This window comes from Culex quinquefasciatus, chromosome 3, assembly GCF_015732765.1.
Source record: "Culex quinquefasciatus strain JHB chromosome 3, VPISU_Cqui_1.0_pri_paternal, whole genome shotgun sequence".
Lineage (NCBI taxonomy): Eukaryota > Metazoa > Arthropoda > Insecta > Diptera > Culicidae > Culex > Culex quinquefasciatus.
Window position 1 is genome coordinate 132,498,593 of NC_051863.1, and position 254,854 is coordinate 132,753,446.

Genomic DNA, 254,854 nt, shown 5'->3' on the forward strand with positions numbered 1-254,854 from the left:
ATCCTGCTCCTGGTGACGCCAAAGCAGGAAAATCCACGTCCGTGTATGCTGGTGGTGTTTTGCGACGATTTGGTTGGTGCCTCGTCGTCGCTTGCTGCCGAATTTTTACAAACTCAGCTCGTTTTGGGCAGCTCCGATTCTTGGTCGAATGGTCGCCGCCGCAATTGAAGCATTTCGCTTCGATGTTCTCGTTGATTGTTTCGCAAGCTTGAGTTTTGTGCTCACCTCCGCAGGTTGCACAACGACTCTTGATGAAACAGTTCCTTCCACCATGTCCAAACTGCAAGCAGTTCGAACATTGCGTCACGTCACGGTGCACTGGACGATAACGTTCCCAAGTCACGATGATGTTGAAAATTGCCCGAACTGCTTTCAGCTCAGACGGCGTTGTCGATCCTTTCTCGAGATGAACCAGGTACAGTTGATCACGATACTTGATGTCCTTGTTGTGTCTCGTCATCTTGAAGACTTCGATTACGTTCAACTTCAGAGTTTTGAGCTCTTCTTTCAGCACACTCACATCCATGTCGTACAGGCCTCGGAGGACCTGTTTCATGGGGCGTTTACCTGGATCGTCATGGCTGTAGTATTCAATCTTTGTGTTGTTCAGGAAATCCCGAACGTAGTTGTAATCCTTTCTGGTAGGTAGCAGAATTTTGAGTCCATCAGCACACAAGCGGATGGAAGCTCGTAAAGCACCAGATTTGATAAACCCGGTCAGCCACTTTCGCACCGAATCCGATGACGATGTTTTCACAAAAATGGGTGGCAACTTTTCCCGTCGTTCAAATTCTTCTTTCTCGCTCACGTCCACAGGGAGGGTAGCGAACTGGTTTCCAGACGAATTTTGAGCGTCCTTGCTCAAACTGCCTGGCTTTGCAGGTAGCGCTTCGGCATTCTTTAGCTTCTTCAAATCTGCCGATCCTGCTGGTGAGGACCGCCTCTTTTTCTTGCCGTGAGGCATTTTTGCACTTTTGAAGCACTTTTTTGATTTGTGAGGGACGCACGTCTGACTCGCTTCTCTGCTGATCGCAGACTATGATTCAGTTCATTATTGTTCATTGTAAAACCAAAATTCCGAAATTCGATCATTTTGACAGATAGTTTTACCGATTTTTGAAAAATGTGGGTAAAAATTGAATAACATAATTTTGATTTTATTTTAAGACGTTGAATCAAATTTGCAATGGAAAAGTACTTCACATAAATTTTTTCACGGTCATGACCAAGCTTAACCATTTCTGTAAAAACAATCCGAAGAGATCAGAAATCCTATAAATTTTCCTTCAAAGATATTCAACATATACCAATGGTTGCTGAGACAGCTAGAGATCCTTAAGTAAGAGATAAGACAACTTTTGGTGAGTGTCTCGAAATACGTGTCAACGTTGCAACGACAGCTATGTCGTAGAAATCCCCATCCCTGATTGGTTGGGAAAATGTAAACATTACTTGATTGGTTGAGATAGCGACATCTACAGATGTGAATTAACCCTAAATATGGATCGTGTATTTCTATTGGTTGGTTCCACTGAAATGGTCCAATCAAATGGTCTTATTTTAAATGAGTGTAATGGCGCATCTTTTGAAGGATCTTTAGACACAGCCTTCGAATGAAGTTACACAAGAAAAACGAGGTTTCTCAACGTCACCAAAATAGCGTTGATTTTTTAAGTGAAGATGACGAAAAATTAAAGTATCGTGAAATTTTCCGATCCTCCGAATAAAAATTTATTCAATGTTTGCAAATAAAACTTTAAAAGGCTCAAAAACATCAAATGTTTACTATATCAAACATTTGGGTTAATTTGAAAGTTTTAAAAATATGTTTAATCGAAAGCATAGAAAATTTCACTATACTTTCAGTTATCTACATAGAATTCCTGATAGATAGTTTGATTTATTGTTATTTTTTATTTATTGTTTAATATGCGAAGTACAATTTTTACGTTCGAAAAGTCTAATTGAATAATGGTAATTTTTTAAGAGCACATCTTTTTTTTCTTAGGTGTCCTAAGCAAGGCCTACAACTTTGCAAATAACACCAAATTGATCAGAAAATCTTGCCAAATTGTATGAAAACATGTATGGACGATCTAATGATGCAAAATGATTTCTTTGGTCATAGAAAATCGTGCACACAAAGTTTCACAGAACAAAAAAACAAAGAAAATCGTTTTCCGCGCATTTTTACAAAATTCAAAAATTAAAGGGGTCCAACCACCCTTCCGTCACGAGATATCGAGAAATGGACCTTGAATTCGCGATCAGTGCCCAAAATTACCTTTAAGGACAAAGTTGCACGTAAATCGAAGATGCGTTGAGGCAACTGCTGTGTGCGGAAAATGATCCATATTTTCTATTGAATGTTTCCCATGAAAACTGTCCAGCGATTGACTTTTTTATAATATATGGAAAATATTCTGCACGCACTTGGTTCTGGGCAATAAAACAATTTAGCACAACCCACATGCTCGTTTGGCGAAACATGTGTTTACTTGCGAATTCCATCATAAGTTTACTAGTTTGATTTTATGTCTCATTCATAAACGCTCCATGAGGCTAGAATGATCGCAAAAGATCAAAGCGACGCTGCAACTAGGGTGAGCTGTTTTGTATTGCACCTTAGTGGAAATAAACCTGTTTTCGTCACACTAAGCTTTACGACCTACACAGTAAAAAAAATGTATAAATTTGGAAGGATTAATTTTGGAAGGTTGAATATAACCTCCTTATGATGTAATTTTACCTCAATTTAGACTGAAGAAGTGACTTTACACCAGAAAAGTGGTAAAATTACACAGTTTCAGAGGTAAAATTACAGTTTTTTTTCTTACATAAAAGATGTAATATTATTATGATTTTTGCCTTCCTCACCTAACTGAGTCAAGGCTATAAAATCACTCGAAAAATGAACTTTTTAAATACGACTCCTAGATATACCTTCACGTATACCTATCGACTCAGAATCAAATTCTGAACAAATGTCTGTGGGGATGTGTGTAGACATGATATTTTTTCCACACGATTATCTCAGAACTGGCTGAACCGATTTTGGCCGGATCCGCCTTATTCTGATCGATTTGGGGTCCCCTAAGACCCTATTAAATTTTATTCTGTTTAGTGAAGTACTTTTAAAGTTATGCCAAGAAAAAGTTTTTTTGTAGCTACAAAAAAGGGTGATTTTTGCATAACCTCAAAGGCCGGGTCTTTTTGCTTACGTGTGAGAGTCGCGCAGCATGCGTAGGGATTTTGGTCTGACTACACGGGGGATTGGCAGCCACACCCCCTTGCATGCATATCGCCCGTTTGCCGCATTGCTTAAGCAGTGTCTGCGTTTCTTCAGAAAAAAAATCTGTATTAATTATGTTGCTGCATAATTTTGTCTCGACAAAGATTTACACGAACTTTTTACTGAAATATATAACTCATGAGACTTTTCTCCTTTATTTTGGAGAGTTGGTAAAAAAAAGAATTGAAAATTGCTGTTCAAGTAAAACCAATAATTATAAAAAAATAAATGAAAAAAAAATTAAAAAGAATTTAAAAAAACTCTTAAATTAATTTGTAAATACAACCTAAAATACAACATGAATGCGAGGAAGGCACCAACAACCTTAAGGTGGATTAAGTAACGTTTTTTACTGTGTATTCTCGTCACTTTTGCAGCTATCCGGTTTTACATTGAACATCGAGCACACTTAATTTTAGAAATTAACCCATTTATCGGAAACCAAAAGTTATAAGAAACAATTTTTATTCAGAATTAAAACACAAAAGACCAAATTAAGAAAACATACCTTTTAATGACATTCATATGCAACATTGTGCACTTTTGCGCCTCTGTAGCCAGAATAAAAACGCGTAAACTCGGCAAGGCTGCTGAGTATTTGCATTTAAATTAATCGTCCTCCCTTTCGGCAGGGCGTCGGCAAATTTGATAAATTGTAACAACGGGTCGGCACTTGACATTTGGTGCGTTTACGCCATTTACAGCTATAACACGCTTGCAAAGTGGAGCAATTGCTGAATTAATGAGATTCTACAATTATTTGCAACGTTGTGCGTTTGAAGTCTGCCGAGCCTCGAGTATGTTGAAGGAAATCGATGTGTGCAAGAACTGAAATTGGAACCGAAAAAAACGGCCGAAAACAAAAACGTAAAAAAACGGTTCCGTTCATTTGGTATAAACAACTTTGCAAAATAATCACAGTTTGGCGTAGTACATTCCACAATCACTGGTGGCTGCTTGTTGGTTGATGGTTTCATATTTTATTTATATCAAAACGTGAGCCAAATTCCATTTACTAACTGAACTGCGCCGCGCCGAGTGCGGATAATAACATTGTCTTTCCGGATCGGTGTCAAAGTTACGTAAATATAAAATATAAGCCCAATTAAGCGGATAAGTTTGGTTTACAGACAGCAGTGGCAAAGTTATGTATTTCCTTTTGAAGCCTTAACTGTTTCAGTGCAGAACGATGATCACTTTTTAGTGTAATTTTTGTCTTAACTTGAGTAATGTTCTATTTTTTGAAAATGTTTTAGAGGGTTTTTTTTAGATTTAGCCCATTATGGTTTTTTTTACTATCATTTATTTTGCGTTTTTCAATAATATTCAGGTAAACTAAAAAACTGGTTGTCATAAAAATTCTTTGCAAATGTTTCCAAAATTTTATCTTGAAAATGATGAACTAAATATTTGTAGGCCTCTATTTAGCTAATTTACTAGAAATAGTTAACTCAAAAAATGCCACCGAGGCCGAATGGGATCGAATTAGAGCGTCCAATTTCCCGGGGTTACAAAATTCCCGGGAAACGGTAAATTTTCAACAAATTTCCCGGGAAATCGCGGGAATTCCCGGGAAATTTTAAATTTAACGAAATTAATCTGCTCCTGTTTCTGATTAATATTTTGCAACAGAATTGTATAGAACAGCAACTCTAATGGCCAAAATGAGCGAGAGGATCAATTAATGGCTTGACTGCTTGTAAAAAAACATGTAACTTTGAGAAAACATATAAATTTTTAAAAGAATTATTCTGTCTTTAAAAACGGATCAAATAAAAACAAAATTATTAGTATTTTTTGTTGAGAAGTATTTTTTTAAATCAAGCGTTGGACAGTGAAAATATATGCTCCACAACAATAAAATTGCTTTTAAATTTGTCTCGGTGACCATAAAGTTGAAATGGAAGAAAAATCATGCACTTATTCCAGAACAAGTATTTTCAACTTGTAAATAAATGGATAATCATTGAATTTGCCTCAAAAATCTAATTTCTTGTGCTATTCAACTTAAAACACTATTTCATGAAATCACAACTCAAAATTTTAAAATATTGGAAGCGAGTTTTTGAAATATGGTTGCATTCTTTGGGTAAATTTCATATGATACAACGTTGTTTTTTGAAGATTTTTCATGGTTCCTTGGTTTTTATGGTATGATTTTAAATATATGGTTATTGCAAACTTTGCACCAAATTCTCCACTTGTGCAAATAATAACTGCACACAAAACATTTGCACACTGAAAATCATACCCCACATATTTTTTCCGGGAATTCTCGCGAAACATATAAGCAAACAATATTCCTAGTTGTGAATGCTTCAGAAATAAATATTATCTGAATTAAAGCTTGACATGAAATTTACAGACAAGCTGATTAGTTCAATATGAACAGTAGATTGAAATGAATAAAATCAAATGAAGTTTTCTAATTATTATTTTTTGTATAATTTCAAAACATTGGAGCCAAAAAGGTAGGAAAATGAATACTTCCGCTTGTATTTCGGGAATTCCCGGGAAATTTACAAATTTCCCGGGAAACGGGAAATATTGTTTTCCGGGAAATCCCGGGAATTCCCGGGAATTTTTTTCCCGGGACGGGAAATTGGACGCTCTAGATCGAATCCAGGCCAACTAAGATCGATACAAATATTGTGCAAAACATTGCACAGACAGCTATCACAATTTTACCCCAGATGGTGGTACACCCCCAATCATCAACTAGTGCTTGCCATCAACCCCACGTGGCATCACGTACTGCGTGCAATTCTCCGATCAGCAAACGGCAGCATCAAACTTGTCATCCATAAGAAACATGTTTTACAGCTTTACTGGGCCATATCATCCCGCCAACCCTTAACCGACCACGTCTCCGCGTTCATCGGCGTCTTCACCAGGAAATTTCCGCTGCAAGTCGCAGCCTGCTCTGAGGCCCAGTTTTTGCCGGCATCGGCTCAACACGCGTGTTTGTTTATTTTTCCCTTTTTCTATTTTAACTCTCAAACTGTAAAATTGTAGGTATTATGTTCTGTTTATTTGCTTTAATTTTGTGTTTTTTTTTAAATCATAAAAAAAATTAACGGCTGTTTAAGCTTTCAACATGACTGATTTTGAATATCTGTTCACTTCACATTGTGCTTCCATAATCAAACAGTTCTTTTAAACCTGCAAAAACAAATGGTAATATTATATGAAAATATTTCATAACACTAAAAATAATTACAAGTCAAACTTGTTTCAGCTCTTAAACAAAAAAGTAAAGATGTTTGTTCTCCTCGAAAATCGAAAATCTTTTGTAATTTTAGTTGAAACAACTCAAAAATTCAAATATTTGGAGTTTTTTTTATATGTTTGAATTTTTTGACATCTTTCAAACAATACGAAGTAGTTTTACAATGATTTCTAAAAGATTCTACTTTGTCACATGGTTTTCAGCGTGCACGTGCACTTTTCAATTTTCATCAAATTTGATGAAAGTGAACGAAACGTAAAAAAAAATCTCAATTTTCCTTTGGCAGGAAGGGGTTAATTAGGGCAGAAGGTTAAACAAGAGATATTTTCAGTTTTGAATGCTTTTGAAATTTATACACTAGTTGTTCGGTAACTGGGCGTTGTTTAACTGGGCTGCTTTTTAACTGGGCGCTCGATAACTGGGCCGTAGCCCAGTTAAAAAGCAGACAAACGTCAAAAACCAAAACAAACCAAAATGACCGAGGGGTTAATGGATGCAAAAATCATATTCAATAAATAAAAAAACGTTACTTAATCCACCTTAAGGTGGTTGGTGCCTTCCTCACATTCATGTTGTATTTTAGGTTGTATTTACAATCTGATTTAAGATTTTTTTTTATTTTTTTTTTCATTTTTTTTTATAATTATTGATTTTACTTGAACAGCAATTTTCAATTCTTTTTTTTAACCAACTCTCCAAAATAAAGGAGTTATATATTTCAGTAAAAAGTTCGTGTCAATCTTTGTCGAGACAAAATACAACATAATAAATACAGATTTTTTCCAGAAGAGACGCAGACACTGCTTAAGCAATGTGGCAACCGGGCGATACGCATGCAAGGGGGTGTGGCTGCCAATCCCCCGCGTGGTCAGACCAAAATCCCTACGCATGCTGTGCGGCTCTCGCGCGTAAGCAAAAAGACCCGGCCTTTGAGGTTATTCAAAAATCACCCTTTTTTGTAGCTACAAAAAAAACTTTTTCTTGGCATAACTTTAAAAGTACTTCACTAAACAGAATAAAATTTAAGAATACAATACAAGAATACAATTAAAGAAATATGAAAAGTGAGCATTGTAAATAAATTTGAGTAACTTTTATTTTTATATTTCAACTGGAAAATATTATGCATCGGTGGTCCCCTCGTTATTTTTTGTTCAGCCCAGTTAACGAGCAACATTCGGTGACTGGGCTACGTTCTCAGCCCAGTTACCGAACAATAAATAAATCTTAACATTAAATTTTCTGTCCATCTGATCAACTTAATGTGAAAAGTAAATCAAATAGAATAAAATCATATTAAGATTTTTTATCTGTATGTTTTCAAAATTGCTTCCAAAAAGTTAAAAAAAATGCAAAAATATGCAACCTTTGGTAAATGTTTCGGGAAACGGGAAATTTTTTTTTACGGGAAATCCAGAGAACTCCCATATTTTTCCCCCCTGGACGAGAAATTGGACGGTCCAATTACTTAATTATGTGACTTAATATTTTTCATGACACTAAATATTTTTCAAGACACTAAGGTAAAGGCAATGCCACAGACAAAAAACGTCGTATTTTTTTAAATGCCTTCATAAATTCATCAATTTGATTGCCATTTAAGCGTTTCGAGACCATTTTAACTTTTGATCAATTAAGCTTATCGAAATTGCATTTTAAGTATTTGTTTCCTCTATAATCTTCAAAATTTTCTCAAAAATGAAGGGACAAAATACAAAACATTGCTAAAATAAGAAATATTTGAAAAAAAAACTTATTCAACCGATTGTTAACTATTTAGAAGAGTTTGTATGCCGTTTGTTTTGCATTTTTACGTTGGATAAGGTTTAATCGAAAGTACTATGCTGCCCATGTTCGCATAAATGTCCCATATGCAAAAACAGCAAGCTGAGAAAAACGCAAGGCAAGTTTGTCCCACACATAACGCTACGTGTTAAGTTTTCACGAAAAAACTGAATTTCCTCCTGATTTCTGGAACAAAGTACAGGATGTTATAGGCTCTTTTGAAAGAGCACACGATTTTGAACCAAACTGCATCACTAACTCAAAAGTGATGAAAATGCATATGGGACATTTATGCGATCAGGGGCAGTATGGTGCCATTCTGTAAAACGAAGATATTTGATAATATTTAATAAAAGTTATGTAAAATTTGCTGTATAAAGGCAGCACAAAAAATGAAATTAAAAAATCATGTAAAATACTTTAAAATTTACAAATTAAGGTTTAAGCCCTTTCAAAGGTTACTCATTATTCTGAAATTTCCGAAAATATTTTTATTGAAAATTCCAGAAAATTGAACATTGAAATTTAAAACAATAATTTCGAGATATCGCTAGTTGAAAAAGATTACAATCAGAATAAAAAAAAAATCACTAAATTTACACTTTAGTATTCCAATCAACAAAGTTGGAAAAGGAATTGTAGGAAATATTCTCAGCTTTTTATAACATGTTTTGCTGGAGTGCTTTTCCTTTATAAACTATTTTTATATTGCAAAAAAAAAATCGGAAATAAATATCTGAAAAGGCCTATTACTTCATAAAACTTCACCATGTCGAAAATAATCAGCAAAGTCATTTTCGATTTTAAATTTGATACAGCATCTAAAAATAGTTTTTAAAATTTTGTTTGACAATATTTTCATAATTTTGTTTTTTTTTTTCAAATAAAATTCCAGCAAAGGCTTACCAAATTTATCTATTCAAAAACAAGTCAATACATTTCCATCGATTCTAACGAACGATCATTGAGGGTTAATTCCGCACGTTTTCCGAGTTGCATTCCGCGCTTCGGAAGTCGCTTTATTAAGAAAATATAAACACAAACACACACACACGTGCACGGCGGCGTCGCGACGCCACCGACTCCAAAAGGGACGGCTGCGATCAACTACGACGATCGGCGGCGGCGGTTCCCCGGTTGTGATGTGTTGAAAATGGCACCAGTCTAGTTCGGGCGCGACATACAAGCGGATCGCGCGAAAAAACGTAAAGATCGTCACCGCGAAGCACACAACCGATCGCGTGGAGTTTCGAACGAAGTTTTATGGTGTGTTGGGCGGAGAGTGAAGAAGAAAAAACGACGTGATAACTACTTATTGCTAAATTGGTAGTGTTTTATTTTTTGCTACGTGATCGAGTTGTGTAGATAAAGTAATTATGTGCTAACGGGTTTTGCAGAATGGCAATTATGTGGTTACAGTGATATTTAAGAGTGATTTGTTGTAAATTGAAGTGCAGATGTGAAATGAGGTGTTAAAAATCTAGAAGTCCAGTTCAAAATGAATTTATCTATTCTAGCTCAATAAAAATCTAGGCATGGTAGATTTACGCATTCAAGTACTTTTTAAATTAATTTTGATTTTCATAGACCAGCTTAAACGGCCCTCGATGATTGATTTTTTCATCAAATTTTAATAAAGATTATGAATTTAACAGTAGAGCTTAAAACCAAAAACCTGTACCAATTTCCTGTACACAAAATCAACCAAATTAATCTCGTTGCTGTTACAAAGCCAAACTCTCTTCCCCAAGAAACAGCTTGAAACGTGACTGAAAGAGCACGCGAACGCACATGCTGCAGTGCGGAGTGTGGTGTGACAAATCACGTGTCAAGAGTGCCAGCCCGAGGAATGCGACAAGTCCCGGGCCAGAAGATCACTCTGGGTAGACTTCTGCTGGTGCTGGCCGGTTAGGTGCGTTTTCTTGTTTGGCTTGAAAGGAGAGATTTTTCTTGTCTCAGAATGGGTGCAGCATGATGAATTCAGGTCAAAATATACAAAAATACAATATTTTTAACACGATTATATCAGAAAGAAATTTTGAAAATGCAAACTTATACTGTTTTTAATATTGCTAATATTTAAATTGGTCAGTTCAAGTATCTTCCTTTCTTCTTATTTTACATTAATTTGTTATTTTAAGTTAGATTCGAGCTTTTAAGTAAATCTGCCAAGAATCAATCTTATCAGTGGTACTATAATTTCTATCTTCAATATGTCCATAAACCCTAAACTTGAGTCATGGATTAAAATGAATATTTTTCAACTAGTAATGATTTACTCATGTTTTATATCTATAAAATATGTACTGACAATACCACGTATTTTATAAAAAAAAAGTTTTATCCACAGTTAATATAAAAATATTCGTTCAAAAATTGATATGTCGCCCAGTCCTTTGAAAGCAAATATCAGTAAAAAGGTTTAAAATTGAGTTATTTACGTCAAACGGATTTTAACTAAAGATTTCTACGTTTTTGCAAATCGACTTTTTGCTTGTCTAGTTTGATTTGATAAAGCTTTGTCTATGCATTTCCAATGCCAATAAAAGCCATTTTGCATCAATAGCTTTTCAATGCTAGGCTTCTTACAATTTTGCGGGCTGAGCATACAAAATGTACATGTGAAGCTCAAAAAATCTGTAGCTTGAGAAGTGAATTTCTCATCGATTTGGCGTATTTTGGCAAAGTTGTAAGTTAGGATACGAACTTTTCAGAAGAAAATTGGTACCAGGAATATAATTCCCGATTTTTAATTTTACTTTTTGTCATCAAAAGTTGAATTCTACCAATACATATTTTCTTAATTTAAAATTTAAAGAATAATTTATAGGGGACTTAAAAAGGCACTTTTTGCGCTAGGTTGGTTCAAACTCTGATAGTAAAGATTTTTTTTTAATTTGATTCTTATAAAATTGAAAATATTGTTGGACATTTTTTTTCTTTGAGTTGCAAAATAACACTATTTTTTCTTCTTAAGAAATCGCTGAAACTATTGATTCGAACTTTATAGTTAAAACATTAAACTTTTGTGAAATTGTCAAAAACATGAAAAAGTTAAAAACTTGAAATTACGGACCACGGTTTCAACATTTGAATAGAAAAAGTGTTTTAAAATGCATAAGTCACCTGTCCAGTTATTTTGTAATCATAAGTTTCCAAAATTTCTGAGTAACGTCATGATTCGAATTCCCGGACGCTTCGAATCCCAGACACCACATCTTGTTTTGTCAATTATTTGGATATAAGTTCACATTATGAATGTCAAAACTATGTTATTTGATGAATTCTAACATCAACTGTTATTTAAAGTTTGTTTGAACGCTGTAGATAATGCCAAAAAATAAAATAAAATATATTGTTAAGGTTCACCAAGAATGTGAAACATTTCACTGAAATATTTCATAGTCGTCCGAAGCACCGTGAAGGCAAAGCATGGCAAATTTATGGTTTTGATTTCCTTAAATTCTAGCAAATTTATGTATAAAATATCGATCGTTTTGATGTTAACAGCTTATTTGAGACCTAAAGGATGCCATTCACTAACATTTCAGTCCAAATTTGTGCAATACATAAGTTCAATCGAGTGTCCGGAATTCGAAGCAAAAGTGTCCGGATTTTGAATCAGCTTTTATCAGTATCCGGGATTCGAAGCACAACAAGTCATTTTAATTTTAAAATTCTGATGAAAAATTGTTAGAAAAGACATATTTCTCATGCATTCTCTTAAAATTTACTGTTTGTACTACATTCTGATGATATTTCTACATTTCCAATTTATTACATGATTTTTTGCCATCTATAACAAAAATGATATGCTACTAAGTGTCCGGATTTCGAATCATTACGTTATTGACGAAAATCTTATTTTTGTGTGAAAAAAAAGTTTTTGCGGTGCTAAACATTGCAATTTCATAAAAGTTCAAAATGTTTTTAAAAATGCCCAAACAAGCTAAATATGATTATCAATGCAGAAAAAGGCATTTTAGATTGTTTTGAGTTGCTTAGACTTCATAAACTTTGAAAAATATTTGCAACGGCCTAAGGCGGTGCTGTACATTGATATTTCATAAGAATTCAATGCATTTTAGATTGTTTTCAGTTGCTTAGAATTTCATAACATCGATGAAAAAAATAGCTGGAAAATGCAAAAAAAAAGTTTATAAAAAAAGTTTATAAAAAAAAGAAAATTTACTAAAATTAAAATGATTTTTAAATAAACCCGAATTGCTTAAAAGATTCTTAACGCAGAGTAGGGCATTTTACATTGATTTCCACTGATTGCACTTGATTTTCCATTAAAATTTTTAAGTTTTTTTGAAAACATTTTGTTTGCCCTCGGGCCGATTTTGAAAGGAAGGCGGGTGACAAAAAAGAGATTCGTAATAAATTAAACAGAAACAAATTGATTTAATAGCACAGTCCAACAAGATTTTGTCTCTGAGACGAGTATATATGTTCCTAGTAGAATTTTGCCTGCTGAATCTGAATCCGGGTCCAGAATTGCTCCAAATGGTCCCAATTTTGAGATTATCTCGTTTCAAATGTTAGTTTAGGCCAAAATTAGCTACTTTGTCGATTATTTTACAAAAGAATAAACATCTAAACCAATACATGCATCTTAAAGTTCAGGTTTTCCCCTTTCTGAAACACCCCTGGTTTTTAAAGTTTGATTGTTTCTACACAGAAAAAAAAATGATGGTAATATTCATCAGGAAATGGTGACAGATTTTATGGCAAAATAAATGATAAATTTTACCCCAGAAAATGATGAATTTTCATCAGTTTTTGATGAATATTCATCAGGTTCACATTTTTACACATTTTTTATGTAATATTACACAAATAAAGAGGTAATATTCAACCTACCAAATTTTCAACATTCCAAAATTCAACTTTTTTTTTCTGTGTACGCATATTTATAGCCATTTTATAATTATATTTTCAGCTGGTTCTCATTCAAATTTTTCCATCTTGCATGCAAGTTAAATTCTGCTGGGATATCAATAATAATCAATAATAATAATAATCAATCAAAATTACATTAAAAGTTATCAATTTGACTGACGAGACATCGACATTTAGTCATCTCTGAGTCATACTTTAACATAAAATACATTTTACATATTTTGAAAAAATCATCGAAAATTAAATTTTTGCTTAAAAACCTGACCTATTTGAAAAAAATCTAATGATGGGAATGGATTCAGCAAACAAAATTACATTAAAAATGATCAATAAGATTGCCGAGACAAACTTATTTAACATTCTGCAAAGCATTTTTGATTTTTATTATTGATATCCCAGCAGAATTTTACTTGCATGCAAGTTGGAAAATCTTGAATGAGAACCATCTGAAAATATAATTTTAAAATGGCTATAAATATGCGTAGAAACAATCAAACTTTAAAAACCAGGGGTGTTTCAGAAAGGGGAAAACCTGAACTTTAAGATGCATGTATTGGTTTAGATGTTTATTCTTTTGTAAAATAATCGACAAAGTAGCTAATTTTGGCCTAAACTAACATTCCATACGGGTGTATCTCAAAATTGGGACCATTTGGAGCAATTCTAAACCGGGATTCGGATTCAGCAGGCAAAATTCTACTAGGAACACATATACTCGTCTCAGAGACAAGAAACATTTGATTATTTGTTGAACTGTGTAGCTTTTCAAAATTCTCCCTACTTTTTCATTAAACAACAAAACATAATGGCATATTTCTTGAAATAACAAACTTTTTACCACTTCTGAGAACAATTTAGAATTTCATGTTAGGCCGTTTCAAATATTTTTAAAAGTTTACGTACCTCGACTTTTTGCGGTATGTACAACGGAATTTCATAAAAATTTAAAATATTTTTGATCGATCCCAACCATGCTGACCGAGCCACGTAGCCCAGTGGTAACGCTTCCGCCTCGTAAGCGGTAGATCGGGGTTCAAATCCCGGCTCGGACCAACACAACTGGTGATCTTTTCCCTTCTGGAATCGATTGCTTAGTAAAGGGAATGTAGTGTATCGTCACAAACTGGACATTATCACGACACCTTAGGGAGGCGACCTACGGAATGTTAACATTAACCTTAACATGTTAACATTAAGTTGAGAATGAAACTGCCACTGAATCCGCTTTTTAAATACCGGCCCCGATACTCTTCAAGGGTGTTCCCCTCAGGAACTGGGAAAAGATTTACCAGCCATGCTACATGTAAACGCAGTAAAATGCATTTTAGATTGCACAGAAAAATATCATGGTAATATTACATCTGGGAAGGGGTAATCTTATATGTCAGGCAAAATCATATCACAATTGTTTTGTTTCATCACTCGACAAAAGTAAAATCTGATCCTGTTTGTTTTTACTTTCCCGAGCAAAACTTCCGCAGATGTATAATCCAATTGCGCGACGACGCACTTGCCCGGTGGTCTGGACTGGGTGTGTTGGGTGTGCAATGTTATGGAATTCAAAACCCGCGGGCGCAAGTCTCAAACAACAATGTTTTTGAGCTATAATTTTTGCTTTTCACTTTTTCCGGCTCCGGCTAAATATAGAACGTAATGCCGCGCCCCGCCGCGTGAAATTGTAAGTGGATCTATACGCCACCCGGTATGGCACGTTTCATTTTTGGCCATTTTGGACCGGTATTTCATGATCAGTTGGGGGTTAGACCAGAATTCCGAAGTTTGCACTTTGCTGCCAAGGAGAAATATTGAAGTGTTTTCATTGTACAAAAAATTAAACAATACCAAGGAAAGGAAAATAAACTGAGAATAATTCTTGAATGTCTGGTGAACTTTTGAAGAATGTTTCCAAGATGTAGCCAGTCTACACCGAAATACCTGCGGCGGTTCTGTCTCGAAATTTAATCCAAATGAGACACCGCGACTCGTCTTGTTCGGTTGGAAGGAAGTAACGAGGGCAAGGTCATTTCGTCGTTCGATGGATCATGTACTGCTCAATTGCATTCCCCCCTCCACTGCCAATCGATCTTGTCCTTGGCCAGGGCAAGTGCATCCATTGTGGTATGAGGTTCCATTCACCCACTGGCTTCGTCAGAGAGCGCAGCAACGTCATTGATCTTGATCTTGTACTTTAAACATATACGAATAATCCGCTTGGTTCCCTGTTTCTTCCGATACTTGGGTTGTTGATCGCGCTGGATATAAAGAAGAAAATCGGATTGGAAGGTAAACAAAAAGTTCTTTTTTTGCGTTGCTCTTGATAATGTTTAACTACAGAGTTTGTGAATGCTGATGAGGTAAACATTTAATACGAGCCGTTTCACAGGTTATTGTGATTCGATTCATCGTAAACAAATGGCAGCCGCTTGGAAGGGGTCAATAATCGGCTGGAATCAGACGTAAAACAAGAGTACCGCCGACTGAGGTGAATGAGGAATCGATTTTCGAATCTATAATTTTCAATTTTATGTTTAGTGCAGTTTGAATAACTCATGACTCACGACTAAGGCTACAGAATTTTAGCAATTTTGCGTAAGCCGCGTAATCTGTGAAAATTTGGCCTTGGCCTTCAAATTTGACGAATACCGTAAAATGCTGCGAAATTTAAAATAAACCATTTTCAAATTGCTCCTTAGTTTATTTAACTTTGATTTTTGCACTAAAACAATCCTCAAAATTTTTACTTGGCACTTTGTAAGCAGCTGTAAAAAAATGGATGGCAAATTTAAAACTAATTTCTAGAGATAATGTTAATTTCTACGTTTTACGATAATGCGATAATTGATTGAAAATGTCCAGTGAAAATAGCTTTGATTGTACATGTCATGTATAGAGGGTGACGAGCGGGAATTCCCGGGAAATTGGCCATTTTAGAACCTCTCGATTCCCGGTAAAATTGGGTCGAGACTCCCGAGAATTTTGATACTTCGACGTCGTCGTGCTATCTTGTCGCATCCGCCATTTTGACGTTCCGAGAAAAACGCGTTTTAATGTTTGACCTTGAATATACAAAAACGAGAGCACGCAATGTAAACAATAACAAACACGTTTTGTTTGGCTGACCATTATGTGCATTGTCCCGAAGTTTGGTTGAAGTTGGCTGCCGGAGTCGCGAGTTATAATTACAAATGTTTACGGTAGTCTAGCTTGTACGTGCGACAAACGCATCCTGACTTTCCTGGCCTGAAATCCCTTTGGCCTTTTGTCGCACTTACATCAATTTTCATGGAGTGACAAGATAGCACGACAAGATTGAAACTACTTTCATATGTAAAGTGACAAAAATGCACGGAGTTTTTTCGGTTTTTGTTGAATATCTCAGGATTGAAATCGAATTTTGGGGATCTGTGAAGGTCAAAAGGTGAGGCATTGTGAGCTGCACAAAATGGCGTTCTTAACTCAATTTGGCCCAAAATGCACGTACGACAAGTTAGCACGATGGCGACGACTTATTAATATTGAGGCAAAAAAATCCATCTGCGACAAAAGAAAACTAGACTAGTAAACACTTGCAGTAACAGTTTAGAAATTAAAAATCAAGGTTGTTAAAATAAGAAGACCTCATTCCATTAAGGTTATTTCGCAATTTTGAGGCATGTTAGTTTGAGTTTCAAAAAGGCATATCAGATTATTTAAGCTCTGGTATTTTTTTTTTTTTTTTAAAGAGGAAAGCCTACTGTTTGTATTCAGTTTAGTTTTCTTTGTGCAAAAATCCTGATCTTGCAAATTGATATTTAAACTATTGTTTAAGTTTTGAAAAGCAAATAAAATAATAAGTTGATATCTACCACCACCAACTACGACATTAACAAATTCATTGAACTCAGGAAAAATCATTCAGTGAGAATTAAAATATTGTAAACAATATAAAACTCCCGGGAAATAAAAAAATTCAACTCTTCCGGGAAATTTAAAATCTCGAGAATCGTCGCCCTCTAGTCATGTATTAAACAATATTTAAATTAAACTGATAACAATGCTAAAAAATTTTTAATTAAGCTGCTATAAATGTAATTCAACCTGCATTTTTCTGAAATATTTAATATTTAACAGATTATACTTTTGGTGAATCTGTTGTTCAATTTTTTAACATTTCTTGTGTTTACTTTAAGCTTTCAGAGTACCGTTAAATTCCAATGTTTTGTAAGCCTGGGACATATTTTACAAGTTTTTATCCATCGGCTTTGGTTAAAGTAGGGGGGGAGGGGCTGGTTTTCTAAATTTTGAAACACAAGTATCACAAAATGCTTTAGACTTCCGTATACTGCCCATGTTCGCAAAAATGTCCCATGTGCATTTTTTTTTAACTTATGAGTTAATGATATAAATAAAAAAATATCCAGTACTTTGTGCTAGAAATCTGGAGGAACTCAAGTTTTTTTTCGTTAAAACTTTACACGTAGCCTTACATATGTATGAGTGGACAAACTTGCCATGCGTTTTATTTTAGCTTGTTTTTTGCATATGGGACAATTGTGCGAACATGAAAAGTATAGTTAGGCTATAAATTGTGAAATAGCAATGAATTTAGGAAAAATTGTGATCGCAAAATATTTTTTTTTAAAAAAAGGGTAAAATAGAATAGAGTATTAAAAAAGCTTGAAGAAGCGATAAACAATTAGTTATGTATGCCCCCTAGTTTTTAGAAAGTTTGAAGGGGGAGGGAACAAGCCGTGAAGCCGTGAAAATCCTACTTATGATTTATGCTCATTTTCAATTTAATTTTAATCATTCAATATCTTGATAATTCTTTCAAGTGTGAACCTATTCCCAAATAAACGTCAGTTTTACTCACGTTACAAGCTCCTCTATTCGAATAAGCATAAGCTTTTTGGTCAAAATTTTTATAAATGCGCCAAAAACTGAGCTATTTTTGATAATGTTAAGAGGTTTCTAGTTAGTGCTTAGGATTGTGAGTTCAAATGTTGTCTACATCATTCGATTCGGATCTTAATTCAGATTGGTTTGCGATCTTCGACAACATTGTTTGGAACAAAAAAAGTCTTTTTTTTTGCGTTTTAAATATGTTGACATGCTCAGAGCACTTTGTGATACACTTTCGTCGCTTTTGTACTATCTTGTAACCCGTCTTATCCTTTTGAAGCTGACGTGTCCCAAGATAGCTCACACGCAACGCTTTGACAACAAAGTAGAAAATACTGCTTGAAATTTGATATTTTTTGGCAGAATTGAAGCAAAATAAAAAGATTCTGTTTGAAATTTCGTTCAATTTGCAATTGGTCCTTGCAATTATATTTTTAAAGTTTATATCTCTTGACTATGACCAGAGTCAAGTGAATAAAAAAGTTAATAACAAAAAAGTCAATTTTGTTTATGGAAAAAGTTGCTAAGAAAACATTAATATTTAATAATGTTAAAATACTTCCTCGCAAATTACTCGCAAAAATTATTGGATTTTTGTTAGTGTTTGCCCAGGCGAAAATTAATATGATTGCAGGAAATTACACTTAAATTGTCAGTGAGCAATTCTCGCTGAAACCGTCCCACTAGATGCACATGTTCTCAAATCGTTACGGCAATGTTCTCATTCGATTCGGCGCACCAAAAAACCATATAAACAACCTTCGAACCAATGAGAATGTCAGCCGTTAGCCAACTGTAGATAAAAACTTGTTTTGAACAATGGATTTTTTCGAAAAAATGCCCTGATTTGGAGAAATGATATCTCCCAAAATACATTACCAAACGTCAAAAAGTTATATAACGTTGGAAAGGTTATCGCGAGGGCTTTCTATCGCACTTTGATAAACATTTAAAAAATCATGTTTTCAAGGGTAATTTTCAAGGTTTTTGGGAAACTTACTCTTAATTTTGAATTTTGACCGTGTTCGCAACCACTTATCGTTACAGAACCATTTTCATTCGAAAGATTGAACGATTTTGCATAAAATCAACTTAAGAAAAGTAGTGTAATGAAATAGTTTTCGTATAGTTATTAGCGGATGAAAGAAATTGGTCAAATTTCAGTTATTAATAACCAATGTTCAGACTTCAGAAATGAGCCTTATTCACAGGCAAAACAAAGCAGGATTGTGTTTGAGCCGAATGTACAGTCATCTGAGGCAAATCTGGACATATAGGATGAATAGGGACAGTTATTTCAACTATGCTTTCTCTCATTAGATCATATTTTTAATTTGTTTATGTAAAAGCATACATAAACAAACAAGTTTTTAAATTTTAAGCTTTTAAGGACTCTGGAAACTAATGTCCTTACTTAGACTGTAGTCTCGATTCGCCACATTTCACTGAAGTAATATTTTATGTACAGAATTTGTTTTAGGAAGGTCTGCTTTATTTGTATAACCTCAACCGTGCACAAAAATGTGCAAAGTTGAAATCATTTTTTTTTATCAAGTTCGGAAGGAACCGGTCAAGAAAAAATTCAAATGGGCAGCAGCGGCAGCGAAAGCAAGCCAGAGAGGGTGAAGAAAAGCCCCAAGAAAACGCTCCCTCTCCTTTGTTCTGCTATTCGTAAAACCCTTTCCTTCCTATCTCCATACTACCCTAAAACAGGCAAAAAACTCGATTTTCGTCCAAATCGGACTACGCGCTTTTATTTGACACAAGTCAATTTACGATAAATTTATCTTTATTTGGGGTAAAAAAAACTACTCCCATTTGAAAACTGGATTAAAAATTAACTTTAAAAATAAAAAAAAAAGTGGAAAATCCCTTTGCCCCACATACGGGCAAAGCTACGCAATTAATTTTTTAGGGTAATTGCCTGGTTCTCGACATAAAAGCGATTTGAGGTAAATCCTAGAACTACGTTTTGAAGGCAAGTGATAGGGGTACCATTTGGTACATACAAAGAATCAAAAATAGTGTATAGTCATCGGTGACAAAATGATTGTCACTAGGTGCTTACCTTTGCCCCGCTCTTCTCTATTCTGAGTAAAAAAAATATTTTGGGATTCATTGAACTTTAATTTTAATTGCTCTCAATATGAAAACCAAGTAAAAAAATTTCATTTGCGCAACATAAATACACTGAAAATAATTTTAATTGAAAAACAACACATATTGATTCTACGTCCAATTATCTTTTTAGTGAGTACTGGCTCGACACTGAACGCTTGAGGTTTAAGAGATATACCCTTTTTCAGCCTATTTCTATTATCGGCCTATCAGCACTTTGATCATGTATTCCAGCTTTCATAAATTGTTTTTGACTGTTCCAAAGTAATAAATAGCTCAAATAAAAGTGAGCAAGCAACTATCCATTGTTGATACATCTGAAAATGTTGATTTCATAGCGGAAAACGGCAAAAGTGATGAGAATTGGTCGAACGGCTTAGAGTGATTAGAATGGGTATATTTCCCCTAGCAGTTTAAAAATGAAGGGTTTTAGCATTGTTTACAAAAAAAGCGAAACGTTGTGGTGGTGTCAAATAAAAGCGCGTAGTCCGATTTGGACGAAAATCGAGTTTTTGCTTGTTTTGATGGTATCAACAGCCTTACCAAATTTTAACTTGATCAAAAAAAAAATTATTTCAACTTTGCACATTTTTGTGCACGATTGAGGTTATTCGAATAAAGCAGACCTTACCAAAACAAATTCTGTACATAAAATATTACTTCAGTGAAATGTGGCGAATCGAGACTACAGTCTAAGTAAAGACATTAGTTTTTAGAGTACTTAACGGTACACATCAACCAGAGCTTTTGCACCCAGATTTTTGTTACAGACATTTTAGTATCTTCAAAACTACGGGTACTATCGAAATATTTTTTTATTCATCCCCTAAAGTAGTGTCCACAAAGCAATTTACAACAAAGTTTGATTAATTTTACAAACCCGTTATTGCAGGATTGGGTCCGTATGTTTGACAATTTTGGAATAAGAAGACAACAACTTCCTTCGTTGCTGTGCACCCTTAAAAGCTTAAAATTTAGAAACTTGTTTGTTTATGTATGCTTTTACATAAACAAATTAAAAATATGATCTAATGAGTGAAAGCATAGTTGAAATAACTGTCCATATTCATCCTATATGTCCAGATTTGCCTCAGATGACTGTACATTCGGCTCAAATACAATCCTGCTTTGTTTTGCCTGTGAATAAGGCTCATTTCTGAAGTCTGAACATTGGTTATTAATAACTGAAATTTGACCAATTTCTTTCATCCGCTAATTACTATATGAAAACTATTTCATTACACTACTTTTCTCAAGTTGATTTTATGCAAAATCGTCCAATCTTTCGAATGAAAATGGTTCCGTAACGATAAGTGGTTGCGAACACGGTCAAAATTCAAAATTAAGAGTAAGTTTCCCAAAAACCTTGAAAATTACCCTTGAAAACATGACTTTTTAAATGTTTATCAAAGTGCGATAGAAAGCCCTCGCGATAACCTTTCCAACGTTATATAACTTTTTGACGTTTGGTAATGTATTTTTGGAGATATCATTTCTCCAAATTAGGGCATTTTTTCGGAAAAATCCATTGTTCAAAACAAGTTTTTATCTACAGTTGGCTAACGACTGACATTCTCATTGGTTCGAAGGTTGTTTATATGGTTTTTTGGTGCGCCGAATCGAATGAGAACATTGCCGTAACGATTTGAGAACATGTGCATCTAGTGGGACGGTTTCAGCGAGAATTGCTCAGTAATTATTAATAATTTTACAGTGTCAAGATTGGAAGCTGGTAAAAAAGTGTATTGTTATTAATATTTCAAAGTTTACCAAATCTGTTACAGTTAGAAAATCCGGTTAAATAATCTATTTTTTTCCAAGATAAACCTCACACTCGACACTCTGCAACACGAACAGAAAACATCCAAAAAATAACAACGAATAATTATAAAAGACTCGACAGTGCAATTAAAATCTTGCGGAACCAGATTCGCACGTGTGGGACGACGCAAGAAATATATTCAAATATCGTAAACAACGGAATTTTTTCTACACGGTCAATCGCGAAAGCGATTGATTGAAGCCAAGTTCGCGCACGATCTCTTGCGTATTTCGAAAAATTCCGAGAAATGTAAACATCAACAACAGAAAAAAAGCTTCTCCACAGACCGAAAAGTGATAAAGTAACGAGTAAACAGACGGCGTACAGTGATTTTAGCACGAGTTCACACGACCCTCGCCAAAAAGAACGGTCCGGAAAGATGTCCGCCAACCAGAACGAGAACATTTCCCCGCTGCTGTCCGGAATTCCGCAACGGGCAACCGGAATGGCCAAACGGATGCCCCTGAGGCTGTCGATTCCGGCCGGTGGCAAGACGTACAAGCTGGTGGAACCGAACCAACCGAGCACGGCACCGGTCAACTCGATGAGCAAACCCTTTGGGGGGTCCAAGTTTAACCACACGCCGGAGTTTGTGGTGACCGGAAGTAGTCCTCTGGCCAATGGGGTGGGACGGTTTGGACCACTGGCATCACAGCACAGCCGGTTGGAAGATTTTGAGGAGCTGGACGACGGGTTTATGCTGGGGTCGCCGCTGATCACCGGATTCGACAGCAACGGTTCGCTGCAGATGGGAAGCCTGACGGCAAGTCCAGGTATGATTTGTTTTGATTAAAATTTTACACGGAAATACCACACATCTCATTAAAATATTAAGAAAAGTTACAAATACCCAATGCTCTACAAAATAAGCATTTTTTAGCTAACTTTTGAAAAAAAATTATACATGGACAACATTTTTTACAGTTTTTCAAAAAATCACATTTTGATCACTAAAATTTTACTAAAAAAAACTATTTTCTTTATATTTTGAAATTTCTTAACCTAGAATATTTTTTGAAAGGGAAAAAATACATTTACTTTTGTCATTTTCAAACATTGGACTGGATTTGAAATTATCGTAATAATTTATATCTAGAGTTTTTTTTGAAAAGGTCCTATAAACAAAATTTTCAATTTTTGCTTTTTGGGTGTTTTTAGAACCGCCTTGAGTCAGGGGTATTCAAAAACACCCAAAAAGCATAAAGTGAAAATTTTGTTTATAGGACCTTTTCAAAAAAAACTCGTGATATTTAAAAGAGCAGAAAATTTTACGAAGTCTCCATATCTCAGCAACCGAAGGACATATCAACAAAGTTCTAAAAAGCAAAATGGGAATTTTCTCAGCTGAAGAAATTTAAATTACAAGTTATGGTTTCATTGTCTCCATTATAAAAGTGTTTCAAAATGTATTTTATATCTGTCTTGTAGTTATGCAATGATTAATTTTCAAAATATCGAAGTTCTCACGATTTTTTTTTGTTGCGCGAATTACACAATTATTTAAAATATTTTAAGCGAGCCCAAGCATGCAGGAAAATGCATCAAAAATGGTTTTCAGTTGACTGAACAAATATATTTTGTCCCTGATGTTTAGGCTGTTTTAAAAGGACGGGGAGTCGACATAAACTTAGAAAAATATTACACCCAAAGTTAAAGACCGAGAGGATAGTCCTCCCGAAAAGAAACGTGAGGAAAGTACTATTTGGCTTGAGTAAAGACCTCTCGCATGTTCATTCGTTCATTGCACAGTTCATCCTATTGAGTGGCTTATATAGACAAATGACCGCCACTTAGTCACCGAACCATGGTGGCCCATATGGCAAAGGCACAGTTCAATATGTCGAATGTCTTGGGTTCGAGTCTCGGTACCGGTACTTTTTTTTTTTTTTGATAGATAAACTTTTTTGGAAAATGGACCCATGAGTAAAGTACTCTCGGTAATTTCGGGGTTTACACAGTACCATTTTACTACCGAACCGTGCTCTTTATCCTCTCGTATGCCGATTCCCAGTTCTGGGTGTAGAAACGGCCTTAAATACTATTTGATTGCAAATTAAATTTTACATTTAAAGTTGAAGTCAAAACAAAATGACCACAAGATTTTTTTCGAAAAATCACATTTATTAAAAAAATTATAACTTGGTCGAAGATTTTGTGCCCTTTATAGGATTTTATGAAAAGATGTCATTTTATTTCCCCTTAAACATGTCAAAAAAAGAAAATAAAATAAAAATAATAAAGAGAATAATGATTTTTCAAAAATATTTTTTTAGTAACAAAAAGTAATTTAAAAATCAGCAAAAAAAATTCCGTGTGTCATTTTTTCCGCAATAGTCATCATCAATACCTTAAACTTTGCCGAAGACACCAAATCGATCAACAAATTTCTTCAAAAGACACAGATTTTGAATTCTCACATACCTTTTTATGGACAACTGCCAACATTGTATGGAACATGATATGAACAAACAGACGGTTTTATACAGAATCATATGCTGAACATCAAATTCGAAGTCCCGGCTAGTTCTTGCTCGAAAGATCGACAAGGCGTCAAGTCGAAGCATAAACGCCAGCACATTTACGCTTGCGCGTTTTACGCTGCGCGTGAAAGTGTTTTTTTCTGGCTCCTCATAATAGGTCGACAAAGTGCAATAGCGATACATATTTTTTTCAAGTTAATCATAGACTAACAGTAAAGACTGAGTACCCTTTATTTTTTTCTAATAATGTCAATCCAATATGGGTAATTCTCCGCCAACTCACACAGCAGTTGCCCCGACCCCTCTTCGATTTGCGTGAAACTTTGTCCTAAGGGGTAACTTTTACAATCCGAGGTCCGTTTTGATATCTCGTGACGGAGGGACCCTTCCATTTTGAACATGCGAAAAAGAGGTGTTTTTCAATAATTTGCAGCCTAAAACGGTGATGAGATAGAAATTTGGTGTCAAAGGGACTTTTATGTTTAGACGCCCGATTTGATGGCGTACTCAGAATTCCGAAAAACGTATTTTCATCGAAAAAACACTAAAAAAAAATCCTCCCATTTTCCGTTACTCGACTGTAAAAAAAATTGGAACTTGTCATTTTATGGGAAATTTAATGTACTTTTCGAATCTACATTGTCCCAGAAGGGTCATTTTTTCATTTAGAACAAAATTTTTCATTTTAAAATTTCGTGTTTTTTCTAACTTTGCAGGGTTATTTTTAGAGTGTTTTAATGTTCTACAAAGTTGTAGAGCAGACAATTACAAAAATTTGATATATAGACATAAGGGGTTTGCTTATAAAAATCACGAGTTATCGCGATTTTACGAAAAAAAGTTTTGAAAAAGTTGGTCGTCATCGATCATGGCCGTTCATGGTCACCCGCGACAGACACGGACGACGAAACAAAGAGAAACGCAAAAAGTAACTTTTTCAAAACTTTTTTTCGTAAAATCGCGATAACTTGTGATGTTTATAAGCAAACCCCTTATGTCTATATATCAAAATTTTTGTAATTGTCTGCTCTACAACTTTGTAGAACATTAAAACACTCTAAAAAATAACCCTGCAAAGTTAGAAAAAACACGAAATTTTAAAATGAAAAATTTTGTTCTAAATGAAAAAATGACCCTTCTGGGACAATGTAGATTCGAAAAGTACATTAAATTTCCCATAAAATGACATGTTCCAAAATTTTTACAGTCGAGTAACGGAAAATGGGAGGATTTTAAAACTTTTAGTGTTTTTTCGATGAAAAATACGTTTTTCGAATTCTGAGTACGCCATCAAATCGGGCGTCTAATTTTACATAAAAGTCCTTTTGACACCAAATTTCTATCTCATCACCGTTTCAGGCTGCAAATTATTGAAAACACCTCTTTTTCGCATGTTCAAAATGGAAGGTCGTACCGCCCCTCCGTCACGAGATATCAAAAAACGGACCTCGGATTCGTGATCAGGGACAAAAGTTACCCCTTAGGACAAAGTTTCACGCAAATCGAAGAGGGGTCGGGGCAACTTTTTCCGATTTCGTGTGAGTTGGTAGAGAATTACCCATATGTTTTTCTCAATTAAATTTAAATATCTTGCGACCCATAATGTACCTCTGAAATTAGAAAAAATAAATGGCATTCGAGGTGTAGCCTAAAAACATTCGAAGCTTTAGGTCAAATTGTCACTGGGTGGTATCATTATGTTTCTGAAAAATTAATTTTACCAATATATTTGTCGGAGTTTCATCATTTTGTAAGAAAGGTTCTATTTCACCTCTGGTGATATTAAATCGGGTTTTTGTATAATTTTTGCTCCCTGATTTTCCAGGTAAATTTTGGTAGGGAGAGGAGTGAAATAAATTTTGAAAAATATTTGCAACGGTCAAAAAGAAAAAAAACGAGGTTGTTTTGTCCAATCGTCCAAATTTCCGTACTGAGTATTCCGGTGAAAAAATATTTCCCGTTTCCTAAATTTCCAATGAATTCTGAAAATTGAAACATACATTTTCTTAACTTTTTGGCATCAATGTTTTGATAATGTATTGAAAAAAAATAAAATAAAATGAATGCATTAAATTTTACTAATAACTAAAATCAATTCACATTTTGCACTTATCAGCTCTTCTGAAAATGTCATGCCTAAGTTTATTTGTGCTATGAAAATAATTTCAACCAAGGACATTCATTAAGCTGATCACTATGTACCATAAACCATATCACAAATGAAACCATAAAAAAAATCATTTAAAAGCTTTATGAACGAATTTCGGAAACCATCTTAACATATTTAAAAACTTTGAGCTGTGATTTCATAAAAAATATCAAGTAAAAAGAGCACAAGAAGTTAGATTTTCAAGTTTGTTATTATATTATTTTGTTGAAGAGCTGAAACTAGAAAGACTTTTCTCGAACAGTTATCCCGCATAAAAAAGTACCATATAAAAACTTTTTTTCATATGGTAATTGAACTTTAAACTATATTGTTACTACCATTTCCAAAAATGTTTGACTACTATGTTAAAAATGGTATTTATATGGTTGGCATGAATTTTTACTATCTCACAAATGGTTTAACCATCTGGCATAAGGGTGGTTAGCAATGGTAACCTTAAAAAACTCAGTACTATTTTCGTCAAAAAACTGTTTGTTGTATGGTAAATAAATGGTTTAAGTACTATTTGGCAAAAAGTAACCTTAAATCAAACAGTTCACAAATAGTTTAATATAGTTAAATTTTAATTTTGGGAAATTGAAAAAACGATTTCACAAATAGTTACCATTTCTCAAAGTGTCATTGTATGATCCAATATGGTAATCAAATGGTAATTTTTTATCCGGGATTTGTCAAGAAAATCCAAATTCCTGCATTTTTTTTTCATTTCAACTGTAAGTAAATGTTCATCTTTATCACATTCACTCAAACTGGTCACATAGGTAAGTTTTAACGCATTTTTATGATTGTGGAAAAAGGATTTTTTGCAAGAAAACCTTTCGTTGCATATGAAAGTTTTACACATTTTCTTTCATTTGAGGGGTTAACAAAGTCCTTCATAGGGGATACTATAATCATCATTTTGAACATTTTTAAATTCGACGCAAAAAATTGACTTGTATATCTATCGAACTAAAACTACCATGCTTCTCCATCGAAATGAGTTCCCAGTACATTTTGCTGGAGATGCATGGTGCATCATGTACCGAGTTCCGATAAAATTATATCTCAGAATCCTGTTAATAAGTATTTACTATTGTTTTTTATATGTTACATAGAACATCCTGAAAAAACATAGCAATATATTTTCAGCTGTAAGCTGTCCTTCGAATCTGCAAACAAAGTTTTCATTTGATCTGTAGTGGAGCTATGCTATGTTTTGAAATATCTAAGGATTTAGGAGGACTTATTTATCAACATTATTTTGCAACGTGGCGAGCTAAAATTATTTCAACCGTTACGGAACAACACACAATATTAAAAAAAAAAAGTTTGATTCGATTTTTTCTTTTAACCCTATATTTATTTTTTTCTGATTTTTTTAAGAGTAATTCAACTAATATCATAATCAAATTAGATAACCATGAAAATACATAATTTTAAATAAACAATAAATCAAAGGTATTGTAACTCTTATCGGTATACAGAATAGCCAACAATTCTCGAATATTTGGGAGCGATTGGTACAGGCTCAAATTTTCACAAAACGTTTGAAATTTGTATGAGTAACTTTATTTTTGGCTGTTTTTTTATGTTTGTAATTTTCCCTTTTTCATAAATTTGAAAATAAGTAAAATATGTGTGGTATCCATAATACTCCAGAATTATATAGTTCAGTTTTGAGCTTTATTTATTGTCAAGAGATAGATAGCACTTTCTTCAGGATAGTTTGCATGGTTTTTAAATTTATAGAAATAATAAAAAAAGAGGATTTTCCTATACAACTTTTAATCGAAAGCTGTTTTGAGACCTAACTGCGACCGGAAAATAGCTGTTTTGAATAATTTGGATCATTTAAAAATACAAACGTCAATCCACCCTATTATTCATGAATAGTCCAATATTATTTTAGCAACACAAGCATTTGAAATAATATAAAACGCTATCTTTAACTAAAAACTTCCTCCATCTCACTTCCAGAGCACTCTCCACTGATCAGCAAAGGCACCACCGGAAGTACTCCGTCAATATCACATCATCTACTGCCACCACTCGGTGGCTTTCATCAGCATCAGCACTTTGGCGAGGTAAGTGAAACCCTGCGTCGTCCAGCTTGCAATGATTTTACACACCGGTTTTTTTTATTCTTAATCAAACCGGTCACACTGACCGGTGCCGGTGACCCCGGATCAGGTGCTAAAACTCATATTTTATACTAAATCAGTCCACCTCGGTAAATATTTATTCTAAACGCTTGAAAAGGGGTATTAGGTATATTTAAAGTTAAAAAATCACTGCATCACGCTTCCCGAACGCAGAAGGGGACGCATGGCACTAATTTGAGTTTAATTACTATTTACATAATTATTCAATTAAAGCGTACTGCGAGCCGATGTAATTATATAAGGTCTCCCAACTTTGAGTGACTTATCTACGTTGTCGTGTCGTGTTCACCAAACTTCGCAAATGCAAAGTGCACGAGTGCGATATTAGTGTGATGTATGGCAGGTCTCGTGTTGCATGGTGAGAAAAAGTATCGAAAAAACGGACAAAATAAAAAAACTGATGAAATGATGAAAATTTAAAATATTGCAATACACATTCTAACAGGTATTAAATTAAGTAAGAATATATATCTGATATATTCGGTCAAATTTCTAATACAGTTTAGCAAATGACTACAATTCTTATTTGCAATAACAATCTAGAACAAGATCAGGAAGATTAAAATTTTAAAGCTCCAATAAATCCTTCAATGTCAAAAAATGCACCGACTCCTGAACATTTCGTTCCACCATTCGACTCATTGCTCCCACTGTCCATGAGACACTACTTCTCAGCTACTAGAAACGCAACGACATGACTTGCCGGAGGTGGCTTTCTGCGACTAAGCCCAGCTAGCTCAACTCTACATGAATGGCACGACCTGGCTGGCTGTGACTTTGAAGATATGCCACCCAAGACGGCGGCGATAATATATTCAGTAGGATGTAACAAAAATGACCTTTTGGCGGGCATTCAAGGGTTTGTTCCGGTGGGCATACTAAGCCCAAATCCAAAATATGAGCTTGATTGGACGTAACAGGAGCTGGCGCTCCGCCCTTCAATTTTAAATGGGATTTAACCCGTAAAAAAGATTTTTTCAAAAATGTCACTTTTTGAGGCATTTTGGCCACTGAAGCGTTTGTTTTCAACATCATTGGCGTGTAGGCCAGATCTTTGCGCATCTTTTGGTGTATATCACGAAAAATCGGCCCCGGCAAAAAAGATAGGCGTCGCGCCTCGCGACGCCCGAGACGCCATTTGATTTTGCTGGGACCAATTTTTCGAAAAAATGCCAAACTTTGAAGGTCTGTACCGAGCTTCAGGGTGCTCCAAATTTCAATGTTATATACACCAAAAGATGCGCAAAGATCTGGCCTACACGCCAATGATGTTGAAAATAAACGCTTCAGTGGCCAAAATGCCTCAAAAGTGACATTTTTGAAAAAAATCTTTTTTTACGGGTTAAATCCCATTTAAAATTGAAGGGCGGAGCGCCAGCTCCTGTTACGTCCAATCAAGCTCATATTTTGGATTTGGGCTTAGTATGCCCACCGGAACATACCCTTGAATGCTCGCCAAAAAGTCATTTTTGTTACACTCTAATATTCAGTCTCCGAACCCATGCACCCAGTTCATAGTGAGCAGCTCAGGGTTAAGTCGCTGCTCGATGCTGTCAATCGGCGACGACAGGCCGACACAAGTTCTTGTGTGTTTGTGTGTAATACGAGGAGGAGGAAAATTGCATAAAAATGCATTGATTGTTAGTTTTCTAGATCGATTATTCGCTCGCGGTGTGTATCGACACTTAAGTTGATTGTACACCAGCGCACGCGTAGAGTAGGAAAAAAAGGTCTCACCGATCAATATGACTGGCAGAATGTGAGCCGAGCTGAGAGAGTCATCATTGAGGTAGTTCTATGTTGGCTTATTCTTATTGCTTGTTTTTTCTTTTCTTTTTTTTCAAGAAAATATCGACATTGGCGTTTTAATCTTCAGGCATCAAGTACAAAGTAAAGTAAAACTTCAAAAATATAACCAACTTTACATCAGCTGTACAAATGACTTAAAGGTTCTGTCAAATACTAATCTTAAAATTTTGGCATTATCAAACTCCCCCCTCCTCCATGTGACAGATACCCACTGCAAATTTATTTTTTAAATACATGAATCGTAACATGAAGACTATGACTACACAGAAAAAAATATTCCTGTAAATTTACATTATTTATCATGTACCAAAAGGTATCATGATAAATGGTGTATATTCACATTAGGTTCATTGGAAATTTACATTAGATTCATTGGAAATTTACATTAGTTTTGAAAATTTACATTACTTTTGGAATTTACATTAGTTCAAATCAACTAATTCTGATTGGCCAATGGGAATGAGAAGCTCGACTTGGATTGCAGTAGGAAAAGGGTGTGGCCTATGTTCTATTTTAAAATGTTTGAAACGGGCAGCAAAAGGAAATTCGGATTTTAAAAAGTTGTTTCACAGGTAGGGGACGCTTTCTCGTCGACGGCCAAGTGGAATAACGCTGGACTGGAATCGAACGTACGACGGGTAGGATGTTCGGTGTTACTGCTGCTACCCGCTGCCGACTGAGCCATCTTCGCATTTTATAAACGACATTGGGTAATTCTCCGCCAACTCACACAGCAGTTGCCCCGACCCCTCTTCGATTTGCGTGAAACTTTGTCCTAAGGGGTAACTTTTGTCCCTGATCACGAATCCGAGGTCCGTTTTCTGATATCTCGTGACGGAGGGGCGGTACGACCCCTTCCATTTTGAACATGCGAAAAAGAGGTGTTTTCAATAATTTGCAGCCTGAAACGGTGATGAGATAGAAATTTGGTGTCAAAGGGACTTTTATGTAAAATTAGACGCCCGATTTGATGGCGTACTCAGAATTCCGAAAAAACGTATTTTTCATCGAAAAAAACACTATAAAAGTTTTAAAAAATCTCTCATTTTCCGTTACTTGACTGTAAAAAATTTTGGAACATGTCATTTTATGGGAAATTTAATGTACTTTTCGAATCTACATTGTCCCAGAAGGGTCATTTTTTCATTTAGAACAAAATTTTTCATTTTAAAATTTCGTGTTTTTTTAACTTTGCAGGGTTATTTTTTAGAGTGTAACAATGTTCTACAAAGTTGTAGAGCAGACATTTACAAAAATTTTGATATATAGACATAAGGGGTTTGCTTGTAAACATCACGGGTTATCGCGATTTTACGAAAAAAAGTTTTGAAAAAGTAACTTTTTGCTTTTCTCTTTGTTTTGTCGTCCGTGTCTGTTGCGGGTGACCATGAACGGCCATGATCGATGACGACCAGCTTTTTCAAAACTTTTTTTTCGTAAAATCGCGATAACTCGTGATGTTTACAAGCAAACCCCTTATGTCTATATATCAAAATTTTTGTAATTGTCTGCTCTACAACTTTGTAGAACATTGCTACACTCTAAAAAATAACCCTGCAAAGTTAGAAAAAACACGAAATTTTAAAATGAAAAATTTTGTTCTAAATGAAAAAATGACCCTTCTGGGACAATGTAGATTCGAAAAGTACATTAAATTTCCCATAAAATGACATGTTCCAAAATTTTTTACAGTCGAGTAACGGAAAATGGGAGAATTTTTAAAACTTTTTTAGTGTTTTTTCGATGAAAAATACGTTTTTTCGGAATTCTGAGTACGCCATCAAATCGGGCGTCTAATTTTACATAAAAGTCCCTTTGACACCAAATTTCTATCTCATCACCGTTTCAGGCTGCAAATTATTGAAAAACACCTCTTTTTTCGCATGTTCAAAAATTGAAGGGGTCGTACCGCACCTCCGTCACGAGATATCAAAAAACGGACCTCGGATTCGTGATCAGGGACAAAAGTTACTCCTTAGGACAAAGTTTCACGCAAATCGAAGAGGGGTCGGGGCAACTTTTTCCGATTTCGTGTGAGTTGGTAGAGAATTACCCAAATCATTTTTCATTATTTCATCACCACTATTGTGGCAACCATCTTTGATTTTAAAATTCTAACTCATTGTGGAGGATTTTGTGAGACATACGTAAGCAATAAAAAATTAGAAAAAGATATTTTTTTTTCGATTCCATTATCCGAAGTGAAATTTTTGGAACTATCGGATAATCGAGTCTGGACTGTATAATGTTAAACATTTAAGCGGTATACGCACTTCGGAAGGAATCGGCCAAGAAAAATTTCAAATGGGCAACAGCGGCAGAGTAAGCAAGCCAGAGAGGGTGAAGAAAAGCCCCAAGAAATCGTTCCCTCTTCTTTGTTCTGCTGTTCGTAAAGCTGTTTCTTGACCCCTTTCCTTCCGATCAGCGTACTAGCCTTTAGGAAGGAGAGGGGGTTGAAGACTATGTTACTATGTGTTTTATTGGGTAATTGCAGAGCCGTATCTTGGGCCCACGGCGCCCTTGGCGAAGCGTCAATTTGGGGCCCCTTCTAAACACTTCAACATTTTGATAAATTGATGTTAATGTTGAAGATTGGTTATTGCTTCAAAGAATTCAAATTTAAAAATTGCATTTAGAGTAATAAAATGGTTGGTTAAAAATTCCTAAGCCCAGTTTTGCAATATATTTAAATTAATGTTATAACTTTTATTTTCTACTTCAGATTAATATGGAATAAAAAAATCCGCAATAAAAAAGTACACAAATATCACTTATAAGAGTACACAAATAAGAGGTCAAAACTCTAGACAGGGTTGCCTGATCTCCAATGTTTCGGACTCGTTGGAAAGGTTTTTTTAATTACCTTACCAACGATGTATAACATGATGGTATTTGAGTCGATATCCGGTCACTCATCTAACATCCGGAACAATTCAAAAGCATATTTTTATACAACTTCAATTTTCCTGTTGCTTTTTTTAAGCCGCTGTATCGCAGCATCCAATCTTCAATGTCTCTTAGAAAATTTTATAGCAAACAAGCTTTTCCCGGAAAACTTCGTCTTGCCCTTTTTTGGTTTTTCCCTTCTCTCTGTCTGAACCTTTTGACATTTTGTATTATTTTTCTTTGAACTTATCTTGAGGCTTCCTATGATCAAAATTTGTATTTTTGAACCGTTTCCCATACAAACGACAGGTGTACCGGAATCGGTTCCAGAGTGGCCAAAGTATCAACTTATTAGCGTAAAAACCTTCCTTGGACTTATACGAACCCAACGCAACAAAGAGCACCTCGATCCGACGCTCTGTATTGAACTGATTCGCGTTCGAACAGAACCGTCGAAATTTTTTATATATATAGATATTCTGAACTTAAAGAAAATATTTTTAGAAATGGTCATTCATTCAAACTGCAAATATTTCGCAGAAATCAAACTTTCGGTGGCCGTATCTGGAAAACGGAGCTGTTAAAAAAAAAACTTTTCGATTGCATATTCAATTTTACATTTAAAAAATGAGGTAATTTTTTTTTCTATAAAATTTCGATTTTTTCCAAAAATCACTATTTTAAAAAAAGATCATAACTCGGCGGCAGATTTTTTGACCATATTTCTTCATGGCTCAAAAGTTGCGGGTGTTTGTCCTATAAAACGTATAAAAAATCTCGAAAATAAAAAAATACATATTTTAGGAAATTTAGTTTTTGTGAAAAAAAATTAATTAAAAAAATCGGCAAATTTTTGTTCCGTGTACCTATTTTTCTCAATTAACAATTCCTACAACTTTGCCGAAGACACCAAATTGATCAGAAAATTCACTCAAAAGTTACAAATGTTTGAATATTTACGTACACTAAAACCCTCGATAACGCTCAGGCGTTACGTTTTTTGTTAGGTTGATTTCTCGCAAAAAGTGTAATGTTTCTACAGTGGAATCTCTGGCTGTCGATCTTCTCGATATCAATATTCCTCCAGCTGTCAATAAATTTTTCAGTCCCTTCAAATAGATTGCTTTGATTTTTCGTTCTATAATTTGATAACTCCCGTTCTCAACGGTCCCTTTAATATCGACAACAAGAGAGTCGAAATCAATTTGTAGATCTGCACAAAACGTATAAATTGCTTTAAAAAGATTGCAAAAATGTTGCGTCGTTTCAGAGAAATCGACGAAATACACAGCGTAACGCCTGAGCGTAATCGGGGGTTTTAGTGTACCATTTTTGTATGTACAGCTGCCAAAATTGTATGGAGACTTGTATGGGTGAAGCAATGACACAAAATAGCTTCTTTGGTCATAGGAAAGGACCCCACAAAGTTTGAGCCAAATAAATAAATACAAATAAAATTCATTTCCGGTTTTGGTAGAGAGCTGCTCAATAATATAATTTGCTGAAGACGCATGGTGTTCTATTTTTGATCAATCAACCGAAAACTGATATTTCATGTTTGATTTTCTAATAGTGTTTTATTAGTATTTAACAGTCCTGCTCCAGGATTTTACCTTTGCAATTCAGAGATTTGAAGAACCTTTCAACTGCGATCAATTCATAAGCTTTGCTGGGAGGGTACATATTTCTAAGTTTAGATTTTGCTATCTAAGGATAAGCAAAAATAAATTTTGAGAAAAAAGCTATCTAAGATCTATGTAATCCAATATTTCTTTTCAAAAGATCACTTAACATAAATTGGCCAGCAATGCTAATTTCAAATCGATCTTCTTTATTTTTTATTTTATTTATTTATTCGTCAATCAAACGTAGACTACATTGATCATTGCTTAATGACTAATTACAGGTAAACATTATTTATGTTATAAACTATCTTCTTTGGTTATAAAACTATTTTTTCATGGCGGAATTAGTCATAGTAAAATCGATTGTGTCGCTGTATTTGTTAGATGTTTTTTTCTTACATCATTCTGTTGATAGAACCGTGCTTAGCATAGAGACTATAGTCTGTTCTATGAATATTGAATATTTGATTGCCTATAAATTACAAAATGCATTTTTTAAATATGTCATTACCGTCAATTTGGCCGCCATCTTGGATTAAAAAAATGTAATTCGTTTTAGAGGAGTTTATGAGTCATACTTAAGCAATGAAAAATAAGATAAAGAAAAAATATTATTTTTTGATTCTATTATCTGAAGTTTTGATTATCCAAAGAGAAATATATCCAAGGCCTTCGGATAATTCGAGTTTGGACTGTATAACGTAAAACATTTAGGAGAGAGGGGATACACAGAAAAAATATGTAAATTTACACAGCACGTAATTACTGTTTCTTATGTAAACTCACTCAATGTAATGTTGAAATATGATGTAAAGAGTAAAAAGTCATGGAAATTACTCCAATGTAAATCTAAATCTAATGTAAATCATGAATCTAATGGAAACGTTGAGCATGGAAACTCTAATCTGATGAATTTCTACCCGTGTTCCGCTTCCTGTAAATTCCTATTTAATGTAATTTAATTTAATGGGGTAATTCTCTACCAACTCACACGAAATCGGAAAAAGTTGCCCCGACCCCTCTTCGATTTGCGTGAAACTTTGTCCTAAGGAGTAACTTTTGTCCCTGATCACGAATCCGAGGTCCGTTTTTTGATATCTCGTGACGGAGGTGCGGTACGACCCCTTCAATTTTTGAACATGCGAAAAAAGAGGTGTTTTTCAATAATTTGCAGCCTGAAACGGTGATGAGATAGAAATTTGGTGTCAAAGGGACTTTTATGTAAAATTAGACGCCCGATTTGATGGCGTACTCAGAATTCCGAAAAACGTATTTTCATCGAAAAAACACTAAAAAGTTTTAAAATTCTCCCATTTTCCGTTACTCGACTGTAAAAATTTTGGAACATGTCATTTTATGGGAAATTTAATGTACTTTTCGAATCTACATTGTCCCAGAAGGGTCATTTTTCATTTAGAACAAAATTTTTCATTTTAAAATTTCGTGTTTTTTCTAACTTTGCAGGGTTATTTTTTAGAGTGTAGCAATGTTCTACAAAGTTGTAGAGCAGACAATTACAAAAATTTTGATATATAGACATAAGGGGTTTGCTTGTAAACATCACGAGTTATCGCGATTTTACGAAAAAAAAGTTTTGAAAAAGCTGGTCGTCATCGATCATGGCCGTTCATGGTCACCCGCAACAGACACGGACGACAAAACAAAGAGAAAAGCAAAAAGTTACTTTTTCAAAACTTTTTCGTAAAATCGCGATAACCCGTGATGTTTACAAGCAAACCCCTTATGTCTATATATCAAAATTTTTGTAAATGTCTGCTCTACAACTTTGTAGAACATTGTTACACTCTAAAAATAACCCTGCAAAGTTAAAAACACGAAATTTTAAAATGAAAAATTTTGTTCTAAATGAAAAATGACCCTTCTGGGACAATGTAGATTCGAAAAGTACATTAAATTTCCCATAAAATGACATGTTCCAAAATTTTTTACAGTCAAGTAACGGAAAATGAGAGATTTTTTAAAACTTTTATAGTGTTTTTTTCGATGAAAAATACGTTTTTTCGGAATTCTGAGTACGCCATCAAATCGGGCGTCTAATTTTACATAAAAGTCCCTTTGACACCAAATTTCTATCTCATCACCGTTTCAGGCTGCAAATTATTGAAAAACACCTCTTTTTTCGCATGTTCAAAAATGGAAGGGGTCGTACCGCCCCTCCGTCACGAGATATCAGAAAACGGACCTCGGATTCGTGATCAGGGACAAAAGTTACCCCTTAGGACAAAGTTTCACGCAAATCGAAGAGGGGTCGGGGCAACTGCTGTGTGAGTTGGCGGAGAATTACCCATTTTGTAATTTAATATGCAATCAAATATTCAAATATGACCAAAATGGGGTCGCAGAACTCGAATATGACGTGAAAAGTAAAAAAAATATAAAATTTTTTGCAAGGGAGCGTTCATAACCAAAGCCACTGTTATGCATAGATCTAGAGTTTCTCAAAAATAATTTTCCCTAAAAGAGCATTTAGCTGGCAAATCTAAATTAAGATATAAGGAACATCCCTGCAAATGCTTATGAATTGATCTCAGTTGAAAGATTCTCCAAATCTAATCTAAAATGCTAAAAAAAAAACTAATTTAAATTGAAAACTTAAATATCGGATTTCAATAAATTGATCAAATATAAAACGCCATGCTTCTCCAGCAAATTGTGTTGGTGAAAAATTTCAATGGAGCAGCATGGTAATTTGAATTAAAATCCCCAAATACGAACAATTATATTCAAAAACACGAATCACCGAATCATGTTTATACATCAAGTAGCAACACAGCTAAAAAAGTAGTAATCCAGCTGCGTGTAAAAGGCCTGGGTGTAAAATAAATATTGCATTATTTTATGCAATTTTATGTAATATTACACCCTGAAATATGTAGCCCATCAGTATGGGAAACCTACTTGACCGAAATGTCAAGCTCATATATGCGTTTATCCTTGCAGCTTTTCATCGGTCTGATGGCCGAGTGGGCTAAGGTGCCAGTCCTTACTGTTGGTGCTGGGGTTGAATCCCGTCGGTTGCAACTTTTTTTTTTGTGTTTGCAAAAATTGTACATGCAGTGTGTAATATTAAGTGTTTATTTTGACGAAGGTGATGTGCATGCTTTTGCATGCGATTTTAACATCGGATTTTTTGCTGTGAACATAAAGATTTTTTCGGCATGAGTCGTACATTTATCCAACGATGCTTTGCGGTATCTTAAAGTCAGCTTTGCCTAAAGTAGGAGAGTTTTTGAAAAAAGGTTTATTGTTTAAGGAGCCAGCCTAGGCGAGTAGTTAAGACCGTTCTGCATGGTTGTTCGAATATTCTTCGTTTTTTTTCTAATGGGAAAGTTTAAAAAAAAATTCAGTTCAGGATGAGTTTTATAAGTCTCTAAGGCTTTTCTTAGTGCGATTATTGAGGAGCTCGAGATGATCGTATTTCCGAAACAAGTGTTTCCGGTTGCTTGATTTGAAAATTCAATTCAAAATAAAAATTACAGTAGGTTAAAATGAAATGCGCAAAGTGTGAACGCTATGAATCGATGCAGGTGGATTTGAGGTTCAAAAGGCACAAAAAACTAATTTGATTGGATTATTTTTATTATTTTTTTTTATTTCGCTTGGCCACCTGATAACATTATCCAAAATTAGTGTGAACATAAAATGTAAAACAAATGAAATGGAACAAGACATTTTAACGCCAACGAATGACGTAGACCGGCAGAACTGAACAGCACTTGCCGTTTCCAGCCAAGATCTTTTTTTTCCCCGCCGTGGTCCTCAAAGGAAGGTAGGAGAGGATGATTACAGGTGGGCCTTTTAGTGTGTCAAGGTTCACACTTTGTCGGCTGGTGGTGGGACGTCGTCGTGGCCATTATGGCTGAGCTGAGAGAACTGTGATAAGTCGATCGACGGCGGCACGTGTGTAACGACGCGACACTTGAGGGCAAATTGGTTCGCTTGATTTAAGGCCCAACCTCGGTCGTCGGTACAGAGAGGGAAGAAACGCCCACGCATTTGAAACTGACGCGGTCGGTGATTTTGTGACCGTTGAGGAATTGCAATTCGAAGGGCATTCGACTCATTGAAGGTTTTTGAGATGAATACATTAATGGCGGGTGTAGTGGATCGAATCGAAGGGGATTAACGTGACGGTCGATATGGTCAGTGATTGAAATAGATTAAAGAAAGAGATTGTTCTTTTTAATATTACTATAATCAAGAACAACCGATCTAGAGTTGAAAAATTATGAAAATTGTATAGTGTAAAATCAATATTATCGATAAGAATTGTCATCTTGCTTTCTTCGCATATCCTGCAATCAAGACAAAACATCACCATATATTTATTGATAATGAGTAATTCTCGCTGAAAGTGGACCACTATTTACACAAGGTGCTCAAAAATCAAAAGCAATGTACTTTTCCAATAGCCCCCACCAAGTTATGAATGAAACCATGTTTGGTTGGTTAAATTTGTCCTCACCTCGGCGCCACGAAGCTAACACATTTTTGTAAATTGGTATTTTTGTGACTTAGACGCGTCCACAAAATTGCTCATAACTTTGCGAAACTTCAACGAACCCTTGATGTTTAGGGGTGTTTTGGAAAGGAAATGAGCAGAGCTTTCGAATGCACTTGTCAGAAAAATACCATTCCATACATTTTTTAGCCACAAAACACCAATGTATTTTTAAAAGTCATTTTTGAAGGCCGGCGCCCCGCTTTATCGAAAAACTGACAAATCCATTCGAAAGCTGAGACGATTTCACATAAAGGACCAATAAATCTAAGGTGTATGTTCCTCCTATCTTTTTTAATCAAATTTTGATTCTGCGAGCGCAGCGCTCCGTTCGCATTTCGGGCACCCAAAATGTTGCAATTTGCTTGCCCCATTTTAAGATTTTGTCAAAAAATATAGGTGCTCACTTTTTAAATGATAGTTTATTGTCCAAGGATCAAAATGCACTTTCGATAATTGACCAATATTTATGTTTTTTGGTTCTTCTAGGCAATTGAATGTCGAAAAATTGTTTTTTTTGTAAAATGCTCACTTACAATTGGGTGGATTTTTTTTCAGTAGAAATAATGAATGTAGCATGTAAGAAATTTCACCACGGAAATTTTTCTCTAGAAGAAAACGTAATTTTGATACTCCAGTCCCAAGATATTTTAGTTTAAGTGAGAAAAAAGTGCCAATTTCACAAAGCACGGCCTATTATTTACATGCGGCATATGTTTTGGAGGCCAGAGTATGGTTTCTTATAGTTATTTTGGTCGCTCAATTCGGATCTGGAATCAAATTTCAGATTAACAGTTAAATTTGGAGCCGGTCATATTTCATCTTTCGCTCACCTTTAATTGATATTTTACTTACGGATTTTGTTATGGAGATTGTTTTTTTCAACTTCTGATTGTTTTGAGAGGCCTCGTGGCGTGGTGGTTAGCGGCTTCGGCTGTCGATCCCTAAGTGGCTATGGGGAATACATTCAAATAATATTTGAGCGTGGCTAAAATATCACTGTTCACTGCTTATCTAAATTTTGATTCCAGATCCGAATTCAGCGACCAAAATAACTATAAGAAACCATACTCTGGCCTCCAAAACATATGCCGCATGTAAATAATAGACCGTGCTAGTTAATTCTGGAAATTTGTAAAATTGGCACTTTTTTTCTCACTTAACGGTGCACATCAACCAGAGCTTTTGCACCCAGATTTTTGTAACAGACATTTTAGTATTTTCAAAACTACGGGTACTATCGAAATATTTTTTTATTCATCCCCTAAAGTACGGTCCACAAAGTAATTTACAACAAAGTTTGATTAATTTTACATTCCCAATATTGCAGGATTGGGTCCGTAAGTTTGACTATTTTGGTATAAGAAGACAACAACTTCCTTCGTTGCTGTGCACCCTTAAACTAAAATATCTTGGCACTGGAGTATCAAAATTAAGTTTTCTTTTAGAGAAAAATTTCCGTGGTGAAATTTCCTACAAAAAACGAAATTTCCTACATGCTACATTCATTATTTCTACTGAAAAAAGTCCACCCAATTGTAAGTGAGCATTTTACAAAAAAAAAAAAGAGAAAAAAACACAATTTTTCGACATTCAATTGCCTAGAAGAACCAAAAAACATAAATATTGGTCAATTATCGAAAGTGCATTTTGATCCTTGGACAATAAACTATCATTTAAAAAGTGAGCACCTATATTTTTTGACAAAATCTTAAAATGGGGCAAGCAAATTGCAACATTTTGGGTGCCCGAAATGCGAACGGAGCGCTGCGCTCGCAGAATCAAAATTTGATTAAAAAAGATAGGAGGAACATACACCTTAGATTTATTGGTCCTTTATGTGAAATCGTCTCAGCTTTCGAATGGATTTGTCAGTTTTTCGATAAAGCGGGGCGCCGGCCTTCAAAAATGACTTTTAAAAATACATTGGTGTTTTGTGGCTAAAAAATGTATGGAATGGTATTTTTCTGACAAGTGCATTCGAAAGCTCTGCTCATTTCCTTTTCAAAACACCCCTAAACATCAAGGGTTCGTTGAAGTTTCGCAAAGTTATGAGCAATTTTGTGGACGCGTCTAAGTCACAAAAATACCAATTTACAAAAATGTGTTAGCTTCGTGGCGCCGAGGTGAGGACAAATTTAACCAACCAAACATGGTTTCATTCATAACTTGGTGGGGGCTATTGGAAAAGTACATTGCTTTTGATTTTTGAGCACCTTGTGTAAATAGTGGTCCACTTTCAGCGAGAATTACTCAATATTCTTTGTGCCACCATAAAAACTTGCAGTCGTTAAGTTGTGCTCGTCATGAATATGTATTCCGTTGCAGCGTAACAAATTTCCGATCATTCAGCGAAGAACAAATGTTTTCTCATGTTACTTAACGAAAACTTGTCCATAACTCATCCGGATAGTGCAATAAAAGTGACGACCGGTTGATTGAATACGATGTCCCAGTGTGGTGCTGGGTACCATTTGTAATAACTGGCACCCCCACAATTACGACAATCTGTCACGGCGCGAGGACAAAACCCATTAAACGGTCACTTTCATGTTTATTTCTAACAGTGTGCCCCCTTTGAAACTACACATTTGCCACACACGCACTCGCACCGGAGTCGGGCCATCCTCTGCCCGTTTGATCATTAAAATCAGCTTATGAATATTTATATTAATAAAATTTTCAAGTGTTTCAAGTCATTTCAGTTGGCCTTTCCGCACATGCTCCGCCAACCAGCCAGCGTGGTTGCGTTTTGCCGCTGAGCTGGCGGTACCAGGTCTTAGCTTATAGGTTGGGTTTGCTTGAAGGAAATTTTAACCCTCTATTGTAACCAAAATATGACAAATTCGACGATAAAAATTTACGCAGAAAAAATAACTTAATTTTCGACTAATTTTCGATTGCATATTTATTTTTAACTAAAATAAAATAACAAAAATAACAAAAACAGTCTTAAGATTATTACGTTTTTAAATTTAAAAAGCTTCTAATCAATAGTTTTTTAAAGAACAGATTGTCATGATGTTAAGATGAAGTTTTAATCATTTTCACAAAAAATGGTCATCACTCTGAAATACTTTGTATTTACTCCAATTTTTGTTTCAATCAAATGTTTATGTCCAATGATTCGAATTCCCGGACGCTTCGAAACCCGGACACCTCATCTTTATCAATTATTTGGATATAATTTCGCATAATAATTGCCAAAACTGTGTTACTTCATGAATTTCAACATAAACCTTAATTTCAAATTTGTTTTCATTTCATTTCATTTCATTTATTGGATTGTTTCGGCAAAAACATCAGTGCAGTAATTATCCTAAGCTGAGATATGGGGTACCTTTCAACAGCTGACTAACTCAAACGGTGTTAGAGTTTACTGGTACATGAGAGAAAAATTGAGCAGGGGAAGGAAAAAAGTTACAAAATAACCTTCGAAATTGCTAATAGATAGGGGATAGTTAGAGGAAAGGAGGTATTTCTTATTCTAATATCACATCAAGGGGACATCCGCTGCAACAGAGGGTTAGCTGAGGTGGCACACCCCATCCAAAACTTTGGAAGCACTCGCAGAAGCCAATCGTCAATCAGCTCCATCTTCGCCATCCTGTGGACGTCGTCAGTCGGGTGGTTCAAATTTGTTTGGTCGCTTTAATTTATGCCAAAACAATTAAATAAAATAAAAATATGAGATTACCAAAAAAAGCGAAACATTTCACTGAAATATTTCATAAGCGTCCGAAGCACCGGGAAGGCAAAGCAAAAAAATATGGTTCTGATTTTCTTAAATTTTAGCAAATGTTGATGCAAAATATCGAATGTTTTGATGTTAACAGCTTATTTGAGACCTAAAGAATTCCATTCACTACAACTTCAGTCCATATTTGTGCGAATCATATGCAAAAACGAGTGAACGGATTTCGAATCAGCTTCCATCAGTGTCCGGGATTCGAAGCACAACAAGTCATTTTAATTTTAAAATTCTGATGAAACATTGTTGGAAAAGACGTATTTTGCATGCATTCTCTTAAAATGGACTGTTTATGCTACATTCTGATGATATTTATACATTTCCTACTTATTACATGATTTTTTGCCAGCTAATACAAAAATGGTATGATACTAAGTGTCCGAATTTCGAATCATGATTTTACAATTTTGGAATCATTGACTTCCTGGTTTTTAATCATTGGTTAATGATGATTTTCTAAACATCACAAAGAAGAGAGAAATCGTTAGCAAAAATAATCACCACGTCTAGCTTGCAGAAGAAATTTTGTAAAAATATTGTAAACGATAAATAATGGCAATGATGGAAGTCGTCACCTTGAACCTGAATTTTTTGCATAAATTCGATTTATTTTCGTTACGCAATTTAAAAAAAAAATCTTCAAAATTCAAGGCCTACTATGCTCTAACGAATTGTTATTGTTGTTAATTCATTTGTTGCTGGCAGCTTTAATCAAATATATTGGAAACAAAAATTATGGATTAGTTAATCATTTGATAAGAAATACATCATTTTCCAAATTAAAAACGTGACATCTCAAGAAAAACTCAAGTTACCATATATGGTTTGAATTGATTTAATGTAAAAAACTCAATTTAAAACATCAAACACAAAATTTTCATATCTGGCAACACTGTACGTAAATTTGGAGTACGCGAATTGATTTTAGGTCAAAAAAATCAAATTAGCTTAAATTCCTAAATGTTGATTTTTTTTTTGTTTTCTCTTAGGAAAATGCATTTTAAAAACGAGGATTTTCAAAAATCTAAAAAAGAGGGGAGCGACACAAATCCGGAGTTTACATTTCAATACATTGTGATCTGGGGGCGGTACGACCCCTTTTATTTTTTGGGTTTTTAACTATCTAAAGTTTTTCATAAATGTGTAGTTCGAAACCGTGATGAGACAGAAATTTATTATCAATTGGACTTTTATAGTAAGACATGTTGTTTTATGAGGTAATTAATTTTCGATCAGTTTTTTGAAATACATATTTTCAAAGGGATGTTTTTATGCCCAATTTACTAAATTTTTAGTAGAAAATGCTTGAAAAATTACCAAAATTGCACATTTCGATTTTTTTGAGCTCGGTTTAGGGTCGCATAGATTGAATATCTAGCAACGATGTCTCAAGTTGTGACCACTTAAATAATATTTAAGTACTGTTTTGAGTACGGATCTCACTTAAATGTATGTAACCTATGTCCGGATCCACCATCCGACCCATTGTTGGTTAGGTAATCGAAAAACTTTTACAACGAGTCCAAAACATTGAAGATCTAGCAACACTGTATCAAGTTATGACCACTTAAGTCAGGCCCCGCGTGCCGGCGCTGGCTGGATCCGGCCCGTGAAGCCATTGCATCCGGCCCGCGACGGCTTTTGAAAATAGTTCTATGACCGGCCTTTAAGGCTGTCCATGAAGTATTAAATAAATAAAATTATTGTCTGAATTAAAAAAAATAAGCTTGAGTTCAAATTTTAACATATTATATCATGTTTGGATTCAATTCTCATAATTTTTATCTTGATATTTTTGCCTTCCTCACTGAGGTAAGGCTATAATCCTGCTCGAAAAATGAACTTTTGAAAAACAGCTCGTAGACCTATATTCATGTATACCTATCGACTCAGAATCGAAAACTGAACAAATGTCTGTGTGTGGGTGTGTATGTGTGTGTGTGTGTATGTGTGTGTGTGAGTATGTATGTATGTGTTCAAAATTCTTGCCAAGTTTTCTCAGCACCGGCTGGTCCGATTTTGATCAAACCGGTTGCATTCGACTTGGTTTAGGGTCCCATACATCGCTATTGAATTGTTTGAAGTTTCGATAAGTAGTTCAAAAGTTATATATTTTTTTTTTTCAATTCGGTTTTATTTGTGAATAATCCAAGTTACAATGAGTTCATTTAGGTATATAACAGAGTTTTGGTGTTCCTTTCAGCTGTGTTTTACATCGTAATTCAATCGAAAAATTATTACTTATAACTATGGAATTGACAAGAGTAAGAAAAAGTTTTCAAAAAACTTACAGAAAGTGCAATGGGAAAAGGATAGATAAAGAGAAAGCTTAAAACTAGATCACAGACAAAAATAATCAATTATAGATGTGCTTGATCATCAGCTCCCCGAGGGCCAGAAATTGCTCCGCCTTGTTACGGCAGCTCCGAAACCGCGTCATCATCTCCCCCGCGAGAGCAAAGAACTCCGGCAGGGTAAAGAGATCTTCCCCGGTGACTCCTTGCTGGGCCGCATCGCCGCTACCGGCAGCGACCACGCTGGCAAACGAACGCCCCCATCCAGGAGGGATCGCTGGGTTGTCCGCTGGAACCGTAGGCTGTCCAGCTGCAGGAACGGCTGCGCTCGTACTTCGCTGAGGAGGGTGGGCTTTCTTCTTCCTCTTTTCCTGCTCCTCGAGGTAGGCCTTGCGCGCGACGCATCCGCGGTAATTGCCGGTATGGTTGCCGTCACAGTTCGCGCACTTTACGCGCGGCTTGGTTTGTTCTGCCTTGTCCCCCAAGTCCGCCTTTCGTGGCAGTGCGCACGCCTCGGAGAGGTGTGATTCACCGCACTTCACGCAGCGGGGCCGGAGGTTGCAGTTCCGCGAGCCGTGGCCGAATTTCTGGCAACGGTGGCATTGCGCTACGTCCGTCGGGTTCTTGGAGTAAAACCGCCAGTTTACCCAAAAACCGTCCAATGTTTTAGTCCGCCGCAGGTCTTGGATCTTGACGGTGCCGCGGTCGAAGTACAACAGGTACAGAGTGTGCACACCCGTGACCGTTGTCTTGCGCGAGAGCACTTTAATCTCCCGCGGTTTTATTCCGGCGTTCAAGAGGTGTCGCTTCAGGTCGGCGATCGGGCGGTCTTGGTAACCCTGCAAGACGACCTTAACAGGGGGCTTCTCTGGGTCGTATGTGTAGAAGTTGAAGTTGCTACGCTTCAGTTCTTCAAGCACCAGGTCGAAATCTTTTTTGCTCAGTGTAATCACTTGCACTGCCGACTTACCGATTTTCAGACAATATCCGAGGCCTTCCAGCAACTCGTCAACATCGTCCGCCAACGTGTCCAAAACAAAAATTGGAGGTGGTCTACGTTCCGCTGGAGAGTTGTTCTTTTTTGACGTCGGCACTTTTTTCCGTGCACGACCATCATCGTCGTCGTCGTCGTCGGTAGTGCTGCTACCGTCGGTGTTGTTGTTGTTGTTTTCTTCATCGTCGCTCAGCATCTGGAACTCGTTCCTGATGGGAATGTTGGCGGATGTTGATGTGCCACTGGTCGTGGCACCGGAGGTACCGGAACGGGTTCGCACTGGTGATCTCGGAACATATCCGGGATGTAGTAACTTTTTGTCGATGCCTTCTGCGCTCACTCTCCCCTGCGCGATGGCGGTCGACACGGCGTTGGTTTGTTTACCTTTTGCACACGGCCGGTAGACGAACTTCGCGGGTTTTCGAGGCCGCACTCGAACTGCCACGGCCACGGCCGGCCCTTGGCATGCTGCTGGAGCAAACTCGCGGCTAATCAAGGTAAATTACGGCGAAAAATTTCGAAAAAACGATGGAGCACTGAGCACTTGACTGCTGCTTGCACTCGTGCGTACACGGAGGTGAAAAGTTATATATAAAAATGTGTTTTCACATATATCCGGATCTCACTTAAATGTATGTAAACTATGTCCGGATCCACCATCCGACCCATCGTTGGTTAGGTTATCAAAAGACCTTTCCAACGAGCCTAAAACATTGAAGATCTGGCAACCCTGTCTCGAGATATGGCCACTTAAGTGATATTGATGTACTTTTTGGAAGCCGGATCTCACTTAAATGTATGTAGACTATGTCCGGATCCACCATCCGACCCATCGTTGGTTAGGTTATCAAAAGACCTTTCCAACGAGCCTAAAACATTGAAGATCTGGCAACCCTGTCTCGAGATATGGCCACTTAAGTGATATTGATGTACTTTTTGGAAGCCGGATCTCACTTAAATGTATGTAAACTATGTCCGGATCCACCATCCGACCCATCGTTGGTTAGGTTATCAAAAGACCTTTCCAACGAGCCTAAAACATTGAAGATCTGGCAACCCTGTCTCGAGATATGGCCACTTAAGTGATATTGATGTACTATTTGGAAGCCGGATCTCACTTAAATGTATGTAAACTATGTCCGGATCCACCATCCGACCCATCGTTGGTTAGGTTATCAAAAGACCTTTCCAACGAGCCTAAAACATTGAAGATCTGGCAACCCTGTCTCGAGATATGGCCACTTAAGTGATATTGATGTACTTTTTGGAAGCCGGATCTCACTTAAATGTATGTAAACTATGTCCGGATCCACCATCCGACCCATCGTTGGTTAGGTTATCAAAAGACCTTTCCAACGAGCCTAAAACATTGAAGATCTGGCAACCCTGTCTCGAGATATGGCCACTTAAGTGATATTGATGTACTTTTTGGAAGCCGGATCTCACTTAAATGTATGTAAACTATGTCCGGATCCACCATCCGACCCATCGTTGGTTAGGTTATCAAAAGACCTTTCCAACGAGCCTAAAACATTGAAGATCTGGCAACCCTGTCTCGAGATATGGCCACTTAAGTGATATTGATGTACTATTTGGAAGCCGGATCTCACTTAAATGTATGTAAACTATGTCCAGATCCACCATCCGACCCATCGTTGGTTAGGTTATCAAAAGACCTTTCCAACGAGCCTAAAACATTGAAGATCTGGCAACCCTGTCTCGAGATATGGCCACTTAAGTGATATTGATGTACTTTATGGAAGCCGGATCTCACTTAAATGTATGTAAACTATGTCCGGATCTACTATCCGACTCATCGTTGGTTAGGTTATCAAGAAACCTTTCCAACGAGCCTAAAACATTGAAGATCTGGCAACCCTGTCTCGAGATATGGCCACTTAAGTGATATTGATGTACTTTTTGGAAGCCGGATCTCACTTAAACGTATGTAAACTATGTCCGGATCCACCATCCGACCCATCGTTGGTTAGGTTATCAAAAGACCTTTCCAACGAGCCTAAAACATTGAAGATCTGGCAACCCTGTCTCGAGATATGGCCACTTAAGTGATATTGATGTACTTTTTGGAAGCCGGATCTCACTTAAATGTATGTAAACTATGTCCGGATCCACCATCCGACCCATCGTTGGTTAGGTTATCAAAAGACCTTTCCAACGAGCCTAAAACATTGAAGATCTGGCAACCTTGTCTCGAGATATGGCCACTTAAGTGATATTGATGTACTTTATGGAAGCCGGATCTCACTTAAATGTATGTAAACTATGTCCGGATCCACCATCCGACCCATCGTTGGTTAGGTTATCAAGAAACCTTTCCAACGAGCCTAAATCATTGAAGATCTGGCAACCCTGTCTCGAGATATGGCCACTTAAGTGATATTGATGTACTTTTTGGAAGCCGGATCTCACTTAAATGTATGTAAACTATGTCCGGATCCACCATCCGACCCATCGTTGGTTAGGTTATCAAAAGACCTTTCCAACGAGCCTAAAACATTGAAGATCTGGCAACCCTGTCTCGAGATATGGCCACTTAAGTGATATTGATGTACTATTTGGAAGCCGGATCTCACTTAAATGTATGTAAACTATGTCCAGATCCACCATCCGACCCATCGTTGGTTAGGTTATCAAAAGACCTTTCCAACGAGCCTAAAACATTGAAGATCTGGCAACCCTGTCTCGAGATATGGCCACTTAAGTGATATTGATGTACTTTATGGAAGCCGGATCTCACTTAAATGTATGTAAACTATGTCCGGATCCACCATGCGACCCATCGTTGGTTAGGTTATCAAAAGACCTTTCCAACGAGCCTAAAACATTGAAGATCTGGCAACCCTGTCTCGAGATATGGCCACTTAAGTGATATTGATGTACTTTTTGGAAGCCGGATCTCACTTAAATGTATGTAAACTATGTCCAGATCCACCATCCGACCCATCGTTGGTTAGGTTATCAAAAGACCTTTCCAACGAGCCTAAAACATTGAAGATCTGGCAACCCTGTCTCGAGATATGGCCACTTAAGTGATATTGATGTACTTTATGGAAGCCGGATCTCACTTAAATGTATGTAAACTATGTCCGGATCCACTATCCGAACCATAGTTGGTTAGGTTATCAAGAAACCTTTCCAACGAGCCTAAAACATTGAAGATCTGGCAACCCTGTCTCGAGATATGGCCACTTAAGTGATATTGATGTACTTTTTGGAAGCCGGATCTCACTTAAATGTATGTAAACTATGTCCGGATCCACCATCCGAACCATAGTTGGTTAGGTTATCAAGAAACCTTTCCAACGAGCCTAAAACATTGAAGATCTGGCAACCCTGTCTCGAGATATGGCCACTTAAGTGATATTGATGTACTTTTTGGAAGCCGGATCTCACTTAAATGTATGTAAACTATGTCCAGATCCACCATCCGACCCATCGTTGGTTAGGTTATCAAAAGACCTTTCCAACGAGCCTAAAACATTGAAGATCTGGCAACCCTGTCTCGAGATATGGCCACTTAAGTGATATTGATGTACTTTTTGGAAGCCGGATCTCACTTAAATGTATGTAAACTATGTCCAGATCCACCATCCGACCCATCGTTGGTTAGGTTATCAAAAGACCTTTCCAACGAGCCTAAAACATTGAAGATCTGGCAACCCTGTCTCGAGATATGGCCACTTAAGTGATATTGATGTACTTTTTGGAAGCCGGATCTCACTTAAATGTATGTAAACTATGTCCGGATCCACCATCCGACCCATCGTTGGTTAGGTTATCAAAAGACCTTTCCAACGAGCCTAAAACATTGAAGATCTGGCAACCCTGTCTCGAGATATGGCCACTTAAGTGATATTGATGTACTTTTTGGAAGCCGGATCTCACTTAAATGTATGTAAACTATGTCCGGATCCACCATCCGACCCATCGTTGGTTAGGTTATCAAGAAACCTTTCCAACGAGCCTAAATCATTGAAGATCTGGCAACCCTGTCTCGAGATATGGCCACTTAAGTTATATTTATGTACTTTTTTATTCCGGATCAAAAAAATAAATGAAATTTGTGTACAGCCATTGTTGGTAATGAGTGAGGAAGGCTCCAACCACATAGGTGGATTAAGTTAGTTTTTAACTGAAAAATTGTGCAGGAAAACAAAATTATCCATTTCGTAAAATTGTGAAATTTATGAAAAAACTTGGATTGCTGTCTTAAAATTTACAGGCTAAATGTTATTTCTTTCAGTTTTAACTGTGTTTACTTCAAACTGAAGTTTTTTTTCTACTTTCTTTTTTTAAATAAATAAGTAAGCGTATTTAATGTATTTTCCAGAAAAACTTTTCAGTGATATTTAAAAAAAACCTTAAAACATCAAATTATTCATACTAAAAATAGATCACTGCAAATATTTTAAAAATATTAAACAATATATCAAAACTTGAAAAAATTGCAACGATCATAGAAATATGAATGCTTTTTTTATAAAAAAAAAAATATATCAAGATGTTTAATTGCAATCGTCAAAAACAGTATCTATACAATTTTAAACAAACAAAAATTAACATAAGGTAAATAAACACATTTCTGAATGTTATCTTTGTTTTTTTCATTCTTAAAATCAAGATATATGAATCATATTTGCAACACTAGTTCTTTTATGTATTAATTTAAAAAAAAACGCAATCATAAGTAAATTGGAAAAAATGTGATTACTTTTTCAACTTTTATCAAATATTAGTTCCGGCCCGCCACTGCTTCAGAAAAAATGTGATATGGCCCGCAGGGCCAAAAGGTTGGGCTCCCCTGACTTAAGTGATATTGAAGTACTTTTTTAAAGCCGGATTTCCCTTATTTGTCTGAAAAATTTCCGGATCCATCAACCGACTTTTTGTTGGAAAGGTATTCGAGAGACCATCCGAGTCTGAATCTTTCAACCCTGTTTAAGTTATGATGTATTTTCCAAAGAATTAATAATTAAGATAAAAAATATTTCCAGATAATTTTAAAGGAAGTAGTGAGGAAGGCATCAACCACATAGGTGGATTAAGTTAGTTTTTATTTTACAACAGTATGAAAGTGTTACTTTTGTTACCTCAAATATATAGTTTTTAATGGCAAAATGATTTTTCAAATTGTATTTGTCAGTATTTTGTCATTGTGTCTTCCCAGGGTTGCAAGACCCCCCGCTCATGACATCTTCTCGCGTTAAACTGATTTTGATGAATGCTAAAAGTGATTGAGTAAGAATATATTACCCAAACCGGCACACACACTGTCCACATGGACCACGATCTCGTTTGGACGCGCGCAGCCGCTGCAACATCACCAAGTTAAATCATTTGATTTATGTGCCAATAGTTTATCGATTTTCACCAGCCATTTGCCAGAGCGACACTATTTATTGGCACAACGTACTTAACTGATGAAATTAATGTACCTTCTACGGGGCACGGTCCGCCACGGGCTATCATCGAGATCTTCACTGATTGTACGCCGTCGATACAGTGACAAAGTTGCAAACGTTTAAATGGCATTTATGAATTAAAGTGGCAAATTGACACGAGGAGTGTTGTAGCTACTACCGGTTCTCTGCTGTTCAGAGAATATTTACATTTAATCACGTTTCACGCTAGTTAGCGTCCAAGATAGATTGGCAATACTTGTGCTACCGGAATCATGTACTAAGTGTTTCCCAGATATTTCAGTTTGTGCACTACACAGAAAAAATATTGGAATGTTAAAAAATTTGGTTGCTTAAATTTTACCTTGAAAAATTATAAAAATGTGAAACTGATGAAAATTTACCAGAAACTGATGAAAATTCTTCAGTTCCTGATGTAATATCGATAAAACTTTGTCAACGATTCTGTTACACATCTGTTCATTTTTTTTTTTTTTTTAAATTAAATATGTCTTTATTGAACTTTCTTATAATAATTACATTTCTTTTACATGCTAAGTGGTATGGCCTAATGCTCTTCATCTTTGTTGTATTTTTCGTTTTATTATTAACTGATCACATTCATTTATTTACTTTAAATTGTTTTACATTATTGCATTGAATCGAATACATTTGGGTAAAAAAAAAATCACTTTAACAACTAATTCTAACTTAGAACTAAAAAAACAAATTCATTGAAATATTCAAAATCACTAGAACGAGTAAACTACGAACTGTATTTTAAGATGAATGCTCCAAGCGTTCTTACTTGTTCCTGGCGAGTTTTGCACCCACGCAGTGTTGTTGTCATCTCGATGAAAATGTTCAGAAGTTCTTGTGGTGAAAACAGGTCACTACTGCCTTCGCCCGTTGATGCTGGTTGGTTTTCCCTCGGTTGCTGACTGAAGCCTGGAGGAGTTGTATTCTCTGCAACTTTTTGCCGCTGATTCAACGGCAATGGCTGCAGATTTGGAACCACTCGAACAGATCCTGCTCCAGGTGACGTCAAAGCAGGAAAATCCACATCCGTGTATGCTGGTGGTGTTTTGCGACGATTTGGTTGGTGCCTCGTCGTCGCTTGCTGCCGAATTTTTACAAACTCAGCTCGTTTTGGGCAGCTCCGATTCTTGGTAGAATGGTCGCCGCCGCAATTGAAGCACTTGGCCTCGATGTTCTCGTTGATTGTTTCGCAAGCTTGACTTTTGTGCTCACCTCCGCAGGTTGCACAACGACTCTTGATGAAACAGTTCCTTCCACCATGCCCAAACTGCAAGCAGTTCGAACATTGTGTCACGTCACGGTGCACTGGACGATAACGTTCCCAAGTCACGATGATGTTGAAAATTGCCCGAACTGCTTTCAGCTCAGACGGCGTTGTCGATCCTTTCTCGAGATGAACCAGGTACAGTTGATCACGATACTTGATGTCCTTGTTGTGTCTCGTCATCTTGAAGACTTCGATTACGTTCAACTTCAGAGTTTTGAGCTCTTCTTTCAGCACACTCACATCCATGTCGTACAGGCCTCGGAGGACCTGTTTCATGGGGCGTTTACCTGGATCGTCATGGCTGTAGTATTCAATCTTTGTGTTGTTCAGGAAATCCCGAACGTAGTTGTAATCCTTTCTGGTAGGTAGCAGAATTTTGAGTCCATCAGCACACAAGCGGATGGAAGCTCGTAAAGCACCAGATTTGATAAACCCGGTCAGCCACTTTCGCACCGAATCCGATGACGATGTTTTCACAAAAATGGGTGGCAACTTTTCCCGTCGTTCAAATTCTTCACATCTGTTCATCTTTTCCGGTTCACAATGTTTTTTTGTGCCAACTGTTTGGAAGTAAAAGTAAATTCAAGGGAATCGCCCACCTGCAAACTTGCGTGGAACGAGGTTGCGAAGAGGATGCTACTTATATTTTGGATCGTCTCCAGTCCGGTCCGGTTTTGTTTTTGTTCGCCAGCCGGCCATGTGTCTAGTGAAAAAATGAAAGGATTTTTTCAGACAGACTACCGTACTAGGCTTGGAACCGTTATGGAATTGAGTGGTAAACAAAGAGATACACTTTTTGCTCCGGTATTTATTGTTGTGACCCTGGGGACTGAAAGGGAATGCAACAAATAATATTTAAACAATAAAATAACTAATGAAAATTAGAAATGTTCAGACTATCAAATTTCAACCAAAACAAATATTTTATTTTAAACTGTGCTAGAAAAACTGCTAAACATAAAACTAGGAAGTTACAAAATTTAATTTCTTATCGTAATATTTTGTGAGTATGTACATTTTATTTGGACGTACGAATTTATTTAAATAAATTGTGAAATGAAAAATAGCGTGACTTCTAAAAAATTTTTGTAAGTTTTTCCTTTCGTTTTGATTCTTTTTGTTTTTATATTATTGTGTGATGTTTTCTATTCAGCAAGGAAGAACTGTCTTTTAAAAATCTTAATGAAAATAACTCTGGCTACAGATAATAAAACAAGAATGTTGCGTTTGTTCTGAAATGAACAATTTGGACTTTTTAAATATTTTTTTGTGATCTCATATGTTCAAACCCATTTCAATCGATTTATGTCAGTTTTCACTTGCTTTCAAACACTTACAATTCTTTGCGAATCGTTAATAATTAAGATAGATTTCTTTTATATTTGCCATTTCATTGCTCATGTAAAAAAATTGCATTTTAAAATAAACTGTAAAAGTTGTAAGTAAATTAAAATCTGTAAGTTCTAGGATACATCGAAGACGAGGGCAACAAAATAAATGTCAAATGTCATGAAAATGCTTTATACTTAACGAACAGTAAAATTACTGTCAAAAATTCCGCAAATATCTATAAATTGACGAAAATATTTTGAAACCGAAAGTTTTGCGGCTCATCCAATCCGTGTCCCCAAAAAGGCGAGCATAAAAATATTCCATTTGATTTAAAATGCAAATAAAAGTAAACAATGTTTATTGATGATTTATTATCGATAGCACAAGTTGTTTCAATGAAAATGAATATTTTCAGAAAAAAAGTTATAAATTGATATTTGGGAAATTTTTTAAGGGGCATAAAACTGATAGTTTGTTGCAGTCTTTCAAATACGTGTCTATCTAGAAAAAATGAAGCCTTTGCATTCATCAAACATAAATAGTTAGAGAAAATGTATGCATTTTAGATGTGGAAAAATATTAAAGAAAAATCTGTTGAATAGATTTTCCGAATAAAATGCTTTTATATTTTGCATTTAACGGTGCACATCAACCAGAGCTTGTTACGCTCATTTGAGTGCCTTCAAAGCTACGGAAACTATCGTTATAATTTTGAATTAATTCCCTAATGTTCTGTCTACAACATTATTTGCAAAAAAAGTTTGACGATTTTAACAATTAAACGGTTGAAGTTAGACAATTTTGACATAAGAAAACAACAACTTCCTTGGTAGCTGTGCACCATTAACCAGCTACTGCCTAAATTTTTTTCGATTTTTTTTGTTTTTCCCTTGTTGACCTCCTAATTTGACCTCCTAATTTTGAGCAACTTTCGTTCTACGAAAAACTTTACTTCTCTTGTTTTATGTTTTTCTTGTTTTTTTTTTAATTTTTAGTATTTTAATTTGCATTTATCTTGTTTAGTTTATGCTATTATTACTTTTTGCCTAACTATTTTTTTCATGTTTTTACAGTTACTATTTCATTTTATTTTTTGCTGTAGAATGGCACTATTATCATTTTAATTGTAAAAAAAAAATGCGCAGAGGCATAGTCTGGGACACTACAAAAATTACAGCATACTAATTTTCACATAATATAGAGGAAATGTTTGTAAAAAATACAGCCAAAGTTGACCCCATAAAACAAGTCAAACTTCCAACACTAAAATTTTCTAAAATTTTAAATTTTAAATTTTTTCTTTCCTATGCTTTTTAAAGATCAAAAATTGGTTGAAAATGGTGTTTAACCTGCCAAAAATATAAAAATTGCCACTATTTAATCAAATGAAGAGACTAATTCATGCTGATGGTCGTAATACAGATTAATCAAATCACTTAAACGTTACACAAAAATATTTAAAAAATATTATAATAATTGTATGAAACTCGAGAAAAAGTATTCTTCCAAGTGATTTACTCTCCAAGCGCACTTTCCTCTTCTCACAAAACGAGTGAGAGAGATTTCAAAGAAGGTATTGTATACAACTTATAGTCCCTGGTCCCGACCATGTTTCTCGCACTGCCATTAAGAACGTCCAAGCAAAGTCAGCGGAGTAGTACTTTGCGCAAAGAGTAAATCCAGTAAACGAACCCCCGCGGCCCAAGATGGTCGGCCGTCGTTGAAAGTACACTTGGTTACCTTAATAAGGATTTATTGAAATAAGATTGGAAATGTTCAAATTTACAACTCTAATGAATATTAAAATTTGTTTAAAATCGTTGTAAAAGGGCTACAAATTTTTCTACAAAACATTATAAATCTTTTTTTCAACTGAGTTTAAAAACCAAAAAGAAAAACCTGTGGGAGCAGCTACTACTTGGCAAGTCTGTGTGCCAAAGTTGTACCTTCCACCGCGGTCACGGCTTCGAACCGTGGTTCAGCGCCGGTTCAGTTCAGGTCCGAAGCGCTCTTGAGCGAGATGACTTTGAATACGGCGCGCGCGATCTCGCGGTTGAAGAACCAGTTTCTATCGGAACTAAACGCGTGTGACTTGCGTACAATGTCACCCCGGGTCTGAAAGGGGGTGGCCTGTGCCCTTGTGGGGTTTAACATTGAACGTTTTGAATAGTTGATTGGTAAGGCGAAGAAGTTTAGTACGATTTGGACCCTACGATTAAGAGGAGGTCGTAAAAACCAGACTTGGTGATCGTGCACTAAATCGAAACAGCGTCGTAAATCGGTCAAATAACTGGCTGGTCGTTTCCGCCAAGTGAAATTAAAATAAAACATCAATTACGTCCAAGTGCCCTTATTGGAACATTGGTCAACATTGTGTGTAGCCTGAGAGCGCGAAGATCAGGTTTCAGTGAAAGATCCTCTTTGTTCCACCAGCCAAGAGTTCGCGAGTGCCCTCTCTGCCCCGAAACCCTTCACCAAATACAACGCAAAACAAAACCACTCTCTGTGCCAGCAACCCTATAATGCGCTCGAATCAGGTCGGGCCATCTCAGTTTTCAGTGTCCAGTTATAATATGTCGTTGTCGTTGCACCAGCAGAGTTCATAAAATAATGTGAATGCAGTTATTTGAATGGCATTCCAACGGAACGAGCAAAAAAGTGCCTAAAGTAAACAAATTTGACTCGTGAATGAAATAACTTGACGCGGGTCAAGCAACTGAAAATTGCATTACAACAGCCATGGAGAGTCACATCCAAATTGTTCCCGCGCGCTACAAGCTGCGGCGAGCCTCGGAAGGGGCCAGCTGCCACCGGGAGATCCGCAGGTTGCCCAGAATGGTGAGTTGGAGGAGTTTTGAATGTATTCATGGGAGTTGTAAACTTAAATAAGTAACAAACCCTCCATGGTGTGATTCTTCAGATCACACCAAAAATAAAAACATTTTAAATTTTTATTGTGTACTTTTTGAACTGAATAAAACGTTGTTCGTGAATTCCCTATCTCAAAATTTTGCAGTATTAGTTTTCCCATACAAATCTTGAAAAACCCGTGAAGTTCGTCTACCGGCCGTGTGCAAAAAGGTAAACAAACCAACGCCGTGTCGGCCGCCATCGCGCAGGGGAGCGTGAGCGCAGATGGAATCGACAAAAAGTATCTACATCCCGGATACGTTCCGAAATCACCAGTGCGAACCCGTTCCGGTACTTCCGGTGCCACCACCAGTGGCACATCAACATCCGCCAACATCCCCATCAGGAACGAGTTCCAGATGCTGAGCGACGATGAAAACAACAACAACAACACCGACGGTAGCAGCACTACCGACGACGACGACGACGATGATGGTCGTGCACGGAAAAAAGTGCCGACGTCAAAAAAGAACAACTCTCCAGCGGAACGTAGACCACCTCCAATTTTTGTTTTGGACACGTTGGCGGACGATGTTGACGAGTTGCTGGAAGGCCTCGGATATTGTCTGAAAATCGGTAAGTCGGCAGTGCAAGTCTACACTTTTGACGAAAAGAACTTCGACCTGGTTCTGGAGAAATTGAAGAGTAAAAACTTCAAGTTCTACACATTCGACCCCGTGCAGAAGACAGCCGTTAAGGTCGTCTTGCAGGGGTACCAAGACCGCCCGATCTCCGACCTCTCGGGTGCTGGCATAACACCGCGTGACATAAAAGTCCTCTCGCGGAAGACCACAGTCACAGGTACACACACACACTGTACCTGTTGTACTTCGACCGCGGCACCGTCAAGATTCAAGACCTGCGGCGAACTAAGGCGTTGGACGGGTTTTGGGTAAACTGGCGGTTCTACTCAAAGAACCCGTCGGACGCAGCACAATGCCACCGTTGCCAGAAATTCGGCCACGGCTCGCGGAACTGTGTGAAGTGCGGTGAATCACACCTCTCTGAGGCGTGTGCACTGCCGTGCAAAGCGAACTTGGGGGACAAGGCAGAGCAAACGAAGGCGCGCATCAAGTGCGCCAACTGTGGAGGTAACCATACCAGCAACTACCGTGGATGCAGCGCACGGAAAAACTACCTCGAGGAGCAGAAAAAGAGGAAGAAGAAAGCAGCAGCGTCCCACCCTCCTCAGCGAAGTACGAGCGTAACCGTGACGGCAGCTGGTCATCGTTCGGTTCCAGCGGACAGCTCAGCGTTCCCTCCTGGATGGGGGCGATCGTTCGCCAGCGTGGTCGCTGCCGGTAGCGGCAATGCGGTCCAGCAAGAAGTTACCGGGGAAGATCTCTTTACCCTGCCAGAGTTCTTTGCTCTCGCAGGGGAGATGATGACGCGATTTCGGACCTGCCGTAACAAAGCGGAGCAATTCCTGGCCCTTGGGGAGCTGATGATCAAGCACATCTACAAAGGATAAAAATCTGTGATCTAGTTCTAAGCTTTCTCTATTTCTATCCCCTTTCCCTTGCAATCTCAGTAAGTTTTTTTTAAATTTTTCTTACTCTTGGTGACACTTTTATTTACAAGCAATAATTGTTCCAAAATGGATTATGATGTAACACACAGCTGAAAGGATCTCCAAAACTCTGTTATGTACCTCAAAAGCACTTATTGTATCTTGATTATTCACCAATAAAACCGAATTGAATTGAATTGAAAATTAAATTTTTATCGCAAAAAATTTAAAATTTTATTATTTGTTAAAAAATTGTTTCTGTTCTGAAGTCCTGGAAGTTCTGAAGTCAGTTGGGTTTTGTATCATCGATTACAATTAGCATTCAAACTAACTTCCCCGTCAGAGGGACCCTAATTCTGCCTCCACAGCCTAGGCAAAAAAAAACAAATTATTTTTAATTGAGTTTAAAATCCCGATTTTAATGCACACACAGATTAAGTTTTTTTAAAGCACACACACTAACTCTCATTACTGAATTCAGTAAGATTTACTGAAATCTGCACTAGGTACTATTTTCAGTAAATGAAAACTTGTTGAAATTTCAGCAAACTTCGACAACTCGGTACCAAGTTATTGCAACGAAAAACTTACTGAAAATTTCAGAAGTACAGTTTTCTGTAAATATTAACTGAAAACGAACATCAGAATTTGTTGTGCAATGACACTTTGAACGACCACGAGTTTGAAATGTTTTTTTTTTTTTAATTAATTTTGGGAAATTGGAACGTGGTCTTTCTTGAAAGAAATCATCTTGCTTGACAACCCGTTCCCAGGGGATTTAAGTTGATCCATCGCAAAATGTCGCTTGCCAACTCTCGCTTACTTTTTCATAAGTGCTATGTACATAGGAAACCCATGGCGCATTGGTTGTTTTTAAAAAGTACTCTAGAATTATTTGTACACACTTAGAATTTTTAGTCGAATTCGGTAGTTGAAAATCGGTGAACGATCTGTCAAAATGAACAACATTTTACCGAGTTTCGGTTGTACGATGAACAATAATGAACTTTATTACCGAATTTTGGTATGTTTTTACCGAATTCGTTAATTTACCGGTAAGTTACCGGACTGTTCAGCAGTTGATAATTCGGTAAATTTTACCGAATTCGGTAAAATAAATCTCAGTGTGTATGCATGAAAATCAAGAACAATTCTTGAGTGATCAGAATTTTCTTCTGGGAAGTCTTTTATCGTTTTATGTAAAAAATAAAATAGAGCTTTCAGACCCTATTGTTTAGAGTCTGGATTTTTTTTATCTCATGCGTTCCAGACTGTCAAATTCCAAAACGTCAATAATTATTTTCGGTTCGCAGCTTTTGTTCGTGTTTGAAGTTTCGATCTGGGGCTTTGTAAAATACCATCTAGGAATAAATAGAGAGAATGTGTATGTTTTTAGTTAGCAAATGTACAAAAAACATGATTTTGCACTTCTTGCGAGATTTCAGAAACAAACTTGGTTGAAAATTTAAAATTAATATAATACCCAACCTTTTAAAACTACATGAAATTGATAACATACACATTTAGATTGTTTTACCGAATTCTGTAGTTGATAATTCTGTAAAGTTTAGTTCGGTAAACCAATGAATGAACAACATTTTACCGAATATCGGTTGTACGAAGAACAATAATGATCTTCATTACCGAATTTGGTAACTATCAGTTTACCGAACTGTTAAGCAGTTGAAAATTCGGTAAACTTTAGCGAATTCGGTGAAAAAAAAATCTAAGTGTATAGATAATATTTATGTCCTACAAATTTCAAAATAAAAGTTGATAGCTTAAACAGTCACGATTCACAATGCTTAGAAAGAGCTAAATCCTAGGTTAAAACTAAACCACAATGCGTAAATACAGCACTATCATGTGACACAAGAAAGTTCCGCAACGGAAACCACATTCCATACAAAACCTTCTTATTCGTCACCACCAACATCAGTGCAGAGTGAAAACTCCCCAAATGTCCCGCTTTATTTTATGGTCATTGCATTTCCAGTGAACTTTTGCTCGTTCCAATTGCGTCACATGACAAAACGTGATAACGACACCTTGCAATTTTTTATTTATTTTTTTTTCGCGCGATCTTATTCGCGATACAAATAACTCAATTGGATACCTCTCGCTCGGGCACAGGTTTGTCACCAGCCCGCAAAAAATGGCGTGAATCATCCACGTATCGTCAATTTGATACCGGACGGATGGCTGGAATTCCCGCGACAAGTTTCTTTGAGTGATCGTGCTTAAGTTAGACATTGTCACTAGCTGAGTGTGATCCAGTTGAAAACGGCAATATTGTTAGCACGGATTATATGCATGGTGACTCCATTGCTGGAAATTCCATATTTCAATAATTTAGATTTTTTATTGAACTTAATTTGAGAATGCCAAAATTCAATTCAAATAATGTCTTAGGCTTCATCCATAAAGTACGTCACGCTAAAATCAGCCAAAATTTACCCCCCTCCCCCCCTTTGTCACACTTTTCCTATACTTATAACATTGAATGTTAAGCTTGCGCAGACCCCCCCTCCCCCCCTAGAGCGTGACATACTTTATGGATGACGCCTTAGTCATTTATAAATTCTCTCGCATATTTGGTTATATTTGGCTTCTAGACACCATTTTATGTAACATTTGCACGACTTCCAAGATCCTAAGACAATTATTGTTTAAAAAAAACACACACACAAATTACTTGTACATGACGACTCTATTTTGTCGTTTGTTTCGATTTCCGGTCAAAGCTGGCGAGCTTGAAGGGATCGGCGTCTCTTCCAAGGTTATCCCTCTTCTCGATCATCAGCTGTCAAACCACTATCAAAGTAGGCATCAACCAGCAAAGTTCACAATCTTTCTCCAACCACGTGTTTTCATCAACCGGCAATGAACGTCCTAAAGTTTTGCGAGCTCTGCTTCCGCCGCCCGAACGAGGTCGGCACGCTGCTCATCTCGTCCTGTCGGCACATGGTCTGCCGGCGATGTGTCACGGGCAGTGCCACCGCCTGTTCCGTGTGCCAGCGGGAAGCGCGGATCATCGAACTGAACGACGCCACCATGCCGGAACAGCTGAAGGAGTACTTTGACCAGAGCGACCAGCTGACCAAGTCCTACAAGGTGACCCAGTTCCAGATGGAGAAGATGGACAAGTTTATCGCCGGGAAGGTTCACCTATTGGCCAAGTACGAGGAGAAGAAGAAAACGATGAAGAAGCTGAAGGAACACTCGGACGCGCTGAAGAAGGCCATTCTGGAGGAAACGGCACTGATCCGGAAGCTGTACGAGCGTCGCAAGTCCCCGGGGGGTTCCCGCAGTACGCCTTCTTCATCAACCTCTGCGGCAGGAGGCTCAACGGAGTCACTGCGCGTGGCCACGCTGGAGCGGAACATGCAGAAGCTGACCGTGAAGCGCACGCGGACTCCGGCAACGAGCAGCAGCGAAAGTGATCTGGCCTCCAAGTCTTCCGGGTCGAAGCGGACCCCGGTTAGCTCGCCGGACGAGGTGTTCAAGGTGCCGACGTACTCGCCCAGTCTGCGGCGGGTGCCCAGCTCGGCCGAGCTTCCGGCCTCGACCCGGGATCGAATCTACCAGCAGCAGGTGCGCAACATGGACAAAGCCATGAGCCTGCCGGTGGGACCGAAGCTGAAGGTGAAGAACCGTGGGAGCGACATCGAGCGGGCTCGCAATATGCACTTTTGAGCATAACTCTGTTAAATTTGAATAAATTTACGATTTTGATTAAATAATGTTTGTTTTGCCATTTTTTATCCGTGAAACGTGACAAAGATCTTTACGACGGTGGGTTTTCCCCAGCCGCGTGTGTCCAATAAACAAACCTAGAGGCCGGTTCAATGAGCCTTTCTAGCCGCATGATCGTGGCCTGAGAAATTCTTTTTCGCACCAAGGCACACGTGTTGCGCGTGGTGTTGAATTATAACTAATTTACGACCACACCGCGAGACAATGGCCCCTATTCTGATTTTCGCATGACTTGAAGATTTGCGCTACTAAATTATTCGATTGAATCCAAGAAAAGGAACTCATACCTTTCGCACGCGGTTGCGATTGCCCGCACGATAACAATACGTGTGGCCATTAATTTAATTTGCTTTGGGTGATCGTAATTTATATGCTAAGACATGTCCCGGGAAGGAGGTTTCCCGCAGTAAATAATTCGCAAATACATTTTACACGTGGCAAATATGTAAACAGTGCACACTGGCTGTCAAAATTCTAACCTACAAACCGCACCTTACGCAAACATCAAACTATACAAAATTGTTGCAGAATCTTCTTCAAAAGCGATCCGGAAAAAGATCCGGCAGCAACATAGTACTGGTTTGACGTTTGCGGAGAGTGCCGAAAATTTTGATTGATGTGATCAATTTAATTTTGAAATTAGTCTATACACTTAGAAAAATTAGTTCACAAAACGTGAATGGTTCATATTGATCGTTAATTTTTCAAATTATACCTTTATTGGCTCAAACATTGTGGGGGCCTTCCCTATGACCGAAGAAGCCATTGTGTGTCATTGTTTCACCCATACAAGTCTCCATCTAAGAGGTCTCCATACAATTTTGGCACCTGTCCATTATTATTAATTTTACGATAAGGACTATTCATGAAAACCATTTATTAACCACGACCGCACACTTTTTTGAATTCCCAGACATTTTATTTTTTACCTAATTTTTTAATGTAAAATTGAATTGAAAAAGTTCGATTTGCGTGAAACATTTGGAGTTTTTTGATTTTGAAAAATAGTGACCATGAGTGACCTTTTCTTTTTTCATAAAATTATTTTTTTGCTGTTAAATTGTCTAAGAGACATTGACGATTGTACCTCTGGTTGCTGAGATCAGCGGCTTAAAGAAAAAAACGTTACTTAATCCACATTTAGGTGCACAGAAAAAAAAATGTGAATTTACTCGACACGGAAAAAATGAATCGAATGTAAACTCAGTTGATGTAAACTTGAGATTCGACCTATACGGTTGAATCACATGTAAAATCGTGTTTTTACGTATAATTTGTTGCAAATTTACATCAAATTGCACTTAAATTTAAATGTTTAATGACGTGCAAAAATGTTACATCATAAATGATGTAACATTCGGAAATATTTTTTTGTGTGTGGTTGGTGCTTTTCTCTCAGTTATAGAGAGATACCAACCCCCCTAAAGTGTCCACATGGTTTATGGATCGCCCCTAACGTGATCGCAGCACCAAATAAAAATAAGTGATGATTAAAAAAACAGACTGCCTACAGACATTTTGTCAATATTGTACATACACCGTCGTGGGGAAATAGATTGAGGTTATGTATATTCAGAGCATTTTCTAAATTGCTTGTAGTTTAAGATAGGTAAGTCAGATCTTTCTTAATTTCTTAATTCTTAATCCACAAGAAAGGTCATTTCAGAACCTTTCTAAAAATATATGATATGGCAGGTTTCCATGCAAAAACCACCCTTTTTTGCAAATTGTGAAATTTGTATGCAGCAGTTTTTTAAGCATAACTTTTGATGTGCTTTACTAAATATTATGAATTTCAATAGGGACGTACGGGACTCCAAGACGAATCGAATGAGGCCAATACGGTCAAAATCGGCTCAGTCAGGTCGAATTAAAAAGTTCATTTTTCGAGTGATTTTATAGCCTTTCCTCGGTAACCCAGTCACGAAATTTTCTAGCAGAGCTGGTTCTGCCCGAATCCTGCTAGAACGGTGGAACATTTCTGCTAGAATGTTGTAAGAATATCCACCTCTGTTAGAACGCTGCTAGAATCCTGCTTAAACGCCGTGACTGGGAAGGTGAGGAAGGCAAAATATATGATTGTGATATTTTCCGAATACAATATTTTGAAAATGTTGAAATCAAGACTAACGTTTTAAAAGGGCGTAATATTCAATGTTTTTGGAAATTGTCTGCAAAAAGGATTTTTGGCGAATTATTGATAGTAGATAGCAACAAAATATATATACAAAAGTTTTCTCAGCAAAACTTGGGTAGCACCAGTTAATCCCTGTCTGCTAAACCAAATAAATCTTCACACAATAATTGACTATTATTTATTCTGTTGTTTTTGGTGTGGTGACTAAATCATTTTCTATCTGTTACGTTTTTCTTTTTGATTATGGATGATTTACCTAATCATGCCTCAGCAAATCCATTAATACCTAAAGCTGTTATGAATGCTGCAATGTTGAGTGATAAAATCAATATCTGCCACATGAATGTTCAGAGCCTTTGTGCTAGACGGTTTACAAAACTTGAAGAATTGAAACAAAACATAATTGGTAGCAAATTAGATATTATCTGCTTTACTGAAACTTGGCTTGATACCTCCATCAATGACTCCTTAATTGCAATACAAGGGTTCGACGTGGTGCGTAATGATCGGAATCGCCATGGAGGTGGAATCTGTGTATATTTCAATCAAAAAAGGTTAACGTGTCGAATACTTAAAAGTTCAAACAATTTAGCAACTAATGAAGGTCGTTATACAACTGAGTTTCTTATATTAGAAGTTATTTGTGGTGATAGTAGATTTTTACTAGCTGTTTACTATAATCCACCTACGTTAGACTGCTCTTACAGTTTGCGATCCCACATTGAAGAGTTTTGTATGAACTATGAAAGATCTTATTTTATTGGCGACTTCAATACCGATATTCGTTTTCAAAACAGAAGAACAAATGAGTTTTTGGAAACAATTTCTAGCATGTCACTTTCATGCATAAATAATGAACCAACTTTTTATCACAACAACGGCTCATCACTGTTAGATTTATTGTTAACTGATGCTCCAGATTCTGTACTTAAATGCAATCAAATTTCTATGCCTGGTGTTTCTAACCATGATCTAGTTTTTGCCACTTTAGATATAACTTCACGCCGCGAGTCTGTGGGTTATTGGTTTCGTGACTACTATCATTATGAACAGGAATCACTAAATGTAGCTTTCAACCGCATCGACTTAAATGAATTTAAAAGTATTCATGACTCTGACATTCTTCTCAACATTTTAAATAATCGTTTATATATAATTCATGAACAAATTTTTCCTCTTCGCTTTAAAAATCTCAATGTAATTCGTGGTTTAACTCTGACATTGAAAGAGCAATAATTAATAGAGATCTAGCCTACAGAAATTGGAAAAACTGCAAGAATTCTGCAAATCGAGTTCATTATAATAGAATGAGAAATCTTGTCACTTCTCTTATAAGACAAGCTAAATACTTTCATGATAGACAACGCATTAACACAAACCTTCCAGTTAAGCAACTCTGGAAAAATATAAAAAACATTGGAATTTCAAGTTCAGAGTCATCCAATAGTAGCTCTGCTCATTCGGCAGAAGAGATAAATAATTATTTTGCATCAAATTTCTCTGAAATCGACAATTCAATTATTCATTATTCTCACTCCCAAAATTCGTTTCATTTTGGTCAAATTGATTGCAATGATATTATTATCTCTTTGTTTTCTATTAAGTCCAATGCGGTCGGACTTGACCTTCTTCCCCTTAAATTTCTTCAAACCATCTTACCACTAGCATTGCCTTTCATCCATCATTTATTCAATACAATAATTTCTACATCTAAATTCCCATCTCAATGGAAACGCGTGAAAGTTATTCCAATTCTTAAGAAAAGAGGAAACTCGGATATTATGAATTTGCGCCCAATAAGCTTGCTAAGCGTTCTATCTAAAGCTTTTGAGAAGATAGTTAAAGATCAAATCTCACAATTCATTGCTGATATGAATTACTTGCACCCATTTCAATCTGGCTTTCGCAAAAACCACAGCACTGAAACAGCTCTCATGAAAGTTCATGACGATGTTGCGCTTGCAATCGATAAGAAAGGTGTCGCTATTCTCTTATTGATCGATTTCGCCAAAGCGTTTGATAGAGTTTCGCATGCTAGACTAATCAATAAATTAATTTCTCGTTACAATTTTTCTGACTCAGCCGCAAAGTTAATTGAAAGTTACTTAAAAGATAGGTATCAGTCTGTTTTCTCCAATAGCACTTTTTCACCTTTTATACTCTGTGAATCTGGGGTTCCTCAAGGTTCCATACTAGGTCCCCTTTTATTCTCTCTCTTTATCAATGATTTACCACTTGTATTGCGTCACTGTTCAGTGCATTTATTTGCTGACGATGTACAAATTTATTACTGTGTAGCTCCAAATTTAAACATGAGTGTAGTGTGCGAAAATATAAACTACGACCTAGAACAAGTGATAAATTGGTCGATATCTAATCTACTTCCCATTAATCCTTCAAAAACGAAAGCTTTGTTAATTCACAATCAAAGGGAAACACCCGAAACACCCATTATAAAAATGAATGGAATAGTGATAAACTTTGTAGTTGAAGCGAACAACCTTGGTGTCATCTTTAAAAATAACTTGGCATGGGATGCTCAAATTAATTCCCAGTGTCGAAAAATTTACATAGCTCTGAAACAATTAAACATGAGAACTAAACATTTAGATACAGCTATTAAATTAAAACTTTTCAAAACGTTGATCTTCCCGCACTTTATATATTCCGATTTCATATATTCTAACGCACTGGGCGCTTCGTTGGACAGACTTCGTATTGCATTAAATGCGTGCGTTCGATATGTTTACAACTTGAATAGATATTCTCGAGTCTCCCACCTACAAGCGAATCTTATTGGATGCAATTTCTCAAAATTCTGTAAATATCGTTCTTGCGTTCTTCTTCATAGAATCATTAGATCAAGATTACCCCATTATCTTTATGAAAAATTGATTCCCTTTCGTAACACAAGAACCCAAAGTTACGTTATTCCAAATCATAACTCCTTTTACTACAGTCAATCATTCTTTGCTAGAGGCATTGTAAATTGGAACAGCTTACCAACCAGTATTAAACTCGTTATATCTAAATATACTTTCAAACATGATTTGCTCACCTACCTTAACAACACGAATAATTAATTAGTTTAAGAGAACCTATCACTGTGTAAAATAGTTTTATTGAATCACGCAAGCACACAAATTGTAACAATTAAAAAGATTTTATCTTACGTTACATGAATAAATAAATAAATAAATAAAATAAATAATTACCATCAGCCTTACTAACCCGCCGCTAAATAAGTGGCGCCAAGCCGATCCGTAATGAACGTGCTTGTTTCGAGTAAAAATAACCGCGCGACAGTCAAGTCACGCGAACCATATTAACCAGTCAGTCAGCACAGTCGCAAACGTCGCGACGCCATCGCCGCGGTGTCATTCATTCATAGAAAAAGTCGCAATGTTATTGTTATTGTATTTTTCCTTGAAGCCCGGCTTGCAAACTCACTTCAGCCCCGCGTGAATAATGACAGTATAATTGTTCTAAGAGAAAATTATCTACAAAGTGGTTTCGCACACTTGGGATTACTTCCTGAAGGATGTTATAAACGTTATCTTGCGTCTAGATGATTGCTCAAAATCAACATGGAAATGATCTAATTTTTCCTACTGAGCCAAACCACGCGGAAGGGGGAGTCACCTTACATTACGTTGCACTGCTTTTTAGGTTGATGACTTTTGTGAATGAATTTCGAGGAAAGTGATGCCTCCACATTTACTACGTTCGCAAACTGGGCTATCGCGTCGTTGGTGAGGTGGCTGATAAAGTGAGCGATTACAATCTGAACGACATTATGTCATTTTGTACAAGTGGCGCAAATGACATCATGAAAACAAAACCTGGAACGATGATTCTTCTTCAAAATATGATTGCAACGTGATTCGATTCTATTTGTTTGAAAACTTCAAACTTGTAAATATAACATACAATGAAATTTGAACTTATAGCACAGTGGTTCTCAACCTTTTACGTTGCATTCCCCCCTTGGCTTATTCTAAAGACCTTCACCCCCTCTTATTTTTAACTATTTTTTGGTAAAATAGAATAATTAACATAATTTTGTATTTAGGCCGTTGCAAATATTTTTCAAAGTTTATGTCGCCCCCCGCTTCAAAATTGGTCCGAAAAATCAGGGGGCAAAACATTTTTTTTTTCAAAAATCTTCAAAATTTTAATGAAATTAGAAGTCAAATCAACTTAAAACAATCTAAAACGCATTTTTCTGCATTGATAATCATATTTAGCATGTTTGGCCTGGATCAAAAGTATTTTTAATTTTTATGAAATTCCAATGTACAGCACTGCAAAGGAGGTATTTTGCAAAACAACTGGACAGGTGTATAATGCATTTTTAAACACTTTGTTCATTCAAATGTTGAAACCATGGCTCGTAAATTCAATTTTTAAAGTTTTTTTTATTTTTTTGACCCCCCCCCCCCCCCTTGACTTTGGTCAGAGTCGAGGGACATTAACCTCCAAAAATAATTGCATCGGCCTTAATAATTAATAATAAAAGATTGATGTTTTAAAATCATGAGTAAATGAATCATACAAAAATTTTGAATTTGTTATTGCGAAATAAACTGAACTACTTTTGTTCTTTTCAATTTGTTTGATTTAGTCAAAAATAATTGAAAAAGTTTTGTTTAAAAAAAATTACAGACATAAGTATTTAAATAAAAAAAGCTGAACGCAAAAAAAAAATTCCTATATCTTTAGGAATTAAAAAAGTCTTTGTTAATCATAGAAAGAGCACAACAACAAAAAACATGATCATGATGGAAAAACTACAAAAATAATCCAGATTTCAAATAATTTTAAGTACTGATCAAAATTTTCTGATTCATATGAAAACATGAAGGATTACTTAAAAAAGTATCAGAAAATGATTAAATTTTTGAAAACACGTTAAAGACATTGAATTTCTTTTGCATCCTCATTCCCCCCCAAGAATGCCCAAATTCCCCCACCAGTTGAGAAACGCTGTTATAGCATCTAAAAACTGCCAAATGTTTGTGCACGTGTAATGAAACACAAACTTGGAAAATAGACTACTGCCAACAGAAACACGATGTTGTACATCAAAAAGTTATCCTATCGCACATAAACGCTAAAAATAGAACAATTTTATAGAGTAGACAAACTGTAAAGCGGTCGGCTAACCGAATAGAACGTAAAAAAAACAGTGTTGCTTGTTGAACGTCTACCACAATATTTGCCATTAAAAATTCGTAATGCGTTTCATTTTTTTATTTTATGCATGAAGCCATTAAGAAAATTTTCAATTCATTTCGCAATGTTACAAAAAAAATACTCATCGATCCCGTCCCCGAATATTACACAATATTGCAAGAAACTACTCCTGCTGGACAAAATACCCACGATTAATCGACATCACCTCGCTAATAGTCACCTTTCACCAGATTTGCAGGCAAATAAATAAATTTCTGTGAATTTTTCGGTCAAGTTTCAAAAGACACACACACACCACCCAAACCAGTTTCTCTTTTATTCGCCCAAAAGAGACAACCCAAAATAATTATAATCCATCCTTGGAAAGCGATCAATCAAATGTGACATGGATTTTATTAAACAGGCTTTTGTTTCTCTCCAGTGCTGGGATCTTTGAGACTGCGTTTGAACTGATGATTCATCTTGGGCATCTCGCGTTTTGTTCCTTTTCAAAGTTTCTCAATGAAGCTCGTCGATTGAAAGGTGCGAAACTTGAAAGTTTCTCAATGACCAAGAGTCGGCAACATTCGATCGATATTCATGACGTGGTGTCACCTGACCTCCGAAATTCCAAGTTGGCTGACGTAATAAGAAGCAATTAAAATGTTAATTTGTTGAATCTGAAACAACAATATAGTTTTTTAAAAGCGGTTTAGTGCACTTCATTTTTAAAAATCGTAAATGTATGATTACAACTGTTCCGAAATTGCAATATATTTCAAAAAATAATGTGGATATATTTTTAAAAAAAATCCACCATAAATATAAAGCAGCAATAACATTGAGAAATTTACGAATTCCCCTTTAAAAAATGGTCCAAAATAATAGGGGGCAAAACAAATATTTTCCAAAAAAACATCAAAATTTCTATGTAATTTTAAGTGCAATCAGCTGAATACAATTAAAAGTGCATTCCTCTGCATTTATAATTATTTTTAACATGTTCTAATTAATTCAAAAATATTTTGAGTTTTTGTGAATTTTTGTTGTTTAGTACCTCAAAAAGTTTTTTTTCCGCAAAACAAATATTTCTTCAAAATATAGAATTTTCTAAAAGTTATGATTGCAACCCATCTGTACTGCCATTTGTTTTAGAGCAATTCTAGCTCAAATTAGGATCCTAAAAATTTCAAAAATCATTTACTAAAACTATTTTCTTTTGAAAAAGTGGTCTGAACGTCAACCCTTTTCAAAAACAGATAGTGGGAATCGATTCTCCAGACAATCTTACATCAAAGTCTCCATATTGACTTATAGCCTAAGTCCAATCCTTTAAAAATGGAAATGTTGAAAAAATAGGAGTTTTGACCATTTTGCGATGGTTTTTGTCCATGTCTAATCACGGTGTGTTTCCTAGAACAAACTTAAGATAAAAACGTTACTTAATCCACCCTTAGGTGGTTGGTGCCTTCCTCACATTTAGATAGGGTTGTCAGATCTGCAATCTATTGAACTTATTGAAAAGGTTTTTTGATTACCTATCCAACGACAAGTCGCATGATAGATCCGGACAATGTTTTCATCAAAATATCTGAGATCCGGCCTCTAAAAAGTTCATAAATAACACTTAAGTGCTTATAGCTTTTGATAGGGTTGTCAGATCTGCAGTCTATTGAGCTCGTTGTTGTTGTTTATTTCTCAACAGGCACTTGTTGCCCAAATGAACTTAATACTAAAACTAAAACTAAAACAGTCGTCTTAACACTGATAAAAACTTAGATTTTAACACATCACGGGACAAACTGACATCAAAAACATTGGACACTTTATTGAAGGCCCGCTTAAGTCCGACGATAGCTCCGTTGGCACTGTAATTGGTACGGCGGAAAGGAATCTGCATGATTGGCGTGTGACGTAGCTGGCGGGCAGGTGCGGTCAAGCTGATCTTTTCTCGGAGAGAAGGGCAGTCAATTCTGTCTGTCAATACGTCTGACACAGTCAATGCACGGGCCAGATCACGACGCAGCTGGAGGGTATCCAGATGCATGAGCTGGCAGCGGTCTTCGTAGGGCGGCAGCTGATGGGGATCTCTCCAAGGCAGTAATCTCAAGGCGTATCTGACGAACCTTCTTTGGATACTCTCGAGCTGGTACACCGCATTGTTGTAGTGAGGTCTTTTGAATACCTATCCAACGATAGGTCGCATGATAGATCCGGACAACGTTTTCATCAAAATATCAGAGATCCGGCCTCCAAAAAGTGCGTAAATAATACTTAAGTGCTTATAACTTTTGATAGGGTTGTCAGACCTTCAATCTTTTGAACTCGTTGGAAAGGTCTTCTGAATACCTTTCTAAAAATGTATAAAATGATGGGGTATCGTACAAAAACCACCCTTTTTACAATCTTCCGGACTTTTGCTAAAATCGTTTTTTTAGCATAACTTTTGAAGAACTTAACTAAACTTTATAATTTTCAATAGCGACTTATGGGACCCCAAGACGGATCGAATGAAACCAAAACAGTCCAAATCGGTTCAGCCAGTGCCGAGATAATCCAGTGCAAATTTTTTTGATCAACATCCCACCACACACACAGACATTTGCTCAGAATTGAAGTGCAGTGCTTCTAGGGACGCGCAGTCCTGTTTTTTCGCGATAATTTTCGTCTCTTTTGTGTGGCTGTTTGTGCGTAATGTTCCGTCAGTGCAAGCGGATGGTTGTGTTTGTGTGCAAAGTGCCCTTTCTTCATCATCGCTGGTTGGAAGGCAATTTGATGGTTGAGTTCGTTAGTTTTACCGCGTAAAATAATATTTTGATTCATTCAGAACGTTGTGTGGTGTGCGAGTCTTTTTTTTGTGTTGAAAAGACCTTCCCATAGCTCCGTAGCTCGGAGGGCTCGACGTCGGTTGTTTATGTGTTAAGCCCTCTCCATAGCATCGTAGCTCGAGAGGCAACGATAATCAATACCTCATCTAGTTAACAGAAAGAAGATCGGAAGGCATTTGATGGTTGAGTTCGTAGCGTCGTTTCCGTAACAAATTTATGAATTAAATGGTTATATAATTAAGAATCAGAATACGCTAGCATTGCAGCATTGCGTTTAACACTTCATTCTTTAAATAAACATTATTTGGCTTTATCTTTCCACAGCCGGCTGTCTAAGATGAAACCATTTCATTAAAAATTTAACAACAGTTAAACGGGAAATGTCTCATCCGCAGCATCCGATTGTTTGCCTTGAGAATAAAATATAATACCTTTCAACAAACACTATGATTTTGGGTCGCATCATCATCTTCTATGATGAATCCTGACCAAACACCCTATCCTACTAACAAGTTTTCAGGTTCCTGGCGCTCGTGGGGTGTAAGCACAGAGTAAATCAGCTGCCCTAGTAGCAACCTGCGCTAACTAACATTCCCGTCCCTTAAAATCGAGGTCTACAAACTGACATGGCGGGCGCCGTTGGTGGCCAATGACTGTTACCTATTCGCAACTGATCTAGCTTTAGCAATCATGGTGTTTTATCTTTTCAGCGCATTCATACATGCTGTTGATAAGGGAAACACCACTAGATCGTCGAAGCCTATAATCAGTAGTGCTGAAAGGATATTACGGTTCTGTTCAGCAACGGAGGGGCAACCATGGGTGATCTCTCATGCTCATGCTCATGCTCATGCAAATTTTTTTGATCAACATCCCACCACACACACAGACATTTGCTCAGAATTTGATTCTGAGTCGATATGTATACATGAAGGTGGGTCTATGAGGTTAAACTAAGAAGTTCGTTTTCTGAGTGATTTTATAGCCTTTCCTCAGTAAGGTGAGGAAGGCAAAAATTCGGCAAGTCTAATATTTGGCACCATGAAAGAATGGCTCTTTCCCGACATTTTGCGGGGTCCGGCGAAATATTTCGTCAGGGGGTCTAGAGCAACTTTTTTTTGTAGATTTTTTTTGATTTTGTAGGATTTTTCTTCAGAATAGTCGATGGATATCGATGAGTTCATGTTCATACCCATAAAATTTCTTATGGATGTGCCCCAAGAGACTCTAAATTACATATTTGACCTCTAATAAAAAAAATCCAACCCAAATTTACCAGATTTCAAGCATTCTTTGAAATATCCCAAAATCCAAGCTAGAAACCTGAAAACGACAGAATAATTTTTTTTTTGTACAATTTGTCATGAAAATACAGCAACAGATTGCCCGGATACAAATTCGAGCTTAAAACATTGCTAAATTTAGAGTATTGCATTTAAAAGCTTTTTATTACCCAAAAGGTTCCAAACATTATTTTTTCAATCCTCTGGCATACTATTACACTATGACACTATGACATTTAAAAAAAACGAATCAATCACATTGCACAGTGGTCACAACTTGGTCCACAACGAAAAATTAAGTGTAAAATGGATTTTCCGAAAAATGTTGAAGTTTTGGAGCTTTGGTGTCTTCAGAAGAGTTGTTGCAAATAGATAAGGGCATCTTTTGGCTTGGTTCAAAATTAGTGTGGTTCACGATTAGGGTGATTTTGAAATTCTAACTTTTCAGGAATATTTTTGTTTTTTTTAGTTTTGTAAAAAGTTGTTGGGTTTGCCAATTCAATCAACTTTGTCGAAAACACCAAAATTTTATCTCGCAATCTACGCCTGCTACGATCAAATTTAGAGAAAGCATCTGAGCAAACCTTCAAAAATCAGTTTTTTTAGCATAGCAATTATGGGTTATGTTTTAGAGAAAAGTGTTATTCCGAGCACTTTAAGAGCTCTGCAAAACGAACATTTTTATCTTCTAACAAGTAAATTTGGACTTAAGGGTAAAAAATTACGCCCATTTTAAGGTAAAAAAGATTCGAAAGGGGAGATCTAGCACTACAAACGCTGAAAAATCCCTAAAATGTCTAATTTTCAAGGGAAAAGTGTATGGGACCACCCATCCTACATTTTTAATGAGTCTTTCTACAAAATGTTAGTTTATTGCCTAAAACAAATTTAGCGAAAAAAATCATAACATCACCTTAAAATTGATCTTTTAAACATTAAAATTCGTAAAATCTCATAGAAGTGGCGTGTATTTTTCTTTCCGAATTTTTTTTTCAGAAATCCCGTTTGTCCTTGACCAGTTTTTGATACAATGCAACGGCTTCGAGATACAGTAATTTTTAAATTACGAAATACAAAAATATCTTAATAACATACGCCCTTCTCAAATGAAAAAAAAACGAAAAAATGATTGTCCGTGATTCGATTATCAGATTCAAACCTTCTGATAATCGAATTCAGATAATCGCAACTTCGGATGATTGAAGCTTCAGATAATTGAGTCTGGACTGCATCAAATAAAAAAAAATCTTTAAGCATAAATCAAATTTGCAGTAAATTTGTGCGTAAACAATCGCCAATCCCAGCCAAACTTGAATTTAATGTTAAAAGCTATGAATTAAAAAAAAGTATGAATATAAAGAGCAAACATTTTGTCTATGATTCGATTATCCGAAGTTCCAAAAAAACATTCGTATAATCGAAACATCAGATCATCGAGGTTTCGGATGATGGAGTCTGGACTGTACCTCTCTGATAGCAACCTGAATCACTCTACAGCGCAGCTGGCAGATCCAACCTGTTAAGCAACCGCTAATAGGTATAAATTTTAATCTAATTGGATCACACCGGAGACCCCGGCCATCCACCGCAGATTGAATCAAGTGTCGCGTGGCATCTCCCCGCTACCCGCATGTGACCGCGTAAGGCCGTATCACAATTTGAGCTCAGCCGCGAAGCCCCCCATGAGTAAGCTTAATTTCCAAGAATTCGCAGCAACCAAATGGAGAGCAGAGCCGCTAAGCCGCGGACACCCAAACAAGGAAGATTCAACGCAACCGCTCCTCGAACACTCTCTCTCTGTAAACACACTCACCGACGGTCGATCCTCCACCAACCGGCTCTGAAGTGTTGTGTTTGTGCTGTTAGAGGGCAGGTACTGCTATGGCCGGTGTAGTTGTGAGTTACCTGTTTCACTCTTTCTCATCAACGGTCGGTAAGATGTAAGTACTGGTGAATAAATTGGCTCAGCTGAACTTGAATTATAGCACTATTCGCGTGAAAGGTAAATATTACCTGTTTGTTGAACGCAAAAAATGCCGAGCGATAAAATTCCATTTAGATGATTTATCTCATGGAATAACTTCTTGATTACAACAATTTCAAAACAGATCATTCAGCAAAGTTTGCACGATCATGATCAACCGCAACAGTAGTAGCTTCTCCACCTCAGACGACCCTTGAAAGCGCCACCAGAACACGTGGGTGTTGAAGGAAATCCCACGCTCTCGAAAAAACCCACGCACAAGGGGCTCCAAGATCAGCATAAGCAGCATGAGGAAAGCATTATCCGGCCGGACAAGTCACAGAGACATAACAAACACAGAGGTTATGAAATCGCCGGATAGTGTGACCACGGCTTAACGTCGCTGAGAGAGAGAACATCGTTTACGGATACGATCATACTGATGATCACTCACTCACATTATGGCAGATCTTGGTTGAGTTCATTCAGATTTTGAGAATCATCCATTGAAAGATGAACGAAGAACCGGCTTATTATAGGAACATACTGACAAGATTTTTACAGACAGATGGAACTCACGATGGAAAAGGGGTTTTCATTCATATGTCACACTTATGAAAACTTGTTTAAACTATTATTTATATGGGAACATTTTAACAAATACGTAATATTCATTCAGACCACATGTCTATCAAAAAAATAATAATAAAAGTTTTGTTGTGTTATGAATCTCTGTTTGTCACTTTTAAAAGGCAACCTTTTTTTCAATGGACATATGAACCAATAGGGTGTAATATGGTTGTATGGAAAAAAATAAAGTTGTTCAAATTTAGTGGGCACATCAACTTTTCAGTTCCTTTTGGGGTCCTAAACAACTCCGCAAAGTTTGAGAACGATTGGTTAAGTCCCCACTTTGCGCAAAGCGATTCAATTTTCCATATTAATTTGTATAGGGAAACCCTTTTTTTTATTTTGATTTTTTTTAAATCCACGTTTCACGCTATATTAAAACCGGATTCATATTTGGTTGCTCTGGAATGTGCTCTACAACTTTCCCGAAGATAGTATGGTACTAACTTGCTCCTTTAAAAAGATACAACGTGTTCAAAACTCTTCTAAAACGTGTTTTTTGCTCGAAAATCACGTTTTTGACGAGTTTTGACTCAAAAAAGGAGGAGGACTCTTCTTTCAGGAGCAAGTTAGTACCATACTCTCTTCGGGAAAGTTGTAGAGTACCTTCCAGAGCAACCGAATATGAATCCGGAAAAAAAATTAAGAATATTAAATATTTATCCAAGATTAAAAAATATCTCCATAGCTTATAGGACCTTTAAAAAACTGTAGATTTTTGAGCAGTTCTCTACAAAATCGGTCTTTTATTGAATTTTTTTTTTTGTTTTTTTTACTCCGGCTGAAACTTTTTTGGTGCCTTTGGTATGCCCAAAAAAGTCATTTTGCATCATTAGTTCGTTCATATAATTTTCCATACAAATTTGGCAGCTGTCCATACAAAAATGATGTATGAAAATTAAAAAAATCTGTATCTTTTGAAGGATTTTTTTTGTTGATTTGGTGTCTTGTGCAAAGTTGTAGGTATAGATAAGGAGAAAAAAAATGATACGCAGTAAAAAAAAATTGTGATTTTTAATTTAACTTTTTGTCACTAAAACTTGATTTGCAAAAAAACACTTTTTTCAAACGACATCAAATGCCAACTTTTCAGAAATTTCCAGGTTGTGCAAAAAATCTTTGACCGAGTTATGATTTTTTTAATCAGTACTGTTTTTTCAAAAAATCGAAATATCGGTCGTAAAAATTTTTCTAAATTATGTTTTGATGTAAAATCGAATGTGCAATCAAAAAGTACTTCAGTGAAATTTTGATAAAGTGCACCGTTTTCAAGTTAAAGCCATTTTTAGGAAATTGTCGCATTTTTTCATTTTTTTAAATGTGTGCACATATTTGCCCACTTTAAAAAAAATATATTTTTGAAAGGCTGAGAATATTCTCTATATTTTGCTTTTTTGAACTTTGTTGATACGACCCTTAGTTGCTGAGGTATTGACATGCAAAGGTTTAAAAACAGGAAAATTGATGTTTTCTTAGTCTCACCCAAACAACCCACCATTTTGTAATGTCGATATCTCAGCACCTAATGGCCCGATTTACAATGTTAAAATACGAAACATTCGTGAAATTTTCCGATCTTTTCGAAAACGATATATTAAAAAAAAATCAGAACTAATAAAAGGGCGAAATATCGAATGTTTGGCCTATTGAAATGTTAGTCTTGATTTAAAATGTTTGGAAATATTGTTTTCGAAAAGATCGGAAAATTTCACGATAGTTTCGTATTTAAACATTGTCCATCGGACCATAAGTTGCTGAGATATCGACGTAAGAAAATGGTGGGTTGTTTGAGTGAGACTTAGAAATATCAATTTTTCTGTTTTTAAACCTTTGCATGGCAATATCTCAGCAACTAAGTTTCGTATCAAAAAGTTCAAAAAAGCAAAATATAGAGAATTTTCTCAGTTTTTCAAAAATATTTTTTCAAAGATTTTTTGCACAACCTGGAAATTTATGAAAAGTTGGCATTTGATGTCCCCTAAAAAATATCAAAACATAAAAGTTATAAAACAAAATTATTAAAATTGTATCAAAATCGAGTTAAAAAAATAGATTTCGTGTTATTTTAAAAGATCTTAATATTACACATGTTTCATTTCGCTCAAAATCATCCAACGTGAGTGACTCTTTCTCTCACTAACAAACTTCGCAAATACTAAATTTCACTTTCGCTATTCTTGTATGATTGCTCCTTTATACACTTTTATGACTGCTCTGCCTCCTTCTGACTGAAGCCGGTCTGCCCAAGTATTGGTTGTCCTCCACACCAACTCGAAGGGGGAACTCAGCTCTTTGATGATAACCCAAGGGACGGACGGCTCAGTCAGTTACTCAACGAACGCCGACCGCAACGGACGCGAAAATCTCGAACCTTAAAAGTTTGAAAGTTTTTTTAAAGTTGAAATATTATTCAGAAACTTTCACGACGCGTTACGATAAGATATTCGAAAAAAAAAGGATTTCTCTCGCGATTTTGTTATAATTTATTCGGATTTGTGATATTCATATGATTCAAGGTAAATTTTCAAAAGAGGCGAGATTCAATCAAAGAAGAGTAAAATTTCATCTTTCAAGAGTGCTAATAAAGTGAATGGGATCAATTTCAAGTGAAACAAAGTTTTTGGAAGTGAGCCAATGTGGCCAATTGAAATAGATGTGAGATTTATTAATGTTCAGTGAAGAATTTCGAAGGAAATAAGTTACTATCATCTCTGGAAGCAAACGAAGAATTTCCGGAGCATAAAAACGACAGTTTAATCCCCAGGCCTACTATAAAGTGTTAATTTAAGTAAGTGATAATAATGGCGGCATGTTACGCGAGATGCTCCAGGAACGCGAAAAATGGCGCATGTGCAATCGTGACATTTGCCACAATTCCAAGAAAGTTGGTGCTCTCTCTCTCTCGCTCCTTCTCTCTCGTGACTGGAACTTTAGCATGACTTTCCTTTTGCTAGCAAATGGTTCGCTAATTACCATGGCAATAATCATTCAGCCTGGTCGTCGCCGCAGTCAAAACAAAACCCCTGGCGCAAAGAATTACGCTAATGGACTTTTGTCCTATTGTCATCTCTCTTATTCACTTTATGTCACTTTGACTTTTGCTTTTGCACACAAGTCAATAAACCGTGCTGCAGGTGCACGCCGCCTCCTGAGAGGGAAAGGAATTTCTTTATCAGGATCTTGACCGCGAGAGAGTGACCATCACTTTGGTTCTTGCTTGATGTCCGAGGAACCGGTTTTCTTTCAACTGACAGTCACTCGATTGTTGTGCTTTTGATGGAGGAATTTGTCTTGTAGAATGGAAAGGGAGAAACTCGAACTTTCGGTCGTTTATCAACCATGCTGGAGCGATTAGAAGGAGTTATCTGTTTGGGGTGATGATTGCGAGAACAGTACATACAGTAGTCGGACAGTCACATGTGACAAGACGACCTCTGACAAGAAATTCTCTTTGACAACTTGTCGCAATTGCAGGGTGTGTCAAAAAAGCACAATCAGACCGTATATGCATTCATTGTTTTATAAAGTCTTCAATAATATGATACAAAATAGTTTTGAAACACTTTTTTTAATGCAAATTTTGATTCAATCATAATTTCCAAATAAACTACATCCTTGAGCCGAGTTAGATTTTTTTTTCCTCATGACGATCAGTCGCAAGAAGGCAAAAAACTCACAAGTGCTAATAAAACTCCCATGCTCGTGCGTCATTACAACAAACCAGTAAGAAACCATTCGCCCCATAAATACCGGTATCCGATATGGCACGCCAGAGAGTTTCAAGAGTCTCTGAGCTGAGACGATCGAGCAGACCTACAATCGGCGGGAAATTCCCGGCTCGTTGTGGTGCGGCCCAGATTTGCCGGTTGTGGCCGCAGAAAACAGAACAGAATTTCGCTGGTAAACAGTAACAACAACAACAACAGCGGCAGCAAGGCATCGAATTCTGGGAAAAAATCAGTGCAAACATTTACACGCAAATTTGCCTTTGCGTGCTTCTTGTGGGGTTTCGACGAGGAGATGTTTTTGGAATGTTTTGTTGATAAAAATGTTATTTTTTGCCTTTTTCCTGTTTGCTGAGAGGCCCATCCCCAATGGGAGCTGGTTCTTGTAAAGAATCTTAAATAACAAGCGTTGGGTGTTGTGATTTGCGTCAGTTTTTCCTTTTTTGGTCAAGGGTGTTTACAGTAAGAATAGCCTTAATTGGGAGAAATTGTTGTTGATATTATTTGCTGTATTTTTTTATTCCTTTCGAAATATATTTACATTTTAATCAGAATAAAAAATACTGCAAATAATGTGCATAGCAATTTTAATTAACAGTTTATTATATTTAAATACAGTTTGTTGCTATTGATTGAGTTAAACAACTGAAGGAAAAAAAGCTACAAAATAACCTTCGAAATATCCAATAGTTCCCAATTTTTGTATGAGCTGAAATGTATAGAAATTCCAATTAACGTTGGAAAATTCATTATCACCTAAATTCCGAAGCTCGAGAAAAAGGGGGAATTTTCATACAAATTCTTCTTTTTTCTCGAGCTTGGGAGTTAAGTGTTATAAACTCTCTTCTGCCCGTTAAAAAATATGACTTGTTCAGGACGTCAACAAACTTTACTCCTCTTGTTTTACGATTATTTTCTTCTTTTATTTTAAGTGTATTTAAATGCAATAGGGTCCTAAAGCCCTATGTAAATTTTTGTGTACAACGGTAAAAAACACGCTTAAAAACCAGTTCTGATCACTTTTTTGTTATTTTTATGCAAAAAAAAGTTGACAAGACAACCTTTTATCGATGGATCAACTATGGTCGCCTTTGAAAGAGCTGTCAAGTAGGAACTTTTCTGTCAAGAAGGACCGCGAGGTTAATTTTTCAAAATTGATTTAGAAATCCATTTTAAACTCTTTGTGGTTGAACAAAGGGTCATTGTACTCAGAAAATAAGCTTTATCGTTGTAAACAATAATATCAGCAATCTAGGCTTAATTTTAGGACCCAATTCCGTGCCCTGATACAAAGTGTAAACTAACAGGATATCGTTACCAAATAAGTTAAAATTACAATTACAATTATATTGTTCAGTTTGATGGTTTTTGACCTGCCTAGTTTTTCATATTTCAAAAATTTGTAATTTTTTGTATTTTTTTATCTGCTTTAAAAATTGTTTTAATAGTGTTGCCAATTTTTGAAAAAAAACATGACTTTTTGAATACTTTGGAAAAAAAATCGTGACCCAGATTTTTGGACAAATTAAGCAATTTTTCGTTTTTTTTTCGATAAGTCTCGTGGTTGCCCAAGCTTGAACACTTTTTTTAAAGGTTCAGAAAACTTCCTACAAAATTTACAGAATGTCTCAAAACTTACATTTGAAAAGGGCTAAGGATGACTTTTAAGTTAGGTTAGTCTTGTTTAGTAGTAGTAGTTAGTAGTCACATTGGTCCATTAATAATGTTTTGCCTTTTTTTCATATTTGTAACTGTATGTACCTCAGCAACCAGAGGTCAAATCTTCAAAATTTCTTAGACAAAATTATAGGAAATTTTCTGAACTATTCGAAAAAAAAATGTTTGAACTTGAACAACTTTTGAAAAAAAAACCAACTTAATCCACCTATGTGGTTGGTGCCTTCCTCACTCTTTACAAACAGTGGGGTACATGCTGGGATATATCACTGAAGTGGTCATAACTTGAGACAGGGTTGCCAGAACATCGATGTTTTGGACTAATTGTTAAGGTCTTTCAATTACCTTACCCACAATGGGTCGGTTGATAGATCCGGACATAGTTTACATGTATTTATGTGAGATCCGGCTTCAAAAAGATACATAAATATCACTTAAGTGGTAACAACTCAAGACAGGGTTGCCAGATTATCAATGTTTTGAACTCGTTTGAAAGGTCTTTCGATTACCTAACCAACGATGGGTCGGATGTAAATACATACATTTAAGTGAGATCTGGCTTTAAAATGGTACAAAAATATCACTTAAGTGGTCAAAACATGAGACAGGGTTGCCAGATCATCAATGTTTTGGACTCATTGGAAAGGTCTTTCGATTACCTAACCAACGATGGGTTGTTTGATATATCCGGACATAGTTTACACACATTTAAGTGAGATTCGGATATTTGTGAAAACACATTTTTATACATAACTTTTGAACTCCTTATCGAAACTTCAAACAATTCAATAACGACGTATGGGACCCTAAGCCGAGTATTAGACTCGGTTTGACCTAAATCGGTTCAGCCAGTGCTGAGAAAACTGAGTAAGAATTTTGGTCGCACACATACACACACACATACACTCACACAAACACACAGACATTTGTTCAGTTTTTGATTCTGAATCGATAGGTATACATGAAGGTGGGTCTACGACGTTTCTGAACGAAGTTCATTTTCCGAGCAGGATTATAGCCTTACTTCAGGTGAGGAAGGCAAAAAAAACGCAAAATTGCTAAATTTCCACAAAAATTAAATTTCAGGCGTAAAGTACACTTTGATTTTAAATCCAAATTTGTAACTAAAATTTAAGTGTTTTTTTTATTGGTATGAAAACTTTAACCAATGACAAAATGATTTCTTATGTCATAGGGAAGGCCCCTACAAAGCTTAATGCAAATAAAAAAATCAAAAAATAATTGATAGGCGAAATTTTGGAACCTTCTTCTATTCAATTATTTCATAAGCTTTTGAAATAATATAAAAATGCATTAAAACATAGTCTGGGAAATATGGAAAATTACTTCAAACTTATTTTAACTTAAAATCTGGGCTTCCTATGCTGACTAATCTAGTAATATTGTGGCTTGAGCATGAGCATGAGCATGGTTGACTGCCAATGAGCTGCTACTCCGTTATTGAAGTTAAACAATGAATCAAAAATGATCAGTGGGAGCCAACCATCCGTTCACTGTTTAACCTCTGAAGATCCCTACTTTATTAGTCAATACCGGCGCCCTCCCAAGAAGCCTGTAGTTCAACGAAAGGGAGGAATGTTAGTCCGATAGTTGAAGTTGCAGACTCATCAAGCACATAGTTTTTCGTTATATACTTGTTGATACCGCTTGAGACCGTTGAGTCCACAGCATCTCCTTCAAGCGTCACGTGATAATTTTTTTTTGGGTTAGTAGGATAGGGTATTGGCTTTTCGATGCCACTCGAGCTACGACGCTATGGGGAGGACTTTCATAACAGACCCGTCGGCGAGCCTTTCGAGCAACGATGCTATGGGAAGGTCTTTCTGGTTAACACAGACAATCACTCACACACAGTTATTTTGCTCCACTCGACGATCCAAATTGTCAGTGCGTCTTTCGATCTTTATGTAGAAATGGGTTTTTCACCGCAAAAAAATAAAACCTTATTCGAAAAATTTAAACACAATCCACCCGACGCCGTGCCTTCCGATCAACGATGATATGGGAAGGGCTTTGAAAATCACAAAACAATTAATTAAGTTTACAAAAGCACAACAAAAACACCAATTACTCAACTAAAAAGACACAAATAATTCAGTAAGGCAAGCGCGTGGCCTCACCTCCCGCAATCGACTAAAGTTGGAAACACAATTAATACCCTGTTACTTTGGAACACAATTACTACGACAAACTCAACCGGCGGCGTGCCCTCCAATCAACGATGATAAAGGAAGGACTGATATTATCATTGCTAGAAAGAAATAGCACACATAAAACACGATCGATCCTGTCAAGCAAGCACGTTGCCCCGACGCCCGCAAGCGACACACACAATTCACGACAAAAGGCACACGAAAAAAATCACTTTTCACTCCGAATATTTTTTACGACCACGCGCTCCCTTTACAAATTATGCCACTAATTTAGTAATATTATGGGTTAAACAAAAAAACATGATTAAAAAAAAACTTTATAGAAATGCATTTTAAATATCAAAAAATTGATAAAAAAAACATTTTTATCGTAATTTACATTGCGTTCCTCCCAAGAACAGGAAAAGACTTTTTGAAACATTTCCTCTCGTCAAAAATGACTGATGAATGAAACTAACTTTATTTTTCTTCTAAATTGTTGATCGAAAACCATTCCTAAACTTCACACAGTAATGAACAATTTTAATTTTTAAATTTTACGTTGATTTTTGGCAAGCAGAAATGTTTGAAAAAATCGTTTTGCCAAAAACGGGATGGCACTGTATTTACTTTTTTTTATAAACCATAGATGAAATAGAAAAAATAAGAACGGTAATAAGCCGACTTTCTGAACAACCTGACGTTTTAGAAAACAGAAAATCACTACTTTTACCTTTTACGCAATTAAGATGCAACCATTTCTACACAGGAATTGCGCACATCCTGTCGCCACAAAGTGTGCCAAACCCAATTCTCTCCCACACTATATGCAAGACCTTTCGACCATCCATTATCCATCCAACGGAATAATTTATGGCCCCTTAACCCATTCACTTCGAACGGGGAACGCACATCCATAAAATCACTTCCTCTACCTGGCAGGTCCCACAACTGTCGCTTATCTATACGATATTCCTTTCCTTTCTTTTTGGATTTTAAGGCGTGCACCCTTTCCTTTTTACCGAAGCACGTCTTGCGTCTCTTTGAATTCCTGTGCAATATTGTGTTCAATGCAACTGCTTTCGTAACTTAACGCCAATCCCTTGAGCCCCTCTAATTGCCACAAGAAATTATCCCATAGTGTGCAAATCTGCCCAAGTTAAAAAATAAAAGTCATCGGAAAGTTCCATCCCTGGAATGAGAGAGAGAGAAAAAGCCAACCTTTTCTTCTGTCGTAAATTACACAATTTACCAACAACTGCGAAACACACAGGTGCCTTCAACTTTAACAACTTCTTCGACCAACAACAACAACGAAATGGTCATCAACCGATCCGGACCATCGGTAGCGACCCTCCGGTCGCAGTTCCTGTTTCCGCGACGTGAGGTAAGTCACAGTTGTGCCAATTTGCCAACTTGGCAAAGGCGCACGGCCTTCTCCCGTGAACTAACGAGAGAAGTCGATGGTTCGAATCCCGGCACCACCGACAGTGTGTGTGTTACTATTGAATGATGAGCAAGACTAAATCCTTTGGAAGGGTTCAATTCTGAGTGGGTACGAGGACTAAGCTCCACGTACTCCATGATTTCCACAATGCTGACAGTAGTAACCTATTGTTTTGTAAAACTGTGTTATAATCCAAGAGTCAAAATTACATCAACTCTTAGCATCATCTACTCATTAGTGTGCAGATGGTTGAATGGGAACGCCGTTCGCTTGGCACTCCCGATGACCACTGTTCGAATCCCGTTGTAAACTCATACTTTACAATTGACCAATCAACTTTTCTACAATGATGAACTCAAAATCACGCGTGAGGGGTAGATCTTCCTCGGTGATTATCGCAAAAATGTTATACTGAGACTGATGTAGAAAAACAAAAAAAACACACACACATTTTATGACGTTGTATTCGACAAACAGCAGCAGCCCCGTCTGGTAATCTGTCTTTTTTGTTCTTTTTGCTGTGTTCGAGCCGGCTACAGTTGACTGTGCTGACGAGAAGCCGCGAACGGCGAGGTTCGGCGTTGAAAATAGAAAGAAAAATAAAGTCTGCTTTGCCGACGGTGTGCCATAAAATCTTGTTGGATTTATTCTTTGAAGTGGCAGCGGAAGTATTGCGATCGTCTGATAAATCTATGAATGGCGATACAAACTTTAACTTATAAAATATAACTCAACCAAGATATTTTGTTTAAAATTAACAGTTTTTATTTATCCTCAAAACTTTATTTAACTTCCTAAGAAGTTGAATCAACATTACTTAAACTATTTGCTATAATTTTTTTTTATGAATCAAAAGGGTCCTAAATGTTTATGTACAACGGTATAAAACGCGATTAACAGTCTGGACCCGATTCCTGATTTTTCTGTTACATTCTTATTGGAAATCCATATAAACTGTAACGGGAATCGCAGGCACCGGGTCCTGACTATTAAAAACCATTTCTTATCACTTTTTTTTTATTTTAATGCAAAAAAATAAATTGACAACAAAACATTTTTTTTTTCGATGGATCAATTATGGTCCCCTTGGAACGAGCTGGAACCTTTTCTGTCAAGAAGGGCCGCGAAGTTATTTTTTTTAATTGATTTAAAAATTCATTTTAAATCCTTCGCGGTCGTACAAAGTGTCATTAAACTCCGAAAAATGAGCTATCTTTGTTAACAATAATATCACAAATTTAAGCTTCATTTGAATAAGTTTTTGCACAATATTTTGATATTTTTATTGGTTTTTCCAAGATTACACTCATAACAAAGTTAGTACAGAAATGTCCAAATCAGAAGCCTTCAAGCACTCTAAAACTGCTGTCTTTGTGCAGATTTGAGTCCGATTCACCCCAGTTGATGGTAATTAAGATCTCATATTTTATCTATACTTTCAACCAGTATCTAAATGATTTATAAAAAGCATTTTCCAAATTATTTTTTCTAACAAGCCGTTCAAGAATTAATGAGACAAAAATCTACTTAAAATGTTTTTACAAAATAAAAAAAACATCTGAGCATTCAACATAGAAGAATTTTTAAATACATAAACATAGTTTTTTTTAATCTTAAGTATGCTTAGGCACATAATTAAAAAAAATTATCAGTCAACAAAAAATAAAAAATAAACATTTTCCGGAAAAAAATAATAATATTCAAAAATAACGATTACAGGTATAAACTAAAATATAATGAATTTAACTACCGTCATCAGGGGTGAAATAGGGTCTGGAGGGTGAGATTGGGTCATACAAAAATGCCGTCACCCTTGATGACGGTACCAATAATTCTACAATAAAATTAAAACATTGCCTTTATTTTTTATAAATATATTTCAATGGAAAATACTTCACAAAAAAAAGAAAGAGTGTGATTTTTTTTAACACAAACATGATTTAAACATTGATAAGGATAGTACAAATTTTATTTTAAGTTTCTGTCACTGCGCTGGTCAAATTTCATTGAATAAAGTGCAATTGATTGTATACTATTTATTTACATAAATACATTTTATACCGTTTATTTTTGAATTTCAATTTTTTGCAATGTATTCTTAATAGTTGAACATCAAGTGTAATAGTTTTTAAGATGAAAATTTGAATTGGGATGAAGACCAAAACTTGAATATTTTTGTTTGCACTGGCTCAATATTTGATACAATCAATCTTTCTGCAGATAAGTAAAATTTTAATTTTATTTGATCAAAAAAATTGCGATTTTCGGCACTTTAAGTTTCATCCAAAAGAAATATTGCACAAAAAAACCAATTGAAAATAAAACAAAATGTTGATAAACTATCATTCAATGTAAAAATAAATCAAATTCATTCATTTTTGTATTGATTCCAATCAATTTTCTATTTAACATTTAAAAAAAGTGAGGTAAAGAAATTAAATTATTTTGTCTTGCCTAAGAAAATAGTTTATAAATTGAAAAAAAGGGCACCAAGGTTTCCTCGACATAACTTCAAATTGGCTAACTATGACGAAAAGTGAATGTAAACTATGTTGATGCTGTTTTGGAATAATATCAAAACCAATAATAAAACATTCAAAAATTGGAAAATGTAATTTTTGTAAACTTTGCCTAAACTACTGCCTATCTTTTTAGAGCAGACGTGTCGCAAGAAAGCACGCCAGCGACAAAATATTTGTTACACATATTATCCAAAGAGTGGTGAAAATTCAAGTTTTGCAACGAGTTTACATACATTTTTTTGCAATTCCGAAAAAAAAAATCACTTTTGAAAAGGCAAATAATAATCATTAATAAAGTAGCAAAATGTATTCAAAATAGTTTAAAACCAATTGTAAAAGTTTATTCCTTAAAATTGCTATTTTTAAATCTCTGTATCCTTTTTTGTCCAATATTTTTTTAAAGAAAATGTTGAAAGGGGATGAATTTAAGCATAAGTAGTTTCTTTGCCTGTCTAGATAAATTTAAGATAGCTTCCAATCTTACAATTACACTGACCAACAAAAATTGACAAAAATGGCTGCGCAGGCTCAACTCGAGGGGAAGCATGAAGTTTGGGGTCCCCAGAAACACGTACACTTTGAATTTTTCAAAAATATGTGTATGGAGAATTAGTGCTGTTCGGTTCTCCTACAAATTGCATGCATTTTTTTTAGTTGTATGCAACAGCGATGAACCGCCCTAATTCTCCATACAAACTTTGGAGAAAAACCATTCGGTCCCGACCAAATATTTTTGAAAAATTCAAAATGCACGTGTTGCTGGGGACCCCAAACTCCATGCTTCCCCTCAAGTTGAGCCTGCGCAGAAATTTTGTTGGTCAGTGTTATGAATTTCAAATATTTTTAATGAAAACAAAAAAGCAAAATATATAGTTAAAAAAAAATCTTTTGAAAATCTAAGTAGTTACTCAAACAAATCGACTCATAAATTGCTAATGAAAATCATTCTTTATAATCACAAATTCTGAATTAAAGGTAAAGTCATTCGAATCTTGAACTTAGTCGTATACTTTGCTATAAAACCTCCACATGGAAACTTGCAAGTGTATTTCCTATAAGAATCCTTATCTGTGTGAATGAATTCCACCTCACTAATACTAACAGTTCAAAATACATTCACAAGCTGTCGTCTCACCACACAGCCAAACCAAACCACACGGCGAACACAAAATCAAAACAAACATAAAACAAGTCGCGCCTGTGAAGCAAACAAACCCACAAGAAGAAAAAAGTCTCCGCCGTCTTCGACCGCGATGTAAACACCGGCCCGAAACCTTATAAGAAACCCCGATGAATATTAAAAAATGTTCGATCTCAGTCAGCGGCGCAAAGAGTTGAGAATCGTGTTCTGTCGTGGTGGCAAGCAAAAAAAAACCAAAAATGTTGTCGTCAATCCCTCGCGAGTGTGTGACGCACACACGACGCGACGACCTTCTTCAAATCGAAAAAAAATAAGATTTATTCAGCGTGCACGCGTCTTTTGTTGCAGAGACGATGCGTGGTGACACGCACGCAACGCAAACTTCCGGTTGTGCAACAAGATCGAGTTGAAATATTACAGCAAAATTGTCTTTTTATGGCCACCGGCGTCGTAATGGCTTTACGGGAGCTGGTGGAGGGCAGTTCTTTGGAGTATGATTAACTGTTGTTAACATGTTGTATTTTATATTGGTTTTAAAAAAAAATAAAAAAGGAACAAAAAAATTGTCAGAACCAATTCTAGCAAAACTATTTTGAAAGCAAGCCAATTATGAAGAACTCTTGAACTAAAAAGAATTTCTTGTTAAAAACAGTTCATTTCTACAAAGAAACTTCTCGACGCGTAATTTGAAGTTTCAAACGAGTTTTGCCACCTTTGCCAGCCAAACCCACACTCGAAATGTGCCGGTTTTTGACGCTGGGAGTTCTCTTTGTTGTTCAAATCTCTTCTCACAGCCGCTCCTCAAAGTTTCCAAGATGTGTCGTTTCGGGAGTTGTTCACTCGGAATCGTGTTCTTTGCCTATAGAGCTTCTTGCACTGCGTCGAGACGCGGCGCAGTCAAGGACACACACTTTTTGCGCGTGGAAAACACAAACAAAGCCGCTGAACTGACCGGACCGGATTTGGGTCGTTTTCATTCATGAAATATTGGACAGCGCGAGTTGTGTGTGTGTGTTGTGCGTAGGGTTTAATCAAAAGAGCTTAATGATGCCGGCGTGACATGACAGAGTGCGTTCTTGATGAGTTTTTAATTTGAAAAAATCCGGTACGGATGTAGAAAAATGGTTCCTTAAAAAGTTACAAATTTAAGAGCGAGTCTACGAGCAAAGCATACCCATCTCGCATAGACCTCACCAATCTGGTTGAAATTTTTAGGGGTTGTTGGTACATATAAAACTAGCATCTGGCCAAAATATGAGCACTCTAGGTCAACGGGAAGTGGGGCAAATCGGGACACCAAGTTTGAAGGTTCAAAAACGTCAAAAATATTAAAAAGGCTGTAACTTGGGCAAAATTCAATAAAATTTCAAAATTCAAAATGCATCTGAAAGGGCTTCAAAAATGCAACAAAATGCAGGGTAGAGCATCCCAATTAGTTTAATCTAAAGGGAGTTATTGGTTATTGAAAAAATAGCATAATTTTCAAACTCAAATAAAGAAGTGTTCCATCCAGATATCAACTCGTTTCGACCTTCAGCTTGTAGGGGACATCTGGGACTGAGAACGCTTTGGGCACTAGCGTGTCCAGTTCTTTGAGGAAGGTGGGGCAATAATATGGACGTATTGAAAAATACGTCATTTGTGGACACCCCCTGACCAAATTTAGAACAAATTTCTGAGGATGGTGGGGAAGTTGCCCCACCCTGTGCACGCTAGTGGCTTTGGGTAAGGCAGTTTAACATATGAAATAGACACTTTTACTTTTAGTGAATTTTTTGGTTGTAAAATTTTCCGGTAACTTTCATTTATTTAACTTTCATTTTTTCAAGGGTTAAAATGGATGAAAATGAACATTTTTGTGCATGTTTCTATTGTGAGATTGTCTCAGAAACACGAATATGATGAAATTATCACCGGAAAATTTGATCTGAAGCAGTGGCCGGATCTTATATTTTAAAAAAGTTGAAAAAAGTAAACAGGAATTTAAATTTAGTGTCTTTTTGTACATTTTTAGACAACAATCCAAGTTTTTTCATAAATTTCACAACTTTACGAAATGGATTATTTTGTTTTCTAGCACAATTTTCAACAATTTAAAAATATCAATACAGAAATTATAAGAATTAAATTCAAACATGAAGAGTGTTGTTATACTATGTTAAAATTTGATCTTAAGCTTATTTTATTTAATTCAGTCAATAGATTTATTTATTTAATAATTCATGAACAGCCTTAAGAGCCCGTCATAGAACTATTTTGAAAAGCCGTCGCGGGCCGGATGAAATAGCTTCACGGGAAGAATCCGGCCCGCGGGCCGGACATTGGGCAGGCCTGCTATAGAATGTCAAGATAAGTAAGTATTTTCAAAATGAAATTGCAAAAAAAATATATTTTAAAATCATACCTAGCTAGCTAGTTTTTCCAAAAGGTTGGATACAGCTGTAAGTTGTTAAAAATAGTATTAAAAATGTAGAATTATTCTTAAATAAAATATCTAGATAATAATGATGTACGAAATTTTTTAATCAGCCACTATTTTATAAAATTTTGGGTTGCCGAGAGCCATAAACAAGAGTTAAACAACAAGTGTTCTTTATTTAAAAAAAATGTAATTAATACTTAATTGATAGAACAACAAAAAACTAGTCGGATTCATAATGCACATGTTTGCCCGAAAGTATATCGCAAATGAGGGCTCTAGACCTGAATTTGGATCTTTTTTTTTTGTTCATCCGCATATATTTTTTTTTTTTCATAAATGGAACTTTTTAAGCAGATCACCAGAGGCCTTATTGGCAACTTTCTTACGACGAGTTTGATATTTATCACATAAAAGTTTTGGGCTTTTTGGAGATTTACTGCAATGGGTCCTGATTGCTGAAAATCATCCACTTCACTTGCGAGCACAAATCGGATGCGACGCAAACCTGCTCTAACGAATCCCTATAACGTTTGTCACTACCACACCAATCACTACTGATCACTAATGAATACTCTCTATTCTGCTCTCCCTCTCACTCTGATCGGCTAGTATATGATTGGCTCAGACAGACCGTCCGCACTATGTGGTTGTGTTTTAAAAAAGGATCCGATTGCTTAAAATTTACATTTTACATTATTTTATTAACATAATATCAGTGACACATTTTACAGTAAATTATAAATACCATGCAAAATTCAAATGTTGTGTGAGTCTAGCCGACAAGCAGAGAGTGCCAAGCAAATCACAAAGGATTTGAACATATCTGTGAAGCGATCAAACGAATCATTTGCTGCTTGCGAATCGTAGTAACTCACGATTGGTTGCGCTTCCACGAATCAAGCGATTCAATCGGCAGAGATTTCTGATCATTGAACCGAAAATCAGGATCATTGCTAAAAGAAGCATCTTTTTTTAAGTTTCGGGTTTGTGGACATGCCACTGTACACATCTGGAGTTTTTTTTTTAAAAAAAAAAAGGTCCAATAAACCAAATTTTCAGTTTTTGCTTTTTGGGTGTTTTTTAATACCTCTGACTCAAGGCGGTTTCAAAGACACCCAAAAAGCCCAAAATTTGGTTTATTGGACCTTTTGAAAAAAATCCAGGCATGTCATTAATTTTGGCAAACAACGAATAGTTTCAAAGAATTTATTTGCAAAAGAATAAATTTATATAGTGTATGGAATCCGTAAGAACACGAGATGTATCTAAAAAATTAAACGAAACATAAATATTAATTCAAACCACATAAATCACCAAATGCATCCACCCAGCTCCATTCCATAATGCTAATTCTTTCACAACCGGCTGCAATTCTTGTTTTTCATTGAAACACAAAACCAAACCCATACCTAAACAACAGCAACAAAAAACCTCCCCACACCAACATCCAGCCACCGACTGGAGTCAATCCACACCGCAAAACCCCCTCGATTGAGAGCTATCGCGCTCCACAACACCATTACAATTAATTTTATAGCTCGCAGTGTCTCCCTAACCTGTAGGCTTCAGTATTAACCGGCAGCGTTCAACGCACACGGCGACATCGGTCTAGCCGGTCCCCCTACTCCTCTCTGAATTCAATGTTCAGCTCCCCCTCAGAAATATTGGATTACGCGAAAATGTCCACGACACCCCCTCAATCTTTCCTTAGTTGAGCTTGAGTCGCTCTTTCAGAGTGGTGTTAGTTCGGTTGGGCAATTGTATTGGCGATTAGACTGGTTCAGAGTTCTTGGAGGATTGTCCAAGGATTGTACGAAATCACGTAATCGGTTGTCGAAGATCCCAAGTCGATATGTGTTACTGCACAAAAGCTGAAAAAGGACGATTCTTTTTCTTCAACGCTGTAACCTCTTTATTGAAGATTACAAGTCGATAAGTGTTAATCTAAACCCAAAAATATGCAGCGTCCAACCAAGAGTAAAAAGCTCTCAACCTGGTGGCAAATGTGGAAAGGTTCGAGAGCATTTTCCTCTCAGATGCTTCTGGAAATGTTACCCCACGAAAACAAGGGAAAGTGTCCCAAGATCTTTGAGCTCATCTGCGAAGACCGATAATTCGAGAGTATTATCATCTCGATGTCACCATCATGCTCTTAATCTGAATCGAGAGCATTTTACTCTCAACCATTGGCTGGGTGTGAAAAATGACACATAACCTGCTGTAGTCGACTTCTAGCCAACTTCCCACGAGTTTTTCGCCTGCTTCGGCCCAGCCTAGCGGACATGTATCAACATGTCTGTCTATAATACACCCCATTGTGAGACCGACCACACTATCACCACAAAAGCGCGTCTCTCACGCGGTCATATTCCGCGTCGCGACGACGACATCCGTCCGCGTACTCAGACTAGCGAAGTCTCCACTGCCCTGCTCGACTGACTGCTCGACACACCAGAATTGAGACGAGTACCGACGGCCACTTAGTATTGTTCGAAGCGGCCACCAGGTACCACACGGACTCCGCGTCGCGTTCGTGCGTGAAGAGTTCGAGAAGTTTGGCGAAACGAGAGTTCGTCGCGGAAGAGTGGCGGATTTGAACGCAGCGCAGCTTCCGCGTCTACGTGTGCTAAGCATCGTTTGCCAAAACGTGTTGAATCGTGACTGTGGCGTGATTCAGTTCTCTGCACAGGGAAGAGTTCAGATTTCAGTGAATATAGTTCAGGGAGGAGAAGTGTTTCGACGGTAGTTTATTGTTTATCGATTTCATAATCGCGTGTGCAAGCTCGGGAAGATCGTCGTGACGTATTAAGTCGATTCGCGTGTGTTTGAACCGGATTGAACGTGGAAACAAGCGCACACGTCTGGGCGTCTAGAACTGGTCCCAGTGTATAGCTTGGGTTGATTTTGCTTTCTCTCCCCGTTTGTTGCTGGGTTCAAGCACGAAGGAGTCAGAAGCAAACATTTATTGAAGGTGGTGTACCCCAAACAGAATGTAGAGAGTGAAGTCGTACCCTCTAACAATATTCATTGAATGGGTTAGCAACGTGGAATTCGTCGGACGGGAATTTGGTAGAGAGAACTGTTGGTGGCGGCGTACTGATGGGTTCGGTTGGTGGGACGTTCGTAGAAATTAGCATTCTTGTGATAAGAGTAATGGCAATGGACGGGTTCAGCGATTGCAAGTTGCTGTTTTGAGCTTCCATATCTCAGAAAGAACTCGTTTTGACAAATAACATTTCAAAAGGGGTAGCAATTTCGGTTTTTAGGAAATTGAATTGAAACTTAAAGAGCATTTATTAAACCCTTTACAACATATCTGAACAATTTATTGCTTATTTTACGAGGCATACTAATCCACTGTAAAAAAATGTTGCATAATGTTGCTTGGGTACATTTTTTCGATAAGATTCCACGCAACCTCCCGAATTTTTTTCGTGACCAGCGTTGCCAGATTATTTTATGGAAGATTTGTCGAATTCGGAGCCAAAGAAGAAAATTTTAAATTTTTCACAGCAGATTTGAGCTTTTTAATCATTAAATTGTTCAATTTGTTTGTACAGATATTTGTGATTTTTGGGATGTCCAACTCCAAGCGAAACATGCTTGAATATACCGTGCAGATTTTCCCTTATCCCTTTAAGTTGAGCATCAACACTTCCCATATTTATTTTGTTAATAGATGAAAATGTATATGTTAATGCCCTGCAAAAAGAATTTTTAAATAAGTTTAAATGTGGGCTCATACCAACCTCTGACATTTTTGACGATTTACATGATTTCTCCAACATTAAAATACATTCTTGCTAAATTTATATTATGTTGGCAAAATATTGTTTTGCTTGAAAAAAGTTTCGATTTTTATTATATGATCATCAATAATTCTGTCTCGATGCCGCCATCACCTTGTTTGTCAAAAAAAGCTGCAGCTGGATGGCGAGACGAAGTGAGGGCGGAGAGTTTTTGACATTTACAATCCCGCATCTGACCCGCCGCCTATTTCTACGGTCGTTGGGCCTACGGTCGTTTTCAACGACCGAGTCCAGTAAGGAACTGACCGCACAAAACTTAAAATGTTAAAAGTTCGTGTTATTTCTAAATAAAAATGTTTTTTTTTTTCAAATTAAATTAAATTAATTAAAAAAAATCAGCTGAATCACTAAGAAATGTTGTTATTATCAAAATCAGCACACAAAAAAATCCAGCGTATTCAATTTCACTAGCAATGTCACAGAGGTTTACGGTAAAGTACCGTAAACCGGGGTGACTTTGATAGGATTTTAATTTGTTTTTCGAATATTTTCCAACATGTAAGGTTTTTCTTTAAATTATTATTTTTAAAACATGTACTGGGGTAGGCCACACAAAGTCCATGCACTATTTCGGAAAAAAAGTTTTTTCAACAATGTTTAGAAAAATAGTTACGTTAAAAATTCTAAGTTTTAATTCCGGGGTGACTTTGATAGTTATAGTTTTTCTTGTTAAAATCATATTTAAGATGTTCAAACTTTATTTGTACGTTTAATGTACCATTACTAAAGTAGCTGATATTGTTTTAAGAAAAAAAAACAATGTTTATATTTAGTTTACTAAGTGTATAAGCTTTTTAGCAAAATACATATAAATTTTAGGTAAAATTGTTAAAAAGTCGGAATTTTGCCTGAAATTTGTTAAAACTAGTTTTGTTTATAAAATTATCGATTTATATTGCATTTTATACTCAATTCGAAGCACGAATCACATATTTTCACATTTTACATGAAATTTGTTCAACTGAAATTGCCTATAAATTTGGAGTTTGTTTTTAATTGTGTTTCAAAAACACATATTATTTATTATTTACAAACTTTTTTAACTTTCTCCTGGTGGAAAATTGTCCAAAGAATCCGAAAATGCATTCCGTTTTCCGATTAAAAATCATGTTCATTGAGAAAATCATGACACTTTGAGAAGTTTAAAATAATGAGTTTTATCAACATTTTCTTAACTATAGTTAACTAACTTTTTTAACTTGTCAAAATTTTATGAAAAGTTCTTCTTGAGGTACTTTGAACACTTCTCTACTACGGTCAGTAAGTTTCTAAACCATTCCTTACGTATTTTAATTGTACTCTTCATTTTGCGGAAAAATCGCAAACCTATCAAAGTCACCCCGGCTATCAAAGTCACCCCGTTTTACGGTACGTCAACCTGAATTTTCTAGAAAATTCATATCAAAAATATTAACAAAGAGTACCTTTTATGAATAGCTTTTATATAGCAAGTTGGGTTTTTTTCTGTATTAATGTTTTTACAAAAATCTGCTTTTTTGCCCTCGAAAAAGTGAGCTACTCGCAAAAAATCTACGTAAAAAATCTTAGTAAAATCACAGACAAGCAAACGTAAATGGTTCATTCCAGGTCAACTGAGTACACTTTTGGACTCGACCTTCACCGATTTGGATCAAACTTGGAGGGAACGTTCATCTATCGATATTTAACAGATATCCCAAGTATGGTGCTGATTGAACCATCCCTCTATGTTTGGCACCGCCCTCTTTTTCGACGATTTTCTAAAAAACTTTTTTTTCTTTTAATCATAACTTTGCAACTATTTGAGCAAAAGACTTTCTACAGGTTGCATGTTGTAGAAAATTGTCCAAGGAATTCGATGAAAATAAAAGGTTTATCCTTGAATGCCCACTAATATTATATTTTAACGTTTTAAGTATAAAAATTCAGTTTTGACCAATTCTTTATATTTTTATTTGTTTTATTTTATCATCATCGTGTTTCCCGGACAATTTTACATAATAATCAATGTAGACTTCAAACTAACATGAACTATTGGCGAGATACAGCGATTTTACTGAAAAAAGTTTGATTTTTTTTTAACACTCGGAGCCATGCCAGATTTATAGATAAATCTGTATTTGACAGATTTTTCGACCCCAAAATCTGTATATACAGATTTTTTTAAAATGATTATTTATAAATCTCAACAATTCAGTAATTAAATTATGTTTTAATATAATTAAAAAGCTTAAATCTGCTGTTAAAAATTTTAAAATTTCTTCTATGGCTTCGATTTTGACATGATACATGAAGTTGGTGTGTCAATTACTTCTGAGAATTTCATCAATGCACAAAATTATTTTAGAAAAAAATGTTTTGGCTGTTGCACAATTCGTCTGCCTGAAAATTGAAATGTCAGAAATGATGACGACTTTTTTCAGCTTGTTTAAATTTTGTAAACTCAATCGAAAATGCAATCAAAAAACAAAACCAAATCAATTTATTTTGAAATAAAAATTGTAGATAATATCCTTTTCAGTCCTTCATCCTTCAATTTACACTCCAAATTTTAAAAAGTTCTATTTAAATTAATGATCATGATTGTTGTTGCAAACATGCAATTAAGTGATTAAATTTCATAAATTCTAAGCAGGTTCCAAAGGAGGTCTAACATAATAAAATAAAACTTAATTAAGGGGTGTATCAGAAAATCAAATTTAAATCTCAATTATCTTTAAATTAACTAAATATCAAAACAGGTTCACTGTGGCCAACGTTAAAACCTTAAGCACCAACATTCAAGATCAAGGTTTACTACTAAATTCAAGGGCTTTTTTCCAATCACGTCTCTCGAAACCTCACCCAGTGCGGTTATTTACTTAGCTACTGCAGTTTGATTAAGGTTCCACCCAGCGTTCAGTACACCGTCAAACGTTCTCTCTGCCAATTTTCGTTCCCTACGTTTTCGCTGTTGTCTAGTCGTTGATAAGATACTGTGTTTTGATTGAATGTCGTTTTTTCGTCGTGTTTGAGCGCATGGTAAAATGTGTCGTTTTGTCGTCCCATTAAATAGCACTGGTTTTTTGCGTTTTGCCGCCAAATTGTGAAGATAACATGAGTGAGTGAAATTTGCTCAGCGAAACAAAAAATAAGCGTCACATTTTGATGAAACTGCGTCGTGCGTTAATGAAACCGAAGAAAGTAAGCAACGGTGCAACAGTAAGAGTTTTTTCGTAACAACAGCACCACCCTATACTAAAATCGCTTCGAAGGTTTGTGACTCGCCCTTTGTACAGTTCAAGTACCAGTAGTCTAATTCCAGTAGTAATTTTGCACACAAACACCCTCAAACTACTAAGGCGGTTTCTGGAGATCCTAAGACATGAAACGAAGTTCACTGAAGAGTGCTCGGAAGAACTTTTTCAAATCGGTTTGTGCCCACCCTCTTACCTTAACCTGTTATACTTTACCTGTTGTAGTCACAGAATGCTTTAAACGTAAATTACACACGTCCAATAACTTCCCAGCTGGAGTGACAAGTTTGTATGCTTCTTCAGTGTTCGGAAAGGGTTTTTGGGAATTTCGCACGATTCTCTATAATTCTCGAAGTCATCTTCATCAACAAATCATCTGTAAACACACTCGAGTTGTATTTGTACATGGTTTTAACACACAACAACGCAACGTCATATATACTTATGTGTTTCAAGTGGCTTCGAACAGGTTTTCTCACAGAAGCACGGAAAGTTTATGGCATTTTTTCGCTGTTGTTTTTTTTTATTGTACTAACATCACATTATAATTATCGGCTCTGGCATGCCGAATGTCGAGAAAAACGGCACACAAGTCAATAACAGAACCAAGGGGAAACGCTAAAATTCTTCTTCAAATTTGAGTGTAATCATGAACCCAAGCTACGAGGTTCAAACAAAAAAGAAACCTTGAAAAGAAACAAAACATCTGTTCAAATTTGAAGTTAAAATTTTACAAACGAACCAAAACATTTCCACTGTTTATCATTGAGTGCGCCATTACATTAGAATGCATTGAAACATCACAAGCGTTAAAGCGGCCAGGCCTACTACGTAAAGTTTACCGCAGAGATGATTCGTTGAAATGGGTTGAGTTTGAGCACGGAGTGTTCGAACAACAGCACAATTCTGAATCGACAGGGGAGGAAGAAGCGTGAGGACACACCACCATACGCTCCAAGAGTTTGGTGGTATTCGTTGGGAACACCATGCTACGAAGGTTTTGGTACTCCGGGACACGAATGCCCTGGACACTATTTTCCGTGGTTATAGCGCCACAACTCGCTCTCTAAGCCAAAATTGTTTTTTAGAATCGATTTGATGTCTTCGGCAAAGTTGTAGGTAACTGAAAAAATATGATACAAGGTAAACAAATTTTTGGTGATTTTTAATTTCACTTTTTGTCACTAAAACTTGATTTGCAAAAAAAAACACTATTTTTTTCTGATATGTTTTAGGGGACATCAAATGCCAACTTTTCAGAAATTTCTTATGAATTTTTGAATCAATACTGTTTTTTTTTAAGAAATGAATATTGAATATTGGTCGCAAAATTTTTTTAAACTTCATTTTTCGATGTTTAAAAAAAAATAATCAAAAAGTAAGTCTCATCCAAACAACCCACAATTTTCTAATGTCGATATCTCAGCAACTAATGGTCCAATTTTCAATGCAAAAATATGAATATATCAGAAAATAAAAAAAATAAAAATAGTGTTTTTATGCAAATCAAGTTTTAGTAACAAAAAGGGAAATTAATAAACCAAAAACAAATTTACCGTGGATCATATTTTTTCAGTGTAGTCCTTATCTATACCTACAACTTTGCCAATGACACCAAATCGATCAAAAAATTCCTTCCAAAGATACAGACTTTCGAATTTTCATAAATCATTTTTGTATGGACAGCTGCCAAATTTGTATGGAAAATTATATGGACAAACTAATGATGCAAAATGGCTTCTTTGGGCATACCGAAGGCACCAAAAAAGTTTCAGCCAGATTAAAAATACAAAAAAAAAATCGAATGACCGAAATCTCAGAGAATTGCTCAGAAGAGCAACTTTTTAGACATGTTATGCCATTAAGGTGTATATGAAGCCAATTGTACTCAAAAATGACATTTGAGAAGGGCGTGAGCGTTTTGAATATTTTTGCATTTCGTAATTTAAATATCGCTGTATCTCATCTCGAAGCCGTTGCATTGTACCAAAAAGTGGTCAAAGACAAACTTGTAGGAAATTGGCGGCAAACTTATGGGAAATTTGACGAGTTTTTCAGTAAAAATATTTACGAGACTGAAAAATCAAGTTTGTCATATAGAAATTGCAAAAAACCACCAAAAAACCTATTTTTTCGATATTTTTTTTAAACCGCTGTACTGCCCCTGATCGCATAAATGTCCCATATGCATTTTCATCGATTTCGAGTTATTGATGCAGTTTTGTTCAAAATTGTGTGCTCTTTCAAAAGAGCCTATAACATCCAGTACTTTGTTCTAGAAATCAGGAGGAAATCCAGTTTATTCGCAAAAACTTAACACGTAGCCTTATGTATGGGACAAACTTCAAATGCGTTTTTCTCAGCTTGCTGTTTTTGCATATGAGACATTTATGCGAACATGGGCAGTGTATCTTCCCAAGGATTGGACATAGGAACATGGTCAATATGGAGACTTTGATGTAAAATTGTCTGGGAAATCGATTCCCACTACCGGTTTTTGAAAATTTTGACGTTTAGACCACTTTTCAAAAAAACAGTTTTAGTAAATGATTTTTGTATTTTTTTAGGAGAGACATAACATTCTGCATTTTTCGTGAGTCTTTTTGTAACATTTTAGGGCTATTTCCTCAAAAATTTTGAACGAAAAAAAATCCTGACATCACCTTCAAATATCACTTTTAAACCTAAAAATCAAAAAATCTCATAGAAGTGGCGTGTATTTTTGTTTCAGTGTATTTTTTTCAGAAAGCCCGTCCAATTTCCTACAAGTTTGTCTTTGACCACTTTTTGGTACAATGCAACGGCTTCGAGAAACAGCGATATTTAAATTACGAAATGCAAAAATATTCAAAACGCTCACGCCCTTCTCAAATGTCATTTTTGAGTACAATTGGCTCCATATAAAATGGCTTATATAGGCCTAGAATAACATGTCTACAAAGTTTCGTTGAAATCGGAGAGGGTCGGTTACAAAAGTTCAAAAAAAAATCCTGATTTGAGCTGGAATTGCTCAGAAGCAAAAAGATTTTTAACTTTCACACTGATACAAAGTTAACTTTAACTTATGGCATTTTCCTTAAAAAATATATTTCTTAAGGGTGCACAGCAACGAAGGAAGTTGTTGTCTTCTTATACCAAAATTGTCAAACTTACGAACCCAATCCTGCAGCTACGGAATTGTAAAATTAATGAAACTTTGCTGTAAATCACTTGGTGGACAGTACTTTGGGGTATGAATAAAAAAATATTTCGATAGAACCCGTAGTTTTGAAGATACTAAAATGTCTGTAACAAAAATCTGGGTGCAAAAGCTCTGGTTGATGTGCACCGTTAAAAGTAATTTAGAATTGTAGAAATGTTTCTGATCATCTGAAATTACCAAAATTTGTCAAGAATAATAAATGATAGATGATAATTAATCACTCTTTCATTCTTAACTCAGATGATCAGTTAAATGATCCCTTTTTGTACTTGTTCCAGAACTCTTTACCCGGTTCGCTGATAAGCAGACTCTGAGTGCTCCACTGAACCTCACAACAGAACGAAAGTAAAACTGTGTGTTTGTGCTCATGAGAGATTGTTTAAACATTTACAGCCATAAATTAGCCAATTCCGGGACAGGCAGTAAATATTTTCGAAATGCTCCCTGACCCCTTCCCCCCGAAGTGGTAGAAGGGAGGGGTCACTGCACATAAAGCGATTACAAAAGCGCACTTTAATAGCTCTCATTAATGGGAGTCCGACCACCGGAAATTCCGAACGTTCCAAACGAGCCGTCAGCCAGCAACTGGATCGGGCCAATTTCACGAGTGGGCGTGAAAATGCAAATTTTAATATTTATTCTAGTTGCGACATTTCGGGCGCGCGTCGCGCCCCTAGTGACAACTTAAGGTTTCTGCGTGAAATACAAATTTTAAATTCAAGATACTCGATCAGTCAGGACCAAAAAGGCCAACCGGAGTCAAGTTCCGTTAGTCATCTTGGTGCGCCACTCTCGATCGGAAAAAATATTTAAATTGCTCCCGAGATGACGGCTCCAAGAGGGGGCACTCCACTCCAGCATAGTCAAAACAAGTCAAGGGGATCGTTGGAATTTGGTGGTGGAGCCTCCGACCAAGAGTGAGTCATGGCCGGAATGGCTGGCACAAAATTTCAATTCATTGGGCTTACGGAATTCCAACCAATCCGCGAGAATTGTTCCGGGAATTCCCGCGAGAGTCATTTTTTGAAGTCACTTCATAAAGCCAATAAGTGAAGCTATTGAGTGGGCGGATGCAACTCATGAAATGCATTTCTGGAAAAAATAAAATGATCATTGGAGTTTATTAGAAGATTTCTTGATAATTTGATTGAATTACAAATGACGCAATCTTGCAACGGTCACATTTCGTTCAATTAAGCAACGTAATGTTTGAATAATTGTCACTGATCACATCACTGTTTAAGTGTACCATAAAATCTATTCTCGTCTTTTTTTCCAAAACTGTCCAAGATAAGTGTTGTCCGTACTCATCAATATATGTGAAATTTTGGAAGAAAATCTGATTTGAATTAGAAACACAATGTAATATTTCATATAGATTTGGCTAATTGAAGTAATCTCTCTACCTCAAATGGAATAAATTACCCTAATCATATCACCAGCACTATCTTTCGCGATAAAACATATGTACAGAATGTGTCATCATAATTGTTACTGCTTTACCTTTCTTTCTCTATAATTAAATCCCCTGTAATTGCCAGTCACCCTTCAGAAGGATTCCATTTGCGTTTATCATAGACATAGCAGCACGTCCGATTAGGGGGCAGTGCAAACAATTATAAAATTATCAATCACTGATCACCGATAACGTGGTTACTGCCAGGTACTTGATCAAATCTCTGCGTCAAGTCCACTTCAACATCTCAACCCCTTGAAGTTTGTGCGATTCGGACGGATCAAAAATCGCAACAATTCACTGTTACTCACCGCGCCTATTTAAACGTGCTGTTCTCACCTCGTTTGGCAGGTGTAGAAATTTAGTTGATAATTGACACCGCTGACGGGCATCCATCCGTCCCCCAGATAATGAGCCTCGAAAAAGCAAATAAACACAGTTCGGCGGTTCAGCCAATTATTGTGGCGGCGGTTGTTGTTTTTTGTGGGTTTTAAGTGACGCGTGATGTACCAATTACCTGGCTGTTGAAAAAAAGTTGCGGGGGAAATTCCACGTTTATACTTGGCTGAAAATATTGTCATGAACTATGACTTCTGCGGTGTATGGGTTCAAATGGAGTCAAGCGAACGTGCGTCAATCTTCTCTAGTCTGTACAGATGAGTTCTCAAAAAAATGTAAAATTATAAAATTATAGCAACATAAAATTTACATTCACCTACGGTAGACGGTTGAGAATGATCTCGATTTACTTTATTAAGCATTTGACTTTTTAAAACTCACTTACTTTTTATAACTCACTTGTTAAAACAAATCCCACAGACTTTAAAATTATTTAAAACTTTTTTTTGCCTTTTTGAAACAAAAACTTATCTCGGAATAATTACATGGACTTCACAATAATGATGTTTTGCTACAAAATATTAAAGTATTCTTGAAATAGCATGATCATAATTTGTAATATGGATGTCAAACACAGCCAAATTTTATTTAAGTTTTACTTCGTTTGGCACTTGTAACCCTTCAAATATAATAAAACATTTTAAATGATTAGAGTACTCGATAAAGTCCGATTGAAAAAAGCTTCAAATCAACATTTTTTTCCCAGTTAGTTCAAAAATTCCGGTTTACACCCACAACACGTTTATTGCGCTACATAGATTGAAAATGTGATGGCGAATAGTAACCATTTGTTTTCATTAACTAATATCATTAGGCTGGTACAAATTTTATTTAAAGTTTTCGTCACCCCTAAAAAAGTTGGCCCCAAAAAACCAGGGGGCAAAAAAAAAATTTTTCAAAAAACTTCAAGATTTCAATGGAAATTTGCAATCAGCTAAAATCAATTTAAAATGCATTCCCCTACGTTTTGAATCATGTTTGAGTTGATTTAAAAATCTCTTAAATTTTTGAAAATTGTCGATGTTTATTATCGCAAAATGTAAAATTCTTGATCTGTTATTTTATTGGAAAAATCATGAACAAGTTTCTAAAAAGCTTACTGAATTCAGAATATCAATAAAATTTTAAGCATTTTGTTACCAATTTAAATTGAATTAGGACAGCTATTTTGGTCATGACTTTGCATAATATTTCGATATTATTGGATTCGATTAGAACAGACACAGAACATCAAAAAAGTACATTAAATTCGAAAATGTTAACTACCAATTAGAGCGTCCAATTTCCCGTCACGGGAAAAAAATCCCGGGAATTCCCGGAATTTCCCGAAAAAAATGTTTCCCGTTTCCTGGGAAATTTCTAAATTTCCCGGGAATTCCCGAAATTCAAGCGGAAGTATACATTTTCCTAATTTTTTGGTACATTTTTTAAACTTACCAAAAAAATAATGAAAGAACTAAATTTTATTTTATTAAATTCAATTTACTGTTCTTATTGAACTTATCAGTTCGTCTGAAAATTTCATGTTAAGATTTATTACAAATGATATTAATTTCTGAAGCATTCACAACTCGGATCTTTTTTTTTTGCCGGGCAAAAAAAATACGATGTTATGAAATGAAAATAAACTATTAGGTCCGGGTACTTAGCCGAATGGTTAAGCGATCTGCCTTTCAAGCAGACGATCAGGGATCGAATCCCGCCCGGTCACCGCGCCACCGATTTTTCGGTGGCAACCAGAACCCCCTGCTTCCTCTGGGAGCAACAGATACTCGGTAATTAATTACCAAACACACACATGCCGCTCCCCCCACTACAACAACTAGCGGTGGGTGAGTGGGGAATGGACGGGAAGATGACCAACCAACCACACCACAACGCGTGAAGGAAGGAAGGAAGACTCTTCCAACAAGACCCCCAGGAGATCATCAACATCCATCAAGACGAAGAACAATAGATCTCGGATCTATAAATAGACGCACGGCTCCGTGATGGCAAGGCCGATTGAGCCAGTTAGGGTATAGGTTAAGATAGAGGACGAAGAATAAAAAAAAAAGAAAATAAGCTATTAAAATTTTGGTAAGCTTTTTAAATGAAAAAATAAATGAAAATTCTTGTTGAAAATAAGGTGATTTTTCGCCAAGATCAAAATTTATTTTTTTACGTTTGGTTTAGGCCGTTGCAAATATTTTTCAAAGTTTATGTCACCCCCCCCCTTCAAAATCGGTCTGAAAAATTAGGGGGCGAAAAAAATATTTTTCCAAAAAACTTCAAAATTTTCATGAAAATAGAAGTCTAATCAACTGAAAACAATCTAAAAAGCATTTTTCTGCATTAATAATCATATTTAGCATGTTTGGAATTGTTTAAAAATGTTTTGAATATTTTTGAAATTCCAATGTACTGCACCGCAAAAATTTTATTTTTCGCAAAAAATAAAATTTTCGTCAATACGCAGATATTTTGAAAACTAATGATGGCAAAACTACTGGGCAGGTGTATAATGCATTTTAAAACACTTTTTTCATTAAAATGTTGAAACCATGGCTCGTAATTTCAATTTTTATACTTTTTTATTTTTTTGCCCCCTCGACTTTGGTCAGAGTCGAAGGACATAAACTTTAAAAAATATTTGCAACGGCCTTACCATGATCAAATTGGAAGAAAATTGAATTGGTATCATTAACTGTCTCTAAGAGGATTTTTGCTAGAAGAATTAGGTTAATTTGTTTAAAAGTGTTCGAGAAATCACAGTCAAAAGTAAACAATGTATAGAGCACTAGAGCTACCAAGGGCGGAATCAGATCCTTTTTCGATAAATTTCAAATTTCCCGGGAATTCCCGGGAAATTGGACGCTCTGCTACCAATTTTTCTAAAAACTACTATTCCAACCAGCCATTCCAGTATACAGAATGACAAATATATGTAATCAGTATATACAGTTTAAAAAAAAAAATGATAATTGCAGCAATTTAGAAACTGAATTATGCTTTAATATGATAACAAATCTTAAATCTGCTGTTAAAAGTATTCTTATAGCAAAGGAGAATGGGCAAATTTGTATGGGAGCTGGTCCAAGGATGTACACGAACGGGACCAACTTTTTTCGAAAGATCTCGCCGAGACATGAAAAAAAGTCTTCCGGACCAACTCTCTAAACCCCGGGGTTCAAAAGTTACATGTTGTTGAAGTTTGAGCATTTTGGGTAAAAATGTACAAAAAATCGTAGTTTTGCTAATTCTAAAATCATTTATAAAATCTCCATTTTATTATGGATTTTGCTCATCTTGACTTCATTCGACGCGTATCAGCAAAAACTATGAGTTCTAATATGTCTTAGCATGATTGAAACATGATTTCTCTTGTTTTTATCCGTTTGAACCGTTTGTGCAAGAGGCATCCCATAGAAAAAAGTCGAAACTTCAAGGTATTGAAAACGGATCCGACCCAGACTGCTTCAGTGAGTATGGAAGGCTTCAGTGCAATGTTGTAACAACTTATTGGGATGGTCTGAGTCATCCGAGAACTTCTTGGAGTTAAGACCGGCGAGTCTACCGCCGTAACAAGCAAGATGTCGGCGGTTTTTGACCACTGATCATACCCGCATGGCTTCAGTGAGTATGGTAGACTACTATGCTGATGTGTTAGAGTGTCCTGGGTTCTCCTAGGACTCCCTGGAGTTAAGATCTGTGGGTCTACTACCGTAACAAGCAAAATGTCGACAGGTTTTGACAACGGAACATACCTGCATAGCTTCAGTGAGTGTGGTAGACTACTTTGCTAATATGTTAGGATGTCCTGGGTCATCCAAGGACTCCCTGGAGTTATGATCTGTGGAGCTACAGCCGTAGCAAGCAAGAGGTCGACGGTTTTTGACCCCGGAACATACCCGCATAGCTTCAGTCAGTATGGTAGACTGCTTTCTTAATGTGTTAAGATGTCTTTGGTCATCCTAGGACTCCCTGGAGTTATGATCTGTAGGTCTACGGCTGTTACAAGGACTCCCTGGAATGGTCCAGAACATCCCAACACATTAACAAAGCAGTCTACCATACTGACTGAAGCTATGCGGGTATGTTCCGGGGTCAAAAACCTTCGACCTCTTGCTTGTTAAGGCTGTAGCTCCACAGATCATAACTCCAGGGAGTCCTTGGATGACCCAGGACATCCTAACATATTAGCAAAGTAGTCTACCACACTCACTGAAGCTATGCAGGTATGTTCCGTTGTCAAAACCTGTCGACATTTTGCTTGTTACGGTAGTAGACCCACAGATCTTAACTCCAGGGAGTCCTAGGAGAACCCAGGACACTCTAACACATCAGCATAGTAGTCTACCATACTCACTGAAGCCATGCGGGTATGATCAGTGGTCAAAAACCGCCGACATCTTGCTTGTTACGGCGGTAGACTCACCGGTCTTAACTCCAAGGAGTTCTAGGATGACTCAGACCATCCCAATAAGTTGTTACAACATTGCACTGAAGCCTTTCATACTCACTGAAGCAGTTTGGGTCGGATCCGTTTTCAATACCTTGAAGTTTCGACTTTTTTCTATGGGATGCCTCTTGCACAAACGGTTCAAACGGATAAAAACAAGAGAAATCATGTTTTAATCATGCTAAGACATATTAGAATTCATAGTTTTTGCTGATACGCGTCGAATGGAGTCAAGAAAATCGCAATCCATAATGAAACAGAGATTTTATAAATGATTTTAGAAATAGCAAAAATCCGATTTTTTGTATATTTTTACTCAAAATGCACAAACTTCAACAACATGTAACTTTTGAACCCCGGGGTCTAGAGAGTTGGTCCAGAAGACTTTTTTTCATGTCTCGGCGAGATCTTTCGAAAAAAGTTGGTCCCGTTCGTGTACATCCTTGGACCAAATTCGCCCATTCTCCTTTGTAGAGAAATCTCTTAGCTTTAAAACGCTTTTTATGGTCTTTAAATCCGTTTTGATTCTTTGTCGATAAGTATACTTAAAGATATATCTAGGATGCCTGTTGAGGTAAATTTTTTAGTGATTTTTGAGATTTATAGATAAGAATACCAGCAAGATGAGAACAAGAGAGCACAGAGGCATCGAAATGCTAAATCAAAGTGCAAACATAACTTTATTCAAGAAAACCGACTCCAGAGACAACAAATCCGGCTCCGGGTCCTCGAAAAGTGTCGACTCCACCGACTCCGAATCTAACTCTGTAGCCCTGCAAATGGTTACAAATGGTAATGGTAATGGTTACCAAAATTTAAAAATATGTATGACTAAATTTAACTAAAAAGATTTTATGAACTGCATTGATATTAAGCACAAAAAATTAAGAAAACCATGATTTCTTAAATTTACCCAATAAACAAAACATTTTTTTAAAATCATGTTTTTTGTGGAATAAAATCAAATCTAAACCAACTGTTCATTTAGCAGATAACTTTACTCTACTGTATCTCATCTCATCAGCATTCTCAGCTTGACAAACGCAAATCCATCGAAATCGGTGCCAATCTCGGTGCTAATTTGCATTCTAACTACCTCACTCTGATTGATATTGCATTTTAATTAATCACTAAGCGCTTCTCCACATACACACAACACTCACACACTTTGTCCGCAAACTTGAGCCGTCACCCCCACTTATCATCTCACCTTTTGTCTCTTTATTTTTCCCCGCGCAGATGTCCGACCTGGCATCCGACACGGGCAGCCCGGGAGGAACGATGATCGGACCACCTACGCCCCCGACCCGTGGCCTGTTTGGATCGTCGAATGCATCATCCTCGTCATCGCTGGCCTCGGCGGGAACGGCATCGACGGCGATGACCAGCTCGGCCGCACAGGAGGTAAGTGTCCGCGCCGGGAGGAGAGAGGTCATTTGTTTGGAATTACCGTATTGAGCGAGACGAGACTCGGGACTCCCGCGGGTTGATCTTTGCGCCAAATATGGGGGTCCCGCGCAGGGAAAATATATCAGCGCACACAAATCTGCCGTGCCGGATTTGGGGCGTAATGGCGGGTCATTAAGATTATAATAAAGTGGGAATCGATCTTTGTAGCAGAATTCTGAGTGGGGAAAATCATCTTGCAAAAAAGTTTTTATACGTAGAATTAAATCTTATGGGAAGGAGATAAATTATTACTACAGAATTTGAGCAATTCTGCGACATCGCCCAGTTCGGCCCTTTTTGATTTTTTGTATTTTTTTTTATTTGACTCAATCTTTTTAGGGGCCTTCCCTATGACCAAAGAAGCCATTTTGTCTCATTAGTTCACACTACAATGTTTACAGTTGTTCATACAAAAATGGTACGTAAATATTCGAAAACCTGTAACTTTTGAAGGAATTTTCTGATCGATTTGGTGTCTTCAGCCAAGTTATAGGTACTGATGAGAACTTTTCGAAATGAAATAAGTACACGGATTTTTTCTTATTTTGCCGATTATTATTTTTTATTTTTTCCGCTAAAACCTATGTCCCAAAACCCATGTTTATATTTATGAAATTTATGGAAAGTTTTAGGAGACAAAAACCGTAACTTTTGAACCATAAAGAAGTACAGACAAAAACACAAAGCTATGATTTTTTTGAAAAAATGTGTCGTAAATTCACTTCATTTTTTAATATAAAATCAATTTTTTTTCGAAAAGTACTACAGATTTTTTTTATAATATGCACCGTTTTCAAAAGCGCGTCCATCCCGGGAATTCTCGGGATTTTTCCAAAACCGGGAATTCCCGAATCCCGGGAATTTTCATGATTTGTCCCGGAAATTCCCGAAATTCAAAAAAAAAATATCAAATTTTGGTCTGGAAATTCAGATTTGGTTGTAGGAATTAAAATAATAACAATCAATCCGTATTTTAAAGCATTAAAAGTTTTTTAAAGACTGGGTATTATGTTTATATTAAGGATCTTAAATTTGAAAAAAAAATATCATCTTATATTATTTATCATCAAACACCGGAATCAAAACAATTGGAACACCAATTTCCAAATTTATTGCTCTGAAATCTCCTGTACCTTTGCCTCCTGTAGTCCTGATTTTCCCTAGTTGGCGGAAGAAACTTAAAGATAATTAGTAAAATATGATTTATATAAAATAAGACATTCAAAACATATCTAAAATTGACTTTTATCCTTGCTTGTATCATTTTATCTCTAGATTTTTTTTTATGAAATCTCTTTAATTACTCTTAACTTTAAGAAAAATGTAATTACAAAAGCCGACTCGGTCCTAACCAGGTCCCAGCACCATCCTTTTCGGTGCTAATAAAAATAATTTTATGAAAAAATAGATATGAAAAGTATGAAAGAAAATAGTTGTTCAAGCTTTTCTAGTTATGGCATATAAAAAAAATATGAAACATATATTTATAAAATACTTATTTAATTTGAATCACATTGAAATTGCAATTTGTAGTTTTTTTTTCAAATCCTGAAAAAACATTTTTAATTTCTTTTAAGTTATTCAAATACTGTCTTCCTTGTTTAGATTGAAGCGTAGATTGTCACCAAATATTATTATTATTGAGCTAATTCTATAATTTTAAGCTTGAAAACATATAAAATATTATTAAAACATAGATTTTATGACTGGTTCAAAAATTTCCCGAGATCCCGGGATTTCAAAAATATTTTTCACGTTTCCCGGGAAAATCAAAACCCGGGAAAATTGAACGCCCTAGTTTCCAAGATACCGCTACTTAATATGGAATTTAACTGAAAATTCCCGTTTTTCTTTTTTTTTTGAATAAAAAATCATTCATCATTCCAGAACAAAAACTTCGAAAAGTTCAAAAAAATTCCAATAAAATTTCTGAAGAGACATGAAGAGGACCTCTGAATACTCAAATCAGGGTTACCAGGTAAAACAATTAAATTCTGGTTGGTCTACGTGGTTTATGGATGACCCCAATGCAAATATCTCCGCAACTAATGGTCCAATTTTCAATGTTAAAAAATGAAAATAAAAAAAATTTAAATCAAGACTAACATTTTAAATTGGCGTGATATGAATGTTTCGCCCTTTTGCATTTAGCAATTTTGCATTATTAGTTTTCCATACAAAAATGGGTACGTAAATATGTATATGAAATTCTGAATCTTTAGATGGGATTTTCTGATCGATTTGGTGTCTTAGGCAAATTTGTTGATTAAAAAATAGAAAAATAGAAGGAAATCCACCCCAAAAATACCTTTGAAAAGCTGAGAAAATTTCCAACCATTTTCTCTCTGAGACTTTGAAAATCGGGTAATTAGTTTCTGAGATACAGCCTCACAAATGATTTACAAATTTGGTTTTTAAGTGACACCTGATTAATGATTATCCTGTAATTTCCAACTGACGATATCTCGGAAACTATTGGTTCGATTTTCAATGTTAAAAAATGAAACTTTTGGGAAATTTTCTGATCTTTAATGACAAAAATAATTGCAAAATGTTAAAATCAAGCACAACTTTTGAAATGGTCCAAATAGATAATTGCTCTCATTTAATTTTTTTTACAAAAATAAAAACAAATATTTTTATTGAAAGACTTGAAAATTTCACAAGAGTGTCATATTCATTGAAAAAAAAACGAACAAAGCCATAAACCACAAATTAAAAAAAAAGTTCATTGAAAAAAATACTTTAGAATTTCACAAAAGTTTAATTTTGTGCGTGTGTGCAACCAACCAAACGGGACCACGCGGCCGCTTCTTACAAATTGAGTTGTTTCCATGTATTTTTAGATCTACATTCTATACATGCAAATAACTCGCATAGGCATTTGGAAGGTGTTAGCTCTGCCGAGCTTCGGTGACCCATTTCTACGCTGGCTAGCCGAGCGCGAGGTACTTCAGCTTTTATCGACAAGCCCCGCCCTGAAGAACGTTTGCACCAATCGGGTTCAAACGTTATTTAGAACTTCCGAACCCTTGTCAAATGGACAAGGACCCAGCGCGTATATAGTTGATAGTAACAGTATTCCTAATTCCAGTCATCGCTCACCAAGCTGTGATGGCCTAGTGGTTAGCATTTTTGCTTACCAATCCAAAGGACGGAGGATCGAACCCCGACTCGGGCGACTTTGATTTTTCGTTCATGTTCAGAGTTTCAAGATTTATAATTCCTATACTTTCTCGTTGGGAGCAGATGGGAATCGAACCCAGGACCATTCGCTTACAAAGCGAACACCGTAACCAGTTAGCCACGGCCGCTTCCTAATTTCACAAAAGTTTAATATTCATTCGAAAAAACGAAAGAAGCCATACATCACACGAAGGGTGCCACATTTTTGTGTTTTGATTTTGAGAAAAGAAGAAAGATAAAACCTTTAAAAAATATTCATTTAATCAATTCTATTTTTGGATTGTACAAAAATTGAAAATAATTTAAATATTTCACAAAATATTTTAAAATCATTTCAAATAAACTAAAAATGTAGGAAAATATGTTTTGAAAATTGAGCAATTCACTGCTGAAACCGAATTTATTACTGTCCAGAAGTCAGGCCAAAAATAACAAACTGACACCATTGCATTCAATGTTTCATAAAACCAGCAAGAATGTCGAAGCATGCGCATGACTTTGCCTCAGACCAATTATGAATGTTTTGGTCACTCCTGAAGAAACAAATGTTATAATTGATAATCAAACATTTAAAACAAAGCAAAACTTGTTAGAAAACAGATCATACGAAACTATCGCAACCATCTGATCCGGTCGCTCTCGTTCTTGGCACGGTTTCAGTCGGTCCCGACTACGGTGCGCTTTTCGTGGAAACGAGATCAAAATAAAACAGACAGAGTTTCGCCAAATTTTAGCGACTGTCAACAGCGGTCCGAGACAGGTTCCGAGTAACAGACCAAAACCGACGAAAATAAACAGCGGGAAATCCCTTCCTTCACACTAAAAATGAAATATTAAAACGTAAGTCCGACTTGTTACTCTGAGAAATGACGTTGACACGTTTCCCCAACATGCAAGTTCGTAGACCTGCTATATTGTGTAATAATTGCGTACAATTATTACATAAGTGATTCACGTACTAGTAATCACACATTCTAGTCCCTCACACATCGGATGCCACCCTTGACATTGCGTTAGTCAGCGTTCGGACTTGAAGGACTTGACATGACTTTGGCTGAAGGAAGCCGGTGCGTGTGAGTAATGCAGTGTCAATGTTTCGACAATGTTTTATTTATAAACAATATTTATCGTCCGCCACTTTCTTCGCCGTCAGGCCACCGAATGCGTGACACGGGGTGGCGTTTACTGATCGGGAGAAGTTTTTTCTTTTTCATATAAATTAAGCTGAATCACTCTGTCTTGGTTTGGCGGTTTGTACTGGTTTGGTAGTACAAGGAAATCACTTGTAGCGTGTGACGTAAATTGATGATAGGTGCCTTTTGTGCCAGCAGGTCATTGTGCTAGTTTCTTGGTGATGTTGTTGAAAAAACAACTCACGGTAAAACAGCATAAGGAATTTCTTATAGTTGTTATTATTTATTACAGTTTTAAGAAAAGAATTGCAATTTTTTAAGCTTAAAAACGTCAACGTTACGATGAGCGATTTTGATCTTAAACTAGTCAGCGATTGGATGCTCTCCTCTCCCCTTTGAATCAAATCGCTCACGAATTAAAAGGTATCGCCTCAGAAGAGAACCGTGCGCACGAGAAGACGACATCTAATCACGAGTGAGCCACCTTTGAGTTATGGCCGCTTTGATCGCTAAACTCTCTCGATTATTGTGGAAAACCGGAGAGTAAAGAGTTGGCACTCTCACGTGAGGATAAAGGTTTTAGGCAGTGATTCATGAGAGAGCAAGAATGCGATCCCAGCATGCTGTTTTGTTTCATCAACGTTGCCCATGCTGAAAATCCTCTATTTTTTTGAAAATTGCTTTTGAGGTCATGACAGATAAATTTAACAAACAAACTAAAACATATTTTTATGCGAAAACGATTATATTCACGAAAGTTCTTAAATTTTCCAACAAATCCCGAAAAATCAGTCTCGAAAAGGTCGCCAACTCTGAAATCACCGTTCCATCTTTAGAACCGCACTCACACCACCGCCGCAAATCAAAACGAACAGCTTTCGTTTGCAAAACACAGAGTCACACCACGTCACAGGACATGAAAATTTTGAAAAACTGTCGTCGACGACAAACGGCCTCTTGCTTCCGAGAACCCGGCCCCGGGTCAGCAGTACTTGTACAACGATCGAACGACCGAGACATCTCGCGAAACGGCGCCAATTTCGGGCGAACCTATAGTGTGACGAACAAAGAGTGTGTGTGTGATTTTTCGAAGAATTTGGGAATATTTGTTAAAAGTTGTTTCCAGGAAACTACGAAAATTGTGATTTAATTTCGAACCAAGAAAAAAGACTTCGCAAAGTGCAAAAAAACGCCACTGAAAGCAAAGTGCTGTTTATACATATTTTAACGAGAATAATAAATTAGATAAAAATATAACGAAAAAGGTAACAAAAAGCACCGGCTCAACGTTATGAATACATTAGTTTTTTGTTTGATTTATGGACTTACACCAATAAAGAACAAAAATAACGTTTGGCAACGTGTGACTGTACTAAAATAGCGACTGAAAAAGGTAGAAATCTTGTCGCCCACTTGAAAGTCGGAGAACATGAATCTTCACGATCTGTGATTGAAACAAGGAAATTTAAGGTGGTGCATTTGTTCCCGAAGAAGATTTCGACTTTGAACGACGAAATATCTTGATTTAAAGTGTAGTTTCAGACATAAAATTATTCAAAAAGAAAATTGACTTGTTGCCAGCAGCATGGTAGTAAATGATGCTTCCTTGTGCTACAACTCAATCATCAGATAAATCCAATGATTAATGACATATCGTGGGTCCACTTGGCGCACGTGTTCAGTATAATTTCGCAGACGCCAAGCAAACTTCACAACCCGCTTTCAGCAACTCAACCAAAACACTCACGAGATTGGTGTGAATGTGTTGGCAACTTGTGATTGTTTTGAGTAATTTTGTGCACCTTTCCTAGAGGTAAAAATAGACGCGACGCGAGGTTAAGACCAATGCAACTGATAAGAATGGTTTGGCGAGTCTTAGAGAGGTGTGATTTGCATTGTTTCGGATATGACTCATACGTTTTGTTAAGAATGATGGTCTTTTTGGTCTTATTTTTGTATATTTTCGATAAGAATATAATGTAATTGCAAGGAACCAGATTTTTGTTGCTGAAATGACAATTTTTTAAATCCCAATACGTTTTTGTTAATAGGAATTATTTGCCCGCAAAAAGCACATAAACTTTAAGTAACTTGATATAAAATAGTCTAAAAGCAATTGAGCGAGTCAAAGAAAACAAAAAAAAAGTTAAAATAACTCAACTTGGAAAACTCTAGACAAAATTTAAAACATGTTGAAAAATCTTAAATTAAAAAGAGCTGAAAAACTAGGAAAAAATTCAACATGAAAAAAGCTGAAAAAACTGAGCTGAAAATGCTCAAGCCGAAAAAAAAAACAAGTTTAAAAATTACTTAAATTAAATAGCTGAAGTAAGACAATAACAAAATGGGAAAATTTAGTCAAAAACACTGAATTTGAAAACTCAGGTTTAAAAACTACAGTAAGAATAAGTTTTAAAAAAATGTTAGCGTTTGAGACGGTATGTCCACGCATCCTTCTTTCCCTGTTGATGCTGTGAAATGTGATACGTTCTCTGAATCTGTCTCTGCGGTTAATGCAACGCAGTTGACCTGGCCGCTTTAATTTTTGCTGTACATTTTTGGGGTTACTTCGGGGATGTAATGCAATCATTAATATTGACAAGAAATAAGTTGGGGCGTAATCTAACCCTAAGTTCTTCCTTATGTTCGGTTAAATTTGATTAGATTAGACAGGAGCTCGGCTCAATATGTCAAAAAACGAAAATAAACAAAAATAAAAATCCTATGATAAAATCGAAATTTGGTAAAATAAGATGATATGATTTTTGACAAAAAAGCACAGGTTTCATAAAGTTTATTAAAACTCATGTCAATCGAAAATATATTTAATGGCTATTTAAATAAAAAATAAAAGTTACAGAAACAATTTCGATTTAATGTGATATGAAAATGTATAAAATCTGAAAATCAATGATTTTTTATTGATTTAGATTGCTTTTTGCATCAACTGACCCCTTGATCATTTTGGTTTGTTTTTGTTTTTAGACATTTTTTTCTAACTTTGAAGTGGGCAACAGTCCAGTTGTTACATTAAGATCTGTACACAGTAAAAAAAAAACATAGAAATATTACATCTGGGAAGTACGTCTTTTATGTTAGAAAAATGCGTAATTTTACTTCTGAAAATGTGTAATTTTACCACTTTTCTGGTGTAATGCAACTTTTTCAGTCTAAATCGAGGTAAAATTATAACATTCAAGAGGTAATATTCAACCTTACAAAATTACACCTTCCAAATGTACACTTTTTTTACTGTGTAGAAATAATTCGATTAATAAAAAAAGTTGATAATAGAGTGACACGTGCAAGTGAACTATTTAATAAAGCTGAAAAGTATCTTTTAAGGAACACAAAAATGTTTTCTTGGTAATACGTTTCGTAACGTTTTAATTCCTGGGCATCTCAGCTTGTTTAGTCAATTATTTGTAAATAATTTTGCATAATAAATGTCAAATCTGTGTCTTAGATAATTTTCACATCAATTATCTTATTTATATGCTGGAGTCGATCCAAATAAACAAATGTGAAATGAGCGTGCTCACAAGTAAAAACATGTTTTAATATAAAAAAATCGATTACAATCCTATTTACAGCTTATTTAAGACCTAAAAATTCCGTTCTTTGACAGTTTACTCTAAATTTGAAAGTGAAATAAGCTAAAAAGAGTGTCTGGGATTCTTAGCAAATTAAGACACCATAATTGCGAGTCAGCCATTTTTCATTTATCAGGAATTTAATCAAAACTAGTTTTCTTATCAAACTCTGGAAAAAATATAGGCTGACGTTTCATTGTTAATTTGATTTTGGTTAACCTCGGTAAATTCTCTTGAAATACCAAAGCATTTACCATTACCACATTGATCACACAAAAAAACTGTGGTAGAAAAGTATCCCCCGCAATCCACGGCGATCAATTTTTGACAGTTCGCCGCCAACGAATGATTTCATGAAAATTTACCGCGGTTAACCAAAATTAAATTACCAATGCAACTTTGATGAGTTCATGTCCCTTTTACGCGATGAAATTATCTTCAAAAGTGGCAATCCAGTTGGCCTGTGCCAAATTCATCAACAATACTAAAAATCTACCTGATTTGCTGATGAGCGCTCATTGAGCGCGAGCGCATGCGATGAGAATGAGCGAGCACGAGCTTACTGTTAAGTCCTTATGCTCATGAATGAGCGAGCACGGCTTCTGGCTCGCTCGCTCATTCGCAACCCTGGGTGCATTTGCACTATAAACGTGAATATATTCCTTCGTGATTCTCAAATTCATGAACACAATGCACGATTACGGGAATTGACTTTTTTCCGTGTGTAACCCAATTTCAGTTAACCCTTTCGAGCCTGAATTTTCAAAGAAATATTTTTTAATCTAAAGATGGGAAAATGATTCTTAAGACCATACGAAAATTATAGGCTAGCTTTGAAAATTTTCATTTTTGGGTCATATATGACCCATCAGGCTTGAAAGGGTTAAACTTGAATAGTTGGTTGCCTTTTAAATTGCAAAATGCATTTTTTTCAGTATTTCACAACCCCCATTTTGGCCGCCATCTTGGATTTTAAAATTCTTAATCCCTTTAGCGTAGTTTAGGGGGCTCGAAAATCCAAATAGGACAACGAAAAAGAAAAATTGGTAATTCGATTCTCCGGATAATCGAGTCTAGACTATGCTGACTAATTTACTGAAACTCTAAATTTTTAGTCAAATTGGCGTTAAAAAAGTATCAAGGTTTTGATAACTTTTCAAATTAAGCAGTTTGATGTTTTATTTAAACTGATTATTTTTGGTCCAGAAACTTTTGATTGATGGTCAAATATTAACGGAGAATGAATCGAACTGTCTTTTGAGAACTGTTTATGAGAATATGTACTTACACAGTTCAATCCAACTTTAGTTAATCAAGAAAAAAATCATTCATAAAGTTGCACTAGGAATTTAAGAAATTTTGGTTAAATTTCAGATAAAATAAATTGCTCCAATTGCTCATTTTCAAATAAAAAAAAAATAAAAATAAACTCATTAAATCTCCCTTTTTCCCATTCCAGCTCCTCAACAGCAGCACCAGTTCCAGCAGCAAAGTGTCCTCTACCAGCTCCACATCTACCACGTCTCGTATGGCCAAAACGTCCTCCACGCAGCGCCTCATGTCGTCATCCCTCACCGCCTCGTCGTCCTTGTCCTCGTCCTCCTCAAAACAGTCCTCTTCCAGCTCGTCCAGTTCGGCGGCCGCCATCAAGCAGGGCCTCGGTGAAATGCAAAACTCAATGGCCGAAATGAAAAACATGATGGGTCACTCGACTGCCAGCAGCCAGGTGTCCACGTCCTCCTCCTCGACGATGTCCGCGTCCTCTTCGTCGAGCCAAATCAAGAAGCAGCACATCACCGGAAGCTCGTCCAATCTGACCGAACTTCAAAAGAGGTAAGAACTTTTGGGGAATTTCACGAGAATTTCAAACTTAAATCGCTTCTTCGTACCTTTCAGGCTTCGCTCCTCGATGGACAGCTTGGACGACCCCAACCCGGACTACCAGGTGACTCACCCGGATTCGGACGGCGAGATGGGTGGCTCGGTCATAATGATGAAGCCCCCAAATGGGATGGTCGTGTCGCAGAACGGCACCATGATGAACGGAGGAGGATCGTCGGTCGTTTCCACCGGGGACACGGTCAAATTCGAGCAGAAGCAGACCACGTCGGAATCAAAGACCAAAGTGGTCACCGATGGGTTCAGCAGCGAGCAGGCAACCGTCAATTCGGCCTCCAGTAAGATGCTGCAGGCTGGGGACGTCGAGTATAAGGAGCAGACGGGCCTGGCCGCGATGAGCAACACGCTGGAGGTGGATGGGGTTAAAACGGAGGAGAAAGGTGCCCTGTTGAAGGTAGGTGTGACTCATCGCTGGAGGATGCTCCAATTGGGAGGCCCAACAAGTGCCTTCCAGCATAACAATTGAAAAACGACACACGAGAGACGATGACTCACCACAACACGCGGTCTGAGTTTGTGCTTTTCTTTCCCATGTTTTGGAATTTTTGTGGAAAGCGCGCGCATCGCATCGGCCAAGGTCGTTTTCTGTTATGCTCGTGTGCCGGTGAATGACTCATTCATGACCGGCGGTGGAGGTTTGGGGATTTCAAACGTACGCTTTTGCGAGCGATGCTTCGCTGATGTTATGGGCTGTTCCGAGGCTTCGTGGCGCCCTTGACATTCGTATCTTTTTGTCTTGACTAATTTGATGTTGAGCACGTAGTTTTTTTTAACCTTAAATATTTTTTCATTCATTTAAAATTTAAATTGGAAAATATTTGTTCAATAGTAGTACCAGACATACCGTAAACTGGAGTAACATTGATAGGATTTCAATTTATTTTTGGAATATTTTCCATTTGGTAAGATTTTTCTCAAGATTATTATTTTTAAAACATGTACTGGGGTAGGCCACACAAGGTCCATGCACTGTTTTTGAAAAAAAAAGTTTTTCACTGGTGCTTAAAAAATAGTTGCGTTGAAAATTCTTATTTTGAACTCCGGGGTGACTTTGATAGTCGTAGTTTTTCTTGTTAAAATCAGATTTTAAGTGTTCAAATTTTATTTTTACGTCAAATTTACCATCGTTAAGGTTGCTAATATAGTTTCTCAGAAAAAAAAAATTATATTTAGTTAACTGAATTTATGAACTTTTTAACAAAATACATATAAACTTCAAGTAAAATTGTTAAAAAGTCACAATTTTGCCTTAAATTTGTTAAAACTAGTTTTGTTTATAAAATTATCGATTCATATTGCATTTAAAACTGAACTCGAAGCACAAATCACAATTTTTCACATTTTATATGAAATTTGTTATACTGCAAATACCTATATTTTTCTGAATTATATTTCAAAAACACATAATATTTATCATTTACAAACCTATTTAACCTTCTTGTAGTAGAAAATTTACCAAAGAATCTGAAAATGCCTTCCGTTTTCCGATTCGAAATCATGTTCATTGAGAAAATCATGACAATTTGAGAATATTAAAATAATGCTTTTCATCAACATTTTCTTAATTATAGTTAACTAACTATTTAAACTATTCAAAATTTTATGAAAACTTCTTCTTGAAGTACTTTGAACACTTCTCTGCCATGGTCAGTGTGATTCCATAGCGTATTTCAATATTTTGTTTAAGACTCATTCAATTCATTCGGTCCTTTTTCCATCCAGTTTGCTGTTTCTCACTATTTGAGCAAATTATAAAAAAATATGTCAACTATTTATCAGTCGATTTTCGTTGAAAATCCCTATCGGAGGCTGTACAGTTGAACGTCAATGTATTGATATATCAACATTTGGGTGCTGGATGGAATTACATGCCGTTTCCCACATAAAAAACTAAAAGCTTGCTTCAAAACATTTAATTAATTTAAGAGTAAGCTATTTGCTTATTTCCCAGGGCCAACCCAATAAAATATTTGTAAATTTCATGCATATGTCATTTTATTTTTAAGTACCGTTAACTGGGGCCTCAACAACCCATAAATTTGTTGAAACATAATAGCTTACAGCTTAAAACAAAATAAAGAATTTTGTAAAATACTATGAAAGGTTCAAAAAAGCTAAACTTTTTATTGAGTTTTGTTTGAAACAGAAATACAAAAAAGCGTCCTTGTGATTTAAGGCAGTCACTGTAAAAAAATTGCAGAATTTCAATGAACCTATGGAAACATTTTTTTATTCTTAAGTGTTACCTTCTTTTTCCGATCTGTAGTCTCAATCAAAGTCAATCAAATCATAATTTGTTTAAAGCATATGGTACACAAAAAAAAAGAATTTTGGAATGTTGAAAATTTGGTAGGTTGCCTCTTTTTTTGAGTAATATTACATAAAAAATGTGTAAAAATGTGAACCTGATGAATATTCATCAAAAACTGATGAAAATTCATCATTTTCTGAGGTAAAATTAATCACACACATAAAATTTGTCACCATTTCCTGATGAATATTACCATCATTTTTTTTTTCTGTGTAACATATGATTAAAAATGCAAAAATAATCCGTTACACAATGAATTCAAAATTGGTTGCACAAATCCTTGAAGACCTTGAATTCCACGAAACATTCTGTTTTCCGCTAATTGTTTTTCTCCCTAATTGTTTGGAAGGCCTAAATTAAAAAATAGGAAAAAAAAACTGTACTAAAAAAACTGTAAAATAACAAAAACTTTTTTTTGCAATTCCGGTCGGCAGAGCCTCCTTGGATGAATGTACGATGATTTTTTTTTTTGCAACTTGTTAATTACTGTTCCACCTTGGGCCTTGCCAGAGGAGTATTATATAGATCGTTATAGTACTCATTTTGTCAAGGGGTATGGATAGATCCGTCGTGGTAATGAAATTGATGGTTTAATTGTATTGTTCCAAACACTGTTAAAACTTCCATTTTATTAACACAATGGATATCGTTCCATGCTGATGAGAACCCGCTTTGCCGTAGCACCAAGGCTTATCGATGTCTTTTGGCTTAACCATCTAGAAGTCGCGTATTTTGGGCTCTCTTAAAATGTCCTTACAACGTGTGCACAATGAATACTAACGCGACTGCTGGTGAGTTAAGCTGGCGTCGAGACCAAGAGGTTCTCCGATAGTGGAAATATCACAAATGTACAACAAACCGCTACATATGTGACTTTTCCCCTATCGAATGTGGGAGTTAGGTTAGGACTTAGTTTTCAAAAAAATAGTTTTGCATTCGAATTCCAAATTAAAATTAAAATTGGGTCTTTGTTTATTTTACATTTAGTAATTTTAGGAATTAGATTAAAAGACAACAATTTTCAGAAGTACGTTAGGCAGTCAGCGGGGCAAGTAATACAGCCAGAATAGTTAATTTTCATTCATGATTTGTCAAAGTTGCCATAGCGTCTCGATCAATCAATAATGAAATGATATCGGACAAAGTTCGTTAATCTGTTGAACTAACGGTTCTCGGATTATGGTTGTATCGACCATTGTTGCGAATCGAGGATCTACTGGAGTTTTGACGATCAAATGGAGCCTAACATTTCAAAAGGGCGCATGGGTTTGGTGAGCAGGAGTGTGTCCCTTTCACTTAAATGATAGTTTACATAAGGTATACACTCTTGTTTGCAGAGCTTCTGTGCCCTAATGGAATGGAAGGCACGAGTTAGTCTTCTAAACAACGAGTGTTCAACTTGTAAAGTATGAACTGTTTGTTTATGTTTATTGGTTTAAACACAAGGTAAAGGAATGTTTGGCTTTGCAATTAAAAAATCGGGAATTTGAGATTCAAGTTACTTTCAGACAGTTTAGTTTAGGTTGTTGATAAATGTTAGTTTCCCGTAAATGATTGGTTGAACTGGTCGAAGTGTACTATTTCATTGGCAGATCTGCTTCTAGTTGTAATGTACGACAAGAATACTGACGGACGCGACAGGACGGGGCCCAGAAAAAAATGCATCAACATTTACATTCTATAGACAAGTTGGTTTTCATCTTTCGATATCCAGTATTTTTTTAAATTCCCTTTAAATTTGATTTTTTTTTTGTAAAAATCTCCGATTAGTTACATTTTCTTATTCAATTAATTAATAATTTGATTTCTTCCGGGTCTTTTTACTTTGAATCATAATTTCAGATTTTCTTTATTCAGTGTTAAACTTAGATTACCGTAACTGCTCAAGTCATCCAAGTTCTTACTACTCACACCTACACTAATTTACTTTCACCTTCCCCCTCCTGATCCCCTATATCTTCCGGTGGTGTTCATTTGGTATGCAATACTAGTTCGGCCACTACCCTTTTTTCCACAAGAAACCGGACTTGGACTGACTTGAGGCCGCGTCCCCCACCTTGCTCCGTAAAACGAAAACGAAAACGAACTTGTTAATTACTGTTCCACAAATACTTTTCCATAGGGCGTAACATTGCCTCTTTTGCCTAAGGTTACGCCCTATTGAAAAATGATTACGGAGGTATGCGTGCCAAAATAATAAAATATTTAAGAAATCGTAAGATCAATTCTTTCCTAAATTTTTAAGTCTTACTACGGTAATGGTTGTTAAAAAGTTTTAAACTTTGTGTAATGGCCTAAAAACATGCATTTCCTTATTTGTTTAGCATCAAAACTGTACACTAGGGTGACAATAAAAAATATCGACATCAGGGATACCCTCTGACTCGATTCCTTAGGCAAAAATAAGTATCTGTGCCGATTTTAAGCCAAATCGGTTAAGGTTTAAATGTTACTTTTTATCGTTGAAGTTTATATGGGGAAAATCGCAAAAATGTCTGTAGAAAAACATAGTTTCAGTATTTTTCTAACAGGTAACGCGAGTCACGCCCAAAATTTCCAAAGTGTAAGATTCTTGTAGGAAATTCAATTCTATACAACTTTGCCGAAGGGTGCAAAACGATCCGAGTTAATCCTGATTTTTTGTGTTTTTTTTTTCGAAAAAAAGTATTTTCTTATATACTTCCTATATACCCCTTATATATCTTCAAGAACATATATAAGCCCGCCCGTGTGGATCAATCGGACCACGCACTGGACTCACAATCCAGAGGTCGCTGGTTCGAATCCCGCGGCGGGCGCTCTAAAAATTCTTTGTGTAAATATGGGTGTTCGGCGCCGTCGCTCCGTGCCATACTTTCATACACTTAGGAGCCCAGGGCGGCGAAGTCCTTGTAGTTAAAAAAGAAGACACTAGTGGTTGGTACTAGCAATGGTGGCCGACAGCTATAAAGTCAACTTCGTACATATATAAGCCGATTTCCTTTCATCGCATTGCTAATAACTCATCATGATCAACTCGGATCGTTTTGCACCCTTCTGCAAAGTTGTAGGAAATTGAATTTCCTAGAGGAATATCATACTTGTGCATTTTTGGGCGAGACCTGCGCCACCTGCTGCCAAAATCCTGAAGCGATGTTTTTCCCCATACATTTTCTTGATTTTCTCCATATAAACTTCAACGATAAATAGCGACCCTTAAACCTTAACCGAATTGGTTCAAACTTGGCACAGTTACTTATTATTGCCTAAAGAATCGGGTATCTCTTGAGATTTTCCAAAATTTTCAATTTTTCTAGTCACCCTAATGTACACACAATAATTCAGAATATTGCGATACCTGCATATAAAAAGTTTTTTTAATTTGGTCTATTGTCTAGAAGCGGGGGGGATGGTCCCTTTTTATCGGAGAGAATTTTTTCCACAAGGGTTGAAAATGAATAACGAATTAAATTGATTCTTTTCAATTACAATAAACAAATATTTAGATTTTCTTTAAAAAAAAGCTAATATTTTAAATAGAGCTATTAATTACAAATATTCAAATATTCCTCCAACTTGAAATATTGACTGCCATTTAAACATGGATTGGTCTTATACCTTTTTGTGCCCACTAAACGTCCCTGATGATGAAACCAACGCCAGAAAGGGTAAACGACACATCCTGTTCCTGCGCACTAGGACCCCTGGAACAGTTCACGCGACATCAGACTTCACCGGAAAGTCCTTCAAAGAATTCTCCTCAGTCAGTTTGTGTAGTCCTTCGCGATAACGTGTTTCCAGTTCAGTTGCGGAAACCCAAATTTGAATACCCTTCTTCATATATAGAGATATGTTATCCAAAATCTCCAATTGGCGATGAAAGCGTTTCAAGTACCTCGAATGCCTTAGCAGGTCCCTCGGGTGGACCTACCCCAAATCGAACTTAGTGTCGCGGCACCATGTTTCTCGGGCGTTACGTAATTCGTGCGGTAGTGATTTCCAAGCAAGATTTTCGCTGCTCCGTCCAAAGGTCAACGGTACTGTTGGCTCCTTCGTCGTTCACAGCTGCCGTCCGTCCGACGTCAAACTTTCCACCGTCGCGGCGTCGTCCTCTAGCTATTAGTGACGAAGACAAGCTGCTGCTCCGCCGACCGGTAGGTGGTGTTTATCTATTCCTGGGGTAACTTACCCCCATGCGACTTGAAACGACTTGACGCGTGTGCTTTTTTATGATAGATCAATACCAAGTCTTTTTTTCTTTTTTTTTTACTGATCGATTTGTACTTGTCAGTCAAGTCTGGGACTGTTTTTTTGTGGTCTGTTTTTATTTTTTGCTGGCGATGGAGACGGCGACGCCGGGGCAGCTTAAATCGTGGTGACCTATTTATCTTTACGTTTACGTTTTGCTAGTTAACTTTCTATTGATTTTCAGTTTGGTATTTTGCACACGTCTTGTATGTTACTAAATTCTTAGAATGTTAATAGTAGGATACCATTCTAACAATGATACAAAATTTAAATTTAGAAATACATATTACGAAATATCACTAAATTTAACAGAGTTTTTGTGAAAAGTAAAAATCAGTCAGAATTTTGCCGAAATCAGGGCATCTACCGTTTTACATTAAATTTAGAGCTAAATTTTGTGATTTTTTTGTTAAAATATAACAATATTAAGTCATTAAAGATAAGTTAAATGCAAACGTCACATTTATTGATTTAATAATATTAAAAAAATAGGTCAATGTGATGATTTTTTAAAGGTTTTTAATGAATCATTCACAAATGACGTAGCAATTTTTCTAGGATTTGAGATAATTTAAAAAATCATTAGAAAATAATAGAATAATTAGTCAAACAAATTACTATACTAGTTAAGTAATTTGTAATATCGCAAATTGAGTTTAAAAAAATCTTCAAATATCTTCCTCAACCTTAAGTCTGAGAGTTTGTTAACTTCGATCGACTTTGCCAAAACTATTCAAGGTAACATTTTCCCCGATCGATGCCCCGCACCTCATGAATCAATCCACCGTCCGGGCGTGTCACTTTGGTAGCCATCATTCAAGCCGTGATTTTCACTTGCTGCAATAGATAATTGCGCCCATTGCCAAAGTTCAACCTCATGACTCAGTCACGGTTCAGAAATGTCTCTTTCTATCTCTCGTTAAAGTTGTTAGATGTTGTCAGCGAAATTTCGCATCTAGGAGAAAAATAAATAAATAAAAGTCCGAAGAATATAAATAGCCGATTTTTCATTCGGCCAAGCCAATTTTCAGTGTCACGCCAATTAGAATTTGCGCCCGGTTAGTGTTTTGTGTTTTGTGCAGAAAGCAAGTGGACCGTAGCGTGCTTTCTGCCTTTGCCTTTATACCTAGAAACTCATTGTTTAGTTCGTAAATTATCCACCTGATGTTGCAGCTAACTCAGGTAAGCAAGGACGCAAGATGGTGGAGGTTTTAAAGTGAAAACGACGTGCAAGGGTGATTTATCGTGAATCTTTCGGTCGTTTTACATGCTCCTTGGCGGTGCTTTGTTAGTCACGGAAGTACCTGTGACTTGCGCTATTTAGTTCAGTAAATTAGGGAAAACCTGCAAGGAAAACAAAAGGACGGAACTCGTGACGATAATCGATGAAAGAGTTTTGATTTAGCAAAGCAAATTTTGAGTAACTTGTCGAGCTGAGATGATTTTTTAATTTCTTTTTTCCTTTTTTTTTCGTTGTAAAGCACTCCAAAAAACCAACATTGTTTTTTCCTTTAAACTACTGACACATTCTCAAGCGACAAAAACGACACGTTTTGGCTGATAGCTCGAACAGTTTAATAACTTATTCGTTGATAACTTATGATCGATGTGGCAAATGAAAACTTCGACTTAAAATTAGTTTTCCATAGTCACTACTTGTAGAAAATTCAATTTCCAATCTAATTTTTAAACTCTTTTTTCATGCAAATGTTGAAACCATGGCTTGAAATTTCAATTTTTATTTTTTTGCTATTTTTATCCAAGGGTCCTGATTGCTCCAAAACGACTCATTCACTTGCGAGCACAAACCCAGCGCGACGCAAAACTGCTGATGTATTTCGGCCGTCTATCACTTCCACACCTTTCGCATCTGAATACTCGCTCTTTTGCTCTCCCTCGCACTCCAATCGGGTAGTATAGCGAATGGCTCAGAGAGACCGATTGCGCGCTCAAAGCTGACTCAAAAAAGTATGCGATTGGCTTTGTTTTGATCCTTTATTAAACTGCTTAAAATCATTTTCATCAAAAATATTTTACAATTTTGTAAGGTGGTTGCAAATATTTTTTGAAGTTTATGTCCACCGACTCTGACCAAAGTCGAGGAGGGAGGGCAAACAAATAAAAAAAAAGTAAAAAAAAAATATATAGGCCACGGTTTCAAAATTTGAATGAAAAAAGTGTTTTAAAATGCATTACACAGCTGTCCAGTTGGTTTGCAATCATAAGTTTCCAGAATTTCAAGGTATTGACGAAAATTGAAAATTTTATTTCTGCGAGAAAAAAAAGTTTTTGCGGTGATGTACATTGTTATTCCATAAAGGATCAAAATATTTTTCAACGAGCCCAAACATGCTAAATATGATTATCAGTGCAAAAATAGGGCATTTTAGATTGTTTTCAGTTAATAAGACTTCTAATTCCATTGAAATTTTCAAGTTTTTTGAAAAAAAAATTTGTTTTGCCCCCTGATATTTTGGACCATTATTATTATTCCTAGAGTTTTTTTGAATAGGTCCTATAAACATATGAAACACAATAGCATATAAGACCCTTTAAAAATACTTAAGATTTGTGAGCAATTTCCACAATTCCAAATTCAAATTGACGGTGGTGGTGCAGGCCAGTAGAGCGCCGCGCTGGTATTTTGTTAGATTCTCACCTCTCTGAGCATTTTCCCTTGTGACGAAGTATTTGTATCGCTGTGTACAGCAACAGAGATTGAATAAGCCGTTGGCAGCTAGTGAGTCGTGTTCGCTAGCGAGTGGTTACGAGCTGCAATCAGCAAAGATTGGATCGGCGATGAGTGAGTGATTTCCGATCTTTGAACCGAAAATCAAAACCCTTGTTTTTTAATCATATTCGTCCAAGTTTATTTTCAAAAAATTAAATTCAAAACATTTTTAAAGTTTTTCATTTCAGATCATTTTTATATTTCTTGAAGATACATTTTTTACAATATTCACACCAGAAAGATGAAATCATTTCACATCAGTTAATTTTTAGCATTGTAGTTGTCGCACATAAAAAACTTTATGTTTCTTTTCTGGCTCTTCTCTAGAATTTTTGAAAGGTATAAACATTTAGAACAACACTTAAAGAGTAATTCTCTAGAATTTGCTGTAGGCATTTTTTTCGAGATTTTTAATTTGTATTTTTTTATTTGGATGAAACTTGCAGGAGTACTTTTTCTTAATAAAATTCTACCTTTAACCTCTACCTTCAAACAGTGCAATTATTTAAAAAAAAAAACATTTAAAATTCGATTTTACGTTCTATAAATCGATGAAAAAGGAAACTTAAAAAAAAACGGACTCCACCAGTTTTTTCACGAGCTTCACTGCTTTTCCGTTAACTCATTAATTCTGGTTGATAAGACACACGTTTCCATGCTGTGAAGTATAATCGAAATTTCGAAAATTAAAATTAAAGAGTTGTCAGCTTTGTTCGCTCAGTGAATGCTCACCCAGTCATGACGATCTAGCAGGATTCTACACCCAGAACTGGGCATCGGCATACGATAGGATAAAGAACACGATTCGGTACATTTTACTACTGTGTGCGGACTGAGAGGATAAATCCCGAAATTACCGAGAGTATTTTACTCATGAGTTCATCTTCAAAAAAAGTTCATCTATCAAAAAAAAAAGTACCGGTACCGAGACTCGACCCCAAGACCTTCGGCATATTGAACCGTTACTTTGCCGTATGGGCCACCATGGTTCGGTGAATAAATGGCGGTCATTTGTCCATATAAGCCACTCAAAAGGATGAACTGTTCCAATGAACGAATGAACACGCGAGAGGACTATACTCTCGCAAAATAGCACTTTCCTCACGTTTCTTTTCGAGAAGACTATCCCCTCGTTCTTTAACTTTGGGTGTAGCAGAGATCTTACAGAGCTGGATATTCTTACAGCATTCTAGCAGAAATGTTCCACCGTTCTAGCAGAATTCTGGCAGAACCAGTTCTGCTAGAATATGTCGTGACCGGGCAGCAGCGATGGAAGAATCTTCATCAAAACAGTTTCACTTGGCACTCACTGAGAGAAAAATCGAAAAAAAATGAGTTGTTTTTTTATTTTGCACGTTAGATCGGTAAATTGACAACTAAAAAATAAATTTCAAGATTTTCGGAAGGCATATAAAACGCCACATTTACTCATCATGAGAGTTCGGAAGTGGGTCTCGTGGCGCAGGGGTAGCGGCTTCGGCTGCCGATCCCGATGATGCTATGAGACGCGGGTTCGATTCCCGCCTTATCCACTGAGCTTCTATCGGATGGTGAAGTAAAACGTCGGTCCCGGTTTCTCCTGTCTCGTCAGAGGCGCTGGAGCAGAAATCCCACGTTAGAGGAAGGCCATGCCCCGGGGGGCGTAGTGCCAATAGTTTCGTTTTTTCGAGAGTTCGGAAGATAGTTTCTTGGTTCCGTCTCACTATCGTCAATAAGAGAACTTCGCTAGTGACGAAAGAAATTTTAAGATAATTCCATTATTGATTCTCAGAGAGTCTTCATCGATCAGAAATTTTATAACGCTTCCTAAAATTGAAAATTGGCATTTATCAATGTTTGTTTAACGTTGTCAAAACATTTTATTCAAACAAAAAAAGGAAAAAATATTAAATTATATTTGGAGAAAATTTTATTAAACATTTCGGAAACAGAAGTTCCAGTCCCGAAAGGGCTTGCTCAAGCTCGACTTATCACACGTCGTTCTCGCAAAACACTTGAACTAAACCACAGCAGTCCCACAACCACACACTGGCACAAAAACCCACCATTTGCGCTAATCTCGAGTGGTCGCCGTCTCAAAGATTTCCCTTGTAATGCATTTCCTCGAAACCCACCCACACTACTCGAGTCTCACACTCACTCGCACACTTGAACGCTCAATTTCCCAAAAGAAAAACAGATGATCCTCCGCGGTCCGGAAAACCAACCAACAAAAAAATCGCACCAAGCGTCGTCATGTTTTGAAAATATTCTCGCACTCACACACACAACCACCACCCGCGATCATCAACCACTGTGCAGTTTTTCGTGAACGATCGTGAACATTCGTGTTCGCGCACTTCGTGCGACTTTCGTCAATTGTGTGTGCTGCGGAGAATGTTCCGACCGACGTCAGTTTCAATTTGCTACCGGGTGCGTTCGGAAGTTCCACGCGATCGCGACTTGGCCCTTTTTTTAGGTTATGTGTGTGCGTGTGGTGATCCTCAGAAAGGCCGGCACCCTTTTGCGTAGTGACGTGTGCGAATTTTTCGAGTGTGTGCGAAGGCTCGCACGTTGCCGTGACGCGTGACACGATCACCCGGCTGTGTTGGGAGCTTCCCTTATTAAGTAATATTAGCGATCGAGTGCTAATCACAATGTGTGTACAGCTTCAAATGACTGTTGTTTACAATCGCAAGTGAGCAGTTCCAAGTACCAAGCTGTAAAGAGTCAGACTTAAGCCGGTTGATCACCCCGCTAAGCCACGTAACTCCACAGTTACACAATACCGAAGATCGCAAGTCGCGATCATGTGCAACCAGGCGCCGTGGCCCGTCCGAAAGGGCATCTTCCGGTCCACGGGCCAGTCCGACTTTGTCCCAACCAGGACACCGAGCCCGATCGTGGAGTTCCCCCTTTCGCCACCACCCCCACAAACCCCCACATCGTCCGTGACTCCACCCCCGCAGCACAAAAACGGGATCGTACTGAACGTCACCAGTCCCAGGACGAGTCCACGTGTCACGATCGTGGAAAGTCCTCCGCCGCCAGGTGGCGGTAGTGGTGGTGGGACAACCCGCTGTTCACCGCCACAACAGGTGCGAACCACTTTCGAGATACCGATCGAGAGGGTTAAGGTAAGCAGCGCGCTGGGAACTGTCAAAATAAAGCGCAAACAAAATGGTCAAATTTAGCAGTGATTTTACAAAGATCGCGCGGGCTAAAAATAACTCGCTTATTGTGTAAACATGGACGTACGTGGCGAAAATAAATCATGAATAAACGCGCAAATTTGTTTCCGACCAGCGTGAACAGGAACGTTTACGTAATGATATATTAATTACATGACGATTTCGTACAAGTCAAGTGATTTTGACGCAATCGCACAGCCTGTCACTTTTTGTCGCTGTCAAATCAGCAAGACTTCACTGGGACATGGTTAACTCGTCCCAGATTGTCATTCTGGAAATCGTCAAACTGTGTCAACAGAGCATCACCGTAAATTTGCTCAGTTGTTCACCATCAACCAAAAAATCGAGATGTAATTTCCACGCTTGTTTTCAAAACAGAATGATATAGAGCCGTTGGTACACTAGACTGAAGGTTGGGTTGGTGGTTCTGTTTTTCGCAAAGCGCGTCGACAAATTTCAAGGTAAATGTCGATGCCGGCGCGTGCGATGTTATTGTTAATATTAAAATCCAAAATTAGCTGCGCGCCAGTAAATGGCAACAAAAGCAACGTCTAATGTATTATATGGTGGTTGGGTTTCCATTTTCCATTGAAATGGAAATTTGATGTTCTGCTGCGTGTGGTATTGTGCTGGCGAGACACACGTGTGCGATTTAAGGTTGGAAGCGATGATTTATGGAGTTTGGAAAAAGATTTAAACTGTTTTTATAATGGCAACGTTATGCATAAAATAAAATAAATAATTTCAAAGCGCCTAATAAAATTATGGGAACTGTGAGAATTGATGCCAAGTTCTCTATCACATCAGTACAGTGTCTCTACAGCAGATTTTTCTGAAGCAGTGGCGGGCCGGAACTAATATTTGATAAAAGTTGAAAAAGTAAACACATTTTTTATGATTGGGTTCTTTTGAAGTAAATAAATAAAAGAACTACACAGAAAAAAAAGTGTGAATTTACACGGCACTGAATTGTTGTTTTAAACGTAAACATGCTCAATGTAAATTTGAAATTCACTTTAAAAAGTTGTATCGCATTTAAACAGCCTTAATGTAAAATGAGATTGAATGTAATGCATGTATGCCATGTAAACCGGTTTGATTTTGCTGTCAAATGGATAATTTTAATTCATGAAAGTCATGTAAATGATAACTTCATGTAAAACTTACTTAACGTAAATGTTGGAGACACATAAATTTAATTGTTGCTGTTTGTTTCATTCAATGACAGTTCATTATTGTTGTCGATTGCGGGTGAAGTTGCGGGAGTGTTTTGTTGACAAATGTTGATGTTTTAAGGTATGTTCAAGTATTTAGTGATCACTTACGATGCTTAAGTACAATTCTCGATATTTTTAATAAAGGTTTCCTCAAGTTGGTTTCGTAAGGGCCGAAAAGCGATAAATTCCAAAGCAAAACAACACTCCGCTGGAATTGGACGAAATGTTTAGAATTCAAATGTAAACAACGGAAGCACCAGTTCATTTTTCAGTCCAGTCGATGTCACCCGGCATGTTTTTGCCGGAAGCGAATCTGTCCGGAAGTCTCCTATTCAGGCAGGTTTACCAAGTAAGTTAAATTAAATGATAACAAATATACAGATACCATTAACATAACTTAATTTGATTACCAGGTACGAGGAGGACATTCAAATTCCCGTTCAGTGATGAAACCTTTCCTCGTATAAGTTAATAATTTTCAAAAATTCCGTCTCCAGTGTTAAAAAATGCTGATTCACACTATTTCATCCGGAAGCCAAGCTTGGACCCGAGAAATTATTATCACCCTGCGATTAAACGTTACTCCATCGCCCACATCTTACCGAATGATCTGTTGTTAGAACTCGATCGTCCCACGGATACGTGCCCCTCCTCCAGCGATTGTCCCTGAATCTGCTGATCTGTTTTCCGCCACATACTGAGATCGTTGATGGCCATAATCTGGATCAAGCACCGCGCAGTCAACCTGACGAATGGCAAATATCGTCAACCTTGACCTCCTGCAGCCTGAAGGTGCTTCCAGAACTTCTGCTTCCGGCTGGGCATGTCGCTTTCATCCGGCGTTGGAAATGAATCTTTCTCAAAAGGAACAGTTTCCGATTTCGGTTCCTCCAAACTTGTTGTCCTGCATTTGTTTGGTTCGCACACATTTCCGTATCGTTTCTCGTTTTGGGACAACCGCTTCGGTAACTATATTTTTTTGTTGTTTGATTTACAGTTTACAGGTGACAGTTATCTCAACAGAAACCATTCGTGACGAACACTTCAAAAAGCCGTAACGTAAAAAACAGTCTGTCTCACTCTCACACACTCATTCAAATGGTCGAGACATTCGGTGCGAACGAGATAAACAATGTACAACACTGAGCAGTGCCTATTTGGAATGTTTGTCGCGCATTTTCAGGATGACAATAGCGCAAGGTGTGAACTTATAAAGGTATATGTAGTAAGCTGTCGGAGCTGCAAACCATTTTGGATTAGGGTGATCTAAATAAATATTTTAAGATCTTTCAATAATCGTGCAAAGTGGTTTTGGCAACAACCATTTATTAAATTTAATGAAAATCGATTTTTAATGTTTGTCATTACAGTAAATATTCAAAAAACTTTTTTTTAAATTGGGTCCTAAAATGAAATTTAAATTTGTGATATTATTGCTCATAACGATAAAGCTTATTTTTCTGAGTACAATGACCCTTTGTACGACCACAAAGAGTTTAAAATGGATTCTTAAATCAATTTTGAAAAATTAACCTCGCGGTCCTTCTTGACAGAAAAGCTCCTACTTAACAGCTCGTTCCGAGGGGACCATAGTTGATCCATCGAAAAAATGTTGTCTTGTCAAAAAAAAATTTTGCTTTAAAATGAAAAAAAGTAATCAGAAATGGTTTTTAATAGACACGTCTGAAAACAATTTGTGATCACTTTATTATGTAAATACAAGAAATTAAATTTCACAAGATGCCATTTAACGCTGGATCGACCATGAAATGAGTCATTGTGCTCAGGAAAATAAGCTTTATCAAAATGAAAACAAGAAAATTCGCAACTTTAAAAATCGTGTTTCAAAAAGTTAAAAAAAACTCAAGGTAGGGGAACAGCATCTAACTCAATCATGCCTATAATGTTGACAAATTAGCACTTTGACGTTTAATTGCAACTAATAAAAAGCGATTTCAACTTAAACCGATTGATAAATAGCTCAATCGGGAAATTAAAAGTGAGAGTGTGTGCAACATGGAGTTAAACTTTCTGTGAAGCTGCCGTGAAGATTACCATGGCACTTTGAAAAGTTTAACACCATGTTGCACGCACACACTCTCACTTTTAATTTCTCGATAGGATGTGAGCAAGTAAATTTCTATCAACAGTTTTACAAAATTAGTTGTATAAATAGTGAAAATCAGCAAATTGGATGGAGTTAGGAACGAGTGTTTAACTTGCCAAACATACGGGAATTTCCCCTTTATGATAAAATCAGTAATTGAAACTCGAATTGAAACTTAATTTTAGGACCCAATTACAAAATAATTACTACCAACAAAAGTCTGCAAAGGAATGTTGTCTGCATCTGACTCCGACAAGAACTCCGACATTTCATCACCTGCTTGTCCAACCTGTTTTCCAAATCATTGAAACAAAATGACAGTTTTGACTTCTCTTGCAAACCCTTTTAAGGGTAAAGGACCAAGCGAGTTGTTTTTTTTTTTCATGGAAAAGTAAGTATTTGAATTTTGTTATTAAATAAATTAATAAATAGTTTATTTTCTATGAAAATACATTTTGAAATCAGTTTTACTTTACAGAGTATGTTCAACTCAATCAGCTGGTCAAGGACAACATCCGTAAGTTCGTTACTGCTTCAAGTTTGGTCTTCTGTGAGTAAATATTTTAGTTATTTTCGTATTTTTTTTTCACTCAAAATGAGTTTATTTCTAGTTCTAACAACACGCAAAAGCAGATCGACCAGGAAGAGTTTTATTTTTTAAAATCCGCGATGCCAAGATCGTAATTGTTTGAACTAAATTTACGATATGAAGGTCAAGGAAAATTGTGGCAAGAAATCACTCATGTCAGTTGCTGGGAATCACCGCGCTGCTGGAAACCGACCCAGGATCTGCTGCACAGCCGGTGCTCCTTTCTACGAATGAGTTCTTTATGAAGATTTTCCCTTGGGACCAAATGTTAACCGATGACAGCCGAAATGGATCAAGTACAACATAGGTCAAGTAAGTTTAGCAACATAGTTTTTTAACAGAAACTAGTCAAACTCGACCGCTGAGAGTAAGTTTTACTAGCTCGGTCAGTCATAATCCAAAGATATACAAATGTTTACCCCCAGGAATGGGTTTTCAATCCAGAGGTCATGAAATCGATTTCGGGTTTATGTTTATTCAATTTCCAAACGCTCAGTGAGTCAGTTTCTTTTAACTATCTTCATTTCATTCATTCATTTAGTATAACTTTGTTGAATTAAGAATCTGATACAAATTTTCAAAACTTTAAGTGCCTTGCAGTCTTTGAATCTTTCTTTCCAAACAAAAGCATTTTTTATCCGTAACTTGGTTTTTTAAAACGGCCAATGTACCACATGTACAAATTCAGTACATCCCGCTCACTTTAATTTGTGTTTAGAAGGTGTGAGCAAGATGAAGTTTACATGTGGCGCATTGAACTTTTTTAAAACAATAAAACCAATCGGTGCTTTGATCAGAAAGAAAATAATAGATTACTGCACACGGGTACAAAAGCATTTGAAAATTACATCGGATTCTAGATTCAACGGGGCAAAAAAAATTTTTTCGCTTGGGTAAATTTACGTCGAATTTATCGGAAATTTACATGTTTACAAAGAACTTTCTATTCGACACATTTACATCGGATGGCATTTAAATTTACAATGAAGTTGATGTAAATTCGCATCATTAATGACGTGCACTTTTGGTACATCATTATTGATGTAAATTTACCCGATTTTTTTTTTCTGTGTAGTGTTGCAAATAAGATTCATATATCTTGATTTGAGGAATGAAAAACCAATATAAAATTCAAAAATGTCTTCATATGACTTATTTTAATTTTTGTTTGTTTAAAATTGTATAGTTATTGTTTTTGACGATTGCAATTAAATACCTTGATATATATATATTTATTTTTTAAAAACATTAAAATTTCAATGGTCTTTTTTTTGTTAATTTTAATTTCCTCAACACGACAATATTAAAAAAAATCAATGAGACATGATAAAATTTATTCAAACGAAATTTGGAATCGAAGATCCTTTACAAAAAAAACTTTTTGCGTTGTTGTGCACCTTTATTCATTTTTTTTAAATTATTTCAAACACACACAAAATTTAAAAAAAAATACAAAATATATATTAAATCATTTTTAATTCGTTATTCTTCAAAATTCAAAATTTATCCAAAAAAATATATTTTTTGCTCCCGAATTTCTTGACTCATTTTGATACATTTTTTAATATTTTTAAAATATTTGCAGCGATCTATTTTCGGTATCAATAATTTGCTTTTTTAAGCTCTTTTTAAAAAAACTTTATCACTGAAAAGTTGTTCTGGAAAAAAACATTAGTTTTTGAATGTTTGTTTATTTAAAAAAAAGAAAATAGAAAAAACTTCAATAAACACAGTTAAAACTGAAAAAAAATTAAATTTTGTGTCTTTTTGTACATTTTTTGACAACATTCCAAGTTTTTTCATAAATTTCACTATTTTACGAAATGGATAATTTTGTTTTAATGCAACATTTTTCAGTTTAAAATATCAATATAGAAATCATAACAATTATATTCAAACATGAAGAATGTTGTTATAATATGTTAAAATTTGATCTCAAGCTTATTTATTCAATTCAGACAGTAAATTTATTTATTTAATATTTAATGAACAGCCTTAACGGCCGGTCATAGAACTATTTTGAAAAGCCGTCGCGGGCCTGATGAAAAGGCTTTTCAACATATTTATAGAAGTAAGACTTTCTCTAATTAAAAGAACTGGTAATGTTTAAAATATTGGGATAACTCACAATATTATCACAACACATCTTTTAATGATTGGAAATACTCTTAAAAAATATTTCGGCAGTTATGCTGTTTAAAGAACTGTTCATAATGAAAAATGCAAAAACCCACAGAAAAATAGTGATTTAATTCTGCAACAGAATTTCTGCCCATTACAAAAATCACAAAACTACTACAGAATTTTGTTGCACTTTTTACACATTCGACTATTGACTTTTTTCCATTTGACTTTTTGTCCACTTTCGACCTTTCGTCGCACATCCCGATTTTTCATAATGTTTTACATAACATATCTAAAAATTATAAACATCCATTAACAGAATTTTGAGATACGATTTTTTATGTCAATCCACCCAGCAGGGCAATTTGGCCAAATCAAAAATCCAAGTATGCAGAAGTTATCTACCAAATTGGTACATATGTCTACCTCGAAGGATTTTTAGTCTACCTCAATAGTTCAATAAGTAGCATTGCCCTGCTGGAAAGATACCTGTTTTCAAGAAAACGACGTCAAATCAACTTCTGAAGTAATACAAAGTAGTCTACCTCTGTTCTACCTAACGAATCTGCAATCAGATTTTTCCTAAACTTCTTCTAAGTAGTACTTCTCTTTATACTTAATTTTCAGAGTACTTTATATATCGATTTTGACCACGGCATCGTGTTCCTTGGAAAATTCTAGTCCGATTTGACCTATAAAAGTCCATACTTAAGTTGAAAAATGGCGGTTCTGGAGCAAATTAAAGATTGTTCAAAAATGAGCTACCATGCGTCTCCATCAAACAGAAGAATTAACCCTTAAGTTCAATATATCTGCAGTTATGATTATTCCTAGCATGTAGCAAGTGTTTCTGCTGCAAAATGATGCCATATAATTTTTTTTTATCAAGTTCTACCCCATAAAGAAATAAAGATACCTAATGAATATTTAAAGAACAAAAAATTGAAATTTTAATAAAATAAAAGCAGTCCTGCTGAAAATCTGTGGCACATCCAATGATTGCTTAATGTAGTTCTGATGTCTGAGAATGAAATTCAGTCACTATACCAAATTCTACCTCATTGTAAAATTGTTTTTAAATACATTTATTAAGAAATTCCAACAATTTCCTTAAGAAAATTTCAATTTTAATAAAATTTCAAATAAAAGCAGCCCTGTTGAAAATCTGTGGCACATTCATTGATTGGAGAATAATGTTCTGATAACTAAGAATGATATTCAGTCATTCTACCAAATTCTACCTCATTGTAAAATTGTTTTTAAATACATTTATTAAGAAATTCCAACAATTTCCTTAAGAAAATAGCAATTTTAATGCAATTTCAAATAAAAGCAGCCCTGCTGACAGTCTGTGGCTCATTCAATGATTGGAGAATGTTGTTCTGATGTCAAAGAATGATATTCAGTCATTCTACCAAATTCTACCTCATTGTAAAATTGTTTTTAAATACATTTATTAAGAAATTCCAACAATTTCCTTAAGATAAATGCAATTTTAATAAAATTTCAAATAAAAGCAGCCCTGCTGAAAATCTGCGGCACATTCAATGATTGGAGAATGTTGTTTTGATGTCTTAGAATGATATTCAGTCATTCTACCAAATTCTACCTCATTGTAAAATTGTTTTTAAATACATTTATTTAGTAATTCCACCAATTTCCTTAAGAAAATTGCAATTTTAATAAAATTTCAAATAAAAGCAGCCCTGCTGACAATCTGTGGCTCATTCAATGATTGGAGAATGTTGTTTTGATGATTTAGAATGATATTCAGTCATTCTACCAAATTCTACCTCATTGTAAAATTGTTTTTAAATACATTTATTAAGAAATTCCAACAATTTCCTTAAGAAAATTTCAATTTTAATAAAATTTCAGATAAAAGCAGCCCTGTTGAAAATCTGTGGCACATTCATTGATTGGAGAATAATGTTCTGATAACTTAGAATGATATTCAGTCATTCTACCAAATTCTACCTCATTGTAAAATTGTTTTTAAATACATTTATTAAGAAATTCCAACAATTTCCTTAAGAAAATTTCAATTTTAATAAAATTTTAAATAAAAACAGCCCTGCTGAAAATCTGTGTCACATTCAATGATTGGAGAATGTTGTTTTGATGACTTAGAATGATATTCAGTCATTCTACCAAATTCTACCTCATTGTAAAATTGTTTTTAAATACATTTATTAAGAAATTCCAACAATTTCCTTAAGAAAATTTCAATTTTAATAAAATTTCAAATAAAAGCAGCCCTGCTGAAAATCTGTGGCCAATTCAATGATTGGAGAATGTTGTTTTGATGTCTTAGAATGATATTCAGTCATTCTACCAAATTCTACCTCATTGTAAAATTGTTTTTAAATACATTTATTTAGTAATTCCACAAATTTCCTTAAGAAAATTGCAATTTTAATAAAATTTCAAATAAAAGCAGCCCTGCTGACAATCTGTGGCTCATTCAATGATTGGAGAATGTTGTTTTGATGATTTAGAATGATATTCAGTCATTCTACCAAATTCTACCTCATTGTAAAATTGTTTTTAAATACATTTATTAAGAAATTCCAACAATTTCCTTAAGAAAATTTCAATTTTAATAAAATTTCAAATAAAAGCAGCCCTGTTCAAAATCTGTGGCACATTCATTGATTGGAGAATAATGTTCTGATAACTTAGAATGATATTCAGTCATTCTACCAAATTCTACCTCATTGTAAAATTGTTTTTAAATACATTTATTAAGAAATTCCAACAATTTCCTTAAGAAAATTTCAATTTTAATAAAATTTTAAATAAAAACAGCCCTGCTGAAAATCTGTGGCACATTCAATGATTGGAGAATGTTGTTTTGATGACTTAGAATGATATTCAGTCATTCTACCAAATTCTACCTCATTGTAAAATTGTTTTTAAATACATTTATTAAGAAATTCCAACAATTTCCTTAAGAAAATTTCAATTTTAATAAAATTTCAAATAAAAGCAGCCCTGCTGAAAATCTGTGGCACATTCAATGATTGGAGAATGTTGTTTTGATGTCTTAGAATGATATTCAGTCATTCTACCAAATTCTACCTCATTGTAAAATTGTTTTTAAATACATTTATTTAGTAATTCCAACAATTTCCTTAAGAAAATTGCAATTTTAATAAAATTTCAAATAAAAGCAGCCCTGCTGACAATCTGTGGCTCATTCAATGATTGGAGAATGTTGTTTTGATGATTAAGAATGATATTCAGTCATTCTACCAAATTCTACCTCATTGTAAAATTGTTTTTAAATACATTTATTAAGAAATTCCAACAATTTCCTTAAGAAAATTTCAATTTTAATAAAATTTCAAATAAAAGCAGCCCTGTTGAAAATCTGTGGCACATTCATTGATTAGAGAATAATGTTCTGATAACTTAGAATGATATTCAGTCATTCTACCAAATTCTACCTCATTGTAAAATTGTTTTTAAATACATTTATTAAGAAATTCCAACAATTTCCTTAAGAAAATTTCAATTTTAATAAAATTTTAAACAAAAACAGCACTGCTGAAAATCTGTGGCACATTCAATGATTGGAGAATGTTGTTTTGATGACTTAGAATGATATTCAGTCATTCTACCAAATTCTACACCATTGTAAAATTGTTTTTAAATACATTTATTAAGAAATTCCAACAATTTCCTTAAGAAAATTTCAATTTTAATAAAATTTCAAATAAAAGCAGCCCTGCTGAAAATCGGTGGCACATTCAATGATTGGAGAATGTTGTTTTGATGACTTAGAATGATATTCAGTCATTCTACCTAATTCTACCTCATTGCAAAATTGTTTTTAAATACATTTATTTAGGAATTCAAACAATTTCCTTATGAAAATTGCAATTTTAATACAATTTCAAATAAAAGCAGCCCTGCTATCAATCTGTGGCTCATTCAATGATTGGAGAATGTTGTTCTGATGACGTAGAATGATATTCAGTCATTCTACCAAATTCTACCTCATTGCAAAATTGTTTTTAAATACATTTATTTAGGAATTCCAACAATTTGTGGCAGTGCGTGGCCGAATGGTTACGCTGTCCGCTTTGTAAGTGGATGATTCTGGGTTCGATTCCCATCTGCTGCAACCTTCCATCGGATGAGGAAGTAAAATGTTGGTCCCGGCCTTGGTTGTTAGGCCGTTAAGTCATTCCAGGTGTAGGAGTCGTCTCCACGCCATAAGTACAAACAACACACCAAACCAAGCCTACTCCGGTGGAATCGCTGGCGGCGGTTGGACTCGCAATCCGAAGGTCGTCAGTTCAAACACTGGGGTGGAAGGTTCCTTGGAGTAGAAAGAGGTTTGGGTGCTCTCCCCATTCAAGCCTTCGGACTCCTTGGTTCGAGCAGAAACTTGCAATAGAGACCACAAAAGACCCGGGGGTCGTTAATGTGGATGGTTTGATTTTTTGAACAATTTCCTTAAGAAATGAGGTAGAATTTGGTAGAATGACTGAATATCATTCTAAGACATCAGAATAACATTCTCCAATCATTGAGTGAGCCACAAATTGTCAGTAGGGCAGCTTTTATTTGAAATTTTATTAAAATTAAAATTTTCATAAGGAAATTGTTGGAACTCTTAATAAATGTATTTAAAACAATTTTACAATGAGGTAGAATTTGGTGGAATGACTGAATATCATTCTAAGTCATCAGAACAACATTCTCCAATCATTGAATGAGCCACAGATTGTCATTAGGGCTGCATTTATTTGAAATTTTATAAAATTGCATTTTTCTTAAGGAAATTGTTGGAATTTCTTAATAAATGTATTTAAAAACAATTTTACAATGAGGTAGAGTTTGGTAGAATGACTGAATATCATTCTAAGACATCAAAACAACATTCTCCAATCATTGAATGAGCCACAGATTGTAAGCAGGGCTGCTTTTATTTTAAATTTTATTAAAATTGCAATTTTCTTAAGGAAATTGTTGGAATTTCTTAATAAATGTATTTAAAAACAATTTTACAATGAGGTAGAATTCTGTAGAATGACTAAATATCATTCTAAGACATCAGAACAACATTCTCCAATCATTGAATGAGCCACAGATTGTCAGCAGGGCTGCTTTTATTTGAAATTGTATTAAAATAGCATTTTTCTTAAGGAAATTGTTGGAATTCCTAAATAAATGTATTTAAAAACAATTTTACAATGAGGTAGAATTTGGTAGGATGACTAAATATCATTCAAAGACATCAGAACAACATTCTCAATCATTGAATGAGCCACAGATTGTCATTAGGGCTGCTTTTATTTGAAATTTTATAAAATTGCATTTTTCTTAAGGAAATTGTTGGAATTTCTTAATAAATGTATTTAAAAACAATTTTACAATGAGGTAGAATTTGGTAGAATGACTGAATATCATTCTAAGACATCAAAACAACATTCTCCAATCATTGAATGAGCCACAGATTGTCAGCAGGGCTGCTTTTATTTGAAATTGTATTAAAATAGCATTTTTCTTAAGGAAATTGTTGGAATTCCTAAATAAATATATTTTAAAACAATTTTACAATGAGGTAGAATTTGGTAGAATGACTAAATATCATTCAAAGACATCAGAACGACATTCTCCAATCATTGAATGAGCCACAGATTGTCATTAGGGCTGCTTTTATTTGAAATTTTATATAATTGCATTTTTCTTAAGGAAATTGTTGGAATTTCTTAATAAATGTATTTAAAAACAATTTTACAATGAGGTAGAGTTTGGTAGAATGACTGAATATCATTCTAAGTCATCAAAACAACATTCTCCAATCATTGAATGAGCCACAGATTGTTAGCAGGGCTGCTTTTATTTGAAATTTTATTAAAATTGCAATTTTCTTAAGGCAATTGTTGGAATTCCTAAATAAATGTATTTAAAAACAATTTTACAATGAGGTAGAATTTGGTGGAATGACTGAACATCATTCTTAGACATCAAAACAACATTTTCCAATCATTGAATGATTCACAGATTGTCAGCAGGGCTGCTCTTATTTGAAATTGTATTAAAATAGCATTTTTCTTAAGGAAATTGTTGGAATTCCTAAATAAATGTATTTAAAAACAATTTTACAATGAGGTAGAATTTGGTAGAATGACTAAATATCATTCAAAGACATCAGAACGACATTCTCCAATTATTGAATGAGCCACAGATTGTCATTAGGGCTGCTTTTATTTGAAATTTTATAAAATTGCATTTTTCTTAAGGAAATTGTTGGAATTTCTTAATAAATGTATTTAAAAACAATTTTACAATGAGGTAGAGTTTGGTAGAATGACTGAATATCATTCTAAGACATCAAAACAACATTCTCCAATCATTGAATGAGCCACAGATTGTAAGCAGGGCTGCTTTTATTTGAAATTTTATTAAAATTGCAATTTTCTTAAGGAAATTGTTAGAATTTCTTAATAAATGTATTTAAAAACAATTTTACAATGAGGTAGAATTTGGTAGAATAACTGAATATCATTCTAAGACATCAAAACAACATTCTCCAATCATTGAATGAGCCACAGATTGTCAGCAGGGCTGCTTTTATTTGAAATTGTATTAAAATAGCATTTTTCTTAAGGAAATTGTTGGAATTCCTAAATAAATATATTTTAAAACAATTTTACAATGAGGTAGAATTTGGAAGAATGACTAAATATCATTCAAAGACATCAGAACGACATTCTCCAATCATTGAATGAGCCACAGATTGTCATTAGGGCTGCTTTTATTTGAAATTTTATAAAATTGCATTTTTCTTAAGGAAATTGTTGGAATTTCTTAATAAATGTATTTAAAAACAATTTTACAATGAGGTAGAATTTGGTAGAATGACTGAATATCATTCTTAGACATCAGAACAACATTCTCCAATCATTGAATGAGCCACAGATTGTCAGCAGGGCTGTTTTTATTTGAAACTTTATTAAAATTGCATTTATCTTAAGGAAATTGTTGGAATTTCTTAATAAATGTATTTAAAAACAATTTTACAATGAGGTAGAATTTGGTAGAATGACTGAATATCATTCTAAGACATCAAAACAACATTCTCCAATCATTGAATGTGCCACAGATTGTCAGCAGGGCTGCTTTTATTTGAAATTGTATTAAAATAGCATTTTTCTTAAGGAAATTGTTGGAATTTCTTAATAAATGTATTTAAAAACAATTTTACAATGAGGTAGAATTTGGTAGAATGACTGAATATCATTCTAAGTTATCAGAACATTATTCTCCAATCAATGAATGTGCCACAGATTTTCAACAGGGCTGCTTTTATTTGAAATTTTATTAAAATTGAAATTTTCTTAAGGAAATTGTTGGAATTTCTTAATAAATGTATTTAAAAACAATTTTACAATGAGGTTGAATTTGGTAGAATGACTGAATATCATTTTTAGACATCAGAACAACATTCTCCAATCATTGAATGAGCCACAGACTGTCAGCAGGGCTGCTTTTATTTGAAATTGCATTAAAATTGCTATTTTCTCAAGGAAATTGTTGGAATTTCTTAATAAATGTATTTAAAAACAATTTTACAATCAGGTAGAATTTGGTAGAATGACTGAATATCATTCTTTGACATCAGAACAACATTCTCCAATCATTGAATGAGCCACAGACTGTCAGCAGGGCTGCTTTTATTTGAAATTGCATTAAAATTGCTATTTTCTAAAGGAAATTGATGGAATTTCTTAATAAATGTATTTAAAAACTATTTTACAATGAGGTAGAATTTGGTAGAATGACTGAATATCATTCTAAGTCATCAAAACAACATTCTCCAATCATTGAATGAGCCACAGATTGTCAGCAGGGCTGCTTTTATTTGAAATTTCATTAAAATTGCTATTTTCCTAAGGAAATTGTTGGAATTTCTTAATAAATGTATTTAAAAACAATTTTACAATGAGGTAGAATTTGGTAGAATGACTGAATATCATTCTAAGACATCAGAACAACATTCTCCAATCATTGAATGAACCACAGATTGTCAGCAGGGCTGCTTTTATTTAAAATTTTATTAAAATTGCAATTTTCTTAAGGAATTTGTTCGAATTTCTTAATAAATTTATTTATAAACAATTTCACACTGAGGTAGAATTTGGTGAAATGACTGAACATCATTCTTAGACTTCATAACAATATTTTCCAATCATTGCATGATTCACAGATTGTCAGCAGGGCTGCTTTTATTTGAAATTGCATTAAAATTGCTATTTTCTTAAGGAAATTGTTGGAATTTCTTAATAAATGTATTTAAAAACAATTTTACAATGAGGTAGAGTTTGGTAGAATGACTGAATATCATTCTTAGACATCAGAACAACATTCTCCAATCATTGAATGAGCCACAGATTGTCAGCAGGGCTGTTTTTATTTGAAACTTTATTAAAATTGCATCTATCTTAAGGAAATTGTTGGAATTTCTTAATAAATGTATTTAAAAACAATTTTACAATGAGGTAGAATTTGGTAGAATGACTGAATATCATTCTAAGACATCAAAACAACATTCTCCAATCATTGAATGAGCCACAGATTGTCAGCAGGGCTGTTTTTATTTGAAACTTTATTAAAATTGCATTTATCTTAAGGAAATTGTTAGATTCTTAATAAATGTATTTAAAAACAATTTTACAATGAGGTAGAATTTGGTAGAATGACTGAATATCATTCTTAGACATCAGAACAACATTCTCCAATCATTGAATGAGCCACAGACTGTCAGCAGGGCTGCTTTTATTTGAAATTGCATTAAAATTGCTATTTTCTTAAGGAAATTGTTGGAATTTCTTAATAAATGTATTTAAAAACAATTTTACAATGAGGTAGAATTTGGTAGAATGACTGAATATCATTCTTAGTTATCAGAACATTATTCTCCAATCAATGAATGTGCCACAGATTTTCAACAGGGCTGCTTTTATTTGAAATTTTATTAAAATTGAAATTTTCTTAAGGAAATTGTTGGAATTTCTTAATAAATGTATTTAAAAACAATTTTACAATGAGGTAGAATTTGGTATAGTGACTGAATTTCATTCTTAGACATCAGAACTACATTAAGCAATCATTGGATGTGCCACAGATTTTCAGCAGGACTGCTTTTATTTTATTAAAATTTCAATTTTTTGTTCTTTAAATATTCATTAGGTATCTTTATTTCTTTATGGGGTAGAACTTGATAAAAAATTATATGGCATCATTTTGCTGCAGAAACACTTGCTACATGCTAGGAATAATCATAACTGCAGATATATTGAACTTAAGGGTTAATTCTTCTGTTTGATGGAGACGCATGGTAGCTCATTTTTGAACAATCTTTAATTTGCTCCAGAACCGCCATTTTTCAACTTAAGTATGGACTTTTATAGGTCAAATCGGGCTAGAATTTTCCAAGGAACACGATGCCGTGGTCAAAATCGATATATAAAGTACTTTGAAAATTAAGTATAAAGAGAAGTACTACTTAGAAGAAGTTTAGGAAAAATCTGATTGCAGATTCGTTAGGTAGAACAGAGGTAGACTACTTTGTATTACTTCAGAAGTTGATTTGACGTCGTTTTCTTGAAAACAGGTATCTTTCCAGCAGGGCAATGCTACTTATTGAACTATTGAGGTAGACTAAAAATCCTTCGAGGTAGACATATGTACCAATTTGGTAGATAACTTCTGCATACTTGGATTTTTGATTTGGCCAAATTGCCCTGCTGGGTGGATTGACATCGATTTTTTGGAAAAATATCGAGTTTCGGTACATTTATCGAACTCGAAGCACCATGCGTCTCCAGCAAAATGTACTGGAAAATATTTCTATGGAGAAGCATGATAGGGGAAATTCTAGTATGTTTGGCAGGTTAAGCACTCGCTCCTAACTCCATCCAATTTGCTGCTTTTCATTAAGTAAACAACTCATTTTGCAAAACTTTTGATAGAAACTTGCTTGCTCACTTCTTATTGAGCTATTTATTACCCGATTTCAGTCGAAAACGCTTTTGATGAGCTGTAAATGAATGACAAAGTGATGATCTGACAACATCAGAGGAACGCTGGAATTAGATGCTGTTCCCCTACTTTAGGTTTAATTTACAACCAAAAATCCGATATTTTTTAAAAAAGTCATACCTTTTTCAGAATCCTGATAATGGATATTCACCGAATAAAATCCTAAAAAATAAAACAATATAAATAAAACATAATTTTCATTTTTTGAAAATAAATAGTAGTTTATGCAACAAGTTGCAAAAAGAAGTTTTTTTCAGCACGAGTCGTACATTTATCCAACGAGGTTTACCGAGTTGGATAAACACGACGAGTGCTGAAAAAAAAAAACAAGTTTTGCAACGAGTTGCTTATAACATTTTTTGCAATTCCGAAAACCGCTTTTTGAATGAAATTTTATGTCAATTATTCATGTGTTAAGTAAACTCACCGTTCAAAACAAAAAATATTGAAAAATGTTACTTTTCGATACCAGTGCTGAAAAGTTCAACTTTTCAGCACCCATTTCAGTGCTGAAAAGTTGAACTTTTCAGCACTGGTGTTGAAAGGTATTAATTTTCCATTTTGTTATTTTTGGTAGGGAAAAGTATGCCGTTTCGTTTCTCCAGAAGGACAGGAAAAGTTGACAGTTTCACAGCGGAATTGCAAAAAAATATTTTCAGCTGTAGGCTTGGGTCTTGAAACCATCACAACAATCAAGTTTTCATTTGAACAATAAATGTATACAGCTTTGCCTTGAAAATGTGTTAGTATGTATCATTGAAAGCTCATTTAATCACCTTTCTTTTGTGACGGGCCAAGCTAAAATTGGTTTTTGCGAAAACCTCGAAAAAATCGTGCAAAACTTGGAATAAAAAAAAAAGAGAGTTCAAACTTTTCTCAGCACGCACTGTAAATTTCGAGTGGAAATAGTTAAATGAATTAAGAAATGGCAATTTAAAAACTATTTATTGAACACTATTTTGAAGTTGGCATAACAACAAATCATCCAAAAAACCTTTTTTGGGGAACAGAAAACTTCAATTTGAGTAAAGTTTTTTAAGAGTACCGTTGTAAATATTTTTCAAAGAAAATTGGCTCGTAAAATCGGGGGATTTTTTTCAGAACAGCTTAAAAAAATTAATTGAAACAACCTAAAACAAAATCTTTAACGGTGCCCATCAACCAAAGCTTTTGCACCCAGATTTTTGTTACAGACATTTTATTATCTTAAAAAATACGGGTACTATTGAAATAGTTTTTCGGGTACTATTGAAGTAGTTTTTCATTCAACCCTTAAAGTACTGTCTACAAAGCAGTTTACAACAAAGTTTGACTAATTTTACAAACCCGTTGTTGCAGGATTGGGTCCGTAAGTTTGACAATTTTAGAATAAGAAGACAACAACTTCCTTCGTTTCTGTGCACCCTTAAAATAAAGAATTTGCCCATTAAAGGGTTAATTTCGTTCACACCTAAACCACCCTCCTCACTCTGGAAATTTATATTCCAAGCGACCTTTACCTCACCCCCGGGGTGCCACACCACACCAAAAGCTGATGAGTTTGCAAAACTCCCCTTTTATTTGCATAAACCACCGACCGACCGACCAAACGCCCCAGAACACAATCCACACATAGCTGAACGCGTTCAGTAGCTACTGATAACTCGACTCGACGACTTGCGACGACACGTCCCTGGTGCTCGCGACAATGACCACCCCACTTTCATCATCCAGCCTGGCGAGCCAATATTGATCGAATCGATTATCTTTCCAGGAAGCACGATCCCTGAAGATGGGCGACTTCCAGCAGGCCGAAGCGAATAACATTGCGGCGCACAGCGTCAAGGTGTCGAGTGACCACTTCAGGTTAGTAGCGATTTGAGGGTTCGACGGGACGGACGTGACTAACGTAAGGTTGTGTAATTTTTAGTGCGGAGAAGAAAGCCATCAGCCAGGCCCAGCAGCGGCAGACCGTTACAGCGAGCGGAGTGTTCAACCAGGAGAAGACCGTTTCGTCGGCCACGCAGAGCAAGTTTTCATCGCACAGCATGGTCAGCTCGTCTTCGCAGATGAGCACGCACTCGTCCTCGATGAACGGAACGATGACGATGGGTGAGGACTTTCCGTCGTTTGAGGATCTGGAGCGGATTAGTGGCAATCCGGCGGAGATCGAGAACGCGATCCACAAGTACTCGTCGCACATGACCAAGTACGTGGAGAATCTGCACAACGGAGAGCAGCTGAAGAAGGCGCCGAATCTGCTGAACACGATGAACGAAATCATTCGGCGTGCTTGGGCTGTTCCGACTCATGGCCATGAGTTGGGAGCTAGCCTGTGCGACACGCTGCGAACGACGGGCGGGTTGGACATCTTGATGAAGAACTGTGTAGACTCTGATTCGGACGTTCAGTTTAGTTCGGCGCGGCTGCTCGAGCAGTGTTTGACCACGGAGAATCGCTCGCACGTGGTGAAGAACGGATTGGATAAGGTGGTGAATGTGGCCTGTGTTTGCACGCGGAACAACGCCACGGATCACTCCCGCGTTGGAACAGGGATCTTGGAGCATTTGTTCAAGCACAGTGAAGACACCTGTTCGAACGTGATTCGTCTGGGTGGTTTGGATGCTGTGCTGTTCGAGTGTCGAAAGAACGACGTTGAAACACTCAGACATTGCGCCGGAGCACTCGCCAATCTGTCCCTGTACGGCGGGGCTGAAAATCAGGAAGCTATGATCAACCGGAAGGTTCCGTCCTGGTTATTCCCGCTCGCCTTTCACCACGACGAAAACATCAAATACTACGCTTGCCTGGCGATCGTAGTCCTCGTAGCCAACAAGGAAATCGAAGCCGAAGTCATCAAGTCCGGCACGCTGAACCTCGTCGAACCCTTCGTAACGTCCCACAACCCGTCCGAGTTTGCCAAAAGCAACCTAGCGCACGCCCACGGCCAAAGCAAGCACTGGCTCGAGAGACTGGTGCCCGTACTAAGTTCGAAACGTGAAGAAGCTCGCAACCTGGCCGCATTCCACTTCTGCATGGAGGCCGGCATCAAAAAGGAGCAAGGCAACACCAACATCTTCAAGGAAATCGGCGCCATCGAACCCCTGATCCGTGTCGCCAGCTCCCCCAACGCCATCGCCTCCAAGTTCGCAGCCCAAGCCCTCCGACTCATCGGCGAAGAAGTCCCGCACAAACTGTCCCAGCAGGTCCCACTCTGGAACACCGAAGATGTCCGCGAGTGGGTCAAACAAATCGGCTTCACCGAGTACGAGCAGAGCTTCTTCGACTCCAAAGTCGACGGCGACCTGCTGCTCCAGCTGACCGAGGAAAACCTCCACAACGACATCGGAATGACCAACGGCATCCGCCGCAAGCGCTTCGAGCGCGAACTCCAAAACCTCAAACGCATGGCCGATTACAGCTCGCGTGACTCGGACGGCATGCACACCTTCCTGTACCGGATCGCACCCGAGTACACCATCTACACGTACGCCATGCTGAACGCCGGCGTCGAGCTCGAGTCCATCAAGGACCTTGACGACGACCAGCTGATCGCCGAGTGCAACATCAAAAACTCCATCCACCGATCCCGCATCCTGAACGCCATCAAGAGCAATGAAATCATCTCCACCACCTCAGAAAAAAGCACCGAAAAGAACCTGGACGTGTTCGTGAGCTACCGCCGCAGCAACGGCTCCCAGCTCGCGTCCCTCCTCAAGGTGCACCTCGAGTTGCGGGGCTTCTCCGTCTTCATCGACGTGGAGCGGCTCGAGGCGGGCAAGTTCGACAACAATCTGCTGCAGAGCATCCGGCACGCGAAGCACTTCCTGCTGGTGCTGACCCAGGACGCGCTCGATCGGTGCATCGAGGACGGCGAGGGAAAGGATTGGGTGCACAGGGTGAGTAAAACATAAACATTAAAAAGGGGATTTGAACGTAAATCCATCACGCATTGCTGCGGACAGCTGGTAAACTGCGCAATTTACTGGTACAATTTACTTGCTCACGTCTTATCTTACATGTATGTTCCCTGCCCTCTTGAAGATTAAGTTCATTGGGATTGCACAAGAATTTTTTTTTTTATTTATTATAGAGATTTTACACCATTGTGCATTCGTCTCTTCAAGGTGGATAGTAGAAGAGGAAAGTTTACAAAGTTTTTGATCACTTGTCTGGCTATATTTCAATGATTGATACCATGCCTTTTTTCTAACGATTTCTGTCTTAGTTTCAAATATTTACGGGCAAATTTGGATCTTAAATTATCAAGTTCTTTATTTTTTTCTTCGTCCTCTTCCTTCGAGGATTTAACCGTTAACTCATAACACTTATTGTAATAATATTTTGCTTGTATGGCATCTTCGTCTTCTTCATCTGTTGTTTCTTCTTTAGCCATCTCTCTTCGTTTTGTTCTTAAGTCGTAATCCGCGTCCAAATATGCTTGCAAGCGCTTCCGGGATTTGCGAGTGTGCTTAGAAAGCACGGTCTCGAATCCATCGTTAGATTCTTCGGCAATTTCACTTGTTTCCATTGCATTTTGGTCTGGTTTACTGTTGTTGCAATATGGGTAAAAATACTGGAGCGTGGATAGAACAGATTCGAAAGCTTTGAAGCATTTTTTTAAGCATCGCATTTGGAAGCTGTTCCGGATCGAGCCCGTTCGATTTGAGTGGACTGTATTTGTGGGGGGGGTTTTAGCTCGTCCAGAGCACACGCGGGTCAACGACCTTTCTTCAAAACACGACCGAGTAGAAACACAACTTGTTGTGCGCACTAAACTTTATTTCGCGATGATCGGGCGGTACAAAATACGCGGGGGGGTTCTGCGAACCGAGCCGTTTGGATGTTGGCTGAATACTTAAACTTTATTGTAAAGATAAACAAACTGAACCCGTCGGGCACTCCCGTACGGTCACTCTCACTCTCTCACACACTCTCTTATCACTCACTCTCTCTCTCACGATTTATCCCGAAACTAACCTAATAAATAGGGTAAAGGGCGCATCTCTTGATTCTTAACATGCCGCCCGCCTTGAAACCTGTGGTTTCAACAAATTGAAAAAGCTTACTACCTAACTGATAACACTAATACTAGCTTCAAATAGAATTCTCTTAGGGCTAACTTCACTTCAATAATTCAATACGATCTTCTTCTACTGCTGGTGTAAACAAACTTCTGCTGCTATCATCGTGAGGTGCATCGTGGACGACGCACGCATTTGGTGCATTCTCTGCTGCTGAACTGCATTCTGCTCCCTGGAACGGTCATCTGCTGCTTCGGTGCTGCCTTGGTGCAGTCTTCGCGTGGGGGTCGCCGCCGAGTAGCGGTCGTGGTGGTGTGTTTGCTGCCGTTGCAGCTTCGACTTCGATCGTCAGCGTTCGCCAGACCGGTGGCCGTGTGCCACGATCGCGAACCTTGCTGTGCTTCTGAGGCAGCCTCGCGCTGCGCTTCTTCGGTGTGGGTGGGGGGTGATGCTCCAGCGGAACATGCTCTGCTTCGGGTGGGAACAATGGTCGACCACAGAGTGCACACGGTTTGTGCAGTTGCATCGGATGATGCCTTCCTTCTTCTTCTTCAGTGGATGTCATCTTGTTGATTTTTTTGTTGCAGATTTCCTCGGGGAGAGATTGCGTTGTAGTATACAGGTGCAGAATTTTGTAAACCGGAACAACTTACCCTGCCAGGTAACGATGATGCTGAGCCCGCAGGCCATAAAGGTGTTACGCTGGTGGTGTGTCGTTCGCCGGTGTGCTGATCGCCGCTGTGCTGTTGTTGCGGATGAGGATACGTTTTGTGCGGGTGGACTTTCGGACGTCGATGTAGTTGGTGGTGTGCCTCGGACAGAACTTGGATGTAGTAGGTGTATGTAGCATGCGTAAACTGGAACAACTTACCCCACCAGGTGAATTCTGGTGCTCGATCCGCAGATCATGGGTGAATTCCTGGGGGCGGTGTTCTTCTTCGCTGGTTAGGAACGGACTTCGACTTCGTGGTGGCTTCGTACTTCAAACTTCGTGGTCGGGATGTCGATCGGCGCGTGAGCTGGCCAAGCCCACTGTCGAACGAGCAGCCGAGACCGACTGGCAGGAACCTAGGCTTCCTCCAGTGAGATGTGGTAGCGCGGGTGGGTGTGCTACCGATGATAGGGTGTGATTAGCGACTTTAATGATTCATGCAATCCCATAACCAGGTGAGCGCCTTGTGCGCTGCGCTCGGACAGACAGGTGTCTACCGAGTAGCGAAACTGGACAGCGTCCAGCGAGCTTTCTTCAACAACAAACATGCACACATACAAACTACAAACACCAACATAAACTTCGAGAATGGGGGACGCATAAGCGTCGAGGCGCACTCAGCGAGTGCTTAAATCGAGGTTTGAACAAATTCTTGACTATCCCGGATGGAAAGCGAGCAGATCTTCGAGCTCACACGATCGAAGCGTCCGTTTGCAGTGCGAGATGTTCGACAGACGAACACAGACTCGCATGACGCCGTCCACCAGTTGTGTGTTGGGGCGCGTAACCTTCTCCGACGCCTTGACCATCTGCCAGGTGACATCTCCAACCATGGAATGTTGACCTTCTTCTTCTTGCGCTTTGGGTTCTTGAGCGGAGCCACCTTGGCCTCGACCATGAGCTGTCGAAACGTGACGGAACCGTCAAGCGCAGTGCAGCGGAAGTAGAGACTCGCACCGTACGCTCGCTCTGACCCGTAGACCTTGTTCTCGACGCAATCGTTGCTGAACCCAATCCAGCGCGGCACCTTACTCGTCGCGACCGCTGTCAACCTCATCTTAATTCTCCACAGCTGCTGCAACGATTCGTCCGACGGTTGATCCCGATCGCTCTTGACTCTCCACAGCTGTTGACAAAAGACACAAGCGTGCACGACACTGTGCAGCGTGTTGAGCGTGCTGCACTCGTCCTTCAGGTGCTTCGGAGGCTGCTTGAGCAGCTCTGGGCAGTGGGAGATCCACTTCTTCACCGTGACGCCAGCTGAATCGGTGAACTGCCAGACTTTCTTCATCGGCGTGCTGGTTTCTTCAACGCTGTCTGATCTTCCCTTCGCATCTCGCAACGTCTTCTTCTTGACCAGCTCGTCGCCGGTGGACTCCTTCACAGGGTGGATGTTGTTGGAATGACTCGACTCCAATTCACAGAATTCATTCAGGTCAACTGCTGAGCTGAAGTAGGTCGCCGTGCATGGGACGCTGGGTGACGACACTGGAACTTTCCCTGAGACTATCCACCCAAGCACAGTCTCTTGCAGTGTCGGACCGTCCTCGACGATCTTACGACGACCAGCCGCCATCAAATCGAAAAAGAACTCAGCACCGATGATCATATCAATGGGACCAGGTTTCCCAAAGTGCGGATCAGCGAGAATGATGTCACAGGGGAACATCATCTGGCTGACGTCAACCGGTGTGACGGACAGATCGTTGGCGATCTTTTCCAGCACGTGGAACTGCATTTCCTTCGAAAACCTCGAGATCGTAGCCAGCCGTGGCTGGATCTTCGCGCGTACAGCCTCCAGCGACAACGCTGAGCCGTTTCCGATGCCCTGTACCCTCAGTACATCTGGTGTTGTCCGGAACTTCAGCTTCTTCGAAAACGTGTGAGAAATGTAGCAGAACTCGGAACACGAATCCAACAGTGTCCGAGCGAACGAGAAGTTCCCGAACTGGTCTTCGACGCGAACTACAGCCGTGGACATGAGGACTCGGCGGGAAAGTGTGGGTGCATTTTGTGCGGGGAGGGATGCCGCTTTGAGGGTGGTGGTATTTCGAAAGTCTGTGGGTGGTGGTGGGTGAGTGTTTCGAGAAGTGGATTGGATCACGGAGTAGAAACTTGTGGTTGGTTGGGCGGAAATGTTCTGTGTCTGGTCTTGCTGTCTTGTGGGTTGTTGTAGTTGTTGTCCAGCTTCGTGGGATTGGCTTTGCGTATTAGGAACGGAGGATCTTTCTTGACGAGCGCCAGCAGGGGCCGGCATGTCGTAATGCAGCAACGTGTGATGTCTACCGCCGCAGCGGGAACAGGAACCACGAGAACATCCGTCAGCGTAATGACCAGCATGCAAACAATTTCGGCACAGTCGCCGTCGATTCACTTCCTCCACTCGTTGGGACACAGACATGTTCCTCAGCTTGCTGCAATTGAACGGCATGTGGAACGTCTCTTCACAGAACAGGCAGCGCCGTTGTGATTGCGAGGACGTGTGAGCGGTCGAGACTCTTGAGCGGTTCTGCCGACCGTCTCCTTCGCTGGGCCGGTTGGCCCTGATAGATTGCAACACCGTACACTGACCACGCAGAAACTCGATCAGAACCTCGTACTTCGGCACAGCTTTCGAGTTGTGGTGCGATTCCCACAGTCGCAGCGTGGCATGATCCAAACGCGCACAGAGCATGTGAACCAGGATCGTCGACCAGGCTTCCGTTCCTTCACCGAGCTTCTTCAGCATCTGGAGGTTCGTCTCGAACTCGCTGATCAAGTGAGACAGACCGTCACAGCTCTCCTTCCGCAGCGGCTCGATGTTGAAGAGCGCGTCCAGGTACGCCTTCACGATGAGCTTGTGGTTGTCGTACTTCTTCTCCAGTGTCTTCCAAGCAACGTCGTAGCCTTCTGCGGAGAAATCAACCGACAGGATCTCCAGCTGTGCCTCACCTTGCAGAGCGGACCTCAAGTAGGTGTACTTGTCGATGTCCGGCAGCTGCATGTTGGAGTGGATGAGGCTCTTGTAAGTGTCGCGAAACGGGATCCAGTCCTTCAGCGCGCCGCTGAAGTTGGGCAGCTTGATGTCCGGCAACTTAATGCGAGAGGTCGACCGATCGAAGCAGGATTCGTTCAGATCAGCGGCAGGAGTGGGCTCAACCTTGAACGGGCGCAGCGCGACCAGCTTCGCCTTCACCACGAAGTACCTCTCCTCGACGTCACGAAGAGCCTTGTTGTACTCCATCTCACGCTGAACCACCAGATCAGCCAACCGCTTCTTCCGAGCCTCCTTTGACTCTCCAACAACTTCGTCCTCATCCTCGTCGTCGATCATGGCTTCGATCTTGCGGCGAACCTTGAAGAACTTCCTCATTGCCTCCTCCAGGGTGTCCAGCCGAATCGAGATCTGGTTCTCGTGCTCAGCCTTCTTGTACGCCTCCACGAAATCTCCTACACCATTGATGGTCAGAATCAGCTGCCGCTCTTGCTTCAGCAAATCCTTCAACTCACTCACCGTTGACCGCCAAAAATCCAGAACACTGCAACCGCGAACACCGAAACGATCGACTCAACGTTCTACGCGACCCGATTGACAGTGGGGAGAGACAGCCAAGGTGGAGAACCAGCAGTGGACCGACCGACAGAGACCAGAACAATCCAAAAAAGCAGGGCTTGCGCAGGAATAACCCAAACCACAACCCCAGAAATAAACGCAAACGCGTAAAAATCCAAACTTCTTTATTCAAAACTTCTCTCGAAAAACGCTCATTCACTCAAACCCAATTCGCACACACCTCACCACAGACACACACACACACCTCATGCACCACATGCAAACCCAATACTTCCTCTGGAACGCTGCTTGGCCCTCCTGGAACCTCCGGTAGATGGGCAACGTCCAGCACACACACACAAACGCTCTCGTTCACACAGCTCCAAACAGCAGCGCAGCTTCCGTCCGCCGTAGATCAGCTCCCAGCAGACCACGATCGCTCCAGCTGCTTCTTCCAGCCAGCACCACCTCGCAGACAGTATAAAAAACGCAGCACAAAGCCGCAAATAACTGCGCGATGGCGCCAACTGCCGCGGACTCGCACAGTCCGATCGCGATGGCCACTGTTCCGCGAACAGGCCACTTCACACGCGCGCGCACAAAAAGTCCTTCCACTTCGGGCCGGCCACTTCGATCCGGTTCGAAGGACCAATGTTCCGGATCGAGCCCGTTCGATTTGAGTGGACTGTATTTGTGGGGGGGGTTTTAGCTCGTCCAGAGCACACGCGGGTCAACGACCTTTCTTCAAAACACGACCGAGTAGAAACACAACTTGTTGTGCGCACTAAACTTTATTTCGCGATGATCGGGCGGTACAAAATACGCGGGGGGGTTCTGCGAACCGAGCCGTTTGGATGTTGGCTGAATACTTAAACTTTATTGTAAAGATAAACAAACTGAACCCGTCGGGCACTCCCGTACGGTCACTCTCACTCTCTCACACACTCTCTTATCACTCACTCTCTCTCTCACGATTTATCCCGAAACTAACCTAATAAATAGGGTAAAGGGCGCATCTCTTGATTCTTAACAGAAGCTTTACACGTTTTCTTGTGGAGCGACAGACTGGAATTTTTCATTCACTCATGATATTCAGAACTTCTGAATATTTTTGACAACTAACAACATAAAAATCAAATTTGTTTCAAAGCAACTACAAAAAAACAGTTCCAACCAAGACTTCATCGAAGAAGAGGCTAGACACTGCTTGACAATTAGACGATTTGTCATTTCGACAGAATCCATCACAATACAGATTTGAATGATTTTTCACCGTATTTTCATTATCCAACAATGTTCTTTGCCATACTGGTCATGTATGTCACATTAGGGTGTAATATATGGTTGTATGGAAAAAAATAAAGTTGTTCAAATTTAGTGAGCACAGCAACTTTTCAGTTCCTTTTGAGGTCCTAAACAACTCCCTAAAGTTTGGGAACGATTGGTTAAGTCCCCACTTTGCGCAAAGCGATTCAATTTTCCATATGAATTTGTATGGGGAAAACCATTTTTTTGGATTCTGATATTTAAAAAATCCACGTTTCACACTATATCAACACCTTTTGGGGTCCTAAACAACTCCCCAAAGTTTGAGAACGATTGATTCAGTCCTTACATTGCGCAAAGCGATTCAATTTTCCATATAAATTTGCACGGGAAAAATATTTTTTTGATATTTAAAAAATCCACGTTTCACGTTATATCAAAACCGGATTCATATTCGAATGCTCTGGAAGGTGCTCTAAAACTTTCCCGAAGAGAGTATGGTGCTAACTTGTTCCTATAAAAAGATACAGCGTGTTCAAAACTCGTCTGAAACGTGTTTTTTGCTCGAAAAACACGTTTTAGACGAGTTTTGAGGACGCTGTATCTTCTTTCAGGAGCAAGTTAGCACCATACTATCTTGGGGAAAGTTGTAGAGCACCTTCCAGAGCATCCGAATATGGATTCGGTTTTGATATAGCATGAAACGTGGATTTTTTAAATATCAAAATTCAAAAAAATATTTTTCCCATGCAAATTTAGATGGAAAATTTAATCGCTTTGCGCAAAGTGAGGACTGAACCAATCGTTCTCAAACTTTGGGGAGTTGTTTAGGACCCCAAAAGGAACTGAAAAATTGCTGTGCTGGAAAATCGATTTGGATATTACACCCTAATGCAGGAGTGTAGCCAGAATTTTGGTTCGGGGGGACTGGAAGAAGAAATTTTCTTCTTCTTTTCTTCTTCTTTTCTTCTTCTTTTCTTCTTCTTTTCTTCTTCTTTTCTTCTTCTTCCCTCCTTTCCCATATGTCTTCCAAAAAATTCGGGGGGGGCTTCAGTCCGAAACCCACCATCTGGCTACGGGCCTGCCCTAATGTCACATGAACACCTTCCCCTTTTTATGAATATCCACGAAGTAGGCTGATTTCAAGAATCTAATTATTATTTTTATTTGGTTCTAACTTTCTGGAGGCCTTTTCCACGTGAAATTTTAGGTTTAAAATTAGACTTTAAAAGCCTATTAAGGCTGTACGAAGGTCTAATATTGAATGTTTGGCCCTTTTGAAATGTTAGTCTTGATTTGAAAATGTTGAAAATATTGTTTTCGAAAAGATCGAAAAATTCCACGAATGTTTCATATTTTAATATTGAAAATCGGACCATTAGTTGGTGAGATATCGACAATAGAAAATGTTGGGTAGTTTGAGTGAGACTTAGAAAACATCAATTTTCCTGTTTGCAATAATCTTTGCATGGCAACTAAAGGTCGTATCAACAAAGTTCAAAAAAGCTAAATATAGAGAATTTTCTCAGCTTTTCAAAAATATTTTTTCCAAATGTGGGCAAAAATGGGCACTGATTTAAAAAAATGAATAACTGCAACTGTTTTCGAAAAAGTTACCTAAAAATGGTTTTAACTTGACAACGGGGCACTTTATTAAAATTTCACCAAAGTACTTTTTGATTGCAAATTTGATTTTACATCGAAAAATGAAGTTGGAAAATTTTTGCGACCAATATTTCGATTTTTTGAAAAAATCAGTATTGATTCAAAAATTCATAACTCGGTCAAAGATTTTTTGCACAACCTGGAAGTTTCTGAAAAGTTGGCATTTTATGTCCCCTAAAACATATAAAAAAAATTAAAAATAGTGTTTTTTTGCAAATCAAGTTTTAGTGACAAAAACTTAAATTAAAAATCATCAAATTTTTTTACCGTGTATCATTTTTTTCAGTGCAGTCCTTATCCATACCTACAACTTTGCCGAAGACACTAAATCGATCAAAAAATTCTTTCAAAAGATACAAATTTTTAAATTTTCATACATCATTTTTGTATGGACAGCTGCCAAATTTGTATGGAAAGTTATATGGACATATTAATGATACAAAATGGCTTCTTTAGGCGTACCTAAGGCACCCAAAAAGTTTTAGCCGGATTAAAAAATACAAAAAAAAATCGCATGACCTAAATCTCAGAGAATTGCTCTACTTTTTAAAATTTGAAATATTCAAATTAATTGGAAAACAATACAAATTAAGACTCATTACTAGGCACTATATCAGCCCATGTTTGACCAATTTGCCGAAGCCTGAATATTGAAATTATGGAGAATTATGCTTTCGAAAAAAGTATTTTCGGAAATGGACACTGGAATGAAATTTTAATTGTCTAAAACTTGAAAACGTTACATTTCCCTGTTTGACATGGAATTGCTCTTTTTCGTTTTTCTGGACTGACACCGTATCCGAAATAGTACCCCTTACCTATCAAATTTGTTAGAAACAGTATCAATGTGGTATTCTTTATGTTTTTATTTTTTAACATAGGGAAATAACGTCTAAAGTTTAATCAAAGAAAAAATAAATAAATCATTAATATTAAAAAATTGCTAACATTTTGCACTCCACCTTTCTTTTTTCAGGAAATCGTCGCCGCCCTTAACTCGGACTGCAACATCATCCCGATCATCGACAACTTCCAATGGCCCGAGCCGGAACGCCTGCCGGAGGACATGCGCGGCGTTTGCCACTTTAACGGAGTCCGGTGGATACACGACTACCAAGATGCGTGCGTGGACAAATTAGAAAGGTAGGGGATAAAGTTTTTGGTTTCAGTCTGAATTGGTGTGTGTTGTAAATTTGCGTTCGCATTCGCTACCTTTTTATGTTTGTTCTACTAAATCTAGACTAAGAAATCGATTGGAATCAGTTTTTGTAGTATTTGGTGAAGCATGCACGTAGCCATTTTGAACAATTTCAAGCACACTCATGATTTCAGCTTTTTTCAAAAAGTATCATTTTCTTCAACAATTTGAAATCCCACTGCGCCTTGATGTGAATAACCCATTTTCAAAAAAAATATATCAAAAACTCTTTCTTGAGTCCCGTTCCTCCCTCTCTTCCCAAAATCCCAGCCCAACACAAGTCGTTGTTCTGACGCTCTCTCTCTTCCAAACTTCTCCCTTGTCCGCAGGTACATACGGAACACTGCAAACCGTAACGGACGCTCGAGCGCCTCGTCGCAAAGATCGAGTCACTAAGCGGGGCACTCATCAGTGCTCACTCTCCCGTATGAGTGCCCTCCGCTCTCCCGCTCTCTATCGCGCCTTTCAATCGTGTCTCGTTCCAAAGACATTGCCATTGTTTGTGTGCGTGTGTGTGTGCTAACCTCTAAACAAAAACTCTGAACCGTGTTTATGTGTGTGTGTGATCTCATCCCGAGTGTCGATTCGGAACTCATCGGATGAGTTACGCCAGCGCGCGCGTCATTGGTGCCTGAGCGCAACATGAGAGGCGAGTGTCGTTTTTTTTAACTATTTGAATTTTAAGTTTTTAAATTTAAATTTTGTTTTTTTTTGGGATATAGAAGATTGACCTCCACTCAACGATAAATTTCATTGAAAAATCATTTTTAAAGTGCACATTTTGACATTGGTATTGCATCTGTATATTTTCCATAACCAAGCTCACACAATGCTTAACATTTAGTCAAATGGTAATTCTGCAAGGTTGTTAATGTGTAGTAATATCGCCATCGTATTCGCAGGCGAAGATTTCCGGTGATTCACGATTATGATCTGAGGGAACCATGAACCACGTGGACACTTTTTTTTAAATCTCAGAACAATTTGATGGTTGAATATTAACTTTTTTTCGTTTATTTGGTATATGTTGTTGTTTATTTTATTAACGTGACTTTAACCTAATTTGGTATATAAAATTTACACCTTTAGAGGTAATAAAACTAATTTTTGTTCAACACGAGATTTGTCAGCCAGGGTTTTTAAAATATCAAGCTTTAAGTTCTCAGCGACTACAATTATCAAGCCTGAAATCTTATCTCCCATATTTCACTGCCCTTCTTTCCGTCACGAAATTCTCAACAAAATGAATTGACGATCTCAAGTTTACACAATCCCGTGTGACTTTCTCTTTTTCTCTTTCATTCCCGCAATCAAAATCATTCCCTCCTCGACATAGCGTAGCCATGTAAACCACTACAAAACAAGATTTGCCAATGCAATTTAACTGGACGTAATCCGTGGTCAGGTCATATATAATCCCCCTCTTGCGTTCTTTCATTGTGGTTTTCTGAAAAAACAAAAGAATCTTCGGCGAGTGTGCGTGAACGAGAAAAAGGGAAGGAGTGATAGAAAGAGAATGATCTTGCTGGCATAAACGAGATAAAAGGAGAGAACTCAAAAGCTACGGTCGTTATACCATCTGAGATTTTTGGTGCAAGAATCAGCAAATGATAGTTTTTTTTTTTCTATCAGCCATTTACAACACTGCTGTCAACATTACCAGTTGAAGTATAACCATGTTTATTTATTGAGAAGAAATTTATGCTCAATCCTTCTTTTTTTTTCAAAAAATATTTGAAAGGTTTTTTAAACTTTAAAATTTACAAAAAATATTTGTAATAGGCTTTGATTGGAAAGAAAAAAAATCATTTTCTCATCATCCTGCTTTCTTATTTTTTAAGCATTTTATGCACACTAACATAGCCCATTGTCAATATTTTTCCATGTTTGCATTAGTCAATTTTTGATAAAAAATAAAGTTTTTTACAGAATTCTCCTTTTTAAACATCGACTTTGGCCTGAAAAAAGTTCTAAACTTTTGTCAAAAATAAACGTTCAATTTTTTTGTTTATGTATTGAATGAACTCAAGAAATATTAAGACTGACTGCGCTAGGGTTAGATTAGATTAGATTCGATAAGATTGAATGAACTCAAGAAATATTATAATTTTTACAAAACTAGTGACAATTGCTCAAACATTTACAAAATGCTGCAGTTTTTTTACGAATTCTGTATACTAGAATGTAATGAATGAAATTTTGTGGTTTCCATAAAAATAGTCATTTTTTGCAAATACTTTTTGAAAACATCCAAATCATCTTATACAAAAATCTAGAATTTTTGTGTGGATTTCACAAAACCTATCTGCTATTAAATAATCAGTATTTTTCACAAAATATAGCACTTTTTGAAAATATCTTTTTATTTTGATCAATCATGGAAAATTTAGTGTGGATTTTTTATTAAAAAAAGGAATATTGCATAAATTACTCCAATTTTCACAAATTGTAGCCAGATTTTTTTGAGTACCGTAAAACGGGGTGACTTCGATAGGTTTGCGATTTTTCCGCAAAATGAAGAGTACAAATAAAATACGTAAGGAATGGTTTTAAAACATACTGACCGTGGTAGAGATGTGTTCAAAGTACCTCAAGAAGAACATTTCTTAAAATTTTTACAAGTTTAAAAAGTTAGTTAAATATAGTTAAGAAAATTTTGATGAAAGTCATTATTTTAAAATCTCAAAGTGTCTTGATTTTCTCAATGAACATGATTTTTAATCGGAAAACGGAATGCATTTTCGGATTCTTTGGACAATTTTCCACTAGGAGAAGGTTAAAAAAGTTTGTAAATAATAAAAAATATGCGTTTTTGAAACACAATAAAAAAAATCTAAAAATTTCAGTTGAACAAATTTCATGTAAAATGTGAAAACTTGTGATTCGTGTGTATAAAATGCAATAGAAATCGATAATTTTACAAACAAAACTAGTTTTAACAAGATTCAGGCAAAATTCCGACTTTTTAACAATTTTACCTAAAATTTATATGTATTTTGCTAAAAAGCTTATACACTTAGATAACTAAATATAAACATTGATTTATTTTTTCTTAAAAATTATATCAGCTACTTTAGTGATGGTACATTTAGCGTACAAATAAAGTTTGAACATCTTAAATATGATTTTAACAAGAAAAACTATGACTATCAAAGTCACCCCGGAATAAAAACTAAGAATTTTTAACGTAACTATTTTTTTAAACATTATTGAAAAAACTTTTTTCCGAAATAGTGCATGGACTTTATGTAGTCTACCCTAGTACATGTTTTAAAAATAATAATCGTGAGAAAAACCTTACCTGTTGGAAAATATTCTAAAAACAAATTGAAATCCTATTAAAAATTCGATTTTGTGGGCCTCAAACGAAAAAAAAGCATAACATCTCTCAAAACTTATAATATAAAACTTACAGTATGGATGGGCTACATAATTCTGCGTGTAATATTACAAAAAAATTCCAAAAATTATGCAAAATTTATTCTAAACCCAGGGCTTTTACAAGCAACTCAATAACTAGACTTTTCGCTGAGTGCATAGTACTCAAATTAAAAAGACAATTATAAAACCCGAATTAAATACAAAAAAAAACTATTTCAACACACGATTTTGGGCAAAATTTGCGTACACAGAAAAAATGTGAATTCACCCGACACGAGATTAATTCGTCGCTAACATTTCAATAAGCGTTATGTCTCACGCAAAGCCTATGTTTATGGCGCTTATTGAAATGTTAGCGACGAATTGTGTGAACTTAAGATTCGATTGAGTTTTTACAAAATATATTTTTTTTGTAAATATTGCCAAAAAAACAAATAGTTTTTTTTTAAGTTTTGTTAGAGTAAATTTGTTTCGTGAATTACCGGAAATTATTCATAGATTAACAACCTTTGGTGGAACTTCAGGTCAATTTTGGGAATTTTGTGCAAGCTTTTCGCAACATCCGCAAACTCTGAACAGCAATTAATACCGCTTCTACCTCCTCGCCAACAGGTTCATGCGCGCCGAAACCAACCAGCGTGGCAGCCCGATGGACCACTTCCGCAACCTGCTGAACCGGCCGGCCGGCGACTCGACGCCAACCACGCCCACCATCTACCAGCGGATGCACAGCAACGATTCCGGCAAGAGCAGCGACAAGGAGAACCGTAACTACGAATGACTAGAGGGGCTCCCGTCGGGCGGTTGTTCTTCCAACGGCAATCGGTACCGCAAATCTTCGAGTCCGGCGCGCCATCCGCCGGGAAGTTACGCCACGACGGGACGGACATCGCGCTTCCCGAACGCGCGCCCTCCCGGCAATCTGATGCGGAACCTGCGCCACTCGGAGATGCGCCGTAGTTCGGCGGCCGGCTTGAGCGGGGCCAGCGCCCAGCGACCTCCGTTGCCACCAAAGATCGAAACGCGCTGCCACAGCTATGACGGATTGCTGGGCGGCGGCGACGAGTCGAAGAAACGAACAACCCCCGAAGGGAGAGACGCCGTTGATGCCGCAGCGGCGCCGTCCAAGAGTCAACCCGTCCCGCTTAGGGACGACCCCGCGGGCAAATCTGCCGCACCACCGGAAGAGTCCATCAAAGCCAAAAACCGACGATCTCGCAGCATGGATGATCTCTTCGACGACGACGGTCACCACGCGACGGCCGTCGCAGACTTTCTCGAAAACACCCAAAGCATGGAGAACCTGTCGGAACCACCGCTGCCGGCGGTGCCATCCTCCCCTCCGCCACCACCGGATTCCCCCGTGCCGATCATGGGCGGCGGCGGCAACATCTGCCTGAACCGACGCTTCGTCGAACCCGCCGTCGAGTGCCGATCGTCGGACACGGCCTCGCCCGAGTCCTGCTACGAGGAACCGTGCGAGAACGAAGTCATCACCGTGGACAGTACGCCGCGGCGCGAGGATGATGCCGTGTCGACGACCTCTTCCGTCGCGAGCGGAACTGGCAAAAAGACCAGCAGCAACAACCAGACAACAAGCCCGTTCATCAACAAGTACGTCAAGAAGGTCAAGTCACTGATGAAAAAGTGAGGGGGCGCGAGCGAGCTCGAATAATGTGATTTTATTTCCACCCAACAAAGAAAGGAGGTGGAAACGACGAATATATTATTATTTTAAAACCTGTTATCAACTAATTAAAGTCTAAATGCTTGCTTTATGAATGTGTTATCGTACCTGTGCGAACCTGTTTGTGTTGAGTAAAAAGTAAAACGAACTACTTTTTAATAATGTACATCTAAATATGTTGAACATAATGTTATATAAAACACTGACGAAAATGTGAATTGTGAGAATAAACTAGACTTAAAAGAAAACATGTGAATGTGATTGTTTCGCGTTCGTGCGAGTGTATTGAGTAAAATATATTATTTAACTCTAGGCGTACAAGCTGTAAACAGCAAGAAGGATAAGTATTTATAACAAATAAAAGCCTAGACAACGATAAGAATCAAAACAATATAGTCACAGAAAACATCATTTATTTCCAATATTTATAACCACGACGACGACTACCATTGCTAGAGAATAGCCTTCTAGAAAATAAGTTTTACATAATTCTAAACAATATTTACTTCAAAACTTCACACTTTAACAAGAAATGTAAAAACAAGCAAAATCAACCACAAACAACTTGTATTCTTTCAACACTTTGCTTAAGATATTTTAATCTCTACTTAACGAAGCAACACAACTACATGTAAGAAGATGCAGTGAAAAGCTAGCTCTTTTAGAATTGTACACACAATCATTGAGAAATAAAGTAAAAAGCTAAACAAAAACTGCGTATTGAATTTTCTTGTTGTTATGAAACTACATGGATTGACATTCTACCGAAATTCCGATCACCTTCCCAATGACTGCATTCAAACGAATGCTGTTACCGCGCAGCACCTCACGAGGAAGAAAGAGAGAGCAAAAACAGAGAAAGAGCATGTGTAGAGGGTGACGAGCGGGAATTCCCGGGAAAAATTTCCCGGGAAATCGACCATTTTTGGACTTCTCGATTCCCGGGAAATTCGGTCGAGACTCCCGGGAAATTTTAAACACATAAATTTTGAAGCAAAATTATATAAACTATTCAAGAATTATTTGAAAAATTCAAAATTATTTTGTAACATTGGGTGTTTAATGTTCGATGTTCAAATTCAAATAAACCAATGCTTCTCGTATATTCCTATTCATATATATATTTTTTATTTTTTAAATTTTAACTTGTCAAAAATTCCAATAACTATAATCTAGAGAAGCCAAAAAAATGTGGACCTCAAAATTTACCTTAAAACATACTCTGCAGCTACACCCCAGAAATGAAATTTAATGTTTTTTTTTATAAATCCAGAGTGTTTATAGGTCGTTATGAAAAAATTTCTAGAAATATTATTTTTATTTATTATTTCTAAGAGGTAAAAGCTTTTTCAAGATAAGTTCAAATTCCATATCTTCTCTCGAGCATAGCAATTCTCATTTTTTTTTAATTCTAAGTACCTAAGTTAATTTTCAAGGTAATTGCTTTTTTTATGTCAAAGCGATGTCAATTTATGTTTCACGTCAACCTCAATATTACATTATATTTTGAAAAAAAAAAACTCTGGAGCGGTAATCTTTGTAAAGTTAAGGTTCGCCAATTTTGAAAACTCCGGTTTTCCTGATAACTGTAAATATATCTTCAATTTAAATTTACAGTTGACCTTAAAAAGGATGAGAAAAAGTTTAAATTGTTATTTTGAGTCGTTATTTATCATATTGCAAAAATCTCGATACTGGGAAATTATATATTAGCTATGTTTTTACTTCACAAAAATTTAATAATAAGAAGTTCATGGAACAAGTTTGTGCAACATTTGAAAGTCACTCATTGCGATTGGTAAACATTTTAAAACAATTATAGTAAACTATATAGTGCCTCAAAATTATGAGGATACTTAATTTAACGAATAAATAATGAATTTAATATTTTTCTTTTTAAATTTTGCCACTATTGGCATAGTAAAAATAAAACTCCCGGGTCCCGGGAATTCCCGGGAAATGGCCAAATTCAACTCTCGATTCCCGGGAAATTGAAAATCTCGAGAATCGTCACCCTCTAAGCATGTGGCTTCACGTCGGGCAGCTGCTTTGAGAGTTGAACTAGGTTTCGTTCGTTTTCGACAGAATTACATGCTGTTTTCTTATTTTATAGAAAAAATGTGAAATTTTATTCAACATTTCTAGCAGTGATCCCCGTGCACCGCGTTCAACCGCGTTCTCTGTTTTCTGTACTCGATCAAACACCAGCACCGCGTGTGCTTGCGTACAAGCAAACCTAAACTCTGCCGTGAACAGGCTGTACCCGTACACGAACCTCAAGTTTAAACCGAACCTTGCACCTCGGGTACAAACCCCGTGCAGGCCAACGACGCAGAAAAGAGACAACAATATTTCCCTCACGCTCCCTCTGCTGTAAAGTGGTGTTCCATTCTCCGCTGCAGTCACACTACAGTGTTTGCCACAGAGAGAGTGAGAAGCAGTCATTTTTTTCGTTTCTTTTTACGCTCTTCGCTCGCACGGCGTTGTACCCGAGGTGTGCACCCCGTGTTTACACCGCGTGTAAACTTGAGTGCGCCGTGCGGGGAGAACTCGAACATGGTAGCCTGGTGCGTTTGAGGTTCATCTGCACCGAAAACTTGTACGGCGTGCGTGCGTTTCGGGAAGACTGATTTCTAGAGTTTTTTTTAATGGTCCAATAAACCAAATTAGATTTTTTGCTTAATAGGCGTTTTTGAATAACCCTGACTCAAAGCGTTTTCAAAAACACACAAAAAGCAGAAAATCAAAATTTTGTTCATTGGACCTTATAAAAAAAAACTCAAGATTTCTTCGTTTTATACCAATATTGTATATTATGAAAATTTGAGTCATCTTATTCCAGGTCTTGACTTTGATAAAACAATTCTAGAGTTTTTTTAAGGTTGTGAAAAATGGTAAATTTTCATAATATCGCTGTATTTCATATGGACAATTTTGTTTAATTTTTTTAATCGGTTTTCAAGTTAAAGGTAATTTACCAATGAAATGTGTTATTGCAGCAATTCATATTTTTTCCATATGGTACACTTTGCCCCACCTGAACAAGGTTTTTTAAAAGCTCTCAGCAAAAATAACCAAATGTTAAAACATTCTTTATCGAGAAATTAAAAAGAGAGATGTGAGCCGGTAACATGGAGTGAAACTATCCCAGCTGTCATCGAAAACTTCACAGAAGCTTGACAGAAAATTTAACTCCATGTTGCACTTTTAATTTCTCGATAATAGTTGCAAGTCATTGGTAGGGACCTGGGTGCTGAATAACGTCATGATTCGAAATCCGGACACTTAGTAGCATATCATTTTTGTTGTAGCTGACAAAAAATCATGTCATAAGTAGGAAATGAAGAAATATCATCAGGATGTAGTATTAACAGTAAGTTTTAAGGTAATGCATGCGAAATATGTCTTTTCTAACAATTTTTCATCAGAATTTGAAAATTAAAATGACTTGTTGTGCTTCGAATCCCGGACACTGATAAAAGCTGATTCGAAATCCGGACACTTTTGCTTCGAATTCCGGACACTCGTTGTTGCTCATGAATCGCACAAATTTGGACTGAAATGTTAGTGAATGGCATTCTTTAGGTCTCAAATAAGCTGTTAACATCAAAACAATCGATATTTTACAAAAAATTTGCTAGAATTTAAGGAAATCAAAACCATAAATTTCTGCTTTGCCTTCCCGGTGCTTCGGACGCCTATGAAATATTTCACGTGAAATGTTTCGCATTTTTGGTAATCTAATAATTTTATTTTATTTAATTGTTTTTACTGTAGTTAATGCGTTCAAACAAACTTTAAATGAAAGTTGATGTTAGAATTCATCATATAACACAGTTTTGACATCCATAATGCGAACTTATATCCAAATAATTCAAGCAAAACAATGTAAATGGGCCGAAGCCGAAGTGTAAACAAAGAGTCTGTCCTGCTCGTTCCTAATGTAAACATCCACTGACGTAAGCAGGACAGACTGTTTGTTTACACTTCGGCTTGGGCCCATTTACATTGTTTTGCTTGAATTGATAAAACAAGATGAGGTGTCCGGGTTTCGAAGCGTCCGGGAATTCGAATCATGACGTTAGTGGTTCGCAAAACGGCCTCAATTTTGAACTGTCAAAGTGGAACCAATTTACTGTTCGCCGGAAGTAGAGAGTATTGTTATCGATCATCAAATTCTTTTTTTTTTTTTTTTTGCAAGAATGACAAATTTGTGGCTTGCGAGGACCTGGAGTTGTCTAGTCAAGAAATCTTAAGAAAGTTGAAGGCGAGATCGTCATTTTTCATAATTATGAATGGAAGTTGTTTATGGAGTCGATGCGGTTGTATCCATCCAGAAGCTGATCTGATTTGTTTGATTCAGTTTAAAACCTACTAGTGTAGTGAAAATCTTCTCTGTTTGTTGGATCAGCTTCACTAGGATTAGCGATGTTTTTTTCGCTGGACCGCAGAATTCCAAAATCAGCCAGGGAATTTATCTGCGACAACGCAGAATAACACTCTCGCCGTAGTTCGGCGTCACCCGTAAAAAAGAAAAACATATTCTAAAAGATTGAAACTGGAAAACACACACAATTTCACAACAAAAAAGTCAAAAACTAGACAAAATAAAACACATGTCACTGATTATAAAACAGCTCATTTACCAGTAAGAAAAAAGTCATGCTTGTGCTTGAAAAGGATCATTCGAAAATCACGTTACGCATTCTCTCTATTCATCACCCGCATAGTCAACAACCATACAGTCACCATTTGTCGAATGATTTTTCCTAAATGATCTTGATAATACACCAAATAGGGTGCAACCGTACATTTTCCATTCCCCAAACAATCCTACAATTTATTAAATAGGTCGTTAGGTTATGTTACAATACATTTTTACAAGGGATTTTTTTCGTGGATCATAGTTGTACCCTACCCTGTACTGTTCAATTCTCATTTTATGTGAACCGTACCACAAATTAATAAAATATGATTTTAAATGGTGAACTGCTTTGCCGACACTTACCGACACCATTTGAAAAGGGAGGAGCCAAAAAATAAACTTTACAAATGTTTTGGGAACTGTGGATTTAACGGGAATGGAAAGTATATGATTATTAATGGTTAGCGTTTTTTTTTTGTAATGTCCGGGATTTGTTACCGCTTGATGATGATGTCTCCTGTTGATTCTTCCATGGTGCTGCCGCCTTATCTAATTGAGCTATCTCAGTTACATAACGTTTGGCGGTTTAAAATGCATTTTATTATGAAATGTGGCCTCAAAATTTATCGTAAATATATCGTAACATGTATGGTAGAACCATACAAATAAATTATAGACCGAATAGTTATCGTTCTGATAATGGTCAATCAATTGTTTAAATTATTTGGACTTATAAAAATTATCACGAAAATAAATTAGCTTTACATACAAACTATATGGCAAACAGGTATATCGTTCCATGAATTGTTGAACAATGGTTTGAATTGTTGGGACTTAGGAAAATTTTCGCTGAAGTTCAGGTATATCATTCCATGAAATGTTGAACAATGGTTTGAATTGTTGGGACTTAGCAAAATTTTCGCCATAATTCAGGTATATCGTTCCATGAATTGTTGAACAATGGTTTGAATTGTTGGGACTTAGGAAAATTTTCGCCATAATTCAGGTGTATCGTTCCATGAATTGTTGAACAATGGTTTGAATTGTTGGGACTTAGGAAAATTTTCGCCATAATTCAGGTATATCGTTCCATGAATTGTTGAACAATGGTTTGAATTGTTGGGACTTAGGAAAATTTTCGCCATAATTCAGGTATATCGTTCCATGAATTGTTGAACAATGGTTTGAATTGTTGGGACTTAGGAAAATTTTCGCCATAATTCAGGTATATCGTTCCATGAATTGTTGAACAATGGTTTGAATTGTTGGGACTTAGGAAAATTTTCGCCATAATTCAGGTATATCGTTCCATGAATTGTTAAAATATTATCTGAATTATTCGGACTTAAGATTTTTTTTTTTGCTGTAGTTCATTTGGCTCAATCATACAATTCCTGTTTCAAATAATCCTAAGGGTTTGGCGAACAATTATATCGTTCCATGAATTGTTGTTCAACTGTTTGGATTATTGGGACTTAAGAGTTTTTCGCTGAACTTCAAGTTGGAAATACTACGTCGGCTATGGTACCCTCAAGGGTACCCTTATGTTTTAACAATAGCTGTTCCGAAAAATCCTTACCATATGGCGAAAAGTTATATTTCTCCATGAATTGTTGAACTATTGTTTGAATCATTGGGACTTAAGAAAATTTTCGCTAAAATTCATTTTTGGCTCAATCATACAAAAACTGTTTGAAATAATACCAAACATATGAGGAACAATTATATCGTACCATCAATTGTTGTGCAATTGTTTCAATTATTAGGACTTAGGAAATTTAGGAAATTTTCCGCTTAGGTTTCTTTGACTAAATCATACCGAGTATCATAACTTTTATCATACCGGCTACAGTACTATTATGCTCTAACAATAGCTGTTTCGAACCATCCTAATCGTATGACGAATAGATACCGTTCATTAAATTGTAGGAAAAAAAATCAACCATTCGAATATGTCAAGATAAGTGTAACTATTCGGGAAATAATACCATTTTAATTTTGTTATATGGTCGTGACATTATATCAACAATATCACAAATGGTAACCATACCAGAAATAATATTCTTATGATTTCGACAGTTTCACCTTTGGTATTTGATTATGCGGGCACCCATTTCCCTGTTGTGAAATTGTGTGTGTTTTCCAATTTCAATCTTTTAGAATATGTTTTTCTTTTTTACGGGTGACGTCGAACTACGGCGAGAGTGTTATTCTGCGTTGTCGCAGATAAATTCCCTGGCTGATTTTGGAATTCTGCGGTCCAGCGAAAAAAACATCGCTAATCCTAGTGAAGCTGATCCAACAAACAGAGAAGATTTTCACTACACTAGTAGGTTTTAAACTGAATCAAACAAATCAGATCAGCTTCTGGATGGATACAACCGCATCGACTCCATAAACAACACTAAAAATACGCCACCCTTTTTTTTTTTTTTTTTTTTTTATTCATAGCTTATTTTTATTAGGTCCTTTTAGGTGCTGCGACCAGGTTAGGACCGAGGAACGATAATACAAAAAATAATAAAAAAAGAAAGATAATCATTTTTCCGCGCCATGTGTCAACAAGTGAGCGATCACATCAATCTGTTCCTCGGGTGTCTTGCACTGCCTCAAGCGAACTCTATATTCTCGATAAATGGCCCACAGCTCGGAGTCGCTGTACAGCTTCCGTTCGCCTGGTTGGTCCTTCGGGGTTGCACCGGCGCCGGCGCCAGTATTTTCTCGACTTCTTCCTGCGGGACGAGGATGTTTTTCTTCCGCCCCGACGGACGGCACCGCTCCAGGTAGCGGAGGAAAATCCGCCGCGGTGAACCCGGCTACAGCCGGAGTCTGTTTGTCCTTCTTCCATGCTGGCGGCTTCGGCTTGAACGTCGGCTGCCTCGACTGGATGAACTGCGCACGTTTGGGACAGCTGCGGTCCAGACCCTCGTGAGATCCAGAGCAGTTGACACACTTCTTGGCTCGCGTTTCTTCTTCTTTGCACTTTTCTGTGCTGTGGGCACCCCCACAGCTGCTGCACCTGGGCTTGAGATGGCAGTTACTGGTTCCGTGACCGAACTGCAAGCAGTTCTTGCACTGGGTCACGTGCGGTTCTTTGTTCCGGTAGGCCACCCACCGGACGACGACTGATCCTACTTTCTTTACCTTGCTACTCAACTCCTTGAGACTGGTGTGCCCTTGGGGAAGAGTACAACGAAAGGTGTCTCATCGATGGCGGGAAGCTGCTGCTTCCGCTTGATGGCGTGAACTTCCAAGGCGTCCAGCTGATGTTCCGACTTGAGCAGCTCCTTGATGTAATCCGGTTCCAGGTTCGGAAGACCTCTCATCACTACCCGGTGCGGTCTATCACCGCGCCTTCCGTAGGTGAAAAACTCCACCTTGTTCTTCTTCAGGTGGGCTTGCACCGTGTCGAAGTCGTCCCTCTTGAAGCACGTAATTTTGGTGCCGTACCGCGTCAGTTTGTGTTCCGGCTGGACATTACATGTCGACATCACCTTAGCAAGGCGGGCGAAGCTTGTATTTTTCACCACCAGCGGCGGCTGCTTCTTTTCACCGGCCGACTTGCCGGATTCTGGTACCACGGGGGTGGATTTTCCTGCGGCTGGGTTCGCATTGTTGTTGTTGTTGTTCTCCTCCGCTAGCGGGCTGAACTTGTTATTGCTGAGCAGTTTTTTCACCTCCTGGCCATCGGCGACGGTGATCTCCTCCACAGCCTTCCTGCGCCGAACCTTGATCACGGGACGAAATTCGCCCCCGTCCTCTCCTCCTCCTTCGGAGTCTTCCACCTCCATGCCCGTCTCCGCCTGCGTTTTGGGTTGGAAACCAGGGTGGCCACCTCGGGAAAAAACCGGGAAAACCGGGAAAAAACCGGGAATTTATTCCACCGGGAGAAAACCGGGAAAAACTCGGGAATTCGACTAACCAACCGGGAAAATATTTTAAGTTTAGTTAAAATTCGACAAATTCCTCTTTAATGACTTCAACGTATACTTTTCTCTATCAGAATATTATTCTAGTTTTTCTTAATGAAGAATTCGGGAAAAAAATGTTTCAATTTGTGTAATAGACTCAAGCTACTAGGCTTTGGTTGTTTTTTTGTTTCTGTTGAGTATCCATGATATTTTTCTTTCATGAGGGGGGAGAAACAACTACGATTACCACTACACCACCGGACCCGGCTTAAAAAACAAATGTTTGATAAGCTGCAATTTTACCGATCAAGTTCGCGTGTCAATAAAAAAATTACTCAGCGCTATGATTTTTGAAGTCTTAGTCTTATAAGTATTGAATTTCATAAACACAATAAACAATTTATTTTTATTTTATTATGTATTTCAATATCAACTTAAAGGTGCACAGCAGCCAAGGAAGTTGTTGTCTTTTTATTCCAAAATTGTCAAACTTACGGATTTAACCCTTCAACAATATGATTGTAAAAAGAATCAAAATCAGCTTTATTTTTTTTTGTAGACAGTAACTTTAGGGTATAAATAACCGATAGTTCCCATAATTTCGAAGATACTAAAATTTTCGTACCGAAAATCGTAGTGCAAAAAGCTTAGCTTGATGTGCGCCGTTAAAAATAAGAATACAGTTCAGACTCGATTATCCGAAGGCCTCGAAAAAAAATAAAAATATAAATATTGAAATAAAAAGCCACAGTTTCAACATTTGCATGAAAAAAGTGTTTTAAAATGCATTTTACACTAGTTCAGTTTTTTGGCAATCATTAGTTTTCAAAAAAATGTAAGATTTGACGAAAACAAAAATTTTAGCGAAAAAAAAATAATTAACACCGAAAATTTTCAAAAATTCAAATGATTTTTAAATCAACCCAAACATGCTAAAAATGATTCTGAACGCAGGTGAATGGATCTAAAATTGATTTCAGTTGATTCCACTTAAATTTTCAATATAATTTTGAAGTTTAAAAAAAACTTATTTTGCCCCCTGATTTTTTAGGCCTTTTTTGAAGGGGGGCGGGGGACAAAAACTTTAAATAAAATTTGTATCAGCCTAAACTGCCCCTGATCGCATAAATGTCCCATATGCATTTTCATCGATTTCGAGTTATTGATGCAGTTTGGTTCAAAATTGTGTGCTCTTTCGAAAGAGCCTATAACATCCAGTACTTTGTTCTAAAAATCAGGAGGAAATCCAGTATTTTCGCGAAAACTTAACACGTAGCCTTATGTATGGGACAAACTTCAAATGCGTTTTTCTCAGCTTGCTGTTTTTGCATATGGGACATTTATGCGAACATGGGCAGTAAACTACTTTAAAATGATTTAGAATTACGAAATCCAAGATGGCAGCCAAAATGGCTGCAATGAAATATTGAAAAAATGTATTTTTAAATTTAATAGGCAATCAACCATTCAACAGTGACTAAAATTAAGTCGCAAACTCGAATTTGATGTTAAAAGTAAGAAAATAAGAAAAAAACGAATTGTTTTTTATTGTTCAAACCTTCGGATAATCGAGACGGACTGTTCACAATTTTTACTGTTAAATATTTGGTGGAATTTCAAAAAACTGTTTTCAGTAGTATTTTATAAGATGATTTTTGGCTTCTCAGTCAAACAAATTATTAAGGACAAATTGCTATGAAACTTTGTGTTTGTGTTTTAAATCAGATTTGAGTACTTTTGTATAATTTTAAAATGTCGGAAATATTTGGTATTTAAGATATTTTTATAAAGTTATTTTGGTATCTTTAAACAGTTAAATGCCTATCAAATTGTGTTCATATTCAGAACATTTGAAAAAATATCTTTCTTTTAAAATTTATTTTAAAATTGTAATTTAAATTTTAAATAAAATTTTCAGATATTTTAAAATTACAATATTTTCTGATTTCAACTGCATAATAGTCATTTCAATACAAACAGTCACTTTTTATTTTTATTCAAACACAAAAAACGGGGGTACCGGGCCTACTTGATTTAAACGGCAGGGGGTATCAGCCTAGAATAAGGTTGATAATCGCTGTTTTAAGGTACCGATTGTTAAAATATATGGCACTTTTTCTCTGGAAGAATCATTCTTCTTCAATTTACAAAAGCTTTTCAAAGAAAACTGAAGAGTATTTTCATAAATGTTGTTGTCTTTTGCAAATCTTTTCTACCCATACTCATACCCAACATTGTAAATGCTATTTCCTGGTTTCCAGTAATAATTTATGTAATCCTTAAATTTGATACAAAACGATTTTTTATTGATTCGAAGTTAAGAAAAATTGTGGAGCATGGAGATGAAAAATCACAAGCATTATGGAAATTAAGGATTTGAACTAAACACTGTTAACCCTCTACTGCCCAAATTTTTTTTCGAAAATTTTTTATTTGGCCTATTCTAACACCTCTTATCGTTACATTTTGCCTATCTAATTTTTTCATGTTTTTACAGTCACTTTTTCAATTTTTTACTTGTTTTTCACATTTTCTGCTATAGAATGGCACCATTATCATTTAGATTGTAAACAAATACGTAGAGGCACAGTCTAGGACACTACAAAAATTACTGCATACTTATTTTTACTTAAAATATAGGAAATGTTAGTAAAAAACACAGCCAAAGTTAACCCCTAAAAAAATACATTTTAAAAAACATTGGCAAAGTCACATAAAACAAGTAAAACTTCAAACCCTAAAATTTTCTAAAATTTTAAGAGTTCTTCTTTCCAATGCATTTTAAAGATCAGAAATTGGTTGAAAAATGGATTTTCGGCGATTTTTCAGATAGAAGCCCGTCTAAAGGCGGGGTTAGGTTGTAGAGGGTTAAAAACGGCTTCTTACTTTTTGAACTCAATTTAAAAGCTTTCTTGAGAAATAAAAATATTGAACCAAAAAGTATTTTGATACTAACGTCAGTCTATAAAAATACATTGTAATTTGATTTAAAACTATATGGAAAAAATCCTTTTGGCCACGGGAAAAAACCGGGAAAAAACCGGGAAATTGAAAATCCAAATCTGGTGGCCACCCTGGTTGGAAACCGTCCGGCTTCTCCCACACACTTTTCTTCAAGGCCGCGTTCCAGTAGAACGGCCTTCCATCCTCAGTCCTATGCTCCGTCCACTCACTCTCCGCCGTCGCGGCCGCCGCCATGGCCGTCGGCGAAAGTTGACAAAACCACCCTTTTTTTCCAAGTGCCCAAACACTTGAATGATTCAATTAAGCCGCATCTTAGATCTAATTTGTTTGTGTTCCAATTTCAATCCAATCCATTATCAAATTGAAGTGTTTTGGCGATTGACTTTTTGGTATTTTTTGACACCTTATTTTCATTCGGGTGGCTCAAATTTTTCAAGTGTTTTGCTCATGAATTTTCCCCACTGTGTTGAACTATTCAAAGTGATGAGGAAAACACTTGAAATTGATCTTGTTTTGATTTGAAATGCAGTTTCGCGACAGCTTCATGAGACTTTGCTTTGTTTCCTCATTTGAAAGTTTTGGCAGTCCGGTGTGTTCGTTTTTCGCAGACCGCGTGAGTTCGCTGCCGCCATGTTCCAGTCCAGTAAATTGCCTGCCCGGTTTGTGACCGCGAAGATGAGCATCTCCACAAAGCTGCGTCCTTGGGCTCGGGCTCCGTATGGCCAACGGAAGGGCTTGGTCTCCCGGATACCCGGATAGAAGCCAACTTTTGTGATAAAGTTCCTTTCCGGACCCATTTGGTGAGTGGGGAGAGAATTTTTTTTGTGGGGTTTAGTTTTGATTTTTGAATTTATTTTGTATGATTCACAGGAAGGATGCGAAAGAGCTGCAGATGCCGTACCAGGAAGCGGTGCCAGTGAGAAGCAAGATTCGGATGCAGGGGCCAAGCTATGCGTCATTCGGATGGTCAAGGCACAGTTTGAGTCGATGAACCACCGAGGTTCCGCCAAAGAGAATTCCGCATGAACAAGAAGATTCTCCAGGGGCCTCCATCTCCGCCGGCACCGGGGCTTCACTCGCCGACGCTGAGGAACCTCCAGTCAGTGGGGGCGAACAAACCGAACCTGACCAGGAACACGATCGTGAAAGCCGGACCGGATGAAGAAAAAAAATACAAAAATTTTACACGCCAAGTTGTTCTTGAAGTTGTTAGAAAATAAAAGCAGCCAAAACATTTAATTGCGCAACGTCTTCTTTATTTAAAAAAAAATCAAAATCCATTTCTTTTACATGCAAACATGCATTGATTATAGAAAGAAAAACTATTTAAAAGAAATAAATATAATATAGTATTTCATGTGACGCAACACGTCAAATTCAAGTGTTTTGCTATTGAATTGACAGTATATTTTGGTGCCCAAAATTCAAGTGTTTTGCGATTGAAATTTGAGTGCTCTGTACAGCAGGGTCAGATCATTGTAGAGACTGCGCTTCCTGCGTGTCGGGATCCCAATGTGACCGAGACGCCACCGAGCTGCTTGACCGCTGCCGAGGGACTGGCTGTGCTGCTGTGCGCTGACAGCTGTGTGTGTGCTGACGTGCGGAGACAGGGGGTTGACGTCCATGCCCACCTATTGAGATCCATATACAGGGGGGTGCTATGCGGGCCCACACAATCATGTGTACAACACTTCGATAAGCCGTGGGATTTTTGCTCAGTGAACTTCCATTCATAATTATGAAAAATGACGATCTCGCCTTCAACTTTCTTAAGATTTCTTGACCTATAGGCAACTCCAGGTCCTCGCAAGCCACAAATTTGTCTTTCTTGCAAAAAAAAAAAGAATTTGATGATCGATAACAATACTCTCTACTTCCGGCGAACAGTAAATTGGTTCCACTTTGACAGTTCAAAATTGAGGCCGTTTTGCGAACCACTATTCAGCACCCAGGTAAAGCCTAAGTAATTTATGAAATTAACACCGTAGAAATAAAGTCTAGGACAGTGTTTATTATTTATTTATTTTATAGTGAATAAAACGATTTTCTAAAAATCAAAGATGCTTAATAAATAAATATGTAAAAGCAAAAAATAATGATAATAAAAAAATAAAAAAAGGAAGAGCGAAGGTAGGGTATTTTAACCATTAGTGGACCCCCTAGTAGAACCGAAGCACATTTTTCACAAATTTTCAATATTTTAAGCACTTTTTCATAACCCTTTGTACAAAACAATGAAAACTGAAGTCTTTTGAACAATTTTGACTATTTGTTTCATCAGTTATTTGTTTTTGAGCAGAAAAATAGCCAATTGAAAAAAAAGTTTTTTTTTCCTGTTGTGGACCCCCTTTTCCTATAGTGGACCCGGGTCCATAATCCGATTGTGGACCCGGGTCCACTATAGGCAAACTGTTATTTTTATACCAAATTTAACCGATATTTGATGTTTTGATGCATGGTGTAGGTCTAATGATAGATATAATGAATAAAAGATGGATTTTGCTCACTTTTCATCATAAACAAATATTTTTTGTTAACAAATTTGGCTTTAAACAACAAAAAAACAAACAGACATTTAAACACATTTATTTCCAAAAAAGATCAGAAAAATCGTCTCGAAAATCACTGTAAACATAAAAATAATTTAAAAAAAGTAATCTTGATGCAAATTTTTCCATATTAATTACATAAATGGTTGACCGAAACTAAACAATAGAATTGTTTACAGTTGCTGATAAAACCACGCATGTTTTTTGGAAAAAAATGTTTTGTTATTGATTTATTATTATAAAAAATCATTTCAAACTGTAATTATGGTGCTTCAGTTAAGTACGATTAACTATAGTTTTGATTAATTATAAATTCTTACGGCTTCAGCATTATTGATACTTTTAACATGAAAACAGCTATATTTATACTCATAATTGAAAAAATATGCGTTTAGGTTGATAACAACAAGCATTTATTGTATGTTTTAGAGAAACTATTGCTTGAATACACAGTTTTCATCATTTTTGAAGGTTTAATTAACAGGGGTCCACTTTTGGAAAAGTTTGGATTTTGGTTGTCCTATATTGGACCCCCATAATTTTTGCTAGAAAATTGCATTTCTTCGCTTTATTTTAGTAAATATCCTTAAACTTACATTACTTCGACTTGCTGAAGTTAAATAATCAGTCAAAAAATGATTGGATGGTTAATTCAATCATTAAATATAAATGCAGTTTTGTTGTGAAAATGCTAGTGGCCATGGCTGATTTCAGATGTCGAACTCAAAACACTTATTTTGGTGAAAAGGGCAATTCAATGTCAGTCAACATTGTTCTAAATGATGCTGAACATGCCAAATAAAAGATTTGTAGACAACAACACGCTTGAAATTGTGATTTTATTGAATTTTCCATTAAAAACCCTTCAGAGGGTCCACTATAGGAAAGGGGTCCACTAATGGATAACGTACCCTAGACAGCCTAGCTCGCAGCCTAGCTTAAATAATATTTCTCATTAAAAACGTTAAACACAGGTATTTTACTAAACAACACAACATTTATTCACTCAAAGCCATCACATCCCCCTCCCCAAGCGACGCATTGGAAACTCCTGCCTCAAGCTGCCCTTCGTCATCTTCCACTGCAACCTTCTTCCGCGCTCTCCCCGTCCTTTCCGGCGCCCTCACCGTTACCAAATTTCGCCCCAGCCGGTAAAAACTGTACAGAAAACAGTGAATGGTGAGCGTGTCCGCCACCTGCATCACCAGAATCGGCACCGCCGCCTGCGGTTGAGTCCGATAGAGGTGCGCCACATCCGCCGCCGTCGGAAGTGGGTCTCTGGTGCTGCAAAAGTTGATATTTTTCTTTTGAAAATGAAATTCAAGGTTTATATAAATTAACTTACGTCGTGACGACAATTCGAAACTCCGGCAGCATTGGTTCACTCCGTTTGAAGTTGGTGACATCGCTGGGGAACATGTCAAACAGGAGTTTTAACTTGGTGTTTGGATGTCCATGCGGGGAATCGTCCAAGCTGTTTCGAATAATGTCGAATCGCTGGAAGAGTTGCTGGAATTTTGCCAACTTTGAGCAGGTTTCGGAATCTTTTTGCAAAAAGCTTTCTTCCGGTTTGTGTTTTTTAGTAACTTGTTCTTCATTACTCAGTGAGATTTTTCGTTTGTCTGAACTATTCGTTGCATCGACATCTCCACTCAAATCTTCAGAAGATTCTTGCAAAATTATTGCTGTGTTAAATCGTTGCATCGAACTCCTTACTTTGTCTTTCAAAGCTTCATCTGGCACTTCTTCGTCAATCAACGGATTGGGTTGCCTCAAAACATCAAATAAATTCCTCCAAACACATTTGGTTTCGTCGTCCAACTCTTTCCCAGTCACTTCCGGTCGGTATTTCCGATTGCAATCAAACTTTAGCAGATAAAAGCCGGCCCTCATCAGCGAGTTGTAAACTTGGTACTCTTCTAAACTGAGCGATTCCTCATATCCCAAGAACAGAGTGTAAGCCTGCTCAAGTGAAACTAGCACCGAATTCCAGTACACGAGTAATCTGTTCTAAAAAATCGTTGAAATTTACAAAAATCCGTGATTTCCCCAAAACAGTTGATTGTAAACTCACCATTTCCATCAGATGCAACGCCTCGTACCCGTCCAAATAGTGCACCTTGTCCTCCATGTACCCGTACAGGTTCCACTTGCCGGCTGTGCGCCGCAGCCGAACGCGCTTCCGGTCACGTTGCCACTCGCCTTCCGAGTAGAGGTCTGCTTTACCGACGCGATTTTGCGCCAAAAGCAGCCGGAATTCGTCTGGAGAAAATTTGAATTACCTACAACTTAATTTCCTCAAATTTTGTGAGCAGTGAACAGTGTACCCTTCAACCGTTGGACGGCTTCCGCCTGGTCCGGTTCCTCTTCGGCGCAGGTCAACTTGATCGGAAGGCCCCGAACGTCGTAGGTGCTGATGTGGTGCTCTAGCAGGTCGCGGCCACTGTAAGTAAGACATCAAGTTTTAATTAATTCAGATTATTTTTTAAATAATTCAGCTAACCTAAGGAGCGATTTTGGAGGTCGAACCTCGGATCCGGAACACGGAGCGTCGGTCATGGTTTCGTTAAGGACTCGAGTTCCGGTCTTTCCGAGTGTTTTTTTTTTTTTGTTTGTTTACATATTTTCATCCCGGCTCGGCTGACAGACAGAGGGTGCGTTTAGCGCGTTTTTGCACTGGGGAAAAATAACAGATTGAAATAGAAATTCAACTTTGACCCAGAAGAAAATAGGGTGACCAAAAAGTCCTTTTGATGATTATCACCATCGAAATTTTTTTCATTTTCTCACACTTTTGTAAAACTTTACTTCTCTTGTGTTGTGATTTTAGGAAATTTATTTCCAGCTCGATTTCCAGAGTTCTTTTTTAAATCCTATAAGCTATGTTTATAGGACCAATTAAAAAACTCTTGATTTGATTTCTGGAGTTTTTTTATATAATAAACCAAATTTTCAGTTTTTGATTTGATGCGCTGGAAGTGGGGACGCGAAGTCGTGATTATGCAGGTTAATTTTTTTGGTGTGCTTTTGTGTCTTTATTCGTTTGGGGTGAGTGATTGTGGTAATCGAATAATAATAGCATTCAGTAAGGAATTATTTGTGTCTTGAGCGTAATTTTCGTTGAGTGATTGGTGTTTTTTGTGATCTTAATTAATTGTTTTGTGATTTTCAAAGCCCTTCCTATATCATCGTTGATCGGAAGGCACGGCGTCGGGTAAATTGTGTATAATTTTTTCGATTAAGGTTTTATTTTTTATGGTGAAAAAGCCATTTCTATATAATGATCGAAAGACGCACTGACATTTTGGAATAATTAATAGTGGAGTGAAATAATTGTGAGTGAGTGATTTTGTGTGTTAACCAGAAAGACCTTCCCATAGCATCGTTGCTCGGAAGGCTCGCCGACGGGTCTGTTATGAAAGTCCTCCCCATAGCATCGTAGCTCGGGAGGCATCGAAAAGCCAATACCTTATCCTACTAACCCAAAAAAATATGAATCACGTGATGCTTGAAGGAGATGCTGTGGATTCAACGGTCTCAAGCGGTATCAACAAGTATATAGCGAAAAACTGTGTGCTTGATGAGTCTGCAACTTCAACTATCGGACTAACATTCCTCCCTTTCGTTGAACTGCAGGCTTCTTGGGAGGGCGCCGGTATTGACTAATAAAGCAGGGATCTTCAGAGGTTAAACAGTGAACGGATGGTTGGCTCCCACTAATCATTTTTGATTCATTGTTTAACTTCAGCTGATCTGTCAATAACGGAGTAGCAGCTCATTGGCAGTCAACCATGCTCATGCTCATGCTCATGCTCATAATAAACCAAATTTTCAGTTTTTGGTTTTTGGGTGTTTTTTAATACTCAAGGTTGTTTCAAAAACACCCGAAAAGAAAAAACTGGAAATTGGGTCCTAAAATGACGCTTAGATTGCTGATATTATTGTTTACAGCGATAAAGCTTATTTTTCTGAGTGCAACTAGCCTTTGTACGACCACAAAGAGTTTAAAATGGATTTTTATATCAATTTTGAAAAATTAACCTCGCGGTCCTTCTTGACAGAAAAGCTCCTACTTGACAGCTCGTTCCAAAGGGGACCATAGACCATAGTTGATCCATCGAAAAAATGTTGTCTTGTAAAAAAAATTGCATTAAAATGAAAAAAAGTGATCAGAAATGGTTTTTAATCGTGTTTTTTACCGTTGTACATAAAAATTGACTTAAGGCTTTAATACAGGGTGGCCACCTCGGGAAAAAACCGGGAAAACCGGGAAAAACCCGGGATTTTTATGCACCGGGAGAAAACCGGGAAAAACTCGGGAATTCGACTGACAAACCGGGAAAATATTTTAAGTTTATTTAAAATTTGACAAAAGCCCCTCTTTAATGTATTAAATATGTTCTTTTCTCAAATATTATTCCTGTTATTCTTAATGAAGAATTCGCGAAAACTTGCATTTTTTTTTCCTCTACAGCAGCGGTTCTCAACCTGGGGTACATGTACCACGGGCGGTTTCAGGGGGTCCGAAAAAAAAACACCCAAACGAACTATTTAAGAGAAAAAAAAAAAACAAATTGATTTGAAGCAAACCAACCATATTTTAGGTGCAGTGAATTACGGGCGAATTATTTTTGACCAATCAGAAAATGTTTAAAAAATATTTGAATGATATACCTATAATTTGCATTCATTAAGAAATTTTAAGAATTTAAAATAAAGTGCACCGTTTTAGAGTTTTTCTTTTTGTTTTTTCTACGAATATTTGTTTCAAATTTGTAAATTGTGCCAACTACCATTTAATTTAGAACATTCAAAATATTTGTAAAAAAAATCATATGTTTCATAATTTGGATATTGTCAATTCGCCCTCTCTTTGCTAAAATATTGGTTTTGCATAAAATTAAAATCAGGATTTTTTTAAATTAAAAGATCATTATTTTTCCTTCAAAGAAAGCAGTAAAGAATTTTCTCAACCATTCGATTTTTAAAGATAAAAAAGAATGATTTTTTATTGAAAATAGCTACAACTTCAAAAAAATACTACACTCAACCCCCGGTGGTTGGTCACTTTTTCGTTTGACACTTTTTTAGTTTGTACCCCGTTGGTTGGTCAAAGTCAAACTAAAAAGTGACGAACTGTCACTTTTTACACGGCGCTCACGCACATTATCAAACCAAACGTTTGGTAGTGTGTGTGAACTCCGTGTAAAAGGGATGTCAAACTAAAAAGTGACCCCGTTCGTTTGACAACAGTTGGTGTCAAACCATCGGGGTTTGAGTGTATTAAAAAGCATGTTTAAATCTGAAATCCAAACAGTTTTTGAAAATCCTTTAAATGTATATTTTGGTCAGTTTAAAAAAATCTCTGTTCCAAAAACAATTCGTCGGTCATCATAAATTTATATAAAATTAAAAATTAAAAAAAAATATGGAAGAAAAAAAATAGAAAAAATAGGAAAAAAGTCATTGAAAATTTAATTTACAGAAATAAAATCTCCAAATTTATTGCCATTTTCAGCAGATAGTTTGAGAAATACAGAAATACATTTTATTTTGAAGCTTTACAAACAAAACTGATTTGAACAAATGTACATGGACGTTGCGTAAGGGGTAAAAAAAATATTAAAGAACAAGCCATAGTTTCAACATTTGAATGCAAAAAGTGTTTAAAATGCATTTTACACTAATTCAGTTGTTTTGCAATCATTAGTCTTCAAAAAATGTCAGAAAAAAACTTTTTGCGATATTAAAGACCGAAAATTTTAAAAAATTCAAAAGATTTTTAAATCAACCCAAACATGCTTAAAAATGATTCCGAACGCAGGGGAATGAATTTTAAATAGATTTCAGCGGATTGCACTCAATTTTCCATTGAAATTTAGATGTTTCTTGAAAATTTTTTTTGCCCCCTGGTTTTTCGGGGCAACTTTGAAGGGAGGGACAACAACTTTAAATAAAATTCGTACCAGCCTTATGTGTTGTTGAAAAAATCGCAGCACGATCATTTTTTATGATTTTTTACCATTTTGTGTTTTTCGGACATTTTTTTTAATTAAAATTATACCGCTACCGATTTTGTTTTACATTTGTATGGAACATTTCCTGCACTACTGCCAAAGTGTATACATTTTTGTTTGGACTAATGATTTAAAAAGACTTTTTTGGTTAAAAGGAAATTACTCAATAAAAAATAATAAGTAATTCACAGAAATTGATAATTCTTGGAAGAATCGTTCTTCTTGAATACACAAAAACCTTTTTTCAAAGAAACTTTACGAGCATTTATATAAATGTTGATAACAATGTATTTTTGCAAATCTTTTCTACAAAATTAATAAATTGTAAATGCCATTTCCTGCTTTCTAATAATAATTTATGTTATTCTAAAAAATAAAAATGATTTTTTATTTATTTTAGTTTGTAAAATCTATAGAGCATGATAATGAAAAATCCCAACCATTAGGAAAATTAGAGGTTTGGATTAGAAACAGATAAAAACGGCTTCGTTTTCAACTTACTTACTTTGTACCTACTCAAGATATTTGAAAGCTTTCTTGAGGAACTCAAACTTTGAAAAAATAAATGTATGCGTTCCAAAAGTATGTTGATACCAACGTAGCCTAAAAAACATTTTAATTTTAAACCGGGAAAAAACCGGGAAATTGAAAATCGAAATCTGGTGGCCACCCTGCTTTAATACCCTATTGGGTACTAAAGCCCTATGTCAATTTTTATCTACAACGGTAAAAAACACGATCAAAAACCATTTCTGATCACTTTTTTTCATTTTAATGCAAAAAAAAAACTGTACTCAGAAAAATAAGCTTTATCGTTGTAAACAATAATATCAGCAATCTAAGCTTCATTTTAGGACCCAATTTGGTATATTGGACCTTTTCAAAAAATAATCCAGATTTCGTTTGTAATACATCGATGCCCGTGGTTAAAATAGATTTTTGAATTATAATAACTTTTATGAAAAATGTTGAATTTTTAATTAGGCCGTAGCAAATATTTTTTGAAGTTTATGTTCCTCGACTCTAATCAAAGTCGAGGGAGGGCAAAAAAACAAAAATTGAAATTACAGGCCACGGTGTCCACATTTGAATGAAAAAAGTGTTTTAAAATGCATCATACACAAGATCATACACCTGTCCAGTTGTTTTGCAATCATTGATTTCCAAAATTTCTAAGTACTGACGAAAATTTTCTTTTTGCGAGAAAAAAAAGTTTTTGCGGTGCTGTTCATTGTAATTTCTTTAAAGTTCAAAATATTTTTAAACGAGTCCAAACATGTTAAATATCATTATCAATGCAGAAAAAGACATTTTAGATTGTTCTCAGTTGATTAGACTTCTATTTGAATTGAAATTTTTATATTTTTTTGAAAAAATATTTTTTTACCCCCTGATTTTTCGGACCAATTTTGAAGGGGGGGGGGGGGCGACATAAACCCAGAAAAATATTTGCAACGGCCTTATCCAGATTTAAATTTATTGCATTATTATTATTTTTTTTTTTTGATTTGTTAGAATCTCGAATTTTTTAATTTTGCATTTGTGAGTTTTGGAATTTCAAAAAATTAAAAATTTCTAAAATTAAAAATTTCGAAAAATTAAAAAAGTTCCTAAAAGCTATTGCCCAGTCACGACGTTCTAGCAGGATTTTAGTGAAGTTCTAGCAGAGCTGGATATTCTTACAGCATTCTAGCAGAAAAGTTCCACCGTTCTAACAGGATTCTGACAAAACCAACTCTGCTAGAATATTTCGTCACTGGGTGTGTTGCATATCTCGAGTTTTTTTTGAAAAGGTACCTACCCCTGACTCAAGGCGGTTTCATAAACACCCAAAAAGCAAAAAATGGAAATTTGGTTTATAGGACCTTTTCAAAAAAAAACTCGAGATATGTTTGTAGGACCTTTTCAAATAAAATTTTAGATTTTTTTTTTTGAATTTCAAATTGTCAATTTTTTAGAATATTGGTATATGATTTTTTTTGTATTTTAATGATCAATTTTTGAATATTTGTGATCTTTCAAAATTCAAAAAAATTAAACTTCTTGTCTTGTCTCATGTACCTAATATGTTTTTTTTCATTTTTTTTAATTGTTACAATCTTAAATTTTTGGCCGGGACCGTGGTGTAGGGGTAAGCGTGATTGCCTCTCACCCAGTCGGCCTGGGTTCGATCCCAGACGGTTCCGGTGGCATTTTTCGAGACGAGATTTGTCTGATCACGCCTTCCGTCGGAAGGGAAGTAAATGTTGGCCCCGGTCTAACCTTAGAGGTGTTAGGTCGTTAGCTCACTCCAGGTGTAGGAGTCGTCTCCCTGGGTCCTGTCTCGATGGAGTCGCTGGTAGGCTGAATTTATTTTTGTATAATTTCTACAGTTTTGAATATCTAAATCTATTTTTTTTTTCAAATCCTGATTTTTTATTAACTTTTTGAGTTTCACAATCTTTGAATTTTATATTCTTTGAATTTTATTTTCCAACAATTTTTTTTTAATTTGATCTTTTTATTTTTGTTGAATATTTGTAAAAATTGTATTTTTTAAATTTTTAAATTTTTCAATGATTGCCATATTTCATCGCTTACGCTAAAGCTATGTGGCGCTATTTGAAATGTTCTCGGAATTTCAAAGTTCAATTAAATTGAAAAAATATAAAAATTTAATAATTTAAAAATGAAGAAATTTAAAAAAAAGTCGAAATTGAAAAATGCGAAGGCTGGTAAAAATTTTATTTAAAGTTTTTGTTTTGAAGTTAAGAACTTTTGAAGTTCAAGGTTTTTGTAATTCAAGAATGTTAAAATTTTAATTTATTGAATTGAATGATTTCATTGTAAAATGTGAAAACGAAAAAGTGACTGTACAAAATACACTAAATTGAAATAGACAAAAGATAATGACTAGAGATTGTACAATAATTCTAAAACTTTTGAAATCAAAACCAAACTAATAAAGATCGATAAACGTGATTAAAAATACAAAAAAAAAAGCCTAAAACAAGAAAAGTTAAGCTTTTCGTAGAACAAACATTTCTCAAAATTACGACGTTGTTATGGTATTTATGCAAAACAGAAAGATAAATTTAACAATTTGCTTTTTCCAGTTTTTTAGGAAATTCTTAACATTTTTTTCTAACAAATGTTTTGCAAACCCACCGTACACCCTTCACACATGCCCATATGCGGTGCACTCAATATCCCACATGTATTTTTTCCCTCCTCACACGCACATGTGACCGACCGGCCACTACACTCTCGCAGTCACACGGCCATAGGAAAAACTAAATAAATATTTATAAATATCACCCTCCAACCTCTACTAAACTCCCTTCCCGCTCTATTCCACTCGTGGGCGTTCCGTCTTTGGACAAAACCAGCAGCATAAAGTTCCCAGAAAATGACGCAAAAAAAAATCTGACCGCAACGCTGGGTCCCGTTTCAATTGCGCTGCTAACCTATCCGGAAATAGTGGTTTCCTTTGAACCTTCTGTCCCGCACCAGCAGCAGAGTGGCCTTCAACCTTCGCGTTTTTTTTCCTTTCTGTATGTACGACTCTCATACTAATTCGATTCTCTTCGTAGAAGAAGCGAGAACGACGACGACGTTCTCCGCAGCAGTGTGCTGTGCGCTTAATTAGTTTTTGTTAGGGTGACGCAATTATTTTCAAGATTTGTTGGTCCTTTTTAAAAAGTACTTAGAATTTATGATTTATGTATATTGAACACCGTTTTAACAATGATTAAATTTTAATTTATTAAATTTACACGGAACCACCCTAATCAATACACCTGAAACCGTTCGTATTGGTGCGCAATTGCTACAGCTGCCTTCTTCTTTATCTGCAAACTATACAAAATGCGTCTTGCAAGTGTGTCCTCGAAAGTGACTAATGCCCCCCTTATTTTCCAATCTGATTGAAGAAGCTGCTGCTGAATGAGATTGCGTTTTCTTAATTCTAATTGGATGAGGAATGTTTTTTCGAAGCTAGTTAAATCAGAAGTCAAGACGAGAGATTGTTCTTCTGTTTTGGATTCCTTATGTTTCCTTAAATCTACTCTTTATTCAATTTATTGTTTATTAAAATGTGTGTGTGTGTTTTTTAGTAACGAAGATCTTCCTTTTGTTCTGCTGTCGTTATTCCATCGTTCTTCAATTTCCATTTGAATTCCTTTCCAGAATTGTTTTTCTTCCATTTTAAACCAACTCTTTGTTATTTACAAGTCACAGAGCGTTGTTGTTGATGTTGCTGTTGTTCGAAGGTTACAATTTCGTTTTCTTCTTGCTGCTTGCTATTGATTTTCCCCCCTTCCACACCAGCGCCGGATTCACAGCCAGAACCCGGCAGTTGGCTTGAAGTGGGGCTTGCTTTTGTTGAGAAGGTGATGGTGGTGGTCCGGAACCATTGGCGCACACACGCACGCACAGAAGAACCACGGAACCACGGTGTGGCGGAGAGATGTTACTCGGGGGTTCTCGTTTTGCGGACCCCAGTCAGTCAGAAGGAAAAGGAGGAGGGCTGCGGGGGGAGGAGGGGCCAAGCAGGAGAGAAAAGGGGCGGGCGGGTCAATTTATGAAACCGGAATCTCCTGCACCTTCTGCGTAATATTTTCCACCTCCTTCTTGGACGCTTCCTCGAAGTTTTCCGTCAGCTCCGGCACGTCATCGTCGTCCTCGGCCACGGCGGCGCTGGCCAGCTTCTTCAGCTGGCTCAGACCCTCCGGACCCAGCTGGGAGATGATGCTCGGCAGCATTTCCGTAATCTGCTTCGTCTCGCTGTGGCCGGTGATGGCGAATGTGTTGGTCGCGAGCGAGGCCTGCGTCTTCGGGTTGTTGAAGTGGATTACGGTGCCGTCGTTCTTGATCATGTTGACCTCCTCGATGCCGGGGATCGTGTTCACGCCGAGCTTCTTCAGCGACAGCTGCAGCTTCTTGTCGTCCACGGCCGAGTTCGTGTGGACAATCTTCTTCTTGCGGCGGGGCATGCCCTTGCCGCCGATGCGGACTTCCGCGGCCTGGGCCTGCAGTTTCTTCAACTTTTCCGCGTTCATCGTTGCCGGGGGCTGCTTTTCACTGCAAACAAACAAGAAACCAGACAAGAATTAGCACCAATTTTGCACTTTTTCACCCGGGACCGAATCGAAACGCACGTTTTTCTGACAAATGTCGGGCAAAGAGAGCGAAATTTGCTGCTGCAGTGCAGGCCAGATTTTAGACGAGGTGTGATCGCTCGCCGCCGCCGCACTTTAGACCAGCGTGAAGTTGGCTGCCATTCGTGCGGGCCCCGGTGGTGGATTTGGGCAGGGGCACGGAAAATAAAAACATAAAAATTCTTAAACAAACAACGATTCTTAAATTCTTAAATTCTTAAATTCTTAAATTCTTAAATTCTTAAATTCTTAAATTCTTAAATTCTTAAATTCTTAAATTCTTAAATTCTTAAATTCTTAAATTCTTAAATTCTTAAATTCTTAAATTCTTAAATTCTAAATTTCTTAAATTTTTAAATTCTTAAATTCTTAAATTCTAAAAATTCTTAAATTCTTAAATTCTTAAATTCTTAAATTCTTAAATTCTTAAATTCTTAAATTCTTAAATTCTTAAATTCTTAAATTCTTAAATTTAAATTCTTAAATTCTTAAATTCTTAAATTCTTAAATTCTTAAATTCTTAAATTTTAAATTCTTAAATTCTTAAATTTTAAATTTAAATTAAATTCTTAAATTCTTAAATTCTTAAATTCTTAAATTCTTAAATTCTTAAATTCTTAAATTCTTAAATTCTTAAATTCTTAAATTCTTAAATTCTTAAATTCTTAAATTCTTAAATTCTTAAATTCTTAAATTCTTAAATTCTTAAATTCTTAAATTCTTAAATTCTTAAATTTTAAATTCTTAAATTCTTAAATTCTTAAATTCTTAAATTCTTAAATTCTTAAATTCTTAAATTCTTAAATTCTTAAATTCTTAAATTCTTAAATTCTTAAATTTAAATTCTTAAATTCTTAAATTCTTAAATTCTTAAATTCTTAAATTTTAAATTTTAAATTCTTAAATTCTTAAATTCTTAAATTCTTAAATTCTTAAATTCTTAAATTCTTAAATTTTAAATTCTTAAATTTTAAATTCTTAAATTTTAAATTCTTAAATTCTTAAATTCTTAAATTCTTAAATTCTTAAATTCTTAAATTCTTAAATTCTTAAATTCTTAAATTCTTAAATTTTAAATTCTTAAATTCTTAAATTCTTAAATTCTTAAATTCTTAAATTCTTAAATTCTTAAATTCTTAAATTCTTAAATTCTTAAATTCTTAAATTCTTAAATTCTTAAATTCTTAAATTCTTAAATTCTTAAATTCTTAAATTCTTAAATTCTTAAATTCTTAAATTCTTAAATTCTTAAATTCTTAAATTCTTAAATTCTTAAATTCTTAAATTCTTAAATTCTTAAATTCTTAAATTCTTAAATTCTTAAATTCTTAAATTCTTAAATTCTTAAATTCTTAAATTCTTAAATTCTTAAATTCTTAAATTCTTAAATTCTTAAATTCTTAAATTCTTAAATTCTTAAATTCTTAAATTCTTAAATTCTTAAATTCTTAAATTCTTAAATTCTTAAATTCTTAAATTCTTAAATTCTTAAATTCTTAAATTCTTAAATTCTTAAAATCTTAAATTCTTAAATTCTTAAATTCTTAAATTCTTAAATTCTTAAATTCTTAAATTCTTAAATTCTTAAATTCTTAAATTCTTAAATTCTTAAATTCTTAAATTCTTAAATTCTTAAATTCTTAAATTCTTAAATTCTTAAATTCTTAAATTCTTAAATTCTTAAATTCTTAAATTCTTAAATTCTTAAATTCTTAAATTCTTAAATTCTTAAATTCTTAAATTCTTAAATTCTTAAATTCTTAAATTCTTAAATTCTTAAATTCTTAAATTCTTAAATTCTTAAATTCTTAAATTCTTAAATTCTTAAATTCTTAAATTCTTAAATTCTTAAATTCTTAAATTCTTAAATTCTTAAATTCTTAAATTCTAAATTTCTTAAATTCTTAAATTCTTAAATTCTTAAATTCTTAAATTCTTAAAATCTTAAATTCTTAAATTCTTAAATTCTTAAATTCTTAAATTCTTAAATTCTTAAATTCTTAAATTCTTAAATTCTTAAATTCTTAAATTCTTAAATTCTTAAATTCTTAAATTCTTAAATTCTTAAATTCTTAAATTCTTAAATTCTTAAATTCTTAAATTCTTAAATTCTTAAATTCTTAAATTCTTAAATTCTTAAATTCTTAAATTCTTAAATTCTTAAATTCTTAAATTCTTAAATTCTTAAATTCTTAATTCTTAAATTCTTAAATTCTTAAATTCTTAAATTCTTAAATTCTTAAATTCTTAAATTCTTAAATTCTTAAATTCTTAAATTCTTAAATTCTTAAATTCTTAAATTCTTAAATTCTTAAATTCTTAAATTCTTAAATTCTTAAATTCTTAAATTCTTAAATTCTTAAATTCTTAAATTCTTAAATTCTTAAATTCTTAAATTCTTAAATTCTTAAATTCTTAAATTCTTAAATTCTTAAATTCTTAAATTCTTAAATTCTTAAATTCTTAAATTCTTAAATTCTTAAATTCTTAAATTCTTAAATTCTTAAATTCTTAAATTCTTAAATTCTTAAATTCTTAAATTCTTAAATTCTTAAATTCTTAAATTCTTAAATTCTTAAATTCTTAATTCTTAAATTCTTAAATTCTTAAATTCTTAAATTCTTAAATTCTTAAATTCTTAAATTCTTAAATTCTTAAATTCTTAAATTCTTAAATTCTTAAATTCTTAAATTCTTAAATTCTTAAATTCTTAAATTCTTAAATTCTTAAATTCTTAAATTCTTAAATTCTTAAATTATTAAATTCTTAAATTATTAAATTCTTAAATTCTTAAATTCTTAAATTCTTAAATTCTTAAATTATTAAATTCTTAAATTATTAAATTCTTAAATTCTTAAATTCTTAAATTCTTAAATTCTTAAACTCTTAAACTCTTAAACTCTTAAACTCTTAAACTCTTAAATTCTTAAATTCTTAAATTATTAAATTCTTAAATTATTAAATTCTTAAATTCTTAAATTCTTAAATTCTTAAATTATTAAATTCTTAAATTATTAAATTATTAAATTCTTAAATTCTTAAATTCTTAAATTCTTAAATTCTTAAATTCTTAAATTCTTAAATTCTTAAATTCTTAAATTCTTAAATTCTTAAATTCTTAAATTCTTAAATTCTTAAATTCTTAAATTCTTAAATTCTTAAATTCTAAATTCTTAAATTCTTAAATTTAAATTAAATTCTTAAATTCTTAAATTCTTAAATTCTTAAATTCTTAAATTCTTAAATTCTTAAATTCTTAAATTCTTAATTCTTAAATTCTTAAATTCTTAAATTCTTAAATTCTTAAATTCTTAAATTCTTAAATTCTTAAATTCTTAAATTCTTAAATTCTTAAATTCTTAAATTCTTAAATTCTTAAATTCTTAAATTCTTAAATTCTTAAATTCTTAAATTCTTAAATTCTTAAATTCTTAAATTCTTAAATTCTTAAATTCTTAAATTCTTAAATTCTTAAATTCTTAAATTCTTAAATTCTTAAATTCTTAAATTCTTAAATTCTTAAATTCTTAAATTCTTAAATTCTTAAATTCTTAAATTCTTAAATTCTTAAATTCTTAAATTCTTAAATTCTTAAATTCTTAAATTCTTAAATTCTTAAATTCTTAAATTCTTAAATTCTTAAATTCTTAAATTCTTAAATTCTTAAATTCTTAAATTCTTAAATTCTTAAATTCTTAAATTCTTAAATTCTTAAATTCTTAAATTCTTAAATTCTTAAATTCTTAAATTCTTAAATTCTTAAATTCTTAAATTCTTAAATTCTTAAATTCTTAAATTCTTAAATTCTTAAATTCTTAAATTCTTAAATTCTTAAATTCTTAAATTCTTAAATTCTTAAATTCTTAAATTCTTAAATTCTTAAATTCTTAAATTCTTAAATTCTTAAATTCTTAAATTCTTAAATTCTTAAATTCTTAAATTCTTAAATTCTTAAATTCTTAAATTCTTAAATTCTTAAATTCTTAAATTCTTAAATTCTTAAATTCTTAAATTCTTAAATTCTTAAATTCTTAAATTCTTAAATTCTTAAATTCTTAAATTCTTAAATTCTTAAATTCTTAAATTCTTAAATTCTTAAATTCTTAAATTCTTAAATTCTTAAATTCTTAAATTCTTAAATTCTTAAATTCTTAAATTCTTAAATTCTTAATTTCTTAAATTCTTAAATTCTTAAATTCTTAAATTCTTAAATTCTTAAATTCTTAAATTCTTAAATTCTTAAATTCTTAAATTCTTAAATTCTTAAATTCTTAAATTCTTAAATTCTTAATTCTTAAATTCTTAAATTCTTAAATTCTTAAATTCTAAATTCTTAAATTCTTAAATTCTTAAATTCTTAAATTCTTAAATTCTTAAATTCTTAAATTCTTAAATTCTTAAATTCTTAAATTCTTAAATTCTTAAATTCTTAAATTCTTAAATTCTTAAATTCTTAAATTCTTAAATTCTTTAGAATTCTTAAATTCTTAAATTCTTAAATTCTTAAATTCTTAAATTCTTAAATTCTTAAATTCTTAAATTCTTAAATTCTTAAATTCTTAAATTCTTAAATTCTTAAATTCTTAAATTCTTAAATTCTTAAATTCTTAAATTCTTAAATTCTTAAATTCTTAAATTCTTAAATTCTTAAATTCTTAAATTCTTAAATTCTTAAATTCTTAAATTCTTAAATTCTTAAATTCTTAAATTCTTAAATTCTTAAATTCTTAAATTCTTAAATTCTTAAATTCTTAAATTCTTAAATTCTTAAATTCTTAAATTCTTAAATTCTTAAATTCTTAAATTCTTAAATTCTTAAATTCTTAAATTCTTAAATTCTTAAATTCTTAAATTCTTAAATTCTTAAATTCTAAAAATTCTTAAATTCTTAAATTCTTAAATTCTTAAATTCTTAAATTCTTAAATTCTTAAATTCTTAAATTCTTAAATTCTTAAATTCTTAAATTCTTAAATTCTTAAATTCTTAAATTCTTAAATTCTTAAATTCTTAAATTCTTAAATTCTTAAATTCTTAAATTCTTAAATTCTAAATTCTTAAATTCTTAAATTCTTAAATTCTTAAATTCTTAAATTCTTAAATTCTTAAATTCTTAAATTCTTAAATTCTTAAATTCTTAAATTCTTAAATTCTTAAATTCTTAAATTCTTAAATTCTTAAATTCTAAAAATTCTTAAATTCTTAAATTCTTAAATTCTTAAATTCTTAAATTCTTAAATTCTTAAATTCTTAAATTCTTAAATTCTTAAATTCTTAAATTCTTAAATTCTTTTAAATTCTTAAATTCTTAAATTCTTAAATTCTTAAATTCTTAAATTCTTAAATTCTTAAATTCTTAAATTCTTAAATTCTTAAATTCTTAAATTCTTAATTCTTAAATTCTTAAATTCTTAAATTCTTAAATTCTTAAATTCTTAAATTCTTAAATTCTTAAATTCTTAAATTCTTAAATTCTTAAATTCTTAAATTCTTAAATTCTTAAATTCTTAAATTCTTAAATTCTTAAATTCTTAAATTCTTAAATTCTTAAATTCTTAAATTCTTAAATTCTTAAATTCTTAAATTCTTAATTTCTTAAATTCTTAAATTCTTAAATTCTTAAATTCTTAAATTCTTAAATTCTTAAATTCTTAAATTCTTAAATTCTTAAATTCTTAAATTCTTAAATTCTTAAATTCTTAAATTCTTAAATTCTTAAATTCTTAAATTCTTAAATTCTTAAATTCTTAAATTCTTAAATTCTTAAATTCTTAAATTCTTAAATTCTTAAATTCTTAAATTCTTAAATTCTTAAATTCTTAAATTCTTAAATTCTAAATTCTTAAATTCTACTTAAATTCTTAAATTCTTAAATTCTTAAATTTTTAAATTCTTAAATTCTTAAATTCTTAAATTCTTAAATTCTTAAATTCTTAAATTCTTAAATTCTTAAATTCTTAAATTCTTAAATTCTTAAATTCTTAAATTCTTAAATTCTAAATTCTTAAATTCTTAAATTCTTAAATTCTTAAATTCTTAAATTCTTAAATTCTTAAAAATTCTACTTAAATTCTTAAATTCTTAAATTCTTAAATTCTTAAATTCTTAAATTCTTAAATTCTTAAATTCTTAAATTCTTAAATTCTTAAATTCTTAAATTCTTAAATTCTTAAATTCTTAAATTCTTAAATTCTTAAATTCTTAAATTCTTAAATTCTTAAATTCTTAAATTCTTAAATTCTTAAATTCTTAAATTCTTAAATTCTTAAATTCTTAAATTCTTAAATTCTTAAATTCTTAAATTCTTAAATTCTTAAATTCTTATTCTTAAATTCTTAAATTCTAAATTCTTAAAATTCTTAAATTCTTAAATTCTTAAATTCTTAAATTCTTAAATTCTTAAATTCTTAAATTCTTAAATTCTTAAATTCTTAAATTCTTAAATTCTTAAATTCTTAAATTCTTAAATTCTTAAATTCTTAAATTCTTAAAGATCGGAAGAGCACACGTCTTAAATTCTTAAATTCTTAATTCTTAAATTCTTAAATTCTTAAATTCTTAAATTCTTAAATTCTTAAATTCTTAAATTCTTAAATTCTTAAATTCTTAAATTCTTAAATTCTTAAATTCTTAAATTCTTAAATTCTTAAATTCTTAAATTCTTAAATTCTTAAATTCTTAAATTCTTAAATTCTTAAATTCTTAAATTCTTAAATTCTTAAATTCTTAAATTCTTAAATTCTTAAATTCTTAAATTCTTAAATTCTTAAATTCTTAAATTCTTAAATTCTTAAATTCTTAAAATTCTTAAATTCTTAAATTCTTAAATTCTTAAATTCTTAAATTCTTAAATTCTTAATTCTTAAATTCTTAAATTCTTGAATTCTTAAATTCTTAAATTCTTAAATTCTTAAATTCTTAAATTCTTAAATTCTTAAATTCTTAAATTCTTAAATTCTTAAATTCTTAAATTCTTAAATTCTTAAATTCTTAAATTCTTAAATTCTTAAATTCTTAAATTCTTAAATTCTTAAATTCTTAAATTCTTAAATTCTTAAATTCTTAAATTCTTAAATTCTTAAATTCTTAAATTCTTAAATTCTTAAATTCTTAAATTCTTAAATTCTTAAATTCTTAAATTCTTAAATTCTTAAATTCTTAAATTCTTAAATTCTTAAATTCTTAAATTCTTAAATTCTTAAATTCTTAAATTCTTAAAATTCTTAAATTCTTAAATTCTTAAATTCTTAAATTCTTAAATTCTTAAATTCTTAAATTCTTAAATTCTTAAATTCTTAAATTCTTAAATTCTTAAATTCTTAAATTCTTAAATTCTTAAATTCTTAAATTCTTAAATTCTTAAATTCTTAAATTCTTAAATTCTTAAATTCTTAAATTCTTTAAATTCTTAAATTCTTAAATTCTTAAATTCTTAAATTCTTAAATTCTTAAATTCTTAAATTCTTAAATTCTTAAATTCTTAAATTCTTAAATTCTTAAATTCTTAGAATTCTTAAATTCTTAAATTCTTAAATTCTTAAATTCTTAAATTCTTAAATTCTTAAATTCTTAAATTCTTAAATTCTTAAATTCTTAAATTCTTAAATTCTTAAATTCTTAAATTCTTAAATTCTTAAATTCTTAAATTCTTAAATTCTTAAATTCTTAAATTCTTAAATTCTTAAATTCTTAAATTCTTAAATTCTTAGAATTCTTAAATTCTTAAATTCTTAAATTCTTAAATTCTTAGAATTCTTAAATTCTTAAATTCTTAAATTCTTAAATTCTTAAATTCTTAAATTCTTAAATTCTTAAATTCTTAAATTCTTAAATTCTAAATTCTTAAATTCTTAAATTCTTAGAATTCTTAAATTCTTAAATTCTTAAATTCTTAAATTCTTAAATTCTTAAATTCTTAATTCTTAAATTCTTAAATTCTTAATTTCTTAGAATTCTTAAATTCTTAAATTCTTAAATTCTTAAATTCTTAAATTCTTAAATTCTTAAATTCTTAAATTCTTAAATTCTTAAATTCTTAAATTCTTAGAATTCTTAAATTCTTAAATTCTTAAATTCTTAAATTCTTAAATTCTTAAATTCTTAAATTCTTAAATTCTTAAATTCTTAAATTCTTAAATTCTTAAATTCTTAAATTCTTAGAATTCTTAAATTCTTAAATTCTTAAATTCTTAAATTCTTAAATTCTTAAATTCTTAAATTCTTAAATTCTTAGAATTCTTAGAATTCTTAAATTCTTAAATTCTTAAATTCTTAAATTCTTAAATTCTTAAATTCTTAAATTCTTAAATTCTTAAATTCTTAAATTCTTAAATTCTTAAATTCTTAAATTCTTAAATTCTTAAATTCTTAAATTCTTAAATTCTTAAATTCTTAAATTCTTAAATTCTTAAATTCTTAAATTCTTAAATTCTTAAATTCTTAAATTCTTAAATTCTTAAATTCTTAAATTCTTAAATTCTTAAATTCTTAAATTCTTAAATTCTTAAATTCTTAAATTCTTAAATTCTTAAATTCTTAAATTCTTAAATTCTTAAATTCTTAAATTCTTAATTCTTAAATTCTTAAATTCTTAAATTCTTAAATTCTTAAATTCTTAAATTCTTAAATTCTTAAATTCTTAAATTAAATTCTTAAATTCTTAAATTCTTAAATTCTTAAATTCTTAAATTCTGAAATTCTTAAATTCTTAGAATTCTTAAATTCTTAAATTCTTAAATTCTTAAATTCTTAAATTCTTAAATTCTTAAATTCTTAAATTCTTAGAATTCTTAAATTCTTAAATTCTTAAATTCTTAAATTCTTAAATTCTTAAATTCTTAAATTCTTAAATTCTTAAATTCTTAAATTCTTAAATTCTTAAATTCTTAAATTCTTAAATTCTTAAATTCTTAAATTCTTAAATTCTTAAATTCTTAAATTCTTAAATTCTTAAATTCTTAAATTCTTAAATTCTTAAATTCTTAAATTCTTAAATTCTTAAATTCTTAAATTCTTAAATTCTTAAATTCTTAAATTCTTAATTTCTTAAATTCTTAAATTCTTAAATTCTTAAATTCTTAAATTCTTAAATTCTTAAATTCTTAAATTCTTAAATTCTTAAATTCTTAAATTCTTAAATTCTTAAATTCTTAAATTCTTAAATTCTTAAATTCTTAAATTCTTAAATTCTTAAATTCTTAAATTCTTAAATTCTTAAATTCTTAAATTCTTAAATTCTTAAATTCTTAAATTCTTAAATTCTTAAATTCTTAAATTCTTAAATTCTTAAATTCTTAAATTCTTAAATTCTTAAATTCTTAAATTCTTAAATTCTTAAATTCTTAAATTCTTAAATTCTTAAATTCTTAAATTCTTAAATTCTTAAATTCTTAAATTCTTAAATTCTTAAATTCTTAAATTCTTAAATTCTTAAATTCTTAAATTCTTAAATTCTTAAATTCTTAAATTCTTAAATTCTTAAATTCTTAAATTCTTAATTCTTAAATTCTTAAATTCTTAAATTCTTAAATTCTTAAATTCTTAAATTCTTAAATTCTTAAATTCTTAAATTCTTAAATTCTTAAATTCTTAAATTCTTAAATTCTTAAATTCTTAAATTCTTAAATTCTTAAATTCTTAAATTCTTAAATTCTTAAATTCTTAAATTCTTAAATTCTTAAATTCTTAAATTCTTAAATTCTTAAATTCTTAAATTCTTAAATTCTTAAATTCTTAAATTCTTAAATTCTTAAATTCTTAAATTCTTAAATTCTTAAATTCTTAAATTCTTAAATTCTTAAATTCTTAAATTCTTCGAATTCTTAAATTCTTAAATTCTTAAATTCTTAAATTCTTAAATTCTTAAATTCTTAAATTCTTAAATTCTTAAATTCTTAAATTCTTAAATTCTTAAATTCTTAAATTCTTAAATTCTTAAATTCTTAAATTCTTAAATTCTTAAATTCTTAAATTCTTAAATTCTTAGAATTCTTAAATTCTTAAATTCTTAAATTCTTAAATTCTTAAATTCTTAAATTCTTAAATTCTTAAATTCTTAAATTCTTAAATTCTTAAATTCTTAAATTCTTAAATTCTTAAATTCTTAAATTCTTAAATTCTTAAATTCTTAAATTCTTAAATTCTTAAATTCTTAAATTCTTAAATTCTTAAATTCTTAAATTCTTAAATTCTTAAATTCTTAAATTCTTAAATTCTTAAATTCTTAAATTCTTAAATTCTTAAATTCTTAAATTCTTAAATTCTTAAATTCTTAAATTCTTAAATTCTTAAATTCTTAAATTCTTAAATTCTTAAATTCTTAAATTCTAAAAATTCTTAAATTCTTAAATTCTTAAATTCTTAAATTCTTAAATTCTTAAATTCTTAAATTCTTAAATTCTTAAATTCTTAAATTCTTAAATTCTTAAATTCTTAAATTCTTAAATTCTTAAATTCTTAAATTCTTAAATTCTTAAATTCTTAAATTCTTAAATTCTTAAATTCTTAAATTCTTAAATTCTTAAATTCTTAAATTCTTAAATTCTTAAATTCTTAAATTCTTAAATTCTTAAATTCTTAAATTCTGAAATTCTGAAATTCTTAAATTCTGAAATTCTGAAATTCTATTCTGAATTCTTAAATTCTTAAATTCTTAAATTCTTAAATTCTTAAATTCTTAAATTCTTAAATTCTTAAATTCTTAAATTCTTAAATTCTTAAATTCTTAAATTCTTAAATTCTTAAATTCTTAAATTCTTAAATTCTTAAATTCTTAAATTCTTAAATTCTTAGAATTCTTAAATTCTTAAATTCTTAAATTCTTATATTCTTAAATTCTTAAATTCTTAAATTCTTAAATTCTTAAATTCTTAAATTCTTAAATTCTTAAATTCTTAAATTCTTAAATTCTTAAATTCTTGAATTCTTAAATTCTTAAATTCTTAAATTCTTAAATTCTTAAATTCTTAAATTCTTAAATTCTTAAATTTCTTAAATTCTTAAATTCTTAAATTCTTAAATTCTTAAATTCTTAATTCTTAAAAATTCTTAAATTCTTAAATTCTTAAATTCTTAAATTCTTAAATTCTTAAATTCTTAAATTCTTAAATTCTTAAATTCTTAAATTCTTAGAATTCTTAAATTCTTAAATTCTTAAATTCTTAAATTCTTAAATTCTTAAATTCTTAAATTCTTAAATTCTTAAATTCTTAAATTCTTAAATTCTTAAATTCTTAAATTCTTAAATTCTTAAATTCTTAAATTCTTAAATTCTTAAATTCTTAAATTCTTAAATTCTTAAATTCTTAAATTCTTAAATTCTTAAATTCTTAAATTCTTAAATTCTTAAATTCTTAAATTCTTAAATTCTTAAATTCTTAAATTCTTAAATTCTTAAATTCTTAAATTCTTAAATTCTTAAATTCTTAAATTCTTAAATTCTTAAATTCTTAAATTCTTAAATTCTTAAATTCTTAAATTCTTAAATTCTTAAATTCTTAAATTCTTAAATTCTTAAATTCTTAAATTCTTAAATTCTTAAATTCTTAAATTCTTAAATTCTTAAATTCTTAAATTCTTAAATTCTTAAATTCTTAAATTCTTAAATTCTTAAATTCTTAAATTCTTAAATTCTTAAATTCTTAAATTCTTAAATTCTTAAATTCTTAAATTCTTAAATTCTTAAATTCTTAAATTCTTAAATTCTTAAATTCTTAAATTCTTAAATTCTTAAATTCTTAAATTCTTAAATTCTTAAATTCTTAAATTCTTAAATTCTTAAATTCTTAAATTCTTAAATTCTTAAATTCTTAAATTCTTAAATTCTTAGAATTCTTAAATTCTTAAATTCTTAAATTCTTAAATTCTTAAATTCTTAAATTCTTAAATTCTTAAATTCTTAAATTCTTAAATTCTTAAATTCTTAAATTCTTAAATTCTTAAATTCTTAAATTCTTAGATTCAAATTCTTAAATTCTTAAATTCTTAAATTCTTAAATTCTTAAATTCTTAAATTCTTAAATTCTTAAATTCTTAAATTCTTAAATTCTTAAATTCTTAAATTCTTAAATTCTGAAATTCTGAAATTCTTAAATTCTTAAATTCTTAAATTCTTAAATTCTTAAATTCTTAAATTCTTAAATTCTTAAATTCTAAATTCTTAAATTCTTAAATTCTTAAATTCTTAAATTCTTAAATTCTTAAATTCTTAAATTCTTAAATTCTTAAATTCTTAAATTCTTAAATTCTTAAATTCTTAAATTCTTAAATTCTTAAATTCTTAAATTCTTAAATTCTTAAATTCTTAAATTCTTAAATTCTTAAATTCTTAAATTCTTAAATTCTTAAATTCTTAAATTCTTAAATTCTTAAATTCTTAAATTCTTAAATTCTTAAATTCTTAAATTCTTAAATTCTTAAATTCTTAAATTCTTAAATTCTTAAATTCTTAAATTCTTAAATTCTTAAATTCTTAAATTCTTAAATTCTTAAATTCTTAAATTCTTAAATTCTTAAATTCTTAAATTCTTAAATTCTTAAATTCTTAAATTCTTAAATTCTTAAATTCTTAAATTCTTCATTTCTTCGACTCAATTACTCTTCCGAACCCTCTTATCTGCGGACATATTACAATTCTTAAATTCTGAAATTTTTAAATTCTTAAATTAAATAAGATTTGCTGAAATAAAAAACATGCGAATTAAAAATCTGTTTGCGGTACAGTACATTGAAACTTCACTTAAATTCAAATGATTTTTGAATATTAGATTACTTTTTCAAAACAACTTATGCGCCATGGGTTCGCTATGTACATATGAACTTTTGAAAAAGTAAGAGAGAATAAACCCAAACATGCTTATCAGGCAGAAGAAGGGATTTTAAGTAGATTTCAGCTGATTTCCATTGAAATTTTGAAGTTTTTGGAATACTTCTTTTTGCTCTCGGTTTTTCCAAGCTTTATTTTTATTTTTGAATTTGAATATTTTGAAATTTTTCAATTACTGAAATTTTAAATAGAAACAAAAAAAGTTTTAAATCAATTTTATATTATTTTTTTTAATTTTTGAATACAGTCCAGACTCAATTATTCAAAGCCTCGATTATCCGATGTTCGATTGTTCAAAGGTTTGTATAATTATCTAAACCTGATCTCACGCACACTAGCTTACTATTTGTTTTTTTTCGGGCGGGTACACATTTTAACCTAAAAACCTTCGTGTACGTACATGCAATACATGCCCATGTAGATAATTCTATGGAACTTAAGATAATCAAATCACGGAAAAAATGTTTTTTTCGTATTTTTTTATTTGAATAGTTGATTGCCTTTTAAATTACAAAATACATTTTTGATCGCCGCCGAATTGGATTTATTAATTCTAGATCACTTAAGCGTAGTTTAGGGATCATACTTAAGCTCGACAATCAAAAATAATTCTGTTCGTATTTTTTTGGTGACTCGATTATCCCAAAATTCAATTATTCGAAGTGAAATTCTGCCAAGGCCTTCAGATAATCAAGTCTAGGCTGTAATTGTATTTTTGATTTATTTTTTTTATTTTGTTATTTCTCAATATTATTTTAGTTTTGGTAATTCAACTTTTGAACATTTCTTGAGTTTTTTTTTAAAAGGTCCAATAAGCTTTTGTCTCCCATATGTTTATAGGACCTATTAAAAAAAAACTCTGGATTTGCAATTTTTGTGCTTCCAAAAGTTTGAATATTTTTGCAAGAAAATTTAGGTATGGCCTAGGTTATGGCTTTTTTCTTTGTTGTGCATTAAAATGAAAAAAAGTGATCAAAAATGGCTTTAATCAAGGCTTTAATCATGTTTTTTACCGGTGTACATAAAAATTTACCTAGGGATTTAGGCACGCTTTAGGACCCTATTTCTTGAGTTTTGTAGAAGGTCCTATCCAGGTTTTTAAGCGAAGATGGCGTTCGAATGTTGAACGTCCAAAATGTCAAAATCGCGCAGTAGCACCAACATTAGAAAAAAATGTGGCTGTCATGCCATGGCACACTTTTTTCGTAATGTTGGTACCACTGCGTGATTTTGACATTTGGGGCGTTCACCATTCGAACGCCATTTTCCCTTAAAAAGCTGGATAAGCCATTGTTGTTCATATGTTCATAGGTCCTTTAAAAACTCTCTTTCAGGCTAGTATGGAGATCGGAAGGAAAGGGGTCAAGAAACAGTTTTACGAACAGCAGAACAAAGGAGAGGGAGCGTTTTCTTGGGGCTTTTCTTCACCCTATCTGACTTGCTTTCGCTGCCGCTGCTGCCCATTTGAAATTTTTCTTGATCGGTTCCTTCCGATGTGCATACACCGCTTTTAGTTGAACAAAATATAAATTTGTTATTTTAAGTAAATAACCAAATTATAAATATTCTTTTCCGTGTTACCTTTGTCGTCCAGAATTAGACGAGTCCCATGCGGCAAATTTCACTTCTCGACATATGTCAAATCAGCTGTCACTTTCGAGGAAATCTTTGGTAAACGAACAGATGAAGCACTTGCCTAGAATAAAATTTAAAGTGCTGTGAAATCGAGTTTTAAACTATAATGTTCGACTAAAATCAACCTAAACCGTGAAAAAATCAAAGTATGTACAAAAACTAACGCAAAAAGAAGCAGATTCATAACGTCCCCCTATTATCCCAGCAAACCAATCCAACCTCACCCCACGGAACAGTTCTCCGCTTGCTCTCTCAGTCCGCCCGCCCGTGGACGTGTGTACAATCTGGTTGGTGGCCTCCTGCGCTGCGAGTAAAATCAGAAATTGTGCCTGTTGTTTTCCTGTTTTCATCTGCGCGGATCAAGCAAATCCCCCAGCCCGTGTGTCATCATCCAAGTAGGATCTTCTTCGTTGAGGTTCGGTAGAAAAACAGGTAGGTTTTTGCTAACAATGATAAGCGAAAAACTGGTGACGTGATTTTTTAGTTGAGGTGATTTGCAACAATAGTTGAGAGAGAGATGAAAAAAAGTTTCTAGACCTTTCACACAGCAGTAGCAGCAGGCACGGTACGGTTCCCCCAGTTGAGACGTCATTACATGGCGGTGTAATTTTTGGAGGATTTTTTAAATAACGTTAATGTTTATTTACGATTACAAAGAAAACTAAGTTTTTGTGTTATACAAGGCAACTAGATCAAAAAAGTATTAAATTGTTTTTGAATGTTTTTTTTTTTTTGGTTTTGATCTTTTTATGAGCCATTTAAGTTTCAGATACAGTCGACTCTCTGGCTGTCGATCTTCTCGATATCAATATTGCGCCAGCTGTCAATACATTTTTCAGTTCCTTCAAGAAGCATGCTTTGGTTTTTCGTTCTATAATTTGATACCTCCCGCTCTCGACGGTCCCTTCAATATCGACAACGAGAGAGTCCATTGTAAATAATTGATAAAACTTAATATTAAATCAAGTGTTTAGGGATTTATTTTTACAAGACAACTTGGTGAAATTCTCGTATGTTTGGCAGGGCATGCACTTGCTCCCAACTCCATCCAATTTGCTGATTTTCACAATTTAAACAACTTATTTCGTAAAACTATTGATAGAAACTTGCTTGCTCAATTCCTATTGAGCTATTAATCACTCGATTTCAGTGCAAAACGCTTTTTATGAGCTGTAATTAAATGTCAAAGTGCTGATATGGCAACATTAGAGGCACGCTGGAATTAGATGCCGTTCCCCTAGATACATTTAATCCTAAACTCAAGTTTCAAGAATATTTTTAAATAATCAACAATCTTAGGGGAAATTGCAGAAATTCATTATTTTTAATTTATGTATTGTTTAATTTCCAGATAAAAAAAAAATGGACGCAGAAAAGTCGAGCAGCAGTTCGTTCGAGGACTTGTCTAACATCAACGAGCAGGAACGGGCCGAGATGAACTCCCAGCAGCCAGAACCTTCGGAACCTACTCCATCGACCTCAAAGGAAGAACCAAAAGAGGAATACATGGACATCCTAGGCAACGGAACGCTCCTAAAGAAGGTCCTCCAAGAAGGCACGGACGAACGGCCCGAGGGTCGCGACATTGCCGTGATAAACTTCACCGGAAGGTTAGAGGACGGAACGATAGTGGAGCAGGAGCAAGGCATGGTGGTACAGATTGACGACGTCGAGGTGGTCCAAGGGCTGGACATGACGCTGAAGCTGATGAACGTGGGCGAACGGGCCGAGGTCATCGTCGATGCGAGGTTCGCGTACGGCGACCAGGGCTACAAAAACGAAGATCACCCGGAACGGAGCGTGCCCCCGAACGCCAAGATCACCTACACCGTCGAGCTGGTGTCCTCGAAGGAGGAAAGCGATCTGGAGTCGAAAACGTACGCGGCCCGCAAGGACATTGGCAACAAGAAGCGGCTGCGGGGCAACTTCTGGATGAAGCGCCAGGAGTACAACCTGGCCATCCAGAGCTACCGGCGGGCGCTGGAATATCTGGACGAAAGCGAGGGTGGCATCACGAAGCCCACGGCCGACGGGGAAGCGGAACCGACGAACGCCGACCTGCAGGAGCTGCTCGAGGATCGCATGAAGGTGTACAACAATCTGGCGCTGGCGCAGCTCAAGATCGGTGCGAACGACGCCGCGCTCAAGTCGGTGGACCACGTGCTGCACTGCCAGCCGAGCAACACGAAGGCGCTGTTCCGGAAAGGAAAGGTAGTTTTGGTGCGATTGTCTGGAACATCAAACATCTAATTGACTCCTTACTTTTAGATTCTGCACGCCAAGGGAGAGACAAAGGAAGCGATTGCGTTCCTCCAAAAGGCGGCCACACTTGACGAAGATGACAAACTGATACAATCCGTAAGTTTATTCAGTATTTAAAACCAAAAAGTTTGAAATTAACTTGTTGCGTTGTAGACCACTTCCCTAACAAGGACGTGAACTGCAAGTAGTTGAGCGATCCCGAAAATTTTTGCTGTGTGTAAGGGGTCAGTCTGCAACTGATCTGTATTTCAACTGTTACAAATTAATCGCTAATAACTTAACAATTTTCTTGGCACGCATTCTTGTCGAATTTAACAACCCGTTTAGCCACATCATTTGCTTCTTGAAGTGATGCTGATCGTTTCTTTCCAACCATGTTACTTTCGTCCTGTTCCCAAACTTCGTTCATGCCGTTTTTATCTTCCGTATCATCGGTAACATAGGATGCTCAAAAACGCAAGTGGTTGGTACCATAAATGCTTTTAGAAAGCTCGCGTCTCGGCATAATCAGCGAAATCGAAAGTTGAAACCGATCTCCAAAATTCTACGTCGACTCGCGGTGTTTTTCTGCCGTTCTTGGAGTCTCCTTCAAGAAATAAAACGACCAGCTCGAACAGTTCAATGCAGTCTCCTCTCGGTTGTTTGAAGGCCATTCTAGTCAAACAGAAGAGTCGCCTAGAAGACATTCTGGCGCCAAGGCTTTGTCAGTTTGTCTAGCTTTGGAACATGCAAAACACTTCTGTACTCGATCTACTCGCACGACTCAACCCAAATGTGTTATTGTTTTTGGGAGGTCTTGAAATCTACTACGGTGGAATTTCAATGTATGGAAATAATAAAACTAAGAAAACTAAATCACAATTTTTACGTTGAATTGGCCGATTCACGCAAGAAAAAGAAGAAGATTTTTTGAGTTTGACGTTTGCTGAGGGAGTTGTTTACTTTTGCTTCCGGAACGTTTAAAAGTACTTCGGTCGTTCTTTTAAATTGGAATAAAGTCCTTTTACATAAAAATCTCCGTAAGATTTTCCAACAACGGAGTGCACGTAACCGGTTTCGTATTTGTTGACCCTTCTGAACTTGTTGAATTTTTCATAAATAAAGTTCGCTGCTGATAATCAAACTTCATTTTTTTTATTTTCTCTAGGTATCGTTGGTGGATATTTGGACTTTGCTTGGAAGATTCGCGGCGTAGCTTGAAAGACGCATTCCGAGTGGCATTAATGCACTAATATGAAACATTTTTGATTTAAACTAAAAAAAAACTTCCAAAGGTGAAATCAACGCAGTTAAACATCCGATAGCGCGAAATGAAAACAATACACTCAGTAAACGTCATTCGATTTGTTTTCGAAATTTCAAAGTGAGGTTATGACCAGCTTGCAAAAGACAATAACAGACGACACGACAAGACACTCGCTGGAAAATCCTAAGAAAATCCGTGAATAATCGTCGGGCGAGGCGGTTAGAAACGGAAGTTTCTGGAGCCACTGGTCTTGACCCACTGAGTGCTGTAACTTTGGGATCGCTCCAGATACTCTCTGGAACTTCCTATATATGATGCGTTGGTACACATGTTCGGAATGGAAATGTGACTCAAAAATCATTCTTGAAATCAGAAAAAAACGGATTTTTAAGGAAACTTACGCTGCAAATTTTTATAATGCTGGTAATAACAAAGACAAAAAAATATTTTTGGTGAATTTTTATTCGTATTAAAGCAAAACTTTTTTGTGATGCTTTTACAAATCAATCAAAGCCAAGAACAAAACATATGGAGCCTAACATTTCAAAAGGGCACAAAACTTTTGTAAACAATAGTGTATCCCTTTCACTCAAATGATAGTTTGCATAAGGTGTGAGAGGGATACACTCTTGTTTACAAAAGTTTTGTACCCTAATGAAATGGAAAGCACGATATAATGACAATCTGCTTCAATGATTGGCAGTTGTGGTTGTAGTGGTGTAGTCAAACCGAAGCAAGCCCCAAAATGACATTTCATTTCCCTATGTAGGTCCCTGGAAACAACATGTTCTTTTGGTGGTTCTGGAGTGCCATTCCAAAATGCAGAGAATTTGCAAGCATAACGCTTCATTAAAACCGACGGAAAGTTCAAGTAAGCGCTTCCCAAACACGGATGTGAACTTCAAGTACCTAGAATGCATAAACTGGTAGTGTTTAGAATCCTCGATATAATCCATGAAAATGATACTTTTTCCAATACTGCCGGAGCAATCACGTAGTACTTGCTGATCATGGTAACCGGATAAATCACGAGCTTCCTGCTAATTTCTGCCAATCCGTTCTGTTGCGGACATAGTGGAGTCGAAAATATGGTTGAGTTCTATGCACTGCACAAAATTGCCTGTAGGCGGCTTCGCTGTTTAATGGTTATCTAACTTTATGGAATGCAGGAAGGAATCCTCCTTTCTCCAAAACGGAATGCATGTTGACGATTACGTGTCTTTCCTGGCTGTCCACGATATGCAAGAGCTTCTTCCGTAAAGATGCTAATCTGGTTTGCTTTCATCGTTTCCGTCGTATACAATCTCGACGAAGGGTCGGCTATAAATTTTCGTTTACCTCACTTGTTACACCAAGAATTTGTGGAGCTTCTGGTATTCCTTGAACGAACGAGAATGAAGGTGACACCTTGTATATCGGTCTGGAAGATGAAGGGTTGCCGCGAAAAGATAAAAAAGAAGTTCAACCATCTATACATCCGTCAGAGCCATGTGTTGGATCTGCAGGAGCACACGGCACAATAAGAAAAACTGCTTCACCGGCTTCAACAATTTCTAAGTGTACTGAATGATTCTCAAACAGAAACAGCCAGCACACGCTAACACAACTTACCACCTCGGCTGCAGCTTGCACTTTAACCAAGGTGACAGTTGCCAATCGAGTCGGATTGCTGGGATGCTTCACGCGAGTTCCGCTGTACTGCCAACCTCCAATAGAATACAGTATCTGACAAATACCAATAAACTTACTTGGGAAGTTTGGTTTTGAACTCACTATTCACCAAGAAAGCTGAATTGCAGGACCGAAAAATAGAACTTTCAGCTTCATCGCGATTTGACATTTGATGTCGTGTTTATCATTCATAAACACGATAGCAATTTCAGACTACGTAGCAAGCGTGGACAAATTTTATCTGAATCGACGTCGGTATTCGAAGTATTTTTTTATACAGCGGACATAGATCCTGGTTAAATAGATCAACACGATTTCTTCTAAAAAATGTTTATTGGATCATTCGCTACAAACCTGTATTTAGTCCGAGTGATTATTATGTTGTGATTTGTGACATCGGATCGAAGTCCAGAGTATCAAAAACTTCGAATATCGACACAAATTCAACTTGAACGCAATTTAAACAACTCATATTGTAAAACTGTTGATAGAACTTGAGCTATTTATCACTCGATTTCAGTTGAGTTCATTGTCTAACCAAACTACTTTTTCCAGGAACTTTCCAAAATGATTCTCAAATCGAAACGAGAGGCCAGAAACGAAAAGGATCTCTACCAAAAGATGCTCGGCCACGCGCAAAAGCTGGAACAGAAGCAGAAAGCCGCGCCCGTTGCCCAGAACCAGGAAGCGTCCAAGGTAAAAACTGCTCGTTAAACGTTATCCTTGACTTATTTGTTCAATTCTTTCGTGTTTGGTTCAATTGCAATTGGTTCTAAGTTTAATACGTTCTCTCTTTTCTTTTCCACTTTTTCTCTCTTTCTCTTTCGTATCAAAAACCCCATTGATTTGTTCTCTCCCCACCCCCTGTTGTTCTCAAATGGCCCCCCCTCCCGTTGAAATTGACTCAGCTGTCCTCTCTCTTTCAGTTTAAGCTGTGGGGCTATCTGATGGGATCGATTCTGATCGGTGTCGCCGGCGTTGCCATCTACCGGTATAACAAGTACTTTTAAAACGGCGGTGATTTTTTTTTTTTTGGTTTGTTTTTTGTTTCTCCCCGGGGAACGGTGACTTTTACGAGGTTTGATTTAGAACAACAAATTAGTAGGAGGAGGCGCAACGACGACAGCCCTGCATGCGGCTCCACAGGCTGTTGTTGGAGAAGGAAGGTAGACACTATTTTCACTCATTTAACCCTTAGGATCGCAATAAATGGCTAAAGAGAGATTAGTTTTTCTTCATAGATCATCTAACTAACAAGGCTATTGTAGACCATTTTATCCCTTTAAAAAAATGGTATCGAAAGCAAAATTAGCTCGTAGCATGCAAACAAAAAGACAGCTTTTACAGTATAACTAGACTTTAAACTAGACGCAAACAAATGAAAATAAACGAAAGAGCTTCTTGGACAAACGTTACCCAACAAACGCAATCCGGATTTGGTTTCTGTTTTTGTAAAGTAAACCTAATTTTATTCGAAATTTGAAACTATCCCAAAACCATCATCATCCGAAACTGACGACGATTGCTTCCGGAAACGAAGAATGTAGCAGTTTTGTTTTGTAACTAATGGCGTGTCTTTTTACAATAACCTAACCGTCAGTGTAATGTCATTCCAACAATCAGCAGATCCACCACGTACGTGTAGGTATACGCGCTGTACGAGTGATGAATGTGTAGATTTTCTATTAATATGAGAACAGAGCAGTGAGCATCAATAAATCCAACATTATAATATGTGACGGGGTTTTAAATTTCAAATCACATCCCTTTATTCTTTCTTCCTCCCCTGTAGATTCAGAATTGTGTTCTTGTTTGAACACTCAAACTCAACCCACTTCAGCGAATCATCTCTGCGGTAAATTTTACGCAGTAGGTCTGGCCGCTTTAACGTTTGTGATGTTTCAAATAATCCCAATGCAATGGCGAACGACAAATGATCATAAAAGATAAGAAGAAGGCTAGCCATAAGTTTGTCTTTGACAGCATTTCAATTGGATGTAAGGGCTTACAGATATAAGCTTAATTACATTGCTAATAACTGAAAATAGAATATTTTTTTCAGTGTGGTAGAAACCAGGATAGTAAATTAGCTTACGTAAATATCAAAACGAGCCAAGTCAAAAAGCTGTCACAGGCAAACTTATGGGAAATTGGACGAGCTTTCCGGTAAAAATATTTACGAGACTGAAAAATCAAGTCTATCATGTAGAAATTGCCAGAAAACACCATAAAACCTATTTTTTCAACATTTTTATTTTTAAAACCGCTGTATCTTCTCAAGGATTGGACATAGGATAATGGTCAATATGGAGACTTTTATGTAAAATTGTCTGAGGAATCGATTCCCACTACCGGCTTTTAAAAATTTTGTCGTTTAGACCACTTTTTAAAAAAAAAACAGTTTTAGTAAATGATTTGAGACATACCATCCTGCATTTTTCGTCAGTCTTTTGGTAACATCTTAGGCTATTTCCTCAAAAATTTTGAAGGAAAAAAAATCGTGACATCACCTTTAAATTTAAGTTTTTGACTTAAAAATCAGAAAAACTCATAGAAGTGGCGTGTATTTTTGTTTCAGTGTATTTTTTTTTTCAGAAAGCCCGTCCAATTCCCTACAAGTTTGTCTTTGACCACTTTTTGATACGACGCAACGGCTTCGAAATACAGTAATTTTTAAATAGCAAAATACAACAATATATATATAATATTAAGAATTACTGTAATAAAAGTCAAATTACACAGTAGTTAAGTTAAACGTTTCATGTGATAAAAGTACAACTTTAAATGAGGTCATCGGCCCGATGTGTGCTTAATAATCCCAACTTTAGTAGTTTATTTTGCAAATAAATTGATAAAAATCACCTCACAAACATACGCTTACTTTTAAACGTACATTGCGGTAAAAATTTTCATAAAAACAATAATTACTTTATTTCCATTTTATGCCTGCAGTTTTTGTACTTTTTTTACAGTGCGCAGTTGCTTTGTTTTGGTCCGTAACGAACAGCTGTTCTTTTGTGCTGGCGCCGAAGTTGGCAGTTCCCTTTTGTTCTGGTGCCGAAGTTGACAGCTTGATTTGACTACGGGCGAGCTGCCTGTAGTGAGATATAGATGTCGCCCCCTGGCAATTCCCCACGAAAACAGCATGGAAAAAACAAAAGTGCATTTTTCTGGGGGTCTCCTGGCTGAAATAATTAGACCCGTATTTTTTTGTTTGGCCATTAGGGTGACCTACGCCGTGTTAGGGTGGTCCGAAAAATTGCCATTTTCGTCGATTTTCGAAAAACCACTTTTTTCGAAAAATCATAACTCCTTGCCATTTCAACCGATTTCACCTATCTTATACGCAAATGAAAGGTGATAAGTTGGCCTTTCAAAGAAAAATAGTAAGAAGTTTCAAAAATCTAGCCTAACATATGAAAAGGAGGTATGAAACTTTAAAATGCCATTTTGACGGTGTCTGGACCAAAGAGCCTATGTCTGGAAATATTTTTATCGGATTCCCCGGACATTTTTACATAACATACTAAAAAATGGGAGGAGTTCATTAACAGGATTCCGAGATGGTTTTTTGAAAATAAAATCCGTGTTTTTCGAAGCGCCGCGCGCAAAAACCGGAGAATGACGAAATTGGCAAAAAATCAACTTTTTTCACTAAAACTGCGATAACTTCAAATTTTCTGCGATGACCTATTCAGATTTTTAAGCGAAAATGGCGTTCGAATGATGAACGCCTGAAATGTCAAAATCACGCAGTGATACCAAGATTACGAAAAAAGTGTAATGTTGGTGCTACTGCGCGATTTTGACATTTCGGACTTTCACCATTCGAACGCCATCTTCTTTTAAAAACCTGGATACATGTCTGGGTACCAAAAGTTGCGTATATTAATTACGATTAATGGAGTTGGTACCCAAACATCTGTAGGTCATTGCTGAAATTTTAAAGTTATCGCAGTTTTAGTGAAAAAAGGGAAAAAAGTTGATTTTTTGCCAATTTCGTCATTCTCCGGTTTTCGCGCGCGGCGCGTCGAAAAACACGGATTTTATTTTCAAAAAATCATATCTCGGAATCCTGTTAATGAACTCCTCCCATTTTTTAGTCACTCAAAAAAAAATCAAACCATCCACATAAACGACCCCCGGGTCTTTGTTTTCGTGGGGAATTGCTGTATAGATATGTTTGTTATTCGATTATCCGAAGTGATTTTTTTCGAGGCCCTTCGGATAATCGAGCCTGGACTGTATAATGATAATTCATGCCATTTTAAGGTAAGAAATCAGAATTTGATTGAAATGCAAATCAATTTTCTAGCGATTGTTCACGTTCTTTTTTTTGTATGGAAAATGGAGTAGGTACCCGACGCGATTGGTAGTGAACAATGTATTTCTTATGGAGCGAACTGTCAAACTACCACTCGAATCGGGTATTCCATTGTCCACGAGGAGGGGGTATAATACTTTTTTGTAATGTTGGTACCACTGGGTGATTTTTAGACATTTCAGGCATGCACCATTCATTCGTAACGCCATCTTCGCTTAAACATCTGGATAAAAGCTAACAGGGGGATTGATCTTGCATTCCAAAACTTTTCGAATCTATTATAAATGAAAAAATCTTTCAGCAAGTAAAAAACCGCATCACATGTAAACAGAACGGCTTTTTTAAAGGCCGCTCTACTAGCACCAACCTTTTAGAATTTGTAAATTTTACACTGAATGCAATGCATAATCGCAATTTCGTAGAAGCAATTTACACAGACTTTAGTAAGGCATTTGACAGAATCGACATACCATTATTAATCTTCAAACTGCAGAAAATTGGAATTCAACCGAACCTTTTGGAATGGCTTAAGTCATATTTGACTAAGCGCGAACAAATTGTTCGCTTCCAAAATGTACTATCGGAATCAATTCACGTCACCTCTGGGGTTCCGCAAGGATCCCATCTAGGACCTCTTCTTTTCATCTTGTATGTAAACGACATTTCCTTCATTCTTAAAAAATTAACGTACTTGTATATGCAGACGACATGAAATTGTATATGGAAATAGGAAATGCCAATGACAGTCATGTATTCCAAAACGAAATTAATCTTTTCTACACATGGTGTAGTAAAAGCCTACTCCAATTGAATGTAAAGAAATGTAATTCCATTGCCTTCAGCAGAAAACATGAAACACCAAACATAACAGTATTATTAGGAAACCAACCAGTAGAAAAATGCAAAGTAGTACGTGATCTAGGTGTCATCCTAGACTCACAACTAACTTTTGTAGAACACTATAACACAATAATAAACAAGGCAAAAGTACATTAGGCTTTATAAAGCGCTTTGCATTCAACTTCCAGGACCCGTATACTATTAAATTACTCTATATAACGTATGTCAGGCCACTCTTGGAATACTGTAGTATCGTCTGGAATCCATACTATGCCGTACACCAAGCACGTATTGAATCTGTCCAAAAACAATTCTTACTGTACGCACTACGTAAACTTAACTGGACTGCATTTCCTCTCCCATCGTATGAAGCACGCTGCATGCTCATAAACATACAATCATTACAAGAACGTCGTAAATTTGCCATGCTCTCTTTCATCAACGACATTATTTCTCAACGCATACAGTCAGCAGCATTATTTTCAGAAATACGCAATAGTATTCATGAACCAAGCCGTACTCTTAGACATTCACCACTTTTAGAATAACTGCATACACGACAAATTATTTAAAAAATTCGCCATTAAATCAAATGATGCGCTTTTATAATGAAAATTCACAGTACATACATTTCGACATGTCTAAACCGGAACTACGAAAAAATCTGTACAATAGAAATAATATCTAGTATGTAAGAAAATTGTAAGTAGTCTACATAAGCTTGACGAATAAACAACACATTCAAACGCTTACCGAACCGTACCATTTTGGGCAATATGGGTATCAAAAATTATGATTTTTGATACTGAATATAAAAAAGGACGTTGCAATAGGCAGCAACAAACTGACAATCCTCAATAAAAAGATTAAAATTTAATTTTAAAATAATTTCAAGAGTTTCGGGGTCGGGGTCGGTGGAGCAGTGGTAAGCGTGGTTGCCTCTCACCTCAGTTGGCCTGGGTTCGCTCCCAGTCGGCCTCGGTGGCATTTTTCGAGACGAGATTTGTCTGATCACGCCTTCCGTCGGACAGGGAAGTATATGTTGGCCCCGGTCTAACCTAGAGGTTAGGTCGTTAGCTCAATCCAGTTGTAGGAGTCGTCTCTCTGGGTCCTGTCTCGGTGGAGTCGCTGGTAGGCAGTTGAACACACACTCCAAAAGTCGTCAGTTCGAATCCCGGGGTGGATGGGGGTTTAAGTTTAAAAAGAGGTTTGCCATTGCCTCAACAATCCAGCCTTCGGACACCTAGTTTCGAGTAGGAATCTCGCAATTGCGAACGCCAAGGGAATGCTGTAGAGCGAACAATTTGATTTGATTTTATTCAGCTTTCTGCAAAGTTATTTGCCATATTGGTCATGTGTATACTGCCGTTCTACGCATAATTGTCCCATGTCAGTTTTGGTCGATTTTGACTTTATGACATTTTTAAGTTTAGTTTGATGTGTACTTTAAGAAAAACACATAAAATCTGGTACTTTGTTCGGAAACTCATTAAAAACAACACCAAGTCTGTTTGTCCCATCGTTAAACTTCTACGCATAATTGTCCCACCAAGTATTTTCTTACACGGAATCATTAGTTTTACTAAACATTATGTCTTGTTTACCTTTTGTAAAGCAAGAGAATCACAAATAAAAGTGATAAACTGCTGACTGGGGTGATTAGGGACACATAGGGCGAATAGGAACCCACGGGACAATTATGCGTAGAAACACAGAAATCGGTCGAAAAATTTCAATCGCGTTTTTCTCAGTTGCACTTTTTTGAACATGGGACAATTATGCGTAGAACGGCAGTATATTTCTAATAAATTTATTCTTGTTGCAGTTTATTTTTGTGAATTTTTATTCATGTTTCAGTTTTTCATAGGAAAAAATAATAATAGGTATTTAACAAAAAAGAAACAAAGTCTTTATACTGATAATGAGGTTATATTTGTTTGCAATAAAGTTATAAATTATAAAGAGTTGAATGCATTGATACATGTTTATTAAATATTAATAGCATGCAAAAGTAGTATGCTTCCGGCAGTGTCATCATCTTTTTGTGTGGTATGAGTACGGTTAAAGGCGCAACGTGCTGGAAAGCAAAATAAAGTCTTCTCTCCCGAAAGCAACTGCACGCTTCAAGCTGCCACCTCTTCGTTCTGGATCTGAATATCCGAGTGCGCCTTCCACTCTTCATTCAAGTGCACCTTACATCCGAGGTCACGCAACGCCGACTTGACGTCGTGCGCAATCGAGGGATGATCGGTCAGAGCCGCATTGAGCACATCCTCGGCGCCGTGGCTCAGGAACGTGTCGCACTGCTCGCGGGACCGCGACACCATGTTTCGAATCGCCCACGCTCCGTTCCGCTGGATGACCTTGCTGGCCGCGTGAATCTTCATCGTCTGGACGATCGTTTCGGCGATTCCGGTTTCGAACAGGGCTTGGGCGTTGTTCTTTTCGCGCAGGGCCAGTGCGGTCACGCAAGCTAGGGCGTGCCGCGCAAACGTTTCGTTGTCCTTGTGGCGATTCAGGCAAGACTCGAGCAGGGGGGCGGCTCCTTGCTGGATGATGTGCAGCTTGACGGTGTCGTTTCCGGCGAGGGCTTTCAGCAGTTTGCAGGCCTCGCGCAGCAGTTTGATCGAGTCGGGGAACTCGACCATGGCGTCCATGATGAACTTGAGACCACCGGCCTCCTCGACCACCTGGCAGAACTCGTTGCGGACCGTGAGGGAAGCGATGGTGAGAAAGAGGTCGCTGATGAGGTCCTGGTTCGAGTTGAACTCTGAAAGGTGGTAGATTAGTTAACTTGTTATCATTGTTTCAAGAAATTGCAAAAACTCACTGAACAGCAACTTGGTAATGTCCGGCAGCATTTCGTTGGCCAACGTCCTGGCATGCTCGTGGGCCTTGCCAAACTCCACACGGATGTCGTCGTCCAGGATGAGGAAACGGAACAGAGCGCACGCATGCTTCACCACCTCGGAATCATTGTTCTCGATAAGACGCTTGAACTGCTTCACCACGCGGCCATCGTCCATGATCGTCTGGCGGTTCATCTCGTGCAGAATGCAAGCCTTCTGGAGCCATCGCAGCAAATCGCACGTGACGGCATCGTCACCGGACTCGGACTGTAACAATCTGGAATAGTTCATTGAACTTGGGCTCTTCTAAAAATTTAAAGAATAAAATACCTCAACGCAACCTCAAGCGACTTGCTGCTGAAAACGTCCGGCTGCTTGTTGATGATTGCATTCGCGGCCGCCACCAGCTTCGCCAGCACCTCCTTATCCAGGGCAGTTTCCTTTTCGAGCGTGCCCACAATCAGCTCATAAGCGCCCAGCTTGGCCGCCAACACGCGGTGAGGCACCGACTGTAAAGTGAACACAAAGAAAAATGTGCAAATACTCGCGACACACAAACTCGCAAACGCAAACGTCGTACCAACTTGCACTCCGCCACGACGGTGGCCAGATGGCCACAAATCTGCTCCTTGTTCGCAGCAGAGGTCAGCTCGTTGGACCGCAGATATTCGACCGCTTCGTTCAACAGCGGAACGCCCGTTTCCGGGTTTACGTTCAGATCTTGGATGATGTTGGCCAGATTAATGCCCTGGGCCTCGAACTGTTGGACCGTTTCCGTTCGGGATTCCTCCACCGACATGGAAAATTCAATAATATTTTCCTTGACCACGTCGTCAAAGGTTTCCTGAGTGATTACCTTGGCCATGATGGTGATGGTGCTGCTGCTGTAATCGAAAGTGATTTTATTGAATTATTTAACAACGTCCAACGTTATGAAAGCAGCTAGCAATAATTATTATGACTGCGTGGGAGGGAGTTGCACGTAACTTCACCTGGTTTACGTGACTCATCGTCTGGCGATTGTCTCAAAGGGAAAGATTCAACTTACCTCGTAACTACTTTTCCTTTATAGGGAAATTAAACACACAAAAAGCAACTTCAACTCCGAAAGTGGGCAGTACACACAGGGAAAAATACAGATTTTCACTCAATTTTTGCCTTTGTGATGCAAAAACGCACTTTCTCCTCCTCTCTGCATGCAGGCGATGGGATGCAATGAAAACAGAAACAGATGGTTTGACAGCAAGGTTGTTGTTGTTGTTGTTTTTGCAGATGGGTGGTGGAAATCAATCGGGTCATTTTGTGCTATAAATCCTTTAGGCGTTTTTTAATACTGGGTCATTTAAAAAATGGGGTCCTATAGAGATATCCACGCGCGAGAGTGTGTTAGTTTGGAGTTTAGTTACACGCAGACATAGGCAAATCGAGTAGAATGATTCGTCTGTCATAATCAGCTGTGTCCTTTGTTATACCACGAGCACGTGGAAAACAGCTGGTTTTTACAGACGATTTGGCTACTCGATTTGCCTATGTCTGCTTGAAAATAGTGTAAACAAAATCAGCTGCTTGGAATTCAGCCAATCACAATCGATCAAAACCAAAACAACACTTTAAATACAAATACTAACACAGAAACATGGTGTGCGTGAGAGAATCCGTGGAGATCTCTATTGCCCAAGGGAAAAATCACAAATCCGCATAAATAATTGGGTCCTAAAACGAAGCTTAGATTGCTGATATTACTGTTTACAGCGATAAAGCTTATTTTTCTGATTATAATGACCCTTTGTACGACCACAAAGAGTTTAAAATGGATTTTAAAATCAATTTTAAAAAATTAACCTCGCGGTCCTTCTTGACAGAAAAGTTTCTACTTGACAGCTCGTTCCAAGGGGACCATAGTTGATCCATCGAAAAAATGTTGTCTTGTCAATTTTTTTTTTTGCATTAAAATGAAAAAAAGGAATCAGAAATGGTTTTTGATCGTGTTTTTTACCGTTGTACATAAAAATTGACATAGGGCTTTAGTACCCAATTTCAAGATTGTTCAGGTGTAAGCCCGTGTGTAAGCCGAAAACGCGATCAAAAATTAAAGTGGACGAATAAGGCTCTTAAATACTTATTTAATTGTCGGTGTACAGGACGCCGCACTAGGGGAAATATACCCAATCAAATACCTATCTTCGTCATCTGAAGAGTTTGATGCTCGATTAAAGCTCCAAAAATACTATTTAGGCTGTAAACTTACCAGTAACAGCACCGCCTCAAGTAAGCACGCAAATTTATGCCATTTACTGGCCAAAAAGATCAAATTTAATGCATTTTTGATCATAATTTCAATTTTTCGAGACCATTTCTCATCATTTTGGTGGCACACACATACACACGCAAGATGAGAGGTTAACTGCTTAACGAAAGTCGCCATCAATATCTTTTCACTTGCGCTAACGTTTTCAAAGCGCTTAAGATATAAAATTGCTTGCCGGTAACATGTTCTTTTGCACATAAGTTAGTCACTCACTTGAAAAATAATCCCGAAACATGTAAACAATTAGCAAGCGCCATAAAAAAAACAAACGCGCCAAGTCTTTTGACGTTTGAATTTTGACGACCCATTCCAATCGAAGGCTGAAGAAAACCGAGCGAGAAGCGAAGGCAAATAAAGAACAAACACTGAAAATACGCCACCCTTTTTTTCCAAGTGCCCAAACACTTGAATGATTCAATTAAGCCGCATCTTAGATCTAATTTGTTTGTGTTTCAATTTCAATCCAATCCATTATTAAATTCAAGTGTTTTGGCGATTGACTTTTTGGTATTTTTTGACACCTTATTTTCATTCGGGTGGCTCAAAAATTACAAGTGTTTTGCTCATGAATTTGCCCCACTGTGTTGAACTATTCAAAGTGATGAGGAAAACACTTGAAATTGATCTTGTTTTGATTTGAAATGCAGTTTTGCGACAGCTTCATGAGACTTTGCTTTGTTTCCTCATTTGAAAGTTTTGGCCGACCGGTGTGTTCGTTTTTCGCAGACCGCGTGAGTTCGCTGCCGCCATGTTCCAGTCCAGTAAATTGCCTGCCCGGTTTGTAACCGCGAAGATGAGCATCGCCACAAGACTGCGTCCTCGGGCTCGAGCTCCGTATGGCCAGCGGAAGGGCTTGGTCTCCCGGATTCCCGGATAGAAGCCAACTTTTGTGATAAAGTTCCTTTCCGGACCCATTTGGTGAGTGAGGAGAGAATTTTTGTTGTGGGGTTTTGTTTTGATTTTTGGATGTATTTTGTATGATTCACAGGAAGGATGCGAAAGAGCTGCAGATGCCGAACCAGGAAGCGGTGCCAGTGAGAAGCAAGATTCGGATGCAGGGGCCAAGCTATGCGTCATTCGGATGGTCAAGGCACAGTTTGAGTCGATGGAACCACCGCGGTTCCACCAAAGAGAATTCCGCATCAACAAGAAGATTCTCCAGTGGCCTCCATCTCCGCCGGCACCGGTGTTTCACTCGCCGACGCTGAGGAACCTCCTAGGAAGCAGGCACGAAAAAAATTACAAAATTACACACCAAGTTGTTCTTGAAGTTGTTAGAAAATAAAAGCAGCCAAAAAATTTAATTGCGCAACATCTTCTTTATTTAAAAAAAAATCGAAATCCATTTCTTTTGCATGCAAACATGCATTGATTATAGAAAGAAAAGCTATTTAAAACCAATAAATATAATATAGTATTTCATGTGACGCAACACGTCAAATTCAAGTGTTTTGCTATTGAATTGACAGTATATTTTGGTGCCCAAAATTCAAGTGTTTTACGATTGATATTTGAGTGCTCTGTACAGCAGGGTCAGATCATGTGTAGAACACTTCGATAAGCCGTGGGATTTTTGCTCAGTGAAGGGTGGCCACAACACCACCAGCAGTGCCTGTTGGAGAGAGCCAGTGATGCCAGGAAATTGTCTCTATGAATGCTACATTTCTTGAGTGTTCGCATAAAATTTCATCAATTTTGGCAGCACTAAGGGAGCGTTCTTTTATTACGTAACGCAATTAGGGGGGAGGGGTGTCGGCGTCTGTTACGAAATGTTACGAAAATTGAGGGAGGGGGAGGAGTGATGAAAAAATATGTTACGTAACGCAAAATTTTCATATAAGCACTCATAAAAATTTGCAAAAAGACCTTGCACTGAAAACCCAACCATGGTAGTTGCTACCATATTGTAGGGTTAATTTGAGAACACGCACCGACGTATTTTTGCTAAAAACATTCCGTGCTTGGATTGACTGATTAACGCAGTCAGTTTTACTATGTCGAGAGCGGTATGGTAATTTTAACAGTCCAATATGGAGGGAATGAAAATGATTTCGTAATCGCTACCATGCAATTTTGTGAAAGCATGGTACATTTTACCATGTTTGCGTTTACTTCCACCAAAAAGCCACAGTTAATTTAATAAGCAGCATTTTTAGCAAATATTCTTAAAAATTACCATGGTCGGGCTTTCAGTGTGTATTACGCGTTACAGGGGGGTCGCTCATCTGTTACGATTTGTTACGAAAGGGGGAGGGGGCGGTGTCAAAAATCCATAACTTTGCGTTACGTTATAAAAGAACGCTCCCTAAGCAGGCCCAATTGGGAAAAGAGCGCTGGAAGAAAAAAAACCAAGCTGAAAATAGGAAAATGGGCGTGGTCCAATGCACTCGACTGATTAGAATGCATTTGGGATTTTTTTTAATGCTTGTAAAAGGAATAGCATAAATTTTAATAAAAGTGAGAATAAACAGAAATGTTCAAAAAAAGTTGCTCTACTCGTTGGTGTACACACAAAGAAAAAATACTCTAAATTTAAAAAGATCGTTCGTTGGATTAAAAGTTCGCGTTGGTGAATATTCGTAGAAAGTTCAAACTTTTTAATTTAAATGTTGAAAAGTTTTTGATACTACCATGCACTTCTGGAACAAAATCGTTGTATCGGTAAAAGTTTTTTACTTTTATTATAAGAAGAAACTTTTTATGGCAACAATAAATAACATTTAACATTACAGTGATGATTTTCGAAAAATGTGATGGATTTTATTTCTATTTTTATTTTTATTTTAATATTAAAACTGCTGCTTATGCTGCTTAACATCGCGGCCTACATTTTGGAGCGCGACAGCGATGTAGAGAACAGGGTGGTCTCGTTGCCGGCCATCATCAGGACAGGATTGGAGGAGTTGGCCATTGGGTGTTAATTCGGAAAGGTAAGTCGACGTTTTCCGACTGGGAAGTAAAGCGCCTGAACGGATAGTTCCCGATCACATCGTCCTCCTTCGAGAATGGCACAGATGTTGCCAGTTCATCCGGCCGAAGCTGCGCCGTCGCGAGTTGCGGGCGGGAGTTGCTGAAAGAGTTTGAAATTAAATTATATTGGCTAGACACTGAACACATTCTCAATACTCACCGGTGACTTCTTCGGTATTCCAGGTAGATGTTCTTTATCAGGTTCGTCGGATATCGCTCCAACCTTTGGAGGTAATCCGAGTACGACAGCTTCAGGACCTGCGGTTTTTGTACAGACGGTTCTTCCAGAACTGGTGCAAACTGTTCTTCCGGATGTTTATGTAATACTCGTCAAACATGTCCCGCACCGAGAAATGGACTGCGGACCCTCAGGACATCCCTCACTGTCCCGTCATCACTTCCGGCACATAATGCTGCTGATGGTCGTAAACCGCCGGCACACATGCAACATCCGCGCTGACCACCTCCGATCGCTTCTCGTCGTTTCCCTCTTCCGTCGGATCCTTCTCCTCACCGTTTAAATTAACTTTATCGAATACAATCGGTGCAAATTCACATCCGCATAAACGGCGTCCTACAAAAACAAACAAAATCAAATACAAACGCCACCAAACACCCAAGCTTCCTTCTTACCCATTTCGGTCGTGAAACAGCTGCAGATCCGGCAGGAAGCTGGCCTCATCCTTTTGAAAACCAACTTTCCCCTAATCCCCTTGTTCCGCACCATCCTCCTTCGAAGGTATCCGCGTACAAGTCCTGGCTCCGGACGCGTTCTGTTTTGATTGACGTCGTGGACCACCACTCACTAACCACCGGAATCACCTAAACGTTTGTTTACATTTTGGACTTAGACGTACACGGTTTCAAGAGAACGACAAAATGAAAGAAATTATACAGTCGAATTAAAAGTTAAAACTTTTAAATAAGTTAGCAATGAGATTTTCAAAAACTGTAGCAGTAAAAGTTTTCATTTTCAAAACAAGAAAAAAACTTTTAATGTAGCAATTTTAACTACTTATTAATTCAAAAGTAAGTTACTTTTGTCATTACCATAATATTTTTTGGTGTGACTTGGCTTTAGTAAATTTCAAGGAACACTCCAGATTATCCAGCATCATCCAAACACGACCGCTTATTAGGCTTAAAATGGGTTTATTTCCCCTATTTAATCACTTTCTGGCGTACATTTAATTTTGCAGCTCAAATCCAGTTTTTGAACTAAAAAAAAAATTTTTTTTCAAATTTTCTTTTTTTTTTTATTTGTGTGCACCTACATTGAAGACCAAGATTGTTTACTTTTTACGCTATGTACTCTTTGGTCTGACAAGGCTTGATCTGACAGTCTTGATCTGACATATTTGGTCTGACACTCGGTCTGACAGCTTTAGGCTGGTACAAATTTTATTTAAAGTTTTTGTCTCTTCCCCCTTCAAAATTGGCCCGAAAAATCAGGGGGCAAAACAATATTTACAAATAATATAATATACAAAACTTCGAAATTTTAATGAAAATTTTAGTGGAATCAGCTGAATTTTTTTTTTAAATCAGTCCCCTGCGTTTAGAATCATTTTTAGCATGTTTGGATTGATTTAAAAATCATTTTAATTTTTGAAAATTTTCGATTTTTATTATCGCCAACAAGTTTTTTTTCGCTAAAATTTTTGTTTTCGTCATATCTTACATTTTTTTAATACTAATGATCCCAAATCAACTGCACTTGCACAATGCATAAATGTTGAAACTAAGGCTTTTTAATATTCATATTTTTATATTTCTTAATTTGAAAATATATCTAAAAATGTATATGTTTTTTTTCTAAAAGTTAATTGTAATGATAAAGATGATTTGTAGTGATTCTCTAAAATCAAAGTAAATGCGAACTAATTTTTTAAACTTCTTAAATTTCCTTGATGTTTTTCTTTCAGCACTCCCTTTTGCAAACAAAATCCGATTATGGCATCCATAAAGGCCAAGTAATTACCAGTTCCTCACTAATTACCGGGTTGCAACGGTTGCAACATGGGATAGAAATGTCAAAACAATTCGCTCGTTTTGTCAAAGCTGTCCAAATCCGAAACGACGAGGAGTTTTCCTGTAATTTTCGCGATTTGTTGTGCAATTTCCATACCGGTTGAACTTAAAACTTGCATCTAAAGTCGGATTAAGTAAGTTTCATGTGAGAGAATATAAAAATAATCTTGAATTATCTGCTTTTCTGAATAAACTAAACAATACACATTACATAACTCGCACAGCTCGTCGCTGCAATAATGCTTCGCCAATCCACAAGCACCCGCCGGCTGCTGCAGCTGGCCCTGGGTCGTCGTACCCACTCGACGATCTCCCAGCCCAAGATCAGTCCGGCCGTCCTGAACAGCACGCGGGCCCTGGACCGGTACCGGCCGGGCGAGCGCTACAACGGGTTCGTCTGCACCCGGACCGAGTACATTGCGGACTTTAACATGACGGCGTTCCTGTTCCGGCACGAGGGAACCGGCCTCGAGTATCTGCACATTGACCGGAACGATTCGAACAATGTGTTTTCGGTGAATTTCCGCACGACGCCGTTCGACTCGACGGGGCTGCCGCACATTTTGGAGCACAGCGTGTTGTGCGGGTCGGAGCGGTTTCCGGTGCGGGATCCGTTTTTTAAGATGTTGAACAGGAGTTTGGCGACGTTTATGAACGCGATGACGGGGCCGGATTATACGCTGTATCCGTTTTCGTCGACGAACGAGATTGATTACAGGAATTTGCAGTCGATTTATTTGGACGCGGTGTTCCGGCCGAATTTGAAGTATTTGGACTTTCTGCAGGAGGGTTGGCGGTTGGAGCATAGCAACTTGAGCGATAAGGAGTCGGAGTTGGTGTTTAAGGGGGTGGTTTACAATGAGATGAAGGGTGCATTTTCGGAAAACTCGGCGGTGTTTGGACAAAAGTTCTTTAATAAGATTTTGCCGGATCACACGTATGGATATGTTTCGGGCGGGGATCCGCTGGACATTCCCAGCTTGACGCACGAGGATTTGGTTAATTTCCACAAGAAGTACTACCATCCGAGCAACGCTCGAATCTTCAGCTATGGCAACTTCAATCTGGACAAAACGATGGGTTACGTGCACGAGCAATATCTGAGCCAGTTTGACCGAATTGATCCGAGGTGAGTTGTGGGATTTATGCTGTTTTTAAGCGATGTACTAATTGTTTGATCTTATTACAGTTACAGCGTCATTCCAGCCCAAAAGCGTTGGACGAAGGCCCAGCGTAGCCACATCCAGAGTCGGTTCGACAACATGGGAGCGCCGATTGAGCGCCAGAACCAGATCGCCATCGGCTATCTTATGACGGACATAACCGACGTGTACGAGTCCTTCCTCATGTACATCATGAGCGAACTGCTCGTGAAAGGACCAAACTCTTACTTTTACAAGAGCCTGATTGAGCCAAACATTTCCGGCGGGTACAACCAGCTGACCGGATTCGATCCGAACATTCGCGACACCATGTTCGTCGTTGGTTTGCAGGATCTGGCCACGGACGACTTCGACAAGGTGCAGAAGATTTTCGACCAGACGATCGATCAAGTTATTGAGAAGGGTTTCGATCGGACGCACTTGGAAAGCGTTCTCCACCACATCGAGCTGCACATGAAGCATCAAACGACCAAGTTCGGGCTGGGTTTGCTGTTCAACCTGACGCCGCTGTGGAACCACAATGGAGATCTGCTCAAATCGCTGAACGTCAGTGCGTTGGTGCAGGAGCTGCGTGACAATCTCGCCCGCGATCCCAAGTACCTGCAGAACAAGGTCGAGTTCTACTTCCGCAACAACAAGCACCGACTCACGATGACCATGTCGCCGGACGAGCTGTACGACAAAAAGTTCAACGACAGCGAGCGGCAAAATTTGAGCGAGAAGGTCGTCAAACTGAACGACGGTGATCGCGAGCGGATCCTGAAGGAAGGACAAGCGCTTCTGGAATCGCAGAAGGCAGTTCCAAACACGGAAGTTCTGCCTTGTTTGAAGTTTGACGAAATTCGCAAATCTTCGCAGAAGAGCGACATCGAGGCGCAGGAGTTTTCCAGCATTCCGACGCAGGTCTGCCGCGTGGACACGAACGGAGTTTCGTACTTCAGGGGGATTTTGGACGCCGCCGTGCTGACGGACGAACAGAAGCTACTTATTCCGCTGTTCAACAGCGTTATCAATCAGTTTGGAACGAAACAGATCAACTACCGCGAATTTGACCAACTAATCAGCTCGAAAACGGCCGGAATTCACTTCAGCACTCACCTGGTGGAGAACATTGAAGACTTTGGCAAGTACGAGTTTGGCGTTCTCTTCGGTTCGTACGCGCTCAACCAGAACGTCCCGGAAATGTTCAAAATCATGCAGCAAATCTTCACAGAAATCGACCTCACCGACGTCGGCCGGTTCCAAATGCTGCTGGAGAACTACATGTCCGAGCTGTCCGTTGGTATCGCCCAGTCCGGCCATCTGTACGCCATGCAGAACGCCAACGGCCTCGTCACCGAATCCGGCCGTCTCAAGGAACAACTCATGGGCATCGAACACATTGCATTTATGAAGGAACTCACGAAGCAGAACACTCCCGAGCAAATCCTCGCCAAGATCCGCGCCGTAGCGGAAACCCTCTTTGGCAAAGCCAGCCTGCGCTGCGCCCTCAACTACGGCGCCGATTCCGAACCCACCACCCTCACCGAGTTCCGCCGATTCGTCGAAGCAATCCCAGCGCGAACCTCCCGCCCCTCCACCAACTCATCCAACCAACTGGCATCCTCCTCCCGCCACACCGTCATGAACATCCCGGTCAACTATTGCGCCAAATCGCTCGTAACGGTCCCGTACTCCCACCCCGATTACGCCCCCCTCAAAGTACTCTCGCGCTACCTCTCGTCCAAGTACTTGCTGCCGGTGGTTCGCGAGCAGAACGGAGCGTACGGAGCCGGTGCCAAGCTCGCCTCCGATGGCCTGTTCAACTTCTTCAGCTATCGCGATCCGAACTCGCGACTCACGCTGGAAACGTTCGACCGGGCTTACCAGTGGACCGCGGATACGCCGATGGACGATCAGACGCTGTTCGAGGCCAAGCTGGGAGTGTTGCAGCAGTTGGACGTTCCGGTGGCGCCGATTGACCGCGGGATGGACCAGTTCCGGCAGGGTATTAGCGAGCAGCGGTTCGATCGGCACCGGGAAGAGGTGTTGGGTGTTGGTAAGGAGCGGCTGGGTGAGGTCAGTGAGCGGTACTTGAAGCCGGGTGCGGTTGAGGTCGTGGGACGGAGTGTGCTCGGGCCGGAGAATGAAGGGTTGCGGAAGGAGGGCGAGAAGTGGAGTGTGTTTGCGCTGTAAAGCGGGTAGGAGGGAGGTTTGTTGTGGTTCTATGTGTAAATAATAAATTCTTTAATTAATCACTAGAAGATGTGTTTTGTGTTATCCGAAAAGCTTTTTGCCTTTCTTACTAAAGAAAGATATACGTGGTGATTATTGCATTCGATCGTAATTTCTCGACTCACGATCGAGATTTCTCGATACATAGTAAGATTACGACTTACCATCGACAAATCTCGATCTACCATCGAGAATTACGATCGTAATTTTACTGTTGAGAAATCTTGATCGTGGATCGAGAAATTACGATCTTAATTTGTAATATCATTTTTTTTTTTGATATTTTTTTGAATATTTTTTTGATTAAACGGAATTTTGTAAAAATATTCTGAGTTCAATATTTTTATGTAAAAAATAACAAAATTAAATAATCAAAAAAAATTCAAAAGTTTCAAAAATAAAAAAAATAAAAATCAAAAAAAAACTTTAGAAAATAAAAAGTTTTAAAACTTTCAAAAATTTCAGAAATTTCAAGATTTTTAGAAATTAAAAGATTTTCAAAATTTTCAGAAATTTCAAAACTTTCAAAAAAAATTTGAAATTTCAAAAATTTCAAGATTTTTAAAGTTTTTAGAAATTTCAAAACTTTCAAAAATTTCAGAAATTTCAAAATTAACAGAAAATTTCAGAAATTTCAAAATTATCAGAAAATTTTAAGATTTTTAATTTTTTTTAAAATTTTCAGAAATTTCAAAAATTAATAAAAAGATCAAAAATTACAAAAATTGCAATAAACTGTTTTTTTTATTTAAATTTTTTAAAGAAAATCAAAATAAAATTTAATAAATAAAAAAAAAGTCAAGAACAAATTAACAAAAATATTCAATTTTAAAGATACAGAAAAAAACTATTTTTTTAATTTTATTTATTTTTTAATTTTTTTGATTTTTTAAAATTTTTGGAATTTCTAGAGTTTTTAAAATTTTTGAAATTTTTAGACTTTTTAAAATTTTTAAAATTTCTCAATTTTTTGAAATTGTTGAAATTTTGGTAATTTCTGAAATTATTGAAATTCTTGAATTTTTTTTTTGATTTTTTTGAAATTTCTGAAAATTATGAATTAAAAAAAAAGTTTCGAAAACGAGCTTTGAACCCATTTCGAGATTTTCTCGATCGTCGGTCGTAATTTGTCGATGGTAGATCGTAATTTGTCGACCGTTTCCATCTTCGTAAATATTACGATTCAGCATGAATTTTCATCGGAAAAATCGGTAATCGGTAATCGGTAATTTCGGAATACACCCTTCCGGCAGCAGCTGAAGATTCATGCAGTCCCACGTCGCATGTTCGGGTGTAGACCTACGGAAGACCTTGCCGCGAGGATAGGTGAGTAAGACTATACGAGCCACCTACGGCATAATTCCTCGGGCTCCCCAGGTCAACCATAAGCTACCCCAGGTTCTCCGTGCAGGACACATTGGGGGTAGAAAGCGGATAGAATAAGCAAAAGATCAAAGCAGGCCGCGAGCCATACTTTTAAAGTGGTATCTGCAAAGGAATTTGTATTAACAAAAGGATCAAACATAAAAAGGCTATACTAATTAATACTTTCCTGCGACCTTGGAGGTCTCTCGGTTGGACATATAGCCGTGGACACCATACTTGGTAGCAATCCTCGTCAGTCGGTGTGGTATTGATCACAGCTGGTGTTATCCTGCGGCTGCGTAGCATGTCAGATGCTCGCTCATTCAGTTTGAAACGAAAATAACAAAAGAGAACACAAGAAAACATTAGATTCTGATAGTGAGTTTCAACTCAGCTGTAAAGTGTAATATCATATTAAATATAAATAATTATAATAATATTTTCAGTTCATGATTCTTTATAGACACTTTATTATTTCACTATCACTTTCACTATTTCTTCGGGTCGTCTAATTTTCGTCGTGTTCCCGTACTTGGAGAATTCCGCATGACTAATCACTGCTGGTTTGTAGTGTCATGTCGAACATGTTACAAGCTAACACAACAGTGACACAGAAACAGAACTTCACAAGCACGGGAATTTCCAGTGAATTAATACCGAGCTTTAACTATTTTTAAACTACTATTACCTAAAATGTCCAAAGCAGCTCAGCAAAACTCACTGGGAGCGTTTTACAATTTAGCCCCATCCGGAGGGAGCTTATCCCTTTGTACCCTCGTGTTTGTTTCCTTCGATCAGTAGTCTAGGTAATCCAACAATGTTCAGCACAAGTTTGAATCGAAAGAAATTGCTTGAACAGCTGAACGGATCAAACTGTTGCTTCCCTTGCTGAACTAACTATTCTCCTGTTACTAAGGAAACAAAAGGATAAAACATCATGATTTGATGTTCTAACAGGTACGTTCAACTAGCCAGCTGCGAGACCCATCAGCCCGGCCGGGAACCAGTCCATATCTGTCGAGTACAGCATACGGTGTGGTTCACAAAATATCAAATACAGTGAACACAACACTAAGGCTATACATATGAACTGGCGAGATGGAAGCACGTGGACACCTCCCCCCATGAATTTTCATCGGAAAAATCGTCAAAAAATCACACTGCATCGATTTCACCTTGACAGAACTCGTCTATCTCTAACCCTCGAATTTTGAGAAAATAAATTCCGTGGAGTTCGAGTGATGTCCGTGTGTGGTAAAATGTTTGCCAAATTTTGTGTCGCGTAGTCCTCGGCTCCCCTATTTTCGATTTTGATTGTTCCAAGTGCATATGAAAGCTGGTGTGCTGAACCTGGACCATTTTGAGGTCGAATTTAGAAATATCAATCTGTTTTCGGATGTGGCAAGACTTTTCAACGAATTACACAGTTTTCAAATGAAAATATGGTATTTTTTTTCATTTTCATATCTTTTATTTATCTCAAAAATTGCATTTTTCGAGCCCTACAACCTCCCAAATTTTCATCAAGATTCATAATTTGGTTCAGGAGTTAGAGCCGTTTGATTAACCTACCATAAGAAACAAAAATCATTGAAAAAAAGGTAAAAGCCCACCTGGTGACCTTCGCCAACATTTTTCGTTTCTAATTTTATCCGAAATTTTTTCTACATTCAGAGTACAGACGATGAGTGAGCATCTGAAACAAATTTGACATCGATCGGCAATGCCCATAAATTTTGAGAACGATTTACTTTTTGCCTTTCTTACTAAAGAAAGGTATAGGTTTTACTTTATGGCTGGACGTCATTTCCATCTTCGTAAATATTACGATTCAGCATGAATTTTCATCGGAAAAATCGTCAAAAAATTACACTGCACTTCAGATGTCTCGTTAGCTATTCGCACGCTTGATTTTGCTCCGTCGAGCGTTGCACAAATCAGTCTTATTAGCTTAGCCGGAAAGCCGTGTTCTAGCATAATTTTCCAAAGTCTGTTTCTTTTGACTGAATCTTACGCCGCCTTGAAGTCGACAAACAAATGGTGTAAACAAAGGTCTCGGTCATCGGTCTCATCTTGCTCCACAAGATGCGGGAGAGTACTTTGTACGCTGCGTTGCGGATTGTGATGCCTCGATAGTTGATTGTAGATTGGGGTGACGAGCTTCTTAACAGCCTTAGCTACTTCCTCCAACGTAGGCAGGTCCACAGCTTTTCCATCTTCCTCAACGTGTATCCTGTCCTCGACGACTCCCTCTCGTGTCTCACCGTTCAACAGCTGCTGGAAGTGCTCCTTCCACCTAGCCACCACCGCAATTTTGTCTGTCAACAGGTTGCCTTCCGTGTCGTTGCACATCACAGGGATAGGCGTGGGTTTCCTTCTTATACCGTTGACAGTTGCGTAAAACCTCCGCTTATCGTTCGCGTTGTACGTCCATAGGTCTTGTCGAGACGCGTCTCTATCGTCATCGGGCTTGTCGTTCGTCGGAGCGTAGATGTTGATCAGACTGTAGTTGAAGAATTTGCCATTTATTCTCAACACGCAGATCCGGTCATCCACCACCTTCAACTTGATGACTCGGTTCTTCTGATCCCCACGAAACCGACTCCGTGCATTGCCTTTTCGCCGCCACTATAGTAGATGTGGTACTTGAAAGAGGTGTTGGCGATGGGGTCCACCGCCGTGAATTCTCGCTCTCCATGACCGGGCCCTCGAACTTCCTGGATGGCGGCCACATGTACGTTCAGCTTGTGCAGCTCCCGGGCAAGAAGGCCAGCATGCGCATTTGACTTTGTTTCCGAGTTTGTTTGCCATAGTTTAATAGCTTCTTCAGTTGCAAGCTTCCGAGCATCCGCGTTAGTTTGCTGTGTGGTTACCATCGCAATTTGCACACTTAACCTCCACCTAAGTGTGTTTTTAAAAATCAATTTGAGGATTTCTTTCTCCAAGTAATAAAAAAACACAACTTGCCTAGTTCCAGCGCGACGAACAGTACTTTTTATTTGTTACCTCCTATTTACAAGCATATCGTCATGCCATAATGAGTCGTCGTCTCTCTCTTTCTTTGTCGAGCGCCAGGGTGACGACACGCGCACTCAAATTCCGTCGCCGTCGTTTAATGTTGTTTTTTTTTGTGTGTAATCTGTAACGCTTGATTTGTTGACTTCTCTATTTATTTTTTGAATTGTTTTTTCTTTTCGCTACTAAGTTGCGAACTTTCATTTCGCACCATTCTTTTCGTTTTTTGCTAACCAAACTCAACCTAAACAAATAAAAAAAAAACTAAACCGTTTATGATCCATTGCTGCTCTTTTTTTCCGTTGGTAAACTTAGCTGGTGATCAGGCAGGACGCGGGTGATTGGATTATGTTCAAACTTCACTGATTAATTATATATTTCTAGAAAATTGGATAAAAACACTGTGGCTGCTAACTAAGAACTATAAATCGTTGCGTATCAATTCAAGGAATATTAATAAGCATTTGGGAGACGCAAAAATGTGCACAAATTGAACGGATGATGATGACCTACCAATAATAACAACAGTCTACACGGGGTACTTTGCATTTTGATTGGTTATACGTAAAACAGTAAATTCCTGTGTGTTTTGTTTGTGTGTGTGTGTGTAGGTTTTACAAAGTTCTTGCATGTATCATTGGAACGGGACCTGGTTTGGTGTTCAACCCATTTGCAAACAACGAATGTTACATAAAATCGTCGTACTCGTCAAAGTCGTCATACTTAGGTTGGTATTCATCAAAGTTTTGCTGAAAAAGAAATAATAAAAAAGTTAGTCAACCATCAAAAAGGGTATAGAAATTGTTTAGCAAACTCACATTTTCACCGTCGAGCTTTAGCCGGGCCTTAACTTTACCACCTTTACTCTTCTTGGGCTTGTCACCCTTTTCCAACTTTTGCTTCTCCAGATAGAGGTTGTCTAAAATTCCTTTCACTTTCCGAATGTTGTTGGACGGCACTAAAGAGAAAAACAAAACCCAAAAATCAACAAACAATCCCACTTTCTAAAAAGTGCCAAAACTCACAGCCGGCAAACAGTTTCGTGACCAGATCCTCCAGAAAGTCCGCATACTCGGGATCGCTCTTGTAGCTGGACAGCTTCTTGACGATGGCGTCCGACAGCTCGACAAAGTCCTCCTTCGTGTTGGGCGTCATGCCGTCGATTCCGCCGGCCAGCGTCGTCACGCCGAACGTGTCCAGGGCGTTCTTCAGGTCGGACTCTTCCTGCAGCTTCTGTAGCCGCAGCTTCTCGGCCAGCTTCTGTTCGGGGGTCATGTTTTCCGCTTCCTTTTCGAGCCGCCTCCGTTCGGCTTCCTCGTGTTTTTGTTTCTTGAAAATTAAAATGTTTAATAGCTATCGAAAAACATTTAAAGCCTCTCTTACCTCTTTTTCAACAATCTTTTGCTGCAACGTTTTCTTCGGTTTCGCCTTGGGAGTTTCCACCTTTTCCTCGTCTTTCTTTTCCTCTAGCTCGTCTTCATCCTCCCAGCTGTCCTGTATTCGTCAGAGCAAAACGGATTCATAACAATCATTTTAGTAAATGTAACAATTTTAAATTATTAACAGGTTGTGGTTTTTTTTTGGCACAATTTCCCATGATCCCAACGTTTCTTCCTTTCCTCTTTCGCTCCATCAATTCACTTCAGAGAATCATCTATGCGGTTAACATAACGCAGTAGGCCTGGCCCGGCTGAACAAAGCTTCCAGACGCAAACGCTTGACAACAGTCAGCGCGCAGATCACTTTTCTGCCTGATGGGATCGAAAGTTTAAAGATAGACCGAGGACCGCTTCTGATTCTTGCTGTACGTTTAGGCGGGGCCAGACAATGCCCAATGACCTTGGAATGTGATCGCCCATTTCTTTACCGTTCTGAAATGGGTCATTGGAAGCAGCGCGAAGGCTAACGTAACCTTTTGTTCGGGGTAGCGAGGAGCTGAAACAGCGTGAACCAAGCCTGGTATACATATGTTATACTTTCTCATAATTGCGTTGCCGGCCTGCGAATATTAGATTTGTTTAACGCTCACAAATCTTATATCTTTGGCAGGTAAATGATTCGGCCCTATTTCTATCTAACGTCAACATAAGCTGTACAATGGAATAACATGCCTACTCTTAAGGAATAGCTCCTTAAGGCAAACAAACAAACAAACTCGCACTTTTTTGCCAAATTTGCACACTTGATTGCGGCAAACTTGCAAACAAAGGCAGGCTGACGTTTCTGCAAACAAATGCAGGCAAACTGCCAAACTGTAAAAAAAAATGGTTTGTTTGCGAGTAGTTTTGTTTGTTTGTCGTAGTCTAATAACTCCTTTACTTTTAATTCAATTCAATTCATGTTTATTTCTTGTACTAAGCAAAATACATTTTGTTTTAACTTATAAACTAGTGTAGAGTTATGGAGATCCTTGCAGCTACAGCATTATCAGTAATCATTGGATTAATTAATTTGTTGTACTTGGAGAGATTTAACGAAAGCAGAAAAATTTAACTTCAAAAAAACTGCTAAAATTCTCCTTTACTTTCAAATAAATTCAATACTAACAACTTTCCACTTGAGCAATCGCTACCAAAACCGGAAAAGGATATCTGTATTTTTTTTTATTTGGCTCAAACTTTGTGGGTGCCTTCCCTATGACCAAAGAAGCCATTTTGTGTCATTGCTTCACCCATACAAGACTCCATACAATTTTGGCAAATGTCCATACAAAAATGGTACGTAAATTGGTTAAATTCGCTTGGTTGGTGTCACCGAACAAAACCAAGCGAATTTAATCAATTAAAAATTCCACGGTGATTACAACCAAATCAATATGGTACGTAAATATTCGAAAATCTGTAACTTTTGAAGGAATTTTCTGATCAATTGGTGTTTTAGGCAAAGTTGTAGGTATTCCTGAGGACTGTTCAGAAGAAATAGGCACACATTTTTTTTTTTAAATTATTATTTTTAAATTTTCCGAATTTGGTATTTTTTGATTTTTGAAATTTTTTGATATGTTTTAGGGGAACAAAATCCGCAACTTTTGAGCCGTAGAGAAGTATGGTCAAAAGTTTTGTCGATTTGTAATGATTTTTTGGAAAAAAAAGTGATCTTAAAAATGAGGTACTTTATTAAATAATCTGTAAAGTACTTTTCGATTGCAAATTCAAATTTACATAAAAATAAGGTCAACAAAAACGGTATGTATGAAATTTAGATTTTTTTTTACAAAAATCAATATTTAAAAAAAATAATAACAAAAGTGTTTTTCATGTACCTATTTTTTCTGAACAGTCCTCATAAATGCCTACAACAACCAACTTTGATAAGAAAATTCCTTGAAAAGTTACAGACTGGCAAAATGACTTGTTTGGTCATAGGAAAGGCCCCCACAAAGTTTGAGCCAAATAAAAAAATTACAAAAAAAAAATGAGAAATGAGATTTCCAAAAAAGTGTCCACATGGTTTATGGATGGTCCCCTTCATCAAAACTGTTTAATGAGGTTTGAAGTTTCCCAATTGGGTACTAAAACCGTATGTCAATTTTTATGTACAACGGTAAAAAACACAATTAAAAACCATTTCTGATCACTTCATTTCATTGTAATGCAATTTTTTTTTTGACAAGACAACATTTTTTCGATGGATCAACTATGGTCCCCTTGGAACGAGCTGTCAAGTAGGAGCTTTTCTGTCAAGAAGGACCGCGAGGTTAATTTTTCAAAATTGATTTAAAAATCCATTTTAAACTCTATGTGGTCGTACAAAGGGTCATTGTACTCAGAAAATTAGGCTTTATCGCTGTAAACAATAATATCAGCAATCTAAGCTTCATTTTAGGACCCAATTATTTAGACAAGGAATAATAAATGTTATTCTGTCTTAGGTAAATAAATCTAGAGGTTTTTTTTAATGTCCTATAAGTTATTGTTTTTTTTTATATGTTTATAGGACATTTAAAAAAAAAATCTCTTGACATATTGCTGAGAATCGTAATTTTTATACTGCCATACCTCGAAGCCGTTGCATCGTATCAAAAAGTGATTAAAGTCAAACAAAATTTAAGCTTTCTGAAAAAAATATACTGAAAAAATGCCAGCTTTTTCTATGACATTTTTTAAATCACCTTCTAAACCCCCGATTTTTATTGTCATCAAATCTAGAGTTTTTTTTTAAAGGACCTATAAACCATTATCTTTCATATGTTATGTTTTTAGGTCCTATTAAAAAAAAACTCTAGAAATGCAACTATATCGAAAATTGGACGAGCCTGTTATTTTTTTGAGAATGAAAGTCTTTGTGTAGAAATTGTCAAAAACTGCCCAAAACCCAAGCCAAAACCTCTGTTTTTCAACTTCTTATTTTACAATAGCTATTGACCATTTGTGTGAAAAGAATAATGATGAATATGAAGAAAGACAAGAATATAAACAAAAAGACAGTATGTCAATGCGGATGGATCGATTATACAGATGGTAGAAAGAGCAAAAAAAAAGAACAGGAATAAGAAATAGTCAATGCGGATGAAGAGCAAATTAAGCTCAATATCTCTTAAAAAAGACTACTTGAAAAATTGCTGAACATTATAGATGCGAGAAAGTCAATGCGGAAGGAGATAAAATTAGATCACCCATCACAAGGACGTCAATGTAGAAAAATATTCAACACACCAGAGGAAATTCTCATATGTTTGGCAGGTTAGGACTCGCTCCTAACTCCATCCAATTTGCTGGTTTTCAGCAAGTTTCGAGCTGAAACTTGCAATAGATTGCACAAAAGATCTGGGAGTTGTTAAGTGGATGGTATAATTTTTGAAAGTTGGCTGAATTTTAATTGATTGCATTATCGCACCTTTCTAGCAACACTGCTTGGTTGCAACCAACAAACACAACAAAAACAACTTTAGCACGCTTGTGGTGGCTGTCACACGAAACCCCTCCAAAAAAGAAACGAAATGAATGGGAAGGGAACCGCCAGAAAAACGCATGGACACTCCACGTACCTTGACCTCCTCCTCCTCGTCCTCGCCGTCCCATTTGTTGGCATCTGGTTTCTTGGCCGGAAGTGGAACCTCTTCCTTTTCGCCGTGTTGCTCTGAAAAGTGGCAAAACAAAAAAAAAAGAAATCTCGACGTCAACGTTTATTGTGAAACAACGGCGCGCGCGGCTAAGTGACCGTCATCGGGGCATTTTCGAGGACACGCATTGGGGCAAGTGACTGACGACAATCACTTTTGCTCTCCCTTTCCCCACCGACACTTGGTCCTTGCCAGCTGGCAACCCAAAAGAAAGCCAAATTCGAATGCTGATGGTGAGGTCAGATTTTTTCAGCGGCCGTTTTTACGCCTCAAACCCGTTAGAACTTACCCCAATCCTCTTCCATCGTGGGTGCTGGAATCTGCTGCACGGTTTAGCAACGAATTGGCCACGAATCGGGCGCGTTAATCCGCGGAATTTTCTCGATAATCACACGCGCGGCGCGGACACACACCGATGGCGAAAAAAGACGTCGTGGTAACCTTTTCTTCTTCAAGCATGCACTTCTCTTTTACCTGTCAAACGCGGTTGACATTCGCGCGTGCCGCTGTAAGCATACACGAATATTGGAAAAGGGCATAAATTAATAAATTTTATTTATATGTACGGTGCTGGAACCCTGGTGGTTGGGCAACTTCAAATAAAAATTAAACCTCAACCTTTCTATCCTTTTACCCCCAAAAATCATTTTTTTTTCAAGTTCACTCGGCGTCACCCTTTTCAAAAGGTTACGTCAAAATCTGTCAAAATCAATACAGATCCAGTACCCTTTGAAAGGGTGACGACGGGTGAACTTGAAAAAGGATTTGACTTTGAGTGCAGATAACACAGATTCGATCCATAAACCACGTGGACACTTTTGGAAGGGGGCGTGTATGGTGATTGTCCACGATCCATACAAAAAAGTTTTTTTTGTATGGACAATTCCCCACGAGGGGGGGGGGTAACAGATTCCCAAAAAGTGTCCACGTGGTTTACGGATAGGCCGTACGGAAATAGAAGTTTGGTTTGAGCGCGGTGGACGGTGTGAGCGCCTGAGATTCTCCGGAGAAAAATAAAATAAAAAGAATACCAGAGATTTTTTCATAAGGTCCTATAAACATATGAAACACAATTGGGTACTAAAGCCCCACTTTTTTTTTCATTTTAATGCAAAAATTTTTTGTGACAAGACAACATTTTTTCGGTGAATCAACTATGTTCCCCTTGGAACGAGCTGTCAACCCAAGTAACCATCCAGCACTTAAACATGGTCACTGTTTAGCACTGACAGCGCATTTACAGCTGCAAGTAAAAGCTGAACTGCTTTGACAACAGCACTAACAGCTAGTCCAGTGCTGGACAGTGGCCGAGTTTGGACTTTACTCGGCTGGTTTAGTGCTGGCCCTTACTGTTGTTATCCAACCCTGCAGAAAATGTCAAAAAGTTGAGAGAGGCAAAAAACTTCTCTCTCTCTCTCTCCCCCATTCCTTCAGCTCCCCATGCTATTTTTATCCGTGTTGTTTACTCTGTAATCGATTACCGACACAGCAGACTGAGTTAGTTTTTTTGGTTGAAAGTGAGTTGTCCGGGGGTTGATACCAGAAGTTGCAAGCTGCCATCGCTGGGGGTAGATCTGTTTCTGTAGCCTTTATCCTCTCGTCCAAATTGGAAGTGGATCACTGATTTGATTTTGCAACATGGTATCGACTTGAATGATAACATCACCATGATCAATAATTACGTTTTTTGTGAGTGCAATGGTTGCTCAAGATTGGATCAATTAAACAACGAAGTGAAATCATTTTGTACATCATATAACTTTTTATTTCACACAGTTAAGAGTTACACGCAAGAAATAAAAAACACTCGAAACAAACCCGTGGGGAACATGACGAAAATTGATTCTATGTTAGAACAGAAGAAGTTCCCGGAAGTTGAAGTCGTCGAAACACTATGATACCCGGGTGCCTTGGAGCTGATTTTTTTTGCCAATGATGGTTTTTTTTTACACATCCAGGACTGCATGTCCACTGTAACGGCTGATTTTATTAAATACGGGTTTCCGGCCCTAACGTCATCACGTCTCCCGGAAAAGAATGATGACAAATATCTATCGCTGGATCTGCTGTAAGTCGACCTTCTACATATTTAGATCCTTGCCAGGGAGAAAGATATGTTACCAGGAACAAGTTTTCTGAAAAAAAAACATAGTATTTCAGTAAAAGTAGAAGAATTAACATAACAATTTAATACTCACGATATATTTTTAAGCCAGCAAACTCAAACAAACTGATAGTGAGAAAATGTTGACATTTCTGCAAGAAGACATGCTGTCTCACTCCTTCTCTCTACGTGAGAAGGCCTAGTTGCCAGTTTTTTAGAAAACCGATGAGCATAGTTGCCAGCACCAGCACTTAAGCGGCACTTATTCAGCAATACTGAGTGCTACAATCTTAGTGCTGATCTGCATTAAGACGTGCCGGCGCACGACTAACATGCATTAGAGTGCTGAAGTATTGCTGTTTAAGTTTTTGTTTTAGTGCTGGATGGTTACTTGGGAAGTAGGAGCTTTTCTATCAAGAAGGACCGTTAATTTATCAAAAGGACGGTTAATTTATCAAAATTGATTTAAAAATCCATTTTAAACACTTTGTGGTCGTACAAAGGGTCATTGTACTCAGAAAAATAAGCTTTATCGCTGTAAACAATAATATCAGCAATCTAAGCTTCATTTTAGGACCCAATTGCTTATAAAACCGTAAAAAAAACTCTAGATTTATAATATAGAATCGGTGTCAGTCAACCCGGGAGCATGTTGACAGCTCCCATACAAACTGAGCGTACCCCGTTTTGTGGGCCCAGTGGGCCTAAGATGGCGGCCTTCGATATTATCTAGCCAAATTTTTGAAAATGGCGAATAGTTTAATTAAATATAATTTTTGCCTTGTTTTGGTTTAAAACGATAAAATAAGCATTATGGAATCATTTTCTTTAAAAACTTGTTTAGAGATACGCCACGTTCAAATATTAGTCTAGAACTGTTGAAGTGAGCGTGCCACAAAAGCCGTCACGAAAAAAAAGTTTGCTATGCAAATTTTGAGTTGCGTATTTGATGGGCGTACTCCGACGAGGCCCACTTGCCATCTGTCGGTGGATACGCGCAACTCACGAAAACTGTCATGTTAGGGGACGGTTGGTGTCAGTGGGTTTTTTTTCTGAGTACAATTACGCAAAGGATTTAAAAAGGATTTTTAAATCAATTTAAAAAAAAACAGCTTGTTCCAAGGGGATCAACTAACCTTGTCTTTTTTTTTTTTGCAAAAATGAAAAAAAAGTGATCAGAAATGGATTTTAATTGTGTTTTTACCGTTTTACATAAAAATTTACATGGGGCTTTAGGACCTTATTGTTAGGATTTTCTCTCTGGTTTACTATATTTCAAGCAAAAAAACAAAATCCGTCCTTTTAATATTCAGAAATCGGGTACTAAAGCCCAATGTAAATTTTTATGTACAACGGTAAAAAACACGATTAAAAACCATTTCTGATCACTTTTTTTTTTCATTTTAACGCAAAAAAAAATATTGTCAAGACAACATTTTTTCGATGAATCAACTATGGTCCCCTTGGAAAGAGCTGTCAAGTAGAACCGCGAGGTTAATTTTTCAAAATTGATTTAAAAATCCATTCTGAACTCTTTGTGGTCGTACAAAGGGTCATTGTACTCAGAAAAATAAGCTTTATCGCTGTAAACAATAATATCAGCAATCTAAGCTTTATTTTAGGACCCAATTGAAAAAGCATTGATACACACAAAAAAATATTATGGTAATGACAAAAGTAACTTACTTTTGAATTAATAAGTGGTTAAAATTTGCTACATTAAAAGTTTTTTTCTTGTTTTGAAAATGAAAACTTTTACTGCTACAGTTTTTTAAAATCTCATTGCTAACTTATTTAAAAGTTTTAACTTTTAATTCGACTGTATAATTTATTTCATTTCGTCGTTCTCGTGTAACCGTGTACGCCAAGTCCAAAATGTAAACAAACGTTTAGGTGATTCCGGCGAGGGGGATGACACTTCGCGATTTGAATAAAATCGCGCCAAATCGCGTCAAATTCCTTCATTCTTGTTCATCGTACCTTCATCGCGGTCGTTTTTCCCTCATCGCGCCAAATCGCGCTCATCGTGTTCAGATCGTGCTCGAATGAAAATTTACATTCATGCAGTCAGAGTTGCCATAAAAAAATCGTTCTAGCAGTTTTCCATGAAACTGGCCGCACTGTTGAAATGTTTATTTTTATTGATTCGAGCAGTCCGAAAAAGTAAATAAACCGAAATTCTTCGTTGTTTCGGGACGGATTGCGGCAGCTGCTCTTGAAGATTCTTTTTTTTTTCTCGCGTTCGACAAGGTGTTCAGTTCGAGGTTCAGCCGGAACTTTTTCACCTGGTATGAGCTGGATCCTGCACCCCGGGGGGTGGTGACACTTCGGTGTAACTGGTGTTTCCTATGCTGCAAGGTCTCATCTGCTGTGAAACCGGCGAAACCTGCCTGACGGCCTTCACCTCAAGTGACTCCGCCGGAAGGTCGCTACATCTGTGAAAAATTCGAATCCGGCCGAATGATTCTGTACGACGAAAATAGTCTGGGCCAAATGTTCCGTGTTCAAGTTCTGACCCGCGCTCACGATTCCCCCTCCAGCGGTCCCGGACGTATTGTTCCGGCGGCAACACAAGCACGCACGACCTTGGCTGGATCAACCGGAGGCGAATCTACCTCTATCACGAGGTCGACGCGGACAGCGTGACGGATACAAAGCGGTCGGGCATGATGGAGCGGTACAACGAGGCTGCGCGTGGCACGGCAGGGTTTCAAGCAGCTGCAGGCAGAAAAATCTTACGCCCAGGAATCTGCCCCGGACGATTTGAGCTTTAAACCGCCGATGTACGTCAACATCAAGTCCAGCGCGGCCAGAGACGAGGAGGTGAGTTTGTCGAGGGGATGGATTTCCGTATCAAATGTTATATCTATTCTATTCCAACAGGAGGACTCGATCTGTGAGGGCAAATTGTTGGACAAGGACCCGTGCGGGTTACACTCGAACTGCATCAACCGGGCGCTGCTCTTGGAGTGCAATTTGAAGACTTGTCCAGCAGGCGAAATTCACCAGAACCAGTGTTTCAAACGGAAGTAGTACAAACGGATACCCAACAAGGGTTGGAACTGGTCGCTCAGGAAGATGCATCAGGGTCGGTTTGTGATAGAGTCCGAGAGGGGATCAACAACGGGGAGTTAACGCGGCGGATAAAGCAAAAGCAGGAGCAACAGGGCAAAAATTACTATTTCATGACGGTGGACTCGCCCAAGTAACCATCCAGCACTAAAACAAAAACTTAAACAGCAATACTTCAGCACTCTAATGCATGTTAGTCGTGCGCCGGCACGTCTTAATGCAGATCAGCACTAAGATTGTAGCACTCAGTATTGCTGAATAAGTGCCGCTTAAGTGCTGGTGCTGGCAACTATGCTCATCGGTTTTCTAAAAAACTGGCAACTAGGCCTTCTCACGTAGAGAGAAGGAGTGAGACAGCATGTCTTCTTGCAGAAATGTCAACATTTTCTCACTATCAGTTTGTTTGAGTTTGCTGGCTTAAAATATATCGTGAGTATTAAATTGTTATGTTAATTCTTCTACTTTTACTGAAATACTATGTTTTTTTCAGAAAACTTGTTCCTGGTAACATATCTTTCTCCTGGCAAGGATCTAAATATGTAGAAGGTCGACTTACAGCAGATCCAGCGATAGATATTTGTCATCATTCTTTTCCGGGAGACGTGATGACGTTAGGGCCGGAAACCCGTATTTAATAAAATCAGCCGTTACAGTGGACATGCAGTCCTGGATGTGTAAAAACCATCATTGGCAAAAAAAATCAGCTCCAAGGCACCCGGGTATCATAGTGTTTCGACGACTTCAACTTCCGGGAACTTCTTCTGTTCTAACATAGAATCAATTTTCGTCATGTTCCCCACGGGTTTGTTTCGAGTGTTTTTTATTTCTTGCGTGTAACTCTTAACTGTGTGAAATAAAAAGTTATATGATGTACAAAATGATTTCACTTCGTTGTTTAATTGATCCAATCTTGAGCAACCATTGCACTCACAAAAAACGTAATTATTGATCATGGTGATGTTATCATTCAAGTCGATACCATGTTGCAAAATCAAATCAGTGATCCACTTCCAATTTGGACGAGAGGATAAAGGCTACAGAAACAGATCTACCCCCAGCGATGGCAGCTTGCAACTTCTGGTATCAACCCCCGGACAACTCACTTTCAACCAAAAAAACTAACTCAGTCTGCTGTGTCGGTAATCGATTACAGAGTAAACAACACGGATAAAAATAGCATGGGGAGCTGAAGGAATGGGGGAGAGAGAGAGAGAGAAGTTTTTTGCCTCTCTCAACTTTTTGACATTTTCTGCAGGGTTGGATAACAACAGTAGGGGCCAGCACTAAACCAGCCGAGTAAAGTCCAAACTCGGCCACTGTCCAGCACTGGAGTAGCTGTTAGTGCTGTTGTCAAAGCAGTTCAGCTTTTACTTGCAGCTGTAAATGCGCTGTCAGTGCTAAACAGTGACCATGTTTAAGTCACATATGTGGAACTTTAAGTTCAAAAACGAGGACAGTACAGGTGCTGCCTCTCGCGGTGGAGAGCTGCAACTTTTCTACCAGTTTTTATGGCAGTTTTTGCACCGATGTGTCGTCCATAGTGCGTGTGGTTAGAATATTTTGAGTTTTATAAAATTATTAAAAGTAGCAAATTATTTATTATTAGTTTTGGATAACAACATGTATTTCCATCCACCACATAATGTTGACTCAACGCCACTTCGGCGTGTAATTTAACTTCATCATTTTTGACGGAACCCTTGTAATAAAACTCGGAAACTTTTAAAGGGCCTTGGGCGTCATCCATAAAGTATGTCACGCTAAAATCGGCCAAAAATAATCTAATAATTTCCAATTGATGTAACTAATCAGTAAACCTTATTTTAATTTGAACCGTTCCCACTTGTTGATCATAATTTTGCTTTAGTTACATTTTTTTGCTGTAATAAAATCTCCTATTAACACTCATATAGCGCAAAACATATTTTTTTCGAACTTAATATGTTTTTGATAATGATACTGTAACATTATGTAACCTATGTGTTTTTCTTTTATGTTACTTAAAACCAAATTTAAATGTTCTAGTAAGTTTCCCTAATTTAAATTTTTTATAAGTTACTCAAATGACAGCATCCCATTTTTTGTTAAAATTTTTATAGTTGATATTTGTTTACAAAATTTTGGTTGATATGTAGAATATCATTTAATCGTAAACAGATACCGGCTACATGAAATATGCATTGCCCCCTCGTCCGATCAAAACTGGTATACTGAGAAGATGCCTCAAGTAAACAAAATCGCAGCATGCCATGATTTGAATTTTCGTTTTTCGTAACGCGCACCTCTCGTATCAGCCGTTTGTTTTTGCAGTTTATCTACTTTTCATGCTCCACAATGCCGGAAAAATCTGTGCAGTTTAAAATTGCATGTTCAATAATTATGGCTCATCATTCTATTCGTTCAAGAACAGGTATTTAGCTAGTGCTGGTAAAATGGCTTGAATTCTGTGACATCGAACAACAATATGGGAGGTCGTCTTCCTCCCATCCCCCATTCGCAACTTCAAAATCTGCTCCTTTCAGTTTTAAAACCACGATCAGTGAAATTACAAGTGTGAGCAAGCTTTAACTGTTGAAGGAGAGCATATAAAATGAAGTGTTGGCAAAGAAATCGCGTCACTAAAGCAACATAATCTCCATAAATCGATCATGATCATGCAGAATTGGTAGATAAAACGAAAACAAGGTCTGTCTGTCAATCTGCGAGTGGTATAAGAGTTTTAAATTTGACAGTCGTTTATGCTGAGTAGACTGTGACTAGCTTGGACAAATTTAGACTATACCAGCGACAGAACTCAACAATCGTCACATTTTTTGGGCTAACAGGATGTATGGAGTTCCAACCATGTGTTTAAGTGCTGGATGGTTACTTGGGCGGAGTTGACGATCGACGCGGGGCCCAAGGTCAACATGGCCCGGTTCATCAACCACTCGTGCGAGCCTTGGTGCGAGCCCTACTGCGAGACGCTGCTTTGGAAGGTCGCCGGAAGCCAATCCGTAGGGCTGTTTGCCCTCAGTCCTTGGGGCGGTAAGTTCTTCAAAATCCCGCTTAAAACATTTCCTATAACTAACTCTTCTTACTATTTACTCCGCCAAGGCTAAAAGCTCATCTTAACTACAATTTTGAGAACTTCGACGACCAGAAGATCTGCCACTGTGGTGCGGACAAGTGTTCCAGGCTGATCGTCAGCCAAGGGACGGAGAACTGGATTGAGGAGGCTACAACGGTCTTGCGCGACTTGCAGGTGCAGATTGCAACGTGGGTTACCTGCTCAAGTGCTCAAACGCCAACAGTGACCCACGCCAGCGGAAAAGTACCTTGCGGATCCATCGTGGAAAGAATTCTACCTTGCCAAGGGTTGACCATTAAACGTTCACGAAGAAACGAACCTATGTTACTCAGTTGTGTAAACCGTAACAAAAGAATATAAAAAAATGTAAATGTAATCGAAATAAATTTAAAACGCTGCGGCAGTTGCAGCCGCAATCGGTGGAGCTACTCCGGTAGCCTCCTGAGCTTCGGTGGGAGGATGTCCTTTTTTATCATCTGGCTGTTTAACTTCTGGTCCAAACAATCCTATCGAGGAATCTTCGCAGTTCTTACCACCGCGGATATTCTAGCGGAAAGATCCCGTTAGTCTCTGAGCCACCACTTTTCTCGATAATTTCTCGTAACCTCAAATTTCACTCGCCGCAGCCGCAGTTTTCTGGAAGCTTAGATTAAAAGACACTCAAAATCGTTGGTAGTCATGTTTTACTTCACTCAACAGAACACGCTCGCTGTAAATTAAACCGTTCTCATTAACCAACCCTGATATCTGGGACCGGAAGTAGCTGCCTCGCTCATGTTGAAGTTGCGCGAATCCATTCTAGTTATCCTTTAACTTGCTTCCTTCCAAACAAGTGCTTGTTGAATAATAAAGGGGAAATAATAAATGACACTGCAAAACTCCTGACCATCGTAATTATCCCGTTAGGTGTTCTTGCCACGTAACTTCCGGGAGACCCGAGATTTTACGGTACTGACAATCGTATATTCACCGGCTTCGCTGAAATGGAAAACCAAATGTCGTTGAGTCCCCTCTGCCGGTCAGCATAGGCCTTCTTCTCAAAGACCGGCGCAAAGTCGATGGCCATTTGACCAATGGCGTTACAGCCGGCGTAACGAACTCTCGGATGGGATCCATCAATTACTTGAGCACGCCCCGCATGATGTCCGTCTGCTTGTAGCAACCCTAGCCAGCGGTCGAGACGACTATCAGAGCGGCGTGCCGTTACTTCCAGTTTGAATGGTTCAACATGTTTGGAATGTTTGTGATAATGTGCGGCAGAAAGGTCCGAAGGCGGCGATGGCCGGACAGCGGTCGAAGATGGAAGCGGAATTCGGCGGTTGTCGCATAGCATCTGGCAATGTCTCCGAAGATCGGCGTCGTACCGTCCAGCTGCAGCAGCTTGTTCGTCTTGAGCAGGTTCTCGGTGTGGTCAACTTCGCTGTGGGTAACCATCGTGCCAGACGCATCCACTCGTTCTGCAAGTGGAACACCATGTCCTCGTAATTGAGCGGAACGCACATGAAGTAGATGCCCCACAGGCCGGTTTTCTTCCCTAGAAGCACAGGTTGTCCTCGGCGTTTTTGGCGCCACCACTCTGCGTGCGATACCACGCGCTAATCAGCGTGTTGGCGACTATCAGCGGAACATTGTCTTGATTGGTCCAGCCGCAACTCAAGACGGCAATGATGACGAGCGCCACCAGTAGCGAATCATCCCGGTCGCGCACTTCAGAATCGGTGAATCGGCACGGCGTCAGAGCGGAAGCCTTTCCGTCGAAGGTGCTGCCTACCTTCCCGAGGTAAGACTCGGTCAGCTCAATCAGGTCTCCTTGTTTGATTCCACTGGCTGCGGCCAGGACGATGCGGGGGCCTTGTAGTGCGAATCGATGTAAGCCTGCAGATTCTTACAGTCTTGACCGTGGTGTTGACAGTGTTGCAATCGGAATGTCGGTGCAGACGTCGAGTGCGTGGATTACCTCGTCAATGCACTTGCCCCACTCGTAGTTGGATGCCGTTCCCGCGAGTCGTCCATCGCCACCACCGAACCATCCTCCGGGTTGAACGTCTCAAGCGGTTCGTCCAGCGTGGGGTAGATTCCGCCGACGCACTCCGACATGGGTTTGTTCGCCGAGTCATCAATGTTGAACATCTGCAGATGCTCGTCCGAATCGGCTTCAATATCGTGCGCTCCACCAGCTCTTGTTTGTTGTTTGGACAAACGACCACGACGGCGATAAACTGCTGCCAGCCTTGTGCTGAATGATGTTGGAAACGGGCTGGTGAACCTGGACAAACTCAGGCGTGGACAGTAGGTCCGACCGGAAGTCACAAGTGACCTCGTAAAAGATTCACGACAGATCGGCCAGTTCGGCATCTGAAAAGTGTGCAAACAAGAAGAAGAGCGAGAATATTAGTTACGTACTTCGAAAGGCGCCGGGTTCGCAGCGACAGAGCATGCGTGATTCTACGCGGTTGGGCAGTCCTTTACCAGTGGGCGTTGGCAACGACGATCTGTCTGGATTGATGGCGTATTCGGCGAGAATCCAATATGAACCGTTGCGCAATCCGCTGCAAGACCTTCTGGTGGCAATGCGTGTTCAGGACTAGCTGATTGAGTTAGTTCTTATGCATGTACCTGTTGCTGCTGCTAATTCCTCCAACCGTACTGCCGGACAAACTTCTATTGTTGCTACCAGTCTCCTCCACCGCCACCCGAGCTTGAAATGCTACTTCCGGCACTACTTCCCGAGCTTCCACCGCTACATCCACTGGAAACCAGGCTACTCGCGGCACTGCTCGTGGCCGTAGTACTGGATGCGTCGTGGACCCCGGCGGGGATGCAGAACCACCGATTGCACGGATCGTACCACAACACAACAAACGGAAGACCTCCGCACGGGAATATTCAATCCGCTTCTTGGGTAGGTAGAAAATCCGTCATCGTCCTCCATCATTTTCCCACGTGTTTCATGTTTTTGTTTTGCTTTTTCACTGCTCGAATCAAATGTCAGCGTGAAATGTCATTTTATGGTTGCCGAACTCATTCGAGCAGTTTGACAGCTCAAATCGTGAGATTTTTTCAAATCGCGCTCACATCGCGATGAAATCGCGCTCATCGCACCAAATCGCGCTCATCGTGTCTAATCGAGGGAAATCGTGGTCATCGAGGCTAAATCGCGAGCTCATCGCGGGAGTGTCATTCCCCTCGGATTCCGGTGGTTAGTGAGTGGTGGTCCACGACGTCAATCAAAACAGAACGCGTCCGCAGCCAGGACTTGTACGCGGATACCTTCGAAGGAGGATGGTGCGGAACAAGGTTAAGGGATTAGGGCAAAGTTGGTTTTCAAAAGGATGAGGCCAGCTTCCTGCCGGATCTGCAGCTGTTTCACGACCGAAATGGGTAAGAAGGAAGCTTGGGTGTTTTGTGGCGTTTGTGTTTGATTTTGTTTGTTTTTGTTTTGCACCGGTTCTATTCGATGAAGTTAATTTTAACGGTGAGGAGGAGGATCCGACGGAAGAGGGAAACGACGAGAAGCGATCGGAGGTGGTCAGCGCGGTGCCGGCGGTTTACGACCATCAGCAGCATTATGTGCCGGAAGTGATGACGGGACAGTGTGGGATGTCCTGAGGGTCCGCAGTCCATTTGTCGGTGCAGGACATGTTTGACGAGTATTACATAAACATCGGGAAGAACAGTTTGCACCAGTTCTGGAAGAACCGTCTGTACGAAAGCCGCAGGTCCTGAAGCTGTCGTACTCGGATTACTTCCAGAGGTTGGAGCGATATCCGACGAACCTGATCAAGAACATCTACCTGGAATACCGAAGAAGTCACCGGTGAGTACTGAGAATGTGTTCAGTGTCTAGCCAATTTAATTTACTTCCAAACTCTTTCAGCAACTCCCGCCCGCAAACTCTCAACTCGCGACGGCGCAGCTTCGGCCGGATGAACTGACAACATCTGTGCGATTCTCGAAGGAGGACGATGTGATCGGGAACTATCGGTTCAGGCGCTTCACTTCCCAGTTGGAAAACGTCGACTTACCTTCCCGAATTAACACCCAATGGCCAACTCCTCCAAGCCTGTCCTGATGATGGCCGGCAACGAGACCACCCTGTTCTCTACATCGCTGTCGCGCTCCAAAATGTAGGCCGCGATGTTAAGCAGCATAAGCAGCAGTTTTAATATTAAAATAAAAATAAAATCCATCACATTTTTCGAAAATCATCACTGTAATGTTAAATGTTATTTGTTGTTGCCATAAAAAGTTTCTTCTTATAATAAAAGTAAAAAACTTTTACCGATACAACGATTTTGTTCTAGAAGTGCATGGTAGTATCAAAAACTTTCCAACTTTTAAATTAAAAAGTTTGAACTTTCTACGAATATTCACCAACGCGAACTTTTAATCCAACGAACGATCTTTTTAAATTTAGAGTATTTTTTCTTTGTGTGTACGTTTGTAATTTTCAGTCGCATTCTTATAAGCAAATCCAAATCATATGATTTTTTCATATGGTTTTCTAGTCCGAAATTTACCAACACATTATAAAGTATACTCGTAAAGTATAAAATATGTTTACATGACTAGCAAAAGTTATTTTGTCATGCAGATTCTAGCTGTTTTTTACTGACCGCCCGATATTCAGCCAACATATTTCGCAGGGACTGTGTCAGCTCGAGCTAGCTCTATACCCACACAGAATTTTGGCTCAAGCCTCGAGTCGATCAGACTCAAGATTGAGCCTGAATCGAGTCGAGGCTCGAGCCAAAATTGGGTCCCAAAATGAAGCTTAGATTGCTGATATTATAATAACAATATATTGTTTACAGCGATAAAGCTTATTTTTCTGAATACAATGACCCATTGTACGACCACAAAGAGTTTAAAATGGATTTTTAAATTAATTAGGAAAAATTAACCTCGCGGTCCTTCTTGACAGAAAAGTTCCTACTTGACAGCTCGTTCCAAGGGGACCATAGTTGATCCATCGAAAAAATGTTGTCTTGTCAATTTTTTTTCTGCATTAAAATGAAAAAAAGTGATCAGAAATGGTTTTTAATCGTGTTTTTTACCGTTGTACATAAAAATTTACATAGGGCTTTAGTACCCAATTCTCACTGGGTATAGCTAGATCATTGTTTTTATCAGGACACTTGACGAGTTCGTCATTTTTGGGTTAAATTATATTTTTTTCACTGGGCCACAAGGTTTCACAAACAATTGTACACTCAAACCCCGATGGTTTGACACCAACTGTTGTCAAACGAACGGGGTCACTCGACACCCAAGGGGAAAACCACTCTCATCAAAGAGCCCTGGGCACCATCGGGAACGTTCTCAGGCACCTTCAGGCACTTTCAGGCACATGCTCGGGCACCTTTCATTCTGACTTTGACAATTGGAAAACCAAAGTAATCAGAGTTCTATCCCAAACATTTTAAGTTGACAGAAGAACTGTTTCTGGTTGCAAGTGCATTTATTTTTTCAATTTAAACAATTTGTTGGCTAAACAGTTGTATTTTGTCGTGAAATCCTTTGGTTACATTGATTAAGGAAGGAAAGTTATTTTCAAATAAGGACTTCATAAAAATTTAACCCGTTTTTCTTCTCTAGATGCACGAATAAACTCGTTCCTTAGGATAAATCAATTGAAGATGAATTTCAAGATTTTCAAATTTGGCTTGGAAGGGACAATTTTTAAAATTTGATAATACTTTGTAATGTTTTCAATTGTACAAAAATAAAAGCAGTGTTTTACGAGTTGCTATATGCTTCTGGTTTTTTTTTTTTTTTTTTTGAAAACAGAACAACCGAACGAGGTTTATGGTCTAGAAATTAGTTTTGTCGCTGTAAATCGTTTCCTCGATCGTTTAAATATTTAGCGTTTGGGCACGTGTCGAATTAAATGTTTAAACTTGGATAACGTCGATTTTCGAAAGCTTTGAATGTGAATGTGATTGTTGAAATATATGTAATCCTGTTGATTGCACCGGGTTCTTTATCAGATAAGTGAAAATTATAGAATTCATCATCGGGGTTTACAAAATTGTTTCCAGTAAAATCTTTTTTTCTGGTCACGGGTTCTTTATTGTATTTAAAAAAAAAATATATATATAAACAAATTTTGTTTTGTATAAAAATAAAACTGGCTTGATGAATATGTCTTGAAAGCACAAATTGTGCTGCATTTGCCAAACGGCTTCTTGTCTTCGTACCGCAACCTGCGTGGAGGCCGGGACTGTCTCGAACTGAGTGGTGGCGGTGAAAAACTTCCTCCAGGTCCTGACAGGCCGTGTTGAACTTCCCGAGGCAAACATCTGGGTCTGTCCGGGTAGTGTTGGAACTTAAGCCGGAGGGCTGGTGAGGTTGTTGTTACAACCTCACCAGCCCTCCATTGGGATCGGCACCGCCGACAAGCTTTAACGCGCGTGATTCCTAATGTGGGAATGCTTGCGACGATCTCAGGATCGCGGGTGGATACGATGGCACGACTTATAGCGCTTTCGGTGGTCCCTTCCTTCGCTTGGAGTGGTGGTGCTTCCTAAAGGTATGATTCCTCGAGCGGCTGTGTACCTCCAGGAAGAAATCACAACACAAACCGACAGCTCTCCAAAAAAGTGAAAACAAAGTAACAGGGTTGCTTAGCATCGTACAAAATTATTTGTTTTGCTTCAGGGCACATTCGGGCAAGTTCGGGCACACTTTGGGCAACTTCAGGGCACAGCCTGCTCAGGGCAATGATCAGAGTGGTTTTCCCCTTGTTGACACCCCTTTTACACGGAGTTCACTCACACAATCAAACGTTTGTGCGTGTGTGC

At 36.4% G+C, this 254,854-nt stretch overlaps 10 protein-coding genes and 2 long non-coding RNA genes across 22 annotated transcripts; 8 read left to right on the top strand and 4 right to left on the bottom strand.

Moving 5' to 3' along the window:
- The first annotated feature begins 22,396 nt into the window (after window positions 1-22,396).
- Window positions 22,397-165,932, top strand: LOC6036544 (NAD(+) hydrolase sarm1). 9 transcript variants are annotated; one of them, XM_038265864.1, is made up of 9 exons: window positions 22,397-22,805; window positions 28,642-28,748; window positions 109,806-109,970; window positions 119,387-119,760; window positions 119,824-120,220; window positions 150,115-150,206; window positions 150,271-152,239; window positions 161,516-161,682; window positions 165,731-165,932. In XM_038265864.1, the coding sequence occupies exons 1-9, from the start codon at window positions 22,412-22,414 to the stop codon at window positions 165,897-165,899; spliced, it is 3,834 nt and encodes a 1,277-aa protein (XP_038121792.1). In that variant the 5' UTR covers window positions 22,397-22,411; the 3' UTR covers window positions 165,900-165,932. The 9 variants fall into 9 exon arrangements, with proteins under 9 accessions (XP_038121792.1, XP_038121793.1, XP_038121794.1 ...); XM_038265865.1 differs by lacking the exon at window positions 165,731-165,932 and adding an exon at window positions 162,067-162,385; XM_038265866.1 differs by lacking the exons at window positions 22,397-22,805; window positions 28,642-28,748 and adding exons at window positions 79,500-79,745; window positions 85,786-85,899.
- On the top strand, window positions 61,997-62,907 carry LOC119770627 (zip homologous protein 3-like). The gene has a single exon (XM_038265873.1). The coding sequence runs from the start codon at window positions 62,069-62,071 to the stop codon at window positions 62,879-62,881; it is 813 nt and encodes a 270-aa protein (XP_038121801.1). The 5' UTR covers window positions 61,997-62,068; the 3' UTR covers window positions 62,882-62,907.
- Window positions 165,933-166,014: 82 nt separating the features above from the next.
- LOC119770628 lies at window positions 166,015-167,512 on the top strand. Its single transcript, XM_038265874.1, has one exon. The coding sequence runs from the start codon at window positions 166,044-166,046 to the stop codon at window positions 166,767-166,769; it is 726 nt and encodes a 241-aa protein (XP_038121802.1). The 5' UTR covers window positions 166,015-166,043; the 3' UTR covers window positions 166,770-167,512.
- An 11,536-nt stretch (window positions 167,513-179,048) lies between these two features.
- On the top strand, window positions 179,049-179,264 carry LOC119770446. Its single transcript, XR_005278826.1, has 2 exons — window positions 179,049-179,125; window positions 179,196-179,264. It is a non-coding gene; the product is annotated as an uncharacterized LOC119770446 (long non-coding RNA).
- Window positions 179,265-181,872: 2,608 nt separating this feature from the next.
- Window positions 181,873-183,486, bottom strand: LOC6036543. Its single transcript, XM_038261191.1, has 5 exons — window positions 183,378-183,486; window positions 183,202-183,317; window positions 182,949-183,136; window positions 182,220-182,884; window positions 181,873-182,158 (listed from the first exon to the last, which is right to left on the bottom strand). The coding sequence occupies exons 1-5, from the start codon at window positions 183,431-183,433 to the stop codon at window positions 181,873-181,875; spliced, it is 1,311 nt and encodes a 436-aa protein (XP_038117119.1). The 5' UTR covers window positions 183,434-183,486.
- A 7,412-nt stretch (window positions 183,487-190,898) lies between these two features.
- LOC6036541 (transcription factor BTF3 homolog 4) lies at window positions 190,899-192,166 on the bottom strand. The gene is made up of 2 exons (XM_001846534.2): window positions 192,030-192,166; window positions 190,899-191,952 (listed from the first exon to the last, which is right to left on the bottom strand). Exon 2 carries the CDS (start codon window positions 191,928-191,930, stop codon window positions 191,451-191,453), a length of 480 nt encoding a protein of 159 aa, XP_001846586.2. The 5' UTR covers window positions 191,931-191,952; window positions 192,030-192,166; the 3' UTR covers window positions 190,899-191,450.
- Window positions 192,167-206,717: 14,551 nt separating this feature from the next.
- Window positions 206,718-213,388, top strand: LOC6036540 (peptidyl-prolyl cis-trans isomerase FKBP8). Of its 2 annotated transcripts, none has more exons than XM_038263934.1 (5): window positions 206,718-206,917; window positions 207,837-208,696; window positions 208,754-208,843; window positions 212,220-212,360; window positions 212,573-213,388. In XM_038263934.1, exons 2-5 carry the CDS (start codon window positions 207,848-207,850, stop codon window positions 212,672-212,674), a joined length of 1,182 nt encoding a protein of 393 aa, XP_038119862.1. In that variant the 5' UTR covers window positions 206,718-206,917; window positions 207,837-207,847; the 3' UTR covers window positions 212,675-213,388. The 2 variants fall into 2 exon arrangements, with proteins under 2 accessions (XP_038119862.1, XP_038119863.1); XM_038263935.1 differs by having other exon boundaries at window positions 206,720-206,917; window positions 212,591-213,388.
- A 5,349-nt stretch (window positions 213,389-218,737) lies between these two features.
- LOC6036535 (armadillo repeat-containing protein 6 homolog) lies at window positions 218,738-220,908 on the bottom strand. The gene is made up of 5 exons (XM_038265338.1): window positions 220,726-220,908; window positions 220,258-220,561; window positions 220,008-220,186; window positions 219,659-219,954; window positions 218,738-219,598 (listed from the first exon to the last, which is right to left on the bottom strand). The coding sequence occupies exons 2-5, from the start codon at window positions 220,540-220,542 to the stop codon at window positions 218,952-218,954; spliced, it is 1,407 nt and encodes a 468-aa protein (XP_038121266.1). The 5' UTR covers window positions 220,543-220,561; window positions 220,726-220,908; the 3' UTR covers window positions 218,738-218,951.
- A 1,446-nt stretch (window positions 220,909-222,354) lies between these two features.
- On the top strand, window positions 222,355-223,220 carry LOC119769958. Its single transcript, XR_005278597.1, has 3 exons — window positions 222,355-222,492; window positions 222,712-222,903; window positions 222,974-223,220. It is a non-coding gene; the product is annotated as an uncharacterized LOC119769958 (long non-coding RNA).
- Window positions 223,221-226,997: 3,777 nt separating this feature from the next.
- LOC6036538 (presequence protease, mitochondrial) lies at window positions 226,998-230,389 on the top strand. The gene is made up of 3 exons (XM_038263531.1): window positions 226,998-227,120; window positions 227,211-228,115; window positions 228,176-230,389. Exons 2-3 carry the CDS (start codon window positions 227,226-227,228, stop codon window positions 230,322-230,324), a joined length of 3,039 nt encoding a protein of 1,012 aa, XP_038119459.1. The 5' UTR covers window positions 226,998-227,120; window positions 227,211-227,225; the 3' UTR covers window positions 230,325-230,389.
- A 4,302-nt stretch (window positions 230,390-234,691) lies between these two features.
- On the bottom strand, window positions 234,692-240,271 carry LOC6036534 (eukaryotic translation initiation factor 3 subunit J). Its single transcript, XM_001846527.2, has 6 exons — window positions 240,095-240,271; window positions 239,731-239,822; window positions 236,127-236,237; window positions 235,769-236,072; window positions 235,562-235,701; window positions 234,692-235,492 (listed from the first exon to the last, which is right to left on the bottom strand). Exons 1-6 carry the CDS (start codon window positions 240,108-240,110, stop codon window positions 235,430-235,432), a joined length of 726 nt encoding a protein of 241 aa, XP_001846579.2. The 5' UTR covers window positions 240,111-240,271; the 3' UTR covers window positions 234,692-235,429.
- A 3,683-nt stretch (window positions 240,272-243,954) lies between these two features.
- On the top strand, window positions 243,955-245,356 carry LOC6053833 (histone-lysine N-methyltransferase NSD2). 2 transcript variants are annotated; one of them, XM_038264253.1, is made up of 2 exons: window positions 243,955-244,732; window positions 244,793-245,356. In XM_038264253.1, the coding sequence occupies exons 1-2, from the start codon at window positions 244,691-244,693 to the stop codon at window positions 244,940-244,942; spliced, it is 192 nt and encodes a 63-aa protein (XP_038120181.1). In that variant the 5' UTR covers window positions 243,955-244,690; the 3' UTR covers window positions 244,943-245,356. The 2 variants fall into 2 exon arrangements, with proteins under 2 accessions (XP_038120181.1, XP_038120182.1); XM_038264254.1 differs by having other exon boundaries at window positions 244,796-245,356.
- The last annotated feature ends 9,498 nt before the right edge of the window (window positions 245,357-254,854 follow it).

Bases quoted from the DNA above. Each gene is read 5' to 3' on its own strand.
- LOC6036544 (XM_038265864.1), top strand. From the start codon at position 22,412: ATGTCCGCCAACCAGAACGAGAACATTTCCCCGCTGCTGTCCGGAATT. The intron at 119,761-119,823 runs GTAAGAACTTTT...CGTACCTTTCAG, and splicing joins CTGACCGAACTTCAAAAGAG to GCTTCGCTCCTCGATGGACA. The intron at 152,240-161,515 runs GTGAGTAAAACA...TTCTTTTTTCAG, and splicing joins GAAAGGATTGGGTGCACAGG to GAAATCGTCGCCGCCCTTAA.
- LOC119770627 (XM_038265873.1), top strand. From the start codon at position 62,069: ATGAACGTCCTAAAGTTTTGCGAGCTCTGCTTCCGCCGCCCGAACGAG.
- LOC119770628 (XM_038265874.1), top strand. From the start codon at position 166,044: ATGCGGAACCTGCGCCACTCGGAGATGCGCCGTAGTTCGGCGGCCGGC.
- LOC6036543 (XM_038261191.1), bottom strand. From the start codon at position 183,433: ATGACCGACGCTCCGTGTTCCGGATCCGAGGTTCGACCTCCAAAATCG. The intron at 183,137-183,201 runs GTACACTGTTCA...AATTTTCTCCAG, and splicing joins AGCCGTCCAACGGTTGAAGG to ACGAATTCCGGCTGCTTTTG. The intron at 182,885-182,948 runs GTGAGTTTACAA...ACGATTTTTTAG, and splicing joins CGTTGCATCTGATGGAAATG to AACAGATTACTCGTGTACTG.
- LOC6036541 (XM_001846534.2), bottom strand. From the start codon at position 191,930: ATGAACGCGGAAAAGTTGAAGAAACTGCAGGCCCAGGCCGCGGAAGTC.
- LOC6036540 (XM_038263934.1), top strand. From the start codon at position 207,848: ATGGACGCAGAAAAGTCGAGCAGCAGTTCGTTCGAGGACTTGTCTAAC. The intron at 208,844-212,219 runs GTAAGTTTATTC...TACTTTTTCCAG, and splicing joins ATGACAAACTGATACAATCC to GAACTTTCCAAAATGATTCT. The intron at 212,361-212,572 runs GTAAAAACTGCT...AAATTGACTCAG, and splicing joins AGAACCAGGAAGCGTCCAAG to CTGTCCTCTCTCTTTCAGTT.
- LOC6036535 (XM_038265338.1), bottom strand. From the start codon at position 220,542: ATGGCCAAGGTAATCACTCAGGAAACCTTTGACGACGTGGTCAAGGAA. The intron at 219,955-220,007 runs GTATTTTATTCT...GAACTATTCCAG, and splicing joins TCGCTTGAGGTTGCGTTGAG to ATTGTTACAGTCCGAGTCCG. The intron at 219,599-219,658 runs GTGAGTTTTTGC...ACCACCTTTCAG, and splicing joins CATTACCAAGTTGCTGTTCA to AGTTCAACTCGAACCAGGAC.
- LOC6036538 (XM_038263531.1), top strand. From the start codon at position 227,226: ATGCTTCGCCAATCCACAAGCACCCGCCGGCTGCTGCAGCTGGCCCTG. The intron at 228,116-228,175 runs GTGAGTTGTGGG...ATCTTATTACAG, and splicing joins TTTGACCGAATTGATCCGAG to TTACAGCGTCATTCCAGCCC.
- LOC6036534 (XM_001846527.2), bottom strand. The intron at 236,238-239,730 runs GTACGTGGAGTG...TGACGAATACAG, and splicing joins ACGAGGAGGAGGAGGTCAAG to GACAGCTGGGAGGATGAAGA. The intron at 236,073-236,126 runs GTAAGAGAGGCT...TTAATTTTCAAG, and splicing joins AAAAGATTGTTGAAAAAGAG to AAACAAAAACACGAGGAAGC.
- LOC6053833 (XM_038264253.1), top strand. From the start codon at position 244,691: ATGTACGTCAACATCAAGTCCAGCGCGGCCAGAGACGAGGAG. The intron at 244,733-244,792 runs GTGAGTTTGTCG...CTATTCCAACAG, and splicing joins GCGCGGCCAGAGACGAGGAG to GAGGACTCGATCTGTGAGGG.